This window comes from Choloepus didactylus, chromosome 18 (assembly GCF_015220235.1).
Source record: "Choloepus didactylus isolate mChoDid1 chromosome 18, mChoDid1.pri, whole genome shotgun sequence".
NCBI classification, from domain to species: Eukaryota; Metazoa; Chordata; class Mammalia; order Pilosa; family Megalonychidae; genus Choloepus; species Choloepus didactylus.
In genome coordinates, this window is record NC_051324.1 from 23,944,187 (window position 1) to 24,162,502 (window position 218,316).

At 38.4% G+C, this 218,316-nt stretch overlaps 1 protein-coding gene and 3 pseudogenes across 1 annotated transcript; 2 read left to right on the forward strand and 2 right to left on the reverse strand.

The window, feature by feature from the left end:
* The first annotated feature begins 727 nt into the window (after positions 1-727).
* On the forward strand, positions 728-184,477 carry EFCAB5 (EF-hand calcium binding domain 5). Its single transcript, XM_037808987.1, is given in 22 exon segments — positions 728-1,232; positions 18,051-18,206; positions 19,043-19,098; positions 23,351-23,421; positions 93,147-93,302; positions 117,908-118,007; positions 119,563-119,959; positions 120,020-120,229; positions 120,503-120,816; positions 122,172-122,249; positions 122,349-122,441; positions 124,078-124,292; positions 125,502-125,658; positions 131,894-132,183; positions 134,361-134,530; positions 134,868-135,096; positions 143,493-143,645; positions 161,358-161,461; positions 163,407-163,660; positions 164,598-164,881; positions 165,259-165,355; positions 183,956-184,477. Coding segments are annotated over 22 exon segments (3,885 nt in total). The 5' UTR covers positions 728-1,119; the 3' UTR covers positions 184,144-184,477.
* LOC119513619 lies at positions 20,504-21,109 on the reverse strand (annotated as a pseudogene).
* LOC119513749 lies at positions 46,769-47,458 on the forward strand (annotated as a pseudogene).
* LOC119513618 lies at positions 95,122-95,643 on the reverse strand (annotated as a pseudogene).
* Positions 184,478-218,316: the final 33,839 nt, after the last annotated feature.

Sequence of the window (218,316 nt, forward strand, 5' to 3'; positions counted from 1 at the left end):
ACATGTGTGGTAGACTCTCTTCACTGCCTACTCAGTAGACATTTCCCCACCTTTTCAACTACACTTTGAACTTCAAGTTTGTAGCAGGAGGCGATCACTCGATATCAGAGAAACTAGGTCCAAACCCTGGCATAAGGAATAAATTATGATTGATCAAAACAAATCATAGTAATCCCATATTCCTTCACTGGTGATTGGTCTAGGGATGGGAAGGTAACCTAGTTAGGGCCAATAAAATGTAAAGGGAAGTCTTAGAGCAGAGAGTCTAGGATCTTCTATTGGAAATTAAAGCAGAACCTCAAGAGGAAAAAGCGCCTCTGTCCTCAGTTCTTTTATCCTCTGAGAAAGTAATGTCTAATGAAGCTGCAATAGTCATCTTGTGATCATGAGGTATAAGAAGAATAAAAAAATAATAATAGAAATAGGCTAGATACTTAATGATACCACTGAGCTGCTGAATGACTTCTGATTAAGTCAACAATAAATGTTCTTATGGTTAAAGTCACTGTAGTATAATTTTCTGTTACTTTCAGCTGAAGGCATTCCTATACACCATATAAATGGATTTTTTAAAAAAAGTGTTTCTCTAATATTATAGTCACATAGATTAAAATCTACATCTGTTTTTTGCATTTCACCTTTTTTTTTTCCAGAATTAAACATGGAGGGGCAGACAAAAATATCAAGTACTTCAATAAAGGACCCTACATTTGGAGTCTCAGAGAGTGCTGTGGTTAGAAAATCTGCAAAAGTGACTTTCCGTGTAAATCAAACTCTAATGAAATCAGAGTTAGAAAAACCATGGAAGAAAAATCTTTTCAAAAGAGTGGAGGCAAGATCTCAGGCAATGCAACGGAAAATAATAGATAAGGATAATCTGAAGAAGGAACTAGAAAAAAAGGTTGAAAAAAAACTCCCTAAGGATTATTTGGCCAAAGAGTGGTTTAATACTGAAAACATGACACTGAGTACTCGCGCATATTTACTTGACAAACTTCTACCCACCTTAGTTCCTGGAATGGAAAAAATGTTAATGCAAGTGGAAAAGAAGAAGCTTTTTGAAGTAGTTTGATTAGTCCAATAAAGTTTGATCCAATTAATTACTTAGGGGAATACTTAATGAGAAACAATCCTAATTATGTCAAAGATCCAGAAACGTCTGGTTATCAGAGGGTGATGAGAGAAGTCACAGAAGATCTGAAGGTTCATGTTCCTGATACTATCAGCAACAGGTACAATTTGTCATATTTCCACTTGATGATTTATCCTCCTTATTGAAAAGCCAGTAGAACAGTAATGTTATCACACACAGGAGGTAAAAGAAGTGATTTTACATTTTATTCAAAATTTATTTATTGAGCTACTGCCTAAGTGCTTCACTTTCCATGAGGCACTCTGAAGACTAATGAAATATATTAAATAAGTTCCTCGTATTCATGGATTTTATTATCTTACTAGGACCCCATCTCTATGTTTATTTGTTTATTGCCTGTCTCCCTACACTGGAAAGTAAGGTATATGAGATCAGGGACTTTTTTAAATTTAATTTTTCAGATAGGTAAAACAGATTCAAAAGCAAAAATGTTTAAAAAGTTGTACAGTAAAACATTTCCCTCCCATTCTTATCTTCCATCTACCCAATACCCTGCTTCTGCCATAGACAACTACCATTCTTAGTTTTCAGTGAGTCCCTCCAGAATTTATGCATTCATAAGCAAATACAAATATGGATTCTTAATTTTCCGCTTTTTACAGAAAAGCATATGATTTGATTTACAAATATTCCCCCTTTCTCTCACCTGCCATTTACCTTTTGTCATGCAGAATATTTTACATTTCTATATAGTTGAGTTTATTAATGTTTATTTTATGGTTTCTGGATTTTGAGACATTGTTATACTTCAAGGTTTTAAAATTAATTTTCCATGTTTTCATCTAGAATTTTTATGGTTTTAATTTGCATTTTAAATGTTAATCCATTTGGAATTTATTCTCATGTAAGTTGTAAAGTATGGATGGATCCATCTTCATCCTTTTCCAAATGGCTAGTTAGTGGTCCCAATAAGAATTATTGAATAATTTATCTTTATGAGATGAACCTTTGACAATGACTAAATTCCTGCATATTTTGGAGTGTACTTCTGGATTTTTCTATCCTATTCCATTGGTCTGTCTCCCTATTCATTTACCAGTACCACACTGCTTTAATTATTGAGATTTCTTAATACATTTCAATAAATATTAAAAGTGTTGGTCCCTACTGTTTGCTTTTCTTTTTTTCTGAGCTCTCTTGGATATTCTTCTGTGTTTACTTCTTTATACTTCTTTATATGAACTTTAGGATTAACTTGTCTAATTAACAAAAGAAATTTTTGACAAAAAAAAAGGAAAGAAAAAAGAAAAACAGAAAAAAAAACTGTATAGGAACTTTTATTGAAATCTGATTACATTTATTAATTAACTTAGAGAAAACCTACATCCTTAATGTGTAAGTATTTCTGTCTGAGAAAAACTTTCAATTTCCTCATCTTATTGTATATTCATTAGTGTTGTCTTAAAGTTGCTTTTTTTTTTCTCAAATAGGTCTTGCATCTTTCTTGTTAGGTTTATTCCTAGATATTTTATCTTTTTTTTTTTTTCGCTGTTGTGAGACATTTTTCTTTCATTACATTTTCTGTCTAGATGTAGTTTGAAAACATGAAAACTATTAATTTCTTTATGTTTTTGTACCCTTTGAACAAGGTACCCTATAACTTACTAAGTTCTCTTCTGTTTATAATAAACTTTCAGTTGATTTCTTTGGTTTTCTAGGGAGACAATCATATTGTCTGCAAATAATAGTAATTTCCCTTCTTCCTTTTCAATTTTTGTACTTCTAACATCTTTCTCTTACCTAATTGCATTGGCAATTACCAATACAATGTTAAATAATAGTAGTGATGGTGGGCATCCTTGTCTTGTTTATTACTTTAGTAGAAATGCTTCTTGTGTTACTGTTTCACCATGATGCAGTCTTTTATATATTAGCACAGTAACTCTTCTCCATTTGGATCTGACAAAGATATGTTTTATCACATTAGGAAAAATGTACCTAATTTCTATCTTACTGAGTAATTTTTAAAATTCAAGGATGATTGTTGATTTTGTCAAATGCTTTTGCAGCACCTAAGGAGGTGATCATTTGATTTTTCATCTTTGATCAATTACTTATGAGTTTTATTAATAAATTTTTTAATATTGAGATATCTTGGAACTCCTGAAATAAATCCAACTAGTTTATTATGTATTTGATTACTTTGAAATATGCTACCTATTAGTAAGACAAAAAATGTTTTAATTACAGATTTTTCAGACTATTGTACCTATTATATCAATCTATCATCTATTTATCTTTCTATTATATTAATAGACACCTCCAGTGGCAGTAAATGAGAATTTTTTTCCTCCTTTGGGAAAGGGTTCTTTTTGAATGTCATTATGGATACATGGATTTATGCACACACACACACAATATATTTTAATCAGTTTTTCTTTTTCATGTTCAAATTGTCCCAATTTTGGCTCCTGTTTTTCTTCTGACCTGACTCCTTTAATCTTTTAAAGCTTCTTGCATTTTTTCAAGGATTTCTATTTCCTTTTGATGGGCTTCACTCATCTGAGAGCTGGGAGTGCTCATAGATACTGTACTGTCATTGCTTCTAGGTCCTTGCAAGACTTAGATGTATGACTTTTTAAATAATGAGTTCATATTTATAATTCCATATCAAATTTAATATTCTAAGATTTTTACTGAATTTCCTTTATTTTATACTTATGTCTCTTTTCTAACTGAAAATCATGGTTTCTAACAACATTAAATAATTAATTTCCTTATCCTATAACTTACATAAAATAGTTTCAAAATAATAATACCAAAAGCCTACTAGTGATAAAAAATACTGAATGAAAATTTAGATTTATTTTCAGTTTTTATATCCTGAGACTATATCCCGCCTAGTATGTGTCTGTATGAAAAATGAGACCATGGGTTAAATTTCTTTATAACTTGGGAAAAAAATTTTAACCATGACTCAAAATAATGAAAATATTTATAAATTTGATTACGTAAAAATTAAAACCTTTTTCCTGGCAAGTTGAATCACAACTACTAGATTTTGCAGTTCAAGTACAAAAGCAGCATAGACAATATGCAAATGAATGAGTGTGGCTGTTTTCCAAAACAACTTATATATGAACATTTAAATTTAAATTTCAAATAATTTTCATGTAAAAATATTCTTTTGTTTCTTTAAAACAATTTTAAAATGTAACAACCAATCTTAGCTTTCAGGCCATACAATACCAGATAGTGAGCCAGACTGGCACATAAGAGTACAGTTTGCTGACCCTTCGACTAAATGGTAATTATTAGGTTTCTCAGATCTGAAAAACAAACAGGTCACTTTGAATCTCTGAACCTCGTCCTGAATATTCACATTTCCCTATGACTATATTTTGGCAGCTTTCAAAAATTTATAAAGGAACTTAAAATCCCTTGTTACTTATTTTAGTGTCCTTCCTATAGAGCAAACAACTATTTAGAAGTCTTATAATAATTCTTTTGTAATTAGGTACATACATCCCTCTGAAGTAAAATAAGAGATATGCACAAAACTCTTCCCTTGTTTTATGTGTAGACTTGGAATTTTTATTTTCAGTTGAAACAGTGTTTCTCAAAGTGTGGTTGTCAACCAGTGGCATCAGAATTACGTGGAGTACTTGTTAAAGTGCAGATTCTTAGGTTCTTCCTAAGATCTATTGATTCAGAACTTCTAGGATTCCATTTAAAACAAGTTCCACAAGAGGTTCTTGAATACACTAAAGTTTCAAGACCAATCATTTAAAGAAATCAAACTAAGGAAGTTTTAGTACTAATGAAAAGTGTTAACAGCCTGCAGCGAGCAGTGTCATTAAATTTAATAAATATCTTCAAGAACATTTCCTCTCACCATCTGTTCTTGCCCAGCAATAAATTAGTTTTGTTTTTAGATCTTTTTCCATAAATAAACTTACAATTTGGGAACTGGTTTCAAGGCTGTAAATTGATACATTGACAAACCCTTTCTTCTGTTAAGGATATGTAAATCTCAATCTGTATATTAAACCCTAGGCATTTATCAATATGAACAATAAAAATAGTAATGGGCACATGGGCTCTGGTCTAAGTTCCATTGCCAACCAATGACATGACATAAAATTAGGTTGTATCATTGACATTTCTTAAATTGGGAGTTTGAATACTTAGGGTCATTCAAGGCTTGATAAAAGTCTGGTTTCTACTGGAGCTACACTATTGTTGGAATTTCATGAAAGGGTTAAGATAATCAAAGATGCTTTTTCCCCTGGATTGACAGGATTGGGTTTCATCTCCCTCTGGAAAAAAAATCCAAGACTTGTATGTCAACAGATGACCATGTCAGGCAATTTGTAGAATATTTAGAAATCCTAGGGGTGCTTTACAACAGCGTGCTCTGTTCCCAGTTTGCCTATTGAATTGAAGCTTGGATAACCAGCTATCTTAGCCAAAAACAGTTCCATGTTTAAATTCTCTGAATATATCATTCTTTGTATTGTCCTTAATCTATTAGAGAGCCTTGGAGATGTCCATTCACTTTAGGATGAATTTTCCTTATCTGTATCCAAGAAAAAGACAAATAAAAGTTTTATTTGGTTTGTCAAGACTATCTTCTGACGATAGTGTTAAAGGATGAGTTTGCCTTAAGCTAATCCAAAATGTTTTCGGCTGCCTACTTCTTCCCAGGACCAAAAGGGATTCCTTCCTTATTTGGAGCAATTTTTATAGTGGTAGCCACTTATCTGAAAAACAAAATATCACTGCTGTTTGTCGGTTTACATGAAAAAAAAAATGTACTGCTGACAGACAGGTATAAAATGGAAGTGGACTTCGATTCTTACATGCAATTTTGCGAAACTGTGAAGTAAGTTAGGTTGTCGTTTTGCTTTTCTTCATAATTTTTTGTCTTTTAGCATCTTTTCTCTCTGACTCTCATTCTTCCAGTGCTTGTGAATGCATATTTGCTAGTCATTGCTTTGTTACTGGGAATTGATTTGATGAAAAATATTTTCTTTTTAAAATAGGATTACAGAGAAAGATTATTAACATTAGAATTTCAGACTATTAGAGAGAAGCAGGGCCTGACAGACAAGATCCTTAAATGAGAATTCAGATGAACCAGGAAGTAGCTCTAAAAGGCCCAAGGTAAAAACTTGGATCTTTTTCTGTGTGGCAGCAATGGTGGTGCATACCCAGTTCTGGTTGGTAATGATCCCTGACCTTATGTCTGTTGCTTATGTCATAGTGCTTGTGGAGTCTGTGCTGCACCTTCAGGTATCTTTTGCGCAGTTTCCCTTGTGACACCTCTTTATTAGTCTTTTGAATTCAAAATGAAACATTTAGTCCATGAAGAGAACGAATCACAAAAAGATGATAGCCCAAAGAATTGCTTTCTCGACTATAGTTACATGAGGGAAATAAATAAGTCAGTGTAAGTGTTCAAGCATTAAGGATACACAGACCAAGTAAAATTTAAAAGGGAGGAAGGCACATCAACTCATGAACAGTGTTCAAGGAATTTATGCAGACTATGTGGTGAAATCCATTATGTACGTTTCTCTTGGAGGGTGGTATCTGTTAAGGGTTCTAGATTTATTTTCAAAGTACTTTCTGTATTTCAAAAAACCTCTAAGTGTCTAAGTCATCCTCACAAAATGCCAGCACTGGGACTTGGCAAGACTGAGGGAATGTTTCGTCTTTGATATGGGTCTTCCTAATTTGCCAGGAGACAGTGACTTCCTAGACAGATGTCTGTTTGCTTATACGCCACACCAGCTGCCACCTCTTTACTGAGCCAAATTCCTATGCTTGCTTTATGCTAGGAAATCCCACCTGTGCTTTGCTTGTTGATATTATTAACATTAATCATCTTGTCAATCTGTATCAAATATCATACTTTATGAATTCAGTGAAACAAATTATGCCAAAAGTGGGAAGATAGATATTTTAGTTTTCTCAGCTGCTTAAGCAAATACTTTACAATGGGTTGGCTTAAACAATGGGAACATACTAGCTCACAGTTTTGAGGCTAGGAAAAGTTCAAATCAAGGTGTCATCAGGGCAATACTTTCTTCCCAAAGACTGGCATTCTGGAGTTGGCTGCCAGTGATCCTCAGTCCAGGGCTTCTCTGTCAAATGGCAATGCACATGGCAGCCTCTTCTGGCCTATCCCTTCTTTTCTGGTTTCTGTTGACCTTCAGCTCTTGCTTCCTATAGCTTTCTCTCTTATGTCTGAATTTCATTCTGCTTACAAAGAACTCCAGTAGTAGGATTAAGACCCATCCTAACTGAGGTGGGCCACACCCTGACTGAAGTAACCTCATCAAAAAGTCTTACTGAATTCTAATGAGTTCACACACACACGAATGGATTAAGTTTAGGAACATGTTTTTTCTGGGGGTATATACAGCTCCAAACCACCACAAAAGATAAGGGAAATGCTTTTTTTATAGCATTTGAATGACTATTATACCCAATGATATGTGATAGGATTTTATCCAAACAGGTTCTACTTTTGTTCATCCTGAAGCATAATTGTAATTTAGGTACAGTGACTAGTTTCATATCAATCTCTAGACACTCTTTGTTGTGCATGTATATGTCCTTTTTTTAAGTACTTGGATATTCAAGTAGTTGTGTATTGAAGAGTCATGGTCTCCCTGGATAATATCCTAATTATTCTACCCCCCATTTGAATGAGTCTCTGGTCCTGCTTCCGGGGCATAGGACATTCCTAATGCTAGAGACTGAGGTTGAGTTCCTGAGTCTAGTTTTCTCCAGCTAAGGCTGGATATCTGGCATAATGCCTGACAAGGCATGGTGATCCTGGAGTAAAAACACCTAAGACTATCAAAGAAGTCCAGAAATTCCTATCATTTTCCAGATAATTCTATTTATAAATTTAAAACTATCCAGTAACTGATATCCTCAAGAGAAGACAGGATTTATTTGTTCATAGAAGAGGCTCCCGCCTTCCAGTGGCTGAAAACCTTACATGCAACTGCCTTGATTTTTACCTCCTCTGTCCTAGCTCAATCCTACACCATCAAAACAGATGCTTCACAGCCCTCCAGTGGGGGTACTTGGGTGACCTCTGACCTGCTCTTACTTCTCCAGGAAGGTGGCTCAATTGAAACTCAACCACCTCATTTAGAAATAGGAAATTCTCACCATCAAGGCCAGGTTCAAAGCTTGGAGGCACTATATTAGAGATATCTAGCATGTAGTAAAAAGGAACTCAGACTACCAAGCTCTGATTTGGTCCGGCAAGGCCAGATAGGATGAATTCTTTATGCATGACAATTTTACTATATCCTACATATCAACTAGTCAAAACCACTAGTGAGCTCTCCCTCCTGGAATCCAGAGTTCCAGCTTTCTCTGTCTAGAAGAATCCTTCCCCACCCTTCTCTAACTGGCTAATTTCTATTTTTCTTTCAAGAGTCAGCTCAAGTGTCACTCCCTCTGGGATACCTTCTGTCACATCTGGTCTGGATTAGGTACTCTTTCTCTATATTTCTGAAACATGTATAGGCTTATGTCAGCCCTTAGCACACTGTAATGTAATTATTGATTCACTTCCCCATAATCTTTTTGAGGATAGGGACAATTTTCTATCCTGCCTGTATTTCTAACACTGAACATAGTGTTAGAAATGAGTTGGAGCTCAATTAAATGTTTGTAAAATGAAGGAATGAATAACTGAAAATTGTTGGAGTCTTCACTCAATCGATTGGTATTTACTGCTTAACTAATGAGTACTCAATGTTGAGCTATACCTTTCAGGGAAAAAATATAAAATTTATTTCTTGAGCAATACAGTCTAACTGGGCAAATATAACTAAAGCACAGTCAAATTTATCAAAAAAACAGTTGTCCGTATACACTCTTTCCACTTCCACACGTTTCTCAACCTGTTGTAATCTAGCCTTTATGCCAGGCCCTCTCTGATAAATGGCACTTACCAAGATCATGATGTTTTCTGTGTGACCTGGCACAGTGGAAAGTTTGAAGTCCTCGTCTTACTTGACCTCTTAGTAGTATTTAGTGATGTTGACCATTTCCTCATTGAAGTACTCTTTTCCTTCCCTTCCATGACATCATACTTTATTTGTTTTCCTCCTACCTCTCTGTTTAGCCCTTCTTACTGTCCTTTACTGGCTCATTCTGTTACCTGACCTTCAAATGTTAAGATTTCTTAAGGCATAGTACTAGGCCTTATTGTCTTATCGCTCCATAATCCATACCTGAGTGATCTCATTTTAATATATGACTTCATTTCCCACCTATAATTCAAGACTCTCAGATTTATATCTCTAACCCAAACACCTCCTTCAAGCTCCAGACCAGTATCTCCAACTACTTATTCAATATCTGCTCTTGGACATTTCACAGGCATCTCAGTTTTAACTGGTTTTTGTCTTTCCTTAGTGCTCCTCCGCTGTTATCTATTTCAATGAACGGCACCATCATCCATCCAAGTGCTCAAGCCAGAAACCAAGTGTCGACATTGACACCTCCTGCTTCATCACCACTCATTACCAATCAATCATTAAGTCCTATTGATTTCACTTCCTTCTCTCTAATCTGTCATTTCTGCCCTTCTCCATTGCTGCCACCCTAGTCTAAGTTACCATCATCTCTCATCTGCACTAATGCATTAGTCTTCTAATTGGTATATTTTTATTCATTCCTGTCTACTTCCAATCTGTTCTTTACCTATAACTGGAGTTATTTTTTTTTTTAAGGATAATCTTATCATATTGTTCATCAATGTGAAACCTTTTAATGGAATCCCATTACTGTTAAGATAAAGACCAAAATCCTTAACCAGGCCTAAAAAACTTTCCTTGTTTGACCTGAACCTTACCTTTCTCTCTGGCTCTTGCCTCTCTCCTTCTTACATCCTATTCTTCAGGAACACTGTATTTCTTTCAGTTCTTTAAACATACTACGCTTCGTCCTTTATATATGCTTTTCCCTCTACATGGGCCACTCTTCTCCTTCTTCTTTACCTTATCCTATCAACCCTTCGCAGTTCAGTTCAAATACCACTTCATCATGAAATTGGGGTAGGACCTTCCCTTTATATGTTCTCATAGCATCCTGTGTTTCTTCCTCATTGCACTTATCACAATTGTAATAGTTGTTTCCCCTACTACACTGTAAGCAGGAAGTATGTCTATCATATTCATCATTGAATGCCCAGCATCTAACACAGTCTTGTGAGTAATGCTCAATAAATGTTTGTTAAATGAATGAATTTACCAATTCCAATCTGGCTTCTGCCCTCATGATGAAAGTTTTAGTTTTCTTTCTGTTTTAATCTTTGCTTTTTTGTTTTTGTTTTTAGATACATAAAATTATAGGGAGATATGTTTTAATGCTGATGACTGTAGGGCAGTCACCTCATTTTCTCACTTCCCCTAATTTAGGGTAATTGAGTATTTAATTTTGAAATCTCTGCAATTAATCATTATTTACTGGGAATGTTCATAATTTTATAAAATTCAAGATATGCCTAATTATTTGTCTGTTCACATATCATTGATTAGCAGTTACTTAGATTTTACTTAAGTCATTAATTACCTCTTAAGTCAGAAACCCTACATATGGATTTTATAAGAATACTCATCACAGGAATAATATGGACATGCTCAAGGAATGGAGTTATGGGAAAGGACTGGGTTTCTTATTGGGTGTGAGAAAGCAGCAGTTGTGGGGTGTTTGGAAGGTCAGTTTAGCATTGTGAAACTAAGACTACCGGAGCTTAACAAACAAACAAACAAACAAGTTTATTAACTTGCCAGGCAAGGGAATATACACCAGTGAGGAATTCATTGAATAGTTTGCTAAGGGGGGAAATTCAGGTGTTTTAAAGTGTTAAGAAGGGAGTTTTATGATGGTTATGCTTATAAGAATTGAAAACTATCACACTGTATAGAATGAGTCCACAGGTCTGTACACAATTGATTGTTAAAACAAGTCCTATTATTCAATTGTCAAGAAAGAGCCTTGAATTAGGCCCAATAATGGTATGATGTACTGAGATCACTTGAAGTTTGTGGTTGATTTTCAATTACCAGTTTTGATGGAATACAACATTCAGTTTTGATATAATGTAGGCAAATGCTGCTGTAAGTGGAAAAGTCTTCTTTTACAATTTGAATGGATGGATAGAATGTGGATTGTCACAACTAGGGTCAGGAAACATTTTTATTTGTACTCCTTAATCAGTTAGGTTAATGCTGTACTTTTATTTAAAACGTATCAGGAGAACCTAAGATGGTGGCTAGGTGAGACAGGGCAAAAAAACACCTCCATGAAAAATACTAGATAAAAACCAGAAGGTGACCCAGAATACAGGTTTCAGCAATGCACCAGCTGGACAAGGTCTGCTAGAACCACAGGGGCTGTACACTTGGTGAAACTGGGAGTCTGCATTCTGAAATGAGTGAGTAAGCAGCTGAAAGACCCAAGACCCGCAGCCACTCTGCGGTGTGGAGAAGCCAGGGGTTGGCGTTTGGAGATGGACTGGTTCTTTAAAGAAAAAAAAAGGGGGGGGGGACCCAGGAGCAGCCGCAGTTGCAATGGTGGGAACACGGCAGGAGCAGGCTGAGCCAGCCTCTCGGTGTCTGGTGTGGAAGATAGCCCATGGCAGATTCCCTCCAGGCCAGGGGAGCAGAGGGGAGAGCTGGACGGAGAAAGAAACCCCACTGCTTGCAGCTGGCCCCCCAGAGGGCTGGAGACACTCCTGCCCGGGGCCATGCCTACAGCCCAGAGCTGCACCAGTTGTCCTGGAGCTGGGAGGAGGAACTGTGCAAGGAGGGGAGAGGGGTTGAGACGCCCCATTCAGCCATCTTTGCTTCAGGCTGAGAGCGCCACTGCACGGCCTGGCGGCCCAGGGCTTCCCTTGAGGGACAGTGCGTACTTGTGACGTAGCACAGCATTCCCTCGGCAGAGGTCCTGGAAGATCAAATCTGAGAAGGGAGGCCTGCTCAGAAAACCCAGGGACATTACGTCAATGCCGGTGGTTTGTGGTCAGTGACAGAGAGTCTGGGGCAGAACTGAAATGAAGGCTTAGACTCTTGCAGCAGCCTTGAATCTCCAGGAACACCTGGGGGGTTTGAATATTAAAGCTGCCCTGCCTCCCTAGCCACCTGGACACACACCCCACATTCAGGGCAGACGGCTCCAGCAACACACCCAAACTGAGTTCACCAACTGAACCCCACAAGAATCATTCCCCCACACACCACAAGGACAAAGTTGAGGAGAGCTGACTTGAGGTGTATAAGTGACTTGCAGACACCATCTGCTGGTTAGTTAGAGAAAGTGTACGCCACCAACTTGTATTTTTGAAAAATCAGATTGGTATTTTTTTTTTACAACTTGAAAGAGCCCTATCAAGCATAGCAAATGCCAAGAGGCCAAAAACAACAGAAAATCTTAATGCATATGATAAAACCAGACAATATGGAGAACCCAGTTCCAAACACCCAAATCAAAATATCAGAAAAGACACAGTACTTGGCACAATTAATCAAAGAACTACAATCGAGGAATGAAAACATGGCAAAGGATATAAAGGACATGAAGAAGACCATGGAACAGGATATAAGGGACATAAAGAAGACCCTAGAAAAGCATAAAGAAGACATTGCACGAGTAAATAAAAAAATAGAAGATCTTATGGAAATAAAAGAAATTGTTGGCCAAATTAAAAAGACTCTGGATACTCATAATACAAGATTAGAGGAAGTTGAACAATGACTCAGTGTCCTAGAAGTCCACAGAACAGAAAATGAAAGAACAAAAGAAAAAATGGAGAAAAAAAAATTGAAAAAATCGAAATGGATCTCAGGGATAGGATAGATAAAATAAAACATCCAAACTTAAGACTCATTGGTGTCCCAGAAGGGGAAGAGAAGGGTAAAGGTCTAGAAAGAGTATTCAAAGAAATTGTTGGGGAAAACTTCCCCAACCTTCTACACAATATAAATACACAAAGCATAAATGCCCAGTGAACCCCAAATAGAATAAATCCAAATAAAGCCACTCTGAGACATATTCTGATCAGACTCTCAAATACTGAAGAGCAGGAGCAAGTTCTGAAAGCAGCAAGAGAAAAGCAATTCACCACATACAAAGGAAACAACATAAGACTAAGTTGTGACTACTCAGCGGCCACCATGGAGGTGAGAAGGCAGTGGCATGACATATTTAAAATTCTGAGAGAGAAAAATTTCCAACCAAGAATACTCTATCCAGCGAAACTCTCCTTCAAATTTGAGGGAGAGCTTAAATTTTTCACAGACAAACAAATGCTGAGACAGTTTGCCAGTAAAAGACCTGCCCTACTTCAGATACTAAAGGGAGCCTTACCGACAGAGAAACAAAGAAAGGAGAAAGAGATATAGAGAATTTTAACAGACAAATATAGAACCTTACATCCCAAATCACCAGGACACTCATCTTTCTCTAGTGATCATGGATCTTTCTCCAGAATGGACCCTATGCTGGGACATAAAACAAGCCTCAATAAATTAAAAAAAAAAAAAAAACTGAATATATTCAACGCACATTCTCTGTCCACGATGGAATACAAATAGAAGTCAATAATTTTTGAATTGTAACTCCACTATTTACTTCCTACATGATATAAAATACACAAACTCTAATGACAAATCAGTGGTTTTGAACTCAATGTAAAATATGTAATTTTTGACAAGAACTATATAAAGGTGGGGGAATGGAGGAGTATAGGAACATAGTTTATGTGTCCTATTAAAGTTAAGTTGGTGTCCTAGTTTGCTAATGCTGCAGAATGCAAAACACCAGAGATGGATAGGCTTTTATAAAACGGGGGTTTATTTCACTACACAATTACAGTCTTAAGGCCACAAAGCGTCCAAGGTTAACACATCAACAATCGGGTACCCTCACCGGAGGATGGCCAATGGCCTCCGGAAAACCTCTGTTAGCTAGGAAGGCAGCTGGCATCTGCTCCAAAGCTCCGGCCTCAAAACGGCTTTCTCCCAGGACGTTCCTCTCTAGCAAGCTTCCTCCTCTTCAAAACATCACTCCCAGCTGCACTCTCTTTCCTCCCCCTGAGTCAGCTCATTTATATAGCTCCACAGATAAAGGCCCACCCTGAATGGGTGGGGCCATGCCTCCATGGGAACATCTCATTACCCACAGCTGGGTGGGGCACATTCCAAGCAAATCCAACCATCACCAAAACGTTTGCCCCACACAAGACCACAAAGACAATGGCATTTGGGGGACACAATACACTCAAACCGGCACAGTTGGTATCAAAGAAAAACAAGAGTGTTATGGATTTAAGAGGTTAATTTTAAGTCCCACAGTAAACACAAAGGAATTATCAGAGAATGTGACCATAGAGATGAAAAGTAGAGTATGGGTTAAGAGAAATGGGGGAAGGGGCAATGGGGAGTTAAGAAATGAGTGTAGGATTGCTGTTTGAGGTGAAGGGAAATTTCTAGTAATGGAGGGTGGGAAGATCATCACATTACAACATTCTAAATGTGATTAATCCCACTAATGGAAGGCTAGGGAGGGGGTGGAATGGGAAGATTTAGGCTGTATATATGTTTCCACAATTGAAAAAAAAAAAAAAAAAGTCAGTCTAAATAGACGACAATTGAATGCCAAGGATGATCCTGGATGGGATCTGAGGATGGAGGACAGGAGGCTCAAAGGGACACAGTTGAGACATAAGAAAAAAAAAAAGGAAATATAGAATGTAAGCTTTGTATCAATGTTGAATCTCTTGTACTTCTTAGCTGCATTTAATGGGATTGCATAAAAGAATGTTCTTGTTCATGGGAATTGTATATGTGAATTATAGTGTTTGTACAATGATGTGTGCAGCTAGCTCTCATATGTTCAGAAGACAGAGCAATAGATGATGGATGATAGATAGGGAGGGAGGGAGGGAGGGAAAGAAATAGCAATGTGACAGCATGTTAAAGTTGGTGGAGTGGGGTATCGGGAGAAGGGTCAGGGTATGCTGGAGTTCTGTGTATGGGGTTTGTATTGTTTTTGCAACTGTTCCTATAACTTTGAAGTTATTTCAAAATTAAAAAAAATAAAATAAAATGTATCAAAGCATTTGTTCATATGGAAACTGTTTTATTAGTTAGCTTTTGCTGCACAACAAAATACCCCAAAACTTAGTGGCTTAAAACAATAATTATTTATTTGCTCATGATTTTGTGGGTTGGTGACTTTGGGCTGGCTTCAGCTTGGATGACTCATCTTTGCTCCACATGGTATCAATTGATCTCACTCTTGTATTGCAGTAAGATGGCAATTGATGGCTTTAGTCACTTGTCTAGTGGTTGGCTGGCTACTGGCAAAAGACATGGAGGTAACTGGATCAGCATCCAACAGGCTAGCCAAGACTCATTCTCAAGAACAGTAAGAGAGGGCGAACCCCAATGTTCAAGTGCTTTTCAGCTTTGTGCTTTCACCATGTTTGTTAACGGCCCATTGGCCAAAGCAAGTCACATGGCCATGGCCAGAGAAAAGGGATGCAGAAATAGAATCCTCCTTTTGATGGGAGGAGCTACAATGCAAAGGGACATTGTTTTAGTTTCCTAGGGCTGATGTAAAAAAGTACCCAAACTGGGTGGCCTAAAACAACAGAAATGTATTGTCTCAAAGTTCTGGAAGCTTGAAGTCTGAAATCAAGGTGTGGGCAGTGCCATACTTGCTCTGAATCTGTTCCATGTCTCTCTCCTGGCTTCTAGCAGTTGCCTACTGGAAATCCATGGCCTTCTCTGGCTTTGTTGTCACACAGCATTCTCCCCTCTGTCTATCTGTGTCAAAATTTCCCTTCTTATAAGGACACCAGTCATATTGGATTAAGGGTCCACCCTACTCCAGTATGACCTCATTTTAACTTGCCTGATTCCATCTGTAATGATTCTATTTCCAAATAAATTCACATTCTGAGGTACTGGGATAGGATTCAACATATCTTTTGGGAGGACACATTTCAATCCATAACATTCATGCATACTGGAATGGGAAGAATTTATGACCATTTTTGCAATTTACCACACTGTAGTTTTTCCTTCCTACCAGTCCCCTTAAATGTCAAGAATCCGCTTGCAGGTTATGTCTAGGCTTTATTGTTCAAAGTTAAGAGTTTTGGATGCTATAGCATTCAGTTGATAATGAGATAATGCAGGTCACAGAAGAGAAATTTTATTCATTCCCTGAATGAGCTTCATAATCAATTTTAAATCCATTTGGATTACATTTGGAATCTCATGTACAGTTGCCTTGAAACACAAAACTAAATTTTGTTTCTAAATTTGAGCATTGACAAGTGGGAGGAAGTTATGTCTGAACTGAGACCTAAAAGATGTGGAGGATCTAGGCAGGCAAAGAGATGGAGGAAAGTATTTCCAGCAGATGGAAATATGAAAGAAAATCAATTTTGTGATGCCTAAACTTAGAAACATAATCTGTTTTTGTGTTTCAGTGATCACTCCAGGTGAGAATCTGTAGACACCCAATACTTATCATACAATATTGTTTACTTGTCAGTCAATCAATATGAGTGTAATGTGTGAGTCAGTGACTTAGTGAGTGAATGAGTGAAAAGAAAAGGTGTTAGAAAGACACAGACATAGAATGAAGAACCATGTAGGAATCAACACAAAGATTAGGGAGAATGCTGGATAGAGAGAGGGAGAGAAGGAGAAAGGTAAAGAGGCTAAAGGGATACAGGGAGAGTGGAAGAGTGAGTGGGGGAAGAGCAGGGAAGCCAGACAGAGGAAGGACTGAGATCTCTGAGATAAGTGGTTGTCAGAGGTTCAGCTGCTCTTTTCATGTTGGCAGTACCATCAGAGGAACTTAGCACTTCCTTTAAAATACTAATTAATCTTACTGCAATTCAGAATCAGGCCCTTCTGCACCATTAAATCACTTGCCTGCTTTTTTTTCAAAATTTATGTTTGAAGGCTTATTTTCCTACGTAATTTTGAAGACCTAATTTGGACATAAAGTAATGACTCATATTTTAGTAGCTTCCTCTTACTTTTTAGAGATATCCATTTTACCAGTTCTGACTGAAAATCCTTTTGCATTTCAAAATCTGTCAGATTGCCTTAGTCTTTCTTCTTTGAGAGAGAAAGATCTGTCTCAAACACTGTTGGAAAATCGTATTTATAACAGGAAGTTATTTTATTAACCTGAGCCATTTTATTTTCCAATCAAAGCCAGTTCAGGAGTTTGGTAGTTCTAATAAGGAAGACGAATATAGGAATAATTAAAATCACAATTCTTTACCCATTCTCAATCTGGTTGATGCAACTCTGGGTAAGTACATGGAAACTGTTATACTCAGGACTTGAGCAGGGGCTGTCAAAGTATTTGACTTTAGCCAGGTAAAGGCAGTGGGCCAATATATACCCCTAAACAGAATTTCTCAAAAATGTGGTGCAAAGCATCAGAATTTCATGGGTGCATTGTTATAAATGTCCCCACACTAGACCTTCATCAGAGTCCCCCAGATGATTTCTATGTTCTGGGATTATAGAGGCCCACTATAAATAAGGCCTTAGTTACCCCAACCTTGTCTTTAGGGTATGTATGGCAACTTCTAGAACAATTCTTACTACTTCTTAAATTTAGTATCTATTTAGGGAAAATAAGGCTTACCTCCATAAAAAGTCAAATAATAGTAGAAGGCAGCCTGTGATTAATGTCAGACTCAGTAAGTGCTGGAGGAAGGAAGAATCACTGCAGGCTTGAATCAAGGAAGATTTTGTAGAGAAAGGATCGGTACAAAGCTTGAATGAGGCTCAGAACACTTGTATTCTGCCATTTGAACAATCCAAAGCAAATACCAACTCCAAATGGTCTTAACTCAACATGTTTTCTATTTCTTCATCTTCAGAGTATCCAAGATGAAGGAGAAAGTTAAACAGAAACGAGAACAGAGGGAATCCATAAACAAAGTCAAAATCAAGGTGACTAACACACGGAAACAGGCTCTGCAGGAACAGTTCAATGAATGGATTCTAGACCCCAAAGGCATGATTCCCATGGCAGTGGTAAGGAGGAGATATAAGATATGTGAAGGGTAGATGGGGTGGGTTTTAGGAGGGCAGTTGCTAGAACACTGAGTAGAATGCTAGAAGCTTCCCTCTATATTTTTAGCGCTGCTGAGTTTCACTAAATTCTTGACCTGTGTGAAAGCTGGTTCTTTCCAGTTTCTCTTGAGCACTTAAAAAAAGTTTCTACCTAGATTTCTAAAATCTTGACTCTAGACAAGATTCCCAAGCTCCTCGTTATAAACAGATATCAGTGTTGCTTGTTTGTTTTGTTTCTGTGTGTTTGTGTGTATCTGTCTACTTCTTTGGGCTCCAGAGAACAACGGACCTCTAAGACTTAAATATTTTCTCTTAGATATGTATAGATTTGAGAATACTTATTGGTTAGATGTAACTTCAAGCATATTTTCTGTTCAAGTGAATTATTAAAAATAGAACAAGAAGAACTCTGAAATTTCCTTGTTAGTAATTGGAGGACAGGTATAGAGGATTCTTTGGATTGCCAAGCTGGTTACCAAAGGTGACTTAGCTCCATCATGCCCAGTGTCTGAGGATTGCTAAAAATGTTTCCTAGAGGATACAGAACAGGTTCACTCTCAGCATCCTAAACCTTCTCATACAAAAATGTTAGGAATAAAATGAGGACCTGTATGTGAAGATACTTTATGTACCTTGAAGTATTCTATAAATTAAATAAGAGTTATTACTATTACTATTTATGTCCCCAGTTTATAAGGATCACCAAAGACTTACATAGAAAGACCATAGATGACTTTTAGTCTGAAAGACTAAATATATGGTCACTGAAATTTAGCATATGGTCTCTTTTCTTTGAATTGCAGATTCAGAATGTTCTTCATGATTTTTTTCAAAATTCAGATCTCCAGCCTGGTAAGCCTGCCAATTATTGTGTTTTCCTTTCTTTTCTTTCTTTCTTTCTTTTTTTTTTTTTTTTTTTAATTTTTTGTGTGTGGGCTGGGGAGGGGTGGTGCTGAATTGAGATGAAGAGTCAATATTGAGATAGATATAGTCAAAGATCTTGTAAATGTGCTTAGGCTTTTCTGCTGTTTCTAGATAGAGAATGTAGAAAAACAGAGAGGCAATCATTGATTCTCAATCCTTTTAGCCAATGCCCCATTTTATTACAAATATTCTGTAATACTTTTTTACTATCCTATGAAATTCCTAGAAAAATTACCTATAGACACAGAATTTTAAAAGAAAGATATAATTCCATAACTGATTCGAGAAAACAGAAATTGAAGGAAAGACATTTATAAGCAAATTTTATGTACTATATTTCAATATATAAACACTTGGTTATAACTTCACTAAAAAAAGTAATGGACAGAAAAAAACCCATAATGGAGTAGTCAGGTGTTTGTACCTACTTATAATGAATGTTTCGATATAAGAAAAGTAAAATTAAATCTGATTGACCATTTTCTTTGTATTTGACATTTTGAAATGAGGAAGGGCAAAATAGATGGATTTGTGTATATATATATTATATATATAATCCCGATGAATAGGAGAGCTAAAAATGCAGACTGCATAGGTGTGCTATATTGGCAATTCAGACACAGTTTATGGTATTATATTTTATTAAACAATTTTCTGAAATGGTGAACTCTTGGTAAGGTTCCAGAATGAAACAAAGTATAATTCTCCCTCAAATTTCATAGTAGTTACAGTCTTGGAAAATTCAACAACAAAAATATACTCTGTGTTTGTATGTAAAAGGAAGTTAGATTCTAGCCTGAAAATCATTATGAATAGAATTTTCACTTATTTGGATGTCTGTCAGGACGGGGGTGGGGTGGGGTGGAATTCTCTATTGTGTAGGAATTGCAGGAATTCTGCTCCTACCCCTATTCTCCAACACTTTGGCAACAAAAGCTCACTCTTGAATTTCTACCATGATCACTGGGATGAAGGTGGGGAAGGGCACAGTACCACACTTATGGAGAACCACAGATTTTAATGCTTTTGTTTTCAGAATGATTTCTTTATGTAAGACTAGGCAAAAAATTCTGATGTTGCATAAAGAACTAGAGTTTTGGTTCTGTTATTTACATATTTCATATCCAATTAATTTTTGACCACTTGTGTTACACAGATAACAATATCCATTTTTTAAAAATATATTCAATTACTGAATATTTATTGAGTACCTGCTATATACCAGGCAGAAAGACAAAAACAAGTTGTCTCTCCAGAATTACTTTTTCAGCAGTGTCCGAGTTATCATCATAAAAAATCCATTCTGCTGATTTAGTATTTATTCGCTCTTTGGTTAATCTTCATGTGCTGCCTTCTCAAGTACACTTTCAAATATGGCATAATATTGCAGACCATTAAATATTCCAATGACTGTCTGAAAGACTAGAGGAGTACCATTGCTTTCACCTCTGTTTGACAAAGCTGAGCCAATGTAGTAACATCCTCCATTTTGGTGGCAGTGGAACGGCATGATACCTGAAGGCCAGTCGTCCAGTTTTAGAAAAACCCACTGGGATATAAAATACCACATACTATGCCAATCAGTGAACTTTCAGAACACAGTTCTCTTGGCTTATATTACCTGTATACAAAGCATCAGTTACAAAGAGCTTATAAGTAACTATAGTAGACAAAAATGGAAGTGTAGTCAGTGATGCATATGTCTTCAAAGCATCATGGTTAACCCTGAAGCAGTGCCTGAAAATGAAGTCTGTCAATATTCCAGAGAAATCAGCTGTTGTTCCAAAGAACACTGATCCATATATATATTTAAGGTCTTATTTTCTCTTCTAAGATAGTCAGGTTTTTTTTCTGTCGGTTCAATGACTGTTGGTCTTCTGAGTTTTGCATCTCATAGAGAAGGACTAGGCTGACCGTGCATATATGTTGCCATCTTGATGTCCTTAGAAATTAGTGTACATGGATAATAACTACTGAGATATTGAGTTTTTGTTTTCCTTACAGTTTCCCCTTCTAGCCATTCCAAGAAGATAGCCAGGCCCTTTGTAATTTTCCTTTCTCCAGCTTTTCAGGTGGGGAATGGAAATCAGTAGCTGCTTGTTGTCTACTGTCTCTAGCCTCTGTCACTCATGAAACCATGGGTTTGTTTTGGCGATTATGTTGAATTTCCCTGGGTGCTTCCCCAGCTCTCACCCCAGGTATTTGTACCTACATATAATGAATGCTTAGATATAAACATGCACTGTATACAATTTTATGGTTACAGCGCCACACCCCCACCCCTCAACTCAGCACTAGCCTCACTCCTGAGCGCCTCCATTTTAGCAGCTCACAATATCCATTTTAGCAATGAAGTCCATTCTCACTTTTTAAAATAAAATATACTTCCCATATTCCTGATTCCTGGTCCCCAAGCCAGATTTGGATCTTGCTGACAAAGTTTTTATCTTTCTGCCTGTTCTCAGCCTAACCAAAAACTGTATTCATAGTCAGCCTAATCTTGACCCTTCCTCATTCAGAAAATCTTTAACGTACCTTTATTTTTTCATTTATGTTTGGAATGAGGGTACAGAAGGAATGAGTTAAGACAGCTCTATACTGGGGATTCTGATAAGATTAGAGAAATACCAGACCACTCCTGTTTTTGTTTTTCCTCTCACCTCTTATGCCATAGTATTTATTTTCTGTACCATTCATTCATTCAATATTTGAGCCATTAGTTCCAGATACTCTGATGGGGTGGAGGATACAAAGAAGACTAAGACATGTTTCCTGTTCTTAAGTTGCTCTAAGTCCAGTTAGGGGAGAGAGACATATACTAAGTAGCATAATCTTGCATAATCTTCTAGAACTCAGGAGGGAAGATGTGGGATGGGGATATCAGTCGCTGATGCACAAGCTTATACAAAAGTTTATGCAGTCCTCTTAGGACCACAATTACTGATATCTCACAATAAATAATTTTAAAATTCAGGAGAGACTTTAGAGTCTTTTCTGGGCCCTGGTACCAGTCCACATAGGTAGGAGGAGCTACTGGCAGGAGAAGTAGAAAAGGCAAACCTGTGCATTAGCTCTTTCATCATGAGCTTCCATACAATTTGCGTGTTTCTTGGTATGATCAGTTAAGATCACATAATTGTCATATCAAATGGACATTTAAAAACTCTATTTGAACTAACTGCCACATTTACCATTATCACTCACTTCTTTATTCATGAAATTCTTTTTATCTTGGTTTCGGTGATGTCATTCTCTTCTGTTTTTTTTCTTCTGTCTTAGATCATATCTTATCATTTTTGTCTCTTGTTTCTTCTTTTGCTTGCACCTTAAATGTTATATTCTGGGGTTTCCTTTTTGTCTCTCTTATCACTCTACACACTATATATACCCCCTGGGTTTTCTCATTCAAACCCATGATTTCAGCTAATATCTAAATGCTGATAACTTCCAAACTGTATTCCCATGTCAGACCTTCTCCCTAAGCTCCAGCTCCTATTTGAAAAGATCTATAAGATGAGTAGTTAAATGAAAAGGGCACCTTGCAGATCAATATGATCATATTTATGTATAAAATATGTTTATATACATATATACATAAGTACATATATAAATACATAGAAAAGTTGCTGAAAGGATGAAAACAAACTTGACAGTGGTTACTTCTGGGGCAGAAATGAATGAGTGTGCTGGTGAGGGATAGAGAAAAAGGTAGATTTTCATGTTTTGTTATTTACATTATTTGAATCTTTTACTAAGAAAATATATTCATATTTTTAAATTTAAGAAATAGTAAGGGCAAAAGAAAGTTTTTTAGAAGGAAAAGTTGTAGAGGTGTTGTGTTTTAGGACCCACTAGCAAAAGTGGACAAACTGACATGGATGTGTTTTATAATCTTTTAAATTGATGTGCATATTTGTTTCTGCTTTACCCAAGTTAGTCATTAAAAATATAGACTCAGTCTTTTTAGTATTTGGGTTGCTTGATTAAATAAAAGCCAGGAAAAATATTTTTGTAGTAATTGAAATGTTACCCAACTATGTATCATTTACTTTTTTGTAAATATTGGTGAGCATTAGTTAAGATATAATTTTATTTTCTTTTAAAGCACTATAATGTGAATATCAAATATGAATGTATTGCAACCAAACTAACTCGAAAAAAATCTTTATTCCTTAATTAGAACCATATTGCAAAGAATTGGATATTACTGACTCAATGGAACAAAGATTCAACAAAGAGGAATTTACTGAAGTAAGAAGTTACATTATTTAATATTTGAACCAAATTATTTTGCCAGTTTCAATTGTCTTTTAGTAGATGGCACACATACATTAAATGAGAATTAAATGAAATGAAAGCGTAATAACTTATTTCATTGATTCTAAGATGCACACTTTAAAATATTTTAATCTCTCTGAAATTAAGTTGCACTTTACAATTGAAGGCCTCTTACAATTGTTTTCATCCAGTGGCACTCATGATGTGAAAAAGTATGAAAAACTTCCACTGACCCCTTTTTGAAAGATCAGGAAAAAATAGCATCTTAGATTCAATTAAATATGGTTATAAAAAGAATAATAATGAGAACTAAAACTTACAATGCTTTTGCTATGGGCCAGGCAGTGTCCTAAGATATATGCATATTATCTTGGGTAATCCTCTCAGCAACCCTGTAAGGCAGGTACTCTTATTATCCCTATTTTTACAGATGAATACTCTGAGGTACAGAGAGGTTAAGTAACTGCACAAGAACTCACAACTAGTGGAAATGGGGACTCAGGCAGTTTGATTCCAAAGTCTACAATTTACTGCGTCTGAGAAAGTGTAATTCTATTGTAATGGAATAAGTGAAAGAAGCAATTTAATGATACCAGATGCCTATGTCTTCCATAGCCCACTTTTATATTTTTCCATGACCTTGAATAATACTTTCCTATGTTTCCCTTTGTTTTTCTCTGACGAGTCCCAAAGTCAAGATAACTTTCTCCTTTTCTTCTTCTGCACCCTTCCTCCATTGAAGGTGAAAACTGTGTACTACATAACAATTTTAAGATTACATATGAAAGATTCCTAGCCTTCTTCTGGAAATGATTATCATATAGATAAGAGTTTGGCAAATTCTATCTCAGTTGCTAAAAGACAAATATTCAGAAGAACAAACTATAGTATTAAAATGATTCAAGAAAAGTCAAGGCTCTATCCTTTCACATAGTATTAAGCAACGTATTTCTTTGCAAAGTGTTGATTCTTGGTGAGACTTATGGGTTTTTTTTGTCTTATACTAGTCCCCTAAAAGTGGACAGTTTAGAAAATTTCCTTATTTTTTTAATTACAAAAATAATACATGAATTTTGTGGTATGTGACTTGCATCTCAATAAAAAAGTAGTATATGTTCATTATAGAAAATTTAATATAGAGAAGTATAAAGAAAAATTCCATAATTTTACTAACAATATATAGCTGATGTTAACACTATGAAGTTTTTCTTTTGTATAATTATAATGGCTAACATTTTCAGTTGCTTTTTTTGTATGTACCATAGACTATACTGAGGGCTTTACATGCATTTTATTGTGTAATCCTCACAACAATGCAGTTAGGAAAGTACTATTATTATCCTCATTTGGCAAATGAGACCTAGGAAGACAGAATACTTCTTGGAGGTAAGGTCACCCAGCAAGTATGTGACAGAACCAGGACTAGAACCCAGGTCTGCCTAACTCCAAATTTCACCAGGCTTTTGACTCCTGTTTTATAGCATCTATCAATAACACTTTGCATTAGTGTGGCATCTTTGTTACAACTGATGATACCATATTATTATAATTATACTGTTAACTATAGTCCATAATTTACTTTAGGATTTACAGTTTGTGATGTACAGTCCCATGGTTTTTCTTAAAATTTTTAATCTAGTAACAACCTAAAATTTACACAATCTAAAATTTCCCCTTTTAACCACATTCAAATGTATAATTCAGTGGTGTAAATTACATTCACAATGTTGTGCTACCATCACCACCATCCGTTACCATAACTTTTCCATTACTCCCAAACAACTGAAACTCTGGAACAATTAAACATTAACTCCCCATTCCCTACCCCTACCCTGGCCCCTTGTAACTTGCTTTCTAGTTTCTGACTCTGTGAATTTGCTTATTCCAATTATTTCATATCAGTGAGATCATAAAGTATTTGTCCTTTTGTGTCTGGCTTATTTCACTCAACATGAGGTCTTCACGGTTCATTCGTGTTGCTGCATGTATCAGAACTTCATTCCTTTTAAAGGCTGTATGATATTTCATTGTATGTATATACCACATGTTGTTTACCTATTCTTCTGTTGATGGAACTTGGATTGTTTCCGTCTTTTGGAAATTGTGAATAATGCCACTATGAACATTGGTATGCAAATATCTCTCTGAGTCTCTGCTTTCAATTCTTTGGGAATATACATAGCAGTGAAGTTGCTGGGTCATATGGTAATTCTGCATTTAACTTTCTGAGAAATCGCCAAACCGTTTCCTACAATGGCTACAGTACTTTACACTCCCACCAACACTGAATGAGTGTCCCCATTTCTCCACATCCTTTCCAATACTTGTAATTTTACATTTTTTTTAATAGTAACCATTTTAGCTGGTGTGAAGTGGTATCTCATTGTGGTTTTGATTTGCATTTCCCTAATGGCTAATGATGCTAAACATCTTTTCATGTGTTTATTGGCCATTTGTATACCTTCTCTAGAGAAATGTCTATTCAAGTCTCTTGCCCATTTTTAACTGGGTTGTATGTCATTTTGTTGTAGAGTTGTAGGATTTCTTTATATAGTCTATTAAATTCTTGTCAGATGTTGTAGTTTACAAATATTCTCTCCCATTTTGTAGGTTGTTTTTACTTTCATGGTGAAGTCCTTTGATGCACAAAAATTTTTAATGTTGACAAAGTCCCACTCATCCATTTTTTTCTTTTGTACCTTGTGCTTTGGGTTTAAAGTCTAAGAAACCATTGCCTAACACAAGCCCCTTAAGATGCTTCTCTATGTTTTCTTCTAGAAGTTTAATAGTTTTGGTTTTTAAATTTAAGTCTGATCCATTTTGAGTTTATTTTTGTATATGGTGTGAGGTAGGGGTCTTCTTTCATTCTTTTGCATTTGGATATCCAGTTTTCCCAGCACTATTTGTTGAGAGATAATTCTTTTCCCCATTGAGTGGGATTGGCACCCTTGTCAAAAATTAAGTGGCTGCTCTCTCTCTCTAACTGAGCCACCTCAGCAGGTAAACTCACTGCCCTCCCCGCTACATGGGACCCAACTCCCAGGGGTATAAATCTCCCTGGCAACACAGGATATGACTCCCAGGGATGAATCTGGACCTAGCATTGTGGGATTGAGAATATCTTCTTTACCAAAAGGGGGATGCAAAATGAGATGAAATAGTTTCAGTGGCTGAGAGATTTCAAATGGAGTCAAGAGGTCACTCTGGTGGACATTCTTATGCACTATATAGATAACACCTCTTAGGTTTTAATGTATTGGTATAGCTAGAAGTAAAACCTGAAATTACCAAACTCCAACCCAGTAGTCTGGACTCCTGAAGATGACTGTATAATAATGTAGATTACAAGTGGTGACAGTGTGATTGTACCCCTTGTGGATCACACTCCCTTTGTCTAGTGTGTGGATGGATGGGTAGAAAAGTGGGGACAAAAACTAAATGACAAATAGGGTGGGATGGGGGGGATGGTTTGGGTGTTCTTTTTTTACTTTTATTTTTTATTATTATTCTGATTCTTTCTGATGTAAGGAAAATGTTCAGAAATAGATTGTGGTGATGAATGCATAACTATATGATTGTACTGTGAACAGTTGATTGTATACCATGGATGACTGTATGGTATGTGAATATATTTCAATAAAACTGAATTTAAAAAAATCAATTGGCCATAGATGTGAGGGTTTATCTCTGAACTCTCAGTATGATTCCATTGGTCCATATGTTTGTGCTTGCATCAATCCCATGCTATGTTGATTAGTGTAGCCTTGTAATAAGTTTTGAAATCAGGAATTGTGAGTCCTCCAACTTTGTTCTTTTTCAAGATGGTTTTTGGCTATTAGGAGCTCTTACCCTTCCATATAAATTTGATAATTGGCTTTTCTACTTCTGCAAAAAAAGGTTTTTGGAATTCTGATTGGGAATACATTGTACCTGTAAATCACTTTGGGTTGAATTGACATTGTGGTGACTTAGAACTATATACCCCAGAAAAATATATTCTTAAACTTAGTCCTGTGGATGTGGATCCATTGTAAATAAAGTTTCTTCAACATGTTACTTCAGTTAAGGTGTGGCCCAAATGAATTGGATTGAGCTTTAATCCAGATTAATGCAGTCCTTTATAAGCAGAATGAAAGTCAGATGGAGAGAGAAAGCCAGAGGGAAAAACCAGAACTGAAGGTAAACAGAACCCAGAAGAGAAGGGAGAAGCCAAGAGAGGCCACCATGTGCATTGTCATGTGACAGAAAAGCCAAGGACCAAGGATTGCTGGCAGCCAGCCCCAGAATGCCACAGTCTTCTGGGAGAAAGCATAGCCTTCATGACCCCTTGATTTGGACTTCTAGCCTCAAAACTGTACATCAATAAATTCTCATTGTTTAAGCCAACCCTTTGCAATTAGGAAACCAAAACAGATATCTTAACAATATTTGGTGTTCCAATCCAGAAACATGGAATGTCCTTCCATTTATTTAGATTTTCTTGGATTTCTTTTAGCAATGTTTTGTAGAGTTCTGCATACAAGTCCTTTATATCTTTGGTTTAATTACTTGTAGATAGTTGATTCTTTTAGTTGCTGTTGTAAATGGAATTTTTTCTTGATTTCCTCTTCAAATTGTTCATTACTACTGTATAGAAATACTACTGATTTTTGCAAATTGATCTTACACCCCACCACTCTGCTGAATTCATTTCTTAACTCTAGCAGTTCTGTTGTATATTTTTCACAATTTTCAATATATATAGGATCATGTTGTCTACAACAGAGAAATTTTTACTTCTTCCCTTCCAATTTGGGTGCCTTTTATTTCTTTTTCTTGCCTAATTGCTCCGGCTAGAACTCCAGTAAAATACTGAATCATAGTGGACATATCGTCCTGTACCTGATTGTCAAGGGAAAGCTTTCAGTCTTTCACCAATGAGTATGATGTTAGCTTTGAGTTTTTCATAAATGCCCTTTATCATGTTGAGGAAGTTACTTTCTATTCCTAATGCTCTAAGTTTTTTTTTTATCAAGAAGGAGGGCTGGGTTTTGTTAAATGTCTTTTCTGCATAAATTGAGATGATAATGTGGCTTTTTCCTTTGTTCTAATAATATGATGTTTTATATTAATTGATTTTCTTATATTGAACCACCCTTGTATACGTGGTATAAATCCCATTTGATCATGGGGTATAATTCCTTTAATGTGCCATTGGATTGAGTTTGCTAATATTTTGGTGAGTGTCTTTGCACCTATATTCATTAGGGATATTCTTTACTTTTCTTGTGATATCTGCATGTGGCTTTGGTATAAGGGTGATGTTGCCTCATAAAATGAGTTAGGAAGTATCCCTTTCTCGTCAATTTTTTAGCAGATTTTAATCAGGATTGATGTTAATTCTTCTTGGAAGGTTTGATAAAATTTACAAGTGAAACCATTTGGTCCTGGGCTTTTCTTTGTTGGGAGGTTTTGATTACTACTGATTCAATCTCTTGTTATCCTTCTGTTGAGATCTTCTATTTCTTCTTGAGTCAGTATAGGTAGTTTGTGTGTTTCTAGGAATTTGTCCATGTCATCTAGGTTATCTAAGTTGTTGGCATACAATTGTTCATAGTATCCCCTTATATTCCTTTTAATTTGTGTGAAGTTAGATATAATGTCCCCTCTTTCATTTCTGATTTTAGTTATTTGGGTTCTCTCTCTCTCTCTCTCTCTCTCTCTCTCTCTCTCGTCTTTGTCAGTCTAGCTAACATTTGCCAATTTTACTGATCTTTTCAAAGAACGTACTTTTTTGTTTTGTTGCCTCTCTCTATTACTTTTTATTCTTGATTCCATTTATCTCTGCTCTAATCTTTGTTATTTCCCTTCTCACACTTTAGGTTTAGTTTCCTTTGCCTTTTCCAGATCCTCCAGTTGTGAGGTTAGTTCTCTGATTTGACATCTTCCTAACTTTTTTTTCTTCATTAGAGAATTTGTGGGTTTCCAGAACAGTCATGCATAAAATATAGGATTCTCATACACCACCTCACCACCAACACCTTGCTTTGGTGTGGAACATTTGATACAATTGATGATAGCACATTTTTATAATTGTACTATTAATTAAAGCTTCCTTCCTTTTTAATGTAAGCATGTAGACCTATAAAGTTCCCTCTCAGCACTGCCTTTGCTATATCTCATAAATTTTGGTTATGTTGTGTTTTTGTTTTCATCTGCCTCAAGATATTTCCTAATTTCCCTTGTGAAAAGTGTTCTGCTGCTGTTGGGTGATGTGTTCTATATATGTCTGATAGGTCTAATTGGTTTATAATATAATTAGGTCTTCTCTTTCCTTATTAATCTTCTTTCTAGATGTTCTCTCCATTATTGAGAGTGGTGTATTGAAGTCTCCCATTACTGTAGAACTGTATATTTCTCCCTTAAAATCTCTCAATATTTGCTCATATATTCTGAGGCTTTGCCACAAGGTGCATATATATTTATCATGGTTATATCTTCTTGTTGAATTGACCCCTTTATCAGTATACAGTCACCTTCTATGTCCCTTGTAACAGTTTTTGACTGAAAGTCTATTTTATCTGATATTAGTATAGCCATCCCAGCTCTTTTTTGGTTACTGTTTGCATGGTATATTTTTTCCATCCTTTCACTCTCAACTTACTTGTGTCTTTGAATTTAAAGTGAGTTTCTTGTTAACATCATATAATTGGGTCTATCCATTGAGTTTTTAATTTCAGTTATTGCAGTTTTCAGTTCTAAAACTTCCGTTTGTTCTTTGTATTTTCTATGTCTTTGCTGAGACTTCCTATTTTTCATTTGTTTCAAGCATGTTAGAATTGCTCGCTGAAGCCTCTTTATGACATTTTTGTCATCTGTGTTGAATGTCTTTTCTTCTTTAAGTTGATATTTTCCTAACTTTTGGTGTAGTTAATGTGTGATTTTCAATTGTATCCTGGAAATTTGGGGCATAATGCCATCAGTCTCTGCTTCTTATTTGCATCTTCTGTTTTGGCAGACCTCTGACACTGTGCCAGCTGAAGAAAGGGGTACCATTTCCCATTTGTAGGTGGGGAGGAAAGTCCAAATTTCCCAGTCAACCTCCTTTGACACCCTGGGAGTGAGAAGAAATGCCTCATTACTGCTGGGTGGAGTTGGGATTTCAGGTTCCCCACTGGGCCTCTCCAGACACTTCCCAAGCTGGGAATTGGAGGGGTACCTCATTATTTCTTCCTGTGTGACCTCTACAGACTACAGGGGGATGGAGGAGGCCTTGTTACTGCTGGATCATGGTGAAAGTGCCAGCTTCTCTTTAGCCTTCAATGACACCACCAGCAGGGAAACAGAGAGGCACCTTTTTATGATTATTGGGTGGGATGAAAGTCTAGGCTCTCCACCTTGCCCTTGCTGATGGGAGTGGGAATGGGTCCACAGTTTTTTCCATTGTGTTCAGCTGGAGTAGAGTGGTTATTATCTAAAATTTTGTTTTTGTTCTGTTATGTTGCCCCTTTCCTAGGCTGTTGGCTAGAGAGAGCAGACTTTTCTTGTTTGTTTGTTGTTGTGTTGTTTTGTTTTGTTTTGTTTTTATCTGCTTTCTTTGGCATTTCCAGGTTGCCAGCTTCTCCAACATCCAGTGTAGCTTATATGAGGCAAAAAGAAAACCCAGGATATTCACTGCTGTGCTGTTCCTTAGGTCCAGAGGTCCCTAGCCAGTCCACCACCTTCTCTTCAACTTCCATAGTCTTAAGGTTGTTTTATACCTAATATCCAGGGTTTTAGCTGTATTTAAGAAGGAGGAATAGGGAGAAGTGCATCTACTCCATCTTGGTCCTTAAAGCATGATTTTCATTGGATACATAATATTCCATTATATGATTACATCATAATTTATCTTTGAACATTTTTGTTCTCATTTTTCACAATAAAAATGGTAGTTTTAATGTCTGCATATAAATCATTTATAGCTGTAATAATTTCCTTAGTATAGATTCCTAGAAATGAAACTACTAGGTCAAAGAATATGAACATTGGAAGGGTTTTGATATTTATTGTTAAATTGTGGTCTAGATTGTGCTGATTTTATTCTCCCACCAGCCATGTATGAGAGTTCTCAAAGCACCATGTTCTTACCAACCATAGGCATTACTGAGTATAAGAAACTCCTGCAATTTGATGGGATTTGGGGTTTTAAAATTTTTATCTTTTTTTTTTTGCTAGTGAGGGTAAACATTTTTCTATGCAATTTTTAAATTTCTTCATGTCAATTATCTGTTCATATCTTTTGCCCATCTTACCTATTGATATTTATTTTTTCTTAAGGAATTGTAAATTCTTTTTACATATTAAAGATATTACCATCTGGATCACAAATTGCAGATATTTTTAAAGTCTTCTCAATTGTTTAAAAATGTTAAAATATATTTTCTATCTTATAGTAATTTTGGTTAATTTTTAGACTGACGTATCTATTGATCTTTTTTTTTTGATGTCTGTTCCATTGCTCCTTTGCTTAAAAGGGTCTTTCCTTCTCAAGATCAGCTAAATATTCACCTGCATTTTCTGGTACATTTTACTTTTTAAATTAACCTGAAAGTTATTTTTATAAATAATATGAGGTAAGAATCGAACTTGATTTTCCACCTAAAATGGTGGAATAAGTCTTTCACAAGTGGGTAATTTTCCAAGTGAAATTATTTACTACATTATTTTTCTTCTTTCCAATGAAAAATAAATAGAACATTTTACAAAACTTGAACATCTAAGATTTTTTTTTAGTGCCCATGTAAATCAGTTTTGCCAGAAAGAAGAGTATTCTCGAGCACCTGAATTTCCTCAGGAATGTATACACTTAATGGGTTGTTTTCTTACTAGTATCAGATAAATCAAAATTAGAAGGATGGAAAAGAGGATTTTTTTACTTTAACAAAGTTAGCTGCAAATAGGACATCACAATTTCAAGTAAAAATCTTTTCAATCCTTCCCAGATTTATTAGGGAAAGGAATGGGTAGACAAGCAGTAGATAAATTAGAAATGGTGAAAAAACCCTAGTCCTTTGTGGTCTCTTGTTCTCCTGCCTGCTATTGAGAAAGCTTCATCCTTTTATCATATTATCACATTTCTTGGAAAAAGCAATTTAATCTGTCAAACTGAAATGAAAAGATAAAGCTTGGTGTGACTTCTTAACTATTGTCAGTTGAGAGTAAATTTATTTCTGAGCCCCTGTTTTACCCATAAATTGCCAAAATAACTTGGGAGTAAATTTTTTAAAATTAAAAGAACTATTAACACAGTAATGTTATAAAAATGAACTCCCAGTTTTTCCCAATTTGCAGAGAGAGGTCTTCTCTAGCAATGTCACTTAAAATGGAATCTCTCCCATTCTTCCATGTGATTGGAGATTTCTACTCAATCTTTGCTCATCTTTAGGTGAAAATTATGCAATCAACTCAATTTTTAAGTATTTGTTTGAATGAAGCATGATTGGACAATTTAACCACTGGAAGCTAAATCTATAGCTAAATTATGTGTGGCACAGCATCCTGAGAATCCTGTATTAGTTATGGTAGTATGTATTAGTAGAATTATTTAGAACATATCTGAACATAGCTGAGGAGATAATCCAATATGAAAAGAGCAAGTGTGATTTTTAAATCATTTTGGAGTATTAATTTTTGAGCAGTTGCATTTATTTTTATTTTTTTTATTTTTTAATCATCATTTTATTGAGATATATTCACATACCACGCAGTCATACAAAGCAAATCGTACTTTCGATTGTTTACAGTACCATTACATAGTTCTACATTCATCACCTAAATCAATCCCTGACACCTTCATTAGCACACACACAAAAATAACAAGAATAATAATTAGAGTGAAAAAGAACAATTGAACTAAAAAAGAACACTGGGTACCTTTGTCTGTTTGTTTCCTTCCCCTATTTTTCTACACATCCATCCATAAACTAGACAAAGTGGAGTGTGGTCCTTATGGCTTTCCCAATCCCATTGTCACCCCTCATAAGCTACATTTTTATACAACTGTCTTGGAGATTCATGGGTTCTGGGTTGTAGTTTGATAGTTTCAGGTATCCACCACCAGCTACCCCAATTCTTTAGAACCTAAAAAGGGTTGTCTAAAGTGTGCGTAAGAGTGCCCACCAGAGTGACCTCTCGGCTCCTTTTGGAATCTCTCTGCCACTGAAGCTTATTTCATTTCCTTTCACATCCCCCTTTTGGTCAAGAAGATGTTCTCTGTCCCACAATGCCGGGTCTACATTCCTCCCCGGGAGTCATATTCCACGTTGCCAGGGAGATTCACTCCCTTGGGTGTCTGATCCCACGTAGGGGGGAGGGCAGTGATTTCACCTTTCAAGTTGGCTTAGCCAGAGAGAGAGGGCCACATCTGAGCAACAAAGAGGCATTCAGGAGGAGACTCTTAGACACAAATATAGGGAGGCCTAGCCTCTCCTTTGCAGCAACTGTCTTCCCAAGGGTAAAACTTATGGTAGAGGGCTCAACCCATCAAACCACCAGTCCCCTATGTCTGTGGTCATGTTAGCAACCATGGAGGTGGGGTAGGTGAATACCCCTGCATTCTCCACAGGCTCCTCAAGGGGGCACTACATCTTTTTTTTTTCCTTGATTTTTTTTGTTTTTTTTTTTAACTTTCCCTTCTTTTTTATTTTTTTTTATTTTTTTTTAATCATCATTTTATTGAGATATATTCACATACCACGCAGTCATACAAAACACATTGTACTTTCGATTGTTTACACTACCATTACATAGTTGTACATTCATCACCTAAATCAATCCCTGACACCTTCATTAGCACACACACAAAAATAACAAGAATAATAATTAGAGTGAAAAAGAACAATTGAACTAAAAAAGAACACTGGGTACCTTTGTCTGTTTGTTTCCTTCCCCTATTTTTCTACTCATCCATCCATAAACTAGACAAAGTGGAGTGTGGTCCTTATGGCTTTCCCAATCCCATTGTCACCCCTCATAAGCTACATTTTTATACAACTGTCTTCGAGATTCATGGGTTCTGGGTTGTACTTTGATAGTTTCAGGTATCCACCACCAGCTACCCCAATTCTTTAGAACCTAAAAAGGGTTGTCTAAAGTGTGCGTAAGAGTGCCCACCAGAGTGACCTCTCGGCTCCTTTTGGAATCTCTCTGCCACTGAAGCTTATTTCATTTCCTTTCACATCCCCCTTTTGGTCAAGAAGATGTTCTCTGTCCCACAATGCCGGGTCTACCTTCCTCCCCGGGAGTCATATTCCACGTTGCCAGGGAGATTCACTCCCTTGGGTGTCTGATCCCACGTAGGGGGGAGGGCAGTGATTTCACCTTTCAAGTTGGCTTAGCCAGAGAGAGAGGGCCACATCTGAGCAACAAAGAGGCATTCAGGAGGAGACTCTTAGACACAAATATAGGGAGGCCTAGCCTCTCCTTTGCAGCAACTGTCTTCCCAAGGGTAAAACTTATGGTAGAGGGCTCAACCCATCAAACCACCAGTCCCCTATGTCTGTGGTCATGTTAGCAACCATGGAGGTGGGGTAGGCGAATACCCCTGCATTCTCCACAGGCTCCTCAAGGGGGCACTACATCTTTTTTTTTTCCTTGTTTTTTTTTGTTTTTTTTTTTAACTTTCCCTTCTTTTTTATTTTTTTTTATTTTTTTTAATCATCATTTTATTGAGATATATTCACATACCACGCAGTCATACAAAACACATTGTACTTTCGATTGTTTACACTACCATTACATAGTTGTACATTCATCACCTAAATCAATCCCTGACACCTTCATTAGCACACACACAAAAATAACAAGAATAATAATTAGAGTGAAAAAGAGCAATTGAAGTAAAAAAGAACACTGGGTACCTTTGTCTGTTTGTTTCCTTCCCCTACTTTTCTACACATCCATCCATAAACTAGACAAAGTGGAGTTTGGTCCTTATGGCATTCCCAATCCCATTGTCACCCCTCATAAGCTACATTTTTATACAACTGTCTTCGAGATTCATGGGTTCTGGGTTGTAGTTTAATAGTTTCAGGTATCCACCACCAGCTACCCCAATTCTTTAGAACCTAAAAAAGGTTGTCTAAAGTGTGCGTAAGAGTGCCCACCAGAGTGATCTCTCGGCTCGTTTTGGAATCTCTCTGCCACTGAAGCTTATTTCATTTCCTTTCACATCCCCCTTTTGGTCAAGAAGATGTTCTCCATCCCACGATGCCGGGTCTACATTCCTCTCCGGGAGTCATATTCCACGTTGCCAGGGAGATTCACTCCCCTGGGTGTCTGGTCCCACGTAGGGGGGAGGGCAGTGATTTCACCTTTCAAGTTGGCTTAGCCAGAGAGAGAGGGCCACATCTGAGCAACAAAGAGGCATTCAGGAGGAGACTCTTAGGCACAAATATAGGGAGGCCTAGCCTCTCCTTTGCAGCAACCGTCTTCCCAAGGGTAAAACTTAGGGTAGAGGGCTCAACCCATCAAACCACCAGTCTCCTATGTCTGTGGTCATGTTAGCAACCATGGAGGTGGGGTAGGTGAATACCCCTGCATTCTCCACAGGCTCCTCAAGGGGGCACTACATCTTTTTTTTTTTTTCCTTGTTTGTCTTTTTTCTTTTCTTTTTTTTTTTTTTAACTTTCCCTTCTTTTTTAAATCAACTGTATGAAAAAAAAGTTAAAAAGAAAACAAACATACAATAAAAGAACATTTCAAAGAGACCATAACAAGGGAGTAAGAAAAAGACAACTAACCTAAGATAACGAGCAGTTGCATTTAAAGAAATTATCATTGGTAACATGAATCAAGAGGTTACTTTTATTATGGATAATCTTATCTCAACATTAATAAGAATGCTATTCAATTGCCTCTATCTAAAAAAATGCACCTACAGACATTCTAGCAAAAACATATTATGAACGTTCAGGCAGGAAGATAAAAGTTATCTACAAGAAGCAAATTCAGGCTAGCCTCATATATTTCCCTTACAACTGAATGAGAGAAGAAAATAAGCAACATTGCTAGGGTTTTGAAAAACAAATGAATTTTATACCAAAGTCAATTTGTATGTCCAGTGTAAAAGCAATAGAAAGATATTTTTAAGATAAGAAAGGGTTTTGAAAACATAACTCCCCTGTAATACATTTTACATTTCCCTTGAAAATACACTCCAAACAATTGAAAAGTATAAAAAAAGTAAGAGCTCAAGAATAAAGAATTCATTCATCCATTCCTTCAATAAGTGTGACAATTCTTGTCAGGTTCTGGGAAATAATAGCAAGAAAAAAACAGATATGGTTCCTGTTCTGATGGAACTCACAGTCTGGTGGAGAAGATAGTGATCAAATTGGAAAAAAAAAAGTGAAAATTTGCCACACATGCAATGAAGATTTAAAATATGCAGTTTGACCTAATTAGGAAGTCATAAAAGACTTTTGAGGAAGTGGCATGAGCTGAGTTCTGACAGATGGTAAAATGAAAGAGGGAAAGGAAAAATATTCCAAACAGTGGGACTAGCATGTACGAAAGCCCCATGACAGAAGGGAGTGTGAATATGAGTGACTAAATTAAATGATACAAACAAATTGATGAATAAAAAGAAAAAGAATTGATATGGTGAGCATTGTTAAAAGAAAGATATCAAATATTATTATAAAATTAGTTATACAACAAATGCCAAATTATTCTCAAAAGAAGTAATAATAATATAGAATAAGATACAGTGGGGAGTAGAGAAGGAAACAAAATTGTGCTATATTCTTTATCTTAAATGGGAGGAGGTGGAGATTTCTTTAAATGCACTTTCATCCTTGACTGACATTAGAAAACATAGGTTTTAAACTATTAAAACATACTTTGAAAAAAAGTAGACCTAGCCAACATTGGTGATATAAGTACAACATATTCCTTACAAATTATGCAGAACACATTTAAAACATGTAACAATAGACAAAAACAAAAAAGAAATCCAAAAACCAGAAAGAATAAAGCTCAATATATGAATATATTTATACAGTGTTAAAATTCAATAATTAAAAAAGAGCTAAACTCCCTATTGAAAGATGAAGACTGTCATATTGGGTCATACCAAAAAATCCAACCATCATGTTTTCTCAATTCTGTGATGAACAGTTTTCTTTTTGCATTTCTGAAATCAGGATGCATCTTACAATCCATACATACATTTGATGAAATTATGCTTCTTTCTTTCTTCCTCAGTCCCCCAAATCTGTTATTAAATCAACAGTCCATGTTATGATTGATGATTATAAGCAAAGCGCCTAATATAAAGTGATAAAATATATGAAGGTAAGAAAAGTGTTAAAAGAGTAGGAGAATCTAAGATGGCAGCTAGGAGAAACACAGCAAAAAAACACCTCTGTGAAAAATACTAGATAAAAGCCAGAAAGTGACCCAGAACACCAGTTCCAGCGATGCACCAGCTGGACAAGATCTGCTAAATCTGCAGGGACCGTGCACTTGGTGAAACCGGGAGTCTGCATTCTGAAACGAGTGAGTAAGCTGCTAATATCCAGCAGCCATGCTGCAGTGTGGGGAAACCGAGGGTTGGCATTTAGAGGCGGACTAGTTCTTTTTTAATAAAAAACCAAAGTGGCTGCAGATACAGCAGCGAGAACCACACAGTGAAGCGCAGCAGGAATGGGCTGTGCGAGCACCTCAATATCTGGCGTAGAAGATAGCCTTTTGCGCACCCGCTGCTAATTGTCTTGGAGTGAGGAAGGCAGAGGTTAGCCAAAAGGGGAAAAAAACCATGCCCCTTGCAGCCATCTTCCCGGCGGGCTGGGAAAGCTCCTGCCTGGCGCAGGGGCCACAGCCTAGAGCCGTGCCAAGAAATCCAGTGTGACAAGGGTTGTTTCCAGCAGCACGTGCACACGCAACAGTGTTGGGCATGGACCAAAGCCTTTCACGCACCCACAGCTAACTGTCCTGGAGCTGGGAAGGTGGAGCTGTGCGAAAAGGGGGATATTAATGCACCCCATTCAGCCATCCTTACAGCAGGCTGAGAATGCACCTACATGGCCCAGTGGCCCAGAACTTCCCTTGAGGGATGGCACACACTTGTGACATAGCACAACCTTCCCTCAGATTTCCGAGGGACCATATGCCAATACCAAAGACTTGTGGGCCAGCAGCAGAGACAATCTGGTGAGACTGAAATAAAGGTTTAGACTCTTGCAACAGCCTTAAATCTCCAGGAACACCTGGGAGGTTTCATTATTAAAGCTGCCCTCCCTCCCTAACCACTCAGACACATGCCCCACATTCAGGGCAGACAGCACCAACACACCAAACTTGGTGCACTAATTGGACCCCACAAGAATCAGACCCCCACACATCACAAAGACAAAGCTGGGGAGAATTGACTTGAGGGGAATAGGTGACTTGTAAATGCCATCTGCTGGTTAGTTAGAGAAAGTGTACGCCACCAAGCTGTAGATCTGACAAATCAGAGATTAGTCTTTGATTAATCCTACATATCCTACAAGAACCCTATCAAGTAAAGCAAATGCCAAGAGGCCAAAATCAACAGAAAATTTTAAAGCATATGATAAAACCAGACGATATGGATAACCTAAACCCAAACACCCAAATCAAAAAATCAGAGGAGACTTACTTGAAACAATTAATCAAAGAACTAAAGACAAACAATGAGAGCATGGCACAGGATATAAAGGACATGAAGAAGACCCTAGAAGAGCATAAAGAAGAAAATGCAAGAGTAAATAAAAAAATAGATCATCTATGGAAATAAAAGAAACTGTTGACCAAATTAAAAAGATTCTGGATACTCATAGTACAAGACTAGTGGAAGCTGAACAATGAATCAGTGACCTCGAGGGCCACAGAATGGAAAATGAAAGAACAAAAGAAAGAATGAGGAAAAAAAAATCTAAATGGACCTCAGGGATATGATAGATAAAATAAAACATCCAAATATAAGACTTATGGGTGTCCCAGAAGAGGAAGAGAAGGGTAAAGGTCTGGAAAGTGTATTCAAAGAAATTGTTGGGGAAAACTTCCCAAACCTTCTGCACAATATAAATACAGAAAGCATAAATGCCCAGTGAACCCCAAATAGAATAAATCCAAATAAACCCACTCCAAGACATATTCTAATCAGATTGTCAAATACTGAAGAGGAGGAGCAAGTTCTGAAAGGAGCAAGAGAAAATCAGTTCACCACATACAAAGGAAACAACATAAGACTAAGTAGTGACAACTCAGTGGCCATCATGGAGGCGAGAAGGCAGTGGCATGACATATTTAAAATTCTGAGAGAGAAAAATTGCCAACCAAGAATTCTTTATCCAGCAAAGCTCTCCTTCAAATTTGAGCTTAAATTTTTCACAGACAAACAAATGCTGAGAGATTTTGCTAATAAAAGGCCTGCCCTACTTCAGATACTAAAGGAGCCCTACTGACAGAAAAACAAAGAAAGGAGAGAGATGGAGAAAGGTTCAATAGTAAAGAGATTCAATATTGGTTCAATAAAGGACATTAAGAGAGAGAGGGTAAAAGTATCTCTGACAAACATAAACCAAAGTATAGGATGGCTGATTCAAGAAACGCCTTCACAGTAATAACGTTGAATGTAAATGGATTAAACTCCCCAATTAAAAGATAAAGATTGGCAGAATGGATACAAAAATATGAATCATCAATATGTTGCATACAAGAGACTCATCTTAGACACAGGGACACAAAGAAATTGAAAGTGAAAGAATGGAAAAAAATACTTCATGCAAGCTACAGCCAAAAGAAAGCAGGAGTAGCAATATTAATCTCAGATAAAATAGACTTTAAATGCAAGGATGTTAGGAGAGACAAAGAAGGCCACTACATTCTAATAAAAGGGGGGAAATTCAACAAGAAGAAATAACAATCATAAATGTTTATACACCCAGTCAAGGTGCCAAAAAATACATGAGACAAACACTGGCAGGACTAAAGGATGCAACGGATGTTTCCACAATAATTGTGGGAGACTTCGACACATCACCCTCTCCTATAGACAGATCAACCAGACAGAAGACCAATAAGGAAATTGAAAACCTAAACAATCTGATAAATGAATTTGATTTAACAGACATACATAGAACATCATATCCCAAATCACCAGGATACACATTTCTTCTCTAGTGATCACAGACATAAAACAAGCCTCAATAAATTTAAAAAATTGAAATTATTCAAAGCACATTCTATGACCACAATGGAATGCAATTAGAAGTCAATAACCATTAGAGACTTAGAAAATTCACAAACACCTGGAGGTTAAACAACACACTCCTAAAATAAACAGTTTATAATGTAGAATGTAGGGGAACTAGTGATAGAGAGCAATTAATGAAGGGGGAATGATAACCCAATAAGAACAGATAAGCTATCATGGGTAAATTTAACGTTCTGGGAATGCCCAGGAAAGACTATGGTTTATTAATTTCTGATTCATATGTTAGGAACAAGTTCACAGAAATGTTGCTATATTAGGTTATTTTCTTGGGGTAGAGTAGGAACATGTTGGAAGTAAAGTAGTTGTTTTAGGTTAGTTGTCTTTTTCTCACTCCCTTGTTATGGTTTGTTTGAAATGTTATTTTACTGCATATCTTTAAAAAAATTTTTTTAATATAGTTAATTTTTAAAAAAAGATTTAATTAAGAGTTAATGACAATCTATGCAATATATGATACTGGAGTGGATCTAAGCATGGAGGAGGAAAGCTCAAAGGGGGAATAAGGAAAAATTGGAACGTAGAATTTAAGCTTTATATCCATTTTAATTTTCTTGAATTAACTGCAATTAAGTTAATGACATAAGTGAATATCCTTGTTCATAGGAAATGTATATGAAAGTGTTATGAGTTCAAGGAGTATGATATTTGCAACCTGCTCTCAAATGTTCAGAAGATGATAAATGGGTAGATAGATAATTGATAGAAAGATAACAGATATAGTGGAGGGCGGAGGGAGGGAGGGAGAGAGGAAGGAAGGAAGGAAGGAAGGAAGGAAGGAAGGAAGGAAGGAAGGAAGGAAGGAAGGAAGGAGAAAGGTACTGCAAAGGTAGCAAAATGTAAAATTGGTAGATACAGATATCTGGGGGTAGGGGGGTGTTGGAGTTCTCTGTATGGGGTTTGTATTGTATTTGCAACTGTCCTATATGTTTGAAATTATTTCAAAATAAAAATTTTTAAAAAAAAGATTATCAGGTAGAAGCAGCTTCTGGTCAGCCCAATTTCTGCCCAGCTGGCTGCTGCAGACTGGGAGAGTCAGGGAAGCCCTCCCCACTGAGAACAAAGGGGAATGAGGCACAATTCTGATCCACCTGTTGGCTGGTGAAATTGGACCTCTGGATGTCATAGCCTTGGACCTTTCCAGAGTCTGCAGCACCAGAGGGGCCATTGTTTCCACTCCCCCAGATGCAGAGCAGACAAGGACTACAAATAACTTACCTTGGTAGGGCTGTGGGAAATAAGTTGCTGAAGAGTGCCATCTGCTGGGCAGGCTGGGAAAGTGCAGTCTTGGAAAGCTGCTTTCCTGATCCTCTCACCAGAGTCCTCTGGAACTGGTCTCCACCACACACACACACACACACACACACCAAATGAATCCTTGTCCCTGTTTTGGTTGGGAAATACTGGCAAACCAAGTGCCAAAGAAGAGCTTTAACATGAACTCAATCAACCTCAAAATATTAGACAAGAGAGGGGAACCAATCTTCAGAATAATCTCATCAAGATAATCAGATGCGCAGATACCAGCAAAAAATTACAAGCCATTCTAAGAAACAAGAAGATATGGCCCAGGCAAAGGAACAAGTTAAAAAGTCAGAGGAGATAGAGAATTTGGAATAACTAATTAAAGATGCTTAAACAAATCTCCTAAATCAATTCAAGGAGATAAGGAAAATATGGCTAAAGAGATAAAGGATTTTAAGAAGATACTGGGTGAGCTTAAAGAAGAAATTGAAAGCATGCAAAGAAGAAAAACAATTATGGGAATGAAAGGCACAATAGATGAGATTCAAAATAAGCTAGAAGCATACAACAGCAGAATTGAATAGGCAGAAGAAAGGAAGAGCAACTTAAAAGACAGGACATCTGAAATTGAACAGATGAAATAACAGATAGAATAAAGAAATGGAAAAATTTGAGCAGGTTCTCAGGGAATTGAATGACAACATGAAGCACACAAATATAAACATCATGGATGTCCTAGAAGGAGAAGAGAAGGGAAAAGGGGAAGAAAGAATATTCAAGAAAATAATGGCCCAAAATTTCACAACTCTTATAAAAGACATAAGGATACGAGTCCAAAAACTTCAACATACTCCAAACAGAACAAACCCTAATAGACTCGCTCTGAGACACATACTAATCAGAACGTCAAATGCCAAAGACAGATAATTCTGAAAGCAGCAGGAGAAAAGTGATTCATGACATGTGAAGGAACCGCAGTAAGACTTAGTGCTGATTACTCATTAGAAACCATGGAGGTGAAAAGGCAGTGATATGATATAATTAAGGTACTGAAAGAGAAAAACTACCATCAACAATACTTTATCTGGTGAAACTGTCCTTCAAAAAATGAGGGAGAATATAAAATATTCATAGATAAATAGAAGCTGAGAGAGTTTGTTAACAAGAGTCCTGCCCTACAAGAAATGCTAAAGGGAATTCTACAGGCTGAAAAGAAAAGACAGGAGAGGCTTGGAGATGAGTGTAGAAATGAAGATTATCAGTTAGGGTAACTGAAAGGATAAAAAGAAATACAAAAATAAGATATGACATATAAAAGTCAGAGGATAAAGTGGTTCAAATAAGTACTGCCTTTACAGGAACAAAATTGGATGTTAACTGATTAAACTCTCCAATAGAAAGACACAGATTGGCAAGAAGGATAAAAAAATATGATCCATCTATATTTTGTCTACAAGAGACTCACTTTAGACCCAAAGATACAAAATAGGTTGAAAGCAAAAGTCTAGAAAAATATATTCCATGCAAACAGTAACCAAAAAAGAGCTGGGGCACCTATACAAATATTGGACGAAATAGACTTTAAGTCAAAACTATTACAAGAGACAAAGAAGGACAATATATATTAATAAAAGGGGCAATCCACCAAGGAGAAATAACAATCATAAATATTTATGCACCTCAGGGCGCCCCATGAGGCAAACATTGGCAAAACTAAACAGAGAAATAGATGTCTCTACAATAATAATTAGAGACTCCAATACACCACTTTCATCAATAGACAGAATATCTAGACAGGTGATCAATAAGGAAACAGAGAACTTGAATAAAATGATAAATGAACTAGATCTAATATACATTAACAGAACATTACACCCCAAGCAGCAGGATATACATTCTTCCCAAGTACCCATGGATCATTCTCCAGGATAGACCATGTGTTGGGCTACAAAGCAAGTCTCAATAAATTTAAAAAGCACTTTCTCTGATCATAATGGAATGAAGCTGGAAATCAATAACAGCCAGAGAACAGGAAAATTCATGAATACATGGAGGTTAAACAACACACTCTTAAACAATCAGTGGGTCAAAGAAGAAATTGCAAGAGAAATTAGTAAATATTTTGAGACCAATGAAAATGAGCATAACATATCAAAATTTATGGGATTCAGAAAAGGCAGCTAAGAGGAAAATTTACAGCCCTAAATACCTACACTGAAAGGGAAGAAAGAGCTAAAATCTTAGATTTTACTACACACCTGGAGGAACTAGAAAAGAAACAGCAAACTAATCCCAAAGCAAGCGGAAGGAAAGAAAGAACAAAGATTCAAGCAGAAATAAATGAAATTGAGAACAAAAAACAATAGAGAGAATCAACAAAATCAAAAGTTGGTTCTCTGAGAAGACCAATAGAATTGAAAAATCTTTAGCTAGACTGCTAAAGAAAAAAGAGAGAAGATGCAAATAAATAAAATCAGAAATGAGAGAGGGACATTACTACTGATGCCACAAATAAAAAAGATCATAAGAATATGCATATGCAAACAAATTAGACAACTTAGATGAAATGGACAACTTCCTAGAAACATGGGACCAACCTACACTGTATATAAAAGAAATAGAAGACCTCTACAAGCCAATCACAAGTAAAGAGATTGAACTAGTCATCACAAACCTCCCAAAAAAGCCCAGGACCAGAGGGCTTCACAGTTGAATTCTACCTATCATTCCAAGAATTAAAACCAATCCTGCTCAAACTCTTTCAAAAAATTGAAGAGAAGGAAACACTACCTAACTCATTCTATGAAGCTAACATTACCCTAATACCAAGCCAGGTAAAGATACTACAAGAAAAGAAAATTACAGGCACTCTCTAATGAATATAGATGCAAAAATCTCAAGAAATACCTGCAAATCAAATCCAACAGCACATTAAAAGAATTATACACCATAATCAAGTGGATTTTATTCCAGGTAAGCAAGGATGATTCAACACAAGAAAATCAATTAATGTAATACACCACTTTAACAAACTGAAAGGGAAAAACCACATATTCCATTTTGCTAAAGCTGCCGTTATGCAGAACAGCAGAAATGGATTGGCTTTTATAAAGAGGATTTATGAGGTTACAAATTTACAACTCTAAGGCCATAAAAGTGTCCAAACTAAGGCATCAACAAAAGATACGTTCACTGAAGAAGGCAGATGACATCTGGAACCACTCTGTCAGCTGGGAAGGCATAGCTGGCATCTGCTCTTCCTTTACTCCCGAGTTCTAGTTTCAAAATGGCTTTCTCCAAAATGTCTCTGGATTTCTGTCTCTCTTTGCCTCTCTCTCTCAGCTCCTGTGCATCCTTGCTTGTTCTCCCAGGGACTTTCTCTCTAGGTATCTGGGGATCCTCTCTCAGCTTCTTTGGGGCAAACACTGGGCTTCATCTCTTATCTTAGCATCCCCAAATGTCCTTCTGTCTGCTTCTACAAGCAACTCCAAATGTCTGGGTCTGTGTGCTCTCAGCTCTCTTAAGGACTCTAGTGATCTAATTAAGACCCACCCTGAATGGGCAGGGTCACATCTCCATGGAAATATTCAATCAAAGTTCTCACCCACAGTTAGGTGGATCACATCTCCATGGAAACAACCTAATCAAAAGATCCCACCCATATAAGTCTGCCCCTGCAAGATTGTGTTTGAGAACATAATCTTTCCTGGGGTACATAACAGTTTCAAACTGGCACATTCCACGTGATCATATCAATTGACACAGAAAAAGCATTTGACAAAATCCAGCATCCTTTCTTAATGAAAACACTTAGAAAGATAGGGATAGACAGAATTTTCCTCAACATGATAAAGTGCATATATGAAAAACCTACAGGTAACATCTTACTCAATGATGAAAGACCGAAAGCTTTCCCTTTAAGATTGGGAACAAGATAGGATGCCCACTGCTACTAGGGTATTCAACCTTGTGCTAGGAGTTCTAGCTAGAGCAATTAGGCAAGAAAAAGAAATAAAAAGCATCCAGATCAGAAAGGAAGAAGTAAAACTTTCAGATGAGACATGATCCTATATTTAGAAAGTCCCCCAAAATCTACAACAAAGCTAATAGAGCTAATAAATGAGTTCAGAAAAGTGGTGGGATACAAGATTAACATGCAAAAACCAGTAGTGTTTCCATGTCCTAGCAATGAGCAATTTCAGGAGGAAATCAAGAAAAAAAATTCCATTTACAATAGCAATTAAAAGAATCAAACATCTAGGAACAGATTTAAACATGTAAACAACCTATGTTCAGAAAACTACAAAACATTGCTAAAAGAAATCAAAGACCTAAACAAATGAAGGACATTCCATGTTTATGGATTGGAAGATTAAATATAGTTAAGATGTCAATTCTACCCAAATTGATTTACAGATTCAACACAATCCCAATCAAAATTCCAACAGCCTACTTTGAAGAAATGGAAAAGGCAATCATCAAATTTATTTGGAGGGTAAGGGGCCCCCAAATAGCCAAAAACACTTCAAAAAAGAAAAACAAAGTTGGAGGACTCACACTGCCTGACTTTAAAGCATATTACAAAGCTTCAGTGATCAAAACAGCATGGTACTGGTGGGACTGGGCTGCTCCTGGAGCAGGTGGCTAAGCAGCAGGAGGATCCAGATAGCTAGGCAGAGCCACAGCTGCAGGAGGATGATGCAACAGCACCTTGGGGTCCCACACTGGGAACCTCACAGGGCAGGAGGGAAAGGTACCCCCTGCCTGGCCACCTGTGTCCTGGGGAGGCTGCCCACATGTGGTGGGACCAGAAGCATGAGCAGTGGTTATAGCATCCAGGAGGAAAACACTGAGAACTTCTTCAATGCCAGAAGGAGAACACCCCAGGGCAAGCCCAGCACTGGCTAGCAAGATGCGGAGAAAGAGAAGGAAACACACAATACCTTACCAAGGAGGAAATCAAAGGGAAAGTTCATAAATACAGTTTAGCAGTCACAGACAAATTGAAGCTGACCTTGAATTCAAATGAGATTTACACTGGCTTCATTAAAGTACAGATGGAACTCGGCATACCTCTATGTCTTCTCAGAACCCTGGAGAGCTCGCTCCCAGAAGCAATGGCTGTATGAACACACTTCATATCAGTAGCGCAAACACTGGGGAAGAGATTGAGGCCCTGCTCAGAAAGTTTCTTGCACTTTGTAAGCACTACCCCAGGGAAGATCAAGTCTGTTCCCCAGACCAGGAACATCCACTACATCTGAGTTTAATAGCAGGGCCCAGGACAGATACACTTAGTTTTGTTCATTGTGAACATGACATTGGAGAGTAAGGAGCCTTCAGCCCTTCCAGAACTACAGAATTTCTTGTGTATCTTGGACAAGGAAGAAGATGAGCAGCTGCAGAACCTAAAGAGGCTCTACTGCTTACAGACACAAGCTTGAAGAAGCCTTCAGCATGGTGTGGAAACCCAGTGAAAGCATGGGACTCACAACCACTCAGTAATGTGCAGGTTTTTCAGAGCGTGTGGAATATGCTCAACCTATGTAATCCAACAGAAGCAAGCATCTCTCATCAGAGGGCTGTTCTCTTGCCCCATGATACAAGAATCTTCTTCTCTATATCTCTGGGTTTAGTTCCCAAAACTGGGTCACACAGCATCCTGCATCTGAAGTATCCTGTGTAAGGGACTCTGCAAGCTCATTAAGTTATAGCCCCACAGTGTTTCCTCTCAGAAAGCTGTGAATCTGTGGTCATCATTAGGTAGCATTCTAGAGTACTTTCAAGCATGAACCCTGCCTCCCCCACCCCTCTTGCCTTTAAGTTATTTTAATTATGTGACGATATGATAAGCTTAGGATGTGCAAATGATTTTTTAAAAGCTTAAAAAGGAATCTATTTGAATACTTGCTCTATGTTGAAACTGTTTCTTGTTTTGTTTTGTTTTGTTTATACTTTATCAAAAAATTAAAAAACAAAAGCAAAACAATTTAAAAATAAAACAAAGGAATAAGAAAAACAAATAACCTAAAATAACGATATTGCTTTCAACATGTTCCTACCATATTTCAAGAAAATGAACAAACCAAAGTCATACCCGGCATTCCCATATCATTAAGATTTCTCTCAATATCTTATCTGTTCTTATTAGGTTGTTGTTCCCCCTTCAGTAGCTGCTGTCTGTCTCTAGGTCCCCTACATTCTACAATATAAAACATTTATTTTACATTTTTCACAGAGTTCACATTAGTGATAACATACAATATCTCTCTTTTTGTGTCTGGATTATTTCACTCAGCAATATCTTCAAGTTTCATCCATGTTGTCATATGTTTCATGACCTTGTTCCATCTTACTACTGCGTAATATTCCATCATGGGTATATACTACATTTTGTTTATACATCATCTGTTGAAGGACATTTGGATTGTTTCCTTCTCTTGGCAATTGTGAATAATGCCGCTATGAACATCGGTGTGCAAATATCTGTTCGTGTCACTGCTTTTGGATCTTCTGGGTATATATTGAGAAGTGAAATTGCTGGATTGTAGGGTAACTCAATATCTAGTTTTCTAAGGAACTGCCAGACTGCCCTCCAGAGTGGCTGCACCAATACACAGTCCCACCAGCAATGAATAAGAGTTCCAATTTCTCCACATCCTCTCCAGCGTTTGTAGTTTCCTGTTTGTTTAATGGCAACCATTCTAAAAGGTGTGAGGTAATATCTCATTGTAGTCTTAATTCGCATGTCCCTAATAGCTAGTGAAGATGAACATTTTTTCATGTGTTTTTTTAGCCATTTATATTGTTTCTTTAGAGAAACGTCTTTTCATATCTTTTGCCCATTTTATAATTGGGTTGTTTGTACTATTGTCATTGAGTTGTAGGATTTCCTTATATGTGTAAGATATCAATCTTTTATCAGATACATGGTTTCCAAATATTTTTTCCCTTTGAATTGGCTGCTTCTTCACCTTTTTGACAAATTTCTTTGAGGAACAGAAGCTTTTAATTTTGAGGCATTCCCATTTATCTATTTTTTCTTTTGTTGCTTGTGCTTTGGGTGTAAGGTCTAAGAAGCTACCTCCTAATACAAGGTCTTGAAGATATTTCCCCACATTATCTTCTAGGAGTTTTATGGTACTGTCTCTTAGATTGAGGTCTTTGATCCACTTTGAGTTAATGTTTGTGTAGGGTGTGAGGTAGGGGTCCTCTTTTATTCTTTTGGATACAGATATTCATTTCTCCCAGCCCTATTTGTTGAACAGACTGTTATGTCCCAGTTCAGTGGGTTTGGGTGCCTTATCAAAAATCAGTCAACCATAGATCTGGGGGTCTATTTCTGAATTCTCAGTTTGATTCCATTGATCAATATGTCTATCTTTGTGCCAATACCATGCTGTTTTGACTACTGTGGCTTTATAGTAAGCTTCAAAGTCAGGAAGTGTAAGATCTCCCACATTGTATTTCTTTTTTAGAATGTTTTTAGCAATTCAAGGCATCTTTCCCTTCCAAATAAATTTGATAAGTAGCTTTTCCAAGTCTGCAAAGTAGGTTGTTGGAATTTTGATTGGGATTGCATTGAATCTGTAGATCAGTTTGGGTAGGATTGACATCTTAATGACATTTAGCCTTCCTATCCATGAACACAGAATGTTTTTCCATCTTTTTAGGTCCCCTTCTATTTCTTTTAGTAAAGGTATGTAATTTTCTATGTATAGGTTTTTTACATCTTTGGTTAAGTTTATTCCAAGGTTCTTGATTTTTTTTAGTTACTATTGAGAATGGAATCTTTTTCTTGAGTGTCTCTTGAGTTAGGTCATTTCTAGTGTATAGGAACATTACTGGCTTATGTGCATTAATCTTGTATCCTGCTACTTTACTAAATTTGTTTATTAGCTCAAGTAGCTATGTCATCCATTTCTCTGGGTTTTCCAAATATAAGGTCATATCATCTGCAAATAATAACAGTTTTACTACATCCTTTTCAATTATGATGCCTTTTATTTCTGTGTCTTGCCAGATTGCTCTGGCTAGCACTTCTAGCACAATGTTGAATAATAGCAGCGACAGCTTGTTTTGTTTTTAATGTCAAAGGAAATCATCCATGTGAATTGAAAGGCAGAGGAAGCTTGGAACTCTGAGGACTTTGTGAAAGATTTTGTAGGAGTTTGACAGAGAAAGTAAAGAGCAAGTTTGGAAGAAGGCCTGAATAGAGGTAGAGGTCTCTGAGGACAGGAACACATAGTTGTATAATAAGTTTATGGTAGAGGAGACAAGTGTATTTGCTTGTAAACAAGGAAAAACATTCGATTTTGAGTTGCTCAACCCATTTTAGGATTGTTTAATTTCCTAAAGGGTAGAATGTGGGAAGGGGTTTTGGTTTCCTAAAGGAAGCCAAGGAAGGTATTTTGGCTTGCTAAAGCTGTCAAAATGCAATATACCAGAAATGGGTTTTGCAACGGGGATTTATTAACTTACAATTTACAGTTCTAAGGCCATGAAAATGTCCAACTCAAGTCATCAATAGGACAATACTTGGACTCTGAAGACAGGCTGCCAGAATCCAGGACACCTTTGTCACATGGGAAAGCACATGGCTGGTGTCTGCTGGTCCTCTCCTGGGTTTTGTTGTTTGCAGCTTCTGGCTTCAGTGGCTTCCTGTTTTCTGTGGGTCCTCTCTTAGCTTCTCCGTGGCTCTTCTCTGTAAGCTTCCCTTAATTTCATCTCTTCTGTATGTGTTTTATCCCCTTATAAGGACTCCAGTAAGAGGATTAAGACTCACCTTGAATGGAGTGGATCACATCTCAATTGAAATAACCTAATCAAAAGGTCCCACCCACAATAGGTCTGCACCCATTGGAATGGATTAAAAGAACAAAAATTCTTTCTGTGGTACATACAGCCTCGAAACTACCACAGAAAGTAGGTGCTAAGCCTAAAGGAAGAGCTCATCAACTCTGGATAAAGAGAATCCAGCATCAGACAGGTGGATCTTACAGACAACTGGATCTGACCTTTCCCTTTTTCTTTTCTTCCCTTTCCTTTTTCTTTCCTTCCTTCCCCTCTCTTCTTTTTTCCTTCCCTTTCCCTCTTACTTCTTTTCCTTCTCCCTTTTATAAATTGAAGTTGGTACTTACATAATGTATAACAGAGATATTTATTAAGGAAATATTACCAGATCCTCAATTCTGAAGGACTGCTTGACTATAAGTAGGAGTGCAGCAAGAAAGGTAGGGAAATATGTACCCAGCCGACCACACAACAGGATAGGGGTCTTTATGGAACTATTTTAAGAAAAGTGCGTGTTTCTACCAACTAAAGAACTGCTTGTACTTTCCTTAAATCAGGTTAAATAACTTCATTTTATGCAGCCATTTATCTGAGAACAATGAGAAAGTTATGCTGTGGTTCCAGAAAGGCCTTAAGTAAGTCTATTTTTAATCTAGGTATTTTTTATTTGTAAATTCTCAAGGAATTGTTAACACATTGGTGACACTTAATGGATTCTTTTTGAAATATCAAGGGGCTTCAGTTCTTTGCCTCTTATGTGATCTGTGCCTTTATTGTGTCTCTCTTCTGACTGTTCAAAGAATACCTATCTTGTAGGAGGTGGATTTAAGTGTTCTTATGCAGTGACACACAAATTACTGAGACAAATCATCTCTTCTAAGTTTTTCTTTTTTTTTAATCATCATTTTATTGAGATATATTCACATACCATGCAGTCATACAAAACAAATTGTACTTTCGATTGTTTACAGTACCATTACATAGTTGTACATTCATCACCTAAATCAATCCCTGACACCTTCATTAGCACACACACAAAAATAACAAGAATAATAATTAGAGTGAAAAAGAGCAATTGAAGTAAAAAGAACACTGGGTACCTTTGTCTGTTTGTTTCCTTCCCCTACCTTTCTACACATCCATCCATAAACTAGACAAAGTGGAGTTTGGTCCTTATGGCATTCCCAATCCCACTGTCACCCCTCATAAGCTACATTTTTATACAACTGTCTTCGAGATTCATGGGTTCTGGGTTTTAGTTTAATAGTTTCAGGTATCCACCACCAGCTACCCCAATTCTTTAGAACCTAAAAAAGGTTGTCTAAAGTGTGCGTAAGAGTGCCCACCAGAGTGATCTCTCGGCTCGTTTTGGAATCTCTCTGCCACTGAAGCTTATTTCATTTCCTTTCACATCCCCCTTTTGGTCAAGAAGATGTTCTCCATCCCACGATGCCGGGTCTACATTCCTCCCCGGGAGTCATATTCCACGTTGCCAGGGAGATTCACTTCCCTGGGTGTCTGATCCCACGTAGGGGGGAGGGCAGTGATTTCACCTTTCAAGTTGGCTTAGCCAGAGAGAGAGGGCCACATCTGAGCAACAAAGAGGCATTCGGGAGGAGGTTCTTAGGCACAACCATAGGGAGGCCTAGCCTCTCCTTTGCAGCAACCGTCTTCCCAAGGGTAAAACCTATGGTAGAGGGCTCAACCCATCAAACCACCAGTCCCCTATGTCTGTGGTCATGTTAGCAACCATCGAGGTGGGGTAGGCCAATACCCCTGCATTCTCCACAGGCTCCTCAAGGGGGCACTACATCTTTTTTTCCTTATTTTTCTTTTTTTTTTTTTTTAACTTTCCCTTCTTTTTTAAATCAACTGTATGAAAAAAAAGTTAAAAACAAAACAAACATACAATAAAAGAACATTTCAAAGAGACCATAACAACGGAGTAAGAAAAAGACAACTAACCTAAGATAACTGCTTAACTTCCACCATGTTCCTACTTTACCCCAAGAAAGTTACATAATATAGCAACATTTCAGTGAACTTGTTCCTACTACATCCATCAGAAATTAACAGACCATAGTCATTTCTGGGCATCCCCAGAACGTTAAATAGCTTATCTGTTCTTCTTGGATTATTGTTCCCCCTTCCTTAATTGCTCTCTACTGCTAGTTCCCCTACATTCTATATTATAAACCATTTGTTTTACATTTTTCAAAGTTCACATTAGTGGTAGCATATAATATTTCTCTTTTTGTGCCTGGCTTATTTCGCTCAGCATTATGTCTTCAAGGTTCATCCATGTTGTCATATGTTTCACCATATCGTTCCTTCTTACTGCCGCATAGTATTCCATCGTGTGTATATACCACATTTTATTTATCCACTCATCTGTTGAAGGACATTTGGGTTGTTTCCATCTCTTGGCAATTGTGAATAATGCTGCTATGAACATTGGCGTGCAGATATCTGTTTGTGTCACTGCTTTCCGATCTTCCGGGTATATACCGAGAAGTGCAATCGCTGGATCGAATGGTAGCTCTATATCTAGTTTTCTAAGGAACTGCCAGACTGACTTCCAGAGTGGCTGAACCATTATACAGTCCCACCAACAATGAATAAGAGTTCCAATTTCTCCACATCCCCTCCAGCATTTGTAGTTTCCTGTTTGTTTAATGGCAGCCATTCTAACCGGTGTTAGATGGTATCTCATTGTGGTCTTAATTTGCATCTCTCTAATAGCTAGTGAAGCTGAACATTTTTTCATGTGTTTCTTGGCCATTTGTATTTCCTCTTCAGAGAACTGTCTTTTCATATCTTTTGCCCATTTTATAATTGGGCTGTCTGTACTATTGTCATTGAGTTGTAGGATTTCTTTGTATATGCAAGATATCAGTCTTTTGTCAGATACATGGTTTCCAAAAATTTTTTCCCATTGAGTTGGCTGCCTCTTTACCTTTTTGAGAAATTCCTTTGAGGTGCAGAAACTTCTAAGCTTGAGGAGTTCCCATTTATCTATTTTCTCTTTTGTTGCTTGTGCTTTGGGTGTAAAGTCTAGGAAGTGGCCGCCTAATACAAGGTCTTGAAGATGTTTTCCTACATTATCTTCTAGGAGTTTTATGGTACTTTCTTTTATATTGAGATCTTTGGTCCATTTTGAGTTAATTTTTGTGTAGGGGGTGAGGTAGGGGTCCTCTTTCATTCTTTTGGATATGGATATCCAACTCTCCCAGCCCCATTTGTTGAAAAGACCATTATGGCTCAGTTCGGTGACTTTGGGGGCCTTATCAAAGATCAGTCGGCCATAGATCTGAGGGTCTATCTCTGAATTCTCAATTCGATTCCATTGATCTATATGTCTATCTTTGTGCCAGTACCATGCTGTTTTGGCAACTGTGGCTTTATAATAAGCTTCAAAGTCAGGGAGTGTAAGTCCTCCCACTTCGTTTTTCTTTTTTAGAGTGTCTTTAGCAATTCGAGGCATCTTCCCTTACCAAATAAATTTGATAACTAGCTTTTCCAAGTCTGCAAAGTAGGTTGTTGGAATTTTGATTGGGATTGCATTGAATCTGTAGATGAGTTTGGGTAGAATTGACATCTTAATGACATTTAGCCTTCCTATCCATGAACATGGAATATTTTTCCATCTTTTAAGGCCCCCTTCTATTTCTTTTGGTAGAGTTATGTAGTTTTCTTTGTATAGGTCTTTTACATCTTTGGTTAAGTTTATTCCTAGGTACTTGATTTTTTTAGTTGCTATTGAAAATGGTATGTTTTTCTTGAGTGTCTCTTCAGTTTGTTCATTTCTAGCATATAGAAACATTACTGACTTATGTGCATTAATCTTGTATCCCGCTACTTTGCTAAATTTGTTTATTAGCTCTAGTAGCTGTATCGTCGATTTCTCAGGGTTTTCTAGATATAAGATCATATCGTCTGCAAACAATGACAGTTTTACTTCTTCTTTTCCAATTTGGATGCCTTTTATTTCTTTGTCTTGCTGGATTGCCCTGGCTAGCACTTCCAGCACAATGTTGAATAACAGTGGTTTGACAGCGGGCATCCTTGTCTTGTTCCTGATCTTAGAGGGAAGGCTTTCAGTCTCTCACCATTGAGTACTATGCTGGCTGTGGGTTTTTCATATATGCTCTTTATCATGTTGAGGAAGTTTCCTTCAATTCCTACCTTTTGAAGTGTTTTTATCAAAAAGGGATGTTGGATTTTGTCAAATGCTTTTTCAGCATCTATTGAGATGATCAATTGATTTTTCCCTTTCGAGTTTTTAATGTGTTGTAATACATTGATTGTTTTTCTTATGTTGAACCATCCTTGCATGCCTGGAATGAACCCCACTTGGTCATGGTGTATGATTTTTTTAATGTGTCTTTGGATTCGATTTGCAAGTATTTTGTTGAGGATTTTTGCATCTATATTCATTAGGGAGATTGGCCGGTAGTTTTCCTTTTTTGTAGCATCTTTGCCTGGTTTTGGTATTAGATTGATGTTAGCTTCATAAAATGAGTTAGGTAGTGTTCCACTGTCTTCAATGTTTCGAAAGAGTTTGAGTAAGATTGGTGTCAGTTCTTTCTGGAAAGTTTGGTAGAATTCCCCTGTGAAGCCATCTGGCCCTGGGCATTTATTTGTGGGAAGATTTTTGATGACTGATTGGATCTCTTTGCTTGTGATGGGTTGGTTGAGGTCTTCTATTTCTTCTCTGGTCAGTCTAGGTTGTTCATATGTTTCCAGGAAATTGTCCATTTCTTCTACATTATCCAGTTTGTTGCCATACAGTTGTTCATAATATCCTCTTATAATTTTTTTAATTTCTTCAGGATCTGCAGTTATGTCACCTTTTTCATTCATTATTTTGTTTATATGGGTCTTCTCTCTTTTTGATTTTGTCAGTCTAGCTAGGGGCTTGTCAATCTTGTTGATCTTCTCAAAGAACCAACTTTTGGTGATATTTATCCTCTCTATTGTTTTTTTGTTCTCTATGTCATTTATTTCTGCTTTAATCCTTGTTATTTCTTTTCTTCTACTTGGTTTAGGATTGGTTTGCTGTTCATTTTCTAGCTTCTTCAGTTGATCCATTAGTTCTTTGATTTTGGCTCTTTCTTCCTTTTTAATATATGCGTTTAGTGCTATAAATTTCCCCCTTAGCACTGCTTTTGCTGCATCCCATAGGTTTTGGTATGTTGTGTTCTCATTTTCATTCGTCTCTATATATTTAGCAATTTCTCTTGCTATTTCTTCTTTAACCCACTGATTGTTTAGGAGTGTGTTGTTTAACCTCCAGGTATTTGTGAATTTTCTAAGTCTCTGATGGTTATTGACTTCTAATTGTATTCCATTGTGGTCAGAGAATGTGCTTTGAATAATTTCAATCTTTTTAAATTTATTGAGGCTTGTTTTATGTCCCAGCATATGATCTATTCTGGAGAAAGTTCCGTGAGCACTAGAAAAGTATGTGTATCCTGGTGATTTGGGATGTAATGTCCTGTAGATGTCTGTTAAATCTAATTCATTTATCAGATTGTTTAGGTTTTCAATTTCCTTATTGGTCTTCTGTCTGGTTGATCTATCTATAGGAGAGAGTGATGTGTTGAAGTCTCCTACAACTATTGTGGAAACATCAATTGCTTCCTTTAGTTTTGCCAGTGTTTCTCTCATGTATTTTGTGGCACCTTGATTGGGTGCATAGACATTTACGATTGTTATTTCTTCTTGCTGAATTGCCCCTTTTATTAGTATGTAGTGGCCTTCTTTGTCTCTCAAAACATCCCTGCATTTGAAGTCTATTTTATCTGAGATTAATATTGCTACACCTGCTTTCTTTTGGCTGTAGCTTGCATGAAATATTTTTTTCCATCCTTTCACTTTCAGTTTCTTTGTGTCCCTGTGTCTAAGATGAGTCTCTTGTATGCAACATATTGATGGTTCATTTTTTTTGATCCATTCTGCGAATCTATATCTTTTAATTGGGGAGTTTAATCCATTTACATTCAACGTTAAAACCATGAAGGCATTTCTTGAATCGGCCATCTTATCCTTTGGTTTATGTTTGCCATATTTTTCCCTCTCTCTATTAATATCCTTTATTGTACCCATACCGAATCTCTTTAGTACTGAACCTTTCTCCAAGTCTCTCTGTCCTGTCTTTGTTTCTCTGTCTGTAGGGCTCCCTTTAGTATCTCCAGTAGGGCAGGTCTCTTGTTAGCAAATTCTCTCAGCATTTGTTTGTCTGTGAAAAATTTAAGCTCTCCCTCAAATTTGAAGGAGAGCTTTGCTGGATAAAGTATTCTTGGCTGGAAATTCCTCTCACTCAGAATTTTAAATATATCGTGCCTCTGCCTTCTTGCCTCCATGGTGGCTGCTGAGTAGTCACTACTTAGTCTTATGCTGTTTCCTTTGTATGTGGTGAATTGCTTTTCTCTTGCTGCTTTCAGAACTTGCTCCTTCTCTTCTATGTTTGACAGTGTGATCAGTATATGTCTCGGAGTGGGTTTTTTTGGATTTATTCTATTTGGAGTTCGCTGAGCATTTATGATTTGTGTATTTATGTTGTTTAGAAGATTTGGGAAGTTTTCCCCAACAATTTCTTTGAATACTCTTCCTAGACCTTTACCCTTTTCTTCCCCTTCTGGGACACCAATGAGTCTTATATTCGGACGTTTCATATTATCTATCATATCCCTGAGGTCCATTTCAAGTTTTTCAATTTTTTTCCCCATTCTTTCTTTTATGCTTTCATTTTCCATTCTGTCATCTTCCAGGTCACTGATTCGTTGTTCAGCTTCCTCCAGTCTTGTACTATGAGTGTCCAGAATCTTTTTAATTTGGTCAACAGTTTCTTTAATTTCCATAAGATCATCCATTTTTTTATTTAGTCTTGCAATGTCTTCTTTATGCTCTTCTAGGGTCTTCTTGATTTCCTTCATATCCCGTACTATGGTCTCATTGTTCATCTTTAGTTCTTTGAGTAGCTGCTCTAGGTGCTGTGTCTCTTCTGGTCTTTTGATTTGGGTGCTTGGGCTTGGGTTATCCATATCGTCTGGTTTTTTCATATGCTTTATAATTTTCTGTTGTTTTTGGCCTCGTGGCATTTGCTGAACTTGATAGGGTTCTTTTAGGGTTTGTAGACCTATTGAAGTCCTTATCTCTAATTTATCAGATCTACAGCTTCGTGGAGTACACTTTCTCTAACTAACCAGCCGGTGGCGTCCACGAGCCACCTGTTCTCCACAAGCCAGTTCTCCCCTGCTTAGCCTTTTTGGTGAGTGGGGGAGTGAGTCTTGTGGGGCCCAATTGGTGTACCAAGCTTGCGTGTGTAGTTGGTGTTGCCTGCCCTGTATGTGGGGCGTGTTTCTGGGCAGTCGGGGAGGGGGGGTGGCCCTAACAATCAAATCTCCCTGATGATCCTAGAGTTTTAAAGCTGCTGCAATAGTCTAATCCTTCAGTTCAGTCCTGCCACAGTTTGTCTCTGCCACTGACCCACAAGTCTTTGATATTGGCGTATGGCTCCTGAGACTTGCAAGTGGGCCCCTCTTCCAGGCTGTGCACCCCGGGTCCTCTGTTGAGGGATGACTGTGCTATGTCACAGGTGAGTGCCGTCCCCCCAGGGCAGTTCTGGGCTGCTGGGCTGTGTAGGGAGGCTCCCAGTCTGCTCAAATGATGGCTGAATGGGGCTTTGTTAATTCACACTGCTCCACCTTCCCAGCTCTGGGACATTCAGCTGAGGTTGCAGGGAAGGCTAATGTCCACGCCCAGTTTTGTGGTGTGTGCCTGTTATTTGAAGCCCTTCCGTCACACTGGGTTGTCTGGGGCAGCTCTGGGCTATGGGGCTGGCGATGGGCAGGAGTGTTTCCTGTCCACCAGGATGGTGGCTGTGAGCGGACACCCCCCTTTTCTTGGGAAGTTGTGTTGTTTAGTGAATTTTCTCAGCCACTGGATTATTGCCTTTTGTCTCAGAGCTCTCTTAGTTCTGCTCTTGACTTGACGTGCCCAAATTGCAATTCTTTGAAGCTTTCTGTATTGGGCTTCTTAGATTAATTGTTTTAGAAAAAGAAAAAAGGATTTAAAAAAAAAAAAAAGAAAAACAAAAAAAAACGGCCCTCCTCAGAGATCTAATGGGTTATTGAAATGCTAAGAGACAAAGCAACCAGGGCCATTAAGGAAAGGTCCACAGGGCAGAGAGATCAGCTTTGCTTCGGGATTTGCATATGCGCCTCAAGGCCTGAGCTCCGCCCTTCCCCTTTCTGTGTTCACCAGAACTCCAAAAATCCTCTGCTTTTATTTTGGAGTTTTTCGTGTTGTTTTTTTTCTATGCCTGTCTCCTCTCTGCTGGGCTGGCTGCTCTCAGAGTCTCTGGTGTCTGGTCTCAGTCTATCTATGGTTGGAGTTTGAATCAGTAGAATGAGTTTCCGATAAGAGCAGCCGCTGCAGTTCTCCCTTCTCCTTCCCGGAGCTGACAGCCCCTCCTCCTCCGGGACTGAGCCTGGCAGGGAGGGGCGCGGGTCCCCTGGCCGCAAAAACTTACAGATTTCGCTGATCTCAGCAGTTCCACGTTTTCATGAGTGTTGTATGAAGTATGCCCAAAGACAGATTGCTCTGTGGTGTCTAGTCCACGCAGTTCCTGGCTTTTTACCTACTTTCCTGGAGGAGTAACTAAAACTTACAGCTCACCAGTCTGCCATCTTGCCCCACCGCCTCTTCTAAGTTTTTAAGGAAAATTTTTGTAAAAAGCAGAAGTAGCTATAAAATGTGTGGCACATCTTGTTTAATTTTGAATGTAATTTCTTTTTAGTGCATGGATGAGGTTTTAGTGACACTTTAGTGACACCCAACACTATCATTTCAAGGGATGCTTTCATGATTTTTATAGTAGTTTTACTATTCAGACTATGGCTTGGGTTTGAGTATCCTTTTATCAACCACCTGTTCTTTTAATTACCCACCTCAATTCAAGTATAAATTTATACTTTGTGAAGCATTTGTTTCTCATAGTAAGAAACTGTTAGAACCAGAAGTGGTAGCTGATTGGGTAACTGTGAATTTTTTTCTTTTTTCTTTTTTTTTTTTTTTACTGGTAGTGGCTTGCCTAAAATAGACATCCTCATCTCTGTTATCCAGAGCTTTGTTCATTGTCAAGTGCACTAGAGGTTGTGATTTGGAAAACTTACTGTATTGAAATTCTGTCAACTCTTGGTTCTTGGAAGACTGATGTTCTTTCTCTAACACTGGTTTGGGAAAACAACATTTTTAACATTTAAAAAAGAAAAGGCCACTAAGGCCAAAGAAAGATTTTTAAAACTAATTTTACAAATTCTTATGTTAAACTAAGCTTTGCTGGAATGCTGTTTTCTCTTCAATACATGATGGTTCAGGAAAGATATTAAGTGAAGGGGTAGTATTATGGAGGAGCATTTTAAATTGCAGAAGTAAAAACTTATATTTATAATTTTGATGAGTTTAATTTTATTTTTATAAGGAAGATATTTTCCCCTTAAAATTGTTTCCAGAATGGAAAATTGGTTCTATTATTAAAGATTGGAGTTGTTAGTTGGAAAAAAAATCAGTGTGATACTGGCATAAAGATTGACATATTGATAAATGGAACTGAATTGAGAGTTCAGAAGTAGACCTGTGCATTTATGGTCAATTGATTTTCAACAGGGCTGCCAAGTCCACACAACTGGAACAAAACAGTCTCTTCAACAAATGGTGCTGGGAGAACTGGGTATCTATATCCAAAAGAATGAAAGAGGACCCCTATCTCACACCTTATACAAAAATTAATTCAAAATGAATCAAAGACCTAAATATAGGAGACAGGACCATAAAACTCCTAGAAGAAAATGTAGGGAAGCATTTTCAAGATCTTGTGGTAGGAGGTAATTTCTTAGTCCTTACACCCAAAGCACAAGCAGCGAAATAAAAAAAATAGTTAAATGGAACCTCCTCAAAACTGAATACTTTTGTGCATCAAAGGCTTTGTCAAAAAGGTGAAAAGGCACCTACTCAATAGGAGAAAATATTTGGAAACCACATATCTGATAAGGGTTTAATATCCAGAATATATAAAGAAATCCTACAACTCAGCAATAAAAAGACAAACAACCCAATTTTAAAATGGGGAAATGACATGAGTAGACATTTTTCCAAAGAGGAAATACAAATGGCTAAAAAAGCACATAAAAAGATGCTCAACATCAATAGCTATTAGGGAAATGCAAACCAAAACTACAATGAGATATCATTTTACACCTACTAGAATGACCATTATTAAACAAACAGAAAATACATGTGTTGGAGAGGATATGAAGAAATAGGAACACTTACTCAGTTAGTGGGAATGTAAAATGGTACAGTCATTGTGGAAGAGAATTTGGTGTTTCCTCAGAAGACAAATATAGAACTGCCATATGACATGGCAATCTTCCTACTAGGTATATACTCAGAAGAACTGAAAGCAGGGATGCAAAAAGACATTTGCACACCAATATTCATAGCAGCCTTATTCACAGTTGCCAAAAGATGGAAACAACCAAAGTGTCCATGATGAATGGATAAACAAAATGTGGTATAAACATACAATGGAATATTATTCAGCAGTAAGAAGGAATGAAGTCCTGAAGCATTCAACAATGTGGATGAACCTTGAGGACATTATGTTGAATGAAATAAATCAGAAACAAAAGGATAAATATTATGATCTCACTAATGTGAGCTAATTATAATAACTAAATTCATAGAGTTTAAATCTAGAATATAGGTTACCAGGAGATGGACTGAGGGTAGAGAATGGGGAGCAGATGCTTAATGTGTGCAGAATTTTTAACTAGGTTGAATTTAAATGTTTGGAAATGGATAGAGGTGATGGTAGCATATTATGGTGACTGTAATTAACACCACCAAATTACGTGTGTGACTGTGATTGAAAGGGAAGTTTAGAGTCATGTACGTCACTAAAAGGAAAGCTAGAGGATAAAACATGAGACTGTATAACACAGAGAACCCTGTGGTGGATGACGACTATGATTAATAGTACAAATATAAGAATGTTCTTTCATGAACTAGAACAAATGTATGACACTATTACAAGGAGTTAATAGAGTGATACAGGGGGAAATTTATGTAATGAAAACTATGGAGTATAGTTAACAGGAATATTTTAATATTCTTCCATCAACAGTAACAAATGTACCACACCAATGCTAAGGGTCGGGGGTGGTATGGGATATATATATATATTTTGAATAATGAAAATGTTCTAAAATTGATTGTGTTGATGAACTATGTGATGATACTGTGAACCATTGATTTTATACTTTGGATGGATTGTATGGTATGTGAATATATCTGAATAAAACTGCTTAAAAAATAAAAGAAAAAAAGAATATCAGGTAAATGTAAATAAGCAAGCAAGTAAACAAAACTAAGCAGATTCCAAGACTTAAAATCATTTAAGGAAAATTTTTAAATATTTGTAAATGTTTATATTGAATTTTTTATTTTTAAAGTTTAAAATTGATAGATGATAGAACTTTCTTTAACCTTTATGAGTTATTTATCCATTCATCCATTGATGGACATTTGTATTGTTTCCACTTTTGGCTATTGTGAATAATGCTGCTATGGGGAACATTTGTGTACAAGTTTTGAGTGAATCTATGTTTCATTTCTTTTGAATATATACCTACCAGGGGAATTACTGGGCCATATGGTAACATTTTGAGGAACTGCTGGACTGTTTTCCACAGCAGCTACACCAGCTGGCAGGAATGTATGAGGATTACAATTTTTCCACATCCTCACTGTTCTAGTTTGCTAATGCTGCAGAATGCAAAACACCAGAGATGGATTGGCTTTTATAAAAAGGGGGTTTATTTGGCTACACAGTTACAGTCTTAAGGCCATAAAGTGTCCAAGGTAACACATCAGTAATCGGGTACCTTCACTGGAGGATGGCCAATGGTGTCTGGAAAACCTCTATTAGCTGGGAAGGCACATGGCTGGCGTCTGCTCCAAAGTTTTAGTTTCAAAATGGCTTTCTCCCAGAACGTTCCTCTCTAGCAAGCTTGCTCCTCTTCAAAACGTCACTCACAGCTGCACTGAGTTCCTGCTCTTTGGGTCAGCTCATTTATATGGCTCCACTGATCAAGGCCCACCCTGAATGGGTGGGGCCATGCCTCCATGGGAATATCTCATCAGAGTCATCACCCACAGCTGGGTGGGGCACATTTCAAGCAAATCTAATCAGCACCAAAAATGCCCCACAAGACTACATCAAAGATAATGGCATTTGGGGGACACAATACATTTAAACTGGCACACTCACTAACATTTGTTATTTTATTTATTTATTTATTTTTTAGGATTAATGAATATAAAATATTTATTTTGCACACCATTCAGCTAAATACTATTATGTTTCAACTAAAAATCCCATATATGTATGACTCATATATGTTTAAAACTTAAAATTTTATCACTGCCCTTCTTTTTTCCCCCAGTTCAGTTGAATTATTCAGCTTATTTCTTTCTTGAAAAAAATTTTATTTAAACACATTTTTTATTATAGCCATCCTTGGGGGTGTGAAGGGATATCTCATTGTGGTTTAGATTTGCATTTCCCTGAGGGCTAATGATGTCGAGCATCTTTTCATTTGCTTATTGGTCATTGGTAATTCTTATTTGGAGAAATATCTATTCATATCCTTTCCCTATTTTTTAGTTCTTTTATTTGTCATTTTATTATTGAGTTATAAGTTCTTATTTTAAAATGCAATTTTATTGAGTTATATTCACATAGCATATCTTGTTTTGGGTGTTCTTTTTCATTTTTATTCTTATTTTTTTGGAGTATTGAAAATCTTAAAAAATTGATTGTGGAGTTGAATGCACAACTGTTTGATAATACTGAGATCAACTGATTGTATACTTCGGATGATTGTATGGTATGTGAATATAACTCATTATTTATTTACTTTTTGTCCATTTTTCTACTCCTCTGCCCATACACTGGTGACAGGGAGTGTGAGCCACAAGGTTTTCACAATCACATGGTCACACTGTGTAAGCTATATAATTATATGATCATCTTCAAGCATCAAGGATACTAGGTTGCAGTTCAACTGTTCTGTATAATGCATAAGAATAACCTCAGAATGACCTCTTGACTCCATTTGAAGTCTCAGCCACTAAAACTTTATTTTGTTTAATTTTTCTTCCCCCTTTTAGTGCAGAAGACTTTCTCAATCCTACAGTGCTGGGTCCAGGCTCATCCCTGGGAGTCATGTCCCATGTTGCCAGGGAGATTTACACCCCTGGGTGTCATGTCCCATGTAGAGGGGAGGGCAGTGAGTTTACCTGACGAGTTGACTTAGAGAGAGAGGCCACATCTGAGCAACAAAAAAAGTTCTTTGGGGGAGACTCAGGCACAATTATAAATAGGCTGAGCCTCTCCTTTGCAGTAACAAGGTTCATAAGGGCAAGCCCCAAGATCAGGGGCTCAGCCTACTAACCTGGTAGCCCCCAATGCTTACAAGAATATCAGGAATTTCCCAGGTGGAAAAGTTTAATATTACCACATTTTTCCCCAGTCCCTCAACACAGCTTTGCAAATACATTTTATTCTCTGCCTACATTACTCTGGGATGTATCAGGGCTTCACACCAACCTGTACAAACCAACCAGCTCTCATCCCCTATTCAAGGTTCCATGTAATTATGGTGTTTGAACAAACTGACCATATAAGTTAAATTATATAGAGTGCTACAGATTTTGCACAAAATAGACATCTCTTCCTTTGGTCTCACATAGAAGTTGAAATTTTAAAACACAGTCAGTATCATCCTTTATCCTTTAGTCTTATTTACCTTCATCCCAGCCAAGTCCATTTCTTTCATATCTTTAATTGAAGTGTGATCTCTTTTTCAGCTTTTTAAACATTGCTGTATGGGATAATGCTGACATTCATAGTTACCAAACTCTGGCTCTGAGTCTCTGGTGTCACACAGATACCCAAAGTTACAGGGACTGACTAGGTTATACACAAACAGCTCAGCTCAGTTATTTCAGAATTTAGAAATAACTGTTACAACCCATGAATGGATGTGAGTGTTGTAAGAGCTTACAATCTAGGAACTTTTACAATAAGCCTTCCCCGGATAACCTGTGCTCTCTGAGATTCAATTCTCAGAGTTTGCACATTATAGCTAGTCTCTATTAGTGAGGTGTTATAATGCTGGTCTTTTCAATTCTGGCTTATTTCACTCACCATACTGCCCTCAAGGTCCATTCACCTAGGTGCATACCTCACAACTTCATTCCTTTTTGTCACCACTCCATATTCCATTGTATGTATACACCACCATTCACCATTCAGTATATCAGTTGATGTACCCTTAGGCCACCTCCATCCATTGAAAATCATGAGTAGTGCCACTGTGATTACCAGTGTGCAAATGTCCATTTGTATCCCTGCTCTCATTTCTTCCAAGTATATACCCAATAACTGGGTTGCAGGACCATATGGCAACCCCATTCTTAGTTTCCTGTGGAACCACCACACTGCCTTCCAGATAGGCTGCACCATTCTACTTCCCCACCAACAGGGAATAGGCACATACCTCTCTCCACATTTTCTCCAGTACTTGTATCCCTCTGATTATCTTCCAGACAGTCTCATTCACACCCCATACAATTCATCCCAACTAAACAATCAGTGACTCTTGGTGTAATCACGTAGTCATGCATTCAGCACCGCAGTCTAAATGGGGATATTTCCACTTCTTTTGCAAAGAAAGAGGAAGAGGAGAAAAAAGTGAAGGATAAAAAAATAAAAGGTAGAAGAAAAATAAAATTAAAACAAAACAAAATACAATGAAAAGGTCAGACAATGACAACACCTAGAATCCCATACCACCCCCTCATATCCCCTCCTATAGACATCCAGACTTGATACATTGCCTTTGCCACAATTAATAGAGGCATCCCACAATGTTGCAGTTAACTATAATCTCTAGTTTACATTGATTGTATTTTTTCCCGATACCATCCAACTCTCAACACCCTGCAATGTCAGCATGCATTTATTCTCCCTCATGTAAAAACATTCCTAACTTTGTATATTTAATAGCTATCAGTGACCACTCTAGGATTTGCTAAGTTATACAATCCTAGTTTTTATCTTCTGTCTTTATTTCTGGTGTCACACCAACCCCTAGCCTTCCTCTTTCAGCTGTCTAATTTCTTTCAATGTAATGTCTACTGTCTACCATTTTGTCTTTTGGATTTTATATGTCATATTTTATTTTATTTTTCTTTTCCTCTCACTCTCCTTTTTACCCTTACTGATAGTCTTCATTTCTGCACTCTTCTCCAAGCCTCTCTCTCCTTGCTTTTCCTATCTGCCTGTAGTGCTCCCTTTAGTATTTCTTGTACAGCAGGTATCTTATTCACAACCTCTCTGTGTCTGTCTGAAAATATTTTAAACTCTCCCTCATTTTGGAATGATAGTTTTGCTGGATATAGAATTCTTGGTTGGTAGTTATTCTCTTTCAGTATCTTAAATATATCATACCACTGCCTTCTCACCTCCATGGTTTCTACTGAGAAATCCGCACATGGTCTTATCAAACTTCCCTTGTATGTGATGGATCACTTTTCTCTTGCTGCTTTCAGAATTCTCTCTTTGTCTTTGACATTTGATAATCTGATTACTAAGTGTCTTGGTGTAGATCTATTTGGATCTATTCTGTTTGAGGTACACGGTGCTTCTTGGATCTGTAATTTTATGTCTTTCATAAGAGATGGGAAATGTTCAGTGATTATTTCTTCCATTATTCTTTCTGTCCCCTTTCCCTTCTCTTCTCCTTCTGGGACACCCATTACATGTATATTCATGTGCTTCATGTTGTCCTTCAATTCCCTGAGACCCTGTTCATATTTTTCCATTTTTTCCCTATGTGTTTTTTTGTGTGTAGGATTTCAGATGTCTTGTCCTCTAGTTCCTGAATCCTTTCTTCTGCTTCTTTGAATCTGCTGTTGTATGTCTCCATTGTGTTTTTGATCTCTTCTATTTTGCCTTTTATTCCCATAAGTTCTGCCATTTGTTTTTTCAAGATTATGAATTCTTCTTTATGGTCATCCAGTGTCTTCTTTGTATCCCTCATTTTTTTTTGCCACATTTTCCTTCAGCTCATTGGTTTGATTTAGAAGATTGGTTTGAATATCTTTAATTAGTTGTTTCAACTCCTGTATCTCACTTGAAATGTATGTTTGTTCCTTTGACTGGGCCATATCTTCAGTTTTCCTTGTGTGAATTGTAATTTTTGTTGTCTGGGCATGTGGTTTCCTTGATTACCCCAATCAGATTTTCCCAGACCAGATGGACCCATGTCTCAGGAGGAGGGTGTAATGAATATCAAGTTTTCCTGAGGATGAGCCCCAGAAGATTATCAGATTTTCCTGAGTGGCCTCTAGATTCTGCTTTTTCTGTCCTGCCCAGCATGTGGTGCTTGTCAGCCTGCAGCCCCCCACTGGCATAAAGAGGTGTGGTGCATTTAAATCTCAGTAGAACTTGTCCCTGCCAGGGACTGAGGGTGAATCAGAAGCCAAGCTTAAGCTGTTTCTGTTTTGTTTTGTTTTGTTGTTCTTTTTCCCCACGCCCTGGGGTCTGAATTCTCTGAGGGAGGGCAAGCACTTAAGCTGAGCCTCACCTCTCCTTTTCCTAGGGAAGGTAAGTCCTTTAGGGAATTTTTTCCTTCACTTGACTTCTTCCTTTGAATCTCTATCTTAACTCCACCCTTGCCTGGGTCAGCACTGACAATTGAAAATGCCTGAGATTTTCTCTGATGCACTATTTAGAATAAGAAGAAAAAAAGAAAAAAGAAAGAAATCCCTTTTTAAGAGCCCATACCCACCCCCAGCCCCAGTTTCACTGGTCAACCAGAATTGATACCTGGTTCTATGTGCCCCTTTTCTTGGGACACAACCCTTTTCCAGTATTCTGAGTTCAGCTGACTCCAAAAGCCTCTGTTTTTATTTATTTATTGTTCTTATTTTTTTCCCATTAGCTCTTCCTCCTCTCTGCCAGGAGAGGCCTCAGCATTCCTTTCCTGCCTGCTCCCAGTTTATCTGTGCTCATAGCTTGTATTCAGTAGTCCAAATTTGTTAATTAAAACTGCAGTTGGAGCTGAGCTGAGCTACCTTCCCTTGCTCCCATCAGAGATTGCTTCTTTTTCCCTCAGGGAAGTGTTCCAACTCAGCCTGCTGTGCTGGAGGGGGAGAGGTGCCAGCTCTGCAGTTTGGGGAGTTTTACTTACAGTTCTATGCTGCAGTCTCAACCATTCCACCCATTCCAGACTGGTGTACAATATATGTCCTGTCACAGATGTCCCCCAAGCAGTTGTTCCAGAATATTTTCTAATTATTTCTGGCTATGTATTAGTTACTCTAGGGGACTTACTAAATTCCACGTTTCCCTATGCTGCCATCTTGCCTCCCAAGAACACTCTTCTTAAAAACTCTTGAGTCAAAATTGTATATTCAGTCTTATGAAATGCTACCAAATCTATACTCATATGATAAATTGTAGTCTTAAATTTTTTAACATGGGTAGGGTGAGGAATTTTGAAAACAGAGATAAATACAAAAAATAAAATAATAATATGCATATTTCCAGCACTTAGAATTAATCCTTGTTAGCACCTTGATATATTTTTCTAAGGAAAAATAATTTTCTCCACTTTGTGAAAGTTATACCATTAAAAAGAATTCAAACAACACAAAATGTACAAAGCTGAAAATTTTTATATCACTGTTAATTTTTTACCCAGAAATAACCATTGTCAATATCAGATGAATAGATGAATAGCTTTTAAAAAAGCTTTATATTAAGTCTCGTTAGAAAGGTAGGTATATAAGCAAAGTATATAATCAGAAGTATTGTTATAAAATTGGATTATTTAAAAAATAAAATATTCCATTGTCCTTGATTCTGACAGAAGAAAAGAAGCCAAAGTGAAAATAAGGGAATTGTTGAAATTAAACATATTTTCACAAAAGCTGTTGTTTCCTTAAAGATAAAAATCCTTCTAAGATGAAAAAACCATATATATGAAGACCATAAAAAGGTTTCAGTCATTTTTTTTATACCACGTATTTCAATTTTAGACCTCAACAATTGACACCCTACTATGATACATAAGGGTATTTAGTATTTCCTCATGTCTTCCTATCCTTTTTCCTTCTGATTTCCCAATTTTAATTAGTCATTTTAAATACTTTTTATTTTATTCAAAATTACACCATTCACTTTCTTTTCTTAAGTGGATTCAAGGCTCTTTTCCTGTCCTTTTATGACACCTTTATTATACCTGAGTTATTTATTTTGACTGATTATTTATTTCTTAATTGGCTGTAATTTTCTAAAATATTTTTTCATAAAGTGGAACATGAGTATTACATTTTCTAAGTTCTTTTATGTTAAGAAGGTGTGCATATTGCCTTTATACTTAAACTATACCTTGAATGTGTATACTGTAATTGAGTCATTTTTTTTTTTTTCACCTCAAGGCAATAGAGATGTAGCTTAGTTGTTTTCTGGTATTGAATGTGGAGAAGTCTGATTCAGCTTTATTTTTGTCTCCATTTATTTATTTTAATTAGTCCAACGAATACTTTACTGAGTGCATACCATGTGCCTGGCATTTTTCTAGGTTCTAATATCATAACTTTGAAGGGGGGAGAAACAAAACAAAACAAACAAACAAAAAAACACTAGAAAGTCTCTGTCTTCCTGGTGCTTTCATTGAAGGTAATTTGGTTTTCCAGCCCAGATGCCTTGAAATTTATCCTCAGAGTTCAAGGGTTTAAGTAGAATATGTCTTGGGGTAGAGAATTTTGTGAAGAAAAAATGTCTGGAATATGGTATGTTCTTTTAATATGCAGTTTCATTATTTTTTTCATTTCAGGCAAATTTTCTTGTATTATGTCTTGAATACAACTTCTATTCCATTTTTGAGCTATTCACATCAGGGAAACTAATAATCCTTATGTAGGATTATATTTGGGTTTGTATCTATTAGGTTTTATCTAATTTCATTAATTTCCTTGTCTTTTTTAGATGCATTCACTGTGATGAAATGAAACTTCCCCCATATCAATAATTCCACTTTATGTTGTTTGCTGTTTTAAATTTTGATCCCCAATGTGTTTCCTTACATCTATACACTTCCCTTTCATCTCATTCTGTTGCTTCATCAGCTTGTCTCTGAGCTCTTTTTACATTGGATTTGTGTTCTTAAGTTGAACAATACCTTAACAGAGTTATAAGAAACTTCCTTTTATATCTTGAGTTGTTTTCTCCTAGATTGGCTTCTTTATCCGTATTTTGCTTTTTCTTCTGTGTTGTATTTACTCAACTGCCATGCTATTTATGCTATTTCTGTTTGTATTCCTTGGGCTTGAATGGCTCTGCCCAAATCCAATTTATTCTGTTATTGTACGGATTACTTCTTGACTTTCTTCCTAGGGTGTCTGGGACCAGTTTGTTTACACTTCACATGTAACATTTAGGGACTAGACATTTCTTTTCTAGTCACTCTTTTGTATCCAGATGTTGGGTTAAGAATAGGGATGGAGGAGAGGAAAGCACTTCTGGAACAAAATGCAGTCTTTGTAAGACTGCCTGGGCTTTGTTCTCTCTCTTTTATCCAACCATTCATCCATCCATCCATCCATCCATTTATTCAACAAGTATTTTAGGAGCTACTGGTTTATAATAACTACTCTGGTAAATACTAAATGTAAGAGTTACCTTCTATGCTTAGTTTAAGTGTTTTTTCTAAAACAACCAAAAATTGACTTTGAATATTTTCAATTGCCTTATTTTATTTCTTGACATAATAATGTATTTATATTAATTTAGTCTATTAATGTAATAAGTTATATTAATAAATACTGAAGCACCACTTTGCTTCTAGAATTCCTAAAATGAGTCTTCTAATTCTCAATTTTAGCTTTGTTCCTCCTTTTACTGCTATTCAAATCTTCTACTTAATTTAAAATTTTGATTATTATTGTTCTTTCTAAGAGTGTTCTCTCAGTTCAATTTAAACAGTATTATACCTATTCTTTTTTTTTATTTTGAAATAAATTCAAAGTTATAGGAACAGTTGCAAAAACAATACTAACCCCATACACAAAATTCCATCATACCCTGACCCCCCTCCCCCAATAGCTCAATCCACCAACTTTAACATGCTGTCACATCGCTATTTCTTTCCCTCCATCCCTCCCTCTCTCCCTATCTATCATCCATCATCTACTGGTCTGTCTTCTGAACATATGAGAGCTAGCTGCACACATCCTTGAACATACACTATAATTCACGTATACACTTCCCATGAACAAGAACATTCTTTTATGCAATCCCATTAAGTGCAGCTAAGAAGTACAAGAGATTCAACAATGATACAAAGTTACATTCTATATTTCCTTTTCCTTATGTCTCAACTGTGTCCCTTTGAGCCACCTGTCCTCTATCCTCCAATCCCATCCAAGTTCATCCTTAGCATTCAATTGTCATCTATTAGACTGTCTTTTTTTTTTTTTCAGCTGTGGAAACATATATACAGCCTCAATCTTCCCATTCCACCCCCTCCCTAGCCTTCCATTAGTGGGATTAATCACATTTAGAATGTTGAAATGCTCTTTCCCATCATCCATTACTAGAAATTTCCCTTCATCTCAAACAGCAATCCTACACTCATTTCTTAACTCCCCATTGCCCCTTCCCCCATTTCTCTTAACCCAAACTCTACTTTTCATCTCTATGGTTATATTCTCTGATAATTTCTTTGTGTTTATGGTGGGGCTTAAAATTAACCTCTTAAATCCTTATCAGTCTTGTTTTTCTTTGATACCACCTTCACTTCAATAGGACACATAAACTATGTTCCTATACTCCTTCATTCCCCCACCTTTATATAGTTGTCTAAAATTACATATTTTGCATTGAGTTCAAAACCACTGATTTGTCATTAGAGTTTGTGTATTTTATATCATGTAGAAAGTAAATAGTGGAGTTACAGTTCAAAAATTATTGACTTCTATTTGTATTCCATTGTGGTTGGAGAATGTGCTCTGAGTATATTCAATTTTTTTTTTTTAATTTCTTAAGGCTTGTTTTATGTCCCAGCTTATGGTCCCTTCTGGAGAAAGATCCGTGATCACTAGAGAAAAATGAGTGTCCTGGTGATTTGGGATGTAAGGTACTATATATGTCTGTTAAAATTCTCTATATCTCTTTCTCCTTTCTTTGTTTCTCTGTTGGTAGGGTCCCTTTAGAATCTGAAGTAGGGCAGGTCTTTTATTGGCAAAGTCTCTCAACATTTGTTTGTCTGTGAAAATTTTAAGCTCTCCCTCAAATTTGAAGGAGAATTTTGCTGGATAAAGTATTCTTGGTTGGAAATTTTTCTCTCTCAGAATTTTAAATATGTCATGCCACTGCTTTCTTGCCTCCATGGTGGCCGCTGAGTAGTCACAACTTAGTCTTATGTTGTTTCCTTTGTATGTGGTGAATTGCTTTTCTCTTGCTGCTTTCAGAACTTGCTCCTGCTCTTCAGTATTTGAGAGTCTCATCAGAATATGTATCAGAGTGGGTTTATTTGGATTTATTCTATTTGGAGTTCGCTGGGAATTTATGCTTTATGTATTTATATTGTGTAGAAGGTTGGGGAAGTTTTCTCCAACAATTTATTTGAATACTCTTTCTAGACCTTTACCCTTCTCTTCCCCTTCTGGGACACCAATGAGTCTTAAGTTTGGATGTTTCATTTTATCTATCGTATCCCTGGATTCATTTCGATTTTTTTTCTCCATTATTTCTTTTGTTCTTTCATTTTCTATGAAAATGAAAATGTGTGGACTTCTAGGACACTGAGATGTTGTTCAGCTTCCTCTAGTCTTGTATTGTGAATATCCAGAGTCTTTTTAATTTGGCCAACAGTTTCTTTTATTTCCGTAAGATCTTCTATTTTTTTATTTACTCTTGCAGTGTCTTCTTTATGCTCTTCTAGGGTCTTCTTTATGTCACTTATATCCTGGGCCATGGTCTTCTTGATGTCCTTTAAATCCTTTGCCATGTTTTCATTCCTCGATTGTAGTTCTTTGATTAATTGTGCGAGGTACTGTGTTTCTTCCAATATCTTGATTTGTGTGTTTGGAGTTGGATTCTCCATATCGTCTGGTTTTATCATATGCATTAAGATTTTCTGTTGTTTTTAGCCTCTTGGCATTTGTTTTGCTTGATAGGGTTCTTTCAAGTTGTAAAAAAAAATACCTATCTAATTTTTCAGAAACACAGTTTGGTGGTGTACACTTTCTCTAAGTAACCAGCAGATGGCATCTGTGAGTCACCTATACCCCTCAAGTCAGTTCTCCTCAACTTCGTCCTTGTTGTGTGTGGGGAAATGATTCTTGTGGGGTTCAGTTGGAGAACTCAGTTTGGGTGTGTTGCTGGAGCCGTCCGCCCTGAATGTGGGGCATGTGTATGGGTGGCCAGGGAGGAAGCTTTAATATTCAAATCCCCCAGGTTCCCAGAGATTCAAGGCCACTGCAAGAGTCTAAGCCTTCATTTCATTTCAGCCCCAGACCCTCTCTCTCACTGTCCCACAAACCACCGGACTTGGCATAATGTCCCTGGGTTCTCTAAGCGGGTCCCCCCACCCAGCCACGATCCTCCAGGACCTCTGCCGAGGGTATGCTGTGCTACGTCACCAGTGCGCACCGTCCCTCAAGGGAAGCCCTGGGCTGCCGGGCCATGCAGGGGCGCTTTCAGCCTGATGTAAAGATGGCTAAACGGGGGATCTCAACCCCCCTCTCCTTGCACAGTTCCTCCTTCCCTGCTCTGGGACAACTGGCGGGGCTCTAGGCTGTGGGCACGGCCCCAGGCAGGAGTTTATCCAGCCCTCCAGGGAGCCAGCTGCTAGCCGCGGGGTTTCTTTCTGCTTCCAGCTCTCCCCTCCCTTCCCCCGGCCCCAAGGATATCTGCAGCAGGCTAGCTTCCCGGCCAGACACCGAGAGGCCGGCCCAGCCCCCTCTTGCTGTGTTTTACTGCATGGTTCCCACTATCGCAGCTACAGCCGGTCCTGGGTTTTTCCCTTTTTTTTTAAAAAAGAGCCAGTCAGTCTCCAAACACCGAACCCTGGCTTCCCCAGATCGCTGCACGGCTGCGGGACTTCCAGCCAGCTTACTCACTTGTTTCAGAATGCAGACTCCTGGTTTCACCAAGTATATGGCCCCTCTGGAACTAGGAGACCTCGTCCAGCTGGCACATCATTGTAACTGGTATTCTGGGTCACTTTCTGGTTTTTATCTAGTGTTTTTCACAGAGGTGTTTTTTCGCCCTGTCTCACCTAGCCGCCATCTTAGTTTCTCTCCATACCCATTCTTAAGTCTGTATTTGGACTATGGGTCCTATCTTGTTTCAGCATAAACATACAGTGAGACCTGCAAGAAGATGCCTCATGGTAATGTGAATTCATCTTTCACACAATGGCAATTGGCCATTCTCTAGAGCAGGCTCAAGCCTGACCTTGCAATAATGTGGCTCTGAACCAACATAGTTGATTTATTTTGGATCCCATTATGCCTAATTTTTACTGTATATGCCAGGTGTTGGGGTTACAGAGGTAACATAGGAGACAAACAGGCAAATAATTTCAAGAGATCGCATTGTACGTTTTACGAGAAGGGCATCAATAGAGTGGGTGAGCTAAGACATCGCAGATAATATAATGTAGCTGGGTCTTAAGGAAGTGGACATATTTAAAAAAGGAAGAAGGATTTTCCAGGACGGCAGAGGAACAGCACATAAAAAGGCATAAAGGCCTGAAAGAATAGATTTTCTACATGATAGCAAATAATTCTTTTTGACTAGCATGTGAGTTATATGATTGGGAAAGAATGAGAGAAGAAGGGTGAAGATTAGGTTGGGACCCCCTCAGCTAAGGTATTTTATAGGATGCTAATGAGTTTACATCAAGGACTGTTAAGCATACATCATCCTTTCCAATGTTCTCCTTTAATTGTATGGATCTATATGTATATTACTTTGTTTTAACAGATGGTTTAAACTATTTGAGAGGTGAGAATTCATTCTCCTGAATTTGCCAACTTCTGTTCCTGAAATACAATCAGCACACATTCAGGAACTTTCGTTATAGAGAAGAACTGTTACGTGGACAGAAACCAAGAAAGCATTTCTGATACAGAAATATTTATTGAAAATATTAATTATCTGATCTACAAATCATTGGGCCATACTATATGACACAGATGTAGTATTTGGAACACTTGCTTTATATGGGGATTTGCTTTAAGGCTATCTTATTAGCATTCATTTAATGAAACTGGAAGAAAATGTAATTATAAACGTCAGGCTTAAAGTCAAGATATGCATAGGTGCCACCCAGTGGAGACACTATGTCATGCAATTGCTTCTCATTGTAATGAGCAGTGGAATTAACCCTCAGCAGAGTGCATGTTTGGAGAAAACAGTCAAGTAGTAATTCATATAGAGAAAAAGAGAAATGGAAAGAGTGAATGGTCATAGATGCCTCCATATGCACCTTTTCCTAGTGTATCAGTATTCTGATGGATAAATGAACAAGTGATGATCTACCATGATCTACCTCTTATTTTTCATCTGTTTTATTCTAGTTAATGGAAACCAAAAGTAACTATTTTAGAATGTTTATTTCTTGTCTTTTAGTTATTAAGCATATATTGAATATTTACTCTCTTGTCTAAAAGAGATATAAAAATTAGAAGTTATATTTTTTTATCCTTAAGGATCAGATAATACAGTGTTGTATAGAAGTGCACCTGTGTGCAGGCAGGCTTTTATGTCTGTGAGTGGATGTGTGTGAGTGTATGAGTGTGCTGGACATGGCCAGGGAGAGGATCAGGGATTGGAAGGATCAAAATATAAGCAAATTAAACTCTAAAACATCAATTTTAAAGCAATGAACAGGTGCAATACAGTATGAATTATTATATTCATCACTGCTGAGGGATATATAATAAAACAAAAATGAGACTTTAATGGGACAGGTTTTACGTAGGAACTCCTCTGGAGGTCTTGAGTCTTAAATTTCTTCTACCTGACGTACTTGTGTGTCCTTACTTCAAAAAGAACCTTAAGAACAAATGCTTTAAACACTTACATATTGACAGAAACAGTTTGAAATGTAGAATACACTGGTTTATTTGGGACTTGTTTTATTTTATAAATCACATATTTAAAAATTTTGAGAATATTTTTTGGGAGAGTCTCAAGCTTGTTTTAAATTCTCTGAACCCTTTGAGGCCCAAAAGACAACTCATTCCAGGGGACAAAACATAGCATTTATATCATTTTAATGCTGTAAAAGTTTTAAGAGGAATAGAAATCTTAACCCTTAGATTTGAGTGAGCTCCCTTTAGCAAAACAAACTGCATTTTGTCCAGGCTGGGAGTAAGCAGCTGCTGAGAAGCAGATCTTCCTGAAATTCCCAGATTGCAATCTTACAGATTTCATTTCATTATCTGGAAATGGTTAATTTGTTTATCAACAGAAGAAAAACATTTCAAGTGTATTTGTTTTATCTAAAAATTATTAATGTCATTGTAGAAAATTTAGCTAACCTTTTAGGTAGGAGCATTCTTTAGTTTCCTGCTTTTTCTAGATTTTTGAACTCTACAAATTCCTTTGTTTGAGTAAAGAATTGCCTAATAATCTGTTTCAAGAGAAGTCTTAACAGAGAGATAAGCATATCTAAATTTCTCTTGGTATATCTTAAGGCAAAGTTTACCTTGAGTTGTTTAAAGTGACCATAATTTTTTTTAAATTCAGTTTTATTGAAATATATTCACATACCATACAATCATCCATGGTATACAATCAACTGTTCACGGTATGATCATATAGTTATGCGTTCATCACCACAATCTATTTCTGAACATTTTCCTTACATCAGAAAGAATCAGAATAAGAATAAAAAATAAAAGTGAAAAAAGAACACCCAAACCATCCCCCCCATCCCACCCTATTTGTCATTTAGTTTTTATCCCCATTTTTCTACTCATCCATCCATATACTAGATAAAGAGGGTATGATCCACAAGGTTTTCACAATCACACTGTCACCCCTTGTAATCTACATTATTATGTAATCGTCTTCAGGAGTCCAGACTGCTGGGTTGGAGTTTGGTAGTTTCAGGTGTTTACTTCTAGCTATTCCAATACATTAAAACCTAAGAGGTGTTATCTATATAGTGCATAAGAATGTCCACCAGAGTGACCTCTTGACTCCATTTGAAATCTCTCAGCCACTGAAACTATTTCGTCTCATTTTGCATCCCCCTTTTGGTCAAGAAGATGTTCTGAAGCCCATGATGCCAGGTCCAGATTCATCCCCGGGAGTCATGTGCTGCATTGTCAGGGAGTTTTACACCCCTGGGAGTCGGGTCTCACGTAGGGGGGAGGGCAGTGAGTTCACCTGCTGAGATGGCTCAGTTAGAGAGAGAGAGGGCCACATCTGAGCAACAAAGAGGTACTCAGGGGGAGACTCTTAGGCACAAGTATATGCAAGTTTAGCCTCTCCTTTGCAGTAATGAGCTTCATAAGGGCAAGTCCCATGATAGAGGGCTCAGCACATCAAAACGCCAGTCCCAATGTTTGTGACAACATCAACACCAGTCCAGGTGAGGAAGTCCAACACTTCTGCACCTTCCCCCAGCTTCTCGGGGTGGGGGGTGGGGGGTGGGCTGTAAATATGTTTTTTATTATCTCCCCAAATTACTTTGGAATGTGTCAGTATTTCACTCTAACCTATACTAACCTACCGTATCTCACTTCCTATTCAAAGTTCCATGTAACTGTGGTGTTTGAACAAACCAACTGCAGAGTTACACTGTTTAGAAAATATAGCTCCTGCACCAAATAGACATCTCTTCCCTTGGTCTCATAGGGAAGTTGAAGTTTTAAAACACAGTCAGTTTCGACCTTTACCCTTTGGCCTGGTTTGCCCTAGTCTTAACCTGATCTGCTTCATTCATATCACTAATTGAAGTCTGGGCTCTTTTTCAGCTTTTTTTTTAACAGTGGCTGTATGCACTAATACTGACATTCATATCTGCCGAGCTCTAGCTCTGAGTTTCAGGTGTCTCAGAGATACACATTGTTCCAGAGACCAATCAGGTTATACACTAAGGGATCAGCATCTCAAAGTTTAGAGATAGGCATTATAATTCAGGAATAGAGTTAACTGCTGTAAGAGCTTACAATCTAGGGACTATTACAATAATCATTTCCATGTTAGGCTATGTTCTAAGATTCAATTCTGAGTTTACACATTGTAGTTAGTCCATATTGGTGAGGCGTTACAGTGTTTGCCTTTATTTCTGGTGTACTTCACTCAAATACTGTGTACAGGATCCATTCACCTCGTTGTGTGTCTCACAGCTTCACTCCTTCTCATTGTTGTTCAATGTTCCATGGTATGCATACGCCACAGTTTGCCATTCTGTTCCTCAGTCTATGTACCCTTAGGAAGTGACCATAATTTTTAAAATAACAATCTCACAAATGGCTGTGCCCCTTACCTTCCACCTCACCCCCCCAAAAAAGGTTTCTGTTAATTGGCTGTTTGAAACTTGGAGCCCATTTTCCACCTTCCAAATGGAAGCAATAGTTTGTAAAGATGGCTAGGGTCTCTGGTTTCTACGTGCCTGAAATGGATTTCTTAAGAAGAGTGACTGTTTCTGTGGGAAGAAATGCTACCTGAAGAATAGGGCATCACCAGGGAAAAGGAACTTTCTCAGCTCTAAACCCTTGGTGTTGATTATATACAAGGCTTTTAGTACAGCAGGGGTTCATGGAATGAGGAGTAAGGATAGGAGGTTCCCTCCAACGACCTTGGTTTGAGGAGCTCAGGGAGGCTGATGTCACTGCAGATCCTCTTTCCCTCTTCTAGGGACTTCAAGGATGGACACACTTCTATTTCCACTAATATTGTCAGATATTCCATAGATAAGGCTGGGTTATATTCTTTCTCTGATGTGGTTTCACAGCTGGTCCCCTAATCTCTTGCTGCTAAAGTAATTCAAAGTAATGGCTTTCTCAGACAAGAATGGATCCTTTAAAAGGACAATTCTGTGAGGGATCGGGGCCTGTTCATCAGGTCTGCTCACTCTAGGCACCAGAATCTTGACTCAAATTGTCATATGTATTCACTACAGTTATATGTAATAAACATTCAGATGCTCTTTATCTTGGGCTTACATAAACACAACAAAAGGAATGAGAATGGCTGATACTGAAAAATAAGATCTCTTTATATAGTTATATGTGGTTGTCTCAATGGGATGCTGATAAAAAGATGCCACAGACTCTGTTAAAGGCTGTTTCAGTTTGCTAAAGCTGTCAGAATGCAACATACCAAAAATGGGTTGGCTTTTACAATGGGGATTTATTTAATTACAATTTACAGTTCGAAGGCCATGAAAATGTCCAACTTAAGGCATCAACATGATGATACCTAGACTCTGAAGACAGGCTTCTGGCATCAGGGACATGGGTTTCATTGCTTTCAGCTTCTGGCTTCAGTGGTTTCCTCTTTGAGCTTCTGCAGTCCTCTTTTAGCTTCTCGGGTTCCTCTTTTAGCTTCTCCAGGGCTCTTCTCTGTGAGCTTCTCTTAATTTCATCTCCTAGCATCTGTATGTGCTCTATCCTCTTATAAAGGACACCAGCAAGAGGATCAAAACCCACCCTGCATGAGGTGGATCATATCTCAACTGAGATAACCTAATCAAAAGATCCCACCTACAGTAGGTCTGCATCCACAGGAATGGATTAAAAGATCATGGCCGGAGGGCGGGGCAAGATGGCAGATTGGTGAGCTGTATGTTTTAGTTACTCCTCCAGGAAACTAGGTAGAAAGCCAGGAACTGCGTGGACTGGACACCACAGAGCAATCTGACTTTGGGCATACTTCATACAACACTCATGATAACGTGGAACTGCTGAGATCAGCGAAATCTGTAAGTTTTTGCAGCCAGGGGACCCGTGCCCCTCCCTGCCAGGCTCAGTCCCGTGGGAGGAGGGGCTGTCAGCTCCGGGAAGGAGAAGGGAGAACTGCAGTGGCAGCCCTTATGGAAACTCATTCTGCTGATCAAAACTCCAACCATAGATAGACGGAGACCAGACACCAGAGAATCTGAGAGCAGCCAGCCCAGCAGAGAGGAGACAGGCATAGAAAAAAAACAACACGAAAAACTCCAAAACAAAAGCGGAGGATTTTTGGAGTTCTGGTGAACATAGAAAGGGGAAGGGCAGAGCTCAGGCCCGAGCTCAGGCCCTGAGGCGCATATGCAAATCCCGAAGAAAAGCTGATCTCTCTGCCCTGTGGACCTTTCCTTAATGGCCCTGGTTGCTTTGTCTCTTAGCATTTCAATAACCCATTAGATCTCTGAGGAGGGCCCTTTTTTTTTTTTTTTTAATCCTTTTTTCTTTTTCTAAAACAATTACTCTAAGAAGCCCAATACAGAAAGCTTCAAAGACTTGCAATTTGGGCAGGTCAAGTCAAGAGCAAACTAGGAGAGCTCTGAGACAAAACGCAATAATCCAGTGGCTGAGAAAATTCACTAAACACCACAACTTCCCAAGAAAAGGGGGGTGTCCGCTCACAGCCATCATCCTGGTGGACAGGAAACACTCCTGCCCATCGCCAGCCCCATAGCCCAGAGCTGCCCCAGACAACCCAGTGTGACGGAAGTGCTTCAAATAACAGGCACACACCACAAAACTGGGCGTGGACATTAGCCTTCCCTGCAACCTCACCTGATTGTCCCAGAGTTGGGAAGGTAGAGCACTGTGAATTAACAAAGCCCCATTCAGCCATCATTTCAGCAGACTGGGAGCCTCCCTACACAGCCCAGCAACCCAGAACTGCCCTGGGGGGACAGCACTCACCTGTGACATAGCACAGTCATCCCTCAACAGAGGACCCGGGGTGCACGGCCTGGTAGAGGGGCCCACTTGCAAGTCTCAGGAGCCATACGCCAATACCAAGGACTTGTGGGTCAGTGGCAGAGACAAACTGTGGCAGGACTGAACTGAAGGATTAGACTATTGCAGCAGCTTTAAAACTCTAGGATCACCAGGGAGATTTGATTGTTAGAGCCACCCCCCCTCCCTGACTGCCCAGAAACACGCCCCATATACAGGGCAGGCAACACCAACTACACACGCAAGCTTGGTACACCAATTGGACCCCACAAGACTCACTCCCCCACTCACCAAAAAGGCTAAGCAGGGGAGAACTGGCTTGTGGAGAACAGGTGGCTCGTGGACGCCACCTGCTGGTTAGTTAGAGAAAGTGTACTCCACGAAGCTGTAGATCTGATAAATTAGAGATAAGGACTTCAATTGGTCTACAAATCCTAAAAGAACCCTATCAAGTTCAGCAAATGCCACGAGGCCAAAAACAACAGAAAATTATAGAGCATATGAAAAAAACAGACGATATGGATAACCCAAGCCCAAGCACCCAAATCAAAAGACCAGAAGAGACACAGCACCTAGAGCAGCTACTCAAAGAACTAAAGATGAACAATGAGACCATAGTACGGGAGACAAAGGAAATCAAGAAGACCCTAGAAGAGCATAAAGAAGACATTGCAAGACTAAATAAAAAAAATGGATGATCTTATGGAAATTAAAGAAACTGTTGACCAAATTAAAAAGATTCTGGACACTCATAGTACAAGACTAGAGGAAGTTGAACAACGAATCAGTGACCTCGAAGATGACAGAATGGAAAATGAAAGCATAAAAGAAAGAATGGGGAAAAAATTGAAAAAATCGAAATGGACCTCAGGGATATGATAGATAATATGAAACGTCCAAATATAAGACTCATTGGTGTCCCAGAAGGGGAAGAAAAGGGTAAAGGTCTAGGAAGAGTATTCAAAGAAATTGTTGGGGAAAACTTCCCAAATCTTCTAAACAACATAAATACACAAATCATAAATGCTCAGCGAACCCCAAATAGAATAAATCCAAATAAACCCACTCCGAGACATATACTGATCACACTGTCAAACACAGAAGAGAAGGAGCAAGTTCTGAAAGCAGCAAGAGAAAAGCAATTCACCACATACAAAGGAAACAGCATAAGACTAAGTAGTGACTACTCAGCAGCCACCATGGAGGCGAGAAGGCAGTGGCACGATTATATTTAAAATTCTGAGTGAGAAAAATTTCCAGCCAAGAATACTTTATCCAGCAAAGCTCTCCTTCAAATTTGAGGGAGAGCTTAAATTTTTCACAGACAAACAAATGCTGAGAGAATTTGCTAACAAGAGACCTGCCCTACTGGACATACTAAAGGGAGCCCTACAGACAGAGAAACAAAGAAAGGACAGAGAGACTTGGAGAAAGGTTCAGTACTAAAGAGATTCGGTATGGGTACAATAAAGGATATTAATAGACAGAGGGGAAAAATATGACAAACATAAACCAAAGGATAAGATGGCCGATTCAAGAAATGCCTTCATGGTTATAACGTTGAATGTAAATGGATTAAACTCCCCAATTAAAAGATATAGATTTGCAGAATGGATCAAAAAAAATGAACCGTCAATATGTTGCATACAAGAGACTCATCTTAGACACAGGGACACAAAGAAACTGAAAGTGAAAGGATGGAAAAAAATATTTCATGCAAGCTACAGCCAAAAGAAAGCAGGTGTAGCAATATTAATCTCAGATAAAATAGAGTTCAAATGCAGGGATGTTTTGAGAGACAAAGACGGCCACTACATACTAGTAAAAGGGGCAATTCAGCAAGAAGAAATAACAATCGTAAATGTCTATGCACCCAATCAAGGTGCCACAAAATACATGAGAGAAACACTGGCAAAACTAAAGGAAGCAATTGATGTTTCCACAATAATTGTGGGAGACTTCAACACATCACTCTCTCCTATAGATACATCAACCAGACAGAAGACCAATAAGGAAATTGAAAACCTAAACAATCTGATAAATGAATTAGATTTAACAGACATATACAAGACATTACATCCCAAATCACCAGGATACACATACCTTTCTAGTGCTCACGGAACTTTCTCCAGAATAGATCATATGCTGGGACATAAAACAAGCCTCAATAAATTTAAAAAGATTGAAATTATTCAAAGCACATTCTCTGACCACAATGGAATACAATTAGAAGTCAATAACCATCAGAGACTTAGAAAATTCACAAATACCTGGAGGTTAAACAACACACTCCTAAACAATCAGTGGGTTAAAGAAGAAATAGCAAGAGAAATTGCTAAATATATAGAGACGAATGAAAATGAGAACACAACATACCAAAACCTATGGGATGCAGCAAAAGCAGTGCTAAGGGGGAAATTTATAGCACTAAACAGCATATATTAAAAAGGAAGAAAGAGCCAAAATCAAAGAACTAATGGATCAACTGAAGAAGCTAGAAAATGAACAGCAAACCAATCCTAAACCAAGTACAAGAAAAGAAATAACAAGGATTAAAGCAGAAATAAATGACATAGAGAACAAAAAAACAATAGAGAGGATAAATATCACCAAAAGTTGGTTCTTTGAGAAGATCAACAAGATTGACAAGCCCCTAGCTAGACTGACAAAATCAAAAAGACAGAAGACCCATATAAACAAAATAATGAATGAAAAAGGTGACATAACTGCAGATCCTGAAGAAATTAAAAAAAATTATAAGAGGATACTATGAACAACTGTATGGCAACAAACTGTATAATGTAGAGGAAATGGACAGTTTCCTGGAAACATATGAACAACCTAGACTGACCAGAGAAGAAATAGAAGACCTCAACCAACCCATCACAAGCAAAGAGATCCAATCAGTCATCAAAAATCTTCCCACAAATAAATGCCCAGGGCCAGATGGCTTCACAGGGGAATTCTACCAAACTTTCCAGAAAGAACTGACACCAATCTTACTCAAACTCTTTCAAAACATTGAAGAAAATGGAACACTACCTAACTCATTTTATGAAGCTAACATCAATCTAATACCAAAACCAGGCAAAGATGCTACAAAAAAGGACAACTACCGGCCAATCTCCCTAATGAATATAGATGCAAAAATCCTCAATAAAATACTTGCAAATCGAATCCAAAGACACATTAAAAAAATCATACACCATGACCAAGTGGGGTTTATTCCAGGCATGCAAGGATGGTTCAACATAAGAAAATCAATCAATGTATTACAGCACATTAACAAGTCAAAAGAGAAAAATCAATTGATCATCTCAATAGATGCTGAAAAAGCATTTGACAAAATCCAACATCCGTTTTTGATAAAAACACTTCAAAAGGTAGGAATTGAAGGAAACTTCCTCAACATGATAAAGAGCATATATGAAAAACCCACAGCCAGCATAGTACTCAATGGTGAGAGACTGAAAGCCTTCCCTCTAAGATCAGGAACAAGACAAGGATGCCCGCTGTCACCACTGTTATTCAACATTGTGCTGGAAGTGCTAGCCAGGGCAATCCGGCAAGACAAAGAAATAAAAGGCATCCAAATTGGAAATGAAGAAGTAAAACTGTCATTGTTTGCAGATGATATGATCTTATATCTAGAAAACCCTGAGAAATTGACGATACAGCTACTAGAGCTAATAAACAAATTTAGCAAAGTAGCGGGATACAAGGTTAATGCACATAAGTCAGTAATGTTTCTATATGATAGAAATGAACAAACTGAAGAGACACTCAAGGAAAAGATACCATTTTCAAAAGCAACTAAACAAATCAAGTACCTAGGAATCAACTTAACCAAAGATGTAAAAGACCTATACAAAGAAAACTACATAACTCTACTAAAAGAAATAGAAGGGGACCTTAAAAGATGGAAAAATATTCCATGTTCATGGATAGGAAGACTAAATGTCATTAAGATGTCAATTCTGCCCAAACTCATCTACAGATTCAATGCAATCCCAATCAAAATTCCAACAACCTACTTTGCAGACTTGGAAAAGCTAGTTATCAAATTTATTTGGAAAGGGAAGATGCCTCGAATTGCTAAAGACACTCTAAAAAAGAAAAACGAAGTGGAAGGACTTACACTCCCTGACTTTGAAGCTTATTATAAAGCCACAGTTGCCAAAACAGCATGGTACTGGCACAAAGATAGACATATAGATCAATGGAATCGAATTGAGAATTCAGAGATAGACCCTCAGATCTATGGCCGACTGATCTTTGATAAGGCCCCCAAAGTCACTGAACTGAGTCATAATGATCTTTTCAACAAATGGGGCTGGGAGAGTTGGATATCCATATCCAAAAGAATGAAAGAGGACCCCTACCTCACCCCCTACACAAAAATTAACTCAAAATGGACGAAAGATCTCAATATAAAAGAAAGTACCATAAAACTCCTAGAAGATAATGTAGGAAAACATCTCCAAGACCTTGTATTAGGCGGCCACTTCCTAGACTTTACACCCAAAGCACAAGCAACAAAAGAGAAAATAGATAAATGGGAACTCCTCAAGCTTAGAAGTTTCTGCACCTCAAAGGAATTTCTCAAAAAGGTAAAGAGGCAGCCAACTCAATGGGAAAAAAATTTTGGAAACCATGTATCTGACAAAAGACTGATATCCTGCATATATAAAGAAATCCTACAACTCAATGACAATAGTACAGTCGGCCCAATTATAAAATGGGCAAAAGATATGAAAAGACAGTTCTCTGAAGAGGAAATACAAATGGCCAAGAAACACATGAAAAAATGTTCAGCTTCACTAGCTATTAGACAGATGCAAATTAAGACCACAATGAGATACCATCTAACACCGGTTAGAATGGCTGCCATTAAACAAACAGGAAACTACAAATGCTGGAGGGGATGTGGAGAAATCGGAAGTTTTATTCATTGTTGGTGGGACTGTATAATGGTTCAGCCACTCTGGAAGTCAGTCTGGCAGTTCCTTAGAAAACTAGATATAGAGTTACCATTCGATCCAGCGATTGCACTTCTCGGTATATACCCGGAAGATCGGAAAGCAGCGACATGAACAGATATCTGCACGCCAATATTCATAGCAGCATTATTCACAATTGCCAAGAGATGGAAACAACCCAAATGTCCTTCAACAGATGAGTGGATAAATAAAATGTGGTATATACACACGATGGAATACTACGCGGCAGTAAGAAGGAACAATGTCGTGAAACATATGACAACATGGATGAACCTTGAAGACATAATGCTGAGCGAAATAAGCCAGGCACAAAAAGAGAAATATTATATGCTACCACTAATGTGAACTTTGAAAAATGTAAAACAAATGGTTTATAATGTATAATGTAGGGGAACTAGCAATAGAGAGCAATTAAGGAAGGGGGAACAAGAATCCAAGAACAGATAAGCTATTTAACGTTCTGGGGATGCCCAGGAATGACTATGGTCTGTTAATTTCTGATGGATATAGTAGGAACAAGTTCACAGAAATGTTGCTATATTGGGTAACTTTCTTGGGGTAAAGTAGGAACATGTTGGAAGTTAAGCAGTTATCTTAGGTTAGTTGTCTTTTTCTTACTCCCTTGTTATGGTCTCTTTGAAATGTTCTTTTATTGTATGTTTGTTTTCTTTTTAACTTTTTTTTCATACAGTTGATTTAAAAAAGAAGGGAAAGTTAAAAAAAAAAGAAAAACAAGGAAAAAAAATAAAGATGTAGTGCCCCCTTGAGGAGCCTGTGGAGAATGCAGGGGTATTGGCCTACCCCACCTCGATGGTTGCTAACATGACCACAGACATAGGGGACTGGTGGTTTGATGGGTTGAGCCCTCTACCATAAGTTTTACCCTTGGGAAGACAGTTGCTGCAAAGGAGAGGCTAGGCATCCCTATGGTTGTGCCTAAGAGCCTCCTCCCGAATGCCTCTTTGTTGCTCAGATGTGGCCCTCTCTCTCTGGCTAAGCCAACTTGAAAGGTGAAATCACTGCCCTCCCCCCTACGTGGGATTAGACACCCAGGGAAGTGAATCTCCCTGGCAACGTGGAATATGACTCCCGGGGAGGAATGTAGACCCGGCATCATGGGACGGAGAACATCTTCTTGACCAAAAGGGGGATGTGAAAGGAAATGAAATAAGCTTCAGTGGCAGAGAGATTCCAAAAGGAGCCGAGAGGTCACTCTGGTGGGCACTCTTACGCACACTTTAGACAACCCTTTTTAGGTTCCAAAGAATTGGGGTAGCTGGTGGTGGATACCTGAAACTATCAAAGTACAACCCAGAACCCATGAATCTCGAAGACAGTTGTATAAAAATGTAGCTTATGAGGGGTGACAATGGGATTGGGAAAGCCATAAGGACCACACTCCACTTTGTCTAGTTTATGGATGGATGAGTAGAAAAATAGGGGAAGGAAACAAACAGACAAAGGTACCCAGTGTTCTTTTTTAGTTCAATTGCTCTTTTTCACTCTAATTATTATTCTTGTTATTTTTGTGTGTGTGCTAATGAAGGTGTCAGGGATTGATTTAGGTGATGAATGTACAACTATGTAATGGTACTGTAAACAATCGAAAGTACGATTTGTTTTGTATGACTGCGTGGTATGTGAATATATCTCAATAAAATGAAGATTTAAAAAAAAATCAGTGAAATATAATAAGAAATTTGGTTACTTTAAAAAGTTGTGCTATATGTAATTTTTACTTTTTCTCATTGAAACTTTTATATGTTTTCCAAATTTTATTCAAGGAGCATATATTTGTGTTGTAATCAGAAAATAAACAATAAACATTATTTTTACTGTTATCTCTAAAGAAAAAAAAAATTAGTACTGTTGATATTCTAGCTTTGCATCATGCTCTTAAATGGCTTGGCATGGCACCATTACCAATGTTATCTGTATTTGAAATTTTGATATTTTGTTCACCATGGACTTTTTGCATTACTTTTGATTTTTTAAAACCTTGCATTCAAATACTATTTCCTGAGTTTTTTGGTGCCCCTTAAATTTGGGGCCCAAGGTAAATGCCTCACTATCCTTCCCTGCTTTAAAACCTGAAGCACACTTTTTCACTTTAATTATTATTCTGGTTATTTTTGTGCGTGTGGTAATGAGGGTGTTGGGGATTGATTTTGGTGATGAATGTACAACTATGTAACAGTACTGTGAACAATCGAATGTATGATTTGTTTTATATGACTGTGTGGTATGTGAATATATCTCAATAAAATGAATATTATAAAAAAAAAAGATCATGGCCTTTTCTGGGGTACATAATAACTTCATACTACCACAGGCTGTGAAGTTTCTTTAATGGCAAAGAATCCAGAGACCTACAGGGACAGTTTTATTATATAAAGCAGGATACAACACAGCATGCTTCCAAGCAGGGGTCCCAGCATGGATTGGAGTACTGAGTGTCAAACCATCCTGGTTTGCCTGGGACTGAGGGGTTTCCTGGCATATGGGACTTTCAGTACTAAAACCAGAAAAGCCCCAGGCAAAGTGGGTCAGTTTGTCTCCCTAATTGATGAGATTACTTTGCTGTACTTACACTCTTTCCTGTCCTTATCCCCAACCTGATCATTGTGGAGACTTGGGACACACAGCTACTTGCTCACCAGGAGCGAGTGAAAACAACCCAGCAAATTCCTGTTGGCTGTGAGACTGGATAAAGTGAAGGTCAGGTTCCCAGGGACTTTCTTCATTAGGCCCAGGCTTCAAAGAGTCTGAAGTCCACTCCTAAATTATGTTATGGGCTTAAGAATAATTATATGCAAAAACTACGATTTTCATACAGTGGAATTCAGATATCAACTTTTGGTTCTGCCATGTGGAGGAATTGGTGTAGTCATTGACCAGGAATAAATAAGGGACACATCTCTGCCTGGCTTCTCTTCTTTGGCACCCATTCTGTTCTTGCGTCATGGTGGTCTGCTCTGAGAAGTTCTCTTCCTTATGTTCAATTATTTTATGTCATTCAAACAGAGTCCAAAGCCTTCAAATTGACATGGTTCAAAGTTTAAATTTTACAGAGAGCCTTTAACAACTGAACCCAAAGTTCAAGTCTTTCCTTTAACATATTCTAAATCTCAGCTGTGCATGTCCCCGCTCCCCCAATGATGTATATTTGAGTGGCTTTCTATTCTGTCTATAGCTCAGCTACATTTTGTGGGGTTCTGTTCTTTTCTTTTTTTGTTAATTTTGTTTTTGATGTGCTGTGAGCTATGGCAGGGACGGATAGAAGAAGGAAGAATGACATGGTTATTTTTTTTTTCTGGATTAACTTTTATTGTAAAAACGTTTTCCTGATTCTTTTCTACTCCTTTCAGTGCTATGTGTAAGCTCATTCTTTTGCTTTGTTGTGTTTTTTGTTTGTTTGTTTGTTTTGTATTCAATCCTATGGATTCTCTTTTTAATGCAATTTTATTGAGATGACATGGTTTTGAGGGAGATGGAGGCAGCGCTATGTTGTCTATGTTGTGAAACAACAGGAGGAAAATCTGGGGGAAAGGTAGATGGCAAATATAATCTTTATGTGTACTTCAATATTCTGTATTCCTTATTTTCAGATATCTTGAAATAAATTATTTACTATCAGAGCTTACAAATACAGTTTGGAAGTCAATACCCAACATAGATAGTTCCCAAACATATTTTTCTTTTCTTTTGCCCTTATATCCCCCATTTCAACTCTCCAGTATGTCTACAATTAAATAAGTGTGAATCCCAATGGCCCAGAAGCATCAGAATATAACAGTAGCTACCGATCTGTTAAATGTGACATTTACTACATTCTCAACATTTTTTTTTCAAATCGGAAAAGAAAACCTCAGAATTCATCACATTGGGACCTAGTACATAGAGATAACTTGACTAAGTACAGTTGAATGTTTAATTGCTCATGAAGCAATTAATTGAGGGAGATCAGTAGTTAATTATATTCTTAAATTAATCTAAGCCATCATTTCAAGATTTATGGATATTAACTGATTCATTACTTGGAAGGGTATAAAAACACAAAGGCTCCCATATGTTTTCATTTTTCCCCTTTTACAAGAGACTCCAGCAAACTGCTATAATTATCCTGTTTAGAATTTGAGTTGTAGTTGATGTTGGTAGCCTTTATGTCATAGAGCCCATACTTACAGAACACACAGAACACACTCACTGAGAAAACCCATAGGCTCTAAATACAGAATGTTGAAGTGTCTCTCAGAGAAAGGTTGAAATTAATTCTTGATTCAATAGTATTCCCACAGACAGAAAATTTATATGGCTTTGAGGTCAATTCCCAAAACTTACTATAAAACAGGGTGATTCTTCTCATGAACAATTAAGATTTTTTCAGCATTAGAGAGTTGTCACAATATTGCCAGAAAATGTCAGTTATTCAATAATTCTACCTTATCAGTAATTAAGAAAATACCTATTACTCAAGCAAAAAGTCTCTAGGGATCAAACAACAGAGCTTAGCATCCTGGAATAATTAGGACCAGCTACCCTAGATCATCTAGTTCAGTGGGTCTCAAACTTCAGTAAGCATCAGCATCATCTGGAAGCCTTGTTAAAACACACACTGCTTGGTTCCACCACTGGAAATTCTGATTCAGTAGGTCTGGGATGGACCTCAAAAATTTGAATTTCTAACAAGCTGTCAGTTGATGCTGATGCTGCTTGTCTCCAAAGCACAATTTGAGAACCACTCATCGTGTTGGATATTTCCCTTCTAAAGGTGTGTATAAGCTGAGAGATCTGTTCTACAAACAAAATTTTCTTGACTATTTTCTTACCTAGCTCAAGAGGGGACAAGAGCAATAGCTATAGTGCACTTATTACATGAAATACAAAGTATCCTCACCATGACCCGGTGAAATAGCCACCACTATGATACCCATTTCACAAATGAAGGCACTGAGAAGTTCAGTGACTCACCCAGGATTATGCATCCAGAAAACCTGGGAACTGTGATTTGAACCCCAGACAGACTTCAGAATGCGATTCTTAACCATTACACTATTCTGCTTCCCAAGGTAAGAGATAAGAATTTAACTGTGCTCATTGATCCATGAAGGTGGTTTAGGCAGCTAAGAGAACTAGATATTTAGAAAAGCTCTTTTGCTAGGCTGGAAATTTTATTTTTTTGATCTCTAAGCCAACTGAATAATGATTTATGACTCATTATCATGGATTCAAGCTAATGTGTCTCACGTAATATATTCTAAATTTGGCTAGATGATATTAATGAGGAAATGAAATATTGACTATATCCTTCACTTTTAATATCTATGTCAATGAAATATGCCAAAAACATGTTCAATTTTAAACAAAGTATATTAGTTACTATTCTTTAATTGCAAGAAACAGAAACCAAACAGAGCTAATGTAGCTGAAAAAGCAAATGTGCAGAATTCAAGGACAGGAATATGGACTGGCTTCAGGAGGAGACCAGGTACTTGGGAGTCTCTGCTTCTTCTGCCTTTGGTTTCATCTGTCTTTCTCTATGGACTGACTTTCTCTGCATCCACAGTTCACCTGGAGAAATCTAACCACCCAACAACTCTTAAGTTTATATTCACAGGTCCAACACCACTCAGAAACCAACTAGCCATTCCCCAGATCTAATTCCCAGTTCTCAGTAGACAGAATCTGGATGGCCTAGCCTTGGTTAAGTGTCCTTCCCTGGTCCAATCATTGACAGTGAGGTCATGCGGTAAAAATTTGGCTACCAGTAGAAATTTGGCTACCTCTGTGCTTGGAGCAGAGTTGGAAATCATGGATCTGTGAGCTGGGCTAATACTTCGAGAGGAGTTCACTACAGAAACTCTTCCAGGGCATGATCCATTTCTCTTTTCCACAGGATACTTTCTCTTAGAGTGAGTTGTAGATCAAGAATGTAATGTTTCTGACCATTTCTCACCTATCAAATTAACAAAAAATCCAGAAGGTAATCCATACTGATAGTGAGGCTGTGGAGTAATAGTTACTCTCATATATTAGTAGTAGGAGTGCAAAAGAGTACAACCCTGATGTCAAAACCTACCAGAAATACAGATACATTTATCTTCTAAGTTAGCAATCCCACTTTTGGGAATCCGTTTGACATATGTACCCGGATATACAAAATAACCCATGTACATGGTTATTCATTATGACATTATTTGAAAAAGCAAAAATTGGCAACAGCCCAAGTATCCAATAATAGATGACTGACTACATTAAGTATATTCCATTCACACAATAGAATAGTATGAAACCATGGAAAATAATGAGGAAGATACCTGTACTGATTTAGGGAGATCTCCTGATTATATAGTTAAAAAAAAATCAAGGAGCAGAATAGTGTACATAATATACTCTTCTTGTGTAAGAAAGGAGGGAGGAATAAGAGAAAATATGTATGTATGTTTACATTTGCAAAGAGAAACACTGGAAGGATATATAAGAAATTAATAATAAAAACAGTTCATAATGGGATACAGGTAGGAATGGTGTAGGGGAAGCAAGTGTGGAAGTGAGAGTACCCTGGGCATACTTTTTGATATAGCAAAATTACATCCAAATAAAATTAATATAGAAAAGAATAAGATGTATCTGGAATTTCAAAGGCTGTACTTAAATGTGAGTATTCAATGACAGTGGCAGTTTTAAAAATGGGGCCGGTTGCTGGATTCTATTTTTTCTCTACTGATTTTATGGCCATGTTCTGGGTTGGAGAGGCAGAGTCATGGATCAAGAGAAATGGCCCAAGAGCATAGATGTTTTCAGTCTCTAGACTTTCAAAAGAAAAAAAAATCCATAGACAAAGGATACATTATTGCTATAGCAGAACACAAAAAAACATACACAATCCCCATTCCTTACACTCCAATAATTAAGTGCAGTGCCAGTTATGGAACAGGATACATATGCTTTTATGTACTATGTATCAATAGAAAAACTTGATTCCGTTTTTGGAACTTTTAATTTACAGGCAATGTTTTAGAATTGCTGCTCTTTCATACTGTGAGGAAAATCTGCCCTACATAATGTTTGCTGACGTGATCTAGAGGGAAATTGTTCCAAATATATCTAGTTTCACTGGTGTATGGCATTGCCGACCACATTGGTCACCTCTCTCTGCAGTGGTGTCCTCTTGAGACCTGTAGAACAGCACGAACATGAAAATGTTTTATCTAAATGATGAGCAAATGATATGGAAATAGACTTGTAGCCAATATGTTTCATATATATTGTCTGAATCCTTGGTAAAATCCTAATAAAGAGCACAGTTTAAAATCAATCATTTATCCTCTTTTTCTCTGCAGTACATCTCTTCTCATGTTGCAGATTTTAAAAGTGAAATGTTTGAGGAATTCCTTAAGCACCTTTGCCACAGTGCAGATGAATTCCGAGAGGCCATAAAAACTGACATGCGGAGACAGATGTTTGCTGAACTCTTCCTGCATTGTGACAGTGGGAAGGTAGGTTAAGAACCTTAAAACAGTGCTTCTTAAATGAAATGTAGTGAAGGACCAGTTTTAGGAGTTTTGTTGTTGTTGCTGATTTCCAATCATTGAATTACTAGGAGGAAAAAGACATAAAAATACAATTCACATTTTTAATTATGAAATTCAAATAAGATTTATTATCAGATTACTTTCTCAAATTGCTCTAAAATTTTCTAAAGGCTATTCTTGATTTCTGTATTATCTTGTTACACACTGGCACCACTATGGAGACCGCACTTGGTGTGGAACTGTCTTAAAGCATTTATAACTTGTCTCTAAATCTTTTTGTATCTCGTTCTCAAGGCAATGGGTTGTTTAAGATTGATTTGGTTGCTTCTTTTCTAGTAGCATTCTATAGAAAAGGGCAGCTGGGAATACAAAGTCTACCCACATTTTATTATGCTGTTTCTTAAAAATAAGAAGAGTTTATGTCAAAATGTGTTCCCAAGAATGAGGTTGGGGAAGACGCTAGTGTGCCAGGATACCCAATGGATTTGCAACAATGGATATAAACTTGACTGAAATACATTTAAATATGAACCTTAAACTTATTTGTACCCTCATATTCAAGAAAGGATTTAAGGAAGCTTACAGGAATACATAAAATGCAACAAAAGAACATAAATTAAAAATAGGATGGAAGAAGAAAAAAACAAGAAAGAGGATCCTAAATGAAGTTGGGAATAAGGCCCAAAATGCGTACTGTAATTGGTCTAAATATTTGTTCTGGGTTGTCTACAAGTTTGATTCAAAAATTCTTAGGACTGAACATGAAAAAGGAAACATGACCAAACACATGATCAACAATGTTTATAAGATAAATAAAATCCGGTGACTAAGAAGTACAGAAATTTGGTGTTCGAAGTATGGTCAGATTAAAGTCAGATGAAAGGTTTATTAAGTTTCTCTTCATTAAAGGTACACTATATGATGAAATGAACCTTTATGATGGAGTTGCAATAAATTAGACAATTATTTTCTCAAGGCAATTTCTTCTAACCACCTTAAGTGTACGCTAACGATGTCACACCAAACCACAATTCAGAAAAGGCAATTCTGAAAGGAACCAACATAATTGCAATCTACATTCTCATATCTCTGCTAATTGTTCCATCAAGAATATATTTTATAAAATCTGAAATGTCTATGTGTCTTTCCAGCAATCTTCCTTGAATATTATTTCTTTTAATTGAGCTTGTGATAAATAATTAGGTGACATGGGAGTCAAGAATTTACTTCCTGGTACATGCCTGGAAAACAGCAATCTTCCATTGCCAATTTAAGACCAACTTTGTGCCATAACAAATACAGTGGGATAATATTTAGAGGAATTAACAGGTCTCTTTCTGTTCTTTGCTTTTTCTCTCCATCATTCAAATAGTGGTTATGTGCTAATTTTGGAAGGAAGGTGGATGTAGTCTAGAATAAAGAAGTTAATTTAGTTTTTGAATGGATTTTTAATAGATTTTTTAGAACAGTTTTAGGCTTACAGAAAATTGAGTAGATAGACTTCTTTCTGGAGAACTTTTAACATTTCTTGCAAGGCAGGTATACTGGCAAGAAATTCCCTCAGTTTTTGTTTGTCTGAGAAAGTCTGTATTTCTCCTTCACATTTTTATTTTAAAAATGTTGGTTGCAAAAAGCTTTATTGTTTATTCTTGGTTCACAGCACATTAGAGGACTGCAAGGAGGTTGGTTAAAAAGATGCCTCCTGGCTATAGGCAGAAGCCTGAATGCCAGGAAAATGCAGGGGGCACTCCAAAGGCCTCTGGTTTCTGGAGACCTTTGTTCTCTATGCTTGAGGGTGAGATTTTTGAAAAGATACCTGCCCAGTCCAGCCTGTGGGTTGGTCAGCCTGTGGAGGTTGGTCAGACAGTCACCCATCTTCTTCATGAGTTTCACCTCCTCATCTAGGAAATGACTTTCCAGGAAGACACAGAGATGAGAGTCTGTGTTGCCAGAACACAAGGCCAAAATCCTCAAACCCAGTTCAGGTTCTTCTCAAGAGCCATGGCAGCTTCCAAGATATCTAGGGTTTCACCCCATTTATCTTGGGAGGGCTTCTGCACGTCCTGGAAGAGGGTGTGGATGCCATGCTGGTTTTACATCTTCAAGAGATGCTTGGTGCCCTCACACTTCTCCTCCACCAACTTGCAAAAAAGAAGAGATCCATGCCCTCCTGGACCACATCATTGTGATCAAAACAGAAGCCCAGAGAGAGGTAGATGTAGGAGGCCTACAGATGCAGGTTGACCACACTGTTGAAGGAGGCCTCCACTTGGGTGAAATAATTCTCACAGATCTGGGAGTGCATAGCAGGTCAACAGTGAAGTGCTAACTGCAAAAAAAAAATCGTGTTAGCTGGTCCCAGAAGCAGGAGGTAGCCAAGAAGACGGTCCTGCAGGTTGCAACTGGAGAGGAAGTTGGAGGGTGGTCTGAGGCTGCAGGGAGGATAGTCCCTGATTCTGTTCTCTCCAAACACTGTCAAAGCAAGAGACAGACCGTAGGACTACACTGAACCCTGCCTCTCCTTTGCTGTTGAAAGATAATTTTGCTGGAAACAGAATTCTAGGTTGATGGGTCTTTTTCTTTCAGCACTTTAAAGATTTCATTCCACTTTCTTCTTTCTTACGTAGTTTGTGACGAGAAGTCAGATGTACCTCATATCCTTATTCCTCTATATGTAAGGTATTTTTTTCTCTGTGTCTTCTTTCAGGACTTTCTGTTTGTTTTGGGATTTTTGCAGTTTGATTTTGGCATGCCTAGGTATAGATTTTCTGGTATTTATCCTTCTTGGTGTTTTCTGAACTTCTTTTATCTGTGGTTTGATGTCTGTCATTAATTTTGGAAAATTGTCAGTCATTATTACTTAAAGTATTTCTTCTGTTCCTTTTTCTCTATTTTCTCCTTCTGGTATTCCCCATTACACAAACATTATAACTTAAGTAATTGCCCCACCATTCTTTAATATTCTATTCCATTTTGTTCTTTCTCTTTTCTGTATAGATTTCAGTTTCTCCCCATATTTGCACACTTACTGATTCTCTCCTAGTTGTGTCCAGTCTACTAATAAGCCCATCAAAGGCATTTTTCATTTCTGCTATGGTGGTTTTTTTTTTCTTTATTGCATTTTCTATGGCTTCTTTCTTAGTTTCAATCTCTCTGCTTACATTACCTACCTGTTCTCAAGCTCTTAACTTATTGGTCAAAGTTATTTTAAATTCCCAGTCTGATAATTCTGGAAACTCTGTCATATCTGAGTCTGGTTCTGTTGCTTGCTTTTTCTCTTAAGACTGTATTTTTCATTTCCTTTTAGTGTACCTTGTAATTTTTTGCTGAAAGCTGGATATGATATACTGGGTAAAAGGAACTGAGGTAAACAAGCCTTTATTGTGAGGGGTTATGTCTATTTGGCTAGGAGTTGTGCTCTAGTAACTGTTTGCTATAGTTGTGGGTGTCCATAGCTTCAATTTCCCTTAGTGACCTTGTTTTTTCTCCCCTATTATACTTGGGTTTCCCTAGAAACTCCTTCTTAAATAGAATCTGAGTCTTGCAGTTCTTTCTCTCATAATCCTCTGTTACTATACAGGAGCTCTGCTGATGTAGTGGTAAGGTGAGGGTGGAGGGGATTATTCTATAATCCTATGATTAAGTCTCAGTTTTTTCATGGGCCTGTATCCCTAGGCTGTGAACTTCACAAGTGCTTGTCAGCTTCTCCCTGCCCCCCTAGGTAAGACAGGAAGGCTAGAGGGGGCTAGAGCTGAGTATTGTCCTTCTCTCACATCAGTTAAGGCTCTGGAAAAGTAATCTCCTGAGTGCAGGAGGAGAACAGTATGCTCTGGGCATATTTCAAAATTATTACTTTTCCCTTTCCCCTGCTGAAATCAGGAAGGAATTTCTCTTCATTCTTCACTGTGAGAACCTGGTGGAGTTCCTGGAGCTAAAACTCATGAAAGTGTGAGGCTCTCCCTAAGATTGGGACCCTAGGAGTTAACATCTTAAGCTAGTCAACACTCAGCCTCCAAATGTTTGTCAATTACAGTTTAAGTTTTCCTACCAGTTCCTGGCTCCAGTGGCTTCTGCTCCAAGTAAACTATGATTTTCTGTATTCACCTGTCTGTCCAGTTTGGGGGAATTGTTTCCCCTATGACTTTGAGGCTCTGATGGATTTAAGAAGAGTTGTTGATTTTAAGTTTGTTCAGCTTTTTTCTTGTTATGAGGATGGGAATGATGACTTCCAAGTTCTTTACAGGTCAGAGCAGAAACTGGAAGCTGAATGGATTTTTGTAACCAGTAATTGAGAGGAGAGTTTGGGAAGCCTGGACTTGCAATTGAAAGAGCTGGGCTTTTGAGGGAAAAAAGGACAATCATTGAGTAAGAAATAATGCAAAATATGACAGCAAAGCAGTTTTTCTATCATTGTGAAATTGTAGCAGCTGTTGGAAAAGGAGGTTAGAGGGGTTGTAACTAAGAAGGAGGCCGAAGGGGATGTGACTAGGGCTTATTGGTTGTCTGAGTCTTTAAATCAGGGTTTAGTATCTGATCCCCCATTCTGGAGTCCTGTCAGGGTTGGAGAGTGAGGGCACACTGGCTATGTCATTCCAAAGATATCCATCATAATGAGCCCCTTGCCATCTATAACATGAGTAACATATGATGTCTTTCCACACCACAAGTTATTTATAAAGGTTCCTTGGCTACAATAGGGAATATTTGATTCTCCAGTTACATTCTATCTATGAATCTAGCCAGACTGCTCAGCCATTGGTAATCACTTCCAGCATGAGGCAGTAAACATGTATGTGGGGTTTGTGATGATTAGTTTATGTGTCAACTTGGCCAGGTGATAGTGCCCAGGTGTCAAGTCAAGAAAGCACTGGCCTGTTACTGCAAAGATATTTGTCTGGATAATGAGCCAAAAGGCTGGTTTATTAAATCATCAGTCAATTGACTGTATCTGTGACTGATTACTTCAATGAAGGGCATGTCTTCCATGGTGAGAGAATCCAATCAGCTGGATTTGATCAAATCAGTTAAAGACTTTTCAGGGAGAAGAGAGAGAACCTTTACTTCTTTTTTGGTTAGCCAGTGTCTCCTGGAGAGTTCACTGAACACCTTCTTCAGAGTTGCCAGTTCACTGCCTGCCCTACAGAATTTGGAATCAGGTCTCCTGCCTTATGGAATTTGGACTTGTGCATCCACAGAGTTGTGTGAGACACTTTCATAAAATCTTGTATTTGCAAAGAAAGAAAGAAAGAAAGAAAGAAACAATACTGTTGAACTCTTAAAAATTCCAGGTAAGTTGAGGGGAAACTGAAGAACAGCAGGGCCTTATGCCTCTTTTCCCTAGGTGTATCACAGAGACTGCAAGCTTCATAGAGAAGTAATGAATCAACATCGCACTACATAAGAGGAGTAGCAGCTGCAGAGTGAGAGATCTAGGTGAATAGGACACTCCTTTAGCTAGAGGAAACACCTGTGTGTGAAGAGGTGTAGGTGTGCATGGAAGATAGGTGTAAACAGTTCTGATAGAGCACCCAGGAAGAGTCCTGGGGTTGGGACAAGAAGAACTATGGATATCAACAGCAAATACCAAAACCAAACTTCCACATGACTCAGTGAGATTGTATAAATGCAGTGAGACTCAGAATTCACCATTTAGAGTGCCCTTAAACATTTCTAAAGGTAAAAATGTCTTCTCTGGGTTCCTCATTCAGTTGAAGAGTCAGAATCAGCTGTGTTGTATAAAAGATCAATACTAGCCCCTAGTCTATACAAAAATACGTCAGGGACCTTGATTTGTTCAGTGAAGAGCGGTTATCTTCTAGGAGTTAATCAGCAACTGGGATCCACAGGGCCATCTACCAGGTTCGTGTTTCAGCCAACCATGTCCCAAACGGAACTCCTAGAGATAAAAATTACAATATCTGAAATAAAAATTTGCTGGATTGGATTAACATCAGATTACACATTGTAGAAGAAAAGATTAGCAAGCATGAAGACACAGCAATAGAAACTGTCAACACTGAATCTTAGAGAAAGAGAGCAAGAGAGAGAGAGAGAGAGAGAGCTGAATAAAACTGAATAGAAGAAAAATGAATAGATCTCAGTAACCTGTGAGACAAAGTCTAGTGCTCAAATGTATATATATATCTAGAGTCCCAGAAGAAAGAGGAAGAGTAGATAGACAAAAACCTTTGAAAAAATACTAGCCAAATTTTCCAAATTTCATGAAACTATTAGCCCATAACTATGAAGCTCAGTGAGCCCCAAGAAACATAAACACAAAAATAATCACAAGCAGCCATATTGTAATCAAATGGCTGAAAATGTGATAATGAGAAAAATCTTAAATATAGGCAAATAACATACAGAATAACAGACATAAGAATTATTTTCCAAATTTTCATCCAAAACTATGCAACCTAGAAGACAGTGGAATGACATCTTTAAAATGATGAAAGAAAAAATATTTCAGCCTAGAACTTTTTATCCAATGAAAATAGCTTTCAAACATGAAGGTGAAATAAAGACCTTTTCTGACAAAAAAAAAAAAAAAGCTGAGAGAATTTGTCACCACCAGATCTGCACTACCAGAAAAAAAGAATCTTTTTCAGTCTGAAGGAAAATGATTCTAGATGGAAACTTGAATCTACTCAGAGGAATGAAGAGTTCCAGAAAAGTAAATATGTGGGTAATTATAAAATATTTTCTCCTTGTGTTAAAATTTCTTCAAATATTCTTCAAAGCAAAAATAACAATGTATTATAGGGCTTATAACACATGTAAAAGTGAAATGTATCACAAAAATAGTACAAATGATGAGTGGGATAAATGGAAGTAAGCTTCTTAGTCATGAAGTATAATATTATTTGAAAGTAACTGTGATAAGGTCAAGATGCATATGCAAACCCTAGACCAATTACTAAAAAAAAAAAAGAAGAGGTACAGGTATTAAGCCAATTGTGGAGATAGAATGCAATATTGAAATTGAACAAATCCAAGAGGAAGAATGAAAGGAAGAAAAAAGGAACAAAGAACAAATGGGACAAATGTGAAACAAATAATGAGATGGTAGATTTAAACCCAACCATAATGATAATTATATTAAATGTATATGGTCTAAACACTTCAGTCAGAAGACATAAATTGTCAGATTGGATAAAAATGTAAGAACAATGTAAAGATACATAAAGCTTAAAAGTAAAAGTAAACAGGTTGAAAAAGATATACTATGGAAATGCTAATTAAAAGAAAGTGGGAGTGGCTATATATGTATCAGACAAGGGGGTCTTCAGATCATGGAATATTACCAAGGATTAAGAAGGATATTTCATATTGACAAAATGGTCAATTTGACAAGAAGATATAATAATTCTAAGTGTGCATATATCCAACAGCAGAGCTTCAATATACATGAAGTAAAAATGACAGAACCACAAGGAAAAATATAGAAATCCACAATTATAATTGGAGATTAAACACTATTCTCTCAGCAATTGTTAGAACAAGTAGACAGAAAATCAATAAGGATATATAAAAGACTTGAACAACACTATCAACCAACTTGATCTGGAGATCTAACTCCAGCAGAAAGCAAACTCTTTTCAAGAGTGCTTGAAACATTCAGCAAGGTGATCATACACTTTATCATGAAATAGATCTCAATAAATTTAAAATAATTGAAATCATACTGTATATGTTCCCTGCTGACAGCAGAATTAAATTAGAACTCAATAACAGAAAGATAATGGGAAATTTCCCAAATATTTGGAAGTTAATCAATACACTTCTAAATAATCAATGGGACAAAAATTCACAGAGGAAATTAGGAAATATTTTTAAACTGAGTAATAATGAAACAGAACATAGTAAAATTTGAGGGATGTGACAAAATTTGTTTTTGGAGAGAAATTTACACCCTTAAATGTTCATATAAGAAAAGAAGAGAGGCCTAAAATCAATTATCTAAGCTTGCATCTCAAGAAAAAGAAAAGCAAAGAAAATGAGTGGTAAATAGAAAGAAAGAAAGAAATAATGATATGAGAAATCAGTGAAATAGAAAACAATAGTGAAAATCAACCAAAACAAAAACTGGTTCTTTGAAAAGATTAATACAAGTTATAAATCTCTGATAGACTGCTCAAGAAAAAGAGAGAAGATACAAATTGCCAACATTAGGATAGAGAGAGGGAACATCACTACAGACCCTATAAATATTAAAGAGATAATAAGATACCATTATGAACAACTTTATGCCAATAAATTCACAATTTAGATTAAAAGGACAAATTCCTGGAAAGACACAAATTACCAAATCTGACTCAAGAGAAAATAGAAAACCTGGATATCCCCATATATATAAAGACATTTAATTAATGCCATTAAAAACCTTTTCACAAACAAAACTCCAGGCTCTACTGATAGTCTATCAATCACTTAAGGAAGGAGTAATTCCAAAACTACACAAACTCTTTCAAAAAATAGACATGAAGGGAGTACTTCCAACTCATTTTAGAGGCTAGCATTATTCTTTTAAAAAATTGTTTTAATTAGAGAAGTTGTAGGTTTACAGAAAAATCATGTAAAAAATACAGTATTCCCATATACTGCCCTATCATTAACACTTTGCATTAGTGTGGTACCTTTGTTACAGTTGAAAGAACAGTAAAATTGTACTGTTAACTACAGTCCATAGTTTACATTAGAGTGTATTTTTCCCATTTACCACCCTATCATTAATACCTTGCATTAATATGCTACACTTTCATAATTCATGAAAGAACATTTTTATAATTGTACTATTAACTATAGTCCATTGTTTACAATAGGATTCACTATGTTGTACAGTCCTATGTTTTATCTTTTATTTTTATTCTAATGACATATATGTAACCTAAATGTCCCCCTTTTAACTACATTCACATATATAATTCAGCACTATTAATTACATTTTCAATATTGGGCTATCATCACCACTATCCATTCCAAAAGCTTTACAATCAACCTAAATAGAAATTCTGTGCAAATTAAGCGTTAACTTCCCATTTCCTGCCCCCAACCCAGCCCCTAGTAACCTGTATTCTAGATTCTAACTCTATGAGTTTGCTTATTCTAATTTTTTCATATCAGTGATATCTTACAATATTTGTCTGTTTATGTCTGGCTTATTTCACTCAACATAATGTCTTCAATTCTCATCCATGTTGTCTTAAAAGGCCAGCATTATTCTGACATCAAAACCAGAGAAAGATACTTCAAGAAAAGAACTATAGACTTATATAATCAAAAACAGACACAATAATCGCTAACTTTAGCATTCATCAATATATAAAAGTTAACGTATCACTAAATATTTACATCACTAAATAATATATTGTTTAAAGGCAATTAAGTGGAGCTTAATCCAGATATTCAAGGTTGATTTAACATTCAAAAATCAATCAATGAAATTCACCATATTATAAGACTGAAAAAGAAAAAGTATGTAAACATTGATAAAATTTGACACCCATTCATGATTTAAAAAAAAATTCTCAACAAACTAGAAATAGAATTTCTTCAACCTAGATGAAAATTTTAGTGATTTCCTCCTTATATCAGGGACAAGGCAAGGATATCCACCTCATTATTTCTATTTAACTTTGTACTGGATATCCTAGCCAGTGAAATAAGGCAAGAAAAGAAAAACAAAACTCTTTATTCACAAATTATTTGATCTTCTATGTAGAAAATCCTAATGAGTATAAAAGTTGAATTCACTAGACCAAATACATGAATTCGGCAAGGCTTCAGGATATAAGGTCAATGCACAGAAATAACTGAATTTCTCTACATGAGCAATGAACAATTGAAAGTTGAAAATTTATAATTTACAATAACATCACACACATGAAATACTTGGAGATAAATTTAACAATATATTACAAGACATATAGACTGAAAACTATAAAATATTGCTGAAGGAAATCAAAGACCTAAATAAATGGAGAGATTATACCCTATCCATGTGTCAACCAAAGTGATCTATCAATTCAACACAATTCCAATCAACATCCCAGTGAGCTTATTTGTGAACTGATTCTAAAATTTGAGTGTAATTTCAGAGGACCCAGAATAACCAAAATTTTTTTTTGAAAAAGAACAAAGTTGTAGGGCTTTCCCTACCTGATTTAAGAATTTAATGTAAATCTGCAGTAATCAAGACATTAGGGTATTGATATAAGAATAGATGATACATCAGTGGAACACAATGTTTAGACATATACTGACTTATATATGGTCAGGTGATTTTCAGCAGAGTTCCTAAAGCAGTTCAATTGGAAAAGGATCATCTTTTCAACAAATGGTTTGGGAAAAACTGGCTATCCATATGTGGGGGGAAAATGAACATCATTCCTTACCTCACACCATACACAAAAAAATAACTTGAAATGAATTTTAAAATAAATATTTAAGATAAAATCATAAACTTCTAGAAGAATTTTTAAGAAAATCTGATAAAATGAGCAAATGCTCTTTGAAAAACAATATTAGGAATGAGCTCCTTCTCTGTGAAACTAATTAGAAAGGGCCAGAGGACACCAGGGACCGCAGTCCCCAGTATGACCAGCCATGGAGGGTCCCCCACAGTACATGGAGGGAACACCTGACAAAAACGTTGGAGAGATGGTGGCTGGAGGGACACGGTGAGTGTGTTCCCCATCTGGATCCCCACCCCCCGAGGCTGGCAGCAGCAAAACCACCAGGCAAAGGAGTGAGCAGCTGCTCTCCACTCCACTCCACCTACCTTGACAGTTTGCTGGGGGGTGACTCTCCACAGCCAGATAGCCGGGAGCTCCCATGAGAGAACCCATTGGGCAGCAGTTGCTCTCCCCCCACGGAAGTCCAGGGGGGTACAACAGCGAGAAACAGGGAAGGGAAAGGCACCATACCAGCGATGGGGAGCCCCTCCCATGCCCCAGAGACTGTGGGTACAAGGCAGGCAGAAACCACAGGCAGGGCCCACATCTCACCTGTGGGGTGCCCTTGATCAGGCTCCCTGCCTACTTGCTCGGGGCCCATGGTGCAGCTGGATTCCCCACAGCACAAGGAGCTCTGGTGCACTGATTGGTTCCCAACACAGTTTGGACTCCGCCCACTGCACAGAAATTCAGGGAAGACCTACTTGAGAGTGCCACCTGCTGGTAGGTTTGGGAAACTGCACCCAAGCAAACTGTACCTCAAGAGCACCACCTGCTGGTAGGTTAGGGAAACTGCACTTCAACAAGCTGTGCCTCAAGACCACCAACCACTGGTAGGATTGGGGAATTGCACTCCAGCAAACCAAATTATATATAAAGGCTCAATTAATTTTGCACTTCCCAAAATAACCCTATCAAGATAAGTAAATGCCCTGAAGCCAGCAGAAAATTACAAAGCATTTGAAGGATATAGAAGATATGGACAAGCCAAATGAACAAATTAAAAAGCCAGAAGAAATAAAAAATTTGGAGCAATTAATCAAAGAAGTACACAGAAATATCAACGTTATGGCTCAGGATATAAAGGACATGAAGAAGACCCTAGAAGAACATAAGAATTTGCAAGAGTTAATTTAAAAAATAGCAGATCTTATGGAAATGAAAGATACTGTTGAGCAAATTAAAAATATTCTTGAGACACATAACAACAGATTTGACAAAGTAGAGGAATGCAAGATAGGGTGATGGAAAGTGAAAGCGCAAAAGAATGAATGGTGAAAAAAATTGAGAGCAGGATGGCAAGATGGTGGCAAAGAGAGGAGTAGAATTTAGTTAGTCCCCTGGACTAACCAGGAACAACTAGTAAATAATTTAGAATAACTGCTGGGGACAGCTGTGACTGTCCACACATTGTACACCAACCTGGATTGGGAGGAATGCCTGAGATCACAGCATAAAATCTGTAAGTAAAAGCTGCAGAAATGTGCCAGGAGCCCCTTCCCCCCACAGCAGGCCAATCAGCAAAACCTCGCTATGGTAAAAAGCAGCACTCTCCCAGCTAGCAAATATAGCTCAACAGAGCTCCAACTGGGGTTTTATTTAACAAATGTGGATTGCTGAATACAAGCTACAAACCCCCACCAGCAGACACGGGATTTTTTTCTTTTTTTTAGTGACAACTGACCTTAAAGAATCAGAAGATTCATCAGTTGCAGGAAGGGGAGCCCAGAAGACCAGGTGTTACCCCTGGCCAATGAGTGAGACCAGGGGTGGGGGGGAAGCAGCATGTACTGGCTCTAAAAGGGGGCTTTCTGTTCCTTTATCTCTCTAACAACATGAGGGGCTCAGAAGAGAGAGCTGCAGCCATTTTCAGTTCAGGCTCTGACCCAGACAGGGATGGAGATAACAGAGTCAGAGAGACTATTCAAATGCAGATGATAACTCCTTAGGGAGTGTATCTTCCCTAAGAGTAAGGAGGTGGGACCCAGCTTTCCCTTCAGAACCAGACCCCAGAGCCTGGAGGAAAACAATCAAAACAGAAACTGAAGGGGCCACATCTCCTTACACCCGTCAGGAGAGACAGGCTGACAGGTGCCACCTGCTGGGCAGGTTAGGAAAAGCACAGTGACTGGAGACCTCACAGGAAAGTCTGTCATTCTTCTAAGATACACCCTGAATGTAAACCCATTCTGAGACCTAAACCTGTTGTGGTCTGGGAAAATCTGCCTGGGTTAATCAAGGAAACCAGAAGCCTAGACAAGAGGAAACTGCAATCTATACCAGGAAAAATGAAGATATGACCCAGTCAAAGGAACAACTTACACCTCAATCAAGACACAGTTGAGATATTGTTTCACTTTAATGAAATAATTAAAGATTTTCAAAGAAATATGTTAAATTGTGTCACAAACCAAGTCAATGAGTTCAGAGAAGAAATGGCAAAAGAGATGAAGGATTTAAAGAAAACACTGGGTGAACATATAGAAATCGAAAATTTGAAAAGACTATTGGCAGAATCTATGGAAATGAAAGACACAGCACAGAGATGAAAAACAAACTGGGGACATACAAGAGCAGATCTCAAGAGGCAGAAGAAAATACTCAGGAACTGGAGAACAAGACACCTGAAATTCTACACACAAAAGAACAGATAGGGAAAAGAATGGAAAAATATGAGCAACATCTCAGGGAATTGAATGACAACATGAAATGCATTAATGTACATATCATGGGTGTCCCAGAGGAGAAGAGAAGGGAAAAGGGGCAGAAGCAATAATAGAGGAAATAATCAATGTGGGACCTGGATTCTGGGAATGATCCTAACCCTGGCATTAAGGGATTGAGAATGCCTTTTTGACCAAAAAGAGGAAAAGAAAGGCAACAAAATAAGATTTTAGTGGCTAAGAGAATTCAAATAGAGTCAGGAGGTTGTCCTGGAGGTTACTCCTATGAAAGCCTCACCTAGATATGACAAATGACCACAGTATGATAAGACCAAGTCAACAATAGTCCCCAAAACCTTAGAGACTACCTGGATCCCTGTCTGAGACTCTATGAAAGTTTCACTGACTAAGTTTATTCATCAGAAACTTAAATCCTTCAGAGTGCTCCTATGCCAGCTAAGTCCCAAAACCCAGAGACAGTAGGCTCTTCAAGAACATCAACTATCATGTGTTCCCTTTGCTCATAAAGTTGATACCCCTTTTCAACATGAACAGGTTAGGGTGGTCACTGCCCAGACATCCCTGAAGATCGGGAAAGTGATTAAACTAGAGGAAGGGGTGGCAACAGACAAGATGGAATTTAACAAAGAATTACGAATACTGAATCTCTGTATAATTTTCTTTTTCTTAGTTGCTAGGTATTAGAATAGTTAGAAAGAAAGAATTGAAATAGTGGAACTGTAACCCATATTTTGAAATTTGTTCTATAGCTACTTGTTAAACTGCAATTTGAAAGCTATCTCCTTTTTGTATATATGTTATATTTTACAATAAGGAAATAACTGAAATTATGGAATTGTAACCTATAATATTCTCTGAAATTTTCTCTGTAACTATTTGTTAAATTGCACTTGGAAAGATATCATTTTTATGTATATATGTTATATTCTACAATAAAATATCATAAAAAACAATATTAATAAATGAAAAGGCAAGCTTTAGACTAGGATAAAATATTTGCTATACATTTAATGACAAGAGACTTATATCCAGAATATATAAAGAACTCTTATAACTCAGTCAAACAATCCAATTAAAAATAAGTAAAATATTTGGATGGACATGTCAGAAAAGAAGACCTAAGTATGGCCAATAAGCACATGGAAATATGCTCAATGTCATTAGTCATTAGGGAAATGGAATTATCACTCATGGTTGCTTGCAATGAATTACCTATTGAAGGAGGCCAAGTGGCTGCTTCATTTGACCATAATTGTGCTATCAGACAAAGGCAATGGATTCTCTACCTAGTGGACTCAAATGACCAATTCCCGAGACACCAGGATTTCAAAGGGAGAAAGAGTTTTTTGCTAGGCAAGAAGCAGGAGATCAGATGAACTATTGGCCTAAAACTCTGTCTCCCCAAACTGCAGTAATTCTGATAGTTTTATAGTATCAAAAGATTGGCAGGTTTTAGGATAATGAGCACAATGACTCCAGATGATGTAATTAGAGGTGATCTAATTATTGAGCATGCGCAGATTGATTACAAGCTTAGTCACAATATATATGTAAGAAAATGGCAGCCTTAAATATGATGATGGGTGTGATTTTTAGTATTATAATGAGGTATAGGTCACCTATAGGCTAGAGTCTAAGCTACTGCATATGTCCAGCAGGCCCATTTTGGTTGGATCCAGCTTCGGTTATCAAGATAACTTTTGAATTGGGGTGGGTTAGTTCTGGACTGATTCAAAGTTCTTCACTGATAAGTATTAAGGGCTGTCTTTAGTGATCACAAGACTCCAAAGCCAAAAAACTAGATAAAACAGGAATAAGTAAGGGTCAGTCACAAGGTTTTTACAATCACAAGGGCACAAGATAAAAGTTATACAATCATTATCAGAGATCAAGGCAGCTGGATTACAGTTCAGAGATTTCAGGTATTTCCCTCTGTCTACTCTAATATACCAGAAAGAAAAAAGGAATATCTATATAATGATTCAGTAATCATAATCATCCCTTAAATCATAACTTCTCGGTTACAACTGTAATAATGATGACCCACATAGATCTGTTATGGTGACTAATTGATCATGATTTCCTTTGGAATTAAATAGATAGGCTGTCTACCACACTATTACTAGAAGCATTTACAGAAAAACCCTAACTGTGGGACCAGAAATGTGACTTGAGACACCACAATGGAGAATCTTGGCTTCTCACCCAGTTTTGAGACTTAAGCAGTTTACATACCCAGAGCCCTTTGGTTGAAGGGAAGGCTGGATCTCTTGAGGAAGGATTCTGCAAGACTGCCGTAAGCATATACTGCAAATCTTACTCCAAGCTTTCCTCAAAGGATCTGTAGCCATTTACTATGGTGATTGTACTTTGGGAAAGGGGAAATATCCCAGACTTTCAGGGATTACCAGACACTGACTCCATGTTAGCACTAATCCCTAGGATCCTAAAATGCCACAGTGGGCCACTGGTCAAAGTTTGGTCTTCTAGATGTCAGGTGATAATGATATTTTGGCCCAAGGCTGTATCATAGGCCCAATTAATCCGAGACTCACCTATGGTTATTTCCAGTTATCAAATTTGTAATTTGTACATACATATTCAATAACTAGCAGAATCCTCACATTTGCTTCCCAAATTAGTAGAAAGGACCAAATAGAAACTCCTGAACTTCCCCTTTCTACTGAAATGATAAAAACAACAAAAAGAAAAAACTAAACAATAGAGATTAGATATGAAATTATATTATATATTAAATAATGAAGGATTCAGAGGAGTAATTCTATTATATCTTCATCTAACGCTCCTATTTTGCCCATTCAGAAGGTGAATAGATCTTGAAGAATGTTTGTAGATTACTGTGACTCCATTACAGCAGATATTCCAGATGTGGAATCTTTATTGGACCAAATCCACACAATCCTCTCACTCACAACTATTGGTCTGGCAGATGCTGTTTGATTTTACCTGTCAGGAACAGCAGTATACTTTCACTGCCTTGCCTTACAACTAAGTTAGAGCTCATTCTCCCTAACACAGTCTGGTATGCAGAAACCTTGATTGTCTTGACATAACACAGACATCACATAGGGCTACTACCTTGAAGATGTCCATCATGGTGATTAGACCTGATGAGCAGGACATAGCAAGTATATTAGATGCCTTAATAAGACATGTGTGTCAGAGGGTGGGAGATTAACTCCATAAAAATCCAAAGTGTACCACTTTGGTGAAATTTTAGCAGTTCAGTGATCTGAAACATGATAGTATATCTCCTCCAAAGTGTGAGGCAAATTGCTGTACCTATGCCACCTACTACTAAGAAAGAGGCACAATGCTTATTGGACCATTTTAAGTTTTAGAAACAACTTTTGTCAGATTTGTGTGTGCTTCTCATATACATTAACTGAGCCATTGACTGCCAGAGTGGGTCAGAGCAACAAAAGGGTTGTAGACTTTTCTAGTCTGCATTGCAAGCTCTTCTTCAATTTGTGCTTTATTACTCAGCATATCTCATAGTATTTAAAATGTGTGTAGCAAATTGGAATGCTGTAGCAAGTTGCATAGCACAGTGCAAATCCTTTGAGTTTTGGAGCAAAGCTATGTCCTCTTCTAAAGTTAACTATTTTCCTTCTGAGAAGCAACTCCTGTGTGTAGTAATTCATAAAACCATACACTTAACTATGCACTTTTCTGTATGGATGTTGCATTTCAAAATAGAGGAGTGTTTAGAAATTATGATGTTTTCGTATTATAGAATACCATGTAGAAGTTAAAGGAATACAATATATTTCTTTACATACATGAATTTGATATCAATGTACAGTAAATAAAAGCAATTTAAAGAATGGGGGAAGAAGATGGTGGCTTAGAGAGGAGTGGAAGCTAGTTTGTCCCCTGGAATAACTAATAAACAACCAGGAACAAAGGAACAACTAGTAAATAATCTGGAATAACTCCAGGGGGACAAACATGACCGTCCACTCATCATACACCATCCTGAATTGGGAGGAATGCCTGAGATTGCAGCATAAAATCTGTAAGTAAAAACTGTGGATACAAGCCCGGCGCCCCCTCCCCCCATGGCCCGAACTGCAAAGCCTTGCAGTGCTAGACAGCAGCACTCTCCGAACAAGTGAATATAGCTCAGCTGAGCTCCAACTGGGGTTTTAATTAACAAACATGGACTGTTCAATACAAGCTACAAATCCTCAACAAGCAGACAGAGGCTTTGGATGACGACTGACCTTGGAGAGCCAGAGGGTGGCCACGGACTGGCCCTGAAAGGGCTTTCTGTCCCTTTTTCAGCTCAGTGAAGAAAGCCTCAGCCATTTTCAGTTCCCAGTGCTCTGACCCAGACAAGGGTGGAGATAACACAGGCAGAGAGACTATTCAAATGTAAATGACCTCTCCCTGGGGGATGTATCTTCCCTAAGAGGAAGAAGGTGGTGCCAGTCTCTACTACCTACCTTCCATTCAGAACCAGACCCCAGAGCCTGGGGGAAAACAGCCACAGGCCACACCTCCTTACACAGTCGGGAGCTATAGGCTGACAGGTGCCAACTGCTGGGCAGAAAAGCACAGTGACTTGAGGCCTCACAGGATGTATCAATCTTTTAAGACACCCTCAGGGAAACCAGATACTATTGCCTCCTTCCAAGACCTGAGCCCATTCTGGTCTGGGAAAACATGATTGGGGTAACCAAGGAAACCAGATGCTTAGAAAACAGAAAACTACAACCTACATGAAGAAAAACAAAGTTATATCCCAGTCAAAGGGACAAACTTACACTTCAACTGAGATACAAGAGTTTAAACTATAATTAACAGAAACATTGTATTATGCTTCCTTTAATATAACAAAGGCAATATACCAAAGCTAAATGCATATGGGGGGGGACATAGAGGAAGGGTATGGGACTCCTGGCATTGGTGATGTTGTCTGGCTCTTTATTCTACTTTAGTTTAATGATATCTTTTCTTTTGTTGCTTTCCAGCTGCCATGTTTTTCTCTCTCTCTTTCTTTTTCTTTTGTCTCTCTACCTTCTTTGACTCTTCCTCCTTCTTTGTGGAAGAAATGGACTTGTCCTTATATAGATAGTGGCAATGGGGCTGAATACATACATATGTGACTATACAGGGAACCAGTGATTGTTTACTTAGTATGGAATGTATGGTGCGTGAACAAAACTGTCTTTAAAAAATGGGTTGATGAAGAAACCTTAAGGGCACTGTATTGAGTGAAATAAGACAGACACGTAAAGACAAATATTGCAGGGTCTCACTGATATGAACTAACTGTAATATGTAAACTCATAGACATGAAATATAAGCTACCAGGATATAGAATGAGGCTAAAGAATAGGGAGTGGTTGCTTATTATGAGCAGAATGTTCAGCTAGGGTGAACTTAAATGTTTGGAAATGGACAGAGGTGATGGTAGCACATTGGGAGAATAACTAAGAGTGCTGAATGGTCTGTGAAGTTGGTGGAAAGGGTAAGCTCAGAGTCATGTATGTCACCAGAAGGAAAGTTGGAGGTTAAAAGATGGGAATGTATAGAACAGTGAATCTTGTGGTGGTCACTGTCCATGATTAACTGTACAAATATTAGAAATCTCTCTCATGAACTAGAACAAATGTATGACACTATAACTAAAAGTTAATAATACAGGGGCATATAGGAAAAAATATATATACCTATTGCAAACAATGTACTACAGTTAATAGTATTTTAACATCCTTTCATCAACAGTAACAAAAGTTAAGTACAAGATCCTATCAAAATCAATTACAGGCATGGTCGGTCCTAAGGCATAATTCTCCTTTAGCTGTGGATCTGTGAACTTAGAACAAGTTATATGCTTCCAATATACAAAGGAGGGACATTCATAGGATAAACATTCCCATTGCCATAAGAAAAAACTGAAAAGAAAACCGGGTTCACAGGACCAAAGCAGTGAATCAATAAGGGAGGGGGGTGGGTTTGGGGTATGGGAGGATTTGAGTTTCCTTTTTTAGTCTTTATTTCTTTTCTGGAGTAATGAAAATTTTCTAAAAATTGAAAAAAAAATTAATTGTGGTGATGGATGTACAGCTGTATGATGGTACCATGGGCAATTGATTGTACACTTTGGATCCTTGGATAGTTGTATGGTATGTGAACAATCTCAATAAAAAATAAAAAATAAATAAAAAAGCAATTTAAAGAAGGATAAAGGTACTATGATACCAGTTATGTATTGTAAAATGTATACACAAAATGTTAACAATCATCATGCTTGTTTTATCATTTTCTATACTTTTCTGTAATTAAAATTTTTCTCAAAATAAAAGCAGTGGGAGGGGGAGGGGCAAGATAGGGGCATAGAGAGGTGTGGAATTTAGTTAATTCCCTGGAGCAACTAATAAACAGCCAGGAACAACTAGTAAATAATCTGGAACAATGCTGGGGGCAACCGTGACTGTCCACACATCATACACCAACCTGGTTTGGGTAGAATGGCTGAGATCGCAGCATAAAATCTGTAAGTAAGAACTGCGGACCTGCACCAGGAGCCCCCTCCCCCCATGGCAGGCTGAGCTGCAGGACCCCACTGTGGGAGAAAGCAGCATTACTAGAGCAAGCAAATATAGCTCAGCCCAGCTCCAGCTGGGGTTTTAATTAACAAAAGTGGACTGCTGAATATAAGCTACAAACACAAAACCCTAACAAGCAACAAAGTACCCTGAGGTCACTCCCAGTGGAGAGGAGGTGGGGCTGACAAAAAAAAAATTAATTTTAAAAAAAAAAAGGAAAACTATGTTTAAAACTTCAACTTCCATATGAGACCAAGGGAAGAGATACCTATTTGGTACAGGATCTAAATTTTCTAAAAGGTACAACTCTACAGTCGATTTGTTCAAACACCACAATTGCATGGAACTTTGAATAGGAAGTGAGATACAGTAGGTTAGTATAGGCTGGAGGGAAATAGTGACACAACCCAGAGTAATTTGGGCAGATAATAAAAAATATATTTACAGCCTCCCCCTCCCCAGCCCCGAGGATCTGGGGGAAGGTGCGGATGTGTTGGACATCCTCACCTGGACTGGTGTTGATGTTGTCACAAACATTGGAACTGGCGGTTTGATGTGCTGAGCCCTCGATCATGGGACTTGCCCTTAGGAAGTTTGTTACTGCAAAGAAGAGGCTAAACTTGCATATAATTGTGCCTGAGAGTCTCCCCCTCAGTACCTCTTTGTTGCTCAGATGTGGCCCTCTCTCTCTCTGAGCCATCTCGACAGGTGAACTTGCTGCCCTCCCCCCTATGTGGGACCCGACTCCCAGGGTTGTAAGTCTCCCTGGCAATGCAGAATATGACTCCCGGGCATGAATGTGGAACCAGCATCATGGGACTGAGAGTGTCTTCTTGACCAAAAGGGGGGTGCAAAATGAGATGAAATAGTTTCAGTGGCTGAGAGATTTCAAATGGAGTCAAGAGGTCACTCTGGTGGACATTCTTATGCAGTATATAGATAACACCTCTTAGGTTTTAATGTATTGGAATAGCTAGAAGTAAATACCTGAAACTACCAAACTCCAACCCAGCAGTCTGGACTCCTGAAGACAATTATATAATAATGTAGATTACAAGGGGTGACAGTGTGATTGTGAAGACCTTGTGGATCACACCCCCTTTATCCAGTGTATGGATGAGTAGAAAAATGAGGATAAAAGCTAAAGGACAAGTGGGGTGGGATGGGTGGATGATTTGGGTGTTCTTTTTTCACTTTTATTTTTTATTCTTGTTCTGGTTCTTTCTGATGTAAGGAAAATGTTCAGAGATAGACTGTGGTGATGAACGCATAACTATGTTATCATACTGTGGACAGTGGATTGTATACCATGGATGATTGTATGGTGTGTGAATGTATTTCAATAAAACTGAATTTAATAAAAAAATAACAAAAAAAATAAAAAGGCAAAATAATAATTAAAATGAATGTAAAAAACGTAAAAAAAAAAAAAAAAAAGAAAACTATGAAGGCTTTTAGAGACTGACCTTGGACAGCTAGAGGATACCAGTGCCCTGGAAGAGGGAACCCAGAGGACTGGGTGATCTATCTGACTGAAGGGTGAAACTGGGGGGCTGTGGACTGGCTCTTTCCCTTTTTCTCTCTCAACCTGAGTGGCTATTGTCAGTTTGCAGCACTCTGACCCAGACAGGGTTAGAGTTACAGAGTTTGAGAGACAAAGGAGCTATTCAAATGGAAAAGATAACTCCCTAGAAGGTGTATCTTCTGTAAAAGGAAAGAGGTGGGGCCCAGCTTTAGTGCCAGCCCACCCTTCAGAATTCAGACCCCAGGGCCTGGGGGAAAACAGTTAATACGGAAACAGACTAAGCTAAGAATTAAAGGAGCCACACTTCCTTACACCAGTTGGGAATGATAGGCTGACTGGTGCCACCTGCTGGGCAGGTTCATAAAAGCACAGTGGCTAGAGACCTCACAAGTAAGTCTGTCAATCTTCTAAGACACACCCTCAGGGAAACTTGACTCTGACCATAGCCCCACTCTGAGACCCGAATCTGGTCTGCGCTGGGAAAATCTGATTGGGGTAACCAAGGAAAACAGATGTCTAGACAACATAAAACTATAAATTATATTAGGAGAAACAAAGATATGGCCCAGTCAAAGGAACAAACTTACATCTCAATTAAAATAGAGTTGAGATATTGTTTCACTTTAATGAAACAATCAATCAAAGATTTTCAAAGAAATATGCTAAATCATATCAAAAACCAAGTCAACGAGTTCAGGAAAGATATGGAGAAAGAGATGAAGGATTTAAAGGAAACACTGAGTGACCATAAGGTAGAAATCGAAAGTTTGAAAAAAACTACTGTCAGAATCTGGAAATGAAAGGCACAACCAGAGACAAAAAACACAATGGAGACATACAACAGCAGATCTCAAGAGGCAGAAGAAAACACTCAGGAACTGGAGAACAAGACACCTGAAATACTACACACAAAAGAACAGATAGGAAAAAAAATGGAAAAATATGATCAACTAGTCACAGAATTGAATGACAACGTAAGATGCATTAATGTACATGTCATGGGTGTCCCAGAAGGAGAAGAGAAGGGAAAAGGGGGAGAAGCAATAATAGAGAAAATAATCAATGAAAATTTCACATCTCTTATGAAAGACATAAAATTACGGATCCAAGAAGCGCAGTGTACCCCAAACAGAATAGATTTGAATAGACCTATGCCAAGACACTTAATAACCAGATTATCAAATGTCAAAGACACAGAGAGAATCCTGAAAGCAGTAAGAGAAAAACGATCCATCACATACAAAGGAAGCTTGATAAGACCATGTGCAGATTTCTCAGTAGAAACCACGGAGGCAAGAAGGAAGTGGTGTGATATATTTAAGATGCTGAAAGAGAAAAACAACCAACCAAGAATCCTATGTCCAGCAAAACTGTCCTTCAGGTATGAGGGAGAGTTTAAAATATTCTCTGACAAACAGACAATGAGAGAGTTTGTGAACAAGATACCTGCTCTACAGGGAATACAATAGGGAGCACTACAGACAGATAGGAAAAGATAGGAGTGAGAGGTTTGGAACACAATTTTGGGTCTTGGTAGCACAGCAATGTAAGTACACTGAACAAAGATGACTGTGAGTATGGTTGAAAGAGGAAGGTTAGGAGCATGAGGGACACCAGAAGGAAAGAGGAAAGATAACGACTAGGAGTGTATAACTCAGCAAAACCTAGAGTGCTCAACAATTGTGATAAAATGTACAAATATGTTTTTACATGAGGGAGAACAAATGAATGTCAACTTTGCAAGGTGTTAAAAATAGGGTGGTTTGGGAGAAAATATAATCAATTCAAACTAGAGACTATAATTAACAGAAACATTGTATTATGTTCCCTTTAATGTAACAAAGGCAATATACCAAGGCTGAATGTCTATAAAAGGGGGATATAAGGGATGGGTATGGGACTCTTGGCATTGGTGATGTTGTCTGGCTCTTTTATTGTACTTTAGTTTAATTCTATCTTTCCTTTTGTTGCTTGTTAGCTGTCATTTTTTTCTTTCTTTTTTTTTTTTCTTTTGTCTCTCTACCTTCTTTGACTCTTCCTCCTTTGTGGAAAAAATGGAGAAGTCCTTATATAGATAGTGGTGATGGTAGTGAATGCATAGATACGTGATTATACAGGGAACCGTCGATTGTTTACGTAGGATGGAATGTATGGTGGGTGAACAAAACCATCCTAAAAAAAGAAAATGGGTTGATGAAGAAACTTGATGGCACTATATTGAGTGAAATATGTCAGACACAAAAGGACAAATATTGTATGGTCTCAGTGATATGAAATAATTATAATATGTAAACTCATAGACATGAAATATAAGTTACCAGAATATAGAGCGAGGCTAAAGAATGGGGAGCAGTTTTTTTATTATGAACAGAATGTTTAACTAGGTTGAGCTTAAGTGTTTGGAAATGGACAGAGGTGGCGGTAGCATGTTATTGTGAGAGTAACTAACAGTGCTGAATGGTGTGTGAAGGTGGTGGAAAAGGGAAGCTCAGAGTCACATATGTCACCAGAAGGAAAGTTGGAGGTTAAAATATGGGAATATATAAAACAGTGAATCTTGTGGTGGACAATGTCCATGATTAACTGTACAAATTTGAGAAATCTCTTTAATGAACTAGAACAAATGCATGACACTATAACCAGAAGTTAATAATAGAGGATTATATAGGGAAAAATATACCTATTGCAAACTATGTACTACAGTTAGTAGTATTTTAACATTCTTTCATCAACAGTAACAAATGTACTATACCAATACCATGAGTCAATAATGGAGGGGGTGTTGTTAGGGGTATGGGAGGATTTGAGTTTTCTTTTTTGTTTTTATTTCTTTTCTGGAATAATGGATGCACAGCTGTATGATGGTACCATGGGCAATTGATTGTGCACTTTGGATGATTGTATGGTAATGTGAACAATCTCAATGAAATCAAATTTTTAAAATACATAAATAAGTAAAAACAATGCAGAAAAGAACTAGTAAGGAACAGTTAGTTGTTTCAAGTGGCACACTCTGGTCAGGTTCGATAAGAACTAAACATTACGTATTGGATTTAACAGTTAATAAGTGAGTAACAGCAAATATTTGTTAAGCATCAACTAAATGCAAGGCATTTTGACATGTCACAGAATGAGAAAGTAGGGTTTGAACCTAAAGGCAAGATGTAGCTATCCTGATTTTGACTCTGCAGCTTTTCTTTAGATGATGAGGATGACAGTGATGGTGGTAGTGATATGGTGATGATAATAAAAGCTTCAATAAGCCATATTCCATCTACGTAAAAGTCGTACATCTCCTGCAACAACTAATCACAAACTTCTTGCTTAGGTAGGGTTTTTGGATCGGCAGAGGACATTGGCCTTGCTGGAAGCATTCTATGACGAAAGTCCAAAAATGCTTAGGAGGTTACTCCGAAACCCAAGACAATGTAAGTAACAGAGGGAATATGCTCATGCTGGGATGATGCATTACACTGATATGATAACACAAGGTCATTCTTCCCCCTGGAATCCCTTCTCCATAGCATCTCCTTTAAATCATTATAGCTGTATCTAGTTGCTCATTCCCCACGAAATTCGCTTTTCATCACAATTAAATGTGTTTTTCACCATAGTGCAATACTAAAACTTGTCAGGTCAGAACTCAGCTAGGATTCAATTTTTAAAATTCATTCAGATGAAGAGATGCTCTAGTTACATTCTGAATGTTTTATAAATTAAATTGGCAATGGTAATTGCGGTTTTAATGCCCACCTTACAATTATAAGATTTCTAAGAAAAATATTTCAAACATTTTTACTTATACATCTTTACCGTACTTGTACAACTAAACATCCCTTTTATATTACTACTAAAACAAATAGGAGTGTGGGTTTTATTTTTATTTTTAAAATAGAAAGTGTTTTAATGGTTTGGTTTTCCAGAGAATGGCAATGTTTTAGTCCTGTATGAAAATGTATTATTTGGTTACTTAAGAATCTGTGGTGAATTTGAATGTGATTAAAAGGGGGAAATTTTAGGTTGCATATATGTTCCTAGAATAAAAGCTTAAAAAAAATTCATGGAACTGCACAACACAAAAAGTGAACCCTAAGTTAAACCATGAACTATAGTTAAAAGTACTTTCATTAATTGTATTAAATGTACCACACCATTGCAAGAAGTTAATAATCGGGTGATGTGTATGGGAACCCAGTATTTGATACTTGATTTTTCTATAACCATACTCCTCAAATTAAAAACAAAAAAGAATCTGTGGGTGATATACATAGAGTATTTCTGAAATTTGTGGGAATTACAGATTTAGCTCAACTACTAGAATGTTTGGGGGAGAGGGAGGCAAGTTTGTGGCATGAGTACCCCCTCTCTGTGGTCCTGGCCACTGGGGTGGTTTATTTTAAACAGTATAATTCTGGTGAAAGCTATCCAATCTTTCCCCCAGAATTATGAACCAGGTAGCCGTATAAGTTGTAGAGAAAGAGAATTGATGAGTGATGGAAGAAGAGGTGGAGGGAAGAAGAAAGAGAGAGAAAATGAATATTGGAAAAAAAAATGCCCCAGTGAAAGATTGCCAGGGATAAAGATTTGCTTTTATTTTGATACTGCAATTATTGAAAAGGTATTTGAGATGAAAGACATGTCACTTTATCCATTCCTATGCTATATTGTGGGAGGACCAAAGGCAAAGGATAAATTCTGTTTGCCTTGGCAGACTAAACAACTCTTCAAGTAGCAAAAGAAGAATCATGTTCATTTCCAAAGCCATGCCCTTTAGGAAGGGATGGTTGGCTTCTAACTCACAGTAGTCAGCATCTTTTATGTTGCCTTTTCATTGTGTTTTTCATTATGCTGTAGGGAAAGATAACTATTATTTATTTAAAGCAATATTATAACCACTGTGCTTTCTGTATTGTTTAATTTAATAGTTCTGATTCTGCTTTATAAGATCAATTGTTTAAGTAAATGTTTTGTTTTCTGCATTAGGGCCTTTCATTGAATTTGAAGAGATAGACTTGCCTGAGTTCTGGGGAGACATGGATAATCAGAAACACATTTATGAAGATTATGACGAAGTGTTCTTAGAGATGAGAACATTATTTTCTAAAAGACATGCTAGCAAAACCCAAAGCAAAGAGTTAGAAAATCAAGACGATCAACATAAACATGATGAGCAGACAACACCAAGCCCACCAGAACAGCAGAGAGGGACAACTGCAAAAGACCCACATGGAATTTCAACTAAAGAACAAGAACAAGGCAGAGAGTCAACTGCAGACCAAGAACTTTGCAGAACATCAGTAACAGAGCAAGGAACCCACATGAGGTCAATTGCAGAACAAGGATCAAGTAGAGAGTCAATAGTAGAACAAGGACCACACAGGCTGTCAACTTCAGAACAAGGAACCCACATAGGATGAACTGCAGGACAAGGACCTCACAGAGAATCAGTAACAGCTCAAGGACAGTACAAAGATTCAATGACACAACTAGGACCACACAGAGGATCAACTGGAGAACAAGGATCACACAGAGAATCAATAATAAAAGAACCACACAGAGGGTCATCATCAGAACAAGGATCACGCAGAGTGTCAATAATAGAACAAGGACCACACAAAGGTTCAGTTGCAGAAGGAGGGTCAAGAAGAGAGTCATTAACAGAACAAGCATCACACAGAGAGTCATTTGCAGAACAAGGATCAAGAAAAACATCATTAACAAAACAAGCACCACCCAGAGGGTCGATTGCAGAACATGGATCAAGAAAAAGAGTGTCATTAATAGAACAAGGACCACCCAGAGGGTCCATTGCAGAACAAGGATCAAGAAGAGCGTCTTTAATAGAACAAGGACCACCCAGAGGCTCGATTGCAGAACAAGGATCAAGAAGAGCATCTTTAATAGAACAAATACCACCCAGAAGGTCGATTGCAGAACAAGGATCAAGAAGAGCATCATTAATAGAACAAGGATCACACAGAGGGTCCATTGCAGAACAAGGACCACCTATGGAGGCAATTCCAGAAAAACAACAGGTTGTAGGCTTATCTTCAGAATCAAGAAAATGTAGTATCTTATGAGAAAGTACAAAATCTTGGGAGGCTACTCTCACTGAATACATTGTAATCTCTCCACAGGAAGAGAGGATCCAGGGGCAAACATATGAAAATGAACTAGTCATAAGTCCTGAACTGCAAGAGGAAGTTCCAACATCAAATAGAAAAGATCATCTTTCAGGTAGGTAAGCAGTTCTTCTACAACATCCACTCCCTCTTTTGTGGAGTGATTTTTAGTCTTTTCAGAATATACCCATTTAAATTAAGATCTTTTCTGGCATATTAGGTCATGCAAACATCAGACATAAACTCAACATGTCTAGAACTTGAACAATTCATCAAAAGCAAACCAGAATGTCTCTGTTGTCTGTGTATCTAGATTCTCCTTTTGCACTAGAAGCCCATTGTGAGGAAGAAATCAGGTAATGATACATATAGAAATGTTGTAATTGAATCTCTGAAAAGGCATCAGAAAACCTTTTGTTTTAAATGTGGTGTATGATATTAGAAACTACTTTTTAAAATTTCTTTCATTTTTGCTTTTTTTTAGGTATATGTAAGATACAGTTCTAACAGTTTTTAAAAGTCATGTTTAAGACAGAAAGCTCCCTGCAAATATTTATTCTGCAAAAGACATTTTCTCTGAATTGCCTCTGCCTTTTTGTTGAAAACTGTAATCTTTTAGAGAGCCAATCTAGTATTAATACTACTTAAGACCTCAGATAAGTGTAAAAAAATTTTTTTAAGTTCAGCCATTTAATTCTAAAGTCTTATAGTCCCAAAGAAAGTTCTTATTTAAAACTCCTAAGAGATGGGTAACCTTTGTTCTAGATTCTACACTATCATTGACTAATTTTAAACCTTATGTTTATTTCTTCACAAAATGGGGCTACTAATTTCTGACTATCCTTACATAGTAGGGCTACAGCTAAAAAAATTAGTGAAATTAGTGTTCAATCAGATGTTACATTAGTGAGGACTTAGCTTTGGCTTTGTTTAACAGTGATCCAAAATAACAATATCTAAACAAGATGGGAGTTTCTTTCTTTCTAATATAAAAGTCAAAACTTGTAAGACCACTCAGCCACGTGAAATCAACAGGGACCTAAGCTTCTTCTATCTTGTGGCTCTTCCGACCACATGGTCAGAGATGACTCACCACCATATTCACATATTGACCAGCAGGTGAGGAGAAAGGAGAAAGAGTAGGCATCACATAACTTCCCCTCGTATCTTATTGGTCAACATTTAAGTATATAGATACCTCGCCACAAGGGAGGCTGGGAATGTAGTCTCATTTTGGGTAGTCAGATTGGGGGACATCAAATTGCCAAAGCATTGCTCTCAACAATTAAAGTTATTGTGTTTTCACAGTGGTTGATTATGACAAAACATATGTGAGAAAGTACCTGAAAGAAAGTATTTCGTGTTCTACATGCAAGACATTTCTCTCATTCATTAACCTTAGAATATATAATAGAAAGACTTTTAGTCCTTCTAGACCCAATTTATAGACATTTTTTTTGTACCTTTCAGAAACTGCAAAAACAGAAATTAAGAAAGATAAATTCTGTGAACCAAAGACCCAAAATATAGAAGGAAAGCCATGGTCAGGTAACTCCTCATTTAATCCTCTTTTCATTTACACCCAGAGCAAAAACATTGTGCAAGTGCAGTTAAATTGGCTATGTTATAGAGTGTGTTTTTTTACAGGAGAATTTTTGACTTGTAACTGGAAGATGATGTATGCCAAATTTGAAGATGAGGAACAGGCAAACTTAATCTATGAAAACTCCAGGTTCAGAGGTACATGTTTACAAGGAAATTAGGAAGCACAGATGGCAATCCAATTAATGAATTAATTTACTGTAGTGCCCCGTGATAAAGATTGGATTTAGTCAAGACACAATGGGAGGGTGATCTTGGTCTTATTTTGTCCTTGATGGATCTATACATATGCAAGATAAATGTTTTTGGAGGTGGCATACACATATGCATATGCTCTTAATGAATGCTGTTCTGTTTTTAAACATACAACATTAGATATATAATGTGTTTTTACTAATACATGGTAATACATGGGCCTACAACTGCTTTGAAACTATGATTCATACACAGCAAAGGGGATCAGATATTAGAAATTAGGACTCAGTAGAAATCATTCCAGCTGTTCCTCTCTCTGATAGGGCCACATTCAAACATGTAAAGCAGGTGAGACTCTGTCTCGTTTTAAAAGATTTACAAAGTAAGAGCTACTCAAAAAGCAAAGAGGAGTTTTTAGCTACCAGATAAGCCATGTTTTTAACAACGATTATTCCAACAAATACTCACATTTTATTAAAATGTTATTTTATCATTTTATCTGTCACATCATGTAGTAGAATTAATTAGATAAAGATTATTTTCTTCCTATATGCAAAAATTTTCTTTTTTAAAACTGGATCAAAAACAAAGTTTCTCTCCTCAAAGTATTTTGGTGAATTTAGAATTCTTTTCTTAGGATTTCAATTCTACCCCCTTCCCACATCCTCTTGGAATCTGTTTGGAACTTCATTCTCTCTATACCTTAATCTGGGAACAACAAAAAAAATTTGTTGAAAATGCATGGCATTGGTCAAACTCTTATGGCCTGATAGTTCATGTTATTTTTCTCCCTGGTCTTACTTCTTTGTTTCAGTTTTGCTTTTGCCATTTTTAAAATTGCATAGATGTTCATTTTAAGTTATGTCAGAAGGGTAGGAATGATTGAATAAATGAATAAATCAAGCATAAGTCATTGGACTGATATTTTATGAAATATGCTTCATGTGATAACCTTGAGCTTCAAGACATATATGTTAGTCAGAACTCTTTGAGGAGGGTTGTAGTTGTGGTATTTACTGCTTTATGTAAGTATAAAGTCCAGAGTGCAACTGGCTTCAGGCCCAAATAAATCCAAGGGTTCAATAATAGCAGCAGGACATGGTCTCTCTGCCTTTCAGTTGTGTTTTTTTTTTTCCTGTCACTTTGAAATATGGTTGTCCATATTGTGACAGTGATGACCACAAGAACATCTCTAAGCTTATATCCTACTAGTTTAGCAATGAGAGTACAAAAAGGGTTATTTTTCCCCCATAATTCTCCCCAAAATTCTGGGGCTAGTTCTCATTGGCCTTTAGTGGCTAGCTACATTGCTATGTTATATGAATCACTGTCAAGACCTGTATCACATGCCCATCCTAGGAGCAAGGGTAGGGGAAGCTCAGTACCACCTGAATCATCTGAACTGACAGTGGGGAGGGATGTTATCTTTTGAAGAAAAAGGGGGATGCTGGCCTCGTGAAGACAGCATTCCCAAGAAGCAAAAACAGTAGCTGTCCATTACAACAGGTACTCACATATATTTTCTCTAAACTTTGAAAGAATTTTTCACTTGACTGGCATATGTTTTCCTGCATAACAGATCTACACCCAATTATCAGAAATATTCAGTCTTACAAGGAAGGAAAAGACAGGAATGCCTTTAATGGAATTTCCTTCCATCTGCTCCAGTTTGTACAACTCTTGGAGACATTTGTTGGTGAAGATACTCCCTTGACTGTCAGTGAGACCCTCAGCTCCTTTTTTAAGAGGGGCTATGTTGAAACGAAAGAAGAGAAAATGAGTGGCTTAGAACAGGTAAGTATGTTATCAACGAAACAAGTGAGGTCATTATTATAGAGTAAATCTCTTAACCACAGTTGCTTGTATTATGGCTTTTCTTAAAAATCTTACAGCCAAATTTACTACTTTATTTCAACAAGCATGGCCATTAAATGTTTAATTTCACTGTCAAATGTTCTAAGATTGAAGTCCAGAGAACTCATTCCTCTAATAACATGATTACTCCTAGCAGGAGATGGTTTATTGCTCGGCTTTGTTTTTCCTCCTCTACGGTTTTAGGAGAGGACTGACGAGCAGATATGCACATATACAAAAATGTGTTTATGCACTATTTGTCTGCTATACAAGTGCATTTGCAAATGCACATACCTAGGGAAATGATTATGGCTTGAGTATGTATTTTTATTCATGTACACCCAGGTAGTAGATATTTCCTAAGAACTTATCCTACTTACTTGGGTGATAGATGAATACACCCAAACTAGCTTATATAAATAATTTATGAATTCATATATGAAATATGTAAATTATATTCACCAAGCATATTCAGTAATGTCATCAGCCCTATGAGTCTTCTTAACCTACTTCTAGAGCTGATATCCTGTTTGTCTCTTCAATTGCAGTTTCCTCTGTTTAACTAAATGGCATATATATACACACACACACACACACATACACACACACTTTCTTTTTGCCATTAAATCTATCTAGATAGTATCTAATTACTATGTAATTAATAGAAATAATATAGTAAGAAATCTGAAAACTAAATAAAAAATGTCAAGTCAATGTTAAATATAAAAAAGAATTTTTTATCATAGCCATTTTTAATTGTTTGAAACAGCCATTCATCCCCCTTTACTGCAACATCCCACCAAGAAGCTGGCAGAGCACCCACATGTTTATCACATTTCTGAACAGCCAGAGAGGGTGGTAGTAGACAGGAATGAATCCAAGATTCTTAAGGGAGTGTAAAAGCCCCTTCATAAGTTCATGTGTTTCAGTCCAGTGCAGAGATTGCCTGTTTTTCACTCTAGAAGTGAAATGGAACTGGCATTTTGAGGACTAAAATTAATCAATGCATTTTTCCATTAGCATCATACTTGGCCCCAAAATAAAGCTATTTCATTAAAAGAAGCTGCACTTTTTGGTATAAGCACAGGATGCCAGCTAGCACAATGAAAATTGTGTCTTCTGTGCTTTTTTATCTTGTTTGTATCCTAGGTTAGACAAAATGCTTGCCAGGTCCGACAGGGGCTTCTCCTAGAAGCCCTTTTTCAGAAGTGGGACAGTGATGGCTCAGGCTTCTTGGATGTGAAGGAAGTTGATGAACTCTTATACACATACAAAGAGGGAATGGAAAAAGAATCTATGAAGAAAGGTAAAATGTGACAATTTTCTTATTTAAGTTGTGGTAACACCTTGGCTTCAAGTTTCCCAATATTGTGACATATATACAGTTAAAACATGGGTTGATCTCTCACAATAAGGAAAACTCCACCTCTGCCTAAGTGTCAGATAAACTGTAATGAAGAGCTCTCAAGGGTCCCAGTCAGAAAGCCTGACCTAGTTACATTTTCCTTTTCTGAAATAAAAAATATTTTCTTGTTAGCTTAGAATAGAAGGGTATTTCTAAAGGTCCTCAAGGCCATAGAAACCCAACCAGGTTCTTCTTTCATCTGTGAAATTTATCATAAACAATAAATATTCTCACAAGAGAAGTCAAATTGAGCATTTTCTCTGTAATTCACACAAGACAAAATTGTCCCTAGGTCGTTCACCTGAAAGTATGAAGAGATTGCTCAATGTGGCTGCGATGCTTCCACAAAGCTGACAAGTAAAGAAAATTATAAAGTGATCCAAGAGAGCTGTAGTGTAGGAGTAACTATTGAAAGTCATTTTTATCTGATTTAAATGGTAGAGATTCTTTATTGGCTCATTTCAGTTAACAAAACTGAGTTTCAGGCCAAACATCAGTCCAGTTTTGCAATTAAAAATAAAAAAGGCATTTGTCTGAGTTTCTGCCCTTAACAGATTGTCTTCTACTGAGATAGGTTTCAAGACCTTCAAGCATTGTGCTTTCAGCATAATGCAGCTGAAAAGGTAGTGCTGCCCAATCTTGTTACCAGATTTCCTCCTCAATGCTATGGAGTTTCAGCATCTAAGGAAAAGCACAACCAAATGCGCTGGTGTTTGCCCACCGGGCTATTTTACATACCCTTCACATTCCACCCCACCATCACCACCTGCCCCAAGCAATGTTTGGAAATATGCAGGGGCTATGGGTAGGTGGAGTCTACCGGTATTTAATGAGAGGATGCCAGGGATTATACACACCCTGTAATAAGCAGGGCCATTTCACACAATGAAGACTTGTCCCACCCAAAATGTCAAAAATACCCCATTGAAAAATACTGAAGGGGTAGGTTTCATTTGTAATTTCTGCTCTAATCGATAGAATACTCTATCAACTAAACAATGCACCAATGGAAAAGAAGGTTGCAGGTTTTATGATAACCTGTCCAGGATCAGTTAAGCAGATGGAATTAGTGCTCATAATACTTGTGTCTCAAGTCTCTGCTAAACTCTGCCATGATCCATCTAATACCTTCCATAGCTTACTCTGACTCTGTTATTTCCTTTGTTCTAACACTTTGGGAAACAGCAAATGACAAGGAGAGAAATCAGAGCAGCACACTGCCACAACTGATAACAACCAAGAACCATCATATCAGGGTAATGGACACTACAGTTTCTCAGTCCTGGCATCTCCTTCCATACTCAGTGGAACAACTGAGTCAACCTGATGCACAAATATCTGGTTTATTCAAACTGATTATTACAAAGCCAATGGGAGAGACAATGGTGGCAAGAAATCCTAAATACACAGATATAATCATTTTTTTTATTTCAAGACCACAACTCCATGACCTCATTCTTTATCCACAAACCCTTCCTAAACTGTTCCTCAAGGCTTCTCCCAAGATAGAACTACCTAGATACATGTTGCTTTCACCCTGATTACTGTTTACTTCACACATAGATAGTCTTGTAAACCTCAGACTGCTGCTGTTTCACAGAGGTGCTAGGAAAGATGCTTGTGTAGGTCAGTCTTTGCAGAAACTTTGTCTCACTTGGCCAGTTTGTATTCTTGTCTTATTTTTGGAAGGAGTGGGTAAACTAATGAGGCCACTCCCCCCCCACCAAGGGCTTCTCTCTTGATCTAATTTATCTCAACCAATAAATGCAGATTGCCCTTCTTTGTCTTACTGACCAGCACAACTCAGCATAATACTAAAAATACTGATGTCCACATGATTGTCTTCCCACCAAAATAAAAGTCATCCCCAACTCTCCAAATGAGTAACCCTACATTCATGATGCCTTCCTATTGATTCCCAGTTTTACCCTCAATTTAGACAGGACTAACCCTCCAGGGTGATGGTAAGAGCAGGGAGGTCAGTGCTAGCAGCAGATACATGGGGTTCTTTTCCTGCAGCCATGCCTGAAAAATAGAATAAATAAGAACATTGTGGATATGCAACTGCATGATTTTTTACTTACACTAATTTGATTGGAGTCATTGAGAGCCACTTCTACAACTGTAAGTTCCTTTGACCATGAAGACATAAATTGTATTTCATCAACTCTAGGATGTACAGTTTCTTATATTTTAACATGTATGAAAAAGGGATTCATCTTACAATTGAAAGCATGTCACAATTGCTATTGTTCAGTGGCAGTCATGACATAGTACTCATCACCTGAGTAGGCATAAACTTGGTTGTTATTCCTAGTGGCATGACTGGTCAACTTCATCTTCTTGAAATTTTGATATACCATTCAATGAAGGAGCAACTTGATTATTGTCTGAAAACCTTCTGTTGACACCTTTTGGTATATTCAAGAAAGTACCAGCATCAAGACTTGCAGAATGCTGATAGTAGCTGTGGTGAATTGAATTGTATACTCCAGTTTGGACCTATTCTTGTTCTTGGTCCGCCTTATGTTGGGTATGGACCCATCGTAAGTAAGACCTCTTCAAGACGTTACTTCAATTAAGGTGTGGTCCATCTCAATCAGGTCAGACTGTAATCCAGATTACTGGAGTCCTTTATAAGCAGAGTGAAAGTGAGAGGGAGAGAGAAGTGATGGAGAGCAACCAGAAACGGGAAGTCAACAGAACCCAGAGGAGAAAGGAGAAGATATCTCCATGTGCATTACCATGTTAAGAAAAGCCAAGGAACCCCAAAGATTGCTGGCCAGCTAGACAATAATGACCCAAGGAGGAAGCAAGCCTTCTAACCTCTGAAACTATGAGCCAATAAATTCCTGCTGTGAAACCAACCCATTTTATGGTATCTGTTTTAGCAGCTAGGAAACAACAACAGTGGCTTAGAAGAAAGTCCTACAGACCATAGTAGACCACTTGTAAGAAACTTCGCATTATCAATGCTCCTTCGTCTGTATCATGAACCCCTCCTAAACTTCTCCCCAGACCTTCTTGTACAGTGGAGCTGACTGGAACACAGGTGTCCCACCTCTCAAAACCATTTTCCTCATTTGCATGTGCCTTTTCTCATTATAATGCCATTATCATAAGGCATGGGAATCCTATAGCCAGATCAATCCGGAGTGAAATCTGTTGCAGAATTCCTTATCCAAGATCTTAACTCTGCACACTTAGCTTCCTTCTGTGTCTTCAGCTACCCTTATTCTTGAGGTTAAAAGAATCCAAACCATTCCAAAGATCTGCCTATTTTCTTGTTTTATCTATCTGCATCCACAAGGTCTGATTCACCCCTCAAGTCTGACTAACTTGCAAGTTTCTCCTGAACTTACTAACTTAACTTCTTACTCTCCTTGAAGTTTTCTCCTCCTATATTATACATTTCTCTTCTGATCAATGCCTCCCAATCAACAGCTACTGAAATTCTTATTCTGATACAATAAATTCTTTTCTTCATTTTATTAGATTCCAGTACAAATGATTTTGTTTTTCACTGGGTTTGAGGATTTAGCTGGTGAATTTGGCATAGCAGATTTTCAATTCTCAAAGTATATCGTGTACAAGGAAAAGAATTGTCAGTTATTTTCAATCTTCTGCTCTTTCAAAAGCCATTGTATTGGTTGATCTTCAAAATGTACCCAAGTTTATCAAGTGTCATGTTCTCTTCACAATTAATGTCTTCTGTAAACTTCACATTGCACAACACTGCTTGTCTTAGACTGCATCCAGAGAGAATTTACTTAGTGAAGTTCCACTGATAAGATGGGCAAATTTCATAACACAGAACCATGTTCTGCAGAGGAAAAAACACTAGACAGTGGTCAGAAGAGCTGGGTTCCAATACTGGATCTTTTGCTAAATAATCACATGACCTTGGCAATTATTTAACTTCCATAGACCCAGGAGTCCTTGTTTGTAAAATTAAAGAATTAGACATGATGAATTCCAAGGAGCCCAAGAATGATATTATAAGAATGGTCCATTACGTATAATTGAGCCACAGCAAATAGGGGTAGGTAGAAAGCATAAAATGTAAAGGGTTAAGTCCAGGAAATGAGAATGAGGAAAGCAGTGATGAGGTAGAATCTGCTGCCAGAAGAAAATGTCTGTGAGCAAGAAGAACAAATTATTCTCTCCAACAGCGGGCTTGTCGAAATGACTCTTTCTGAACACATATTGGTAGCCACCTGGCCTGAGGAGATGATTCCTGAGCTTGTGGCAATATGGAAGAAGAAACTCAGATTTAGCCTCTTAAAAAAGGAAGAAAATTTTAAACTCAGGTATTAGATAATAACTTCATCAGCAAATCTTCAAGCAGCTCTGCATTTTTTTTTTTTTATCCTTATGATCTCTTTCTGTGTCCAGGATTAAAAATTGGAATTTAAATAGCATAAAATCACAGGATTAAAACCTCTAGAAATGTTTTTACTGGTGTCCTCAAAATGGAAGCTTTCTATATGGAGGGGGAACCTTGGAGTTTTTACCCTGTCAATTCCCTTTTGTTTTACATCTTTAAGGTCACTGATTCTTTCTTCTGCCAGCTCCAATCTGCTCTTGAAACCCTCCTAGGAATTTATCATTTCAGATATTATGGTCTTCAACTCCAGTATTTCTGTTTGGTTCCTTTTTAAAATATCTATCTCTTTAGTAAGATTCTCATATTGCTCATTCATTGTTCCTGATAATCTTTAGTTCTTTCTCTGTATTTTCCTTCATCTTCTTGAGCATTTTTAAGATCATTTTTTTAAAGGCTTTGTTTGGTATGTCCACATCCTAGTCTTTCTTCCTTGGTGTTTTCTGGATTTTTTTCCTCTTACTTTGGATGGGCCATCATTTCCTGTTTCTGTCTTATATCTTTTGTTGCACACTGTACATTTTAATATTTTAAAATGTTAACTCTGTGATTTATTCCCTGAGATATCTGTTTCTTGATTTTGTAACCAGCTGGTGATAAAACAGAGATTTTCTCAAGCTTCAGCCCTGCTATCAGGAAGGTCTGCCCAAGGCAAATGCAGTGTACAAGGTTTTCCCTCTCTTTCTGGGCCTGTGTCTTGTTGTGGACTTTTGTTTCTTAGTTGTTTTGTAGCTCTCCTGTTTACAGGAGTTTGGTCGTCCTCTCTGTTTCCCAGGAGACAGACCTCCCTCTCCCGGGCTGTTTGAAGCTCTCAAGCCTTTCCCCCAGACTGTTCACCTCTATAGTTTCTTATACTTCTTTGGTTGTTCCAAGCTGCTTTTGCCTGGAGGGCAAATTCTGGGAGGAGGGTCATACTAGAGAAGACTTTCCCTAGTCAGTCTTTCCCAGATGAAACAGGACCAGGGACCCATGCAGGGGGGGCTCAGACTAGCTCCATGGTGCCCTGGGGAGGGGATCAGGAAGGGTGCCAAAAGCATCTTACACAGCTCCACAAAGTTGAGCTTTCTTGGGGACGTAGAAGAAGATATAAATTATTAATAACATTCAGGTGTGAAAGTGGATTCACGATTAAAAAATAAAAGAGAGATGCAGAAATGTACAGGGCATGCTCAGGGACCATGAGTAGAATGAGGATACTGGAGAAAATAATTCCTTCTTGGTATTAGGGGCAGATATGATTGGAAAATGGACTATATCTGAATACGTTAGGACTTTGAACTGGGAAACCACATAATGCAAGTTGTGTTTTAGTTTAATTTTATATATATATATTGAGCATTGCCATTGGTAATCCAATTATAAGGTGATAAAAGCTGATTTTGGATTACAGAAGAATGAGTGGAGAGGAGTGGTCGCAAGATACATTGCCAAAGAATAACAGATAGGATTTAGTGGTCTATTAGATATGGAAGACAAAAGGTAGGGAGGAGTCAAAGTTGACCCTGGGGTCTCACCTGGGTGAGTGGTAGAATTAAAAGAGAGAGAGAGAGATGACATAGGAGTCATCTTGATTTCAGCATAGAAAGCCACTGTAAAATGTTCCACTGGGCTCAAAGATCCCTTTGATATACCTGGTTTTCCATAGGAAAAAGTTGTCATGGGCTTCAGTTTGCTGTAAGAGGAGAATGAAAATGTCTCCTGCAGATGAATGAACTTTTTATTAGTTCTTGGTTTTGTTTTTATGTCTTTTAGCTAAACTACATATCCAATTTCCAAAGCCACACCCTGGTCATGAAGTGAGGTTGTCTTTGAAACAGTTTCAGAAATACATAGAGTTGGTTGTATCTGAACTCAGAGGCAATGAAGATCAAGTTCTGGAAAGTGTTGTGGAGTTTCTGATGAATTCTTTAGAGAGGAGCCAGATTGAGAGTCTGAGAAATCGTGCCAGACGGAAGTGGCTCCATCAAATCCAACATGCTGCAGAGACCAGTGGGGTATCCCTAGAACCAGTGTACACTGAGACCTTTAAGGCCCTCACCCAGGTATGTTTTCTAAAATTATCTATAAAAGGAAAAATTTACTCAAAGGTAAATGTTCAGTGGTTGCAAAGGTGGAAGATACTGAATTCTCCTCAAAAGTTGCTGGGTCCAATACATTACAATGACTTGAAGCCTAGGAGAGCACAACTGGAATGGTTGCAGTTTGGCAAGGTAGAAGCAGAAGAGGAAAGGTAGGAAAGACAAAATTATATCTTGGGATTTCTAATTTCATCAGTGCTGGGTGTCAGATAAGCCTAGAGTAGACATTGAATTGAAAAACACCAGTAAGAAGATGTGAAGGGGTTTAAACTACTTTTACATTGCATGTTATTTTGGGAGTCACCTTTAAAAAGAACTATATTTAAATCCTAACATCATTATAAAGTAGAATCCAGCATCACACAATATTTCACAGCACTGCCTAGAAGCAAGCTGAGACTATTACAGAATCCTGTAACTTAAAACACATGCCCACACCTCTTTCTTTCAGACAACTTCAAATAAATTCACTACCCTCCCCTCTACATGGGACATGACTCCCATGAGTATAAGTCTCCCTGGCAATGAGGGACAAGATTCCCAGGGATGGCATTGTGGGATTGAGAGTGTCATCTTGCCAAAAAAGGGGAAAAGAAATGAAACAAAATAAAGTTTCAGTGGCTGAGAGATCTCAAATAGAGTCAAAAGATCAATCTGGAGGTTATTTTTAGGCATTATATAGATATTCCTTTTAGTTTCTAATGTATTAGAATAGCTAGAAAGAAATATCGAAATCTGTTGAATGGTAATCCAATAGACTTGATTCTTGATGATAAGTGTATAACTGTATAGCTTTTATTGTGTGACCATGTGATAGTGAAAACCTGGTGACTGACATTCGCTTTACCCAGTGTATGGGCAGATGAGTAATAAAATAATAACAAAAAAATATTAATAATGGGGGAGAATAAGGAGATGGTTTGGGTGTTTATTTCTATTTTTTTATTTTGAAATAATGAAAAATTTCTAAAATTGATTGTGGCAATGAATGCACAACTATTTTATGATATTATGAGCCATTGATTGTATACTTTGGATGGATTGTATGGCGTGTTAGTATATCTCAATAAAAATGCATTAAAAAATAATGAAAGAAAAAAATGCACATGCCCCAGGTTGCTGCTCCTCAAAGGCAGAAACAGCATGGCTGTCCTCTACGCATATCACAATTCCATTGACCCAGGGAACCTGTGCAATTATCTTGGCTAAATAGCAATGCTTGCTTATTGGAGTCCTCTCCTGAATGGCTGAATTTTCCAATGTGGTTAGAAGTGGTATGATCAGGAACTGGAGACCAATCAAGAAAAAAAGTATTAACCCAACTTGCTTCAGAGATCTATGGTACCCTAAGAGAAATCTTACTACATTTTGCTAATTACTACATAGAATTTGTTAATGGAAAAGGAGGAATAGAGGTGTAAGAAAACAAGTCATGAAAAGCAAATCCAAAGAATTTAAAGAAAGAAGAGACAAATATTAAGAAATGTATCTCTCATGTCCCTAAGTTATGGACCTGCTCAATATATTTATTAACATATAATATTGTTAATAACATAATATTTTAGGTACAAAGAATTTTCTGTGATTTTCACTATAATACTAGTTGCATAAAATCAGTAATCTGGGGCCTCAAGAAATCCTTTCCTAAAATGACAGATTGAATTTCATAGGCAAACTATGCTACAAATTCCTTGAGGGAATTTTTTTTTTTTTTGCATTCACATCATAGTAGATGGTCAAGAAATATGAATGAAACGAAAGCATCTTCTTGTCACAGCTCTCTGAAATAAATGCTTTTAACCAAAGTCCAAACAATATAACTATAGTTCAGAAAGATCCAAGTTTTAAGCCTCTAAATTAGAGTGGACTCGAGAGGGTTTTTTTTTTTTTGTTTATTTGCTTTGTTGAGTAAATCAGTAGAGTAGCATAGAGCAAATCCATTCCATTTACTAAAGCTCAGGTTTGGGGACAGCTGTAGTGTCACCCTTTCCCCCTTTGCCCAGGAATGGTAATATCTGCATCATTTATTCAGGAAAATAGAATTATTGGTACCAGATTCACAAATTGGCTAAAGAGAGTCATTATTAAGGAGTAGCTCTTTGACCGTTGGCAAATACATTGTCAGAAACATTTTGCTGTAGGATGCTGAAGCCCATGGAAATAAGAAGATTAGTGCTCACATTTCCCTCTTAGAAGAAAACCTGCTACTGCCTGATAGAGGGAATGTTCTATTGAGGAATGTGGCTTGTACGTTAGATGATGCTCCATTCATACTGAACAGAGTGCTCTACAGAGACATGGAAGGAATTAGGTAAGAACTTCTTGAAGAGCTTGATTTCAGCTCTCTAAAAAAGTATTTGCCTTTCTGAAAGTATTTGCATTGATTTCACCTGAACATTTCTAGAATTCACTCTTAAGCATGTTTCCTCATCTTCTGCGTCCTGTTTATATATGTTTTCTCTGCTAAGACCTGAACTTGGTTTTTAAATCTTTCTCCCAAGACAGTCTCCAAACTGATAATCTCATCTGAGTCCACATCTCTGAAATATGTCGGTGATTGTGAATGGGGAATTGATCCAGTTTTCTGCATGGTTTAATCTAAAGCTTCCCCCTTTGCCTTTCCCCATCATGGTATTCCTATCCTTCAGCTTTACAGTAGTGGACGAAGGGAAGCCAATCCATGTCCCCCAAGTTCAGCACCATGGAAACATCTTCTTCTGGAACCATTCCCGAAAGAAGGATGATTGTAATGGTTCATTTCTGGCTCTGCCTCTTCAGGATGCATATAAGAGGATCTTTGGGGTCCTTGCTATAGACACTCTAAGAGATCCCCGGGAAATAAACATCTTCCTGCCACATGAGATCAGATTCTATCAGGTAAGTCATAGGAGTATTCTTCAAGGGCAATGGTAGGCTAGCCTCTTCTCTGCCTTTTAAGAAGTGAAGCCTGAAAAACAGATAAAAGTAAACTGTATATGTAGACAGTGTCATCACACCTGTCCCAATGCCCTGTGTATATGTATGAGTCTTTGGAGAGGCTCCCCATTATTCAAGAAGGGAATCTGAGCGTTAGTTGCACAATCATGCCTCAGTCTCTCTAAGATTGTTAATATGTATCCAGTAATATCAGTCATAGAAACAGCATCTTAGGCTGGAGAATAGAAGTTCAACTATTAGACCACTAAGACCCATAAAATAGAAATGAGCTTTTAGGAGGGACATATTTATGTTCTATTAATAGTGGTACCTAGAAATCCTTTGCTCTTTATACAATTAGTGCTAAAGATGACATGCATCTCCATAGCTCTTGATTTCTGTGTTAAATTTTTTAAGAACGAAGAATGAAGGAAAACATCTAAATGCTTCTCACATATCTGTGTTTTCAAATTAGATCACAAAAAGAATAGGCATTTTTAAGACTATAAAATAGCTGGAACATTTCTAAAAGCATTTAGTTTTATGAATAGAAAGTATAATGGAGGAAGACTGAAAGCCTTTATGGAGGCAATGGACTGTGGGATAAAGCAGCAAGTCAGGAACTTGCTGTGATGGTTAGGTTCAGGTGTCAACTTGGCCATGTGATGGTACCCAGCTGTCTGGTCAAGCAAGCACTGGCCTAGCCATTGCTGCAAGGACGTTTGTGGCTGTTTAATAAACCACCAGGCTGGTTTATTAAATCATTAGTCAATTGGCTGCAGCTGTGACTGATGACTTCAATGAAGGGCGTGCCTTCCACAATGAGGGAATGCAGTCAGCTGGATTTAATCCAATCCAGTTGAAGACTTTTAAGCGACACAGATATGGGACCTTCACTTCTTCTTCTGCTGACCAGCAAAGTGTTTCCTGAGGAGTTCATCGAACATGTTCATCGAAGTTGCCAGTTCGTTTCCTGAGGAGTTCATCGAACATCTGCATTGGAGTTCCCAGTTTGCTGCCTGCCCTACGGAATTTGGACTCGTATATACCCACAGTTGCATGATACACTTTTATAAATCTTATATTTATGGATATCTCTCATTGATTCTGTTTCCCTAGAGAACCCTAACTAATACAACTTGGTACCAGGAGTGGTTCTTGAGAAACAGAATCTTAAAATGGGCTTTTACAATTTGTTTTCTACTCTGATTAGATTCAGAGGCACTAATGACTCCATTTCCAATAATCAAGAGGGCACTGACAGTCCATGGTGTGAGTTGGCAATGGAGATACGCAAAATGGCACCATTTGATTCTCCTAATCATACTCTTGTACAAAGCAAGGCTCTGGGTGACAGTGTTTTTGACACCTTCACAGAGTTTTGCAGAATTAAGAGGTATAATGATGTTGGCTGGCTGCTCTTAGGTAAGTTGGATAAAGTTATAAGGGAAAGGGACAAGCTAAAGGCTTCAAATTTAAAACTTAAGCACTGTATGACAGATGTACAAGTTTCTATGTGTGCCTGAAAGAAAATCTTATTTCCTGTGGCCACAGACTTGAGATTTCTGAAAACCAGACGCAGACTCTTATTGTGCGAGTAGCAGATTTACAATGTAAACTAAAATCTCAACCTCTCAGGGTGTCTGCTGTTAAACTAGAAAACATTCTAGAATGTTCTTTTCCATTCTGCAAAAGAATGGGATCCTGAAACTTGGGATGGGGACATATGGGTTGATAATAATGGCAGTGAGGACATTGGAACCCTGGATTCTGCTGAGTCATTGTTAGACTTACCTGTAGATGGCTGTCCCAAGGAAACAGCCCCACCACCTCCAGTCTGCCCTAAGGAGCCTGCCATCCAACCTCCACTTAAAGAGATTAACCCTTCAGTGCCTGCTAATCCTATAATCACCTCCGCTGAGGAAGCAGCCCTCATTCCTCTGCCTGGAGAGATTAATCCTGTTTTACGAGATGAAAATGCAACAGAATGTCCTGAGGTAAATGGCTTGAGGGATACTTCTAATTCTTTTCATGACCCACCCCCACCACCAATCTTTGCTTCAAGACCTATAACTAGACTAAAGTCCCAACAGGCCCCAAAGGGTGAGGTAAAAAGTGTGACCCATGAGAAAGTACGCTATACTCCAAAGGAGCTGTATGAATTTTCCAAATTATACAGACAGAAACCAGGGGAATATGTGTGGGAATGGATATTAAGGGTGTGGGATAATGATGGAAGGAATATAAGGTTGGATCAGGCTGAATTTACTGATATGGGCCCACTAAACAGAGATTATTCATTCAATGTTGTAGCTCGAGGGGTTAGAAAGGGTGTTAACAGTTTGTTTGGGTGGTTGGCTGAAACATGGATCAAAAGGTGGCCAGCATTACCAGAGGTTAAAATGCCAGAACTGCCCTGGTATAATGTAGAGGAGGGGATTCAAAGGCTTAGAGAGATTGGAATGTTAGACTGGATTTATCATGGAAGACCTGCTCATACACCCCTGGCATGTCCAGAGGACACACCTTTTACCAGGACTGTGAGGAATAAATTTGTGAGACTAGCTCCATCTTCTCTGAAGAGCTCTGTAGTTGCCCTTCTCTGTAGGTCAGATATTACTGCAGGAACTGCTGTCACTGAGCTAGAATCCTTAAATACAATGGGGATAATCGGGTCCCGAGTTCGCAGAAGCCAAGTGGCTGCAGTTAATTGCCACAGACAAGGTGGATGTGCCTACCATAATGGAAAACAGGCTCAAAGCAGCAATCAAAATAATCTGACTCACAGAGATTTATGGTGTTGGCTAGTAGATCATGGAGTACCAAGTAGTAAAATAGATGGACAATCGACTAAATTCTTGTTTGAACTATATAAGCAGAATTCTAGGTCAAGTGAACAAAAGTCTCCCTTGAATTACAAAAACAGAGAGTCACGGCCCCTTAATCAATTCCCAGACTTGAGACAGTTTACAGATCCAGAACCCCTTGAATAAGGGGAAGGCTGGGTACCCTTGGGGAAAGACCCTGTTACACTGCCAAAAATTTATGCTGTTAATCTTCCTCCCAGCCTTCCCCAGGGGGACCTACAGCCTTTTACCAGGGTAACTGTGTGTTGGGGAAAAGGAAATGATCAGATATTTTGTGAATTATTAGACACTGGTTCAGAAGTGACATTAATTCCAGGAGACCCAAAATATCACTCTGGTCTACCAGTCAGAGTTGGTGCTTATGGAGGTCAGGTGATCGATAGAGTTTTAGCTCAGGTCCATCTCACAGTGGGCCCAGTGGGTCCCAGGACTCATTTTGTAGTTATTTCCCCAGTGCCAGAATGCATAATTGGAATAGCATACTCAGCAACTGGCAGAATCCTCACATTGGTTCCCTGACTCATGGAGTGAGGGCTATTATGGTGGGAAAGGCCAAGTGGAAGCTGCTAGAACTGCCCCTGCCTAGCAAAATAGTAAACCAGAAGCAATACCAGACTCCTGGAGAGATTTCAGAGATTAATGCCACTCTTAAGGTCTTGAAGGATGCAGGGGTGGTGATTCCCACCACATCCCCATTCAACTCTCCTATTTGCCTGTGCAGAAAACAGATGGATCTTGGAGGATGACAGTGGATTATCGTAAGCTTAACCAGGTGGTGACTCCAATTGTAGCTGCTGCTCCAGATGTGGTATCATTGCTTGACCAAATCAACACATCTCCTGGTATCTGATATGCAGCTATTGATGTGGCAAATGCTTTTTTCTCAATAGCTGTTATTAAGGACCACCAGAAACAGTTTGCATTCAGCTGGCAAGGCCAACAGTTTACATTCACTGTGCTACCTCAGGGTTATATCAACTTTCCAGCCCTATGTCATAATATTGTCCGCAGGGACCTTGATTGTTTCTCCCTCCCACAAGACATCACACTGGTCCATTATGTTGATTGGAACTACTGAGCAAGAAGTAGCAACTACTTTAGATTTGTTGGTAAGGTATTTGTGTGGCAGAGGATGGGAAATAAATCTAACAAAAATACAGGGGCCTTCCACCTCAGTAAAATTTCTAGGTGTCCAGTGGTGTGGGGCCTGTTGAGATATCCCTTCTAAGGTGAAGGATAAGCTGTTGCATCTGGCCCCTCCTACGACCAAAAAAGAGACACAACACTTAGTTGACCTCTTTGGATTTTGGAGACAACATATTCCCCTTTTGGGTGTGCTACTCTGGCCCATTTACCGAGTGACCAGAAAAGCTTTCTAGTTTTGAGTGGGGACCGGAGCAAGATGAGGCTCTGCAACAGGTCCAGGCTGCTGTGCAAGCTGCTCTGCTGCTTGGACCATATTATCCAGCTGACCCAATGTTGCTGGAAGTGTCAGTGGCAAATAGAGATGCTGTTTGGAGCCTGTGGCAAGCTCCTATAGGAGAATCACAATGCAGGCCCTTAGGATTTTGGAGTAAAGCCTTACCATCCTCTGAAGATAACTACTCTCCATTTGAGAAACAGCTGTTGGCCTGCTACCAGGCCTTACTAGAGACAGAACACTTAACCATGGGCCACTGATTTACCATGAAACCAGAGTTACCTATCATGAGCTGGGTGTTGTCCAACCTGCCAAGCCATAAAGTTGAGCATGCACAGCAGCACTCCATCTTAAAATGGAAATGTTATATGAGATAGAGCTTGAGTGAGTCCTGAAGGCATAAGTAAGTTACATGAGGAAGTGGCCCAAATGCCCGTGGCCCCACTCCTGCCACTTTACCTTCTCTTTCCCAGCCCACAGCTATGGCATCTTGGGGAGTTCCTTACAATCAGTTGACTGAGGAAGAGAAAACTCAGGCCTGGTTTACAGATGGTTCTGCACGATATGCAGGCACCACCTGAAAGTGGACAGCTGCAGCACTGCAGCCCCTTTCTGGGATGTCCCTGAAGGACAGTGGTGAGGAGAGATCCTCCCAGTGGGCAGAACTTTGAACAGTGCACCTAGTTGTTCACTGTGCTTGGAAGTAGAACTTGCCAAAGGTGCGTTTGTATACTGATTCATGAGCTGTTGCTAATGGTTTGGCTGGATGGTCAGGGACTTGGAAGGAACATGATTGGAAGATTGGTGACAAAGAAGTCTGGGGAAGGGGTATGTGGATAGACCTTTCTTAGTGGGCAAAAAACATGAAGATATTTGTGTTCCATGTTTATGCTCACCAGAGGGTGACTTCAGCAGAAGATTTTAATAACCAAGTGGATAAAATGACCCGTTTAGTGGATACCAATCAGCCTCTTTCCCCAGCAACTCCTGTCATTGCTGAATGGGCTCATGAACAAAGTGGTCATGGTTGTAGGGATGGAGGTTATGCATGGGCTCAGCAACATGGACTTCCTCTCACCGTTGCCACACTGGCCACAGCCACTGCTGAGTGCCTAAACTGCCAGCAGCAGAGACCCAGACTCAGTTCCCGATATGGCACTATTCCCTGAGGTGATCAGCCTGCTACTTGGTGGCAGGTTGATTACATTGGACCACTTCCATCATGGAGGGGGCAGCAATTTGTTCTTACTGGAATAGACACATACTCCAGATATGGGTTTGCCTTCCCTGCACGAAATGCTTCTGCCAAAACTACCATCTGTGGACTTACAGAATGCCTTGTCCACCATCATGGTATTCCACACAGCATTGCTTCTGACCAAGGAACCCACTTCACAGCAAATGAAGTGAGGGAATGGGCACATGCTCATGGAATTCTCTGGTCTTACCATGTTCCCCATCATCCAGAGGCAGCTGGGTTGATAGAACAGTGGAATGGCCTGTTGAAGATTCAACTACAGTGCCAACCTTGCAGGGCTGGGGCAGTATTCTCCAGGAGGCTGTGTATGCTCTGAATCAGCATCCACTCTATGGTGCTGTTTCTCCCATAGCCAGGATTCATGGGTCCAGGAATCAAGGGGTGGAAACAGGAGTGGCACCACTCACTATCACTCCTAGTGATCCACTAGGTAAATTTTTGCTTCCTGTCCCTGCAAGCTTAAGCTCTGCTGGTCTACAAGTCTTTGTTCCAAAAGGAGGAGTGCTCCCACCAGGAAACACAACAATAATCCCATTAAACTGGAAGTTAGAACTGCCACCTGGCCACTTTGGGCTTCTTATGCCTCTGAATCAACAAGCAAGGAAGGGGATTACTGTACTGGCTGGAGTGATTGATCCTGACTATCAAGGGGAAATAGCACTGCAACTACACAAAGGAAGTAAAGGAGAGTTTCCCTGGAATACAGGAGATCCCCTAGGATGTCTCTTGGTACTACCATGCCCTGTGATTAAAGTCAATGGGAAACTGCAACAACCCAATCCAGGCAGGACTGACTACCAATGGCCAAGGAACTTCAGGAATGAAGGTTTGGGTCACCCCAATAGGCAAAGAACCATGGCCAGCTGAAGTGCTTGCTGAGGGTAAAGGGAACATGGAATGGGTAGTGAAAAAAGGTAGTGATAAATATGAACTACAGCCACCTGACCAGTTACAGAAATGAGGACTATGATGGCATGAATATTTCCTCCTTGTTTTGTTATGAGTATGTTAGTCTTTGTAAAGCAAATTATCTTTGCTTTCTTCTCTGTCTTATTCCCTTATCATATGACATAATCTGTATTGTTCATTTTGCTGTATTTAAGCTAAAGGAAATCAATTTTAAGAGTTAATGTCACCCAAGGACTTGCACCCTATTCTGGAGAGATTTAGTGTGTTTCCGGTTGTACGCTGGACAGTAGAGTATTGTTAGGTGAAATAAATGTCTGTTATTGTTCTCTACTTAGAGATAAAGTATGGCTTTAGGTGATGTGTATAACTGCCAAATTGACAAGCGGTGGACTGTGATGGTTGGGCTCATGTGTCAACTTGGCCAGGTGATGGTACCCAACTGTCTGGTCAAGCAAGCACTGGCCTAATTTGCTGCAAGGACGTTTGTGGCTGGTGAATAAACCAACAGGTTGGTTTATTAAATCATTAGTCAATTGGCTGCAGCTGTGACTGATGACTTCAACGAAGTGTGTGTCTTCCACAATGAGAGAATGTAGTCAGCTGGATTTAATCCAATCAATTGAAGACTTTTAAGTGAGACAGATAGAGGACCTTCACTTCTTCTTTGGCTGACCAGTGAAGTGTTTCCTGAGGAGTTCGTCAAAGTTGCCAGTTCGTTTCCTGAGGAGTTCATTGAACATCTTCATTGGTGTTCCCAGTTTGCTGCCTGCCCTATGGAATTTGGACTCGTGCATACCCACAGTTGTGTGAGACACTTTTATAAATCTATATTCATAGATATCTCTCATTGATTCTGTTTCCTTAGAAAACCCTAACTAATACACTTGCTGTGCACTTAATTTGTTCCCCTGTGAGCCCCTCATTCTTTATGTTTATTTACCATTGTTTTTCATTTTCTCATCCCACTTACTGTGTGTATAACTAAGGAAAGTGGTAGAATCCCTTTCTCTGGACATCTTTCTAATAGTAACATTCACTCTCATCTGACGTGAGAGTGATGTGAAGATGTTAAGAAGCAAAATGGAGAAGTACTGAGTTATCAGCTGGTGAGCTATATATAGTCTTGTTAGAGAACATGCCAAAATGAATTATAAATTGACTTTCTGTCCTTTAGAGGTAAAGGCTCCTGGGGTTACCCTTAGATGCTTTGAGTCCTGACATAAAATTATATGATTTTGAAGAATTTGTGATTTCTAGAGTTTCTTGACAATAAGACCACAAAAGTTCTAAGGACTTCTCATGCTTCTCTGTGTAATGGGGTCTCTTTATGCCCATAGGAAGCATCTTTCAGACCTTGGAACCAAACACTTATGTTCTGCTGCTCTGATGACAGTTGCTGTGTAAAGATGCAGACATTAATACTGGCATCGGATCATGGCAGCTTCTACCTGTCTGCCCGAGGCTGGCACTAGTTCTTGACTTTTCAACATTGTTTTTTTTTCATTTCAAAGTTTATCTTGTTCTTCTGACACTGTTCTCTGGTAGCAAATATCACAAATTTCACTGCATGATCATTAGAATACATAATAGACTATGTGGATCTTACAGTAGATCTCTCCTTATACCTTTGATTTCTTGGTGATCTTTTTTTCGTGGTAGAACCTGGAATACTGCCTTTTGAGAACTGATGAATACTTTGTAGGGATTAAATGATCATTAATTTAAAAGATAATATAATCTTTTCATCTACTAATTATTTTTTTATCTAAAAAAAAAATGCCAGAACACACTGCTCTGATGCATAATAGATCTACAAGATACAGTTTCTGCCTCATTAGTACACACTGACTCTCACTCTGATTGGGTTTAAAGAGAAGCCAATTTTTATTTTCTGTCCCTACAGGGTGTTGCCAACGTCTTTAGCACTGCCTATCACTATGTCCACAGCCGGGAGCACATCCTGCATGTTGTGATCACAGGCATTGGCTGGCTGCACAGCTTCACACCCAGCATCCACACCATCACTACGTACTTTGTTGAGTGTGGCCCAGGCCAGGTAAGCAAAACTGGGCAGTTTTAATACATTCTAGAGTAACAGAATTTGTGTGTTATTGTTTTGCTAATATTTTTAAACATTTTCAATTAGTAGACTAACAGGAGACATATTTCCCATGACCCTAACTCAATATTGTTGGTTGTGAGTGACAGAACTCCCCCTCAGATGCCTTAGGCAAAAGGGAGGAACTGATTGACCTGTGATTCACATGAATAAAGGGCAGGAGTCAAGCGGCTTTCAGGATGACCAGTTCCCGGGATCTGATGCCATCTGGGTTCTCTCATGTTCTTTCTCTCACCGTTTCTCACCTTTGCTTCCCTCTGTACATTGCCTTTGTCCACAGGGGAAGCCAGATGCTTAGTACCCGAAAAGGAAAAGAATCTTTCCTTCTTGTTTAAATTTGAAAATCCAAGTGAGGGATAAAACTCTTTTTGACCCTATGCCCCCAAGTCAAAAACTAGATTTAGGAATTTCTAGTAACTGACAGCCCTCACCAGAATCATATGGGTGGAGTGGGAAGGGGTGAAGTGCTGCTGCTTCTGGAGGACACAATTATATCACACCAATCCCAAAACAAGTTCCTGTTTATATTGTGGTAAATTCTTGGTGAATGTTTGCTTTGCTTTTTTACACTTAACTTTAGTCTTTTAATCTCCATATGAGAATGGATGGAAACGTGCCTTCCTTTCAAGGAGGCCAACCAACTCTTTGTGTGGTGCCCGGCCTTGGTTGTCTTGCAGTCCCTTGGCCGGTCCTCTGCTGGTTCCTCTCGCCTACCCTCCTGCAGCAGCTGGGCCAGGCTGACAAGGCCTTGGCCCTCAAGGGCGGATGCCAAGCTGACGCACAATGGGTCTGGGAAGGATTCAGTGCAGTCGGTGTGCCCTCCCCCAACTTCCTCTCCCATAAGCACCCTTTCTGGATCTTAACGGAAACAAACATCTAGGGCACTGTGGAGAAAACCAAAAGCATTGCCCACAAGTAGTCAGCAAGAAACGTGAGGGAATGTCATTTCAGAACCAGATGCCACAGACAAGGATGCAGGGGTCAAGGTTCATCTGACCTGGGGCCATCCATCCCAGAGGAGGAGGAAGTGGGGGGTTGGTGGAATGGACCACCTAACACAGGGTCTAGATGGGATCACAGCTGGGCAGAGACCAGGATGCTTGTCCAAAGCCATAGGCAGGGGATCGTCCTAGGTGGAAGTCACTTCGGTGAGGTTTCGGTGTTAAAAATGGCTGAGGATGGCTGTAGGCATAACTTTTTCAACCACCCAAGTAGTCATTTCCTTAGCCTCACTCACCTCCTTCCTCCTTCTCATCCCCCTTTTGCAGATCCTCTAGATCTGCTCTTCACTCTTCTCTGGCCTGCCCTGTGCCTCATAAAGTTGACAGCATCAGTGGGGTCCTTGGCCCTCTGGCTTCTGCTTAAGTTTGTCTTACTAGATTCTTCTTACTAGATTCTTCTTACTACAAGCACTATCTTAGTTTCCTAGGGCTGGCATAACAAAGTACCACAAACTGGGTGGCTTAAAACAATAGAAACTTATCGTCTCATAGTTCTGGAGCTAGAAGTCCAAAATCAAGGTTTCAGGAGGGAGATGCTTCCTCTGAAGTCTGTAGATTCTGGAGGTAGCCTGCTGGCAATCCATGGGGTTTGGCTTGTGGTGTGACTCCATCTCTTCCTTCGTAACATGGCCATCTTCTCTCTCCTTACTGTGTCCAAATTTCCTCTTCTTATAAGGACACCAATTATATTGGATTTGGATACAGCCTAATCCATTTTGGCCTCATCTTAACTAATAATATCTTCAAAGATTCCCATTTCCAAATTCATTCATGGAACTGGTGGTTAGGACTTGAACATACCTTTTGAGGGACACAATTCAACCCATAACTGGCATCAGCAAGAAATTGGAAGGCAGAGAGAGGAGAGTGAGGCTGGAGTCTCTCTGCTTCTGGCTCCCTGCCAGCTATGGTCCAGCTGTGTTGCTCTACTAAAGGCCACTACACATTTAGTATGGGAGCTCTCTGCCACACAGTACAGTAGCAATTGCTTCCTACCCTAACTTCTTCAGGCCAAGGGTGGTAACAGCTCCTCATTGTTACTAGTCCTGGGATTCTAAATACTACACACACCTTCCTAAATAGTCCCATTATTAAATCTCCTCAAATTACCTAGTTCCAATAGCCATCTGTACCCTCTGGCACCTTGACTGATTCAATTACTAAGTAGAGAGAAAGCCAGGAACTGCGTGGACTGGACACCTCAGAGCAATTTGACTTTGGGCATACTTCATACAACACTAATGAACATGTCGAACTACTGAGATCAGCAAAATCTGTAAGTTTATGCGGCCAGGGAACCCACACCCCTCCCTGCCAGGCTCAGTTCCATGGGAGGAGGGGCCGTCAGTGCTGGGAACGAGAAAGGAGAACTGCAGTGGCGGCTCTTATCGGAAACTCATTCTACTGATCTAAACTCCAATCATAGATAGACTGAGACCAGACACCAGAGAATCTGAGAGCAGCCAGCCTAGCAGAGAGGAGATAGACATAGCAAAAAACAGCAAGAAAAACTCCAAAATAAAAGCGGAGGATTTTTGGAGTTCTGGTGAACATAGAAAGGGGGAGGGCAGAGCTCAGGCCCTGAGGCTCATATGCAAATCCCGAAGAAAAACTGATCTCTCTGCCCCCTGGATCTTTCCTTGATGTCCCTAATTGCTCTGTCTCTTAGCATTTCAATAACCCATTAGATCTGTGAGGAGGGCCTTTTTTTTCTTTTTTTCTTTTTTTTTTTTTTCTGTTTCTAAAACAATTACTCTAAGAAGCCCAATACAGAAAGCCTCAAAGACTTGCAATTTGGGCAGGTCAAGACAAGAGCAGAAGTAAGAGAGCTCTGAGACAAAAGGCAATAATCCAGTGGCTGAGAAAATTCACTAAACACCACAAATTCCCAGGAAAAGGGGGGTGTCCGCTCACAGCCATCATCCTGGTGGACAGGAAACACTTCTGCCCATCACCAGCCCCATAGCCCAGAGCTGCCCCAGATAACCCAGTGTGACAGAAGTGCTTCAAATAACACGCACACACCACAAAACTGGGCGTGGACATTAGCCTTCCCTTTCACCCTCAGCTGGTTGTCCCACAGTTGGAAAGGTGGAGCAGTGTGAATTAACAAAGCTCCATTCAGCCATTATTTCAGCAGATTGGGAGCCTCCCTACACAGCCCAACAGCCAAGAAACGCCCTGGGGGGATGGCACTCACCTGTGACATAGCACAGTCATCCCTCAACAGAGGACCAGGGGGTGCACGGCCTGGAAGAGGGGCCCACTTGCAAGTCTCAGGAGCCATACGCCAATACCAAGGACTTGTGGGTTAGTGGCAGAGACAAACTGTGGCAGGACTGAACTGAAGGATTAGACTATTGCAGGAGCTTTAAAACTCCAGGAACACCAGGGAGATTTGATTGTTAGAGCCACCCCCCCTCCCTGACCGCCCAGACACACGCCCCATATACAGGGCGGGCAACACCAACTACACACACAAGCTTTGTACACCAATTGGACCCCACAAGACTCACTCCCCCACTCACCACAATGGCAAAGCAGGGGAGAACTGGCTTGTGGAGAACAGGTGGCTTGTGGACGCCACCTGCTGGTTAGTTAGAGAAAGTGTACTCCACAAAGCTGTAGATCTGATAAATTAGAGGTAAGGATTTCAATTGGTCTACAAATCCTAAAAGAACCCTATCAAGTCAAGCAAATGCCAAGAGGCCAAAAACAACAGAAAATTCTAAAGCATATGAAAAAACCAGACGATATGGATAACCCAAGCCCAAGCACCCAAATCAAAATATCAGAAGAGACACAGTACCTAGAGCAACTAATCAAAGAACTAAAGATGAACAATGAGACCATAGTACGGGATACAAAGGATATCAAGAAGACCCTAGAAGAGCATAAAGAACACATTGCAAGACTAAATAAAAAAATAGATGACCTTATGGAAATTAAAGAAACTGTTGACCAAAATAAAAGATTCTGGACACTCATAGTACAAGACTAGAGGAAGTTGAACAACAAGTCAGTGACCTGGAAGATGACAGAATGGAAAATGAAAGCACAAAAGAAAGAATGGGGAAAAAAATCAAAAAAATCGAAATGGACCTCAGGGATATGATAGATAATTTAAAACGCCCGAATATAAGACTCATTGGTGTTCCAGAAGGGGAAGAAAAGGGTAAAGATCTAGGAAGAGTATTCAAAGAAATTGTTGGGGAAAACTTACCAAATCTTCTAAACACCATAACTACACAAATCATAAATGCCCAGCAAACTCCAAATAGAATAAATCCAAATAAACCCACTCCGAGACATATTCTGATCACTCTGTCAAACATGGAAGAGAAGGAGCAAGTTCTGAAAGCAGCAAGAGAAAAGCAATTCACCACATACAAAGGAAACAGCATAAGACTAAGTACTGACTACTCAGCAGCCACCATAGAGGCGAGAAGGCAGTGGCACGATATATTTAAAATTCTGAGTGAGAAAAGTTTCCAACCAAGAATACTTTATCCAGCAAAGCTCTCCTTCAAATTTGAGGGACAGCTTAAATTTTTCACAGACAAACAAATGCTGAGAGAATTTGCTAACAAGAGACCTGCCCTACTTCAGATACTAAAGGAAGCCCTATAGACAGAGAAACAAAGAAAGGAGAGAGAGACTTGGAGAAAGGTTCAGTACTAAAGAGATTCGGTATCGGTACATTAAAGGATATTAATAGAGAGAGGGAAAAATATATATGACAAACATAAACCAAAGGATAAGATGACTGCTTAAGAAATGCCTTCACGGTTACAACGTTGAATGTAAATGGATTAAACTCCCCAATTAAAAGATAGAGATTCACAGAATGGATTAAAAAAATGAACCATCAATATGTTGCATACAAGGGACTCATCTTAGACACAGGGACACAAAGAAATTGAAAGTGAAAGGATGGAAAAAATATTTCATGCCAGCTACAGCCAAAAGAAAGCAAGTGTAGCAATATTAATCTCAGATAAAATAGACTTTAAATGCAGGGATGTTTTGAGAGACAAAGAAGGTCCCTACATACTAATAAAAGGGGAAATTCAACAAGAAGAAATAACAATCATAAATGTTTATGCACCCAATCAAGGTGCCACAAAATACATCAGAGAAACACTGGCAAAACTAAAGGAAGCAATCAATGTTTCCACAATAATTGTGGGAGACTGCAACACATCACTCTCTCCTATAGGTAGATCAACCAGACAGAAGACCAATAAGGAAATTGAAAACCTAAACAATCTGATAAATGAATTAGATTTAACAGACATATATAGAACATTACATCCCAAATCACCAGGATACACAAACTTCTCTAGTGCTCACGGAACTTTCTCCAGAATAGATCATATGCTGGGACATAAAACAAGGCTCAATAAATTTAAAAAGATTGAAATTATTCAAAGCACATTCTCTGACCACAATGGAATACAATTAGAAGTCAATAACCATCAGAGACTTAGAAAATTCACAAATACCTGGAGGTTAAACAACACACTCCTAAACAATCAGTGGGTTAAAGAATAAATAGCAAGAGAAATTGTTAAATATATAGATACGAATGAAAATGAGAACACAACATACCAAAACCTATGGGATGCACCAAAAGCAGTACTGAGGGGGAAATTTATAGCACTAAATGCATATATTAAAAAGGAAGAAAGAGCCAAAATCAAAGAACTAATGGATCAACTGAAGAAGCTAGAAAACCAACAGCAAACCAATCCTAAACCAAGTAGAAGAAATGAATGACATAGAGAACAAAAAGACAATAGAGAGGATAAATATCACCAAAAGTTGGTTCTTTGAGAAGTCAACAAGATTGACAAGCCCCTAGCTAGACTGACAAAATCAAAAAGAGAGAAGACCCATATAAACAAAATAATGAATGAGAAAGGTGACATTACTGCAGTTCCTGAAGAAATTAAAAAAATTATAAGAGGATACTATGAACAACTGTATGGCAACAAACTGGATAATGTAGAGGAAATGGACAATTTCCTGGAAACATATGAACAATGTAGACGGACCAGAGAAGAAATAGAAGACCTCAACCAACCCATCACAAGCAAAGAGATCCAATGAGTCATCAAAAATCTTCCCACAAATAAATGCCCAGGGCCAGATGGCTTCACAGGGGAATTCTACCAAACTTTTCAAAAAGAACTGACACCAATCTTACTTAAACTCTTTTGAAACATTGAAGAAAATGGAACACTACCTAACTCATTTTATGAAGCTAACATCAATCTAATAGCAAAACCAGGCAAAGATGCTACAAAAAAGGAAAACTACTAGCCAATCTCCCTAATGAATATAGATGCAAAAATCGTCAACAAAAAACTTGCAAATCAAATCCAAAGACACATTAAAAATCATACACCATGACCAACTGGGGTTCATTCCAGGCATGCAAGGATGGTTCGACATAAGAAAGTCAATCAGTGTATTAGAACACATTAACAATTCTAAAGCAAAAAATCAAATGATCATCTCAATAGATGCTGAAAAAGCATTTGACAAAATCCAACATCCGTTTTTTATAAAAACACTTTAAAAGGTAGGAATTGAAGGAAACTTCCTCAATATGATAAAGAGCATATATGAAAAACCCACAGCCAGCATAGTACTCAATGGTGAGAGACTGAAAGCCTTCCCTCTAAGATCAGGAACAAGACAAGGATGCCCGCTGTCACCACTGTTATTCAACATTGTGCTGGAAGTGCTAGCCAGGGCAATCCAGCAAGACAAAGAAATAAAAGGCATCCAAACTGGAAAGGAAGAAGTAAAACTGTCATTGTTTGCAGATGATATGATCTTATATCTGGAAAACCCTGACAAATCGACGATACAGCTCCTAGAGCTAATAAACAAATTTAGCAAAGTAGTAGGATACAAGATTAATGCACATAAGTCAGTCATGTTTCTATGTGCTAGAAATGAGCAAACTGAAGAGACACTCAAGAAAAAGATATCATTTTCAATAGCAACTAAAAAAATCAAGTACCTAGGCATATACTTAACCAAAGATGTAAAAGACCTATACAAAGAAAACTACATAACTCTACTAAAAGAAATAGAAGGGGACCTTAAAAGATGGAAAAATATTCCATGTTCATGGATAGGAAGGCTAAATGTCATTAAGATGTCAATTCTACCCAAACTCATCTACAGATTCAATGCAATCCCAATCAAAATTCCAACAACCTACTTTGCAGACTTGGAAAAGCTAGTTATGAAATTTATTTGGAAAGGGAAGATGCCTCGAATTGCTAAAGACACCCTAAAAAAGAAAAACGAAGTGGGAAGACTTACGCTCCCTGACTTTGAAGCTTATTATAAAGCCACAGTTGTCAAAACAGCATGGTACTGGCACAAAGATAGACATATAGATCAATGGAATCGAATTGAGAATTCGGAGATAGACCCCCAGATCTATGGCCAACTGATCTTTTTTTGTTTGTTTGTTTGTTTTAGTTAATATCAAAATAGTTTTTTTTTTCATTTTTATTGAGATTGTTCAGATACCATACAATTATCCAAAGATCCAAAGTGTACAATCACTTGCCCCCGGGTACCCTCATACAGCTGTGCATCAATCACACTTAATTTTTGTTAAATTTTTAGAAACTTTTCATTACTCCAGACAAGAAATAAAGTGAAAGATGAAAAAAGAAAAAAAAGAAAAGGAAACTCTAATCCTCCCCTATCCCTAACCAACCTCCCTCAATTGTTGACATGTAGTATTGGTATAGTACATTTGTTACTGTTTATGAAAAAATGTTGAAATACTATGAACTGTAGTATATAGTTTGTAATAGGTATATAGTTCTTCCCTATATGCCCCTCTATTATTAACTTCTAATTGTATTGTCATACATTTGTTCTGGTTCATGGAAGCGATTTCTAGTATTTGTACAGTTGATCATGGACATTGCCCACCATAGGATTCAGTTTTATACATTCCCATCTTTTGACCTCCAACTTTCCTTCTGGTGACATATATGACTCTGAGCTTCCCCTTTCCACCTCATTCACACACCATTCGGCGCTGTTAGTTATTCTCACATCTTGCTGCCGACACCCCTGTTCATTTCCAAACATTTAACTTCATCCTAATTGAACATTCTGCTCATACTAAGCAACCACTCCCTATTCTTAAGCCTCGTCCTGTATCTTGGTACCTTATGTTTCATGTCTATGAATTTACATATTATAATTAGTTCCTATCATTGAGACCCTGCAATAATTGTCCTTATGTGTCTGGCTTATTTCACTCAGTATATTGCCCTCAAGGTTTTGTCATCAACCCATTTTTTTTTTTAATATGGTTTTGTTCACTCACCATACATTCCACCCCAAGTAAATAATCGATGGTTCTCTGCATGGTCATACAGTTATGTGTTCACCACCTTCACCACTATCTATATAAGGGCATCTGCATTTCTTCCACAAGGCAGGAGGGAGAGTCGAAGGTAGAGAGGCAAAAGAAAGAGGAAAAAAAAGTGACAGCTAGGAAGCAGCAAAAGGAAAAATAACCTTAAATCAAAGTAGGATAAAGAATCAGACATACCACCAATGTCAAGTGTCTAACATGCCTCCCCTATCCCCCCCTCTTATCTGCATTTACCTTGTTATATCACCTTTGTTACATTAAAGGAAGCATAATACAATGATTCTATTAGTTGCAGTCTCTAGTTTACGTTGATTTCATACCTCCCCCAATGCCTCCCCATTTTTAACACCTTGCAAGGTTGACATTTGCTTGTTCTCCTTCGTAAAAGAACATATTTGTACATTTTATCACAATTGTTGAATACTCTAGATTTCACCAAGTTACACAGTCCCAGTCTTTATCTTTCCTCCTTTCTTGTGGTTTCTCACATGCTCCCCACCTTCCTCTCTCAACCATATTCATAGTTACCTTTGTTCAGTGTACTACATTGTTGTGCTACCATCTCCCAAAATTGTGTTCCAAACCATGCACTCCTGTCTTCTATCACCCTGTAGTGCTCCTTTTAGTATTTCCTGTAGGACAGGTGTCTTGTTCACAAAGTCTCTCATTGTCTGTTTGTCAGAAAATATTTTGAGTTCTCCCTCATATTTGAAGGACAGCTTTGCTGGATATAGGATTCTTGGTCGGCGGTTTTTCTCTTTCAGTATCTTAAATATATCACACCACTTCCTTCTTGCCTCCATGGTTTCTGCTGAGAGATCCGCACATAGTCTTATTAAGCTTCCTTTGTATGAAATGGATCGCTTTTCTCTTGCTGCTTTCAGGATTCTCTCTTTGTCTTTGACATTTGATAATCTGATTATTAATTGTCTTGGCGTAGGCCTATTCATGTCTCTTCTGTTTGGAGTACGCTGCGCTTCTTGGATCTGTAATTTTATGTCTTTCAAAAGAGATGGGAAATTTTCATTAGTTATTTCGTCTGTTATTGCTTCTGCCCCCTTTCCCTTCTCTTCTCCTTCTGGGACACCAATGATATGTACATTATTGTACTTTGTTTCATCCTTGAGTTCCCAGAGACATTGCTCATATTTTTTCATTCTTTTCTGCATCTGCTCCTTTGCATGTAGGCTTTCAGGTGTTTTGTTCTCCAGTTCCTGAGTGTTTTCTTCTGCCTCTTGAGATCTGCTGTTGTATGTTTCCATTGTGTCTTTCATCTCTTGTGTTGTGCCTTTCATTTCCATAGATTCTACTAGTTGTTTTTTTGAACTTTTGATTTCTGCCGTATACATGACCAGTGCTTCCTTTACAGCCTCTATCTCTTTTGCAATATCTTCTCTAAACTTTTTGATTTGATTTAGCATTAGTTGTTTAAATTCTTGTATCTCAGTTGAAGTATACGTTTGTTTTTTTGACTGGGCCATAACCTTGTTTTTCTTAGTGTAGGTTGTAATTTTCTGCTGTCTAGGCATGGTTTCCTTGGTTATCCAAATCAGGTTTTCCCAGATCAGAACAGGCTCAGGTCCCAGAGGGAAGAAATACTCAGTATCTGGTTTCCCTGTGGGTGTGTCTTAGAAAATTGCTCCACCCTGTGATGCCTCAAGTCACTGGGCTTTTCTGCCCAGCAGGTGATGCCTGTTAGCCTATAATTCTTGAGTGGTGTGAGGAGATATGGCCATGTTCCTACAGGCTCTGGGGTCTGGTTCTGAATGGAAAGGGCCCCACCCCTTTCCTCCTAGAGAAGACAGACCCCCCAAGTGGAAGTCATTAGCATTTCAATGGTCTCGCTCTCTGCTTGTGCTGTGTCCACCCTTCCCCAAGTCACAGCCCTGGAAACTGAGAATGACTGGGGCTTTCTCCACTGAGAGATTTTATGCTGTGTTCTCAGGCATTCCTCCCAATTCAGGTTGGTGTATGATGAGTGGATGGTCTCGTTTGCCCCCCACCCCCCGCAGTTATTCTGGATTATTTACTAGTTGTTTCTGGTTTTTTGTAGTTGTTCCAGGGGGACTACTTAGCTTCCACTCTTCTCTATGCCGCCATCTTGCCCCGCCTGGCCAACTGATCTTTGATAAGGCCCCCAAAGTCACTGAACTGGGTTATAATGCTTTTTTCAACAAGTGGGGCTGGGAGAGTTGGATATCCATATCCAAAAGAATGAAAGAGGACCCCTACCTCACACCCTACACAAAAATTAACTCAAAATGGACCAAAGATCTCAATATAAAAGAAAGTACCATAGGACTCCTAGAAGATAATGTAGGAAAACATCTTCAAGACCTTGTATTAGGAGGACACTTCCTAGACTTTACACCCAAAGCACAAGCAACAAAAGGAAAAATAAATAAATGGTAACTCCTCAAGCTTAGAAGTTTCTGTACCTCGAAGGAATTTGTCAAAAAGGTAAAGAGGCAGCCAACTCAATGGGAAAAAATTTTTGGAAACCATGTATCTGACAAAAGACTGATATCTTGCATATATAAAGAAATCCTACAACTCAGTGACGGTAGTACAGACAGCCCAATTATAAAATGGGCAAAAGATATGAAAAGACACTTCTCTGAAGAGGAGATACAAATGGCCAAGAAACACATGAAAAAATGTTCAGCTTCACTAGCTATTAGAGAGATGCAAATTAAGACCACAATAAGATACCATCTCACACCAATTAGAATGGCTGCCATTAAACAAACAGGAAACTACAAATGCTGGAGGGGATGTGGAGAACTTGGAATTCTTATTCATTGTTGGTGGGACTGTATAATGGTTCAGCCACTCTGGAAGTCAGTCTGGCAGTTCCTTAGAAAATTAGATATAGAGTTACTGTTCGATCCAGCAATTGCACTTCTCGGTATATACCCGGAAGATCAGAAAGCAGTGACACTAACAGATATCTGCATGCCAATGTTCATAGCAGCATTATTCACAATTGCCAAGAGATGGAAACAACCCAAATGTCCTTCAACAGATGAGTGGATAAATAAAATGTGGTATATACACACGATGGAATACTACATGGCAGTAAGAAGGAACAATGTCATGAAACATATGACAACATGGAGGAACCTTGAAGACATAATGCTGAGTGAAATAAGCCAGGCACAAAAAGAGAAATATTATATGCTACCACTAATGTGAACTTTGAAAAATGTAAAACAAATGGTTTATAGTGTAGAATGTAGGGGAACTAGCAATAGAGAGCAATTAAGGAAGGAGGAACAATAATCCAAGAAGAACAGATAAGCTATCATGGGTAAATTTAACGTTCTGGGAATGCCCAGGAATGACTATGGTCTGTTAATTTCTGATGGGTATAGTAGGAACAAGTTGACAGAAATGTTGCTATATTAGGTAACTTTCTTGGGGTAGAATAGGAACATGTTGGAAGTAAAGTAGTTATCTTAGGTTTGTTGTCTTTTTCTTACTCCCTTGTTATGGTCTCTTTGAAATGTTCTTTTATTGTATGTTTTTTTTAAATTATTTTTTTATATTTTTTTTATTTTTCATACAGTTGATTTAAAAAAAAGAAAAAAACAAGGAAAAAAATATGTAGAGCCCCCTTGAGGAGCCTGTGGAGAATGCAGGGGTATTGGTCTTCCCCACCTTGATGGTTGCTAACTGCCCACAGACATAGGGGACTGGTGGTTTGATGGGTTGAGCCCTCTACCACAGGATTTACCCTTGGGAAGACTGTTGCTGCAAAGGAGAGGCTAGGCCTCCTTATAATTGTGTCTAAGAGCCTCCTCCCGAATGCCTCTTTGTTGCTCACATGTGGTCCTCTCTCTCTACCTAAGCCAACTTGAAAGGTGAAATCACTGCCCTTCCCCCTACGTGGGATCAGACACCCAGGGGAGTGAATCTCCCTGGCAATGTGGAATATGACTCCCGGGGAGGAATGTAGACCTGGCATCGTGGGATGGAGAACATCTTCTTGACCAAAAGGGGGATGTGAAAGGAAATGAAATGAGCTTCAGTGGCAGAGAGATTCCAAAAGGAGCTGAGAGGTCACTCTAGTGGGTGCTCTTACGCACAATTTAGACAACCCTTTTTAGGTTCTAATGAATTGGGGTAGCTGGTGGTAGATACCTGAAACTATCAAACTACAACCCAGAACCCATGAATCTCGAAGACAATTGTATAAAAATGTAGCTTATGAGGGGTGACAATGGGATTGGGAAAGCCGTAAGGACCACACTCCCCTTTGTCTAGTTTATGGATGGATGAGTAGAAAAATAGGGGAAGGAAACAAACAAACAGACAAAGGTAGCCAGTGTTCTTTTTTACTTGAATTGCTCTTTTTCACTTTAATTATTATTATTGTTATTTTTGTGTGTGAGGTAATGAAGGTGTCAGGGATTGATTCAGGGATTGATTTAGGTGATGAATGTACAACTATGTAATGGTACTGTGAACAATCGAACGTACGATTTATTTTGTATGACTGCGTGGTATGTGAATATATCTCAGTAAAATGAAGATTAAAAAAAAAAATTAAGTAGATTCTGAGACACCCCACTTCACCTCATTCCTGTGATCCTTTAAGGTACAGAGGTGTTCTGGTTTGCTAATGCTGCCAGAATGCAAAACACCAGAGATGGATTGGCTTTTATAAAAGGCGGTTTATTTGGTTACGCAGTTACAGTCTTAAGGACATCAAGTGTCCAAGGTAACACATCAGCAATTGGGTACCTTCACTGGAGGATGCCAGTGGTGTCCGGAAAACCTCAGTAAGCTGGGAAGGCAACTGGCTGGTGTCTGCTCCAAAGTTCTGGGTTCAAAATGGCTTTCTCCCAGGATGTTCCTCTCTAGGCAGCAGCTCCTCTTCAAAATGTCACTCTCAGTTGCACTTGGGGCATTTGTCCTCTCTTAGCTTCTCCGGAGCAAAAGTCTGCTTTCAACAGCCATCTTCAAACTGTCTCTCATCTGCAGCTACTCTCTCAGCTTCTGTGCATTCTTCAAAGTGTCCCTCTTGGCTGTCGCTCCTCTTCAAAATGTCACTCTCAGCTGCACTGAGTTCCTTCTGTTTGTCATCTCATTTATATGGCTCCAGTGATTTAATTTAGACCCACCCTGAATGGGTTGGATAACACCTCCATGGGAATTATCCAATCAGAGTCATCCCCACAGTTGAATGGGGCGCATCTCCATGGAAACACTCAAAGAATTACAATCTAATCAACACTGTTAGGTCTGCCCTCACAAGATTACATCAAAAATAATGGCGTTTTGGGGGACATAATACATTCAAACCAACACAAGAAGAAAAAGAATTCTGTTGACAATAACCTAGATAAGGGAAAGCAGGAAATTCACATTCTCTCAGGTATGAATCTCAGGTTGTTTAGATTAATCACCCAAAAGTACGAATGTCTAATTACTTCTTTGGAGTACAAATCTTGTTAAACAGGTAGTTGTGGTAGGCAGAATAATGCCCCCACCAAAGCTATCCATGCCCTAAGTCCAAGAACCTGTGAATATGTTACCTCATATAGTGAGAGGAACTTTGCAGATGTGTTTAAGATTAAGGACCTTGAGATGGGGGGATTATCCTGGACTATCTGAGTGGGCCCAATCTAATCACATGAGTCTTCAAAAGCTGAGGACCTTTTCTGGCTGTGGTCCCTGAGGGATAGGATGAAGGAAGAAGACTCAGAGAGATGGCATATTAGATTGGACACCCCATTGCTGGTTCTAAGATGTCAGAGTGCTCTGTGCAAAGAACAGAGAGCAATCTCTAGGAGCTAAAGGTGGTCCCCAGCTGACAGCCAGCAAGGAAATCAAGACCTCAAGTTTTATTTCCCTGAGGTCTTGAAAGAGACAAGTAGCTAACCCATGTGCCTGGTTTGCTATCTTAAACCTTATCAACATAGGCTTTTGAAAAAATAAAAGCCAGAGATTAGCCAGCTATTTCTGCGTTCCATCTTTCTAAAGCAATGAACAGGTATAGACTTTCTGCTTGAAAGACAAGAGAAGAGGGAGACTACCAGGAGGAGGAAAAATACAATATTGCAATTAATATTTCACAGCCCACCATAAATAATATAAAGCACATTTTTCCCCTATCTTATGGCCTTCAAAAATTCTGTTACTCTATCCTAAACATTCTTCTCACTTCACCCCATTACCCTTAGGCTTTGCATAAAGCAAACGATATAACTTTACTAAAGGACATAAAATGTTTTTATAAATTAGAAAGTCATAATTTTTTTCACAAGATCATTTTTTTAATCATTTTATTGAGATATATTCACATACCACGCAGTCATACAGAACAAATCGTACTTTCGATTGTTTACAGTACCATTACATAGTTGTACATTCATCACCTAAATCAATCCCTGACACCTTCATTAGCACACACACAAAAATAACAAGAATAATAATTAGAGTGAAAAAGAGCAATTGAAGTAAAAAAGAACACTGGGTACCTTTGTCTGTTTGTTTCCTTCCCCTATTTTTCTACTCATCCATCCATAAACTAGACAAAGTGGAGTGTGGTCCTTATGGCTTTCCCAATCCCATTGTCACCCCTCATAAGCTACATTTTTATACATCTGTCTTCGAGATTCATGGGTTCTGGGTTGTAGTTTGATAGTTTCAGGTATCCACCACCAGCTACCCCAATTCTTTAGAACCTAAAAAGGGTTGTCTAAAGTGTGCGTAAGAGTACCCACCAGAGTGACCTCTCGGCTCGTTTTGGAATCTCTCTGCCACTGAAGCTTATTTCATTTCCTTTCACATCCCCCTTTTGGTCAAGAAGATGTTCTCCGTCCCACGATGCCGGGTCTACATTCCTCCCCGGGAGTCATATTCCACGTTGCCAGGGAGATTCACTCCCCTGGGTGACAAGATCATTTTTTAAACATATAATTTTTTCTGAAAATTCTTTCCAAGTTTAAGAAAATTCCCAACTTGATTTTCTAAAACTTAACCACATGGTTCTAATCTTCATCTGGAGGAAGAATAAATGCATGAAAACTGCTAAGAAAATGAGGGATTGAGAGGGAATTGACAATGTACTGGGGAAGGATTGCTACACCCACACCAAGGGTTGAAACAATCAAGGGAAGATTGATACATTGACTACATAAAAATGTAGAACTGTCTTACATCAAAAACTATAAATAAAATTAAATTTCTTATGACAAGCGGGGGAGGGGGGAATTGCCACATATCTGGCAACACCGTTATACATTTCAATGAGACAAAAAAGCAAACTTTCCAAAAGTAAAATGTGCAAAGGACATCAGCAGTCTATTCAGTTTTCCTCATAATGAAATAACTACATAGTTAAGTAAAAGATAACTTTTTACTTACTAAATTGACAAATATTTTTCAAACTAATTTGAAATGTCTGTTAGACATCTAAGTGGAGATAATGAACAGGTATTTGGGTATATGAGCTGGTAAATAAATGGTATTTTAAAAATCATGAGACTAGAAAGAGTGAGAATAGAAAAAGAAGTCTGAGGATTGAGTCCTGGGGCACTCAAAATGTTTGGAATCATTGTGGCTCAAAATTCTATTGACTGTGACCCACAGTATGAAAAACATTTACATCCTGACCCCATTACACTCACACACACACAGCCATTTGAAACAGAAGTTTTACAAAACAGTATCTACTTTTACTACGTGACATTTTCTGATATTTTCTATTCTGTTTTACTTCATTCTTTCACAAAAAAAATGTTTGACAAAAGAGAAAAAAGAAAGAGATGGATAAATACTAAAGATAATTAATGTGCAATGAGAAAGATAAGAAGGAAAAGATATTGGAAGGGTAAGGGGAGAAAAATAACAGGCCAGTAGCAGAAGGCAGAAAATAAGGGAAAAGATACAATTGCTGCATTTTCTCTGAATGGTGTCCTAGGAAATTTATAGTCTCTTGGCCCAACTAAAATCAACAGAAAAACAAACTTATGTGTAGGCATATTATGTGTCCTTTGTCTTCCATATTATGTTTCTGGTCTAACAGCAGAAATGGTCAATTTAGATAATTTTTTGGAAAAAAAAACAGGAGAGGAATTGTTTGGTTTTGACCATAAGATTTAAACCTAAAAATGCAGTCAGGGTGAGATTTTAAAAAATCAAATCAGTCTAGTATATATATAACACCCAGTAACAAACCGTGGAAGAAATAAATTGGGAAGGAAGCTAGAAACCCATTTGCCAATGTGGGATAATCTTTTCAGATTGCCAGATACTCTGTTTAAACATTTTTCATCTAAGGAGCTTGGTAGAACACTTGAGGTCCTAGAGTGGAGAAATCTGAGAAAGTTTCAGATTACAAAGCAGTTCATCTTCCAAACACCACTGTTTAGCATTAACCTTTAGGACCCTATGAATCCTACTTTCATGATTTCCCTTTCAATCAAAGAATTATTTTTTTAAAGTGGAGAGGCATAAACACCCCACTTTACTTCTCCTATTCCTACAGTTTAGTGGATTTTACAGAATATGTTAATATTACTTGTAAATAAACTAGTCTTTACCAAAAAAAAAAAAATTGGTCAAGACAAAATATTTTTACAACCCACATGTAGGTTATAACCTACAGTTTAAAAACCTTAGAAGCGAGTGAGATAAAGAAGTAGCAGCAAGGAGAATGAGGAGTGTTCAGTGAGGTAGGAAGGGAACCAGAAGAAAGTGGTATCCCAAAAGTCAAGTAAAGAAAGTTTATCAAGAAGAGAGTTGTTCACTGAATTGAATGCTGCCGAGAGGTAGAGTAAAATGAGAACCAGGGAATCACTAATGGACTATAAAATGAGAGTCACTAATAACCTGCACTGTAGCAGTTTTGGTGAAGTGGTGAGGACAAAAGCCTCAGTGGAGATTCTTTTTTATTGTGCTTTTTTCTTTGGGCTTTTCCATATTTTTCCAAGTTTTCTACAATGCACTTTAACATCACAAAAATAATATAAATGTATTATTTTATCACAATTATAAAAATAAGTTTGTGCATTTTAAGCAGTGTTATTTTTTGAAATTTTCTTTTTGTGGAACACCCTGTTCCTTAATGGCATTAAGTAAAATGTCACTATTCTAAAAACTGGAGGTCATCTAAATTCTTTTAAATTTTTTCTACTTATATGTCCCTCAAAGCTTTACTGAGAACATGAGGTCTAACTAATCCTCTCTACAATGAAATCTCTTCCTGTTTTCAAGGATTCAGACTATGTTTTACGCAATATGATGGTTACAGGCTTCCTGGGTCTAACAAAAATCCACACAAATCCCCCTACCATCTTCAGGAAGTCATGCATCTTCAGGTATGAGACATCTGTTTTGTTTGACTGCCAGAACACATTCCTTGCTACAATGATAGATTGGAGAGACACAACTTCTGTGTCTTATTAGAATACACTGATTCTCATTCTGATTGGGTTAAAAAAAATCCCATAGACATTCATCTTTGTGGGGCATATTAGCTTCTTTATCCTGAAATTCTTTTTAAAAACAAATTCCATTGGTCTTTTATATTAAAATTGTGTTTTTTTAAAGCATGACCATTTTCATTTTCTATGATTTTCTTGTAAACATGGAATTCAACAAAAACCCAAAATGATTATGAATAATACACTCCCATCACTTATCAGAGCTCATCTGTTAATGTTAGCCAGCCTGTGAATGTGTGTTTTTGTATTTCAAGAAGACAGGCAAAGGACAAAGGTGGGGAGGAGCAGAGAATGTTGTCTTTAATAAGGACTTGAAATGACTCTCCCCTGTAGAATCCAAGGGACACTACTAAACTGTGGACAGATGCAAAGCAGATCTAGACTGATAACATATTTATTGCAGAAGAGATTGACTGCTTCCTAAGAGGTCAGGATTGTTGAGGAAGTAGTAACCTTGCCTCAGACTAGTAGACTAATTTGACATGTAAGTCAATTAAGTTAATTAAATTTTAGTTTGGCTTTGCCCTAAATTGCTCATTGAGTTTCAAGCTCTTTTCCACATAACTATTCCTTGTGCTGGTCAAGAGTTTTACGGGAGTCCCTGTAACACCCAGACTCAACCTTGGATTCCATTGTGTAACTTAGAGCAGGTGTTTTTTGAGGAACTCTATTGACTTTCTTAGTATGTATGGAAAGTTGATTGTAACGCATGATTACCATGGTTATAAAGACACAAGTGGTGGGTGGGCAGCATGGAAGGGTGAGAATAACAAAGTATGATATTACCTATCATTATAAGATTGATATGAACTGTAAATATGCTTTTTGAGGCTATGTAAAACATCAACATTTTAATAAATATCACAAAGGAATGGCATCTTGATGTCAATATAGATGAGAAAAAGGAGTAAAGAGATTAAAAGAGACATGTCTATGCCTCACTAGAGAAAGAAGCAGCTAGTATATTTCTATGAAAATCTCAGTTCCCTCACTGAAGCAGATGCTGTCAGTATCCTGCCCAGATACCAGATATCTCTTTTGCCAGTCGCTGAGGGTTCAATAATTTCCTTTGGAAAATGCCTTTGAGCAATTAGAGCCCCTCACTAGCAAATGCCTGGGAGTTATGTAGACACACACACACATACACACACACACACACACACACACACACACACTCTCATACACACAACCAGAGTAGCTTAGAGCTAATGACTAACCAGTGCTAGAATTCAAAAGCCCCAATCTCTGGCCTCAAGGTGAGAAAGATTCTTTGGCACAGTTTACCTTCCAGAGCTTCCCATAGCATCAAGCTGAGACCAGATATCACGTTCTTGCTTGGCTTCTCCCCCTTCCCTCAATCCCCTACAGGTTTTGCCCAGGAGCACTCCCTTAATAAATTACTTATACAAGCATCCCTATCTCAGCCTCTGCTTTTTAGGAAACCCAACCTAACATATCTACCATTACTTCTTGCATTCAACCAATATGCATTGGGCAACAAGTAAACAGAAAATGAACACCTTCAGATAAATATAAACATAGCAAAGACAATAAAGCAGGGTATCTTGATGGAGAGTGATTTGGTGCTGCCACTTTAGATTGGATGGTCAGGGGAGCCTTCTTGGAGAAGATGACATTTGAGCAGAGTAAACTGAGGGACTTGAGTAAACTGAGGGAGAAATCAAGAAGTGGAGGGTTCCAGGCAGTGAAACAGCAAAAAAAGGCTGGTTTGGTTGGAGAGTTAGTAGGCACAAGAGAGTGATTCAGTATGTTTGGGTGGAATGTTGTAAACATTATGCTTATTTGGTTTTGGTTTCAGAGATTTCCTCTTTAAGTGTGTGGACAGTTCAGAAGTTATTTTGGCCTCTGCCTGTGGAGAAACCCACATAGTAATTCCACTTCGTGAGAGAACAGGAAAGGCTCTGGGAGTCCTCGATTTTAACATTGGCCAGAATAGGATGTTATTGTATCAAGAATATAAAGATCTACAGAAAATGATGAAGGTGGTACAAGCTGCCTGCTATGAAATACTGGGCGAATTCTCTGGAGAGATCAAGAAAAAATATGTCTTAGGTATTATGAATGGGACAACATTCTGGATTTGTGGGTTTAATGGTTTGGGGGAATTCATAGACAGTGTGATGAAGGATACATTTTCTAAAATGAATTGTTGCAATGTACCTAAGTAGTGAAGGTAGGATTTGAACCCAAGTTTGGGTAACTCCAAAGACCATGCTCTTTTCAATATATTACATGGCATTAATTGGTCCAGGCATTTCATTTTACAGATAAAGAAGCTAAAGCCCTTAAAAATAAAGTGAGTTATCCAAAGTCCAAAAGCAAACTAGAGGCAGAGCCAAGACCAGAACCCGGTTCTTTTGATTCCAAATCCACTAGGCTACACTTAGCACAAAACCAGCTTGGGGAGGAGGGTGAAAAGGCGGCTTGGAAACCTTTAGCTACCTAGAATGAAGTGAATAGAATTATAAAAAATAATAGTATGTGGGATTAATCTGAAAGGTTTCCAGTCATTGCATAGGGTGAGATAAGAAGAAAGCAGAAAATTCATGTTTCTTGGGCATTGACTATGTGTCAGGCCTGAGACTGGGCATTTGTACATACAGAATCTCATTTAATTTCCACTGCTCACCAGGGAAATAGAATCAGCCCCATTCTCACAGAAAAGGTGGTTTAGAGGGACATCAGAACCAATAAGGGGAGAAATGGGTATTCAGCATTAGGGGGAAAGTGGATATTCAAACTGAGGTCTAACTTTAAAACCTAAGTTTTCTGCTTTCCTCAAAGCTTCTTCCTGCAAACTTTACCTGGTATAATTTTATTTTCCACCTTTTAATTTCACGACTAGAGAAAATAAGATTGTTTAAAACTATAAACTATGGTCTTTTTTTGTGCTGAAAAAAAAAGTGTTTGCTGTAAGATGCTCAGAATCCTAAGAAAAAGTAATGTAAATGACTGAACAACAATGTGAGATGCCGCTCTGTTATTCCAGAGATTGAAAATGTAGGGGAAGTCCAGCGGGCAGGAATTATTTTCTTCCGAGTCATGCTGCAGGAGCTGCAGAAAAGCATCCAGTTGCTTGACTCCAAGGATTTTGTGTCGCTGTTGCTCTATGCCTGTGATCCTGTAGAAGAGCCAAAACCTCCTGAAGACTTAACTGGCCAGTTCCAGGACTTGGAAGCCAACACACACCTAGTGCATGACATTCTGATGGGGGTTATCTTGTTCTTTCATCCAGAGTTGGAATTATTTGAGGATTGGGCTAAGTATAAACTGGTAAGTTTTTTTAAGTACTCTTTTTCTTGAAGAATAACCTATACAAATTTAAATGTACAAATCATAATTGCACAAATCATAAGTGTACAAATCCTAGAATTTTCACACAATGAACACATCCATGTAAGCAGCACCTAGATCAAGAAACAATACATTAGCAACATCCCCAAAGCCTTCTCTCAATCACACTCCCCCCTCAACACACACGCACACCAATCCTGAGTACAATCAGAACTACAATCCTGATTTCTAATACCATAGATTGGTTTTGCCTGTTTTAAAATTTTTATAAATGCATTTATGTAAAGTGGCAAATTAGACACCATACTTCCACTTGCTGGTGACACCATAACCTTTCTTCTGTTCTTTGTTCACAGCATATTAACAGACAATTAGTGGAGAATATCTGCACCTTTGATCCAACTGCTAGCCATGTGGAAGTTAATTTAAAGCTCATTGATGGATATATCAGAGGTAAATTTCCACTTATATATGATTTAAATCTATACCAACGGCAATATACCACAGTTACAATTCAGAGATTTTTTTTGGGGGGGGAGGGGTGGATAAAGCAAATGGTTCATAAATTCAGTTTGTAGGAGAAAATAATTCTGATCATGTCTTCTAAAAAGCAGGACATTGTCTATAACCTACTGCATTCCCCAAAGTGAATATCTATGCCACACATATGAAAATTCAAAGCACATTTCTCTTCCACTTATAGACTACATGTGCATTATTCATTAAAAAACAAAAGTGAAAAGGGATTGCGGTGAGGATTGGGAGCGATTACATTAAGCAAAAAGGCTATTATTATCCTTTATATGGAAGAAAATAATAGATCATGAGTCTACACAAACTAGAATTGTAGCCTATTTGGAAAAGGAGAATCAGCAAGAATGGAGAGCAAGGAGGTTCCCAGTTTGGAAAAGGCAAGCTCTTAGGCCACAGAGAATTGGCCACGTATATGAGTGTAAATATACATATATGAGCGCATGTTCTTCCACTGATGTGTATTCTTTCGCAGAGTCCTCGGGCTGTGTATGTGAGTGGACCGGTAAGGGATAAATTTAAGTTGGTTTCTTTTTTGTTACTTATGAAAAACCAGTCTTCAATTGGGAAAATCACTGTAGAGATTCTCCCTTAATGTCTCCGCTGACCCCCTTTCTCTTCAGAGACTCTATCCCATGTCAGAAGGGTTTCTAGGCTTCTGTGGTATGTACATTAGGTCAAGAGGCACAGAACCAGAGGGAGTCCTAGGATAGGAGGAAGGAAAAGGCAACTCAGGGGCAGACAGCCACACTCCTCAGGGTGCATGTGGTCACAGAAGCATGAGGTTGGGGTAGGGAAGCAGTGAGGCAGGGTTGGGGTGGATGAATGAGAGAGAGTTCTTCCAGCCTAGGAAGGCAAGATACCCCCAGAAGTTTGGGAATGCTGGAGATTAGGAGAGAACATGAGATTCAAATAAAAGTTAATAAGAGTTAATGTGGACCATGAGTGATGTGAGTTAAGATTAGAATTCCTGTTTGGAATGGGGCTTCCACTGTAGCCCCATGGCTCTGGATTGATTCCTGGAAACTTCTGGATTCATAGGGGTTACAGGCATAACTTCTTCTAAGGTGTTATTCAAGGGAAATGATATGAGCAATAACAACAAAAAAGATGAATAAAAGTTTGTTAATTAAAAGAATCGTATACTTGTTCACTGAGCACTTAAAAATCCAAAAGAAATGTTTCTACGTCAGTGCCCATGGCCTGTCTAACCCCCAGGCCCAGCCCACCACCTAGCTGATGTTCTTCCCTTTGGAGTGGATTTAACCCCACCATGAACCCCAGCAGCCCCCCTCCATGTATGACCAGTCTGTCTAATTGACACTCTCCCTGAGCTCCTACTCCACTCTGGTCTTCACCTAACCTGCCAGACCCTTGGTCCAGAGCCAGATCCTGCTGCTAGGGTCCCTGTGTCCTCTCAGACTGATGCTCCCCTTGGGCAAGGAATCAGGCACCCACCGGTGTCCAATCCAGCCCCTCTGACAGGTGGGAGGACGGAGATGTGAGGGCATGCCCCGCTGATCTCCACATTGCAATTTCTGTTGAAGTTGACTCAGCCCTTAATAACCCCATCTGTAGCCTCAGGACAGGCCAAAGGCATCTTCTGTGGCATTTTGCCAGTGCTTCAGGGAAATCGCTTCAGGCTCCACCTCCAAATTGCTTAACAAAACTGCCTCCTGCCGTCATATACAACTCCATTATTTCGAGACACGAATTTTTCTCTACTTGCCCCCACTTTGAATTAACCTGGCTGTTTCCTGAGCAGCTTTACCACCAAAGTGCCGACCATTTTCTACATTCCAACAGTGCTCTCAGGTGGCAGGAATTCCAACTGCAGTTAACAGAGCCACACTCAGCAGGAAGCCCATAGGTCAAAGGCTCCCTTCCCCACCACTACTTTGTTGCAGCCATCAAGAAATTTCATAGGCTGCCCAGATTCCTCACCATCCTTTCTCCTTCAGATGCAATTGTATTAGGAAATTCTAAGCTCCCTCTTTAGGGGAGGGGATGGGAACTCTTTGGGACAACTTTCTATTACCAGAAGTAGAGGAGTCATCTGGAAGGTCAAACTGCTGCTCAAAGTTTACCCAGAGTTTACCCAGGCCCGTATTCAACAACTTCACCCAGCATGAAATGCCACCAACAATATCTGTAGGTTCTGCCTGGGAAGTACAATAGCTCCTAACTCCCCAGGCCTTCCAAACTAATTATTTTGCAAAGAAGGTAAAATTGGACTAGTGATATACCCACATTTTCTTAGGATACTCCACTGCATCATAGTACAGTTATAGAAAGGGGCATTTTATATTGTGAGACCTGCCTTCAGGTTGAGGCAGTCATCTATGTGGGAGCATTGGGCGCTTTGTTTAACAGGGCTGGTTTCACAAGACTATGCATTGCGTGCGAATGCTGCTGATATTCTTCCTTCTGGGGACCCAGGGACTCCTGTGATCACTCCCAGACAGCTGTGCACACAGTAGCACATCAGTAGCCCACCACCCCCTCTCACTTCCGCCTAGGGTAACCTCTAATAGTTAGCCTCTTCTATCTGGAGACTCACAACTTGACCATCTTCTCAAGGATCCATGCTCCCCACTACACTTTGGACCTTTGCTGCCAGCCACACCTAGTCTTTCTGTAGGGTGCCCCATGCCTCTACCATGACCCCTCCCAGGGGGTTTGGATAGCTGTTCACAGGGAAATGTTCTCAGCTCTAAAGGCAAGAGAAGCCATCCCCACATTGAAAGTGTGACCAGAATCACTTTGGTGTTTAGAACATGTGTGTGCCAAAAGGCCATACTTCCTCCCCAAGCCTAAATTCAAGGGTCTATGAGTCCATGAACACTGGTCTCAGCAGGAACTCCCCAGGCCCTCCACTTACCCTGTAGGGGCCCCGGGGCTTCTCCTCTGCCAAAGCAGCCAGAGCGTCAATGCCATCACCATCTATAAAGAAACCCAACTTGGGCTTCCTCAATAAAAAAAACACCATTTTCCTCTAAGAGATATGCCGCACCACTGGGGGAAGGATGGCTGGACTCACAGCCCCAATAATTTCTTGTCCTCAAGGTTCACCTTCTGGGGAGATCTTTCCCTAATTGCCACTACCATCACCATGGTGGTGCTCTCTGCCCCTCTTATTCCCCAAAGTGGACAGACTCTTTCCTGCACTCCCCACTACACAGCTGAGACCTGACTGCAACCTTTAACAAGATTCTACCAACTACCCAGAAATGACAGATAGCAACACAGCACTGAGTCAAATTGCAACTCTGAGGGCATACCTGCTTCTTTTAAATGGACCAGAGTGAAACGGACAAGACATCAAGAACATTGCTCTGTCCTGTTAATTTGGACCCTTTGGATACTGACATTGCCCTGGATTCCAGTTCTCTGCATCTTGGACTTTGTAGTCATGGAAGGAGCCCCCTTCCATGGCTTGTTGGCTTTTACTTGTAGGGAAAAAAAGCTGGTCATCTCAGCTAGACCTGGGTTTAATGGAGATCCCAGAGTGTGACATTCACAGGTTGCTCATAGATTTCAGGCTCTGAAGAAGGAACCATCAATTCAGCTTTAGAATTGGTGAGAACCTCTTAAAGGGCACTTTTAGTTAAGATATTATACAAGGACTCACTATCATGCACTATTCTGGGGTAAGGATATAATAGGCTATTTTGGGGGTGGCAAAGACCTGGAGCCTAGATGCTTAAGACATTTCCCATACATGCAGACTACTGTTCTCAGTTCCAAGTTATACAGGAGAACAAAAGAAAAAAAGAAAAAAAAGAAAATTAAATCAGTACTTCTCTTCCTGTTTCTTAGCACTGAATTTTTCACTTTCATAATAAAGTCATTAATTCAAACATCAGGGCACCACCGCTATTTATGCTTAAGATGCTTCCCCTCCTGGAGCCTCTTCCTATGTCTACTGTATCTAACCACTTCCATGACAAGGCTTTTTTTGAGTCTCCATTCCCTACTTAGAATGTGTGTGACCTTGGGCAAATTACCAACCTCTCTGAGACTCAGTTTTCTTATCTGTAAAACAGGGATAATAATGATACCTACTTCATAGGACTGCTATAAGGATTAATACAATATATATATTATATATATTATATAATATATATAGCATATATAATATATATATTATCACATACTGTGTATAAAAGCTTAGCACAGTGCCTGACAAAAAGTAAATGCTTAATATTCATTAGCTGTCATTATCCGAGCATCAGGGGTGGGGGTCTTAAAGAGGCCAGGCTTTCCATTATACCAAGGAACCAAGGTTATCATTGTTCCTAACTGCTTTATACAATGTTCAAATCTTTTTTCATGCAATTTTATTGAGATGTATTCACATACCATACAGTCATCCAAAAGTGTACAATGAATTGTTCACAGTATCATCACATAGTTGTGCATTCATCACCACAATCAATTTTTGAACATTTTCATTACTCCAAAAAATAAGAATAAGAATAAAAATGAAAATAGAAGTAAAAAAGAACACCCAAAACATCTCATACTCCCCTCCCCCATTATTCAATTACTTTTTGTCCCCCTTTTTTCTACTCATTTGTCCATACACTGGATAAAGGGAGTGTGAACCATAAGGTTTTCACAATCACACAGTCACACCATATAAGCTATGTAGTTATACAGTCACCTTTAAGAATCAAAGATACTGGATTGTAGTTCAACAGTTTCAGGTATTTCTTTCTAGCTATTCTAGTACACTAAAAACTAAAAAGAGATATCTATGTAATGCATAATAATAACCTCCAGAATGACCTCTCAACTCCATTTGAGATCTCTCAGCCACTGAAATTTTAGTTTGTTTAATTTCTCTCCCCCCTTTTGGTCAGGAAGGCTTTTCTCAATCCCATGAAGCTGGGTCCAGGCTCATCCTGGGAGTCTTGTCCCACATTGCCAGGGAGATTTATACCCCTGGGAGTCATGTCTCACATAGGACGTAGGAGGAAGGGCAGTGAGTTTACCTGCCGAGTGGGCTTAGAGAGAGACAGGTCACATCTGAGCAAGAAAAGAGGTTCTCTGGGGAAGAGTCATAGGCACCATTATAAGTAGGCTTAGCCTCTTCTTTGCAGTAACGAGCTTCATAAAGGCAAGCCCCAAGATCAGGGACTTGGCCTACTATAATGGTATTCCCCAGTGCTTGCGAAAATCAGGAATTCCCTAGGTGGGGAAGTTTAATGTTTCCACATTTTCCCCAGTACCTCAGGGGGGCTTTGCAAATACTTTTTATTCGCTGCCCAGATTACTCTGGGATGTATCAGGGTTTCATGCTACCCTGTACAAACCAACCAGATCTTGCTCCCTACTCAAGTTTCCACGTAATTATGGTGTTTGAATAAATGGACCATACAAGTTAAATTATATAGTGTGCTACAGAAAGTATAGATTTTGCACCAAATAAACATCTTTTCCTTTGGTCTCATACAGAAGTTGAGGTTTCAAAACACAGTATTATCCTTTTCCCTTTAGTCTGGTTTACCTTAGTTCTAATCAAGTCCACTTCATTCATATCTCTAATTGAAGTCTGATGTCTTTTTCAGCTTTTTAAACATTTGCTGTATGGGGTAATGCTGACATTCATTGCTGCTGAACTCTGGCTCTGAGTCTCAGGTATCACACAGATACCTGAAGTTACAGGGACCAACCAGCTCAGCATCTCAGAACTTAGAGATAACCATTACAACTCATGAATAGATGTGACCACTGTAAGAGCTTACAATCTAGCAACCTTTACCGTAAGCCTTCCCCTGATAACCTATGCGCTCAGATTCAATTCTCAGAGTTTGTGCTTTATAGTTAGTCCATATTAGTGAGGCATTATAATGTTTGTCTTTTTGATTCTGGCTTATTTCATTCAACCTACTGTCCTCAAGGTCCATTCACCTAGGAGCATACTTCACAACTTCATTTCTTCTTGCCACCACTTGGTATTCCATTGTATGTATATACCACATTTCACCATTCCATTTATGAGTCGATGTACCTTTAGGCCACCTCCATCCATTGCGAATCATGAATATGGCAGCCATAAACATCAATGCTCAATGTCCACTCATGTCCCTGCTCTCAGTTCTTCCAAATATATACCCAATAACAGGGTTGCAGGACCATATGGCAACCCCATAGTTAGCTTACTGTGGCACCACCACACTGCCCTTCAGCTGGGCTGTGCCATTTTACATCCCTACCAACAGGGAAGAGGTACATCCCTCTCTCCACATTTTCTCCAGCACTTGTATCTCTCTATTTTTTTAACAGTTTTATTCACACACTATAGAATCCACCCTAAGTAAACAATCAATGATTTCCAGTATAATCACATAATTATGCATTCACCACCACAATCTATATGAGGACGTTTCCATCTCTTCCCAAAGAAAGAAGAAAAGGAGAGAAAAAATGAAGAATAAAAATGCAGAAGATAGAAGAAAAATAAAAATAAAATACAATGAAAAAGTCAGGCAACATAACCACCACCAGGAATCCCATATCACTCCCTTATATCCCACTCTTACAGACATTTAGCTTTGTCATATTGCCTGTGTTACAATTAATGGAAGCATCTTTCAATGTTAACATTTAACTATAGACTCTAGTTTGCATTGAGTATATTTTTCCCCTGTATTAACAAATTTTCAACACCTTGCTCTCCCTCATTTTGAAAACATTCTTATATTTGTTTGTTTAATCACCATCATTGACTACTCTAGGTTTCTGTAAGTTATACAATCCCAGTTTTTATCTTCTATCTTTCCTTCTGGTATCCTACATGCCCCTAGCCTTCCTCTTTCAACCATACTGACACTCATCTTTGTTCAGAGTACTTATAGTATTGTGTAACCATTATACAGTTTTGTGCTGGCCATTTCTGGATATATACAATCAATCCTGTTGAACCTTCTGGACTCCTTCAGCATCAAATGCCCAATCTCTAATCTCTTTCTATCTGCTGATAACCTGTGTTCTCAACTCTCAAATTTTGCTCATCAATGTTAGTCCATATTAGGGAGACCATACAGTATCCGTCTTTTTGTTTCTGGCTAACTTCCCTCAACATAATGTCTACTGTCTACCATTTTGTCTTTTGGATTTTATATATCATATCTTACTTTTTTTGTTTTTTCCCTCTCTCTCTCTTTTTACCCTTACTGATAGTCTTCATTTCTACATGTTTCTCCAAACCTCTCTCTCCTGTCTTTTCCTATCTGCCTGTAGTGTTCCCTTTAGTATGTCTTGTAGCGCAGGTATCTTGTTCACAAATTCTCTCAGTGTCTGTTTGTCTGAAAATATTCTAAACTCCCCCTCATTTTTGAAGGACAATTTTGCTGAATATGGAATTCTTGGTTGACAGTTTTTCTTTTTCAGTATCTGAAATAATCATACCATTGCCTTCTCGTCCCCATGGTTTCTACTGAGAAATCCGTGCATAGTCTTATCGAGCTTCATTTGTAAGTGATGGATCACTTTTCTCTTGCTGCTTTCAGAATTCTCTCTGTCTTTGACATTTGATAATCTGATTATTAAGTGTCTTGGAATTGGTCTACTTGGATCTATTCTGTTTGGGGTATGCTGCACTTCTTGGATCTGTAATTTTATGTCTTTCTTAACAGATGGGAACTTTTCAATGATTGTTTCCTCCATTCCCCATTATTCTTTCTGCCCCTTTTGCCTTCTCTTCTCCTTCTGGGACATCTATGACATGTATATTCCTGTGCTTCATGTTGTCATTCAGTTCCCTGAGACCCTGCTCATATTTTTTCCATTCTTTCCCCCTACCTGTTATTTTGTTTGTAGGATTTCAGATGTCCTGTCCTCCAGTTCATGAATCTTTTCTTCTGCTTCTTCATCTGCTATTGTATGTCTCCATTTTTTGGTGTATTTTCTATTGTGTCTTTCATTCCCATAGGTTCTGCCAACTGTTTTTTTTCAAACTTTCAAGTTCTTCCTTATGTTTGCCCAATGACTTCTTTATATCCTTCATCTCTGCCATATCATCCTTCAACTCTTGATTTGATTTTTGAATTGATTTAGGAGATTTGTTTGATTAATAATTAGTTGTTTCAATTTCTGTATCTCAGTTGAAGTGTAAATTTGTTCCTTTGACCAGGCCATATCTTCATTTTTCCTAATGTGATTTGTAATTTTTTGTTGATTACCCCTATCAGATTTTCCCAGACCAGACAGGCCCAGGTCTCAGGAGGAGACTGTACTCAGTAACAGGTTTCCCTGAGGGTGAGACCCACCAGATTGTGAGACTGTCTTGTGAAGCCTCTGGCCTCTGTGCTTTTTCCTATCTTGCCCAGCAGGTGGCACTTGTCAGCCCACAGCTCCCCACAAGCATAAAGAGGTGCAGTGTATTTAATTCTTAGTGGACCCTGTCCTGGCCAGGGACCCAGGGTGTCAGAAGCCAAGCTTAAGCTGTTTCTGTTTGGTCCCCCCCCCCCCACTCCCCACCAGGCCCTGGGGTCTGAGTTCTCTGATGGAGGGCCACCACATGAGCTGGGCCCCACTCCCCTCTTTTCTTAGGGAAGATAAGCCCTTTAGGGAATTGTCTCCTATACTTGAGTTTTTCCTTTGACTCTCTATCTTGACTCCACTCTTGCCTGGGTCAGTGCTGACAATTGAAAATGCCTAAGGCTTTCTCTAATGAGCTACTTAGAATGAGAGAAAAAAAGGGGGGGGGCAAGAAATCCCTTTTCAGAGCCAGTCCCCAGCCCTCCAGTTTACTAGGCAAGAACCAGAACTGGGGCACAGCCCTTTTCCAGTATTCTGATCTCAGTGGACCCCCAAATCCTCTGTTTTTATTTATTTTGGGTTTTTTTTTTTTTTTTTTTTCCATCAGCCCTGTCTCCTCTCTGCAGTACAAACTTCTGGGTTCCTTTCCTGCTTGCTCCATGTTTATGTGTGCTCATAGCCTGTATTTGGTAGTCAAAATTTATTAATTAAACTACAATTGGCTCTTGATTGACCTACATTCCCTTGCTCCCAGCAGGGACTGTTTCTTTTTCCCTCAGCAAAGTTTTGCAATTCAGTCTGCCATACCAGTTGGGGAGGGGCACCAGCTCCCCAGTTTGGAGAGCTTTACTTACAGTTCTATGCCATGATCTCAGCTGTTCCACCCATTCCTGATGGGTGAACGGTGTTGTCTGGTCATGGATGTCCCCCATCAGTTGTTCCGGACTATTTTCTTTTTGTTCCTGGCTCAATATTCAAATCTTTTGATTTTAAATTTTGAAGTTTTCCAACAGTAGCAATTGGATTAAAAGAAATAACTAAAAATGGTTTTACTTGTCTACGTAACATCACTGCTGCTCTGATTAAGTTTTTAAAAATCAGTTTAATGAGAACGTTTTCTCTACTTAAGGCAAATATATTTTTCAGGTGCCTTTGGCACTTATTTTTTTTTTTCACTTCAGTAGATGTTAAAATAGTCTTTAATCCAAAAAATATTTTTAAAATTATACTATGTTTCTTATCAAAGTAATTTTAAAAGGTCAAATACAGTAAAAGGCTTCTAACAAAAAAAGTCACTAGCCCATCCCTTCTCTCTCTTTTCACTCTCCCCATTCCCCCCTACGGAGGCAGCCCTTTTTTGACTCTTTTGGCTGTTTCTTCTGGCACTTACACATCTCTGTGTATCAAATATTATGTACATATTGGTATCTTTTGATTCATCAATTTTAAACCTTGTCAATTGATTTCCTGTTATGATAGATAAAGATTCAGCTCTCTTATACCTTCATTCCTGCTACTTCTCTATCCCCATCCTCCCAGTGTAGTTATATTACAATTAAATTAACATGTATCATTTACCTGATTTTGCCTAAGCAAATATTATCCATAGCTGAGCATGGTAGCGTATTTTGATTGCTCCTTTTTTACTTTTTGTTTTTCCTGAAGTAAATTATTACCTTTTTAAAAATAATTGTTTAGTTTTCTTTTCTTTGTACTTCTTGATAATTATTCTCACCCTTCCATTTGCCTCTCCCATAAAGTCAATTATATCAGATAATTTTTTAGTCCCAATGTCTTTTTTTTTTCTTGAAGTCATCCCTGCTAGACATCCCAGTTTTCTTTGTATCTAGGGTCTTCTATACCACCACTTCCACCCCTCCATCTCTGTTGCTCAGCCACCTTCCTGAAATTCATTTTCTGAGAAAAGGTGCATGAAAGGTAAATTTTTGAGACCTTTCATGACCAAAAATGTTTTTATTCCACCCTCATACTTGATTTTTAGTTTGCCAGGTGTTCTAGTTTGCTAAGGCTGCTGGAATGCAAAACACCAGAAATGGATTGGCTTTTATAAAGGAGGTTTATTTGGTTACACAGTTACAGTTTTAAGGCCATAAAGTGTCCAAGGTAACACATCAACAATCAGGTACCTTCACTGGACGATGGCCAGTGGCGTCCGGAAAACCTCTGTTAGCTGGGAAGACTCTTGGCTGGCGTCTGCTCCAAGTTCTGGTTTCAAAATGACTTTCTCCCAGGATGTTCCTCCCTAGGCTTCAGCTTCTCTTCAAAATGTCATTTTCAGTTCCTCTTGGGGCATTTGTCCTCTCTTAGCTTCTCTGAAGCAAAAGTCTGCTTTCAAAGACCGTCTCCAAAATGTGTCTGTAAGCTGAAGCTCCTCTCTCAGTTCCAGTGCATTCTTCAAAGTGTCTCTTTTGGCTCTAGCTCTTCTTCAAAATGTCACTCTCAGCTGCACTGAGTTCCTTCTGTTTGTCAGCTCATTTATATGGCTCCAGTGATTTAATTTAGACCCACCCTGAATGAGTGGGGTAACACCTCCATGGAAATTATGCAATCAGAATCATCACCCACAGTTGGGTGGGGCGCATCTCCAAGGAAACATTTAAAGAATTACAATCTAATCAACACTGATATGTCTGCCCACACAAGATTACATCAAAGATAATGGCATTTTGGGGGTCATAATACATTCAAACTGGCATACCAGGGAATAGAATTTTGAAGATATAGCTCCACTGTCTTTTTCTTTAACTGAGAGATAATTCATATCCCATACCATTTTAAAGTGTACAATTTAGTGGTTTTTAGTATATTCACCACTATCTAATTCCAAAAATTTTTTTAACACCTCTTTGAAAAGCCATGTTCTTCAATGCAATCTTGTGGGGGCAGACTTATTAGTCTTTTGATTAGCATGGTACCTTTTGATTAGGTTGTTTCCATGGAGATGTGACCCACCCAACTGTAGGTGAGACCTTTTGATTAGATCATTTCATGGAGGCATGATCCCACCCATACCGGGTGGGTCTTAATTAGATCACTGGAGTCCTTTGAGAGAGCACACAGAGAGAAGGAGCTTAGAGAAGCTGAGAGAGACATTTTGAGAGAAGCTAAAGTATGTAATCCAGAGATTGCCCCTGGGAGAAGCTAAGAGCCGACACAAACTCAGACACTTGGAGATACAGACAGAAAGACATTTGGAGATGCTAAGCTAAGAGATGAAGCCCAGCATTTGCCCCAAGAAAACTAAGAAAGGACCCCCAGATGCTTAGAGAGAAACACCCTGGGAAAACAAGCAAGGATACACAGAGGCTGAAAGAGAGAAGCTAAGAGAGACAGAAGTCCAGAGACATTTTGGAGAAAGCCATTTTGAAACCAAAATCCAGGAGCAAAGACCAGCACACATGAGCCACATGCCTTCCCAGCTGACAGAGCTGTTCCGGATGCCATCGGCCTTTCTTCATTGAAGGTATCCTCATGTTGATGCCTTAGTTTGGACACTTTTATGGCCTTAGAACTGTAAATTTGTAACCTAATAAATCCCCTTTATAAAAGCCAATCCATTTCTGGTATTTTTCATAATAGCAGCTTTAGCAAACTGGAACAACCCCAAAACTGCCCACAGAGTGCATTCACTCAGGGTAGGTGTCTTTTCTCTTTAAACAAAGGTGTCCTATAGGTGGTAGTGGCCCTGCCCTTCTGTATCTTCTCTTCTGTCTTTGGATCTTCTAGATTCACTCTTCAAAATCCCTATATTTTCTCTCTTTTCTTCTTCCCTTTTGAGGGTTTTTCTCTACCTGCATGTTTTTTGTTTGTTTGTTCCTGCATGTTTTTAATTGCTAAGAGCATTTTGTTTTGCTGTTCACTATTTGCTTTCTACAGCATATTGTTCATGTTTCAATGATGCAGTGTCTTATCTCTCTGAGAATATTAATGATAATTATATTACAAGTTTTCTTCTTTCTGTTGTTTCTCTTCTTTTTTCTGTTACAGTGTTTTGGTCTCTGTATCTCACATTAGAGGATTCCTCAGATGTCTGGTAACCTTTGGTTATTTGTGTTTAAGAATGGGGTCACTAAAAAGTAAATTGAAAGCTCTGAGGCTGTGGATGGGGCTTGTTAACTAAGCTTCCCTATGGGGTCATCTGGTGGCCCTTGTTGGGGGAACCCTCAGCAGCTGTATCTCTACATCTTTTGTCTTGGGGTGTCAGGTTTTCTCAGAGAAGAACTTTCAGTCTTTTGCATGGAGAGAAACTGTCTGGGGTTTAGTTGGGGAAACCTATGGGGTCTCCATATTCAGCATTCAGTATACATACTCTCCCTGTTTTCAGGATGCTACTCTCTCTCTAAACTGTGACTGGTGTCCTCCAGTCCAGGGACTTTCTGCCTTACTCTCTACAAGGAAGGTGTTTCTAGGGTTGGAGAGGGGAAGTTGCCCAGTGGCTTGGAAAGGGGAAAGCTTTATAGGGACCTAACTTTTAAACAGCTTCAGCCAACCCTCCTGAGTCTTTTGAGGATTCTGGGTATACATTAGGCTGGTTCTAGCTTTCTCTTGTCTGCTGCTAGTTACCACTCCTTCATCTTTTTCCTTCCAAAATTTCATTGCTTTGTTCTTTTGCTCAACAAAAATTTTCAAAGTGCTAACCTTATGTGCCAACACTGTTCTAGTTCTTGGGATATAGTAGTGAACAAAACACAGCAAGGTCCCTGCCCTCAAGAAGCATTCATTCTAAAGAAAAGAGCAGATAATAAACAATAAACATAATTTCAAAAATTAAATACTATGGTAGAAAATAAGTGCTATGAAAAAAAGAACTGAGCAAGGTAAGACAGAGGAATGCAGATGAGGTAGGAAGTGGGGATGAGGTTGTGGGTTGCAATTTTAATTAGAGTAGTCAGGCAGGCTTTAACTGAGAAGGTGAGATTTAAGCAAAGACTTGGACAAGGTGAGGGAATTAGCCATATAGATAAACAGTATTCCAGGCAGAGGAAACAGCCAATGCAAAGGCCCTAAGGCAGGAACAAGCAATGTGTTCAAATAGCAGCAAGGAGGTCAGTGTGTCTGGAGCAGACTGAGTGTTGGGGAGACTAGTTGGAGATGAGATCAGGAGGTAATAGGGGCCAGATCAATTAGGGCCTTGAAGACCATCATAATATGTTAACTTTTACTCCAAGTGAAGGTGGAGTCATTGCAGGGTTTTAAGTAGAGGAAGTACATGAACTGACAAGTTTTAAAGGGATCACACTGCTACTGTGATAAGAAGGCACTTTGGGGGTTAAAGAAAGATGCAGAGAGATCAGTTGGGCTGTTGCAGGAATCACATAAGAGATGATGAAGCTATCAGGGGTCATGGTGAGGAGTGGTCATATTCCATATAAATATATCCTGTCAGTTTGGGTGCTGGATTAGAAAGAAACAGAGGAATTAAGGTTAACTCCAGGGATTTGGAACAATGGAGTTACCATCAACTGAGATGGGGAACACTGTAGGTGGAGCAGGCTTTGTTGGGGGGAGATGAAGTGTTCAGGTTTTGACATGCTGAGTTTGAGATGTCTATCGCACATGCAAGTAGAGATGTGAATAGATAGATAAACAAATCTAGAGTTTTGAAAAGAGGTCTAGGCTAGAGATACATATTTGAGATTCATTTGTGAATAGGAGATTTTCAAAGCCTAGATGGGATCACTCAAGAGAATGAGTGTGGATGTAGAAAAAGAGAGGACAAAGGACTAAGCCTGGGACATTCCAATGTTAAGTTGCATGGGAGATGAGGAGGATTCAGACAAGGGGACTGAGAAAAATGAAGTAGAGGGAAAATCAGGAGAATGTGGTGTCCTGGAAGCCAAATGAAGAAAATGTATCAAGGAGGAATGAGTGATGAAATGTGCTGATATGTCAAGTAAGATAAAACTGAGAATTGGCTATTGGGTTTAGCAACAAAAGGTAATTGGTGACCCAGACAAAACAGTTTTGATTGACAGGTGGGGGCAAAAACCTAATTGGAGTGAGTTTATGAAAGAAAGGGTGGGGAGGAGACAGTAAGTAGAGACAATTCTTTGAAAGTTTTACTGCAAAAGGGGGCAAAGAAATGGTGCTGTAACTGAGGGGGAAACTGGGACAATAAAGTTTTATTTTGTTTTTTAAATGGGAGAGATTATAGCAGGTTTGATTCTGATGGGAATAATCATGTAGAAAGCAAACAATGTTGAAGACATATAGAAGATTTCCTGGAGCAATATTTTCAAGTAGATGAGAGAGAATAGGACTTTGTTAGAGTAACCATACCTCCCTATTTATTTGGGCAATCCCAGTTTTAACGTGTCCTCCTAGTGGTCTTAGTGTCCCCTTTCTCTCTCAAGTGACCCAGTCTAGACAATAAACTATATAACCACCCTGGCTCTAGTGCACAAGTGGAGGAATTGGCTAAAGATGGCAAGAGAGTAGAGTATGTGGGTGTAGATTATGATAAATGGGCAGATGTGCTGATGGGAGCCTATAGAAGTTGTCTTCTGATTGCTTCAGTTTTTAAAGTGAAGTCAGAAGCAAGGTCATCAGAGAGCAAGTGAGGATGGGAGAGGAGGTGTTGGTGCTTTGAGGAGAAAGGAGTAGGCACGAAATATTGGTAATTTTCATAGGGTTTTAGAAGGGAGGAAAATTGAATGCATATTTAATCCATGTAGAAAAGGATCATCCATTCCATTTCTTTCATATTTTAATTTGGTAGCCTTCAAAGTACAACACAAGCACCCCAGAAGGTCTAAAAGACTATCCTTTGGGATGTAAGACAAAATATCATTTTTTAAATAATGATTATTATCTCATCATTGTCTAATTTATATTTTTTGTTTTAAAATGTTTTAAGATAATTCATAAATAAATACACAGATAATGGGGCTCATGCTCAAAATTTTTACCTAATCAAAAGAGCTTGGAGGCCACTGTATTAAACTATGAATTTTTGTAAAGATAAATTGCATTAATTTCAATTCACACATAATTTGATATATACCTCCGTCATGAAAAAAGCCAATAAATAAAAAGCCAGCCATTATGCTTATAATAGGAATGAGACTAATGTACCAGCAAGAACTCAGTGTTCTACTTGGAAAAACTTCCACCCAAGCTTTGATAACTCAAGAACAATGTGTTTTCACCTTCCCAGGTAACACTGATTCTTTCCTGATAACTCTGGGAAGCAGTGCTCTACGGTGCCTTTGGGACCATATTAAATTAGCAGTGACATATTAAGTGATCAACTGCCATGATAAATATGAGTTCTCCCGCCAACATAAAAACTGATAGAAATTCACAGGCACACACACCCTTTTTAGTACATAATGTTGCATGAACCTCCAGCTCAGTGCAATTAAGGAGTGGCATAGGATATGTGAAACTATAGAAATACAAGAACTAAAACTAAGAGAACTAATGACAAAGGAGAGGATCATTTGAGAAATGCTGCTGATCTTGGGTTAGTTGTTAGTTTAAAGGAACAGTTACACTTTAGCTTTTGGACCCAAAGTTTAATTTTTTTAATGCAATTTTACTGATATATACCAAAGTTTAATTTTAAGTATTTTATTCTTTTTGCTTTGTGTATCTAATTGTATAGGCAATTAGACTAATTGTCTATAATTCCCAAAAAGGATTTAACTTAATTAATCCAGTATTAAAGCAGGGAATTAGAAATGGAGTTTTAATTTAGAAATATCCTGTAATATCCCAATGTTTCCCGGATAATGACTTCCCTATGTAATTAAAAGTTTGATAAAACTACAACCTGCAAAAATTCAATAAAATTTTCTGAATCAATAGGTCCAGAAACAGATTCGAAGGAGCAATTCTTTATACCTTAGATGTCTTCAAATAATTTACTGTTACCTTTTCCAAGGCAAAGTACAAAAGCATCATCTTTTATGATTAGGAAAGAAATAAAAGTTGTGTATCTGAAGGAATTACCAAATGACTGCAAACTGGCTCTGTGGTCTGCCGAGCTGCAAAGACCTGGCCTCTCCCCACCACAAGGGGGCAGTAGCCCTCAACCTTTGTTGGGGAACCCAGCAGCGCGGCACTGGCTTCGTTAGAGGCATCAATCTCTGGTTACAAAGGACAGGCAAGCAGTAACCACCGCCCAGACGGATTCGGAGCTTCTGTCCCTTGTAACAGTAAGACAGGAAATAAGCAACAGGGGCTTGTGAAAGGGGGTGAAAGGGGGGTGACCTCGGTCCCCCTCTCCTCCGTGTCCTTGAATCACCGTGGAGATGGCAGACTAGCTTAATAATGGCTGCAGATAGGGGTCTGTTTATTTGGATGTTCGGATAAGCAGGCGTCACTGGAACAGAACTCTTAATGCAGATTTGAGAACTACAGGATAAAAGCTGTGGGGAACAGCAGAGCTGTTACATATCTCAGAAAATTAGTTAGGACTGGGTTTAGAAGTGTCCTAGGGTGAAATGTTATGTTATTTAATTTAGCTTTATAACATTAGAACAATATTAAAGATCATCAAAATAATAATTGGAAACCTATAGCATTTACTTTGTAAAGGTTTCATGAAGCCAATAAATGCAAAAAGAGATCTATTATAACAAATATACCCTCAGTATATGTATTGATGAGTTTAATATTGCCCATAAAATGAGATGAAATCAGGTATTTGTAATGTGCTTTCATCACTGGTATCTGTTTTTGTTTTTATTCATAATTGTCACTAATGTTACTGAGCTGTAATCTGGAAAGACGTTTAGTATTTGAGAAACCTAACTCAATTATTCCATAATTTAATGCTGTTTCAATTGCACATTTATTGAACACTTACAATTGAGCAAGAAAAGAGTGTGTGCATGTGTTAAAATGGAGAGCAAATTTTTAAAAATTAATTGTACCCATGTGTTTTAAAGCCTCAAATAAAAATTGATACTTCAGAATATTTCCCACTTTATGTGCCTTTTGTATCCCATATTATACCTTTTGCTGTAATAATACCTTCAAAACCTAGGAAATCTAAACCTAATCCAGGGAATCCTGGTCTTTCCTGCTGACAGAAGACAGGGAAATAAAATGTATTCCGTTTTGCAATTCTAATAGATATCCATGAGTAACATAATTGTCATTATTGATACTGAGCTATTAAATGAAAATTTTTTATATTTAAACCTTTTCCAATTATAACTTAACTTTCGTTCAATTCAAATCATCAGTTATTTATTGAGCTAGGCACTGTGTTCCTCTCTGGAAGTAATAAAAATGAATAAAACATAGGTTTGAAAACAGGAGGGTAATTAACATTTTTTAAGCAACTACTTGGTGACAGATCTTTGTATATCTTTTCTTATTAATCTTCGTAATGACTCTGAGATATTATCCTTGTCTTATGGAAGATGAAACAGGCTCAGAGTGATTAAGTGACCTGCTCAAGATCACAAAGTTAGTTGAGTAAAGATTGGAACCCAGATTAGTCCAATTCTAAAGTAATTATTCTTTCCATTGTACCATTCTGTCTGGATATTAGTCACTGATTCCTGGGAAAAAATAACTTCAATGGCAGTTTAACATTTTGCAGTTTAACAAACTAAATGTGTAATAGTGTGCAGTGATAATATATTTTAAATTTATTTTTAATTGGGAAATAGTTCAAACATAGAACTATCGAGAATAATACCTGTGTAGTCATTCCAAACTATATTTTATATCCAACCTTAACATTATGCCAAATTTGAGACACACTTTTTTTTAAAGAAATAAAATATAGGAGCAGGTGAGGCTTTCTACCTGTCCCTGATCCCATTCTCTTTTCTTCCTCCCTAGAGATAATACTATTATGAATTTGGTGTTTATCACTTTCATGCATGATTTCTTTTACTACATGCTTATGAATCCATAAACAGTGTAAGATTATTTTGGCAGGGTTTTTTTGTTTTTTTAAACTTTTAAAATTGTATCCAAAAATACATAGTATTCTACAACTTACTTTTTGTGTTCAGCAATATGTTTTTTGAGATTATCCGTAAGGATAGATGTAGCTCTGAGTTCTATGTTAGCTGCTGGGTAGTCATCCATTACATGAATATAACAAAGTTTATTCTTTTCATATAATTACATACTTAAATAAGATTCTGCTATATGATTTTGACTCACAATATATCTAAAACACTAATCAGAACACTAGAAGTTATTATTTTAATAATTAAAGTACAGAACTATCCACTCTCTAACTTTTCTCTTTTTTTCTTGGTGCAGCTCATTCCCGAATTGAAGTATGGAAATTGGGTAACTCTGCCATTGAATACCTATACCACTGGGCACATATCTGTTCAGCTCTAATGGAACTAAAGAAAAAATTAAATGTTACACCCCCGTTGCCCTCCAAGACTGACTCTTACATGTATGCAAAAATGCCAGGGGAAAGCTTGCTAGGGAAATACTAATGGAATTGATACTGTGATATACGTTAGTCATGTTCAGTTTCATTTGTTCTTTAAAATATTTTCAGTTGGAAAGGAATGTCACATAGAAATATTTTGCTCCTAGACATTTACTTGAGCACCTTCTAAAACCAAACATGCTAAGGAGAAATTTGATCTAAAATGTATCCAGTTTAAAGCAATCCTAATCAAATGTATTTATGTATGTTAAAGAATATATTTAACAGATACCCTTTAGCTTGAGTTTTGTATCTACTAGGGGCCTGCTATGGCTGATTGGATAAAGTTATTTGGAGTCTTTTAAGAGAAAAGGTTAAAAAAAAGAGAGAGAGAAAAGATGTAGGGAAAAAAAGACAGTTTTTACATCAAAAGAGTACCAAATAATAAAATTTTTTAATTTTAAGAAAAGGATTGTGAATTGTTTTCTAATTTTTCAGAGTTTGCCTTAACAATTTAAAAGCTTTTTTAATGAACAGAAAGCCTTGTGGAAAAACGTTTTCCCATGACTCATGGAAATAAGAAAACACCTCTCTTTATGGCAAATAGCTCTTGAGTTCAAGAACTGCACAAAGAATTTATATTTGCTTGAAGCTTGTTATTACAGCAAACTTTACTGCTCTATCATGAGATTTCATCTTTGCAATAAGATAGCTGATGACAGAGTCCATTTTTAATAAAATTTTGGGAAATTCATTTTCTTTATTTGTTTGACAAAATGTGATGTGTTCCAAATAAAATTTGAGATTGGAGGACCCTTTTTAACCTTTTCTGATAAGATAGCAGTGTTATTACCAGCCCTCATCTCTTAGGAAATGAGTTTTAACCTACAGGCCTGTTTCATATTTGGAAGAGGGCTGTTCAGGGTATTTGCAGCAACATTTCTAGGAACAATGTTCTTAAAGATATTAAATTGATAGCCACATGTCCTGATGGCTTCAGAATAAACTTACAAAATGCTCCTTGTGAGTGCAAATGGAATTTTAAGCATAAAGGAGGGGAAGACAGCACAATGCTACCTTTTAAAACCATTATCATGGGAATTAAGTTAACTAAATGGCATCTAGCTTAATGATAACAAATATCATACATTTGCAGGGCACCTTAATTGTTTGAAGTATTTTTACATGCTAACTCATTTGATTCTCCCAATAACCAATAAGATAGGTAATTCAGATATTATTTCCATTTTATAAATGCGGAAACAAGCGTCAGGAGTGAGTTGCCCAGATCACAACCTGAAAGAGGCAGGGCAGACCTAACCCCCAAGTGTTCTAATTTGTGGTTGACTGCCCTTACTGGCACCCCATACCATCTCACTAACACTTTCCAACCTTCCTTCTAGGCTAACAGCCATGCTATCAGTTTCTTGGAGACTATTTTAAAATTAAGCTACCAACAAGCTAGATTGAATTTATTTAACTGCCATTTGCATAAAATACTATCCTTTCATACCAGGAGTTTACTTTTTTAAAGAAGATGATATTTATGCCTGACAAAAATTTAGATATATAGGTTTAAATCGAATCCATTTATTTGACATAGGTATTGATGTATTGATATTTACATAAATGTCAGAAGCTTAGACTTGATTAATTGGTTTTTTTTATTGGCTCTTTCTCCATAGCCTATAAGTAACAGTAACACTGGGTAGTGTAGACCACTTTCCTTTATAATTTTGGTTTTCCATGGTTCAGGAAAAACATAAGATTTCAAGACAGTAATACTGGAATTTCAGGAAAGCTCCCATTCCCCTTTTTTTTTTTAAACACCTTTATTGATATGGCTCATATACCATACAATTCACCCATTTAAAGTGTACAATTCAATGGTTTTTAGTATATTTACAGACTTGTGAAACCATCACAACCATCATTTTCAGAACATTTTCATTATCCCAGAAAGAAACTCCAGACCTCCCCCCACATTTCTCTCACCATCACCACTCCCAGCCTTAGGCAACAACTAATCTACTTTCTTGTCTCTATGGATTTGTTCATTCTGGACATTTTACATAAATGGAATCATACAATATGTGGTCTTTTGTGACTGGCTTCCTATTTCCTCTTAATCTAAATATGACCAAGGCAACCAATTGCTCTGAACTTCCACAGACATCCAAATCCACTAACTCAGAAGACACACTGCAAATAATTTGAGAAATTTTCATTCCTCTCATATGTGAGTATTTAATGCAATGCCACTACTGCCTAGTCCCATCTGACATCATCCACTTTGTGTTCTTACCCTCCCCTACGTGATCTTATTATATATAAAGACCTCTCTCAACTGCACACGATCAATTAATTAAACATTTGCCTATTTCTCTGTCCTTAGAATGGAAATTTCCCTCAGTGGGTGTTCCATCTCCCAGTCATTAACCGCATTTTACCTACCCTCAATCTACTGCCTTAGCTTAGACCATCTCACAGATGAGGCACCACTAAGTAGCAATATTGTTGCATTAGACCCCCCAGCCACAGCTGTTTGAAATGGAGTTTGCCTCTTAATAAATGGAGGCCAATTTGTGAAATAGCCTAATATAAAAAGTATCCAAACATGGACAAACCAAACTGGGAAATGGCAACAGAAGCATATTCTGGGAGGATATTATGTGTTTAGTGAGGCCATGAGTGTTGTGATGGGCTATAAACAAGTTTAATTATACTGTCTTCCTGACACTACAAAGTTAGAAGAAGCTGTAGGTACAGAAAAGGTGTGGAGTCAACAGCCAGTTGGGGCATGAAGAGAAGCAGAGACTAAAGAATAGTGGAGTAACATTAATGTCAAAAGATTGAATGGAAGAGCCACAAATTTGGTGCTGAGGTCTCTGCAGTTGCCTTAGATCTAATGTTAGTTGACTGTTTCTGTTCTTGAAGTCTTGTTTCTGGAAGTCTAAGGCAGTTGGAATTCTCTATTGAGTAACAATCAGGAATATGGTAATGAAGACACTATCTTTTATTGGTGTATCCTGCTTCTGTCCTTACAGCGTCTTCAACTCAAGTTCCCAAACTTAGGTTCCAAAATGTTAGGAGGCTTTTTGTGCCCCTTGATGCCACTGATGTGGTTGCCACCTTTGCTGCAGACTCTGCCAAGGGATTGCAGAACCTCTGCAACACTGCACCAAAAAACCAGCCTATAAAAACCCAGATTTCTAGGAAGATGGCGGCATAGAAAGAAGTGGAAGACTTAGTCTCCCCCAGAACAATTCATAAATGAACAAAAAACCAGTAAATAACCTGGAATGATAGTGGGGAGACAAACGTGACAGTACACTCAACTTCCACCGACGTGAATTCGGAGGAATGCCCGAGATCACAGCATAAAATCTGTCAGTAAAATTCGGACCCACACTGAGAGCCGAGAACCTAGAGCCGGGAGCCCCTCCCTCATGGAAGCCACGCCATGCACTTTCTCAGCCTAGCTCCAAGTGAGGTTTTAACAATAACTGCTCAATACAGACAGCGAATCCTCAACAAGCAGACAGAGGCTTTTGGTGACAACTGACCTCGGGAGAATCGGGGGAAATATTCCATCTTTCGCTCTCTCTCTGTGGAGAAAACCTCAGCTGCTCTCAGCCCACAAGGCATTGCAATAAAGACAGCCTCACACATTCTGCATTCTGAAACGAGCTGAGAGCCCCGCAGCACAGCCAAGCGGCCCAGGGCTTCCCTAGAGGGATGGCGCACACTGATGACGTAGCACGGCATCCCCCTCGGCTGAGGGAGGATCACGGCTGGGAGGGGGGATCCACTCGGAGAACCCAGGGGCACTACGCCAAGTCTTGTGGTTTACGGGACACCGAGAGAGAGCTGCCCTTCCTCCCTGGCCACCCGTGCGCGCACCCCACATTCAGGGCGGGCGACTCCAGCGGCACGCCCAGGCTGAGCTCTCCAACTGAACACACAAGAATCATTTCCCCTCACTATGCGGGGAAAAAAGGTTGAGAACTGACTGGAGGGATATAGGTGGCTCACAGACGCCATCTGCTGGTTACTTAGAGAAAGTGTACATCACCAAACTGTGTCTCTGAAAAATTAGATCGATATCCCTTTTTTTTTGATACAACTTGAAAGAACCCTATCAAGCAAAACAAATGCCAAGAGGCCAAAAACAACAGAAAATCTTAATGCATATGATAAAACCAGATGATATGGAGAATCCAGCTCCAAACACACAAATCAAGATTTCAGAAGAAACGTTATACCTCGCAAATTTAATTAAAGAACTACAATCAAAGAACGAAAACATGGCAAAGGATTTAAAGGACATCAAGAGGACCATGGCCCAGGATATAAGCGCCATTAAAAAGACCCTAGAAGAGCATAAAGAAGACATTGCAAGAGTAAATAAAAAAATAGAAGATCTTATGGAAATAAAAGAAACTGTTGGCCAAATTAAAAAGACTCTGGATATTCACAATACAAGAATAGAGGAAGCTGAACAACATCTCAGTGTCCTAGAAATCCACAGAACAGAAAATGAAAGAACAAAAGAAAGAATGGAGAAAAAAATTGAAAAAATCGCAATGTATCTCAGGGATACGATAGATAAAATAAAACGTCCAAACTTAAGACTCATTGGTGTCCCAGAAGGGGAAGAGAAGGGTAAAGGTCTAGAAAGAGTATTCAAAGAAATTGTTGGGGAAAACTTCCCCAACCTTCTACACAATATAAACACACGAAGCATAAATGCCCAGCAAACTCCAAATAGAATAAATCCAAATAAACCCACCCCAAGACATGTTCTGATCAGACTCTCAAATACTGAAGAGAAGGAGCAAGTTCTGAAAGCAGCAAGAGAAAAGCAATTCACCACATACAAAGGAAATAATATAAGACTAGGTAGTGACTACTCAGTGGCCACTATGGAGGTGAGAAGGCAGTGGCATGACATATTTAAAATTCTGAGAGAGAAAAATTTCCAGCCAAGAATACTTTACCTAGCAAAACTCTCCTTCAAATTTGAGGGAGGGCTTAAATTTTTCACAGACAAACAAATGCTGAGAGACTTTGCCAATAAAAGACCTGCCCTACTTCAGATTCTAAAGGAAGCCCTACCAACAGAGAGACAAAGAAAGGAGAAAGAGATACAGAGAATTTTAACAGACATATATAGTACCTTACATCTCAAATCACCAGGACACTCATTTTTCTCTAGTGATCACAGATCTTTCTACAGAAGGGACCATAAGCTGGGGCATAAAACAAGCCTCAAGAAATTAAAAAAAAAAAAATTGAATATACTCAAAGAACATTCTCCAAACACAATGGAAAACAAATAGAAGTCAATAATTTTTGAACTATAACTCCACTATTTACTTCCTACATGATAAAAAATACACAAACTCTAAGGACAAATTAGTGGTTTTGAACTCAATGTAAAATATGTAATTTTAGACAACTATATAAAGGTGGGGGAATGAAGGAGTATAGGAACATAGTTTATGTGCCCTATTGAAGTGAAGGTGGTATGAAAGAAAAACAAGATTGATAGGGATTTAAGAGGTTAATTTTAAGCCCCACAGTAAACACAAAGAAATTATCAGAGAATATAACCATAGAGATGAAATCAGAGTTTGGGTTAAGAGAAATGGGGGAAGGGGCAATGGGAAGTTAAGAAAGGAGTGTAGGGTTGCTGTGTGAGGTGAAGGGAAATTTCTAGCAATGGATGGTGGTAAAGAGCATAACATCATTCTAAATGTGATTAATCCCACTAATGGAAGGCTAAGGAGGGGGTGGAATGGGAAGATTTAGGCTGTATATATGTTTCCACAATTGAAAAAAGGAAAAAAAAAAGACAGTCTAACTAGATGACAATTGAATGCTAAGGACGAACTTGTATGGAATTGGAGGGTGCAGGACAGGTGGCTCAAAGGGACACAGTTGAGACATAAGGAAAAGGAAATATAGAATGTAAGCATTGTATCATTGTTGAATCTCTTATACTTCTTAGCTGTGCTTAATGGAATTACATAAAACAATGTTCTTGTTCTTGGGAAGTACATACGTGAATTATAGTGTATGTTCAAGGATGTGTGCAGGTAACTCTCATGTTCAGAAGACAGAGAAATATATGATGGATGATAGGGAGGGAGGGAGGGAGGGAGGGAAAGAAATAGTGATGTGACAGCATGTTAAAGTTGGTGGATTGAGCTATCGGGGGAGGGGGGTCAGGGTATGATGGAATTCTGTGTATGGGGCTAGTATTGTTTTTGCAACTATTCATGTAACTTTGAATTTATTTCAAAAAAAAAAAAAAAAACCCACCGCTGCTTCTAATAACCTCCCAGTTTGGAATTACAAAGATTTAGCTCTTTCTTCCCTCTTTCCTCGAAACACACACACAAGCACTTACCGTCCTTCTATTCTTCCCAACATAATTATAATTTTTTGTACGCCATTGTAATTTATGTTAGAATAGCTCAATATTCAAAGTTTACATTATCATGATTGTATGCTATTTAGGGCTTAGCCATGTAGTAAATTACAATCACTTTCCTCTACAACTTATCTTTTTGCTTTCCGTGGAGTTAATGTCAAAAGAAACCTGGAATAACCATAAAAATATCAGACAAAGTAGATTTCAGAGCAAAGAATACTATCAAGAAGGAAGATCATTTCATAATAAAAAATGAGTCAGTCAGTTAATTAAGAGCTTCAAAATACATGGAGCAAAACTGATGGAATTGCAAGTCCATAGAGAAAGTAGACTAGTGGTCACCTAGGGCTGGAGGATTTGGGGGAAAAATGGGAAGTGACCAACAGATATGTGGTTTCTTTGGGGACATTGAAAATGTTCTAAAATTGATTGTAGTACTCGTTGCACAACTTTTTGAATATACTAAAAACCTTTGAATTGTACATTTAAAATGAATGCATTATATGATATGTAAATTATATCTCAGTAAAGCTGTTATTAAGAAAAAATGGGATACCAGATAGATATCTGGATGTACAGTAAGAAATGAAGACACTGTAAATGGTAAATATGTGGGTTAATGTTTTTATTTTAAAAATCTTTTTAAAAGATAATTGACAGGGGGCAGGGCAAGATGGCAGATTGGTGAGGTGTATGTTTTAGTTACTCCTCCAGGAAAGTAGGTAGAAAGCCAGGAACTGCCTGGACTGGACACGTCAGAGCAACTTGACTTTGGGCATACTTCATACAACACTCATGAACACGTTGAACTGCTGAGATCAGCGAAATCTGTAAGTTTTTGCAGCCAGGGGACCCGCGCCCCTCCCTGCCAGGCTCAGTCCCGTGGGAGGAGGGGCCGTCAGCGCTGGGAAGGAGAAGGGAGAACTGCAGTGGTGGCTGTTATCGGAAACTCATTCTACTGATCCAAAAACCAATCATAGATAGACTGAGACCAGACACCAGAGAATCTGAGAGCAGCCACTCCAGCAGAGAGGAGATAGGATGGCAATAAACAGCAAGAAAAGCCCAAAAAGAAAAGTGGAGGATTTTTGGAGTTCTGCTGAACATAGGGGAAGGGCAGAGTTCAGGCCCTGAGGCTCATATGCAAATCCAAAAGAAAAACTGATCTCTCTGCCCCCTGGACATTTCCTTAATGGCCCTAATTGCTTTGTCTCTTAGCATTTCAATAACCCATTAGATCTGTGAGGAGGGCCCTTTTTTTTTTTTTTTTTTTTTTTTTTTTTTTTTTTTTTAATCCTTTTTTCTTTTTCTAAAACAATTACTCTAAGAAGCCTAATACAGAAAGCCTCAAAGACTTGCAATTTGGGCAGGTCAAGACAAGAGCAGAACTAAGAGAGCTCTGAAACAAAAGTCAATAATCCAGTGGCTGAGAAAATTCACTAAACACCACAACTTCCCAAGAAGAGAGGGGCGTCCGCTCAGCAGACTGGGACCCTCCCTACACAGTCCTGCAGCCCAGAATCACCCTGGGGGGATGGCACTCACCTGTGACATAGCACAGTCATCCCTCAACAGAGGACCGGGGGTGTATGGCCTGGAAGAGGGACCCACTCGCAAGTCTCAGGGGCCATACCAAGGACTTGTGGGTCAGTGGCAGAGACAAACTGTGGCAGGACTGAACTGAAAGACTAGACTATTGCAGCAGCTTTAAAACTCCAGGAACACCAGGGAGATTTGATTGTTAGAGCTGCCCCCCCTCCCTGACCACCCAGACACACGACCCATATACAGGGCGGGCAATACCAACTACACACGCAAGCTTGGTACACCAATTGGACCCCACAAGACTCACTCCCCCACTCACCACAAAGGCAAAGCGGGGGAGAACTGGCTTGAGGGGAACAGGTGGCTCTTGGATGCCACCTGCTGGTTAGTTAGAGAAAGTGTACTCATGAAGCTGTAGATCAGACAAATTAGAGATAAGGATTTCAATTGGTCTACAAATCCTAAAAGAACCCTATCAAGTTAAGCAAATGCCAAGAGGCCAAAAACAACAGAAAATTTTAAAGCATATGAAAAAAACCAGATGACATGGATAACCCAAGCCCAAGCACCCAAATCAAAAAAGATCAGAGGAGACACAGTACCTACAGCAACTAATCAAAGAACTAAAGATGAACAATAAGACCATGGCATGGGATATAAAGGACATCAAGAAGAGCATGGAACAGGATATAAGGGACATCAAGAAGACCCTAGAAGAGCATAAGGAAGACATTGCAAGGCTAAATAAAAAAATGGATGATCTTATGGAAATTAAAGAAATGGTTGACCAAATTAAAAAGATTCTGGACACTCATAGTACAAGACTAGAGGAAGTTGAACAATGAATCAGTGACCTGGAAGATGACAGAACAGAAAATGAAAGCACAAAAGAAAGAATGGGGAAAAAAATCGAAAAAATCGAAATGGACCTCAGGGATATGATAGATAATATAAAACGTCCAAATGTAAGACTCACTTATGTTCCAGAAGGGGAAGAAAAGGGTAAAGGTCTAGAAAGAGTATTCAAAGAAATTGTTGGGGAAAACTTCCCAAATCTTCTAAACAACATAAATACACAAATCATAAATGCCCAGCAAACTGCAAATAGAATAAATCCAAATAAACCCACTCTGAGACATATTCTGATCACACTGTCAAATGTGGAAGAGAAGGAGCAAGTTCTGAAAGCAGAAGGAGAAAAGCAATTCACCACATACAAAGGAAACAGCATAAGACTAAGTAGTGACTACTCAGCAGCCACCATGCAGGTGAGAAGGCAGTGGCACGACATATTTAAAATTCTGAGTGAGAAAAGTTTCCAACCAAGAATACTTTATCCAGCAAAGCTCTCCTTCAAATTTGAGGGACAGCTTAAATTTTTCACAGACAAACAAATGCTGAGAGAATTTGCTAACAAGAGACCTGCCCTACTTCAGATACTAAAGGGAGCCCTACAGACAGAGAAACAAAGAAAGGAGAGAGAGACTTGGAGAAAGGTTCAGTACTAAAGAGATTCAGTATCGGTACATTAAAGGATATTAATAGAGAGAGGGAAAAATATATATGACAAACATAAACCAAAGGATAAGATGGCTGCTTAAGAAATGCCTTCACGGTTATAACGTTGAATGTAAATGGATTAAACTCCCCAATTAAAAGGTATAGATTCTCAGAATGGATCAAAAAAAAAAAAATGAACCATCAATATGCTGCATACAAGAGACTCATCTTAGACACAGGGACACAAAGAAACTGAAAGTGAAAGGATGGAAAAAATATTTCATGCAAGCTACAGCCAAAAGAAAGCAGGTGTAGCAATATTAATCTCAGATAAAATAGACTTTAAATGCAGGGATGTTTTGAGAGACAAAGAAGGCCACTACATACTAATAGAAGGGGCACTTCAACAAGAAGAAATAACAATCATAAATGTTTATGCACCCAATCAAGGTGCCACAAAATACATGAGAGAAACACTGGCAAAACTAAAGGAAGCAACTGATGTTCCCACAATAATTGTGGGACACTTCAACACATCACTCTCTCCTATAGATAGATCAACCAGACAGAAGACCAATAAGGAAATTGAAAACCTAAACAATCTGATGAATGATTTAGATTTAAGAGACATATATAGAACATTACATCCCAAATCACCAGGATATACATTCTTCTCTAGTGTTCATGGAACATTCTCCAGAATAGATCATATGCTGGGACATAAAACAAGGCTCAATAAATTTAAAAAGATTGAAATTATTCAAAGCACATTCTCTGACCACAATGGAATACAATTAGAAGTCAATAACCATCAGAGACTTAGAAAATTCACAAATACCTTGAGGTTAAACAACACACTCCTAAACAATCAGTGGGTTAAAGAAGAAATAGCAAGAGAAATTGCTAAATATATGGAGACAAATGAAAATGAGAACACAACATACCAAAACCTATGGGATGCAGCAAAAGCGGTACTGAAGGGGAAATTTATAGCACTCAATGCATACACTAAAAAGGAAGAAAGAGCCAAAATCAAAGAACTAATGGATCAGCTGAAGAACCTAGGAAATGAACAGCAAACCAATCCTAAACCAAGTAGAAGAAAAGAAATAACAAGGGCTAAAGCAGAAATAAATGACATAGAGAACAAAAAAACAATAGAGAGGATAAATAACACCAAAAGTTTGTTCTTTGAGAAGATCAAGATTGACAAGTCCCTAGCTAGACTGACAAAATCAAAAAGAGAGAAGACCCATATGAACAAAATAATGAATGAGAAAGGTGACATTACGGCAGATCCTGAAGAAATTAAAAAAAATTGTAAGAGGATACTATGAACAACTGTATGCCAACACACTGGATAATGTAGAGGAAATGGACAATTTCCTGGAAACATATGAACAACCTAGACTGACCAGAGGAGAAACAGAGGATCTCAACCAACCAATCACAAGCAAAGAGATCCAATCAGTCATCAAAAATCTTCCCACAAATAAATGCCCAGGGCCAGACGGCTTCACAGGGGAATTCTACCAAACTTTCCAGAAAGAACTGACACCAATCTTACTTAAACTCTTTCAAAACATTGAAGAAAATGGAACACTACCTAACTTATTTTATGAAGCTAACATCAATCTAATACCAAAACCAGGCAAAGATGCCACAAAAAAAGGATAACTACAGGCCAATCTCCCTAATAAATATAGAAGCAAAAAACCTCAACAAAATACTTGCAAATCAAATCCAAAGACACATTAAAAAAATCATACACCATGACCAAGTGGGGTTCATTCCAGGCATGCAAGGACAAGAAAATCAATCAATGTAGTACAACAGATTAACAAATCAAAAGGGAAAAATCAAATGATCATCTCAATAGATGCTGAAAAAGCATTCGACAAAATCCAACATCCTTTTTTGATAAAAACACTTCAAAAGGTAGGAATTGAAGGAAACTTCCTCAATATGATAAAGAGCATATATGAAACACCCACAGCCAGCATAGTACTCAATGGTGAGAGACTGAAAGCCTTCCCTCTAAGATCAGGAACAAGACAAGGATGCCCACTGTCACTACTGTTATTCAACATTGTGCTGGAAGTGCTAGCCAGGGCAATCTGGCAAGACAAAGAAATAAAAGGCATCCAAATTGGAAAGGAAGAAGTAAAACTGTCATTGTTTGCAGATGATATGATCTTGTATCTGAAAAACCCTGACAAATCAACGATACAGCTACTGGAGCTAATAAACAAATTTAGCAAAGTAGCGGGATACAAGATTAACGCACATAAGTCAGTAATGTTTCTATATGCTAGAAATGGACAAACTGAAGAGACACTAAAGAAAAAGATACCATTTTCAACAGCAACTAAAAAAATCAAGTACCTAGGAATAAACTTAACCAAAGATGTAAAAGACCTATACAAAGAAAACTACATAACTCTACTAAAAGAAATAGAATGGGACCTTAAAAGGTGGAAAAATATTCCATGTTCATGGATAGGAAGGCTAAATGTCATTAAGATGTCAATTCTACCCAAACTCATCTACAGATTCAATGCAATCCCAATCAAAATTCCAACAACCTACTTTGCAGACTTGGAAAAGCTAGTTATCAAATTAATTTGGAAAGGGAAGATGCGTCAAATTGCTAAAGACACTCTAAAAAAGAAAAACGAAGTGGGAAGACTTACACTCCCTGACTTTGAAGCTTATTGTAAAGCCACAGTTGTCAAAACAGCATGGTACTGGCACAAAGATAGCCAAAGAGATCAATGGAATTGAATTGAGAATTCGGAGATAGACCCCCAGATCTATGGCTGACTGATCTTTGATAAGGCCCCCAAAGTCACTGAAGTGGGTCATAATGGTCTTCTCAACAAATGGGGCTGGGAGAGTTGGATATCCATATCCAAAAGAATGAAAGAAGAATCCTACCTCACACCCTACAAAAAAATTAACTCAAAATGGACCAAAGATCTCAATATAAAAGAAAGTACCATAAGACTCCTAGAAGATAATGTAGGAAAACACCTTCAACACCTTGTATTAGGCAGCCACTTCCTAAACTTTACACCCAAAGCACAAGCAACAAAAGAAAAAATAAATGGGAACTCCTCAAGCTTAGAAGTTTCTGCACCTCAAAGGAATTTCTCAAAAAGGTAAAGAGGCAGCCAACTCAATGGGAAAAAATTTTTGGAAACCATGTATCTGACAAAAGACTGATATCTTGCATATATAAAGAAATCCTACAACTCAGTGATGATAGTACAGACAGCCCAATTATAAAATGGGCAAAAGATATGAAAGACACTTCTCTGAAGAGGAGATACAAATGGCCAAGAAACACATGAAAAAATGTTCAGCTTCACTAGCTATTAGACAGATGCAAATTAAGACCACAATGAGATACCATCTAACACCAATTAGAATGGCTGCCATTAAACAAACAGGAAACTACAAAAGCTGGAGGGGATGTGGAGAAGTTGGAACTCTTATTCATTGTTGGTGGGACTGTATAATGGTTCAGCCACTCTGGAAGTCAGTCTGGCAGTTCCTTAGAAAACTAGATATAGAGTTACCGTTCGATCCAGTGATTGCACTTCTTGGTATATACCCGGAAGATCGGAAAGCAGTGACACGAACAGATATCTGCACGCCAATGTTCATAGCAGCATTATTCACAATTGCCAAGAGATGGAAACAACCCAAATGTCCTTCAACAGATGAGTGGATAAATAAAATGTGGTATATACACACTATGGAATACTACGCAGCAGTAAGAAGGAACAATGCCGTGAAACATATGACAACATGGATGAACCCTGAAGACATAATGCTGAGCGAAATAAGCCAGGCACAAAAAGAGAAATATTATATGCTACCACTAATGTGAACTTTGAAAAGTGTAAAACAAATGGTTTATAATGTAGAATGTAGGGGAACTAGCGATAGAGAGCAATTAAGGAAGGGGGAACAATAATCCAAGAAGAACAGAGAAGCTATCGTGGGTAAATTTAACATTCTGGGAATGCCCAGGAATGACTATGGTCTGTTAATTTCTGATGGGTATAGTAGGAACAAGTTCAAAGAAATGTTGCTATATTAGGTTACTTTCTTGGGGTAGAGTAGGAACATGTTGGAAGTAAAGTAGTTATCTTAGGTTAGTTGTCTTTTTCTTACTCCCTTGTTATGGTCTCCTTGAAATGTTCTTTTATTGAATGTTTTTTTAATTTTTAATTTTTTATTTTTCATACAGTTGATTTAAAAAAAAAAGTTTAAAAAAAAAGCAAGAAAAAAATATGCAGAGCCCCCTTGAGGAGCTGGTGGAGAATGCAGGGGTATTGGCCTGCCCCACCGCGATGGTTGCTAACATGCCCACATAGGGAACTGGTGGTTTGATGGGTTGAGCCCTCTACCACAGGATTTACCCTTGGGAAGACTGTTGCTGCAAAGGAGAGGCTAGGCCTCCCTATAATTGTGTCTAAGAGCCTCCTCCTGAATGCCTCTTTGTTGCTCAGATGTGGCCCTCTCTCTCTAGCTAAGCCAGCTTGGCAGGTGAAATCACTGTCCTCCTCCCTACATGGGATCAGACACTCAGGGAAGTGAATCTCCCTGGCAACATGGAATACGACTCCCGGGGAGGAATGTAGACCTGGCATCGTGGGATGGAGAACATCTTCTTCACCAAAAGGGGGATGTGAATGGAAATGAAATAAACTTCAGTGGCAGAGAGATTCCAAAAGAAACCAAGAGGTCACTCTGGTGGGCACTCTTATGCACAATATAGACAACCCTTTTTAGGTTCTAATGAATTGGGGTAGCTGGTGGTAGATACCTGAAACTATCAAACTACAACCCAGAACCCATGAATCTTGAAGACAATTGTATAAAAATGTAGCTTATGAGGGGTAACAATGGGATTGGGAAAGCCATAAGGACCACACTCCCCTTTGTCTAGTTTATGGATGGATGAGTAGAAAAACAGGGGAAGGAAACAAACAAACAAACAAACAGACAAAGGCACCCAGTGTTCTTTTTTACTGTAATTGCTCTTTTTCACTTTAATTATTATTCTTGTTATTTTTGTGCATGTGGTAATGAAGGTGTCAGGGATTGATTTTGGTGATGAATGTACAATATGTAATGGTACTGTGAACAATTGAATGTACGATTTGTTTTGTATGACTACATGGTATGTGAATATATCTCAATAAAATGAATATTAAAAAAAGATAATTGACAGCTTAAAGTAAAAATAACAAATTTATTATGGGTTTATAATATAGCAAGAGTCAAGGAGAAGGAAAATGGAAGTATACTTCTATAATGTTCTTATACTATGCATGAAGTGGTAAAAACTTACTTGAAGGTAGACTGTAATAAGGTTAGGATGTAGCCTAGAAACCCTAAAGCAATATCTTAAAAAAAATATATGGAGGACTTCTGAGAAGATGGCAGATTAGAAGAGGCAAAGCAAACTTCTCCATGAAAAAGACCAGATAAAGGTAGAAAACACCCCAGAACAGCAGTTCCAGGGTGCGAGCAGCAGGACAGGGACCTCTTCAGCATACTGGGGTGCTTAGATGGAGAGGCAGAGAAACTGTGCTTGAAAAGACTGGGTAAGTGTGTTTGGCCGGGACTGCCACCAGAAACTGGCAGCTGGAGCCAGCTGCCAAGCGCAGGAAGAAGCAGCTTTCTATGCCCTGTGCACCCATCTCAGCAGCTGGGTGGGGAGATAACCTTTCACAGCCCCACAGCTGGGAGCGCCCATGAGGGAACCTGGGATTCAGCAGGCTTGTGGTGATCACATTTACTCTCTCTCCTCAGGAGCCCGCAGCATGCAGAACTGGGAGGCGGGGAGTGGCAGGGTTGCCAAACAGAAGCACCAGGAGCCCCTCCCCAACCCCAGAGGCTCACGTACACACTGTGGACAGGGTCTAGGGTGCATTTGAGCTAGGGGGTCCCACTGTGCCCTGGAGAGGACTCCTGCCAGACTGTGCAGGGCCTGCCCCCCACCACAGGGCTGGTAGTTCCCAGTGCACATGGAGAACTGGGGTGCTGATTGGAATTCCACCCAGTTTGGGCCATGCCCAGTGTACAGGTAAAGCTGGGGGAGAGCAGGCTCGAGAGTAGGAGATGGCTTAAGAGCGCCATCTGCTGGGAGGACAGGGCAAAGTGCACTCCAGCAAGCTGTAGCTCTGCAGAATTACAGATAAACACTCAAATAAGCCTGCAAATCCCAAAATAATCTTACCAAGATAAGCAAATGCCCCAAAGCCAACAACAGAAAAGCATAAAGCACATGAAGAAACAAGAGGCTATGGACAAGTGAAATGACCAAAATAAGACGCCAGAGGACAGAGGAGACACAGAACTTGGAGCAGTTAATTGAAGATGTACACACAAATCTCCAAACCAACTTCAGTGAGTTGGCTAAGGACATAAAGGATATCAAGAAGACTCTAGAGTACCAGTACTACATTATTACTAAGGATGAATAATTAGGGGCTGATAAGAGCTTTGGGATGTTTTCTGTTATGATAATTGTTTAAATTGAGAGTGATGATGACTGTACAACAAAGTGAGGATAAAGTGAGATACTGATTGTTTGCCTTGGACAGAATATAGGTTATGTGAAATTAGGAACCCCCTAATTAATAAGTCAAGCCCTCAATCTTGAGGCTTGCTCTTGTGAAACTTAGGGCTGTAAAAGGGAGGCTGAGCCTTCCTGTAATTATGCCTAAGAGGTACCTCCAGAGAACCTTTTTTGTTGCTAAGATGTGGCTTTTCTCCAACCTCAAATCTGCAAATAAATTCATTAATCTTCCCCCTACATGCGACATGACTCCCAGGGGAGTGAATATCCCTGGGGACGTGGGACATGACTTCCAGGAATGAGCCTGGCCATAGCATCAAGGGATTGAAAATGCATTCTTGACCAAAAGGGGGAAAGAAAGGTAACAAAATGAGGTTACAGTGGCAAAGAGATCCCAAATAGAGTCAAGAGGCTATCATAGAGGTTACTCTTATGCAAACTCCAGCTAGACATTCCAAATAGCCACAGTGTGCCATGCCCTAACCAACAGTAATTCCAAAATACCTAGGTCCCTACTTGAGACTCTATAAAAGTTTCAATCACTAAGTTTATTTTTCAGAAACGTAAATCCACCAGAGGGTTCCTATGCCAGACAAGTCCTAAAACTCAAAGGCAACAGCCTCTTTAAGAACATCAACCAGATGCAGCCCCCTTCCCCATAATGTTGATGCCCCTTTTTAATATGAACAAGTCAGGGTGGTCACTGCCTAGATATCCCTGAAGATCGAGAAAGTGATTAAACAAGAGGAAGGGGTAGCAATAGTCAAGAAAGGATTTAACAAATTTTTACAAATACTGAATTTATATATATACATAAGATGGTAGGGTATTAGAATAGCTAGAAGGAAATAACTGAAGTGGTGGAAATGTAACTATAACATTCTTTGAAATTTGCTCTACACCTACTCATTAAATTGGACTTTGAAAGTTATCATGGTTCTGTATATTTCTTACATTTCACAATAAGGAAATAACTGAAACTGTGGAACTGTAACCCATAACAGTCTTTGAAATTACCCATAACTACTTGTTAAACCATACTTTGAAAGTTATCTCCTTTCTGTATATAGGTTATATATCACAATAAGGAAATAACTGAAATTGTGGAACTGTAACCCATAACATTATTTGAAATTTGCTCTCCAACTACTTGTTAAATCATACTTTGAAAGTTATCACTGTTCTGTATATGTTAAATTTCACAATAAAAATGTATTACAGAAAAAGAAGATCTAGAAGAGCATAAAGAAGAATTTGAAAGAGTAAATAAAAAAATCGCAGATCTTATAGAAATAAAAGATACTGTTATTAAATTAAAAATCTATTAGAGGACGATGGCGGACTGGTGAGCTGTATGTTTTAGTTACTCCTCCAGGAAAGTAGGTAGAAAGCCAGGAACTGCATGTACTGGACACCACAGAGCAATCTGACTTTGGGCATACTTCATACACCACTCATGAAAACGTGGAACTGCTGAGATCAGCGAAATCTGTAAGTTTTTGTGGCCAGGGGACCCGCACCCCTCCCTGCCAGGCTCAGTCCCGTGGGAGGAGGGGCTGTCAGCTCCGGGAAGGAGAAGGGAGAACTGCAGTGGCAGCCCTTATCAGAAACTCATCCTACTGATCCAAACTCCAACCATAGATAGACTGAGACCAGACACCAGAGAATCTAAGAGCAGCCAGCCCAGCAGAGAGGAGACAGGCATAGAAAAAAACAACAAGAAAAACTCCAAAATAAAAGCGGAGGATTTTTGGAGTTCTGGTGAACACAGAAAGGGGAAGGGCAGAGCTCAGGCCCTCAGGCTCATATGTAAATCCCAAAGAAAAGCTGATCTCTCTGCCCTGTGGAACTTTCCTTAATGGCGCTAATTGCTTTGTCTCTTAGCATTTCAATAGCCCATTGGATCTCTGAGGAGGGCCCTTTTTTTTAATCCTTTTTTCTTTTTCTAAAACAATTACTCTAAGAAGCCCAATACAGAAAGCTTCAAAGACTTGCAATTTGGGCAGGTCAAGACAAGAGCAGAACTAAGAGAGCTCTGAGACAAAAGTCAATAATCCAGTGGCTGAGAAAATTCACTAAACACCACAGCTTCCCAAGAAAAGGGGGGTGTCCGCTCACAGCCATCATCCTGGTGGACAGGAAACACTCCTGCCCATCGCCAGCCCCATAGCCCAGAGCTGCCCCAGACAACCCAGTGTGACGGAAGTGCTTCAAATAACAGGCACACACCACAAAACTGGGCGTGGACATTAGCCTTCCCTGCAACCTCAGCTGATTGTCCCAGAGTTGGGAAGGTGGAGCAGTGTGAATTAACAAAGCCCCATTCAGTCATCATCTCAGCAGACTGGGAGCCTCCCTACACAGCCCAGCAGCCCAGAACTGCCCTGGGGGAACGGCACTCACCTGTGACATAGCACAGTCATCCCTCAACAGAGGACCCGGGGTGCACGGCCTGGAAGAGGGGCCCACTTGCAAGTCTCAGGAGCCATACGCCAATACCAAGGACTTGTGGGTTAGTGGCAGAGACAAACTGTGGCAGGACTGAACTGAAGGATTAGACTATTGCAGCAGCTTTAAAACTCTAGGATCACCAGGGAGATTTGATTGTTAGAGCCACCCCCCCTCCCTGACTGCCCAGAAACACGCCCCATATACAGGGCGGGCAACACCAACTACACACGCAAGCTTGGTACACCAATTGGACCCCACAAGACTCACTCCCCCACTCACCAAAAAGGCTAAGCAGGGGAGAACTGGCTTGTGGAGAACAGGTGGCTCGTGGACACCACCTGCTGGTTAGTTAGAGAAAGTGTACTCCACGAAGCTGTAGATCTGATAAATTAGAGATAAGGACTTCAATTGGTCTACAAATCCTAAAAGAACCCTATCAAGTTCAGCAAATGCCACGAGGCCAAAAACAACAGAAAATTATAAAGCATATGAAAAAACCAGACGATATGGATAACCCAAGCCCAAGCACCCAAATCAAAAGACCAGAAGAGACACAGCACCTAGAGCAGCTACTCAAAGAACTAAAGATGAACAATGAGACCATAGTACGGGATATAAAGGAAATCAAGAAGACCCTAGAAGAGCATAAAGAAGACATTGCAAGACTAAAGAAAAAAATGGATGATCTTATGGAAATTAAAGAAACTGTTGACCAAATTAAAAAGATTCTGGACACTCATAGTACAAGACTAGAGGAAGTTGAACAACGAATCAGTGACCTGGAAGATGACAGAATGGAAAATGAAAGCATAAAAGAAAGAATGGGGAAAAAAATTGAAAAAATCAAAGTGGACCTCATGGATATGAGAGATAATATGAAACGTCTGAATATAAGACTCAGTGGTGTTCCAGAAGGGGAAGAAAAGGGTAAAGGTCTAGGAAGAGTATTCAAAGAAATTGTTGGGGACAACTTCCCAAATCTTCTAAACAACATAAATACACAAATCATAAATGCCCAGTGAACTCCAAATAGAATAAATCCAAATAAACCCACTCTGAGACATATTCTGATCACACTGTCAAACACAGAAGAGAAGGAGCAAGTTCTGAAAGCAGAAGGAGAAAAGCAATTCACCACATACAAAGGAAACAGCATAAGACTAAGTAGTGACTACTCAGCAGCCACCATGGAGGTGAGAAGGCAGTGGCACGATATATTTAAAATTCTGAGTGAGAAAAATTTCCAGCCAAGAATACTTTATCCAGCAAAGCTCTCCTTCAAATTTGAGGGAGAGCTTAAATTTTTCACAGACAAACAAATGCTGAGAGAATTTGCTAACAAGAGACCTGCCCTACTGGAGATACTAAAGGGAGCCCTACAGACAGAGAAACAAAGAAAGGACAGAGAGACTTGGAGAAAGGTTCAGTACTAAAGAGATTCAGTATGGGTACAATAAAGGATATTAATAGAGAGAGGGGAAAAATATGACAAACATAAACCAAAGGATAAGATGGCTGATTCAAGAACTGTCTTCACAGCAATAACATTGAATGTGAGTGGATTAAACTCCCCAACTAAAAGATTGATTGACAGAATGGATTTAAAATATGAACAATTAAAATGTTATTTACAAGAGACTCATGTTAGACTCAGTGACATAAAAAAACTGAAAGTGAAAGGATGGAAATAAATATTCCATCCAAGATAAAGGCAAAAGAAAGCAGGGTTAGCAAAACTAAGTTCAGATAAAATAGACTTTAAATGCAAGGATGTCATAAGAGACAAATAGGACACTATATACTAATAAAAGGGAGAATTCACCAAGAAGAAATAACAATCATAAATGTTTATGTACCCAATCAAGGTGGTCCTAAGTACATGAGACAAACACTGGAGAAACTGAAGGAACAATAGATGTTTCCACAACAATTGTGGGAGACTTTAGTAAATCACTCTCTCCTGTAGATAAATCAACCAGACACAGGACTAATAAGGAAATTGTGAACCTAAATAAGGTGATAAATTAATTAGACTTAACAGACATATAGAGAGCGTTATATCCCAAATTACCAGGATATACATTCTTCTCTAGTGCACATGGAACTTTCTCCAGGATAGATCATATGCTGGGGCATAAAAAAAAGCCTCAATAAATTTAAAAAGATTGAAATTATTCAAAGCACATTCTCTAATTCTCTGACCACAATGGAATACAACTAGAAGTCAATAACCATCAAAGATCTGGAACACTTACAAATATCTGGAGGTTAAACAACACACTGCTATATAATCACTGGGTCAAAGAAGAAATTGCAAAAGAAATTGCTAAATATCTAGAGACAAATGAAAATGAGAACACAGCATATCAAAATGTATGGGATGCAGTGAAGGCGGTATTGAGGGAGAAATTTATATCTCTAAATGCATACATTAAAAAGGAAGAAAGAGCTAAAATCAAATAACAAATGGAACAACTGAAGAAGCTAGTAAATGATCAGCAAACTAATCCTAAAGCAAGTAGAAGAAAAGAAATAACAAGGATTAAAGCAGAAATAAATGACATGGAGAACAAAAAAAATAAGAGATAATAAATTTATTTGGAAGGAAAAGATGCCTCAAATTGCTAAAAACATTCTATAAAAGGAAAACAAAGTGGGAGGACTTACACTTCCTGACTTTGAGGCTTACTATAAAGCCACAGAAGACCCCAACCTCACACCCTATACAAAATTTAACTCAAAGTGGATCAAAGACCTCAATATAAGAGACAGTACCATAAAATTCCTAGAAGATAATGTAGGGAAACATCTTCAAGACCTAGTATTAGGAGGTAGCATCTTAGACCTTGTACCCAAAGCACAAGCAATGAAAGAAGAAATAGATAAATGGGAACTCCTCAAAAATTAAAAGCTTCTGTGCCTCAAAGGAATCTGTCAAAAAGGTAAAGAGGCAGCCATCTCAATGGGAATAAATATTTAGAAACCATGTATCTGATAAGAGACTATATATATAAGGAAATCCTGCAGCTCAACTACAATAGTACAATCAACCAAATTATAAAATGGGCAAAAGATATGAAAAGACATTTCTCTGAAGAGGAAATATAAATGGCTAAAAAGAAAACACACATGAAAAATGTTTATCTTCACTAGCTATTAGGGAGATTCAAATCAAGACCACAAAGAGATATCATCTTGCACCAATAAGAATGGCTGCCATTAAACATACAGGAAACTACAAATGCTGGAGAGGTTGTGGAGAAATTGGAACTCTTATTCATTGCTAGTGGGACTGTATAATGGTATACCCACTCTGGAAGACAGTTTAGCAGTTCCTCAGAAAACTAGATACTGAGTTATCCTGTGATCCAGCAATTTCACTTTCCAGTGTTTACCCAGAAGATTGGAAAGCAGTGACACAAATAAATATTTGCACACTGATGTTCATAGCAGCAGTGTTCATAATTGCCAAGTGATGGACACAATCCAAATGTCCTTCAACAGATGAGTGGGTAAACAAAATGTGGTATATGCACACAATGGAATACTATGCAGCGGTAAGAAGGAATGATGTTGTGAAACATATGACAACATGGATGAACCTTGAAGACATAGTGCTGAGTGAAACAAGCCAGACACAAAAGGAGAGATATTGTATGTTACCATTAATGTGAAATCTGTGAAAAATGTAAAATAAGTGTCTTATAATGTAGAATACAGGGGACTTAGAGATAGTCAGAAGCTAGTGAAGAGGGAATGATGATCTAGTATGTACAGACATGATAATGAGGGTGATCTTAACAGTATGGGAATGGTCAGGTGTGACTATGGTTTGTTAAAGGGATTATAAGGGTCAGTGACACATTGAAGGTGAACATGTTCATAAATGGTTGTTTAAAGGCATATAACCCACAGAGTAGACCCATAAACCTAAAAAAGCATTAGCATGATACACTTATAAGGTATGACACCATTGCAGAGGGTTAACAACAGAGTGGTGTGACAGTTTGGATGTATTATGTCCTCCAAGATGCCATATTTTTTTACATAATCTTGTGGGCACTGACATATTTAGTCTTGATTAGGTTGGAACCTTTGGACTGGGTTGTTTCCATGGAGATGTGACCCACCCAACTGTAGGTTATAACTCTGACTGGATTATTTCCATGGAGGTGTGGCCCCACCCATTCAGCATGTCTTGATTAGTTTACCGGTGCTCTATGAGATCTCAGACAGAAGGAGACAGTGGCTGCAGTTTAGAGAGACATTTTGGAGATGGCTGTTGAAGGCAGACTTTTGTTGATGTTTTGGAAATACTAGTTCAGGGTTTGCCTTGAGAAGCTAAGCCTAGAGACATTTTGGAGGATGCCATTTTGAAATACAACCTGGGAGCAAGCAGACACCAGCCACATGCTTCCAAGCTAACAGAGGTTTTCTGGATGCTGATGCCTAAACATGCTTGGAGAGAAACATCCTTGGAGAAAGCCATTTTGAAACCAGAACCCTGGAGCAGACAATAGCCACATGCTGTAGCTTCCCAGCTAACAGAGTTTTTCCAGACGCCATTGGCCTCCCTTCGGTGAAGGTATACTTGTGTTGATGCCTTAATTTGGACACTTTTATAGCCATCAGACTATAAATTTGTAACCAAATAAACCCCCCTTATAAAAGTCAATCTATTTCTGATATTTTGCATTCTGGCAGCATTAGCAAACTGTAACAAGTGGTATGGAAAAACTACCCCATTATGTATTATTGACTATATTTAATAGGACTATCTTACCAACTCTACACTAATACTAGGGATGAATAATTAGCAGCTGGTAAGAGCTCTGGGATGTATTATGTTAATTCTTTAAAGTTGAGAGTATGATGACTGTACAACTAAGTGAAGATAATGGCTGTTTATCTTGGGATAGAATATATATCAAGGGAAGTTAGGAACCCCGTATTTAATAAATGAAGCCTTAGACTTGAGGCTTGCCCTTGTGAAATTTAAGGTTGTAAATAGGAGGCTAAGCCTTCCTATAATTATACCTAAGAGGCACCTCCAGAAAACCTCTTTTGTTGCTCAGATGTAGTCTTTCTCACTCTAATCCCAACTTGGCAAATAAATTCATTAACGTCCCCCCACTGAGAAACATGACTCCCAGGAAATGAATCTCCCTGGTGATGTGGGACAAGATTCCCAGAAATGAGCCTGGTCCTGGCAGTGAGGGATTGAAAATGCCTACTCGACCATAAAGGGGGGGAGTACAGGTAACAAGCTGAGGTCACAGTGGCTGAGAGATCCCAAACAGAGTCAAGAGGCTATCCTGGAAGTTTCTCTTATGCAAGCTCCAGCTAGACATCCCAAATGGCCACAGTATGCCATGCCTTTGTCGAAAGTAGTCCCCAAATACCTAGGTCCCTACCCAAGATTCTGTAAAGGATGCACTCACTAAGCTTTATCTTTAGGAACTTAAATCCACCAGAGTGTTCCTACACCAGGTAAGTTCTAAAACCCAGAGGCAACAGCCTCTTTGAGATCAACTATCAGATGTGGCCCCCTTTCCCAAACTGTTGACACCCACTTTCAATATGAAAAAGTTAGGGTGCTCACTGTCTAGACACCCCTAAAGTTGGAGAAGCAGATTAAGTGAGAGGAAGGGGTAGCAACAAACAAGATAAGATTTAACAAAGGTCTATGAATACTGAAACTTCATATAATTATAGATTTTTTTTGGATGCTGGGGTGTTGGAATGGCTGGAAGGAGGTAAATGACATGGTGGAACTGTAGCCTATAGCTCCATTTGGGATTTGCTCTATAGCTGCTCATTGAATTGTGCCTTGAAGGTCTTCACCTTTCTGTATATACCTTGTATTGCATAATAAGGAAAGAACTGAAACTGTGGAAATATAACCCATAACAATTTTTGAAATTATCTACATGACTGCTTGTTGGAGCTGTACATCGAGAGATAACACTTTTCTTTATGTATATTTTACAATAGCTGAAGTTGTGGGACTGTGACCCATGACATACTTTGAAATTTGCTAACTACTTGTGAAATCGTACTTTGAAGCTTATCACTGTTATGTATATATGTTAAAGTTCACAATTTTAAAAACGGTTAAAAAAGTGACACAAACAGACATTTGCACATGGATATTCATAGTGGCATTGTTCACAATTGCCAAGAGAAGAAAAATATACCAAATGTCCTTCAAACAATGAGTGGATAAACAAAATGTGGTATATATATACACGATAGAATTCTATGTAGCAGTAAGAAGGAACAAGGTCCTGAAACATATGAGAACGTGGATGAATCTTGAAGACATAACACTGAGTGAAATAAGCCAGGCACAAAAAGATATTTTATGTTACCACTACTATGAACTCCCTGAACAATATAATATCAGTATTTTATAATGTAGAATATAGGGGAACTAAAGATTGACACAATCTAGTGAAGGGGGAATGATACTGCTATGTGCAGACATGTTAATGAGGGTGAACTTAAAGGTATGGGAATGGACAAGGGTGAGGATGGTTTGTTAACAGGATTATTAAGTATCAGTGCCACATTGAAGGTGAATATGATTAAAAGTGGTTGTTTAAAGGCATGTATCCCACAGATTAGCACTACAAATATAAACGTTCGCATGATGCACTTCTAAGGTGTGACACTGGTTCAAAGAGTTAACAAGAGTTGTTTTTGGGAAAAACTACCCATTGCATATCACAGACTATATTTAATAGGAATACTTTACCAGCACTACACTAATAATAGGGAAGAATAATTAGGGGCTGAGAAGCTTTAGAGTGTTTTATGTTAGTTGTTTAAAATTGAAAATGATGGTGATTGTACAACTAAGTGAAGAAAATGTGAGACAATGATTGTTTCTCTTGGACAGAATACATGCTATGAGAAATTAGGAACCCCCTACTTAATAAGTCCCTTGATCTTGAGTCTTGCTCTTATGCAACTTATGGCTGTAAATGGGAGGCTAAGCCTACTTATAATTATACGTAAGAGGCACCTCCAGAGAACTTCTTTTGTTGCTTGATGTGCCCTTTCTCTCTAAGCCCAACTCTGCAAATAAATTCATTACCTCCCCCCCTTTGTGGGTCATGACTTCCCACAAGTGAATCTCCCTGGAGACATGGAACATGACTCCCAGGAATGACCCTGGCCACGGCATCAAGGGATTGAAAATGCTTTCTTGGCCAAAAGGGGGAAAGAAAGGTAGTAAAATAAGGTTATAGTGGCTAAGAGATTTCAAATAGAGTCGAGAGGCTATCCTGGAGGTTACCCTTATGCAAGCCCCAGCTACATATCCCAAATAACCACAGTATGCCAAGCCCCAGTAGTCCTGAAATACCCAAGACTCTATAAAAGTTTCACTCACGAAGTTTATTTTTCAGAAACTTAAATCCTCCAGAGGGTTCCTACACCAGATAAGTCCCAAAACCCAGAGGCAATAGCCTCTTCAAAAACATCAACCAGATGCAACCCCCTTCTCCATAAAGTCGACACCCCTTTGCAACATGAACAAGTTAGGATGGTCACTGCTTAGACAGCCCTGAAGATTGAGAAGGGGATTAAACAAGATGAATGGGTAGCAATAAACAATATAGAATTTAGCAAAGGATTACGAATACCGAATCTTTGTATTAACTTTTTTAGAGGTAGCGTATTAGAATAGCTAGAAGGAAATAACTGAAATGGTGGAACTGTAACCCATAACCCTACTTGAAATTTGCTATTCTATAGCTACTCATTAAATTGCACTTGACAGTTATCACCTTTCTGTATAAATGTTATATTTCACAATAAGGAAATAACTGAAACAGTGGTACTGCAACCTGTAACAGTCTTTGGAATTTACTGTACAACTAGCTGTTAAATTATACTTTGAAATTTATCATCTTTCTGTATATATGTTATATTTCACAATAAGGTAATAAGTGAAATTGTGGAACTATAACCCACAACATTCTTTGAAATTTGCTATCTAAGTACTTGTATTCTGAAAGTTATCACTGTTCTGTATATATGTTAAATTTCACAATAAAAAAGTATTAAAAAAACGAAATGTCACTATTTATGCCACATCTACTGCAAGAATGAAGACCCAGAAAAATGATGTCCAGCAAATGTCTACATCTTGCAGAAGGGATGCACAGTTATTGTGAAGGGCCCCAGAGGAACGCTGGACAGGGATTCAATTACATCAATGTAGAACTCAGTCTCCTTGGAAAGAAAAAGAAGAGGCTTCAGGTTCCTCTTTTTCTTTCCAAGGAGACTGAGTCACTGCCCTCCCCCCTACATGGGACCTGACTCCCAGGGGTGTAAATCTCCCTGGCAACGCAAGATAAGACTCCCAGAGATGAATCTGGACCTAGCATTGTGGGATTGAGAATATCTTCTTGACCAAAAGGGGGATGCAAAATGAGATGAAACAGTTTCAGTGGCTGAGAGATTTCAAATGGAGTCGAGCGGTCACTCTGGTGGACATTCTTATGCACTATATAGATAATACCTCTTAGATTTTAATGTATTGGAATAGCTAGAAGTAAATACCTGAAACTATCAAACTCCAACCCAGTAGTCTGGACTCCTGAAGACGATTGTATAACAAAGTAGATTACAAGGGGTGACAGTGTGATTGTGAAAACCTTGTGGATCACACTCCTTTTATCTAGTGTATGGGTGGATGAGCAGAAAAACGGGGACAAAAACTAAAGGAAAAATAGGGTGGGAAGGGGGAGATGATTTGGGTGTTCTTTTTTACTATTATTTTTTTTTTTCATTTTCTTTTTTTCTTTTTTTTTTTTTTAATCATCATTTTATTGAGATATATTCACATACCACGCAGTCATACAAAACAAATTGTACTTTCGATTGTTTACAGTACCATTACATAGTTGTACATTCATCACCTAAATCAATCCCTGACACCTTCATTAGCACACACACAAAAATAACAAGAATAATAATTAGAGTGAAAAAGAGCAATTGAAGTAAAAAAGAACACTAGGTACCTTTGTCTGTTTGTTTGCTTCCCCTACTTTTCTACACATCGATCCATAAACTAGACAAAGTGGAGTTTGGTCCTTATGGCATTCCCAATCCCACTGTCACCCCTCATAAGCTACATTTTTATACAACTGTCTTCGAGATTCATGGGTTCTGGGTTGTAGTTTAATAGTTTCAGGTATCCACCACCAGCTACCCCAATTCTTTAGAACCTAAAAAAGGTTGTCTAAAGTGTGCGTAAGAGTGCCCACCAGAGTGATCTCTTGGCTCGTTTTGGAATCTCTCTGCCACTGAAGCTTATTTCATTTCCTTTCACATCCCCCTTTTGGTCAAGAAGATGTTCTCCATCCCACGATGCCGGGTCTACATTCCTCCCCGGGAGTCATATTCCACGTTGCCAGGGAGATTCACTTCCCTGGGTGTCTGATCCCACGTAGGGGGGAGGGCAGTGATTTCACCTTTCAAGTTGGCTTAGCCAGAGAGAGAGGGCCACATCTGAGCAACAAAGAGGCATTCAGGAGGAGACTCTTAGGCACAAATACAGGGAGGCCTAGCCTCTCCTTTGCAGCAACCGTCTTCCCAAGGGTAAAACTTATGGTAGAGGGCTCAACCCATCAAACCACCAGTCCCCTATGTCTGTGGTCATGTTAGCAACCATGGAGGTGGGGTAGGCGAATACCCCTGCATTCTCCACAGGCTCCTCAAGGGGGCACTACATCGTTTTTTTTTTTTTTTGTTTTTGTTTTTTTCCTTGTTTGTCTTTTTTCTTTTTTTTTTTTTTTTTAACTTTCCCTTCTTTTTTCAAATCAACTGTATGAAAAAAAAAAGTTAAAAAGAAAACAAAAAAAAACAAACATACAATAAAAGAACATTTCAAAGAGACCATAGCAAGGGAGTAAGAAAAAGACAACTAACCTAAGATAACCGCTTAACTTCCAACATGTTCCTACTTTACCCCAAGAAAGTTACATACTATAGCAACATTTCAGTGAACTTGTTCCTACTACATCCATCAGAAATTAACAGACCATAGTCATTTCTGGGCATCCCCAGAACGTTAAATAGCTTATCTGTTCTTCTTGGATTATTGTTCCCCCTTCCTTAATTGCTCTCTACTGCTAGTTCCCCTACATTCTACATTATAAACCATTTGTTTTACATTTTTCAAAGTTCACATTAGTGGTAGCATATAATATTTCTCTTTTTGTGCCTGGCTTATTTCGCTCAGCATTATGTCTTCAAGGTTCATCCATGTTGTCATATGTTTCACCAGATCATTCCTTCTTACTGCCGCGTAGTATTCCATCGTGTGTATATACCACATTTTATTTATCCACTCATCTGTTGATGGACATTTGGGTTGTTTCCATCTCTTGGCAATTGTGAATAATGCTGCTATGAACATTGGCGTGCAGATATCTGTTCGTGTCACTGCTTTCCGATCTTCCGGGTATATCCCGAGAAGTGCAATCGCTGGATCGAATGGTAGCTCTATATCTAGTTTTCTAAGGAACTGCCAGACTGACTTCCAGAGTGGCTGAACCATTATACAGTCCCACCAACAATGAATAAGAGTTCCAATTTCTCCACATCCCCTCCAGCATTTGTAGTTTCCTGTTTGTTTAATGGCAGCCATTCTAACCGGTGTTAGATGGTATCTCATTGTGGTCTTAATTTGCATCTCTCTAATAGCTAGTGAAGCTGAACATTTTTTCATGTGTTTCTTGGCCATTTGTATTTCCTCTTCAGAGAACTGTCTTTTCATATCTTTTGCCCATTTTATAATTGGGCTGACTGTACTACTGTCATTGAGTTGTAGGATTTCTTTGTATATGCAAGATATCAGTCTTTTGTCAGATACATGGTTTCCAAAAATTTTTTCCCATTGAGTTGGCTGCCTCTTTACCTTTTTGAGAAATTCCTTTGAGGTGCAGAAACTTCTAAGCTTGAGGAGTTCCCATTTATCTATTTTCTCTTTTGTTGCTTGTGCTTTGGGTGTAAAGTCTAGGAAGTGGCCTCCTAATACAAGGTCTTGAAGATGTTTTCCTACATTATCTTCTAGGAGTTTAATGGTACTTTCTTTTATATTGAGATCTTTGGTCCATTTTGAGTTAATTTTTGTGTAGGGGGTGAGGTAGGGGTCCTCTTTCATTCTTTTGGATATGGATATCCAACTCTCCCAGCCCCATTTGTTGAAAAGACCATTATGGCTCAGTTCGGTGACTTTGGGGGCCTTATCAAAGATCAGTCGGCCATAGATCTGAGGGTCTATCTCTGAATTCTCAATTCGATTCCATTGATCTATATGTCTATCTTTGTGCCAGTACCATGCTGTTTTGGCAACTGTGGCTTTATAATAAGCTTCAAAGTCAGGGAGTGTAAGTCCTCCCACTTCGTTTTTCTTTTTTAAAGTGTCTTTAGCAATTCGAGGCATCTTCCCTTTCCAAATAAATTTGATAACTAGCTTTTCCAAGTCTGCAAAGTAGGTTGTTGGAATTTTGATTGGGATTGCATTGAATCTGTAGATGAGTTTGGGTAGAATTGACATCTTAATGACATTTAGCCTTCCTATCCATGAACATGGAATATTTTTCCATCTTTTAAGGTCCCCTTCTATTTCTTTTAGTAGAGTTATGTAGTTTTCTTTGTATAGGTCTTTTACATCTTGGTTAAGTTTATTCCTAGGTACTTGATTTTTTTAGTTGCTATTGAAAATGGTATCTTTTTCTTGAGTGTCTCTTCAGTTTGTTCATTTCTAGCATATAGAAACATTACTGACTTATGTGCATTAATCTTGTATCCCGCTACTTTGCTAAATTTGTTTATTAGCTCTAGTAGGTGTATCGTTGATTTCTCAGGGTTTTCTAGATATAAGATCATATCATCTGCAAACAATGACAGTTTTACTTCTTCTTTTCCAATTTGGATGCCTTTTATTTCTTTGTCTTGCCGGATTGCCCTGGCTAGCACTTCCAGCACAATGTTGAATAACAGTGGTGACAGCGGGCATCCTTGTCTTGTTCCTGATCTTAGAGGGAAGGCTTTCAGTCTCTCACCATTGAGTACTATGCTGGCTGCGGGTTTTTCATATATGCTCTTTATCATGTTGAGGAAGTTTCCTTCAATTCCTACCTTTTGAAGTGTTTTTATCAAAAACGGATGTTGGATTTTGTCAAATGCTTTTTCAACATCTATTGAGATGATCAATTGATTTTTCCCTTTCGAGTTTTTAATGTGTTGTAATACATTGATTGTTTTTCTTATGTTGAACCATCCTTGCATGCCTGGAATGAACCCCACTTGGTCATGGTGTATGATTTTTTTAATGTGTCTTTGGATTCGATTTGCAAGTATTTTGTTGAGGATTTTTGCATCTATATTCATTAGGGAGATTGGCCGGTAGTTTTCCTTTTTTGTAGCATCTTTGCCTGGTTTTGGTATTAGATTGATGTTAGCTTCATAAAATGAATTAGGTAGTGTTCCATTTTTTTCAATGTTTTGAAAGAGTTTGAGTAAGATTGGTGTCAGTTCTTTCTGGAAAGTTTGGTAGAATTCCCCTGTGAAGCCATCTGGCCCTGGGCATTTATTTGTGGGAAGATTTTTGATGACTGATTGGATCTCTTTGCTTGTGATGGGTTGGTTGAGGTCTTCTATTTCTTCTCTGGTCAGTCTAGGTTGTTCATATGTTTCCAGGAAATTGTCCATTTCTTCTACATTATCCAGTTTGTTGCCATACAGTTGTTCATAATATCCTCTTATAATTTTTTTAATTTCTTCAGGATCTGCAGTTATGTCACCTTTTTCATTCATTATTTTGTTTATATGGGTCTTCTCTCTTTTGATTTTGTCAGTCTAGCTAGGGGCTTGCCAATCTTGTTGATCTTCTCAAAGAACCAACTTTTGGTGATATTTATCCTTTCTATTGTTTTTTTGTTCTCTATGTCATTTATTTCTGCTTTAATCCTTGTTATTTCTTTTCTTGTACTTGGTTTAGGATTGGTTTGCTGTTCATTTTCTAGCTTCTTCAGTTGATCCATTAGTTCTTTGATTTTGGCTCTTTCTTCCTTTTTAATATATGCGTTTAGTGCTATAAATTTCCCCCTTAGCACTGCTTTTGCTGCATCCCATAGGTTTTGGTATGTTGTGTTCTCATTTTCATTCGTCTCTATATATTTAGCAATTTCTCTTGCTATTTCTTCTTTAACCCACTGATTGTTTAGGAGTGTGTTGTTTAACCTCCAGGTATTTGTGAATTTTCTAAGTCTCTGATGGTTATTGACTTCTAATTGTATTCCATTGTGGTCAGAGAATGTGCTTTGAATAATTTCAATCTTTTTAAATTTATTGAGGCTTGTTTTATGTCCCAGCATATGATCTATTCTGGAGAAAGTTCCGTGAGCACTAGAAAAGTATGTGTATCCTGTTGATTTGGGATGTAATGTCCTGTAGATGTCTGTTAAATCTAATTCATTTATCAGATTGTTTAGGTTTTCAATTTCCTTATTGGTCTTCTGTCTGGTTGATCTATCTATAGGAGAGAGTGTTGTGTTGAAGTCTCCCACAATTATTGTGGAAACATCAATTGCTTCCTTTAGTTTTGCCAATGTTTCTCTCATGTATTTTGTGGCACCTTGATTGGGTGCATAGACATTTACGATTGTTATTTCTTCTTGCTGAATTGCCCCTTTTATTAGTATGTAGTGTCCTTCTTTGTCTCTCAAAACATCCCTGCATTTGAAGTCTATTTTATCTGAGATTAATATTGCTACACCTGCTTTCTTTTGGCTGTAGCTTGCATGAAATATTTTTTTCCATCCTTTCACTTTCAGTTTCTTTGTGTCCCTGTGTCTAAGATGAGTCTCTTGTATGCAACATATTGATGGTTCATTTTTTTGATCCATTCTGCGAATCTATATCTTTTAATTGGGGAGTTTAATCCATTTACATTCAACGTTAAAACCGTGAAGGCATTTCTTGAGTCGGCCATCTTATCCTTTGGATTATGTTTGCCATATTTTTCCCTCTCTCTATTAATATCCTTTATTGTACCCATACCGAATCTCTTTAGTACTGAACCTTTCTCCAAGTCTCTCTGTCCTGTCTTTGTTTCTCTGTCTGTAGGGCTCCCTTTAGTATCTCCAGTAGGGCAGGTCTCTTGTTAGCAAATTCTCTCAGCATTTCTTTGTCTGTGAAAAATTTAAGCTCTCCCTCAAATTTGAAGGAGAGCTTTGCTGGATAAAGTATTCTTGGCTGGAAATTCCTCTCACTCAGAATTTTAAATATATCGTGCCACTGCCTTCTCGCCTCCATGGTGGCTGCTGAGTAGTCACTACTTAGTCTTATGCTGTTTCCTTTGTATGTGGTGAATTGCTTTTCTCTTGCTGCTTTCAGAACTTGCTCCTTCTCTTCTATGTTTGACAGTGTGATCAGTATATGTCTCGGAGTGGGTTTTTTTGGATTTATTCTATTTGGAGTTCGCTGAGCATTTATGATTTGTGTATTTATGTTGTTTAGAAGATTTGGGAAGTTTTCCCCAACAATTTCTTTGAATACTCTTCCTAGACCTTTACCCTTTTCTTCCCCTTCTGGGACACCAATGAGTCTTATATTCGGACGTTTCATATTATCTATCATATCCCTGAGGTCCATTTCGAGTTTTTCAATTTTTTTCCCCATTCTTTCTTTTATGTTTTCATTTTCCATTCTGTCATCTTCCAGGTCACTGATTCGTTGTTCAACTTCCTCTAGTCTTGTACTATGAGTGTCCAGAATCTTTTTAATTTGGTCAACAGTTTCTTTAATTTCCATAAGATCATCCATTTTTTTATTTAGTCTTGCAATGTCTTCTTTATGCTCTTCTAGGGTCTTCTTGATTTCCTTCATATCCCGTACTAGGGTCTCATTGTTCATCTTTAGTTCTTTGAGTAGCTGCTCTAGGTGTGTCTCTTCTGGTCTTTTGATTTGGGTGCTTGGGCTTGGGTTATCCATATCGTCTGGTTTTTTCATATGCTTTATAATTTTCTGTTGTTTTTGGCCTCGTGGCATTTGCTGACCTTGATAGGGTTCTTTTAGGGTTTGTAGACCAGTTGAAGTCCTTATCTCTAATTTATCAGATCTACAGCTTCGTGGAGTACACTTTCTCTAACTAACCAGCAGGTGGCGTCCACGAGCCACCTGTTCTCCACAAGCCAGATCTCCCCTGCTTAGCCTTTTTGGTGAGTGGGGGAGTGAGTCTTGTGGGGCCCAATTGGTGTCCCAAGCTTGCGTGTGTAGTTGGTGTTGCCTGCCCTGTATGTGGGGCGTGTTTCTGGGCAGTCGGGGAGGGGGGGTGGCCCTAACAATCAAATCTCCCTGATGATCCTAGAGTTTTAAAGCTACTGCAATAGTCTAATCCTTCAGTTCAGTCCTGCCACAGTTTGTCTCTGCCACTGACCCACAAGTCTTTGGTATTGGCGTATGGCTCCTGAGACTTGCAAGTGGGCCCCTCTTCCAGGCTGTGCACCCCGGGTCCTCTGTTGAGGGATGACTGTGCTATGTCGCAGGTGAGTGCCGTCCCCCCAGGGCAGTTCTGGGCTGCTGGGCTGTGTTGGGAGGCTCCCAGTCTGCTCAAATGATGGCTGAATGGGGCTCTGTTAATTCACACTGCTCCCCCTTCCCAGCTCTGGGACATTCAGCTG